At 44.1% G+C, this 285,854-nt stretch overlaps 10 protein-coding genes and 1 non-coding gene across 13 annotated transcripts in view; 7 read left to right on the plus strand and 4 right to left on the minus strand.

The window, feature by feature from the left end:
* Nucleotides 1-286: 286 nt before the first annotated feature.
* Nucleotides 287-76,888, minus strand: SPTBN2 (spectrin beta, non-erythrocytic 2). 2 transcript variants are annotated; one of them, XM_087943441.1, is made up of 38 exons: nt 76,805-76,888; nt 72,307-72,491; nt 68,789-68,802; nt 64,455-64,548; nt 54,236-54,387; nt 44,022-44,195; nt 43,155-43,246; nt 40,487-40,567; nt 40,015-40,130; nt 39,618-39,730; nt 37,989-38,176; nt 37,644-37,761; nt 36,824-36,982; nt 35,439-35,741; nt 34,647-34,800; nt 32,437-33,307; nt 29,608-29,745; nt 27,515-28,271; nt 26,686-26,888; nt 24,718-24,808; nt 23,530-23,676; nt 23,120-23,383; nt 21,743-21,967; nt 20,913-21,002; nt 19,007-19,279; nt 17,151-17,281; nt 16,407-16,611; nt 14,905-15,279; nt 13,920-14,164; nt 12,855-12,993; nt 9,813-9,897; nt 8,930-9,126; nt 7,482-7,630; nt 6,099-6,174; nt 4,717-4,955; nt 3,448-3,621; nt 3,272-3,314; nt 1,828-2,881 (listed from the first exon to the last, which is right to left on the minus strand). In XM_087943441.1, exons 2-38 carry the CDS (start codon nt 72,461-72,463, stop codon nt 2,645-2,647), a joined length of 7,269 nt encoding a protein of 2,422 aa, XP_087799567.1. In that variant the 5' UTR covers nt 72,464-72,491; nt 76,805-76,888; the 3' UTR covers nt 1,828-2,644. The 2 variants fall into 2 exon arrangements, with proteins under 2 accessions (XP_087799566.1, XP_087799567.1); XM_087943440.1 differs by lacking the exons at nt 64,455-64,548; nt 68,789-68,802 and having other exon boundaries at nt 287-2,881.
* A 15,928-nt stretch (nt 76,889-92,816) lies between these two features.
* LOC113426673 (acylphosphatase-2-like) lies at nt 92,817-103,966 on the minus strand. The gene is made up of 5 exons (XM_026689065.2): nt 103,902-103,966; nt 101,810-102,016; nt 100,034-100,050; nt 98,282-98,391; nt 92,817-93,407 (listed from the first exon to the last, which is right to left on the minus strand). Exons 2-5 carry the CDS (start codon nt 101,862-101,864, stop codon nt 93,293-93,295), a joined length of 297 nt encoding a protein of 98 aa, XP_026544850.1. The 5' UTR covers nt 101,865-102,016; nt 103,902-103,966; the 3' UTR covers nt 92,817-93,292.
* A 6,235-nt stretch (nt 103,967-110,201) lies between these two features.
* On the plus strand, nt 110,202-139,981 carry TOP6BL (TOP6B like initiator of meiotic double strand breaks). The gene is given in 17 exon segments (XM_087943710.1): nt 110,202-110,213; nt 111,615-111,768; nt 112,790-112,843; nt 114,189-114,289; nt 117,049-117,132; nt 118,166-118,221; nt 120,285-120,356; nt 123,819-124,011; nt 125,150-125,309; nt 127,472-127,540; nt 127,543-127,608; nt 129,604-129,725; nt 130,830-130,940; nt 132,051-132,149; nt 133,121-133,253; nt 137,739-138,016; nt 139,849-139,981. Coding segments are annotated over 17 exon segments (1,818 nt in total). The 3' UTR covers nt 139,903-139,981.
* Nucleotides 139,982-141,176: 1,195 nt separating this feature from the next.
* Nucleotides 141,177-151,396, plus strand: RCE1 (Ras converting CAAX endopeptidase 1). Of its 2 annotated transcripts, none has more exons than XM_026689063.2 (8): nt 141,177-141,668; nt 142,129-142,231; nt 144,668-144,751; nt 145,324-145,402; nt 146,214-146,381; nt 148,838-148,909; nt 150,237-150,299; nt 150,843-151,396. In XM_026689063.2, the coding sequence occupies exons 1-8, from the start codon at nt 141,529-141,531 to the stop codon at nt 151,088-151,090; spliced, it is 957 nt and encodes a 318-aa protein (XP_026544848.1). In that variant the 5' UTR covers nt 141,177-141,528; the 3' UTR covers nt 151,091-151,396. The 2 variants fall into 2 exon arrangements, with proteins under 2 accessions (XP_026544848.1, XP_087799870.1); XM_087943744.1 differs by having other exon boundaries at nt 141,236-141,668; nt 144,599-144,751.
* A 1,494-nt stretch (nt 151,397-152,890) lies between these two features.
* Nucleotides 152,891-192,610, minus strand: ACTN3 (actinin alpha 3). Its single transcript, XM_026689056.2, has 21 exons — nt 192,250-192,610; nt 173,030-173,144; nt 172,074-172,193; nt 171,537-171,623; nt 170,641-170,728; nt 168,685-168,763; nt 167,175-167,256; nt 166,832-166,917; nt 165,959-166,051; nt 164,298-164,528; nt 161,951-162,098; nt 161,396-161,546; nt 159,926-160,034; nt 159,667-159,807; nt 158,685-158,867; nt 158,262-158,396; nt 157,408-157,587; nt 156,577-156,723; nt 156,352-156,417; nt 154,956-155,114; nt 152,891-153,555 (listed from the first exon to the last, which is right to left on the minus strand). The coding sequence occupies exons 1-21, from the start codon at nt 192,379-192,381 to the stop codon at nt 153,397-153,399; spliced, it is 2,691 nt and encodes an 896-aa protein (XP_026544841.1). The 5' UTR covers nt 192,382-192,610; the 3' UTR covers nt 152,891-153,396.
* A 1,847-nt stretch (nt 192,611-194,457) lies between these two features.
* Nucleotides 194,458-194,648, minus strand: LOC113426676 (U2 spliceosomal RNA). Its single transcript, XR_003372726.1, has one exon. It is a non-coding gene; the product is annotated as a U2 spliceosomal RNA (small nuclear RNA).
* Nucleotides 194,649-198,569: 3,921 nt separating this feature from the next.
* ZDHHC24 (zDHHC palmitoyltransferase 24) lies at nt 198,570-204,550 on the plus strand. Its single transcript, XM_026689058.2, has 4 exons — nt 198,570-198,862; nt 200,307-200,584; nt 201,417-201,729; nt 203,003-204,550. Exons 1-3 carry the CDS (start codon nt 198,615-198,617, stop codon nt 201,725-201,727), a joined length of 837 nt encoding a protein of 278 aa, XP_026544843.1. The 5' UTR covers nt 198,570-198,614; the 3' UTR covers nt 201,728-201,729; nt 203,003-204,550.
* Nucleotides 204,551-204,648: 98 nt separating this feature from the next.
* On the plus strand, nt 204,649-219,085 carry TSGA10IP (testis specific 10 interacting protein). The gene is made up of 9 exons (XM_026689061.2): nt 204,649-204,784; nt 205,599-205,842; nt 208,574-208,731; nt 210,079-210,797; nt 212,237-212,453; nt 214,399-214,566; nt 216,308-216,407; nt 217,487-217,611; nt 218,934-219,085. The coding sequence occupies exons 2-9, from the start codon at nt 205,693-205,695 to the stop codon at nt 218,977-218,979; spliced, it is 1,683 nt and encodes a 560-aa protein (XP_026544846.2). The 5' UTR covers nt 204,649-204,784; nt 205,599-205,692; the 3' UTR covers nt 218,980-219,085.
* A 949-nt stretch (nt 219,086-220,034) lies between these two features.
* CATSPER1 (cation channel sperm associated 1) lies at nt 220,035-236,393 on the plus strand. Its single transcript, XM_087943711.1, has 12 exons — nt 220,035-220,698; nt 223,885-224,305; nt 226,348-226,461; nt 227,592-227,751; nt 228,640-228,731; nt 229,398-229,541; nt 231,017-231,080; nt 231,942-232,053; nt 232,978-233,035; nt 233,620-233,707; nt 234,127-234,241; nt 235,877-236,393. Exons 1-12 carry the CDS (start codon nt 220,423-220,425, stop codon nt 235,904-235,906), a joined length of 1,674 nt encoding a protein of 557 aa, XP_087799837.1. The 5' UTR covers nt 220,035-220,422; the 3' UTR covers nt 235,907-236,393.
* Nucleotides 236,394-238,851: 2,458 nt separating this feature from the next.
* Nucleotides 238,852-279,145, plus strand: SF3B2 (splicing factor 3b subunit 2). Its single transcript, XM_087943745.1, has 21 exons — nt 238,852-239,017; nt 241,885-241,931; nt 243,349-243,426; nt 245,860-246,102; nt 248,252-248,360; nt 250,833-250,918; nt 251,917-252,022; nt 252,806-252,894; nt 255,392-255,592; nt 256,054-256,188; nt 256,583-256,663; nt 260,583-260,810; nt 263,439-263,588; nt 263,687-263,776; nt 264,459-264,566; nt 266,792-266,899; nt 267,939-268,081; nt 270,241-270,342; nt 271,025-271,124; nt 274,589-274,774; nt 278,887-279,145. The coding sequence occupies exons 1-21, from the start codon at nt 238,897-238,899 to the stop codon at nt 278,956-278,958; spliced, it is 2,583 nt and encodes an 860-aa protein (XP_087799871.1). The 5' UTR covers nt 238,852-238,896; the 3' UTR covers nt 278,959-279,145.
* A 6,388-nt stretch (nt 279,146-285,533) lies between these two features.
* GAL3ST3 (galactose-3-O-sulfotransferase 3) overlaps nt 285,534-285,854 on the plus strand; it is a 15,909-nt gene continuing 15,588 nt past the window's right edge. Inside the window, exon 1 of the mRNA XM_087943107.1 lies at nt 285,534-285,747. The gene's annotated coding sequence lies outside the window, so the exon portion shown is untranslated. The remainder of the gene's footprint in view (nt 285,748-285,854) is intronic.

The raw sequence follows: 285,854 nt of genomic DNA on the forward strand, positions 1-285,854 counted from the left end.
TGGGAGTTGAAGTCCATAGCTGTCCACCCTTGATTTAAAAGCATAGAGCAGGGAGGGACTGGGGAAGATTTTACTTGCTGGACCATCTCGTGCACGTGGGAGAACTTTGCACGTCATACCAAATCCCTGGAAGGCAAATGACAACAGCCTTTCCAGGGCCCCAACTGGCAAAACACGATGGGTTAGCAAGAGATGAACCTGATCCGTTTGGAGAAAGGCGATGGGTCCCCAAAGCTCCATTTTTGCTACCTGCCCCTACGAAGAAGGAAAAAGCAGCACTCCACACTTCTCCACAGATTCTTTTTATTTCTCCAAAAAAAAAAAAATATTGGAACAGATGTCACTGCAAACACATGGATAATAGTCCCCAACAAGCACAGAGAATACTGCTGGGGGCCCATGAGGGGCGTGCCGAAGAAGGCAAGGGTGTCTCACTTGTAGGCCGGGTCTCCTCCACCCCTTTCCTCTAAAGTAGCATGGAAAAGAAAAAAAGAAAGAAAGAAAAACAACATTCCTGCGCATCGGAAGGCAGGCAGGCCGTCCCTCTGGGTCTTTTCTGCAACCCCATTCCGTGCGCCAAGGCTGCTTTTGGCATCCTAAATTGTGCCCGAAGGGAAGAGAGGCGATGCTCTCTGCGCCAGGCAAAGCTGCAGAGGTGAGGTGGCAATGCAGGGAGACATCAGAGGACCAATGGAAGGCACACCCAGGTCCAGGGACCAAGGCCGGGGAGACAGGAAGAGAAGAGAGTGTGTGTATGTGGGGGGTGTCATGCTCCGGTCCAGGAGACTCCCGGCAAGCAACTGTGCGAGGCGGCGTCCAGCCAACCCAATGTGCCAACTTGGGTGCTCGCCAGTGGATGGATGAGAATTTCATTGCAATGCAGCAGAGCTCTAGGGAAAGATTTTGCCCTCCTGTTTTCTATGTTAAGCCCTGCATTTGGGGGAGATCTGTGGCACGTAGCCACGGGAGGCAATGATCAACCTTCAAACCTCTTAGGTGATCGACTGGAGAGCGATGATGCTACCCAGGTTGCCCGAGGAAAGGAAACTCCACCACTTGGCAATCTTCCTTACTGGTAGGAAGGTGGTTTTTTTCTGTTCTGACTCCGAGGACTCGGTGCCCTCCGAGACTTAACAAAAGGGGGTGAGTGTGGGTCAATGAATTTTGCATAGAATAGAGGCTGGGGCGTGGGGGGGAGGGAGGGAGGGGGCTAGGAAACCAGCCTCCCCAAGCACAGAGAGCCACCAAGTGCACTGGAACCTCGCCTTCCGATTTCTCAGCCGGCATCACCTGGGCTGGAGCGTGCGAGTCGGGGAAAGTTTTGCCCCCAAAGGACCCCAAATCCAGAACAGAATCGGTTATAACAGCGTCGCCATGTGTTGCGTGGACAGGGGGGTGGGATTTTAAAGCAAAGAGGGGGCTGGCATTGATTGCTGCTCCCTGGGTCGAGAGGGATCTAGCTCGGGCTTCCTAGTCGAGAACCTCTTAGCAAGCATCGGGGATCTTAACTGACGATCCCCACCCTGGAGCGCCTGAGAGATCCTAACTTTTAGGCACCGCGAGGCAACTTTGGAGGGCAGCCAGCCAGGTCCCAAGACTCGGCTGCAGGGGGGGTGTATATCATCCTCCCCAGCGTTTCTGCCCTCCCGCCTCCATACCCTGCTACGCGAGCCGTAAAAAGGCGCTCGGCAAGCTCAGCATCCTTGGCCCAGCTTCATTTCCCACAGGAGGGGGCGCACTCCTAAACGACAGGCGCACAAGTGGTACTTAAGCTCCGGGGACGAACGGCACTGCGTTGCGCATCCTCGGTTTGGTTTTTAGACGGGTGGGTGGGTGGGTGGGTGTCTGTGTGCTGCGTGAAGTGTGTATATAGGCGGGACTTTGAAAGGGGGCAGGTGAGAAGAGGCTCCTCTTGGCTCTGCACGGGGGGCCGAAGTGGCGCATAGACTGATAACTTTTTTCCAAATGGGATTTTGCCTGCAGAGAGAGAGGGGGGGGGAGGGGAAAATCTCACAGCCTTGGAGCAGAGATGACGGAGGAGGAAGTGAGTGAGCCAAGGTAGTAGAATCGACTCCCGAAGCCCGACTTTTGGACCTGTGGGACTTTCATTGGGGTCGCTGCTACCAGAACCCACAAAGAGGCCAGCGTCGTTAAAAAGGCCGGTCTGGGATCAGCCCGTGCCACCTCTCTTTCTGTGGCCTGTTTGCCCAGACCCACGGACCTCCGCCCTCCCCACTAGATGTCCAGCATCTGACAATCTGCTGCCCCGCTCCTTGGGGAGGCCTTCCTCCGACCCTTTTGTGCCGCCACAACCGTCTTTGCCACTGGGTCGCCCTCCCGTTTCGACCAAGACGACGTGGCCTGTTTTGGTTTCGATTTCTGTTGTTGTTATTATTGTTACGGGGAAGGAAGGGGGCCTGGAACGGAAGGCATTCCTGGTAAACGTCAGAGATGCTTCATGCAATCTGCAGGATTTTAAGAAAAGAGCCACGGCCGCTTTGGTTACACCCAACCCCCACCCCCCAACCGGCTCCCCTTGCCGAATCAAGCCCCTCGCCGCACCCCATATCACTGCTCAGGCCTGTACAGATTTCGCCAACAGCAGCAGAGACCCCCCCCTGCCCCCTCTCCCACCGAAGACTCCTTATTTGTTCTTCTTGAAAAAACTGAAACGTTTCTCGCGGTCCTTCTCCTTGGCCTCTTTGCTACGCAGGGTGACAGTCCCTTCCGAGGCGCTGTGCGGGGCCCCGGCTGGCATCGTCATGGCTCGCGTCATGCCTTTGCTGATGAGCGCAGGCTGATCTTCCGCGGGGTCTTGCGGGGTGAGGGCGGACGCAGCAGCAGCGGCATTGATCACTCGCATCCAGGTACTCATCTCTGCCTGGAAGGGAGGGAATTTAAAAAAAAAGAGAGGGGGGGGGCATGAAGGACAAAAGAATATTTCCAGCCAATCATCCAAACCCCAACCAAAAGCAGGATAGAACTGGAAGATGGAATAAAAGAACTCTTAGAATCTCAACCTTGGCGACTTTGAGACAGGTGGACTTCAACTCCCAGAATCCCCCAGTTTGGATGCTTTAAGATGGGTGAACTGAACTCCCAGAATCCCCAGCCAATGTGCTTTAAGACAGGTGGACCTCAACACCCAGAATCCCCCAACTGTGTGCTTTAAGACAGGTGGACTTCAATTCCCCAGCCAGTATGCACACGTCTTAAAGTTGCCAAGATTGGAAAACTCTGATATGGAACAAATCTCTAGACTACAACTCACCTCATCCTTCGCTTGGAATAAATATTCTTTGCCATCTGTTAATCTGCCAAGACAAGAAAGGCCAATAAGGATCAATTGGTGTGAGCGGAGGAATGTCTAAACCCTCCACTTAAACAAAAAAATTGTTTTTAAAAAATGCAGCCGGCACGACTTGACCATAAGGCTGGAAATCTCACCCGAGTTTAAAGACATGCTTGCGCTTCTTGTAATCCAGAGCCACGTTGCACTGTGCGCCCTGCAAGCTGATAGGTGCTTCCCCGTGGTAGGGGATGCTGTTGGTGGCGTGTTTGCCGTCTTTGTAGAACCCAAAGCTGTTTTTCTGCACCACACAATAGATGGTCTGCCAAGACCTGGGGAGGCCAGACAAGAAGGATGAGCAGAAGCATTTCCCATCTGTCCTCCCCATTCGAATATTTCCCCTCGAAAGTAAATGCCTGGCTGGTTCAAAACTGGCAGAGTTGATGCATTCTGGGTTCCTTCAGTTAATAATTAATTTTATTTAAAATTAAATTCAGTTAATAAAACACTATTGCAGTGTTTCTCAACCTTAGCAGCTTTCAGGCATGTGGACTTCAGCTCCCAGAATTCCAGGCATATTAAAAGCAATGCTGGCTGGGGGATTCCGGGAGTTGAAGTCTACACGGCTTAAAATTGCCATGATTTGAGAAACCCTGATCTCATGGGATCCTGAAAGGACAGGAATGAGGCCCCTCCTGAGTAACACGTAACACGCCACACACATGCACACACACAAAATTTCAGAGGCCCTGGAGAGCTGGTTCTTTACCAAGATGGGGGATGACTGAATCCTCCTTTTAACTTAGGTTAGGGGTGTCAAACTCAAGTCCACAGATCATTGTCCTGTGACGTATTGCGACTTTTCCCCCCTTTGCTAAACCGGGGGGTGCGTGTGGCCAGGAAGTGACCCGCCAGTTTAACACCCCTGAGTTAGACTGTCTTTTGTGTCTGCCTGATTTGTCATTTGACCATCTTTGCCCCTTTTTTATTTCTTGTTGTTCTAAACTGTTTATAAGCCTATCCTCATCATCCATCCTCATCTCCTTGAGTTCTGCTGGTGCACTTCTCATGTTTTCCTGACTTTGTTTATTGCTTCACAGAGCTGCACGGAAATTCTCAGAGAACCAATGGTGCTGCAGCTTCCTCCATTCCAGCTACTTAGAAAAAGTGAGGATATCAGCTCCCAGGATTCTCAGCAAGGTCTCTATTGACTAAGGATTCTGGGAACTGAAGTCCATGCAATAGAGCCCTTCCTCCACGCCAGGGAAGGCCACCTTCAGCTTCCCAGCATGGTGGCTTCTCAATCTCCATCAGATCGTTCTCATGTCCTGCAAATTAGGAGGGACCCCTCCTCTGGATCTTGCCGCTTAGGTGGAATTATGGGATTTTCTAACCCCTTCTGTCACATCCTTCCACACATACATCACCTGTTAGCTGCCTTTTTGCCATGGGATTCCATTTCCTGCTTCCGATATAATATTCCTCCCATCTGCTCTGAAGCGGAGTCGTCTGGCATTCGTGGGGGCAGCGTGACCGACTGAGTGGGATCCGTGCTGAAGACAGCTGGCTTGGAGCTGAGCTTAGGTGAGGCGGATGGGCTTGGCTCTTTGCCCTTGGATACAGAATCCAACTGGGACCCATTGACTGCAGCTGATGATTCCGAAATCTGTTAACAGTTGGGGTTGGGTTAGAATCATGGTTCAACCACCGGTTCAAAGGCAGCATTCTTATTTCCCGGGAACACTAATTGGCTCCCAGTAGGAGGAAGGTGCTTTGCACTTTGGAACAATATAATATATATATAGATATAATATATATATATATATATATATATATATATATATATATATATATATATATATATATATATATATATATATATATATATATATATATATATTGGAAGTATATATATATATATATATATATAATATATATATATATATATATATATATATATATATTCAGGCTTGTGTCTTGTGTCTTGGGCTTTGTGCTTCTTTGTGCTTCTTGGAGTAATGTGAGCTTGCAGCAAGCTCACATTACTCCAAGAAGCACAAACGAAGACACAAGCCTGAAGATGACGAATGAGATTTCGTCGAAATGTCGCCAAAATACTTCCAATTTTACGCAGGAGAAAACCCGAATAACCAAAGATCCACATACAAATACCCATGAAAACCTCAGAAAACATTTTATATTTATATATATATATATATATATATATATATATATATATATATATATATATATATATATATATATATATATATATAAAACAAAAATAAAAGGAAAAGCAGGAGCCTAGCTGCATTTAACCATAACCACTTTTTCAGTCACTGGGTTACAATGAAAGGGCTTCTGCAATTAGAGAGGCCTGATTCATTCATTGCATTAAGCAAGCCCCAAATGTCTGTATGGATTCGTACAATGCTCAGCCGTTAAACTAGCAATTATAATCACAATTTTTATTTCTATTTCATATTTCTTAAACCATGGACCGGCACTGGACCACAGCATGCCAGAAATCAGGCTGCCCAAACAAACGAAGCCCCTTCCATGGAATAAAAGGAAGCATGTGAAACCCCACCTCCTTCGGTCCATGGAAAATTTCTCTCCATGAAACCCGTTCGCTGGTGCCCAAGAGTTGGGGGGTCACTGTCTTGGGGGTCACCCATCTCTCTCTCGGCTGGATTTTGCCATCCTGTGTTTCCAAGACTCCCCCGCTCACAACCTGGGAGCCAACCAGCCCTTCCTGTCTTTTTTCCAGTTTCCCACCCCAACCTTGTAATCATTCCCTCTCCTTTACCTGCGGAGATTCGGAGTCGGGGTCAAGCCCATTTTGGGAGGGCAACTCCAGAGCTAAGCCTTGCTCTCCAGGGCTCCTGGGGAAGAGAAGGATGTGCCAGGTAGTGCAAAGTTTCAAAGCAGCAATTGCATGCAGGTAGTCCTTGACTTACAACCGTTCACTTTAGTGTTTAAGTTATTACAATAGCACTAAAAAAAGTGACTTATAACCAATCCTCACACTTGCAGCATGTCTACAGTGAAAATCTGGGCAACCAGCACGTATTTATGATGGTTGCGACATCCTAGGGTCATGTGATCATCATTTGCAACCTTCAACAGTCAATGGAAGAAACCAGATTTACTTAACAACTGCAGTGGTGGTGCAGTGGTTAGAATGCAGGATTGCAGGTTGACTCTGCCCACTGGCAGCAGTTCGATCCTGACTTGCTCAAGATTGACTCAGCCTTCCATCCTTCCAATGTTGGTAAAATGAGGACCCAGATTGTTGGGGGCAAGAGGCTGACTCTGCAAACTGCTTAGAGAGGGCTGTAAAAGCACTGTGAAGCGATACATATACATATACATGTGTGTGTGTGTGTGTGTGTGTGTTCTTAAGTTTTCATGGGTATTTATATGTATGGTATTCAGCTTTGTTTGGGTATTTTCCACGTCATTATAGTTGTGCTTTTAAAGTTTAGCAAGCTTTGGCAGAATCTCATCTGCCATCATCAGGCTTCTGTATAGTAGACGAACACAGTACAGAAGCCTGATGATGGCAGATGAGATTCTGCCGAAACGTTGCTACAACTTTAAAAGCACAACTATAATGATGTGGGAAAATACCCGAACAAAGCTGAAAACCATACATACATATATACACACATGGCTTTTCCTTCCTTCCTTCCCAGTGGTTAGAATGCAGTATTGCAGGCTTACTCTGCCTATTGCCAGCAGTTCAATCCTGACCAGCTCAAGGTTGACTCAGCCTTCCGTCCTTCCGAGATGGGTAAAATGACAACCCAGGTTGTTGGGGGTAAGAGGCTGACTCTGTAAACCACTTAGAGAGGGCTGCAAAGCACTGTGAAGTGATATATAAGTCTGAGTGCTATTTACTTAACCATCATGGCCAAAAAGATCATAAAATCCAGCAAGATTAATTTAATAACTGACGTGGTTAGCAATGAATATTCTGTTCCCAACTGTGGTCGTAAATGAAGGATTATCTTTACATTTTAGAAAAGGCCGCTATTAATTCTAATTTTACTTCTCACTTATACAAATTTGGAACAGCAAACTGATGTTATCATAATTTTTAAGATTCAACCATCCTCTGCTTCACCTTTTCCCCTTGCCAATGTTGCGGCTACCTTCTTGCCCCATTGGGCCAGGTCTCAGCTCTTACCCATTGGTCTGAGTGCTGCTGGGTAGATGATGCCCATCTGTGTTTTGTGTCTGTGGTATCATGACGGTGGGTTCCAATGGGGTTGGTGTCGGAGATGTCCTCTTCCTCACTTCTTCCTGCTCACGCTGCCGATGTTCATTCTCTTCCAGCTGGTGGAGAGAGAAAAACTCATCAAATAATTCATCACCCCTCACAAGAATTCAGTGCTATGAAAGGACACTAAACAAATCCAGAAGGACTTGTTTATGAAATTTATATGCCACCAATCTTGCTGTCCAAAGCAGCTTCTAGAAATCATAAATGGAAATTGATTTCCCAGTCTTGGGAATACTACAATTTTAAGATCAATACATTTGACTTGTAATATAGTCCTGCCTCTTCATGACAGCCCCGTGAATTGCCATCCTCACTTCCCTTTTATCCTTACAAAAAACTGCAAGGAAGATTTGGCAGAGGGAGAAAGGGAGTGACTCCAGATTATGCAGAGAAGTTCATGGATAGGGGATTAGATGAGCAATCTAACCATCGCCATATATTGCTGAAAGGTTTGTAATTTTAAAAAAAAGAATGAAAGGAGCAAGTATTTCAACTGACAATCCATGCACTAGATGAAATAAATTTTGATTCCCAAAACTTTTATTTGAGAATTAGTTTATGAGTGAATTTATTCAGAAATGACACAAGATTCTGTTAGAGTTTGGGAACTGTTTGGGAACTGACCAAGCTTCAGTTAACTGGGGAAGGACTGACCTGGACACTTCCAGTTTCTTTAATCTTATTCTGATCGATGTATATGACAAATTATGCTCCAATGTACTTAATCCTGACTTCTCAGTAAGGCACACAATCCTGTCTTCAATTTACAACAATAACGGAGCTTGAAATGTCTGTTAAATGTCATGATGGCTATATATCAGGGCACCCATACAACCAATCTGATTTTACATTTTTTTGTGTGGTTGTTAAATGAACCTACTGTCCACAAATAGACTGTTTTTGCTGAAAATAGTACTGGTTTCTGGCAAAAATAAGTCCCAAATCATTTTTCATGACTGTGGGACACTGCAAACAGCTGTAAATGCAGGTCAGTGGTTTATTGCCCTGAATGTAATTGTGTGACTGAGGGAAGGAGCATCCATCAGAACTTCAAATCTGGGTTGTGAATACCTGTGTGGGGGTCCCTGGTAACTTCGAATGGTCACTAAGCCAGGACTACCAGTAATCAATCAGGTCCATACAATTGTACTAAGCCATAATCCAGGGGTATCCGATCTTGGCAACTTTAAGACTTATGGACTTAACTCCCAGAATTCCCCAGCCAGCATTCTAGGAAGTCCAAAAGCATTAAAGATGCCAAGGTTGGCACCTCTGCCATAAACCAAGGTCTATAAACCTCAATTGGCTGTATTCACATCGTGAGCTAAGCCACGTGCTTCTTCTTTACGAACCGTGGTGAGTTTCTCCAGTGCCAGGATACGTTCCTCCCAGGCGGCTACCGATTTCTGAAAGCCCTCGTGTCGCTTGATCAGGTTTTCAACTTCGTCCACATTGTCACCCAGTTCAGTGGAGCGCACAATTGGCTCCTGGCTGGCAAGCCAAGCTTCTGCCATGCTGGCATCCCGCCCGAACATCAGCACTTCCATAACTGCAAGGGGAGGAAAGAGAGAGGGAATTTAGCCATTTTCTGGATCTTAAACTAGTTTCAGTGCCCCAAACAGCCACCTTTCCTGATGCTTTGTTAAACACTTGACTTTCTGAGGAGCAAGTCGGGCTAGCCTTCCTTCTTAAATGCCATTTAGATCAGCAAATGTCACATGCAAAGAATCAGGATAGTAAGTTAAACTGCTATCAAGAAGATTTATTGCTCATGCCTACAAGTAGTCCTCGACTTATGAACACAAGTGAACTCCAAACTTTCTGTTGGTGAGTTTTGCCCCATTTTACCACCTTTCTTGCCACAATTGTTGCGTGAATCACTGCTGTTGTTAAGTTAATAACATGGTGGTTTAGTGAATCTGGCTTCCCCACTGACTTTGCTTGTTGCAAACGGGGATCGCGTGACCCCAGGACGTTGCAACCGTTATAAATATGAGTCAGTTGCCAAGGGCCTGAACTTTGATCACGCCACCAAGGGGATGGCGCAATGGTCATAAGCGTGAAAAATGGTTCTAAGTCACTTTTTTTCAATGCCACTGTCGCTGTTCTATTGTGTAAGTCAGTCCAATTACTGTATGTCATAGACATGCTGCCCACTGCTATAAGCCTCCCTCCAAACTGCATCAAACGTCTTCCAACCCCCCCCCCTTTGTCTTCTCCCCGCCCCCCACATACCTATTTGCAACCAGTCCATTTTCTCTCGCCATTTATCGTTGATCTCCTTGCGTCGTTCCTGCAACTGAGATAATTTCTCCACAATCTGAGTCACAAAAAAGTGGGGGAGAAAAATAAAAGGAAGGAATTTAGCTGGCCAAATGTTTAGCAGAAGGACACCATTCATACCAGTGGTGGGAGCTTCAAGGCAACACTCAAGGATTCTACTGGTTTTCCTTTTGTTAACCTGTGAAACTCACTGTCGCAAGAAGAAAAAGAAATTCATTTGGTTGGATGTCTACAGAGATTCTCGGTCATCCAGGTTCTGGTTGTCCCAAATGTGCTTTTTCAAGAGGAAACTGGACTTTCTGGGTTTTTTCTTTGAAGACATTTCATTTCTCATCCAAGGAGCTTCTTCAGCTCTGACTGGATGGTGGGGAATGGAAGGATTTATATTCCTTGCAGGCAGCTGGTCATTTGCATCCTTTTAGAGCAGGGGTCCCCAACCACTGGTCCGCGGACCGGTACCGGTCCGTGGAACAAGTCCTACCGGGCCGCTGGCTTGCTGGGCGCCGCCATCTTTTTGATGAAAAAGTGCTTCCGTGAGCTTTTCCGGGTAGAAAGCTCACCGGAAGCACGCTTTCATCAAAAAGATGGCGTGCAGCGCTCGGTGAGCTTTTCCGGGTAGAAAGCTCACCGGAAGCACGTTTCATCAAAAAGATGGCGGTGCCAGCGCTTCCGGTGAGCTTTTCCGGGTAGAAAGCTCACCGGAAGCACGTTTCATCAAAAAAGATGGCGGTGCCAGCGCTTCCGGTGAGCTTTTCCGGGTAGAAAGCTCACCGGAAGCACGTTTCATCAAAAAGATGGCGGTGCCAGCGCTTCCGGTGAGCTTTTCCGGGTAGAAAGCTCACCGGAAGCACGTTTTCATCAAAAAAGATGGCGGTGCCAGCGCTTCCGGTGAGCTTTTCCGGTAGAAAGCTCACCGGAGCACGCTTTCATCAAAAGATGGCGGTGCCAGCGCTTCCGGTGAGCTTTTCCGGGTAGAAAGCTCACCGAAGCACGCTTTCATCAAAAAAGATGGCGGTGCCAGCGCTTCCGGTGAGCTTTTCCGGTAGAAAGCTCACCGGAAGCACGTTTCATCAAAAAGATGGCGGCGCCAGCGCTTCCGGTGAGCTTTTCCGGTAGAAAGCTCACCGGAAGCACGCTTTCATCAAAAAGATGGCGGTGCCAGCGCTTCGGTGAGCTTTTCCGGTAGAAAGCTCACCGGAAGCACGCTTTCATCAAAAAAGATGGCGGTGCCAGCGCTTCCGTGAGCTTTTCCGGGTAGAAAGCTCACCGGAAGCACGTTTCATCAAAAGATGGCGGTGCCAGCGCTTCGGTGAGCTTTTCCGGTAGAAAGCTCACCGGAAGCACGCTTTCATCAAAAAGATGGCGGTGAGCGCTTCCGTGAGCTTTTCCAGGTAGAAAGCTCACCGGAAGCACGCTTTCATCAAAAAGATGGCGGTGCCAGCGCTTCCGGTGAGCTTTTCCGGGTAGAAAGCTCACCGGAAGCACGCTTTCATCAAAAAAGATGGCGGTGCCAGCGCTTCCGGTGAGCTTTTCCGGGTAGAAAGCTCACCGGAAGCACGTTTTCATCAAAAAAAGATGGCGGCGCCCAGCTGATGCCAGTACCGGGCCGTGGCGTAAAAAAGGTTGGGGATCACTGTTTTAGAGGGTCGTTGAGGCCACTTGGAGGTTTGTCTGTGGCCTTAGAGTCACCTGAGTAGTGCAGGTGGGGTGTGGAGCCTTCTTTGGAACTGCTGAAACTCCTCGGGTGACCCTGAGGACACAGATAAACTTCCAAGTGGCCTCAACAACTTTCTAAAAAGAACATAAATGACCAGCTATCTGCAATGAATATAAATCCTTCCATTCCTCACCATATAAGTCAGAGTTCAAGGAGCTTCTTGGACGAGAAGTGAAACATCTTCAAAGAAAAACAAGTCCAGTTTCCTGTTGAAAAAGCACCTTTGAGATAATTTGGTTAGAATTAAGCAAATTTAGGGAGGAAAAAAATATCAATGGCTCCTCAGTAAAATAGCTACTTCTGACCTGCATATTCAAAGGCACTGAGTACTGTTGCTAAGGAACATTAGCAAGGGGAAACTATTGCAGGCATGGCCTTGGGCAAATAGGACAGGTGGTTGTGCTCTCCCACCTTGCTTGTGGGGCCCTCAACTTAGTAACTATGGAGAAACAAGATAGCAATAGCACTTAGACATACACTGCTTCAAAGTACTTTACAGCCTCCCTAAGTGGTTTACAGTGTCAGCATATTGCCTCCAACAATTAGGGTCCTCATTTGCTGAATTATAGCTTGGTGCGCATAGCCTTTCTTGTTTTGGAATCGCTGGAGATTACCAGAGACTAAACTTGCTTTCTCCAGAAGGACTGGAGAATACTCAACTTCTCCAAGTAAGATTGCGAAAATTCAAATGGATGCTGTTGTGTTGATGTGGTTAAAGAGAAAACTTTCCATGCCTAACTGGGTCAGAATCAGACCAAGCTATTGGCTCTTTTGGATACAGAGACAATAACACGATGTTAAGCTTTGTTATTAGCTAAAGCGTAAGATTGAAAGGCGTAACATAAAAAGTGCACATACCAAAGCAAGATAATACCCAACTCTCTTACAGTTGAGATGCCCCCAATGGGTGGCCAATTTTTTCCACAGTAGTGCTAGCTTCCATTGCAAACACTCCCAACAAAAAACACCAACCCCAAGATTTTTTATCAAAACTTGGCACCCTAATTTCATGATCCTGTCACGGGGAGGAGGCTAAAAGACCTGACCTTGACTGGCAGGCCTGTGGTGCTGAGATTACAAAGTCTGAGACTTTCAGAGCAGGAAAAACTTTGAAGCTGTTTGAAGATTCACCTTGTTCAGCAAGCAAGAATGGTAAAACAAACAGGTCAGCTCAGAATGAGCTCTACGCTTCTAGACTTTTCTTAATAGGAAGAAGTCAAAATATGTCTCTAGTTCCTCGCAATAACCACTGTCTTTTGCACTGCCACTACACGAACCTTCGTAGAAGCGTAGTGCCCCTTAGCCAACAAGTCGTCTCCCATAGCTATGCAGGCATTGAAGCTGTCGGTCCGGGCCTCCATCTCGGCCTTGATCCCTTGATGATTCTTGATGACCAGGTCAGCAGCTGACACATCCCTGTATCGAAATGCAAAAGGGAAAAAAAATGATCACCCGCCTCTGCTCTGGCAAAGACAGCAGGAAAATCAAGACCCCCAAGACATGAGGTCAACTTCTACACATATCATATTTGGAGCCTTGCAAAGAAGGTGGTCGAAAGCATTAAAGAAGCCTGCAATAGTTGCAGACAGGACAAAACGTGATATCTTAATTTAAATCCCAGAAGAAAGGTAGCACAGGGGTCTCTCTTTTCAGCTTGCTACATTCTCTTCTCTTTATACATTTCTTCTTTAAATTGGTACATGTGGTCCTTGAGTGTTTTTTATCAGGGCAACCTGGTCTATCCATATATGGAAAGCATTATGTTCCATCCCATTATTTGGGTAGACCAGGTTGCTCTGATAAAAAACACTTAATCTCTCCCCTGGTATAGTTGATGGAGCTAGGAGAGCTTGTGGCTTAGCGATTAATGCATCTACCTAATATGCAAGTAGCCTGGGTTCAAATCCCAGAAGGGTGTGGCTAGCTGATGAGAGGCTTGAAATAGATCTGTACTAGTCTCTTTATTTCTTTGTTGGTAAATATAAATTTAACAAGTGGTCCTTGACTTACACTCATTTATTCAGATACCGCTCAAAGCTGCAAGAGTACCGAAAAGTGACTTATGAAGGTTCCTCGCACTTACAACTGTTGCAGCATCCCTACAGCCACTTGATTAAAATTTGGGCACTTGGCAACTGGCATGGATTTATGACAGTTGCTGTGTTCCAGAGTCAGGTGATTGCCATTTGCTGCCTTACGACAAACAAAGTCAATCAGAAAGCCAGATTTGCTTAAAGACTGGGTGACTCACTTAAGAACTGGTGAAATTCTGTTCCTGATTGTCGTCGTTAAGCCGAGGACTGCCTGTACAGAAATCCAACCTTTTTCTGACAATACGCTACCTGGGCTTCTCCTGTGCATCTATCTGAAGGTTGATGTCATCCATCCACAGCAGAAGGTCCCGCACCATGCCGAAAAAGCGGAATTTGTCCACAGTGTCCACAAGGAGTTGGCGACGGTCGCTGCTGCGGCTGAGTAGGTCAGACCAGGCCTCGCTCACCGACTGCTCGTGCTTCCGGATGTCATCAGCCTTTTCCCCAGCATAGGCCTTCTGCAGCCGTGCTGCATCGTCCTGTACCTGTTTTACCTGTGAACAACCAAGGAGGGGACAAGGCTGAGTTCCCATCCACAACCTTGCATGTACTATGTTCCTTCCAAATGCAGATGGCTGGCTCCTAAAGATATTACAACTTGACAAGTGTTTCGACCTTGTGTAGGTAGTCCTCGATTTACAACCACAATTGAGCCCCAAATTTCTGTTGCTGAGACAGTTGTTAACTGAGTTTTGCCCCGTTTTACAACCTTTCTGGCCACAGTTGTTCAGTAAAATCCCTGCAGTTGTTAAGTTAGTCACACCGTTGTTAAGTGAATCTGGTTTCACCATTGACTTTGCTTGCCAGAAGGTCGCCAAAGGGGATCACGTGACCCTGGGGAACACGGCAACCATCATAAATTTGAGTTGCCAAGCGTCTGAATTTGGATCACATGATCCTGGGGATGCTGGAACGGTCCTAAGTATGAAAAAATGGCCACAAGTTGCTTTTTTCAGTGCTGTTGTTAACTTCAAATGGACACTAAATGAACTGTTGTAAATCGAGGACTCCCTATAATCTGGGCTCTCTGGTTTTTGATTTGGTTTCATTTTGAGCCTGGTTTCATCGTGCCTGCTGCAGTCGGGGGATTGGGTCACTGTCAGAACTTTGAAACCAGGTCACAAGGAACTCTGTTGGAACTCTGAACCGTCACTAAGCAACCGGTTGTAGGTCGAGAACGACCTGTATACTGTTTGGACCATTTCTGAATCTTATTCATCTCGGCCACACATACCTGTGCGCTCAAGGCCTGAATGTCATGTTCGTAGGCTGTGTGCATCCGCTGCAGGGCTTCAGCCGTGTTGAGGTCCCGCCCTGCTTCGTCCGGGAGCTGCTTCTGTTTGTTCTGAACCTGGCTGAGAGTCTCCCGGGCATCGTGGTAGAAGCGGTGTAACTCATAAGAAGCTGCCAACATCTGGCTTCTGGTGTCAATGAGTTCCAGGAGATCTGCCCAGGCCTCGTTCAAGCTGTCCTTCCACTCCGCAATGGTGGCATTTTCAGAATGGCCAGTGGAGATCATCTCGTCCGCCAGCCGGTTGACACTGTCCACTCTCTCCTGACCAATGGTGCTGGTGTCCCGTGAGAATTCCCGGAACTTGTCCCGCAGCATCTGTAGAGAAGGATGGGGCACACCATAAAGGACGCGGTGGTTAAAGCCACCCAGAGTAATGACAGCTTGAAAGGAGAGGAGAAAGAATGGCAGTGGGACCACTTCTATTTGAAGAACAAAGAAGCAGATAAAGGGAAATATAGTGCCCACTTCATCTCCCAGAATCCATAACAAGCCTGGCCACTGAAAACAAATTGGGGAGTTGAAGCCTATCCCACCTAGAGCAGTGGTTCTCAACCTGGCCAACTTCAAGATGGATGGACCTCAACATGTTGGCTGGGGAGTTCTGGAAGTCAAAGTCCACCCATCTTAAAATATGCTGGCTGGGGAATTCTGGGAGTTGAAGTTCAACCATCTTAAAATATGCTGGCTGGGGAATTCTGGGAGCTGTAGTTCACCCATCTTAAAATATGCTGGCTGGGGAATTCTGGGAGTTGTAGTTCACCCATCTTAAAGTTACCAAGGTTGAGAAACACTGATCCAGAGTATGCCAAACTTGGAACTGACAATATGGGGCCAGCAGGTCCTTCTATAGCCTAAGGTAGGAGTAAGCTGCTAATTTGCAGATGAAAGGAGTGTTTGGGGGCATTGTGCTGTCCCAGCCAGTCTATGGGAATTGGATAGTTACTTAGGAATTATGAGCTGTCCCCTTAAGGGAATGCATCATGATAAATGTAGTTAAAGGTATCCTGGGAAATGTAGTTCATGTCATGTGGCCACATCTGTAATCCCGATTGGTCACTAATTTGACCCTCGATGGGTTGGGGGAGTTTTTCCTCACTTTGCCTGAATTCTCTAACTCATGGCAGCCACTTTCTATCGCTACGAGATGGGTTAGGAGATAACCACCTTTTACCTACAAGGCAGATATGCAAAGGATTGGTCATTAAAGAAGAACTTTGTCACAAATGTGAGTTATGAGGATACCTGATGAACCAATAAATGTACTTTGTTATGGACGTCTTGTTGAGTTTATCTCTCTGCATCTGCACAGCTTATAAATCCACCTCTGTACAGGATACAGGAAAGGCATACTTTTGATTTCTTTTTTTTAATTATCAGAATGAGGTTTGAGCGGGGTCTCTTCCTGCCACTCCAGATGTCACAGGCCTGAGGGTGAGACTCACCGTAACGTGTTCGTAATCCTGGCCAAGTTCGTGGGAGGCCGCCACCACTTCCCGTTCCGAGATCCACTGCTCCAAATCATCCACTTCCCGCTTCAGCTGGCAGAGACGGAGATGCTCCTGCAGTTTGGCCCGACGCTCCTCCGCCAGGTCCTTCAGGCTGGCATACAGCTTGTCCACCTGGCCTTGCCGAAGATTGATCCGCTCACTGAAAGTCAAGGAGGCACTGTTAATGAATGAAACGAATACAGGAAGTCTTCAACTTACACTAGTTCCCTTAGTGACGGTTCAAAGTTACAGCAGCACTGAAAAAAGTGACTTTGGACCGTTTTTCACATGACCATTGCAGCATCCCGTGATTTACATTTGGATGCTTGACAACTGAATCACATTTATGATGGGTCGCAATGTCCCGGGGTCCTCTTTTGCGACCTTCTAACCAGCAAAATCAATGGGGAATCCAGATTCGCTTAACAACCAAGTTACTAATTTAACAAACTGCAGCTCTTCACTTAACAAAGGTGGTGAGAAAAGTTGTAAAACGGGGCAAAGCTCACTTAACAAATTTCTCACTTAGCAACATGAATTTTGGCCTCAACTGCAGTCATAAATTGAGGATTCCCTGTACATAAGTAGCTTTCCTTCAGTCCCAACGAACGAGTTTTATAAGATTTTAGTTTTGTAAGTTAGGGGAAGAAAGGTCCTTTGTCCATCCACACGTAAAAACTAAAGGCAGAAAACCCTTACCTTTCTGGGTGGCCATTATTCACCATGTCCCGGCTGTGCACGGAGAGTTGATGGACGGTCTGCGCATAATCTTCCAGAGCCTGCTCCATCCCCAAGTGTTTCTTGACCATGGCCTGAGCAATTAGCTCATCCTGAGGAAAAGAAAACCATAGTGTTGTTTTGTTTTTTAAATTCCTGGAAGGCAGGAGGGACGTAAGTATAAGCTTGTGCAGAAAAACAAACAGTGGAGTCCAGGGAGTGGAATGGAAATGGCTGTCCAGCTTCTTCTTAAAAATCTCTGGTGATGGAGCACCCACAGCTTCTGAAGGAAGTCATCCCACTGGTTATAATTCTAGGTTTGGGTCTCTGATAAGTTTCTACCTGTCATTTCTTCTCCTGCCCTTCTTCTGCAAGAAATCCCCATTGTTCAATGTAGGGCAATTTTGCCCAAAGCCAAAATGTGATAAATCAGAGTTACACGATTGCAGGACACTACAAAGGGTTGTAAAATGCATATTGGTTGCCGAGAGCACCAATATGGTCATGTGACCATGGGGGAAGGGTAGCTGTCAGAACTTTGAAACTGGGATCTAAGTAACTTTTAGGGCAGTGATGGCTAACCTGTGACACGCGTGTCACTCGTGACACACCGAGGCACTTTGACTGACACGCCTGTTGGTCCGCTCGGGAGGAGGGGGAGGAGGTGGTGGCGGCGGCTCGCGTTGTTTTCTGAGTTCTAGGCTCTAGGCTCGCGGGCTCAGAAAACAACGTGAGCCGAGGTGGCTTCGGCTCCGCTTGGCGTTTCCTCAGCCCCAGCTGCTTTCAGTCCGCTCGGGAGGAGGAGGAGGAGGTGGTGGTGGCGGCTCGCGTTGTTTTCTGAGCCCGCGAGCCTAGAGCTCAGAAAACAACGCGAGCCGCCGCCACCACCTCCTCCCTCCTACCGAGCGGACTGAAAGCAGCTGGGGCTGAGGAAGCAGCGGCCGAAGCCACCTCGGCTCACGTTGTTTTCTGAGCCCGCGAGCCTAGAGCCAGGGCGCTTTCATTGCATGGCGGAGCTTCTTGTCTCGGGAAACGCCGGGCGTCTTTGCTGCCCCCTGAGGGGAGGGCGATTCTGGGCTGCGCGATTGGGGGACTTCGTGGCTTTGGGTGGGTGGGTGGGAGCGAGGACGTTGACTTTAAGCGCTGCCGACCGAGTGTTTCACAAATACCAGTGGGACCTCCGTCCACCACCACCCCTCCCTCTTTTGCCTCCTTCCTTCTGATCAATCAGGTTTTCCCAGTATTTGCTCACAGCTGCGTTTTCTCTTCTGCCGTGCTAGGCGTTGAACGCGGGGATTTCTGATTCCCCTTACACGCGCGTGGATATGCCGCGGGGCGTTTTCTTCCAAACGCCCCACGGGCAGAGAACACTGACTTTCATGATAGTGAGATCGTTTCCCAAATTAATTGATTCATTTGTTTTTTGCTTTTTGAACTAATAAATATAATAAATATATTAAAAATATAACTCTTTCTTTATTAGGGCTGCAAATATTACCAAATTATTGATATTTCTTGAAGCGACACACGACCCGAGGAAGGCTACACTTTTTCCCGATTTTCGACACACCAAGCTGAAAAGGTTAGCCATCACTGTTTTAGGGGGTCTTGTGGAACTTCAGTCACTGAGTGGTTATAAGTGGAGGGCTACCTATTTATTTATTTTTATTTATTTATAAAATATATTGGCCTTCCATCTTACTACAGGGTAACTCTGAGCAGCTTAGTCAGAAAAATGTATCTATACATGTATATTGAAACATAAATAAATGAAAGCCAAACCTTAAACTATAGTTTCATTGAACCGAGCGATCCTCATTTTAAGTTGGCAGACCTACTTTTGCCTTCTCCTCTGACATCATGTGCAACTCCTGTTCACCCATCCAGGCCTCGGCTTCGGCGGCGTCAAAGTAAAACTGTTGGGCCATTTGGGCTTTCTCCAGCCGTCCGCGCCTCTGGTCCACCTGATCTTGCAGTTCCCGCCATATCTCCTCTAACGTCTCGACCCGGCCCTGTAGCTCTGCCTCCAGGCCGCTGCACGCCAGCCCCTGCCACCTCCCCAGGATGTCGTTGATCCGTGGCTGGTGACCTTGGATCTCCTTCTGCAGAGTCTAAGAGAGAGTCCAGGAACAAGAATTAGAGGAAGAGCAGTCTTCAAAAAAATATACAGTGGTACCTTGATACCAGGGGTGGGATTCTACCAGTTTGCACCTGTTCGCTAGAACCGGTTGTTAACATTCTAAGCAGTTCAGAAAACTGGTTGTTAGACGAAATTACTGGCCTAATCCTGTAAGGAAGGCAGAAAGGAAACATTCTGGTGTTGCTTACAGAACCTGCCTCTCCCTTAACCCTTATTACGTTCTTGGCAGGACTAGACTTCCTGTCTCAGGAACTTCTCTGGAGTTTTTTTCCCCTCCTTTGCTGGCACTTTGCTTGTGTGGAGTGACCATTCCAAGTTACAATGGCACTGGAAAAAGTGACTTATGACCATTTTTCACACTTACGACTGTTGCAGCATCCCCACAGTCACGAGAGGCCAGGCGAGAAGATACGTGCCTCGATGTGAGTGATGTTGAGTTGGCCACGCCCAGCCAGTCACATTACCACCAAGCCACGGCCACCACCTAAGCCACGCCCACAGAACCGGTTGTTAAAAAAATTGAATCCCACCCCTGCTTGGTAGTCATCATTAATTGGTTCCGGGGGAGGGCGGGGCGCGTTGAGTACCAAAAACGATTGATAGCAAATGAATTTTTCTCATAAGGTATAATGTAGTGAATCATAAGGCAGCTGACCCAACAAGTTCCAGCTTGTTCATCAAGTACCAAACAAACGATGACTACCGGCGCAAAATTTTGATGTCAAAATGTATTGAGTACCAAATTGGATGAGTTTCAAAGCAGTTGAGAACCAAGGTACCACGGGACACTCGTCTGATGATTTAACTTAGTTTAAAAGTTACTGTATTTTATGTTTGTATCTATATCTGAACAAAGTCGGACTTTAATTTCCTTTGTAACCTTTTCCTTTGACTGTACCCCAATTTCATTTTTCCCTTTTCTTCCTTTTCCCCCTAGTTTCTTTTTAAAATATTATTTTGCTTTTTATATCTTCTTTGAAATACAATAAAAAAAAATTTAAAAGTACACCCATCTTTTTCTATTATGCATTGAAACTCAGGAAAAAAATCTTACTTGGAAAAAATATATCGGGGTTTCCTGGACTCCTAACTTTTGCAAGCTTACCAGAAAGACTGATTAGTCATTGTTTGATGCAGAGATGAGCAACTTGTAGCCTACGCCTACTTTCAAGTGGCTGTCACTTTCAAAGGCCCTCTGCAAGCATTTAGTTCAAGCCTTTTTTTCTCCTTCATCCCAAAGATGAAAGGGAAGGAAAGGTGAAAGAATTGAAAGACAGAAGAAGAAGAAAAAATCCAAACAAGTTCGTTTTGGCACCAAAGACTTTTTCCTCCTAACAATATGGAGACTCAATTGGACCATGTGATCTGCTCTAGTAGGGAAGGGAGAATCCCATATTTTAATTATGTGGGTTCGTGCGGGAATTAACCAGGTTTGGATTCGCCCTCATTGGTGCCAAAATGATGTATCCAATAATGTTCTGCATTGGAAGATTGGAACGTCTCGACTGTGCTTGCTTTGGTTGGGTTCGTCAGTTGGAACGTTGACATTCGTCTACATAATGAATCGTGATAACCTTCGCTCCTTTTTCAAAGATTGTCCTCACCTGGTTCTTCTTAATCAGCAGCTGGACGGTGGGGAGGTCTTTGCCATGATCAGTGGAAACGGCCATGGGCATCCTTTCCTTCACCCATAACTGCAGGACGAGAAGGGAGGTAAAAATTGAGAAAAATCCCAGCAATTCTGTTGGAGAAATTCCACTTTTGACTGCTCTCTTCTGGGAGGCAATCTTGCAAAGTTATATCCCACCCTATTTTTCTTTTTCTTTTTTAATGCTTGCTTTGAACATGTTCTTTTGTACTGTCAATTTTACACAGCTTCTGAAATACTCTAATTGCCCCACTTCTGGCTAGTAAAACAGACCCGCAGTACCAACAATTCTTACTTAATCCTGAAATAACGTATAGGATTGCCAGGTTCTATGTGGTGGAGTACAAAATGAGTCAAAAAATAATCAAGAGCAATTGAACTTCTTTGAGTAGGGAATGGCTTTGGTCTCAGCATTACCCACTGGTCTTTCTTTTCAATCTCAGCTACCTTCCTCAAATTTGTCAGGGGACTCTATAATAATTCTGGATTTTAGGTTAGTTTTAGCCAGTAAGAATGAAGCTTTTAAGCATATTTTTCTCTGCATCGCTTCTTTTTTTTTCTTTTTTTTATTATTTGTTATTTTTTTTATTTATTTTTTTATTTTTTTAAATAGAAGCATCGCTTCTAATTTATTTTTGGATGCTCTGGATATTTGAAAACTATTTTCTCTTTTTATTTTCTGCTGGTGAATGACTGGAATAAAGTTATTCGATTCTGAACATGCTTCCTTTTTGTAAAATCTGTGGGAACCAGTCCCCTTCCCCTTCCTCTCCCAGGTCAACTCACAATTTCATCCTCCAGGTCACGGTTGAACTGGTGCTCCTCCTTGGAGGCCAGCAGCTTCTCGCAACGTTCCCGCAGTGGCGCTCTCAGATCCATAAATTTTCCCTCCACTGACCGTAATTTCCCATCCACTTCCACTGTGTTGGAGTCCTCCTGGCTGAGGGCCAATGCCTGAGACTTCAGTCCTTCCACCTCTTTCTCCCGCACGTCCATCTGGTTCTCCAGCAACTGGAGGCAAGAAGGAAAGAAAACGGTCAAGGAGCTCTCTCAACCACATCTACAAGCTCACACACTGACCCACAAACGCATACTTTTTTTTATTAAAAAAATGCCTTTTTTCTTCCAATAGCAATAATTCCACCTGGGACTGGCTGCCCTTGAAGAAGATCTGGAAATTTCAATTGGTTCAGAATGCAGCAGCCCAAACAGTTTTGCACAAGCCTCCAGTTGCGTACTGGCTGTCAGTCTCCTTCCGGGTACATTTGAATGTGCTTGGTTATCACCTTTCGAGGGGCATCTCCCTGAAGGCTGCATTGCTAATAAAGGAGAATATTTGTAGCTCAGGGTTGACATGAGAGCTCTCTGAGGTTGCTTGTTTCCTTGCAGACGGTTCACGACCCAAACTAGGTAACATCATCAGTGCTAGTTAAGGAGTGCAGTTTGCTGTCGGTTTGTATTCAGGTGACTTGTCTGTGTGGGTGGGGGTGGTTTTAGAGATTCTTTTGTTAGCCAAAAGAAACAGTGATTACATAACCTGTGATTCTAGGCACAATGTCTAATAAACTCTCTGGCTTATAATTCACAGCCTTTGTTACACACAAAGACCAGGGCAACTTTCATGTTTTGTTGCAGAGATGCGATTGGTACAACGTGGAACACTTTCCTACATTCCAGGTCAACTAATCATTATTGCCAAGAAAGCAAGCATTGGCAATACTTCAAGGTTTTGGGCAGAGGGCTTTCCAGCCCCTTCTGCAAAGGAGGTATTGAAGTGTATCTCCAGGAGGACATTTTTGAGAATCTCCAGAAGGATATTGTCCTAAGCACCTGAAGGCAGGACAAGAAAGAAGCAACGAGTGGAAATTAATCAAGGAGAGAAGCAAGGTGGAACTAAGGAGAAATTTCCTGATAGTGAATTAATTAACGGTTTACCTTCAGAAGTTGTGGGTGCTCCAACACTGGATGTTTTTAAAAAGAAACTGGACAGTTCCTTCTCTGGAATGGCCTAGGGTCTCCTACTTGAGCAGGGGGGGTTGGACTAGAAGACCTCCAAGGTCCCTTCTTATTCTATTCTATTCCATTATTCAGAAGGGTTTGGAGAGTTGATTTCTTTTGACGCAAAATATTGACACCATCACGGCAAAGGATCCACTCATTTACCTGCTGTTTCTTGAGCAAAATGTTGACGCTGGTCAGGTCCTTGCCATAGTCGTCAGAGAGTAGCTGAGCCTGCAGGCCACTGAGCCAAGCTTCCAGGGCCGAGCAGCTCTGAGTGAAGAGCTCGGCCCGGTTGGCATCGAAGAGACAACGAGCCTTGCTCTGGGTGCTGGATTCCAATTCTTGCCAGAGTTTCTGAAGTTCATCCAGTTTGGCCCTCACCACGGGCTCCAATTCAGGCTTCTCTGACACCAGCTGCTCCCCTTCCTGCCAAATGGGAGAGATGAGAAAGGAGGAGAGGAGAAGGTTTCAGAAATGTGTTTCAAGAACGAAAAAGGGCGAGCTGAAGAAGAAAGAAGGGCAAGCCAAAGCTAAGCCAAAGGCAACAGGTGTTCATCCATGTTTAAGCCCACCTTTTGGATCTTCTCAAGCCAGCCTTTGTTGGAGGCCAACTCCGCCATGAAGGCCTGGTGCTTCTGCCACTTGGTGTGGAGGTTTCGGGCTTCGTCATAGGACATGTCCTGGGCTGACAGCATCTTTTCGTTGATCCACAGAGTGAGCTGGAGACAGACAGGACAAGGGCTTCAAGCGTGAACTTAATCTGGGAAAGCCACATTCCACATTGAGGACTGGGAAATCTACCCCTTGAAGGAGAATATTTGCTGCTCGGGGTGTTTCTTGGCACTCTCTGAGCTTATTTGTTTTCTAGCAGAACGTTTCCAGAACGTGTTACCTAGTTTGCGTAACATAATGTTCTGCAAGGAAAAAAACCAAGCTCAGATAGCAGCAAGGACCCTTAATCTTCCCTTCTGTGCACATCCTGATTGTGTGATAGGCAGGAACCCAAACAGTCTTAAAAGCGACTTAAGGAATTAAGATGAATTCTGATTGACCTTCATATGTTTCTATGGAAATTGCCTGCCACTAGCTGTGTTTTTCTCCTGCTAAGGGTAGACAATACAGCTAGACAGCCAGGTTTGCTTCAGGGTTGATACTCAACTTACAACCACACTCGGGACCAGAATTTCTGTTGCTAAGCAAGGCAGCTGCTACTTTCTTGATTAAATCTGCCACTCATCTCCCTCGTCTAAAGCGACTCTGGGCAGTGTTCTCTTATTAAATGAGTCACGCTCATTTTTTGCGACCTTTCTTTTGCCACGGTTGTTAAGGGAACCACAGCAGCTGTTAAATAAATCGTGCGATGGTTACAAGGACACGGGCTTCCCCCCCGACCGATTTCACTTGGTGGAAATTAGCTGGGAAGGTCGCAAATGGGAATCGCCTGACCCCAGGAGGCCACAACGGCCATCGATACGTGCCGAGGACCCAAATTTTGATCCTGTGACCGTAGAGGTGCTGCAGGGGTTGCAAGCACGAGGATCATTTGTAAGCCGCTTCTGTCGGTGCCATTGTGACTTCAAATGGTCGCTGAATGAATGGTTGCAAATTGAGGACTACCTCTATGCCGAAGCTGGATTAGAGTTTCCAGGTCATATTCTGTCTAGCAACATGTCCCAGCTTCTACATCGACTAATAAATGTCCCTCCCCCAGTTGCCCTCCCAGTCTTGTACCTTCTATCAGGAGACTCAATCAAACTTACCTCTTGACAATCTTGCAGGAAATGTTGAAGGACTCGATTGTCCCGGAGCCGGGCCAGGAGATCTTGAGCGGCTTCCTGGTTTTTTCTGTGTCTGAAAGCAATTAGGATGGAGAAGCAAAAAGGAAGACCCGGACATGAGTTAGTCATATACTATCCCCCAGAGGAGCATCGCTTGCAAGAGAATGGAGAATGCCTGATTAATATTTGAAGAGATTGATTCCATGCACTTACATCCTGAACCTTGCTGTCTGGGAATTCTGTCCGGGGTTGCGGTCCTAATGCATTTGGGAAGGCTGTGTTGAACCTTTACAGGAGTGTTTTTCAACCTCAGCCACTTTAAGCTGTGTGGACTTCAACTCCCAGAATCCCTCAGCTGGCCATGCCTTAAACCATGTGGACCATGGTGGTCCACAGAGAAATGCCCCCCCCCCAAAGCAATTAATCCAGGCTGCGTGGGAACACAAGGCTGAGCCGCCCACATGGCCCGCCCACCCACTGGCCCCCACCCTTTGGCCAAGCGCAACTCTTACCTTGAGTAGAGCCACATGAGCTGGAACTAGAAGGTAAGACCAATGGCGGGGGAGGGAAATTCGCCCCGGGGTGGCTTGCTGACGTTGGTGGGAAAGTCGGTCCCATATTCCAGAGCTGGAGGAGTCACAGGACTGGCCCTTTGGTCATCCCAGAGCAGCTCCTCCAGTCCATGGCAGGCCGGTGCACCCAGGGGGAGGAGCAGCTACTCCGGGATGACCAAAGGGCCAGTCCTGTGACTACTCCAGCTCTGGAATAGGGGACCGACTTTCCCACCAACATCAGCAAGCCACCGTCAGTCAAAATTCATATTAATGGTCTGCGGGATTTAAAATTATGAGTTGGTGGTCCCTGAGGTCCAAAAGGTTGGCGACCCTTGTCTTAAACTACCAAGAAACAGGAGCAGAGTTTGTGTGACTAGACCCTCGTTGGTCCCTGATGCAATTAAGCTGAAATGGGCTTTGGCGGTGAGAACTTAGGCCTGCATACATAATTATTACAGGTAGTCCTCAACGTGCAACCACAATGGAGCCCAAAATTTCTGTTGCTAGGTGAGAAATGTGTTAAGTTTTGCCTCATTTTACAACTTTTCTCACCCCCTCCGTTAAGTGAATCCCTGCAGTTCTTAAATTAGTTACACGATTGTTAAGTGACCCCAGTTTCCCCCTTGACATGGCTTGTCAGAAGGTTGCCGAAGGGGATCACCTGGTCCTGGGACACTGCGACCGTCATAAATGTGAGTCCGTTGTCAAGCATCCCAATGTAAGTCACATTGCCGTGGGGATGCTGCAACAATCATTAAGTGTGACGGGGGGTCTTAAGTCACTTTTTTCAGTGCCCCATTGTAACTTTGAACGGTCATTAAACGAACGGTCAGAAATGGAGGACTACCCGGATGTGGCTTTTCCCTTTTCCCTCTTGCTATCCAAGCCTACTCCACATTTCAGAACCCCATTCCAACAGCTCAGTTTAGGAGAGGCTTGGATCTGACCAAGCACCTTGAAAACAATCCTGTACGCTGGCAAGCTCTGATAGCCCCAAGCAAAAGAAATCTTCTGCCATGTGAAATAGGAAAGCCAATATCCAGGGTTTTTAGCCTGTTTCAAACCGTTCCTGTCGGCCGATCACATTCGTATCCTTGGCTTCGCCTGAGCAGCTTAGGGCAACGTGGGTGGTTCTCCTTCAAACTTTATCCCGACAATTATCCTACAAGGTAGATTAGCCTGAATAATTGGCTCACCAACCGCAGCCGAGTGGAGATTTGACTGGAGCTTCTTGCGCTTTCTTTTTATAGTACTAGGAAATCATGTTTCCTCTCCGGGTTACTCTATAAATTCCCTGACAAGAGAACCTTTTGTGGATGCAAAACAGCCTCTTTCTCACACTTGTGTTCCCTGGCCTGGAATGACATTTTTCACCAAGAGTCTTTTTGAAGCTCACCGACTGTCAATAGAGTTGACCTTCTCCTGGATCTTGTCAGAGTGCAGGCTGTCTTCCAGAATGAGTTTCCGCCCAGAGTCCACAAGGCCTTTGATCTTCTCCCCGTTGGCTTCCATGGTGGTCATGAAATCTTCGTGTTTCTTAATGGCAGCCTCCGCAGCCTGGAGAGAGCTGGGCATGCTGGTGTGAGTCAATACGTATTCCTGGGAGGGAAGGAGGGAAGAAGGGAAGGGGGAGAAAAGGATGGAGGAAGGAAGAAAAGCAAGCAGAGAAATAGAAGGACGGGAGAGAAAGGGGGAAAGAAGGAAGGAAAGAGAAAGGGAGGGAGGGAGGGAGGCAAAGAGAAATAGGATGGAAAAGAAGGAAGGAAGGAAGGAAAAGAGAAAGAGGGAGGAAGGGAAGGGGAGAGGGAGGGAGGAAAGAAAGAAGGGGAAGGAAGGAGAGAAGAAGGAAGGGATGAAGGAAGGAAAAGAGAAAGAGGGAGGAAGGGAAGGGGAGAGGGAGGGAGGAAAGAAAGAAGGGGAAGGAGAGAAGAAGGAAGGGACGAAGGAAGGAAGACAGAAATAGAGGGAAGGAGAGGAAGAAGAAAAGAAGGGAGGGAGGGAGGGAGGGAGGGAGGGAGGGAGGGGAGGCAAAAGAAATAAAAGGATGGAAAAGAAGGAAGGGGAAAAGAAAAAGAGGGAGGGAAGAAAAAGAAAGAAAGAGGAAGGTCACCAAAAAAAAGATCACAACACAAGCAAACCATTGGTCCTGTGAAGGAGCCAAACAAAAGTTCAGCCTCCGACTGCAAGTCCCCACCACCCTCCAGGCCTCTCTCTCTGTGCTTTACCTGGTTGCTGAGCACTCCTTCCACTTGCTTAGTGTCCCTCAGGAAGACCTGGAAGCCGTAAGCCCGCGAAAGCAGCTGGTGCCGGTTCTCCCACATCTGCCCGAGTTCGTTCCAGCCCGTGTCGAGGGCCTGAAGGCGCTGCTGAAGGAACATGTGCTGGGCGTCGGTGTGGCCTTGCGTCACTTCTTCCCCCATGGTCCGCAATCGCTGGTAGTCGCCCTTGTAATGCTCCACCTCGTTGCGGATGGTCTCGTGCTGGCTCAGCAGCTGCTCCGCCTCTGGCAGGGTGGCCGGGACGTCCTCCGAGGCAATGGCGGTCTGGGTGCGCAAGAGCCACGCCTGGAAGTCATCCAGGTCACGCAGGAAGCCCTGGAGCTTGCTGGCTTCTCCCAGGGACTCCTCGCGACGCCGCATGGTTCCCCGCAGCTCGTCCCAAGTCCCATCGATTTCGGCGAGCCGGCTGGAGATGGCAGCGGCTTGTTCCGGGTGCTGGGCTGACAACCGGTCTGCCTCCTCGTGCAAGTCCCTGACTTTGCCCTGGATGGCCTCCAGATCCCGCTCCATTCCAGCCAGCTTGCGCTGCAGAGCCATCACCCCTGCTAGGTCGTTGCCCAGGCCTTGCGTTGATTCGATCACCTTGGTCTTCTCCCGCATCCAAGCCTTGGTTTCGTTGCACTCCAAGAAGTAGTTCTGGATGCTGAGGGCTGAGGTCAAGGCCTCCTTCTTTTGGCTGGCCAAGGACTGGAACTGCTGCCACCTGGAAACAGGGAAGGAGAGGAGTCTAAAGGAGATGCCGCGTGGCTGGCTGAGGAATCGTGGGAGTTGAAGTCCACAAGTCTCAAACTTGCCAAGGTTGGAGACCCCTGAGCTAAGGGTTCCCCAACTTTTCAGGCTAGTTTGGGCCTTTAAAAATAGGATGATGGGCCTTCTCACAAATTGGCATCCATGATGGATGCCCAGGTGGGAAAATATTGGCTGTCTGGCAAATAAGTAAAGATTCCCCCGTCACATCTTTTAGCCCTCAGGGTGCACTGATAGAAGAGAAAAACCACTGGGAACATTCCCACCAACACTGCCTCTAGTATGTAAACAGAGAGCAAACTCCACTCTCTTCTAGCACTGATGATGTTACTCATTGGGTAATGAAATGTCTACAAGAAAACAACCGAGCTCAGAGAGCACCAAGGACCCCACAGTTAAATCCTGAGCCACAAATATTCTCCTTTAGTAGTACGGTCTTAAAATTCCAAATGTATTTCTAATTGTCTCCTTTGAATGGTGTAGAGCAGGGTTCCCCAATTCCCGGGCCATGGATTGTTAGGAACCTATCTGTGCAAGCAATAGCAATAGCACTTAGACTTATATACTGCTTAATAGTGTTTTACTGCGCTCCCTAAGCAATTTACAGTCAGCAAATTGCCCCCCAAAATCTGGATCCTTGTTTCACTGACTTCAGAAGGATGGAAGGCTGAGGCAACCTTGAGCCAGGGAGGATCGAACTGCCCAGCATCTGGCAATCAGCATAAGTAGCCTGCAGTATTGGTATTGGTGCAATATTCTAACCACTGTGCCACCACGGTATCACTGGTTTTAAAAAATGTTGGGAGCCACTGGGATAGAAAACAAACCCTCGCCCTTCTAGCACTGATGATGTTACCTAGTTGGGTCATGAAATGTCTGTGAGGAAACCACCAAGCTCAGAGAGCACCAAGGTCCCAGTCTTGATCTTGGCTTTTACTGTCGTATCTTATTTTTATTTTATTTTTTTCTGGGTAGAAGAACAGGTAGTTTCGGCCTCCACTCTCCATTTTTATTTTCTGGGAATGCCTCGGGGATCCACAGGCAGCAAATTGGCTTTTTTAGAAAATAGCTGAAAGCTGCTGCTTTGCTTTCCAACATGCCTGCTGCTTCCCCTTCATCTCTTTTAATTAAAACCCTCGACAAGCTTTGAGGCAGGTGGGGCAAAGTGTTAGAAGCTTTTGGCTTCCTTTGAAGTTTGCAGTAGTTGATGTTTCCCATTCCACGGCACAAGCTGACAGCTCCCCTCTCCATATCTGGTCTCCATCCCTTCTCTTGCACCTCTGGGCACGTACCGAATATTGAGCTGTTCCTGGGTGGCTTGAATGCTTTCCTTGTTTCTGTGATCGGCGCCCAAAAGCTGGCTTGCAATCTCGTTGACTGCCGCAATGCGAGAGGCCAGGTTATTCATTTCTGGCTCCAGGGTCTCAAACCTGAGTCACCGAGAATCAAAGGAGAAGGAAAACCGTGAGAAGGAAAGTCTGCAGCCTTCCAGCTCTATCTCACAGCAGGAATAACATTTGGTCTGTTGTTTTAGACTTCTCCCAAGGGGTCCCCAAATTGTCCCAAAGGTGGTTTTTTTTGTTTTTTTTCCCCCCAAAAGGACTTTATTTTTCCTTGAAGTCAGAAGTGAAGAAGCTTCTTGGATGAGAAGCAAAGCATCTTCAATGAAAAACAAAAGTCCAGTTGCCTTTTGAAAAAGCACCTTTGGGACAACCATGACCTGGATAACTGAGAATCTCCACAGGCATTTAGTCCTCTAATTACAACCACTCATTGCTGCTCAAAATTACAACAGCACTGTAAAAAGTGACTTATGACCGGTGCTTGCAGTTAGAACCACCGTGACATGGGTGGAGACTGACTCCGAGGGAGAGGAGGAACAGCCAACAGGGAGTGGGAGTGTGGCTCTGCGGAGGTTGTGGAGGAGGCTGGGGAAGGGCAGAGGCCGGCTGGGCAGTCAGAGGAGGACCCAGGCCCGTCCCCTCTCCATCCTAGGGCACGCAGGGAGGACAGGATAAGGGAGAGACATGGTCTACTGGTGAGGAGAGGGTTATTTTTTTACCCTTTATAATTTATAGGCATTTTTAGTTTAAACCGGCATTTCCTCCTTCTTGTAACTGCTCATGTGGGAGTTTTTTGTCTCCAGTCAAGGATATTTGGAGCCTGGAAGCAAAGTGAAGGAATAAAAGGGGCTTCACCTGTTTTTTTGTGACTGTGTTTGTTTTGTATCCCACACTGGGTCATGACACACCGCAGCATCCCCACATGATCAAAATTTGGGCGCTTGGCAACCGGCGTGTATTTATGTGTATTTATGGCAAAGTCCTGGGGTCATGTGATTGCCATTTGTGACTTTCCCAGTCAGTTTTGGACAAGCAAAGTCAATGGCGAAAGCTAGATTCACTTAACGGCCACGTGATTCCCTTAATCATGGCAGAGATAAGCTTAACCATTGTGGCCAAAAAGGCCGTAAAATCGAGCGCGGATCATTTAACAGCTGCTTTGTTTGGCAATGGCAATTCTGCTCCCAAATGTGGTCGTAAGGCAAGGATCACCTGTGCAGCTGCCTGACAACGAACATCGTTTGGGCTTTTCATATTTTAAAATGGCGGTGAGAAATAAGACAGTGGAAACAGCCAGCAGCAAAGGCACCTGCTTTTCTTGCTACGGGGCTAGGATGGAGCGGAATATAAAATCTGCAAATTAATACTTCCCTAAAGGGTTGGCACCAATCCCTGGCACACTGAACAACATGTAAGGACGTTTGGTCCCTGAACTCCCAAATACAATTAGGATCTTGTTCCCGTTTTGTCTTTAATTTCTGGTTTATTGATTCTTCTTTTTTTTTTTTTTAGGTGGGCCTGTGTTATTCAGAAGCCCAGTGTCAAGCAAGGTGGCAATCTATCCACTGGTGTCTAGGGAGATTCTCAGTCATCCAGGTCGTGGGTTGTTGTTTTTCCCCAGAGGCAACTGGACTTTCTGGTTTTTGTTTTGAAGACATTTCGCTTCTCATCCAAGAAGCTTCTTCAGCTCTGACTTGGATGGTGGGGAATGGAAGGATTTATACTCCCAGTAGACAGCTGGTCATTTGCATCCTTTTAGAGGGTGTCTATATCCTCGGGGCCACCTGATTAGTGCAAATGGATGTAGGGAACCTTCTTGGCTGCAGGATTTTTTTCTACCCTGTGTCATCATCTACATACCCATTTGCACTACTGAGGTGACCCTGAGGACCAACTGGGTGACTTTGGGCCAATCACTAGGAGATGGTGATTTCTAGTCCTGCCTTAGGCATGGAAGCCAGTTGGGTGGGTCAGTCATTAATTTTCAGCCGAAGCCACCTCACAGGACTGTTGTTGTGGGGAAAATAGGAGGAGAAAGTTGTTTTAGATATGTTTGCCACCTTGAGTTATGCATAAAAGTAATAAAGGTGGGATAAGTAAGTCAATAAAAACAAAACAAAGTCCTCCCCCACGCTCCAAATTCCCTCCAAAACTTCACCCTTGCCCCTCTGGTCCTTCCTTGTAGCCTACTTCTCCCCACACCATGTTAACTGTAGTCCTTGGCTAGCAAAAGAAGGGAAAAGGGGGCATACGCAGGGGTGGGATTCAAATTTTTAACAACCGGTTATGTGGGCGTGGCTTAAGTGGTGGGCGTGGCTTGGTGGTCATGTGACTGGGTGGACATGGCTTGGTGGTCATGTTACTGGCTGGGTGTGGCCAACTCAATATCACTCACATCGAGGCACGCATCTCCTCGCCTGGCCTTTCATGACTGTGGGGATGCTGCAACAGTCGCAAGTGTGAAAAAGGGTCATAAGTCACTTTTTTCAGTGCCATTGTAACTTTGAATGGTCACTCCACACAAGCAAAGTACCAGCAAAGGAGGGGGGGAAAAACTCCAGAGAAGTTCCTGAGACAGGAAGTCCAGTCCTGCCAAGACTGTAATAACAGAGAGGCAGTTTCTGTAAGCAACACCAGAATGTTTCCTTCCTGCTTTCCTTACAGGATTAGCCCAGTAATTTCTTCTAATAACCGGTTCTCCGAACTGCTTAGAATGTTAACAACCGGTTCTAGAGAATAGGTGCGAACTGATAGAATCCCACCCCTGGGCACACGTACCTTTGCTGGACCACTTCCAGGTCTTCCAGTCTCTCTGGCACGTCCATCGTTTCGATCCAGTACTCCCTCTCGCTGATCCAAAGGCTGCATGCGTCGGCTTCGCTGAACATCTTGTAAAGATTAAGGGCATCCTGCAGGGCCTGTTTGCGATGCTTGGCCAGTTCCACCAGTTCTTCGTAGCGCTGCTCCAAGGCAGGCAAGCGCCCGTCCACTTCGGGGGAATGGGCAAAGTTGGCGGGCAAGCTGCGGGCCTGCTCGTGGAGGGCATCCAGGGCCGGCCGGTGGTTGTGAATCTCTTCCTCCACGTCCTTGTGCTTCTTGACTAGGCTCTGGGTCGAGTATTCGTCGTGGCCCATGTCCGAGCTGGAGACCAAGCGGAGAGTGTCGAGCAACCAGGCCTCCATGTCGTTGGCATCAGCCTGGAACTGGTAAAGGTTGGAGGCTTGGAGAAGACGCCGTTCTCGCTTGCTTGACAGAGCCTCCAGCTGTTCCCACTGCTCTTCAATTTCCTGGATCCGCTCAGCCACCTCAGTAGCTCCAAAGTGGCCCTCGGATACCAGCTGGCGACCCTCAGCAATGCTCTGCTGCAATGGCCCAGCCCGGCCCGTCATTTCATCACGGAAAGCGTTGTGCTTGCTGATAAGGCGCAGCACGCTCGTCAAGTCCTTGCCAAAGTCATCGGAGGAGAGAATCTGGCTCTGTTCGCGGATCCAAGCCTCCTCCTCCCCCATGTCCCAGAAGAACTTCCAGAGGCGGCGTGACTCCTCCAGCTTGGCACGGCGTTGGGCAGCCAAGGCCACCAGTTCCTGATAGCACCGGTTCAGCGTTGCCACTCGCTCTTCCACAAGTTGGGGATCGCAGGGTTTGTATCCTGCAGGGACAGAAAATTGATCTTAGGGCTTGGTTCACCTGACATTCTTCGAGGGCTCAGCAAAAAATCTTAACTCAGCAGCCCTCAAACTTTGAGGCTTGGCGGAGGGAGGAAGAGGGCATGGTTTGACTTACTCAAGTTGAGCTGCGCACGCGTATGCACGCACACTGGCCCGTTGCTCATATGGCCCAGTTTTGAATAGGCCATGGCTCATTAATGGGCCATGGCCCGAGGTTGGGGACTCCTGGCCTAAGTCACTGTATTCGCACAACATGCTAAACTCGTTTTAATTTGCAGAGCCTCAAATGGGTTACCTCATTAACTAATGTTACTTACAGATATCGGAATTTGGGGTCAGAATTTATGTTGCTGGCTAAGTGAGTTACGCCCTTTTTTCACCGTGGTTAAGCACATCATTGCAGCCATGGCTGACTGGAATCCAGCTTTCCTTCCCCATTGACTTTACTTGTCAAAAGTTGGCTGGGAAAGTCACAAATGGCAATCACATAACCCTGGGATGCTGCAACCATCGTAAATACATGCCAGTTGCCAAGTGCCTAAAGTTTGATCAGTGACTATAGGGATGCAGCATTGGTGGTAAGCATGAGGACTGGTCATAATTCACTTTTTTAAAGTGCTGTTCTAACTTTGGACACTCGCCAAACAAATAATTAAGCCAGGGATCACCAGTATTTCCTTTCTTTTCCCTTTCCCTTTCCCTTTCCCTTTCCCTTTCTTTCTTTCTTTCTTTCTTTCTTTCTTTCTTTCTTTCTTTCTTTCTTTCTTTCTTTCTTTCTTTCTTTCTTTCTTTCTTCCTTCCTTCCTTCCTTCCTTCCTTCCTTCCTTCCTTCTTTCTTTTCTTTCTTTTCTTTCTTTTCTTTCTTTTTCTTTCTTCCTTCCTTCCTTCCTTCCTTTCTCTTTCCTTCGTTCCCTTTCTCTTTCCATCCATCCGCCTGTCCGATTTTGATTCTGCTCAGCTCATGTAAGTGACTCTGAGCAGTGCATTGATAAAAGTTTTCTGCGAAAACTTAGGATCTTAAAAGAGTTCAGAGCTAAAGGGAATGAGAGCCAGCCTTCTCAAACCAGATAATCTAGTTTGACTTAAAATTCATTCCTGTGGATAACAGTCTTGGGGAGCAAGAAATATTGAGAGATGAATTTTTAATATAGGGGTGTCCAACCTTGACGACTTTTAAGATTTGTGGACGTCAACTCCCAGCATGGCTGACTGAAAAGTTGCCAAGGTTGGATACCTCTGTCCTAATGTCTTTGTTGGCAACCCAAGCTTTGCGGTTCTGTATTCTCTTAATTTTAATATTGTATGATTAAGGGTCAGCACCTTCTCCAGGAGTGGCAAAACGTTGAGTGGCAGCACTGATGGCTTTTACCCGTTCGGCCTGGACAGCAATGTCGGCTTCCACCAGAGCATGGATCTGAAGAAGGTCATCCACACCATGCAAATGTTTCCCAAAGTCCTGAGATTGGAGGCGACCCTACAAATAAAACACTTCAATGGGTGAGGGAACAACTCTTTGATATATATTCTGCATCTAGGTACATATTTTCAATGGTTAGGCAAAACACTTGTCTCTCTTGTATACACAAGTGGTCCTCAATTTACAACAGTTCATTTAGTGGCCGTTCAGAGTTACAACAGCACTGGAGAAAAAGGGACTTATCACCATTTTTTACACGACCGTTGCAGTATCCCATCGTCACATGATCAAAATTCGGCCACTAGGCAACTGGCTCGTATTTATGATGGTTGCAGCATCATGGAGTCACATGCAACCTTCTGACAAGCAAAGTCAATGGGAAAGCCAGATTCACTTCACAACGGTGTTACTAATTTAACGACTGTAGCGATTCGCTTAGCGACTGTGGCAAGAAAAGTCATAAAACTCACTTAACAGCAGTCTTGCTTAACAACATAAATTTTGGGCTCAATTGTGGTCGTAAGGACTATCTGTATCAGTAAACCCCTGAATTGGATTAAATTGGAGGAAACAGATTCCTGTTTCTTTTAGTGGATTTTTGTAACCCGAGTTAAAATGTTCCTCGAGGACCGTTCCTAGACTTTCTTCTTCTCCATCCTCCCATTTGTCATCCATCAACCTTCCGGCCTGCTTACCTTCATTTCTTCCAACCAGTCCATGAGGTAGGTCAAGTCCTGAAGTATCTTCTGCAGCTCAGAATGGAGCAGGAGACGTTCGCGACGTGCGGCCACCAATTCGCGGAGGTAGTCCCAGAGTCGTACCACGTTATTCTTGCGTGCCAGCACCCGCTTGATGTCATGGTAGCCCTCTGCCTCCAACTCATCGGCCACGGCATTCACAGCCGTCACCCGCTCGTTGTAGGCCACAATGTCTGTCTCGATGGCTTCGTGTTTGCGCACGGCAGCCTCCACGGCTGAACTATCTGAGCCAAAGTTATCCTGCAGTTTGGGGGCGGGGAGGGGAGAGTAGACACACAGCATATCATAGGAAAGTATTTATTTATATCCTGCCTTTATTGTTTTTATAAATAACACACAGCGGCAAATATAGCTAATACCTTTCTCCTCCTATTTTCCCCACAAGAACAACGCTGTGAGGTGGGTTGGGCTGAGAGGGAATGACTGGCCCAGAATCATCCAACCAGCTTTCATGTCTAAGGCAGAACTAGAACTCACCATCTCCTGGTGTTTGGCCCAAAGTCACCCAGCTGGTTTATGTGCTGTGGCAGGACTAGAACTCACCATCTCCTGGTTTCTAAGTCAGCATCTTAAGCACTGGCTCTCTGTCTGTCCCACACCCAACTCAATCAATATTCAGATGCAGGAGAACAAGGAGATCAATAATCAGGATGTTATGTGAGGGATGAATGAGAATTGGGAAGTGTAAAGTGCTTGATGGGCTTCTATGAAGGAGAAGGAACATCCAAGTGACATCCCACATCTACAAATAATGCTATTGTGTTTTGTGGAACTGCTTTGTCCTTCTAACCGCCAAATGTCAAAGAACTCCAAGGCTCAACCAAGGGATTTTACTGCTGGGGTAAAGAACATGATGGCAGCCTTTTTTGTTTTATACACAGAAGCATTTAAGATACACAATGCCCTCTCACTTCAGAGTAAGACCAGGAAGTTAGCAGCTAAACATCTGTGGGCACCAGAGCATTGGTGACATCTGAGACCAGTTTCTGAAGCTTTTCCAAAACATCCACATTTTTTTTATTTAAAGGAACCACCGATATCTTGTCAGAATTTCCACTTTTCGACTTCCAAGCATCCTTGTATAAAACAAGGGGAGGAGTCACTCCAATCTCCATCCCAGCACCAGAAGTCTTGACATGAAGATGCTCCCAGCTGTCTCATTCTGGTTAAAAGCTGGCACCAAGGACAGGTGAAGTCTTTCCATGTGGAATCAACCCGTCTTAATTCAAAGCAGAATTCAGAGTCCGTGAAATCTCAGGGAATATCCAGGTGAGGTTTCCACCTGCAAGAGAGCCAAGTAGATCTTTCCATTCAGGACTGACCTGGGAGACGAGGCGCTGGTTTTCACTCAGCCAGGTTTCTCTCATGGCTGCTTTGCGGTCAAAGCGAGCCGTCAACTGTTCCAGTTTCTCTTGTCGAATCAATTCATTGCGCAGAGCCAGCTCCCTTTCGTGCTCTGCCTTTTCCAGACGCTCCCAACCCTGCAGAGAGTTGGATGGAAAGAAAGAAAATGATGCATTTATTGGAAACCTGAATGGGTGAAGAGAAGGGAAGCTTTCAAAGCTCCAGGATTTCATGTGCATATCATAATAGCACCATTTGATGTGCTTAGAAAACTCTTGTTTTTCAAAACCAAGTTAAAATGACAGATGCCTTGGCCTTAACTATAACCCAGATTTCAAAATGAGTGGATTAGTTTATTAATCATTAATCATGATTAGCTGATAGCTTCCACTGGATTCTTGGAACATACCCCTATTAGTAATATTTGCTTTGTTTATCTGCTTAACGGATTCCTATTCTCTTTCAAATGGAAATCAAGGCGGCAGAAAATACGCAAAGGAATACATCAGGAATATATTGTGATTTGTTTTCTAAAGACTGGTCTTTTTCTGTCCGTGAAGAGGCAATAAAAGGCAGGATGGATAGCTGAGAGAGGCTGGCAATTTTTATTATTTTGTAAAGGATGTTCTACGATCTTCCAGGCCTGGCTTCACTAACGTAACCAAACAAGCCACATCATGCTCGATAGCACAAAGTGCAAACCCAGGCAGAATCCGATTGGTTGAGTGAGAAATATAGTCCTCCCATCCTCTAAAGGCAGTTGACAGCATACACTCCTTCGCAAGTGGATCGTCTCACCTTGTTGATGTCGGAAATCAGCCTCCCTTCCCGCGGTGTGTAAACTTTCTGATTGTTGGCTCTCATTTTACTCTGGATGGTGAAGAGCAGAACTTCAAGATTCCCCTTTTCCGTGAATCTAAGGGCGAAATAAACAGGGTGGGGGAGTGGAGAGAACCCGGAATAGTTGTTAACTAAAAAGCAACGGGGGCACAAACATGCACATTTTTAAATGCAGGCAGCCGCTTACCACAAGGCCCCTCCATCTCCCGGTGTGAGACCCTACGGATATTAGGAAAATCACCGTATTTTCTGGACAGCCCCCATAGGAGCAAGAGCACATCCAACAAACCTGTTGAAACTTACTTGGCTGGCTTCTCCACCGTGCGATAGGTATTAAAGGCCTGCAGCTGGTTCTGCACTCCACTCAGGCAGTTAGCCAGCTTCCGGTCATTCAGGGTCAAGATAGTCTGTTCAATCCACTGCAGAAGATCTGAGGCCAGAGTCTCGTACTTTTCTATGAGCTTGTCAGCTTCAATGGCATAGTCCAGTACCTACCCTCCCCCCAAAAAAACCCGAGTTATCCAGTTGCTTTGAGAAGACTTCGAGAAAACTTTCTTTAGAAGATGGCCTTCGACTTACGACTACAACTGAGCCCCAAATTTCTGTCGTTAAGCGAGGCTGCTGCTTACTGCAAGGACCCTCCATCTCCCGGCGTGAGACCCTATGGAATTTTGCCCCGTTTTACAACCTTTCTTGTCGCAGTTGTTGGGTGAATCACTGCGGTTGTTCAGTTAGGGACACGGTTGTTAAGTGAATCTGGCTTTCCCATTGAATGAAATTGTCAGGTCGCAAAAGGGGGATCATGTGACCTTAGGATAGTGCAACCGTCATAAATATGAGTCAGTTGCCAAGCTTCTGAATTTTGATCAGGTGACCACGGGGATGCTGCAACAGTTGTAAGTGTGAAAACAGCCATAAGTCACTTTTTTCAGTGCTGTTGTAACTTTGAACAGTCACTAAATGAACTATTGTAAGTCGAGGACTACCTGTATAGATAATGACAGTACAGTATACAGTACTATATACAGATATACAGTATATATCCCAATATAAATACAAGTGGGACTAGAATGCCCATGGCTAAGCAAGGGGTTTGTTAAGAGAATCACAACTGATCTATGAGATCATTTTTGCCATGGTTGTTAAGTGACTCACTGCAGTCATTAAGTGAATCATGCAGCCATTCAGCTTCCCCCATTGACTTTGCTCATTGGGAAGGTCGCAAATGGTGATCTCATGACCCTGGCATGCTGCAATCTTCATAAATCCATGCAGATTGCCAAGCGCTTGGGGATGCTGCAAAGGTTGTAAGTGTGAGGACCCGTCAGAAGTCACTTTTTTCAGTAGCATTGTAACTTGGGTTGCTAAGTGAGAGGTTGCAAGTCAAGGACTACTTGTATACATAGCCCTCGACTTACATCAGTTCACTTAGTGACCAAAGTTATAACGGCACTGAAAAAAGTGACCTGTGGCCATTTTTCACACTTACGAGCACTGCAGCATCCTCATGGTCACATGATCAGAATTCAGATGCTTGGCGATTGACTCACATTTATGACCGTTGCAATATCCTGGGGTCATGTGATCCCCTTTTGTGACCTTCTGACAAGCAAAATCAAGATTTACTTAACAACCATGTCACTAACTGAACAACTGCAGTGAGTTACTTAACAAACATAGCAAAAGTCAGAGAATGTGGCAAAATTCACTTAACAAATTTCTCACTTAGCAACATAGATTTTGGGCTCAGTTTTGGTCATAAGTTGAAGACTACTTATCCACAATTGGCGGCTTAACCCACCAACAACTTAACCCACCGCAAACCCACAAACTGATGTCTATCTTACAGCTCTCGTTTGCCCCGGATTTCCTGATTCCCCAGCCCTCAATATGGCACACACATATTCAGTGGCTCAGCTCTCCTGGTGGTACCTTTCCAATCCGCTTCCCTTCCACAGCCAAGGCCTTCATCTTAGAGAAATAGTGGTAGTAGGTGGCCACGTATGTGATGATGGACTTCTCATCAGGTTGGTCTACATTCACGTCTGGTGGGAAGAAATAGAGATTAATACTTCATTCTTTTAGTTTCCACTCAAGCACCATGTTCTTTGTGGGGCAGAAGGCAGAAGGCAGCTTTAAAGACCTGCCTCCTAGTTGCTAAAGTTTCTCACAAGACCGTGATAGAATTTTGTGTTTATCTGCGTGGGGAAAAAAACTTGCAAAATTAAAATAGAATTCAACCATCCCCCAGAGATAGCACAGACCCAACCCAAAGAAAAGACCCAACCCAAAGAAAAGACCCAGGGAAAAGGAAACTAGCTGGACGCACCTTCAGGATCCAAGAGTTTGGTGAGGCCGAGCTCCTTTTCAGCCACGTTGAAGGCATTCTGGAGATTGTAGTGTGCGTTACATTTCTTCAAGGTATCAATGTCTATCAGATCTGGCCTGTTGAGGACACCGAGATGAAAACACATATATGCAAATATAGGGAAATATAGGGAAGGAATGACTTTCTGGGTGAGAAATCGAAGAAAGTTTGGTCTAGTGCAGGGGTGTCCAACCTTGGCAACTTTAAGACTTGTGGACTTCAACTCCCAGAATTCCTCAGCCAGCTTTGCTGGCTGAGGAATTCTGGGAGTTGAAGTCCACAAGTCTTAAAGTTGCCAAGGTTGGACACCCCTGGTCTAGTGGTTGAGGCACCAGGCTAGCGGTTCATGCACCTTAGGCATGAAAGCCAGCTGGATGACTTTACGCCAATCACCAGCAAACAGTGAGTTCTAGTTCCGACTCAGCCAACTGACCTGTGTTTGTGGACAATTGCGTTGAAAGCCAGACCGTCTCTCCAGCTTGTGGTAAAGTTATGGACATTCACATTTGGGTACCTGTAAAAAGCAGAAGAGAGGACCCTCTGTATTTTATTTTGCTTTATTTCTACCATAAACATTAATCTCTCCACAAAGGCAGGGTTCCCTCATCTTTTCCTTCCAGGGGCCACTTTGTTCATCAAAAATTCTGGGGAGCATCACATAAGCCAGGCATCATCATAGCAAATGTGACCCTCAGATCCTGAGAGTTCAGAATTAAATACAAATAAATATTTTTTGTGTGATGACCCGGGGTGTATCAAAAATATAACAAAAACCAAAACGTAAATAAAGGTCCTTTAATGCCTTCAACTTGGCTTCACTGTTTAATTGTTCACGGTTGAAGATTAAACTATTTTCAAAATAACATTCCAAACAGTTCAAATTCAAAGAGCAGATAACGAAGCAAACCGCACTGAAGAAAGTTCCATGACAAACCAGGATAAATAATTACAAACTTCAGGAAGATAACCAGGTACAGTCCGTTGGAAGAACGCCAACCAAAATAAACCTCATCCAGGAAAAAACACTCATACAGGAATAAAACACTAATTTGTCTCCAGCGTTTGTTAGCACGCAGGCCCAAACTCTTATGCAGATCTCACGCCTGCAACCCATGAAGAGGATCATGGCCCCCTCCTCCCAAGTAGACCACTGTTTCCCCCTGATCCTCTCCTCCCTGCGTGCCCTAGGATGGAGAGGGGGTGGCCCTGGGTCCTCCTCCTCCGACTGCCCAGCCGGCCTCTGCCCTTCCCCAGCCTCCTCCACAACTTCCGGAGCCACACTTCCACTCCCTGTCGGCTGCTCCTCCTCTCCCTCAGAGTCAGTCTCCACCAGGGAGACGACATTTTGTTTTTAAAAAGTATATAAAAAGTCACTTTTTTTAAAAAAAAAAGTCAAGGTCTTGTGAAATCACCCAAAGACTTCACTGTGTTGACTGAAAAACTAGCAAGGTCTGATAAAGAGTGAAACATTTACTTATCTATTTATATTTAAAAACATATATTTATGTAGATAGACAGCTAGGGAGACAGACAGACATATATGCAACACACACACACACACACACACACATGTATCCATAGGGATCACCTGCATTATAACTGCAGATTTCTAGTAATTCCTAAGATTTAAGGCACATCACAACAAACGTAAACCAGAAAACCTAAACTTAAGTTACTAATCCTTCTGTGTCAGAAGCAACAAAGTGCTTCCGTGGTTAAAGGATTTGCCAGTGATTTTCCACTGTTTTCACTGTTCTCATCTACCTACTCACGGTCACTGGCTTTCGAACGGCTGGATCGGCAGGAGCTGGAGCGAGTGATGGGAGCTCACACTGTCCCACAACAGCAACCAGGTCTCGAACGTGAGCCTGCCGATCATGAGACCAGCGTTCTAACCTCATGAGTCACCTTAAGTTATATTTTACAGATTCATAAGTCCTTATAGCAGTTGTACTTCAGGTGGGCTTTCTGGACTGTAATTTTCAGAATTCTTTAACTAGCCTGGCGATTACTAAGAACTCTGGGAATGTGAGTCCACACGGGTTAAGAAAGATAGCTAATTTACCACCTTTTCTTTCTTTTTTTTTAAAAAAAGCTCCAATACTAAGGTGCCTTAAGCAAATTCATAAAAAGTGCTTAGGGATATTTCTCAGGTCTTCTGGCCCAACTCTCTTTTTCCTGATGCTGGATCTCTTTCCTCCTTCTCTGGCTTAACAGAATAACAGAGTTGGAAGGGACCTTGGGGGTCTTCAAGTCCAGGGGTCCTCAACCCCAAGTCTGTCGACTGGCACTGGTCCGCGGCATGCCAGAAACCAGGCCATGCAAACAAGCAAGGCCCCATCATGGGATGCAGGTGGTACACGAAACCCTTCGGTCCGTGGAAAAATCTCTCCATGGAATTGGTTCCTGATGCCCAAGAGGTTGTGTGTGTGGGGGGGCGGAGGGGCAGTTTCTGTCCAATCTCTTCTTAAAAACTTCCAGTGATGGAGCACCTACAACTTCTGGTGGCAAGCAGTTCCACTGATTAATTGTTCTCACCATCAGGAAATTTCTTCTTAATTCCAGGTTGCTTCTCTCCTTGATTAGTTTCCATCCATTGTTTCTTGTCCTGCCTTCTGGCGCTTTGGAAAAATAAATTAACCCCTTCTTCTCTGTGGCAGCCCCTCAAATATTGGAACTGTGCTTTCATATCACATCCAGTCCTTCTTGTCACTAGATTAGACATACCCAATTCCAACAACCATTCTTCGTATGTTTTAGCCTCCATTCTTCTAATCATCCTGGTTGCTCTTCTCTGCACTCTTTCCAGAGTTTCAACATCTTTTTTTATATCGTGGCGACCAAACCCGGATGCAGTATTCCAGGTGTGGCCTTACTAAGGCTTTACAGAGTGGTAGTAACACTTCACGTGATCTTTATTCTGTCCCCCTGTTAATGCACCCTAGGACTGCATTGGCTTTTTGGGCAGCTGCAGCACACGGCTGGCTTCCCACAACATTAATTCCTGATGGCGTTGAAATGCAAAATAGGAGAATCCCAAGTCAAGTGTTAACCAGGAAGGGGGGAATCCCCCACACGCCTCATCCTGTTTACCCTCTTACCCCGCTGTCTTCATCTGGCACCAAAGCAGAAGAGCATCTTTTGCTGACTTTTTCTCCTTGTTATCCTCTGTCTCCACACTGATGTCTTGGATCTAAGAGAAAAGATTAAATAAAAAAGCTCAGTGATCAAAGTCACTCCCAGTCAGTGTGAGTGCATGTATCTTTTTTCTTTTCTTTATTTATGGAATTTATATTGCCGCCTATTCGCTCATGGCGACTCAAGGTGGCTTACCAAATAGAAAGTAATAATGATGAAAACCTGCAGCCATCCAGGAAAATGTCAGGCAGGCCAGGTAAAAGTGAAGAAAAACATCCTAAATCTTGCTTAACAAGTGCAAATCCAGAAAAATTTGACAACACCGACGCTGCTTGTGTGCTATTATGCATAATTTATTATAAAAGAAGGGCCGACAATGGTAAATCTCCACCCTTAATAGAGAATTGCTTAAAAAGATTCTTTGGTTGAGTTGGAAGGGATCTCAGAGGTTATCCAGTCCAACTACTTGCTAGGTGGCGAATCACCCATAAGCTGACAACTGATAGTTCCTCCCCGTAGTTGGAAACATCTTCCTTGTAGTTTTAACACACCGGTTTTGTTCCCGCCCTCTGGAAAAACAGAAAATAAATCCACTCCCTCGGGTGTGCGACAATCCTTCAGGTATTTCAAAACAACTTCCCCTTAATCATTTATCCCATAGGCTCAACACACCCTGATCGTTTTAATTATCCTTCTGTCATGAGAACTAGAAACTTGATTTCAAAATGAAAGCAGAGCGAGGACCTCCCTCTCAATCTTTTGGCTTCTATTCTTGCTGCACTGCAGCCCTCAGAGGAGAAAGCCCAAATGAGGAACATTCCGGAACATACCTGGAAACGGAGGATGATTGTCCAGATGAGGCCCAGCGTGAGTCGGTGGTTGCCATCCACAATATCGTGGGAGCCCATGTTTTCCAGGTGGACCCGCTGCTCCTTTAAAAACTGGAGGGCTTTGTCTACGTTCTCCAGGCAGTGGATCCTCATTCGGCCCTTGGTCGGCTTGGGCTGAGGAGGAGAAGGAAAAACAGGCTATAATTTCTTCTGAAGGTCGTCTGTATTTCTCAACATCACCAACTTTAACATGGGTGGACCTCAACTCCCAGAATTCCCCCAGTCAGCAGGCTTTAAGATGGGCGGACTTCAATTGACAGAATTCCCTCACCAGAATGGCTGGCTGGCTGGGGAATTCTGGGAGTTGAAGTCCATATATCTTAAAAGTTGATAAGGCTGGGAAAACTGTCTTAGACGTATAGCCATGCCAGTCCGTTCCAGCAAACGAAGGCTACAGTACTCCCATAATATGTATACACAAGGCTAATCAGCATTAGCAATAGCACTTACACTTACATATCGTTTTATAGTGCTTTACAGCCCTCTCTAAACAGTTTACAGAATCAGCCTGTAAAGGAAGAAAGGAAGGAAGGAAGGAAGGAAGGAAGGAAGGAAGGAAGGAAGGAAGGAAGGAAGGAAGGAAGGAGGGAGGGAGGGAGGGTAATAGCAGTAGCACTTAAACTTCATAGTGCTTTACAGCCCTCTCTAAGCAGTTTACAGAATCAGCCTGTAAAAAGGAAGGAAGGAAGGAAGGAAGGAAGGAAGGAAGGAAGGAAGGAAGGAAGGAAGGAAGGAAGGAAGGAAGGAAGGAAGGAAGGAAGGAAGGAAGGAAGGAAGGAGGGAGGGAGGGAGGGAGGGAGGGAGGGTAATAGCAGTAGCACTTAAACTTATATACTGCTTCATAGTGCTTTACAGCCCTCTCTAAGCGGTTTGCAGAATCAGCCTGTAAAGGAAGAAAGGAAGGAAGGAAGGAAGGAAGGAAGGAAGGAAGGAAGGAAGGAAGGAAGGAAGGAAGGAAGGAAGGAAGGAAGGAAGGAAGGAGGGAGGGAAGGAGGGAGGGTAATAGCAGTAGCACTTAAACTTATATACTGCTTCATAGTGCTTTACAGCCCTCTCTAAACAGTTTACACAGAATCAGCCTGTAAAGGAAGAAAGGAAGGAAGGAAGGAAGGAAGGAAGGAAGGAAGGAAGGAAGGAAGGAAGGAAGGAGGGAAGGAGGAAGGAGGGAGGGAGGGAGGGAGGGAGGGAGGGAGGGTAATAGCAGTAGCACTTAAACTTATATACTGCTTCATAGTGCTTTACAGCCCTCTCTAAGCGGTTTGCAGAGTCAGCCTCTCCCCGCAACAATCTGGGTCCTCATTTTACCGACCTCGGAAGAACAGAAGGCTGAGTCAACTTTGAGCTGGTCAGGATCAAACTCCTGACAGCAGACAGAGTTAGCCTGCAGTACTGCATTCTAATCATTGACCTTTTGCAGAAGACACTAAACTGAGCTATTATCACCCTTGGCAAATCTAAACCATTTGATCAGTTTATGGCTCAGTATACTGTGTGAATCCAGGAAATTAATTATCTGGGGAGCCACAGTAGTTTGCTGCAGTGGTTTAAGGCAGGGGTCTCCAACCTTGGCAACTTTAAGTCTGGAGGACTTCAACTCCCAGAATTCCCCAGCCAGCTTTGCTGGCTGGGGAATTCTGGGAGTTGAAGTCCTCCAGGCTTAAAGTTGCCAAGGTTGGAGACCCCTGGTTTAACGGATCAGGCTAGAAATCAAGATATGGTGAGTTCTCGTCCTGCCTAAGGCATGAAGTCAACTGGGTGACCTTGGGCCAGTCACCTTCTCTCGGTCCTAGGAAGGAAGCAATGGCAAGGCACGTCTGAAAAACCTTGCCAAGAAAACTGCAGTGACTTCTCCGGGTGGTTTCTGAGCATTGGATACGACTGAATTCGGAGGCAGGGGTGGGTGGGAATCTTGCAGCCCCAGAAAAACTTAAGAGTGGCACAATACTTTAGAAGCTGCATGAAGCATCCTCTTATAAAGGTTCTACGTACGCAACTTCTGACACAACCAGCAGCTAATTCATTACGCTTATTGCTGTAACTGTACTGCTGAAAGTCAGAGATGGAAGCTGCCCAGTGCCAGTTCCAAGTAGAGTGGCATATCATAACATTATAAATCAGTAAATACAAGCCGAGAACCTCGGGCAACAGCCATTCATTCACAAAAGAGGCGTGAGGCTGCATTTTGCATATTGATGAAGACCTAGGGCCTCCACACGGGACAAGCTTAACTGGGTCAAGGAGGGGTTGGTGTGTTGTGCAAACATTGCAAGCAATATTGATTTAATTCCAAAGGCAGGCTCCCTAGACATTCCGTCTCTGTGCTGTTGCACTCGTTTCCTGCTATTAAACACAGATAGCCCTTAGCTTATGGCCACAATTCAGCCCAACATTTCTGTTGTTAAATGAGGCATTTGTTAAGTGAGCTTCGCCCCATTTTACGACCTTTCTTGCCTCAGTTGTTAAGTGAATCGTTGCAGTTGTTAAAGTTAGTCACCCGGTTGTTAAGGGAACCTGGCTTCTCCATTGAGTTGGCTTGTCAGAAGGTCGCAAAAGGAGATGACATGACCTTGGGACACAGCGACCGTCTTCTTCTTCTTCTTCTTTTTCTTCAGCGTTTGTCTCGCGCTCTGGCGAGGTCCGCTAATGTCCTTGAGTATTGCTTCCACGCCTCTCTGTCTGCCACGTATGTCGGGTCTGCCTTCGCGATCTCTAGGTCGGCCTTGATCGTGTCCATCCAGCATTGCTTAGGTCTACCACGCGGTCTCGCTCCTCCGACAGTCACCTTCATCGCAGATTTGATGATGGATTCTTCCTTGGCGCGACTCACATGGCCGAACCATCGTAGCCGGGACTGCCTCATGACCGTGGGGATGGGCACGACGTTGAACCGTCTACGCACTTCTTCGTTCCTGACGCGATCGAGTACACAGCGACCGTCATAAATATGAATCAGATCACAAGCATCTGAATTTTGATCACGTGAGCATAGGGATGCTGGAACGGTCATAACTGTGAAAAACAGTCCTAAGTCACTATTTTCAGTGCCATTGTAACTTTGAAGGGTCACTAAATGAACTGTTGTAAGTCGAGGACTACCTGTAGCGGGGAGGACTATCGAGGTCTTCAAGAACAAATCAGACAGCCATTTGTCTGGGGTTCAAGAAGGACTCCTGCCTTGGGCAGGCGGGGGTGGACTAGAAGAGCCCCAGGATTCTATGGTTTAGCAAGCCCCTGGTTTTGTCTACAATGAGACCACCACAGATGTTTGTTTTTTAAAAAAATACTTATTTATTAGCTTATAACATGGCATACAAAGAAAATACAAAAGTAAATAGGGAAAATAGGGAAGGGAAAAGGGAAAGGAAAGGGGAAAAAGAAAAAAGAAAAAAGGCATTGACTCCCTTTGATGCAGTAGAATAAGGCATTAACACCCAACCTCAACTTTTTACTTTTACATAATCGTATTAACTAGCCATTTCTATAACAAACCTATCTAGTTGGTAAAACCCAACATCAAAGTTTCGGTTTTTTTCTACCTCAAGCACCAAGAAGGGCCGTCCAAATAGAAAAAAACGTATTGCCTCGGTGGCACAGTGGTTAGAATGCAGTACTGCAGGCTAACTCTGCCAACTGCCAGCAGTTCGAGTCTCACCGGCTCAAGGTTGACTCAGCCTTCCTTCCTTCCGAGGTCGTTAAAATGAGGAGCCAGAGGCTGACTCTAAAAAAACAGCTGAGAGAGGGCTGAAAAGCACTATAAAGAGGTACACAAGTCTAAGTGCTATTGCTAGTGGGAAAGAAGGAAGAGCAATGGTGGCACAGTGGTTAGGATGCAGTACTTGCAGGTTAATTGCATTTGTACTTTGCTTGTTTCTTGAGATTTTTCTTTCTTCTCGACACTCAGGTTAAGTTAAGTGCCAGAGTCTGCTGGCCCTCCTGTTTGACCCATCCCCTACTTCCAGTGCAGCCTTGCGATCCAGTCCTGCTAACTGGGTTGCACAAGCCGGTAAGCCGGTTTAACTGGCAGCCAAACTGCCTTCCCGCCTCTAGCCCAGCCGAGCTGTCGGAAGTGTTCCGTCTGCTTGTCACTGAGGGAGGGGTGGAATCAGACAACCCCTCCCAGCCCAATAATTCCTTTTCCCTGCTTGCAAACCACAGAGGAATGGAATGGAGCAGGCGGTGGATGGGAAGTTGGCAGTCCTCAAGCAGGTATGGGGAGTTGGGAAGAGAGGGCTGGGCTCGGACGAAAGAAATTGCACCACGTTCCACCCATGGGCTTGCAACATGAACATGTCAAGGGAAGGAAATGGTGAATTTCCTCCTCTGGAAGATCAATAGGAAAGAGAGTAACCAATCCTTATCTTCTCTTTAACTGTCAGCTTTGGACTTCCTAACCTGATCCAACAGAGATGACACCATGGAAGACTCCAAGGGTTATTCCACTTCGGCTTCGGCTGTGATTTCTCCTCCCCACAAAGCAGCAAATTCTAATGTGAGATTAGATTAGATTAAATTCTAATCTAACCTGAGATCTCCTCTGTGCATCAAATGCGGTTCGCATGTGGAAATAAGCCACATTTCGTTTAAGGAGTAAGCAATGTAAGACTGAGTTCGGCCAACGAGCTGAGCCAAAAACGGAACCACAAAATGGCACCTTGGAGGATTGAACGAGTCCAGTTTTATGTCTCAAACCACTGCAGTCAAGAAAGCTCCAGCACACGGTAAAATTCAGCTTCCTATGCCCTCTGCTGGGGTCCTTTCCCCAAGCCACTTCTCCCGCCTACAAATCCATACCTGTTTGGGGCTTTCCAAGGGGAGAATGAAGCTGCAGGCATTCCTCAATTTACAACTGTCCATTTAATGAGAGTTTGACGTTATGATGGCTTATGGCCCATCCTTGAAGTTATCATCAGTGCACCCACCCTATGGTCTCACGATTGCAACTTGCTTTGGTGCAATTGCGATTTGCAACCTTCCCCGCTGCCTTCGGCCACGCAAATGGGGAAGCCGCATTCTCCTAACCACTGTGTGATTCACTTAACGCCCATGGTCAAAATCAGGTCTGGTCACGTGGCAACTTGTTTAAAGACCACATCGCTTGGCGACTGAAATTCCATTCCCAACAGGGGGGATAAGTCAAGGGCTGCTGCTCCTTGGAAGCAATAGTGCCAAGCTTCCATTCATCCCTATCCTTCACAAGAATGGGGAGGGGGAGGCAGTGGGGGAGGGGGCTTCCATTACAGACCACGGAGACTTTCAGAAGCCACCGCCCGGTTGGCTGAGCTCAGCCAACATGACAAATCTCAAATCTAGGATAACAAATTGCAAGGCTTAATTACGACAGTTACGGGATCAATCTATTTTATCAATTCTCACTTTCCACTGGAATACAAAGCATTCAAATGGATTGGCTTGGTATGACGCATGAAGTCACCAGGACACAAGAAAACCCAGCTGAGGTTAAAAGGAAGCATTGCTGTGCTGTATGTTAGGTTTTTACCCCCCCGTCAGGATGCATTGCACGTCGCCCCAGATGAGCAACATAGAAGTCTAAGGTAAGTAGGTAGGTGGATGGATATAGACAGAGAGATGGATAGACAGATAGATACAGGCAGATGACACGGACAGACATGGGTGGAAAGATGGACAGATGGACAGCTCTCTCTCTCTCACACACACACACATACAGGGGGGGGTAAGGGTGTGCGGCATACAGGTTTTAAATAATAAATAGATCACCAATGTACTGTATATCTAGGTAAGGGTGTGTGATGTGTGTGTTTCTGTGTTTGTAAATGGAATTTCTATATCTAGGAGGAGAACAGGAATGGCCTCACCTAATGTTGGGTGTAGCTCTTCCAATCATAGAATCATGGGTAGAAGGGACCTTAGAGGTCTTCTAGACCAATTTGTTGTCCAAGGCAAGAGTCCTCATATTATTCTGGACAAATGGTTGTCCAATCTTTTCTTGAAAACCTCCAGCCACGGCATTAACCTCAAGTATCATAGTTACAAATTTAACCTCTATTCCCATCTATTCCCAAGATTAGAATTATATAATTTTACACTGGTTACAGACAAATTGGAACATAAATTCCAAGCCCTCGAGGAATTGGAATTCGTAGTCATCCAGAAGAACATGACTTTTTGTTTTTGTTTTATTATTTTTAATGTTTATTATTTTTACAAATAACTCAAGGCGGTGAACATATCCAACATACCTTCCTCCTCCTATTTTCCCCACAACAAAAATCTGTGAGATGGGTTAAGAGAGAGTGACTGGCCCAAGTCAACCAGCCAGCTTTCAAGGTGGGACTAGAACTCACCGTCTCCTGGTGATTGGCCCAAAAGTCACCCAGTGGCTGCCAGGCCTAAGTGGGGACTAGAACTCACATTCTCTTGGTGATTGGCCCAAAATCACCCAGCTGGCTTTCATGCTTAAGGCAGGACTAGAACTCATGGTCTCCCATTTTCAAGCCTGGTCTAGGCACTAAATCAAAACTTGCTTACTTCATCAGTCAGCAATTCAGGATGGTCAGAAAGAGAGGAATTTTTTTATGGATAGCTGGGAGTTCAAAGCCATCAGGTGTGGTAATGGCCAGTGGCTTTAGATAAGGAGAAAGTTTCCTTGAAGTTAAGCTTGGCCCTTGTCTCATTTCAAAGGCACTGCCTTTAGGCCTCTTGACCATGGGGCCAAAGGGATTTGCTATGGCATTCTGGTTTTTTTCCATTTCCCAGTCTAGCTCAGAAGCCTTCAGAAATGCTCCCGCACATTCACGGATGACAGCCATTGTTCTTCATGCAAGGTATATTAGATATTTAGGACAGGTCAGAAATAGGAAAGCAGCCACTGAGAACAAATTGAGGCCTTTGGGGCTATTTTTCTGAGTTTTTCTAAAAGTCGCAGTGAAACTGGTTGAAACAGGATTCCACTAGGACCATTGCTCTGATTCACCAAAATTCTTGAGATGTCCTCACCCTAAAGGTCTCTCCTCCTTTCCACATTTTCTTTCTTGCCTCAGGTGCTTTGCACTTACTGCTTGATACTTGGTTTAAGGCCTTCCTTAATTTTGCACAACACCTAGGAATTTATATGCACTTTGTACAGGTAGTCCTTGAGTTCATTTAGTGACCGTTCAAAGTTACAACAGCACTGGAAAAAGTGGCTTACGGCTGTTTTTTCAGTTATAACCATTGCAGTATCCCAGTGATCACGTGATCAAAATTCCGACGCTTGGCAACTGACTCATATTTATGACGGTTGCAGGGCCCCAAGGTCATATGCTCCTTTTTTGCAATCTTCTGACAAGTAAAGACGGTGGAGAAGCCAGATACACTTAACAGCCGTGTGACTAACTTAACCACTGCAATGATTCACTTAAGAAAAGTTGTAAAGTGGAGCAAAAAAAGTCGTAAAGTGGAGCAAGAAAAGTTGTAAACTGGAGCATGAAAAGTCGTAAAGTGGAGCAAAACTCACTTAACAAATGTCTCAGCGAGCAACAGAAATTTTGGGCTCAATTGTAGTCGTAAGTCGAGGGCTACTCTTCTACACACGTATCCAACAAGTATAAAAACAGATTTAAAGTTAAGAAAATTAAAACATATTAAAAACATGGTTTTGGAAAGGTGGGAATATTTTATTTAGGAGGAAAAGAGAGAACAATTTAAGTGTCTAGTACAGGATACAGGATGTTCACATTTGAAGAGGTCTATAATCAAATAAGGCCAACTGTTTCTGGTTTTAAGGGGTGTTGGCATCTCTCACTTTAATGACTTCCTTTTTTCTTTCAGTACCGATCAGTGTTTTTCCAAGGCAACTCAAATCATTTAAATGGATTCTTTTTAAAATGTGCATATTTATACTGGCACCCATTTTAAGTACATATTAAATCCCTGTAAACAAAACAGAAGGTTTAACTGAAAATGACCCAAATAAAGCACTACATAACAAGCTCACAATGCCAACACAGGTAACCATCGACTTACAATTGAAATCCAAATTTCTATTGCTAAGTGAGGCGGTTGTTCAGTGGGTTGTGTCTAATTGGACAACCTTTTTCTGCCATGGTTGTTAAGTGAATCACACGGCTCTTAAGCGAATCTGATTTCCATCATTGACTTTGCTTGTTGGAAGCCGGCTAGGTGATCGTGTGACACTCCCCACCCCCAGGGCTCTGCAGCCATCATAAATACATGCTGGTTGCCAAGCGCCTGAATTTTGATAACATGGCCGTGGGGATGCTGGATGGTTGTAATTTGAGGACCAGTCATAAGTCAGTTTTTTCAGTGCCATTATAACGTCAAACAGTCACTAAGCGAATGGTTATAAGTGGAGGACTTCCTATATTGGGTTCCTCTAACACAGTGGTCCCCAAACCTTCAAGCCCCAGGAAGCGGTTTCACGGAAGACATTTTTTCCATGAACTGGGGGGGCACAACTCGCTTCCAGCTGTGTGGCCTGGTTCCTAACAGGCCATGGATCAGTACCCGGGTTGGGGACCCTTGCTCTAGCATAACATCTGGCCCCAATGCCTGTGGAAAAATCCAGAATTGAACCAATCTCAGTGGAGAGGCTTTGAATTCAGCAAGAATGAACAAAATCTCAGCCCAACAATGGGAACTCAATGCCAACTGGCCAGTCTCAAATGCCACCCTACCAACCAGGCATAACAGAGTAATAACAGGATAACAGTTCTGGAGGTCTTCTAGTCCACCCCCTGCTTGAACAGGACAAACGGCTGTACAGCCTCTTCTTAAAAGCCTCCAGTGGTGGATCATCCACAACTTCTGGTGGCAAGCTGTTCCACTGGTTAATTCTCACTGTTAAGAGGTTTCTCTTGACTTCCAAGTTGTTTCTCTCCTTGTCTAGTTTCCATACATTGCTTCTTATTTCTTCCCTCAGGTGCTTTAGAGAACAGATTGTCCCCCTCTTCTTTGTGGCAGCCTCTCAGATATTGGAACACTACTATCATGTCACCCCTGGTCCTTCCTTTTCACTAGACATGGAGCCAACACAGTCAGAGATGACGCTCTTGAAATCTGCGTAATTTTCTGCGTGCCTCCAACGTTTTCCAGCCTGTTTCAGCATCTTCCTTTCCTTTGCCTCCCCCGCCACACCAGCTGAAAAATTCAGCCGCCAGGACAGAAGCACCTGCCAAGCTGCCAGGCAGGGTGTATGTAGGTTGCTGCCTGCCAACAGGGAAACTGGAAATTCTGCCTCGCTTTAGTTAGAACAGGCTGTTCCCCCTCCCGGCTGCAAAGAGAGCCAAAGCGCGGCATTCTGGGAAACAGGTGTTCGGCTTCCCCGGCTAGGTGGGTGGTGGCTGCGCCTGGCTTGGAGAAGAGGAAAGAGAGACGTGGCAAGAGATGAGCAAAGCCACCCGGCTGGGCCAGCCTTTTCAGGGCTGATCAGGGCAGGGTGGCCCTGCCCCTCCTAGAATTCCTAAGCAGCATGGCACTTTTGGAGCTGGAAGGGGTCCCACCCCAGCTGGGAAAGGGGTGCCTCTCGCTCCGTCCTTGTGTTTTCTCAGCGGTTTTGCCACGTTTTTGTACGTGGCACAGTCAGAAATCATCCAGGACGGTTTGCGCCTTACGAGTCTGAGGTTCAAGCACAGGAGCCCTGATGGGGCAGTGGTTAGAATGCAGTATTGCAGGCTAGCTCTGCCCACTGTGGGGAGTTCGATACTAAGTAACCGGCTCAAGATTGACTCAGCCTTCCTTGGTGGGGATAATAAGGAGCCAGATTGTTGGGGGCAACAATCTCTCGTAAGCGGTTTACAGAGTCAGCCTGTTGGTCCCCAACAATCTGGGTCCAAATTTTACTGTCCTCGGGAGGATGGAAGGCTGAGTCAGCCTTGAGCCGGGGAGAATCAAACCGCTGGCAGTCGGCAGAATTGGCCTGCAGTACTGCATTCTAACCACTGTGCCACCACTATTAAAATGATCAAATGAAAACAAGCAGGTTCCATGCTTGGTGATTTAAATGCTTTTAACGATAGATGGATGAGCACATTGGACACTGCATCCCTAAAAAGTGTCCTCCTTCACGATACCAAAAAGTGTTGGAATGTTGTTTGTTTGTTTGTTAAATTTGCAGACATTTTTAATCGATCGGGGGAGGGGGCTGCTTTGGCTCCCCCATCCTTCCCCACACTCACCAATTGCTCCCCTGAGAGCACTTCCAGGAGACGCAGCAGCATGCGTCCATCTCGCAGGTCGCTGTACAGATCGCTGATGCGGCAGGTGACCCGGGCCAGGTGAGAGTTGACCCATTTGGTGAACGTCTTCTTCTGTACCGCTTCTCGTTCATCTGCAAGAGAAAGCCAGCGTTTTGAGGAACAAGGGCCTCACCACCACAATCTGAAGCTACCTTGGAGCTGTTGGCAAGGAAGGGCGAGCTGTTCATACTTTCCTGCAACTGCCAGTTAGGGGCCTAACTTCAATCTACAGCCATTGGCTAAGTTGCTTTAATGTCAGAGAAAGAAGGAAACATCAGCAGTACAGTATTATTTTTTTAAAAATGCACGTGCAGCTTTCAAGATGGAGCCAGAGGCATCCATAATGATGCAGAAAAGTCCAGATGGAAGGCTACAACACCTGCGGCTTTATTATGGACCAATAAAGGAGAATATTCGTAGCTTAGGGCTGAAATGAGGGGTCCTTGGCTCTCTCTGAGCGTGCATGTTTTCTTGCAGAGAGGTAACATCACCAGTGAAAACCCCGCTCCCTTCTAGCCCTGATGCTGTTGCTTATCTCGGGTATTTGGGTAATGCTGGACATTATTATCCAACATACGCTAGATGTTTGGATAAAGAAACATTGGTAAGAAAACAACCAAGCACAGAGAACACTATGTATATGCAGCATATGTAAGAAAAGGAGCATAGCTGCAATTGCTTATAGCCATAATTTATTTGATTTTTATCCCACCTTCATTACTTTATAAGTTAACTCAAGTTAACCTCCCTCTTCCTCTTTTTCCCTACAACAACAACCCTGTGAGGTGGGCTGAGCTGAAAGACTGACATTGGCCCAGAGTCCCCCAACTGGTTTTCATGTCTAAAGCAGGACTAGAACTCACTACACCTCCTGGTGATTTGCCCAAAGGCACCAGCCAGCTTTCATTTCGTGACTTATGACAGGCTTTCCACTGATGACCATCACAGCACCCCCCACAGTCACATGATCAAAATTTGGGCACTTGACAATTGGAATGTATTTACGAAAGTTACAGCCTTAAGTTATCTACTTGTTAAGCGAATCTGGCTTCCCCACGGATTAGGCTTGTTAGAACATCGCAAAAGGAGATCAAATGACCCCGGGGAAACCATCATAAATATCAGTCAGTTGCCAAGTGTCTGAATTTTGATCGTGTGAACATAGGGATGCTGCAACAGTCATAAGTGTGAAAAAAGTCACTTTTTTTCAGTGCCACTGTAACTTCAAATGGTCACTAAACAAACTGCTGTAAATCAAGGACTACCTGTACAATTAGACAAGGATGAAGAGATGGAAAAGATCTGGGAACTCACATAAATGACAGCCACTGCTGAATTAGGATAAGAAAAAATGGGTTTCATTTATTTGTATGTATTTAAAGGAGGGATTTTTTTAAAAAAAAAAGGTGCTTTGACAAGGAGACAGTAACATGCAGCCAGCAGGTGTTCAAAGGTAACAGGAGAAGGCAAGGTAGCCAGCCCTTGTTTGAATTAAAGATTTTTTTTCTTAATTAAAATGGCTGCATTCTCTAATCATGGCATTAATCATAATCATGTTAATATCTTAATTTTTATACTGCAAGATAGCTTCCTAGCCACTCATGGCTGCCATTTCTGTCTTTTACTGCTTCTATGCTGTGCTTTTTAAATTGCTGTTTTCATTTTGAAAAGCTTAGCTGATAATTATAGAATGCTGTAATCCAAGGAAAAACTGTTTTCAGACAGGTGTCCTATGATCCGGAGGTGTTGTATTATGAATGCTACCTTTTGCCCCTTAAAATTAATAGCAGGCAATCAATCAATCAATGCTTATATAAAGAGACAATATTATTATTGTAAAAGAACTTGATTACAGTTAAAAACCATAACTCATAATTTCATAAAATCAAGGAGAAAAGGGAAGGGGGGGGGGGGAAAGGAAATTTAGTTGCAATTATCTTTAAATTATAATTTGAAGCCCAAATAAGATCAGGTATCTTACTTCCAAATTGGATCAAAAATACTTATGACCACAACTGGAACCAGAAGTTCTGTTCTTGTTAAATGAGTCACAGTTGATTTTATGACCTTTTGCCCTGGTTGTTAAGTGAATCAGGAGGTCATTAAACAAATCTGATTCCTCCTATTGACTTTGCTAGTTGGAAGCTAACAGGGAAGGTCACAAAAAGCGATCACATGACCCTGTTGTCAAATGCCCAAATTTTGACATGAGAACTCCTATCACTGTGTCTTTTAAAACTGATTTTTTACAGATTACAGATTAACAGAGTTGGAAGGGACCTTGTAGGTCATCTAGTCCAACCCCCTACCCAAGCGGGAGACCCTATACCGTTTCTAACAGGTGGCAGTCCAGTCTCTTCTTGAAAGCTTCCAGGGATGAAGCTCCCACAACTTCTGAAGGCAGCTTCTATTCCATTGGTTGATTGTTCTTCCTGTCAGAAAATTCCTCCTGATTTCCAGGTTGAATCTCTCCTTGTTTATTAATTAACAATGAATTCATAAGATGTTTACTTTCCCTGCCACTTTATACAGCCATTACAGATCTTCATGAGGTTCATGAGTTTGCATATGATGTCTTGTTTCATAAAAGCCTAGAAGGGGGTTTATTAAAAAAAAATAAAAAGCTGCAGAATTTGTGTAAAGTTCAGTCTATTTGATCTTGGTTGCAGAGAATACAGGCAGTCCTCAACTTACAACCATTCGTTTAGTGGCCATTTGAAGTTAAAACAGCACTGGAAAAAAGTGAGTTGCGACCATTTTTCACACTTATAACCGTTGCGGCATTCCCATGGTCACTTGCTTGGCAACTGACGCATATTTATGACAGTTGCAGTGTCTCAGTGTTGTGTGATCCCCTTTTGACAATCCAAGTCAATGGGGAACCAGATTCACTTAACAACCGGGTGACTAACTGAACAAGTACTTAATAACTGTGGCAAGAGAGGTCGTAAAACAAGGCAAAGCTCACTTCACAAACTTCCCACTTAACAATATAAATTTTGAGCTCCATTGTGGCCGTAAGTGTACCCCTTGCGAATAAACAGCACGCACGCTGCCCAAATTGCTCGTCGGTTGGCAGGTTACTACGCTGGGGGATGCAAAAGCAAATATTAGAAATGGCCTTGCCCATTCACAGGGCACAGTACCATACGTCCCTGTTTACATGTTCCCTCCAGTTTCTCAGAAAGCACCACCCTCTGTTGGCACCTGGATAATATGCAAATCGACCAGCATCAATGAGTGGGTTGGAAGGGAGATCATTGACAGGCAGAAGGATTCAGCTGCCTGGGCAATCTCAAATTTCTTATCCAAGAAATCTTCTGTCCTTTAAGATGACATGGAGTTCTCCCACCTGTTAGGTGCCAGGTAATGCCAGGTCTCATTGTCCCAGGTGACCGTCTAGCTGAACAGCTTTGATCTTAATTTTATTGCTCACAAGTTAAACTGTAAATAAGACGGTCTGCAGTTCGAATCGCTACTTTGCCATGAAATTTACAAGATGGGCAAGTCATTCTGCCCTCAGCCCCCCCCCAACCTCTCCTCCAATCTACAATAAAGGGGGAGGGGTATCATTTTCTTATCCAAGATGTTTGTCCTCATAATGATTCATCCGTAATACAAAGAATGAACTTTCAACACATGAAAGGGCTACATAGAAGCCACATATTAATATTTACAAATGAAGTTGGCAACAGAGGGTTGCCAAAAAAAACCTTCAGTCAATCAGAATAGAGCTAGAAGGGACCTTGGAGGTCTTCTAGTCCAACCCCCTGCTCAGGGGTGGGATTCAAATTTTTTAACAACCGGTTCTGTGGGCGTGGCTTAGTTGGTGGGTGTGGCTTGGGGGTCATGTTATTGGCTGGGCGTGGCCAACTCAATATGACTCACATTGAGGCACGCATCTCCTTGCCTGGCCTCTTATGACTGTGGGGATGCTGCAACAGTCATAAGTGTGAAAAAGGGTCATAAGTCACTTTTTTCAGTGCCATTGTAACTTTGAACGGTCACTCCACACAAGCAAAGTGCCAGCAAAGGAGAGGAAAAAAACTCCAGAGAAGTTCCTGAGACGGGAAGTCTAGTCCTGCCAAGAATGTAATAAGGGTTAACGGAGAGGCAGTTTCTGTAAGCAACACCAGAATGTTTCCTTCCTGCTTTCCTTACAGGATTAGCCCAGTAATTTCTTCTAACAACCGGTTCTCTGAACTGCTTAGAATGTTAACAACCGGTTCTAGCGAATAGGTGCGAACCGGTAGAATCCCACCCCTGCCTCTGCTCAAGCAGGAAATCCAAATGGCTGACCAGTCTCTTCTTAAAAAACCTCCAGTGATGGAGCACCCACAACTTCTGTAGCAAGCCGTTCCACTGGTTAATTTTCCTCACCATTAGGAAGTTTCTCCTTAGTTCCAGGTTGCTTCTCTCCTTGATTAGTTTCCATCCATTGCTTCTTGTCCTGCCTTCTGGTGCTTTGGAAAATAAGTTGACCCCCTCTTCTTTGGGGTAGCCCCATAAATATTGGAAGATTGCTATCATGTCCCCCCTCCCCAGTCCTTCTTTTCTCTAAACTAGCCAAACCCAAGTCTTGCAACCGTTCTTTATAAGTTTTAGTCTCCAGGCTTTTAATCTTAGATGCTTTCTTTGCACTTTTTCCAAAGTCTCAACATCTTTTTTTGCAATGTGGTGACCAAAACCGGATGCAGTATTCCCTCCCAACTCAAGATATTTGATTAGAGTCAGTCCTCAACTTACAACCATTTACTTAGTGACTGAAGTTACAAAGGCACTGAAAAAAGTGATTTACAGCCAACCTTCCGCGCTTATGACCTTATGACCATCGCAGTGTCTCAGGGTCCAGTTGGTTGCAATTTGGGCACTTGGCAACCAGCAGGTATTTATGATGGTTGCAGCATCCCAGGGTCACGTTACCATTATTTCGTTTAGAGCAAGTGGGCAGCCGCATAAATTCTCTTATGTACAAAATAAAAGAAATACATTGCCATTTGCAACCTTGCCCGCTGGCTTCTGACAAGCAAAGCCAATTAGGACAGCCAGCGGGAGGTCACAAGTCATGGTCACGTGTCTCACTTAATGGCCACGGCAAAAAAAAAGTTGCAAAATTGGTTGCAGCCATGTGATGTCTCACTTAATGCCCACTTAATGCAATTTTCTGGTCACAACTGTGGTCCTGAGTTGAGGACTAACTATATTTGCCTTCTTTCCCCCACAGCCCACAATGAGTGCTTTTGGAGAATAGAATAGAATAGAATAGAATAGAATAGAATAGAATAGAATAGAATAGGAATAGAATAGAATAGAATAGAATAGAAGTAGGTAAGTAGAATGAATAGAATGAATAGGAATAGGAATAGGAATAGAATAGGAATAGGAATAGGAATAGAATCTGGAAGGGACCTTGGAGGTCTTCTAGTCCAGCCCACTGCTCAACCAGGGGAATCTATACCATCTCAGACAAGAGGATCACCAAGCAGCTATATGGTGAGAGGTCCTTTCAATACTATTGAACTACAACTCCCAGCACCCCTCACTATTGGTCTAGGGCTGCTGGGCATTGTTTATCTACATCTGGAAATTGGGCAACCGTGTAGTTCTGCAGCCAGGGAGTTTCTTGGAACTTCTATGCAGAGACAGGAGGTTTTTAGCTACCTAAAGCAATGGCCCTCCTCACTGAGCACCAGAAACAGAGGGAAGACATTTAAGTGTATTTTACATTTAAGTGGCATGGGAATTCTGGGAGTTGAAATCCATGTGTCTTAAAGTTACCAAGGTTCAGAAAGCCTGATATAAACCTGGCACCACCATCACTCCCTTTTTATGACATCAATTAGGGCTGGATGAAGAATTCGGGGAATTTGAGGTCCACGGGTCTTAAAAGTTTGCCAAGGATGGACGCCCCTGCTCTAAACCATCCTGCTCTCCTACCAACTTGTAAGTTGAGAATCCCTCCATCCTTGCAAAATGATAAAAAGCTCCGCTGCAGCTCCAGCAGACCGACTGCTGCGCCTCTGCCCAAAACCTATCGTGTGCGCCCAATGTGCAGGAAGAAATCAACCATGGTGGTGGTGGGGCCGAGGGTTCAGCTCTGAGGTTGAGTCACCAGGAACATGTCAGGACAGGGCTGGGCTGGGCGAAAAGCTCCGTCTCCATGTGCTTTGCAGAGAAGGGAAAAGAAAGGTCAACGGCGCGCCATGACCCTGGGCCCCACTGGCCCGAGAAGCCAAATAGCCCATCTGCTCAGCATCTCGCAGATTAGCCAGCTGTCTGGAAGTGAGGGAGGCCTGTTGCCAAATCCATTAACAACAACAACAACAACAAAAAAAGAGGTTCAATAACTTTGGTGATCTACGATGACCCACATCGGAGGGTGATTTTTCATTCTTGAATGAAAAGGAGGTGAGCAAGGTACCCCCTCCTCTCTTCCAGAACACTCCCCATTCTTCAAAAATCCTTTGCATCGACCATTCGATGGAGCACCCCGCCTTGCAAATTTTGTCCCCCAGGATTCATGCGTAGCGAGCACCAAGTTAGGTCAGAACACAGTTTGGATGCTTCAGAAAGTGAAAAAATCAGGCCGGGTTTGATTCTATTGCCAGGTCATCCTTTTCAATCAGACGATAGGTTAGTATACAGACTTAACAGAGTTGGAAGGGACCTCAGAGGTCTTCTAGTCCAACCCCATGTTCAAGCAGGAGATTCCAGACATATGGCTGTTCAATCTCTTCTTGAAAATCTCCAGTGTTTTTTTGTTTTGTTTTAGAAACAGTGACTCTGGTTGAAGATAGTTACTGGGTTTTGCTAGCTCAGGTTTAATGTTCACATGTTGTGTGAACCCAGCCATTACATCAATTATGTAGCCGGCTGCCTTTTTTTATACTGGAAAAACTTGTTTGGAAAGGTGGCAAAATATTTTTTTTTTCCAACATAAAAAGAAGTGGCTGGATCACGACTGGGATCAGCCGATGTGGGATGAAAAGGCTTAAATTTTACTCCGTATTCACTCACACCTGGATCCTTTGGCTCTGGATGGCATGCACAGACACAAACATGCACAAGTAAGTAATAAAATGAATAAAACATCCTTCACAGGAATTAAGACTTGCTTTTCTAATTCCTCGTAAGGCAACTAGCAAAGGAAATGAGAAAGGGTTGATTGTCTCTAAACTAACATGAACGCGGCTCATGCAATACACTCGGTTCTAAAGCCAGGTTAATAAAACAGTCATTGTGCTTACGTAGCATGGTACGCCCCATCAAATAAATAATATCACAAACGAGCAGCATATCCTGAATTACACAACGTGCTAGACCACACACGAGTTGCTATCAACCCCTAAACGTCACACCCAAGCCCCTTTTAATTTAATGTTTTGTCCAATTAAGAGGAATCCCATTATGGATCAGGATCTCATGTACTTGTTCTAGCCTAATTTTTTTTTTTTAATTAGAAATTTGGTTGCATGCCGAAACAAATTGCAGGCAGCCCTCAACTTCCAACTGCACCTGAGCTCATAACTTTGTTGCTAAGTGAAACAATTGTTTAAATGAGTTTTACCCCATTTTACAACCTTTCTTGCTCCAGTTGTTAAGCGAAGCATTGCAGTGGTTAAGCTAGTCACACGCTTGTTATGTGAATCTGGCTCCTCTATTGACTTGGCTGGTCAGAAAGTCACAGAAAAGGGATCACGTGACCCCAGGAGACGGCAACAGTCATAAATATGAGCCAAGGGTCTGAATTTTGATTCCATGACCCCAGGGATGCTGCAAAAGTCATAAGTGTGAAAAACAGTTGTAAGCTGCTTTTTTCAGTGCCGCTGTCCCTTCGAACAGTCACTAAACGAACTATTGTAAGCCGGGGACTACCTGTATACAATGAGATCTCTAAGGGAAATTATTACAGAAGCTGGTCCACCTGGCTGCACCTCCTCCCAGCCTCTCTCTACCTTTTTAACCTTGGCTACATCCCGTGTTTACCCCTTTGGCACAAAGGACACTAAACCCGACGGAAGATGTAGCAATGCTCGGAACGCAAAGAGCCCCAAACACCTTCCCCTTATGTTCCTCCCCATTGGGAGCCGGGCTCCGAACATAACAGGAAAATGCTGAACTAGAATAGATCAGCAAATTGTATTCTATTCATTTGGAGCTTAACCAGAACTCTGGGGTCCTTTCCCAACAGACAGCCGTGTGGGGGGAAGTTGGGGATTAGGCTGTGAATGGGAGCAAGCGCTGGTTCTCATTTTGTGCAGGATTTTGTGCAGGATTCCTATCTGCCAGAGGGCGACTGCCCTTTTTTTTTTTTTTTTTTTGCAGTTCAATAACCTTCCGGTCTCGGCGCATGGATAAATGTGCCTGCCCCTCTCTACCCAGGGAGAAGCCCGTGCTAAAACACCAGCCTCTACTTGCAAAACTTGTAAAAACTCTCTCCGGCGCACACGCTCCCAACCAAACCCTATTTGTACATACGGAAAAGCAGTCCATTTGTTAGAATTGTCTATGGAGATTCTCCGGGTCATGGTTGTCCCAGAGGTGCTTTTTTCAAAAGGCAACTGGACTTTCTTTGTTGTTAGCACCTGTGGGGTTCGTTGTCGCTCCGTTCCAGGGTGAGGTCTTGGCACTCGCAGACAGACACTAAAATTTAACTCGGCTCCCCATTCCAGCACCCACCCACCCTTCTTAAGACACCCAGGCCAAACTCCAAAGCAATGCAACTTTCCACCCCCCCTTCCCGCCCACCTGGAGACACCTTCATCCCTACCACCCCGCTGTGGAATCACCTGGCACTTAATCCCCAACCTCTGTGATACAACAGACGATAATTGCAAAGGCATAAAACGCCTTTTCGCTTGCCATAAACCTCACCTCTCCCTATCATAAAAAAGCATCTCGGTGGGAGGAAAGTTCAGAGCTTAGGATTGGGGCTGGGGGTGTGGGGAAAAGGGGATTTTTTAAAAGAGGGCTGGCTTTTATCTCTAACCAATAAAATACTGCCCAGTCTCCTTTCCTGAAATGGGTTGCAGGCTGCCAAAAGCCCGATCTTTATGCTGCCTCTTAATTAACTAGGGAAAAGATGCTGCTGACTTGGACAAAAACTGAATCCAATCCAGGGCAGGAACCCCAGTCCCCTTTTTTGGAGAAGGCAAGAAAGCACTAAAATAAGATGAAGGTCTTCACAATGGCACCCAGATTTTAAAGCAGAGATCACCAAACTTGGCAATTTCAAGACCTGTGGACTTCAACTCCCAGAATTCCTGGCTGGGGAACTCTGGGAGCTGAAGTCCACAAGTCTTAAATTTGCCAAGTTTGGAGACCCTTGTTTTAGACTATATTCCTCCGAAAAACTAGGCGGGTGCCAGTTTTCCTGCACGAAAGGAAAGGTGAGTTTTTAAAGCGTATTTTCTCCTGGGGTTGCTCTGAGTGCTGCTTTTCCGGTTCTTAAGAGCCTTAAAAGCATTTTTTTTTTCCTATTTACATTCAAGGTCAGTTCAAGTGTTATCTCTGCAAACATTGAATGATCAGCTGGCGCAGGGCAAGCATGAGGCTCAATTTTAAACTGGTCGGTTTTTCCCAAATGGACACGCTGGGACCACGTAGCCCATCAGCTGCCCCAGCGGGACAATTCTAAAAGATGCTTAGATGGAGGGAAGGGGAGGGGGAGAAGGCTGGTTGTGTGAATGAAGGCAGGGGAAGAGGAAACGAAGGTGAGGGTTTACAATGACTGTTCATCACCACACTGACTGCCACCAAATCAGGGTTAACTTGTAAGGCGCAGCCAACCTGGAAACAGAGATAGTAGCTGTGAGTCACCCTCCCACCTATCTAGGTGCTTGTCCCTCTCTCTTGCAACAATCGGTGTCCTCTTTGCTTTCCTGTCCTTCAGAAGTGGGGCACAGGACCACCCACCCACCCCAGCCCTCCAAAAATCCAAGCTCCAGAGGAGTTTGGCTTTGCCCCTTGCAAATCCAGCCTGTGTACTGAAATAATTCCTGGCAGCACCTTACAGATTAAGGTTTTCCTAAACCTGCCCCTTAGGCAGAGGGAAGGGAGATTTAAGGATTTAAGGATCCTGGAGGGGAAGCCATGACCCCTTCGTGATGCGCCCATTTCACCCACCCCCTCCACTCCCCACAATTCTCCTCTTCCCTACCTTGAAGTTGCTTGAACCTGCCCTCCAGGACGTTAGCGTACTGCACCGCGTTGATAAAAGCTGCAGGGGACAGCTCGGGGGTTGGGGAAGGACCCTGGATCACCTCCATCAAATCTGTTTCGGTCTGGTACATCGTGCCCAGCTAAGGGACTCCTCCTCCCCGGTTGGGAGCCCCGAATGCCTGCCAGCCTCTTCCCACTTCCCAGGGGTGGCGGAGGGCTGCCCAACCAACTGCCAAGCCAACCACAGCTGGGCCCAGGTAGAAGGAAGCAAGCAAAGGAAAGCTCTTTCGGAGGCACCTTGGTACAACTGGAACACTTCAAAGGGAGTTTGCTTACCCCCTCCCAGGGAGGGAGGGGAAAGGGGAGGCTTGGGGAAATTTACATAAAAACAGGTTGGGCTGCTCTGAATGGCAGAGGGGTGTGGTTTGTGTGTGTGTGTGTGTGTGTGTGTGTTGAGCTTGGGCAGACATGAAAGAGGGAAACTCGGCTGGCGAGCACACACAGAAACACGGGCACAGTTAAGCAGTCTGAAACTTGCAAATTTTAGCACTGGGGCTTAGCCAAGGCTCTTTTTGAATAGCCTTAGGTTTTGTCGTCAGCTGCAAGCCAGGGTTCGAGGACTAGCGTTGGGTGACACCAAGAATGACCAGCAAGCTTTTCTTCCCCAGCTCTGGGTTAGTTTCCAGATAGATCTTTCTGAAACCTCTCCCTTTCTCCACTCCTGATTTGAGATGGGATATGGAGTCCTTTTTTTCTTTTCTTAATACATCACATTTAAAAAGATTTGATTCTTAAGCAATCTTCCTCTTTACTTTGCCGTTACACCTGCTTCCTGAAACATCCGTTTTCTGAATTTGCATCATACACCGAACTCTAAACGAAAGAAATAGTTTGGATTTGCACAACAAGGCGATCCATTAAAAAAAACAACCACTAAACTTAAAAGCTAATTCTAGCTTTAAATGATGTGTAAATCCATCCGTAAGTTTCTGACACATGAAAGCATTTTATCAGAATAAAGCTGATTCTTTTCCCTGTCTGTAAAGTGGGCACAAACAACTGTCCAGAGCTTAGTGCCGTTACTGTGCAATAGTGAAATAACACTATTTTGTAGGCAAGCAAGCCCTACGTCCTAGAATATTAAGAACAATTGATAAATACTTATTTTTAAAAAAATATGTACAGAGAGTTTCAGAAGTAGACGAACGTAATGGCTCTTCTGTTTTAAGAAAACCTGGCTTTGGATTAACCCTGTAGGCATCGCCCAAAGAAAAGAAAAGATATGAACCGATGAGCTCAGCCAGTAGCAGGGCCCAAACAATGAAAGATTTACATCCCTTTGTCTGACCATGAAGCTCCAGCTTGCCGTGGCTTTAGAGACAAAATGACCGCCCCTGGAGAGTGTTTCTCCACATTGATTTCTGAAGATAAATCAACCCGGCATCATCCAGGACTGGGGCAGAGAAAGGAGCTGTTTCTCCCAATAACCAAGGGGAGCCGAAAAATCCCATCTGTAGTTTTCCTACGTAAGTTTTTAAATCGCACAGAAGTCACCTTAAGGCCAGGAGTTTAGCGAGCAAGAGGTAAGAGGTGATTTGTTCCAATGTGTGCTCCGATATCTAGGGGGCTGCCAAGCCAAGAAGGGGGTGGGTGGGGGTCAACTATTCTCCAAAGCACCAAAAGGCAGGACAAGAAGCAATGGATAGAAACTAACCAAGAAGGGAAGCAACCTGGAACTAAGGAGGAATGTCTTGACAGTGAGAACAATTAATCAGTGGAACAAAATGCCTCCAGAAATTGTGGGTGCTCCATCACTGGAGGCGTCTAAGCCGGCTTCAAAGCACCAGAAGACAGAACAAGAAGCAACGTATGGAAACTAATCAAGGACAGAAGCAGTGGGGACAATTAATCCGTGGAAGGGCTTCCCTCTTGAAAACCTGCCTATCCCTGCAGGTTTTTACGAAAAGATTGGACAGCCGTTTGTCTGGAATGGTATAGGATCCCTTGCTCAAGCAGGGGGTTGGATCGTTAGAAGACCTCCAAGGTCCCTTCCAACTGTTACTCTGTTGTGTCCTGATGATCTGGGAGATACCTCGCCATGGACTGCTCACTAGGATTAGTTCCGCAGCTGAGTTTTCCCACCTTCAGCATACAGGTAAGTTGTTGACTTACAACCACTATCGGGGCTAGAATTTCCACTGCTAAGCAAGGTGGCTGTTGAATGAATTGTTCCCAACTTATCAAACTGCAGTGATTCGCTTCACAACAGCAGCAAGGAAGGTCATAAAAAGGGGGCAAAAAACCCACTTGAGAAATGTCTGGCTGAGCAATGTACATCCTGGGCTCAACTGTGGCCGTAAGTCGGGGATATCCCTGTACAAGAAACGTCGCATTTTGTCCTTCCAAGGATGATTCGTCTCCCCACACAAGGCAGAGATGCAAACGGCCAGGTTCCCCCTTCTACACCTGCTTCCAGTATTTCCTGCCTGCCCACACACCCCACCCTGCTGGCTATCATCCTAAGCTGTCATTAAGTGGCTGTTTACTGCCCTTCCCCAGACTGTTCTCGCAATCTTCCCTTGCCATGCCCTCTGCGCATTTACAGGAGAGGCAACAAGAGATGCAATATAGGGGAACCATTTGCTCGCTCTGGGCTTCCTTCGGCTCGGAGAACGCGAGATTGCTCAAGGCCCTGTTTGCTTGCGAACAATAAACATTCTTGGAAATCCGTCTCAAGGTTGTCCCGTGATGTCCTTGGCTTCTGTCTTGGCCATCCTCTGTTTTTGCTGGCATTTTGGGGGTGGGTGGGATGGGAGGAGCAGATGGGGGGGAAGGAGGACATGAATCCTTTCTTACCAAGACAAGGTGATCGACTTAGGACTGCTGTTGAGTTCAAAATTTTTGTTGCCAAGTGAGACTATTGTTAAGTGAATTTTGCTCCATTTTATGACCTTTCTTGCTGTGGTTGTTAAGTGAATCTAAGGGCAGGTATTCCTCGACTTACAACAGTTTGTTTAGTGGCAGTTCACAGTTACAACGGCACTGGGAAAAAGGGACGGTTTTTCACACTTATGACCGTTGCAGCATCCCCCTGGGCACCTGATCAAAATTCAGACACTCGGCAACTGACTCACGTTTATGACGGTTGCACTGTCCTGGGATCATGTGATCTCCTTTTGCGACCTTCTGAGAAGCAGTGTCAATGGGGAAGGCAGATTCACTTAACAACTTACCAACTGCGGCAATTCACTTAACAATAGAGACAAGAAAGTTCGTAAAATGGGGCAAGACTCATTTAACAAATGTCTCGCTTAGCTGCAGAAATTTTGGGCTCTGTTGTGACTACCTGTAAATGCAGTCTTGCGTACAGAACCTGTTCTTATCTCAGAATATGCAGCTACGTTTTGGTGCACGTCCAGAATGCCTTTCCTTCCTTCAAATTCAAGCAGTAGAGCTATTATTTTTTTTCCTTCCTTCCTTCCTTCCTTCCTTCCTTCCTTCCTTCCTTCCTTCCTTCCTTCCTTCCTTCCTTCCTTCCTTCCTTCCTTCCTTCCTTCCTTCCTTCCTTCCTTCCTTCCTTCCTTCCTTCCTTCCTTCCTTCCTTCTCTCCCTCCCTCCCTCCCACCCACCCACCTACTTACCTATCTACCTACATTCTTTAAGCAAAGACACCTTTGTTCTTGGTTCTCATTCTACCAATGCTATGAGGGGAGGGTGCTAAATACAAAAATCATAAAGGTAATAATAACAGCCATTACATCACACCAGGCAATCATAATAGCTTAACCACAGTCAGCTGAATAAGCCACAAATGGTTGGATTTGCAAAACAGATTCAGCAATAGACCATCATTTGCCATTTTACAAGGTCTGGATTGTCAGCAACTGCTGAGCTAAAAGTGGATTAACCAAATAATGACTTATAGAGTATGGTGTGTGAACCAAAATGCATCTGTCTGAAGATCAGTTTGGTTTGGTGCCAGTTTTGTGCAGAGGGGGAAGGTGCTGGCCTAGAAACCATGGATGGGGATGGCGAATTCTAGTCCCACCTTAGGCATGAAAGCCAACTGGGTGACTTTGGGCCAGTCACTCTCTCTCAGCCTAACCCACCTCACAGGGTTGTTGTTGTGCAGGAGGGAAAAGGAGAAGAAGGAATACTACATATGTTCATCGCCTTGACTTACTTATAAACGGGGTGGGATTCAAATTTTTTAACAACCGGTTATGTGGGCGTGGCTTAGTTGGTAGGTGTGGTTTGTTGGTCATGTGACTGGGTGGATGTGGCTTGGTGGTCATGCTACTGGCTGGGCGTGGCCAACTCAACATCACTCACATCGAGGCACACATCTCCTCGCCTGGCCTCTCGTGACTGTGGGGATGCTGCAACAGTCATAAGTGTGAAAATGGTCATAAGTCACTTTTTTCAGTGCCATTGTAACTTTGAATGGTCACTCCACACAAGCAAAGTACCAGCAAAGGAGGGGAAGAAAACTCCAGAGATGTTCCTGAGACAGGAAGTCTAGTCCTGCCAAGAATGTAATAAGGGTTAACGGAGAGGCAGTTTCTGTAAGCAACCCCAGAATGTTTCCTTCCTGCCTTCCTTACAGGATTAGGCCAGTAATTTCTTCTAACAACCGGTTCTCCGAACTGCTTAGAATATTCAACCGGTTCTAGCGAACAGGTGCGAACTGGTAGAATCCCACTCCTGCTTATAAAGTAGTAAAGGCAAGATTAAAATCCAATAAATAATAAATAAATGAGAGTTTTTAAAGGGGCCTGTTGGAGCTGGCTTAGTGGGTTCCTGCACTAAGCAGGGAATTGAGCAAGATGATCTTTAAAGTACCTTTCCATTTGTAACTCCCACGAGAATGCCATTCCTAGGAGCAGCTCCATTTTCCCAACCTTCTCCTGGAGCTTGTAATCCAAATATAACAGTTCATTTAGTGACTGTTCAAAGTCACAATGGCATTGAAAAAACTGACCATTTTTCACACTTACAACCACTGCAGTATCCCCATGACCATGTGAGTAAATTCAGGCTCTTGGAAACTGACTCATATTTATGACGTTGCAGTGTCCTGGGGTCACGTGATCCCCTTTTGCGACCTTCTAGCAAGGAAATCAGATTCACTTAGCAAACCGTGTTCCTAACTTAACGACTGCAGAGATTCACTTAACAACTGTTGCAAGAAGGGTCTTAAAATGGGGCAAAATTCACTTGACAACTGTCTCGCTTAGCAGCTTGTACCTTCATCTCTTAGTTTAGTTTACTTTATTGTCATTGCACCTTGTACAACGAAATTAAATGCCATCTTCAGTGTACATTATAACTATAAAAATAAAACACAAACACACATCCTTCACATTCTACACAATTGAAAACTCAATATTGCATGAATATTGCACTATACAGTAGAATTCAATAGAGTTACTGCTCTGGGATAGAAGCTGTTTTTCAGACTATTTGTGCTTGTTTTTATTATTATCCTGTACCGTCTGCAAGATGGTAATAGTTCAAAAAAAGGGTGCCCAGGATGAGAAGGACCTTTAAGAAGATCACCTCACCTATAGATCCTTCCATATGAGGAATCCCACCCTCTTGAGATATGTAGGATCAGACTTTTCCATATGGGCAATGGACAGTCCTCTCCCCTTTCCAGACAGAATAGAAAGGAATGAGGGAGGCCTAAGCTCACCCAAATGGAGAGCAAAGGGCAGCAGTGGAAAACAAGATAAAACAGATAAATTGTTGCTTTGGACTCTTGAAGCCAGCTAGAACAAACTCCATTAATGACCTCAGTTTCTCCCAGGTTAAGTCTGATCCAAAAGAAATAGAATTGTAGATGGATCCAGAAAAAGCCAAGTGGATCCCACAGGTTGATTTCACTTAATACAGGTAGTCCTCAAATTACAACAGATCATTTAGGGACTCTTTGAAGTTACAACGGCACTGAAAGAAGTGACTTAGGACCATTTTTCACACTTACGACTGTTGTGGCATCCCTATGGTCACGTGGTCAACTGACTCATATTTACAATGGTTGCAGTGTCCCAGGGTCATGTAATCCCACCTTTTGTGACCTTCTGGCAGGGAAAAACAATCAGGAAGCCAGATTCACTGAATAACCGTGTTACTAACTTAACACCTGCAGGGAGCTTCACTTAGCAATCATGGCAAGAATGATCGTAAAACGGGGCAAAACTCACTTAACAAATGTCTCACTTAGCAACAGAAATGTTGGGCTCAATTGTCATCCTAATTCGAGGACTACCTGTACCTGGGCAATTACATTCACGTTCAACTGGCTTCCTTTCAACTTGGGTTACCTTCTGTGGTTTAGCATGTTGTATGAACTGGCCCTGTGTGGTTAGTTTATGGTTAACTGTAGAGTATAAACCAGAAAATAGAGTAATTCAGTAACCACATTATAAGAATGCTGTGCAAATCCAGAAATTAAATGCTAAGCTGCAACAGAGATTTGGTGTTAAGCTTAGCATGTCAGCTGAATTCAGCCAAGCGCGATTTGGTTTTGTCATTAATCTATTTCTCCATCTAGCTCCGGATTGTCTCCTCCAACAAAAGTGCCACGGTTTAGTGTGCAACATGGGCCTGGCGTGGATAATACAAAGCTGGATGGAGAAACCGAGTCATGGCTAATGAGTAAGCCACAGCTGGCTGAATGTGCAGAAAATTGCTTAATGCAATGAACCCTTCTGGAATTCAAAGCATGCGTTCATCTCCTGTAACTTTCCCAAATCAATTTCTTTTAAAATACCAAGCCTACAAAGTCAAGGGATTAGTCTTGGGAGCAGAAAGGTCACACACTCTGCACATGCTCTAAAGCAGGGGTGTCCAACCTTGGCAACTTTAAGACTTGTGGACTTCAACTCCCAGAATTCCTCAGCCAGCTTTGCTGGTTGAGGAATTCTGGGAGTTGAAGTCCACAAGTTTTAAAGTTGTCAAGGTTGGACACCCCTGCTCTAAAGCATGCAGTCCTAGGTTATATTAACAGAGGGATAGAATCAAGGCCACGTGAAGTGTTAGTGCCACTTTACAATGCCTTGGTAAGACCACACTTGGAATTCTGCATCCAGTTTTGGTCACCATGATATAAAAAAAAATGTTGAGGTTCTAGAAAAAGGGCAGAGAAGAATAACTAAGAGGATTAGCGGGCTGGAGGCTAAAACACATGAAGAACGGTTGCAGGAATTGGGTATGTCTAGTCTAGTGAAAAGAAGGACCAGGGGTGGCATGGTAGCAGTATTTCCAATATTTGAGCGGTTGTTCCAAAGAAGAAAAGGCCAGCCTGAAGGCAGGACAAGAAGCAATGGATAGAAACTAATCAAGGAGAGAAGCAACCTAGGACTGAGGAGAAATTGGGGGTCCTTGGTGCTCTCTAAGCTAGCTTGGTTTTTTTTGCAGACGTTTCATTATCCAAACTAGTAACATCAACAGACTTACTAGCAATGATGATGTTACCTAATTTGGTAATGAAACGTCTGCAAGAAAACAAGGAAGCTTAGAGAGCACCAAGGACTCCTCATGTCAACCCTGAGCTACAAATATTCTCCTTTATTAGGGGGAAATTTCCTGACAGGGAGGACAATTCATCAGTGGAATGGCTTCCCTGCAGAAGTGGTGGGAGGCTCCATCACTGGAGGCTTTTAAGAAAAGAATGGACAATCATTTGTCTGAAATGGGTTTCCTGCCTGAGCAGGGGTTGGACTAGAAGACCTCTAAGGGACTCTTTTCCAACTTTGTTATGCTGTTATGCCTTGACCTCTGCCAATACATGAAAAAAGGATGCTTGGAGAGGGGAAAAAAACCCAGCTGCCCCATCCATCCCTTACCTGCCAAAGCCTTGATACGGGAGCGCTCAAACAGCCGGGCTGAGCTGTTTTCGTTGTCCCAGTCTTCATCAGCCACCTCCCAGCGGTTGTTGATATCATTGTACTGTTGCTGGATTTCCAAGCTGTCGTAATCGGTAGGGGAGAGTGTACTACTCATGGCTGTTTCAGCAGGAGGCAGTCTCTGCCTAGAGGGAAGGAAGAAGGCAGGGAGTCGGGCTTATTCCTTTCTTTCCTTCTCCCAAACCACAAATCGTTTTTCCTTTAATTGATTCATTTAAAAAAAAAAAAAGACTGAAGAGTTTAGCTTATTGTTATTTGCAAAGGTAGCCACAGATTCAAGAAACCACAATTTAATAAAGTATGGTTTGGCATGATATCCAACCCTTCAGGTCTCAAGGATTCCAATGTGGGACCCTCCAGCTGACACTGGAATAGAATAGAATGTAAAATAGAATAGAATGTAAAGTAGAGTAGAGTAGAGTAGAATAAAACAGAATTATAAAACAGAACAGGAATTCTTTATTGGCCAAGTGTGATCACAATCATCATAAAAATACATTCATCATAAATCATAAGATACAACTCTTAGTGACAGTCATAGGATACTAAATAATCAATCAACATAAATCACAATAGGATACTAAATAAAATAATATACATACAAGCAACAAAGTTATAGCCATAAAAAGATAAGGAGATAGGTAATACGAAAGATGAGAAGAGTAATAGTAATACAGCCTTACTAAGTAGTTTGACAGTGTTGAGGGAATTAGTTGTTTAGCAGAGTGATGGCATGGGGGAAAAACTTAACGTCAACTTACAATTAAGTACTATTTAAGGCACTGAGCCAGAAACTAGGAGAGGTTGTGAGTTCTAGTCCTGCCTTAGACATGAAAGCCAGCAGGTTGTCTATGGACCACTCATTCTCTCTCAGCCCAACCCACTTCCTGGGGTTGGTTGTTATGGGGAAAATAGGAGGAGGAAGGGATACAAGTAGTCTTCAACTTACAACCATTTGTTTAGTGATCAAAGTTACAACGGCACTGAAAAAGGTGGTTTATGAATGGTTCTTGCACTTACAATTATTGCAGCATCTCCCTGGTCATTTGATCACAATTAGCGGGCTTGGCACCCATCATGCATTTATGATGGCTGCAGTGTCCCTGGGTCATGAGATCATTATCCGTGACCTTCCAAGCCAGCTCCTGGCAAGCAAATCAATGATGGAAGCTGGATTCACTTAATGAAGATGGGAAAATCAGGTGTGACTCACTTAAAAACCGTGTTGCTTAGCAACAGAAATCCTGGCCCCAATTGTGATCAGTAGAGGACTACCTGTATCAGATACGTTCACTGCCTTGAGTTACTTACAATGTAATAAAGGTGGGATAAAAGTCTTCTTAATTAAAAACTATAAAGGGAAGCCTGAGGTCCCATGCCATGCCTCTTGTCAAGAGCCAAGTGGGTCCAAAAACATCACAAAACTGCTGGGCTTTCTGGATTTTTGGAAAGCAACCCTTTTGTCACAGAGATGCTCTTATCCATGTGTTTCAGACAGGACTTGTTTGTCATGACACCATCACAGGAACTAGGGATGCTTTCCCAGGGGAGCGCACCACCATCTGGCTTCCTGCCTCTCTGGCCTTCCTCAAAATGATGGACGGCCTTGCCAAGTACCACAATCATCCTTTCCAAACCCACCCACGCCGTCCTGCATCCCAGGGTTTTGTTCTGCCTGGGATCCAGCTGGGGAGCCTCTTCAGATTTCCCCCTAAAAGGCAGGTGCATCGGAAAGCTTTATAGCATGGACTTCTTTTTTTCAAAAGCTGCTTGAAACGAGCCACTTTCATTTTGCACCCTCGAACTAACTTGCTTTTAAAACCATCAACTTTTAAATGTTTTTACGGTGTAGGGATCAGCGAAAATGATTAATTCGAGGGAGCACAGTTTCTCAAGAAGATTAAATACCAAGTCGGCAACACCGTTGTTTTATTTTAAGGCACAACTTCACTAGACTTCGGTGTGTGCCAAATAAGCTAGCATAGGACCTCTTTCATCATGTCCACTTGTAAACTCACGTCAGAGTTTACATATATGCTCCATTAATTCCCTGTGGTTTTTCCACAATATGAACTGCAGCAAAAAGGGGGAAAAGTCTTAATTCAGAAGTCCCAACAAAGGGGAAAATGTGGTCTTCGCCATCATTTTCTTCTTCCAAGCTGCAGAGAAAAGGCAGTCTCTGAAGTACACAATCCAACTCCACAGTGTGTCTTCAGGCTCTTGCCAGGATGCAGGGATGGTGCCCTGTTGTCTGCAGCTCTGTGTTCAGGAGGGACATCCATCAACGCCATCCTTGCTGGAGACCAACAGCCCATTACAGCTGGCACCGCTTAACAAACCTGGCAGATAAAACCCAGGATCACTGCGAGATCTTGGCAGACAGCATTTGGCAGAGGAGGGGCCTACATTCCTCTTTCAGTGCTAACTGGATCCCAGAGCAGATTGAGGATCTCAAAAAGAGATCCAGCAGTCGATCAGGTTGGAACACAAACTTGACTAACTTAACATTGTAAAATGGAGTAAAATGGACTGAACTGTCTTGCTTAGCCACAGAAATTGTGGTTGTTTAAGTCAAGGACAACCTGTATTTCCCCTGCTTTTTAAAAGGGGGCTCCTGTGTGGCTTTTCACTGCTTTTGTTATACCTTTTGCTGTGTAGTTTCTTTTCCCTGCTTGGTTGATGGGCAGCACAGATTTTTTTTTGTTTTTCAGCCGGTCGTTAAGAAATATGCAAATGTGAGGTACCTATAAATTTGTTTATTTAAAAAAAGCATATCATCAGATGTGCCGCCTTGAATGATGAGGGAACTTTTGCATGAGTAAGGAGTCACAGCTTGTTTGCAGGATGTAATAAGAGGCTTGTAACATGGAAATAGCGCCAGAATGGGAATAAATGGAGGACTTGCTGAATACTTCAATAATGATCAGGGTGGAAAACAAGGATCTGGAATGTCTCCTTCGCAGCTTAATATACTCTTTGATAAAAGTCTAAGGAATGCTTGTTGTGAGGCTGAGGTGTGTTGAAGACATGAATGCATCTGTACCTTTGTATGCAGACAATGTCCTGTTGTTAGCGAAAATCCTGCATAAATTGCAGGGAATATTACTGTTGCATGATGCATTAAGGAAATATACAAATGCAAGTTATGCGTAAGGGCAAAGAAAACAAATTAGAGCAGCTAAATAATCTGGCAGAACGTCTAGATAAATGAAGAAATTTGAGTGACCTTTGGGCCCCTCACCTTCTTTCAAGCCAAACCACCTGGCAGGGTTGTTGTGGGTGAAAATAGGAGGCAGGCTCATTGAGTTGTACCAAGGATTGAAATGGAAGGATGCACTTAACTTAAAAAATAAAAACTTGGAAAGGAGGAGTTTAAGGAGGGCACGTGGTGAAGAAAGAAGATCAAGAATGCACGGATCTTGAAGAAATGCAGATAGTTTCAATTTCCAAACATTAGGTAGGTGACCATTTAACGTTACAATAGCACTGAAAAAAAGTGACCTATGACCTCTTTTCACACGACCATTGCAATCGACTGTTATGACAAGCAAACTCAAGGGGGAAGCCAGATTCACTTAGCAACCAGGTTACTAACTTAACAACTGCAGTGATTTGCTTAACAACTGTGGCAAGGAGGGTCAGAAAAGGGGGCAAAACTCATTTAACAACCATCTTGCTTAGCAACAGGGGTACAATTGTGGTTGTAAGTTGAGTACTATCTGTTTCTAGGATAGAAACTGGCTAACGCTGCAACAATCGAGGACCTGTATACTGCACAAGTCAAAAAGAGGGCTGTGAAAATATCTACAGACCTCTCACATCCCGGATATAAACTGTTTCAACTCCTACCCTCAAAACGACACTATAGGGCACTGCACACCAGAACAACTAGACACAAGAACAGTTTTCTCCCTAACACCATCACTCTGCTAAACAAATAATTCCCCCAACACTATTCAACTATTACAAAATCTGTACTACTATTACTATTAATCTTCTCATCACTTCTTATCACCCATCCCCTCCCACTTGTGACTGTGTGACTGTAACTTTGTCACTTGTATCCTTATGATTTATACTGACTGTTTCCTAGTATGATTTGATTGCTTATTGTACCCTATGACTATCATTTAAGTGACGTACCTTATGATTCTCGACTCTTAACAAATGTATCTTTTCTTTTATGTATAGAGTATTTACACCAAGACAAATTCCTTGTGTGTCCAATCACACTTAGCAAATAAAGTATTCTATTCTATTCTATTCTATTCTATTCTATTCTATAAGCTGTTCTCACTCTCTCTCTCTCTCTCTCTCTCTCTCTCTCTCTCTCTCTCTGGATTGTTGTGATCATGAGGAAAAAATATAATAAGGGCAAGAATTATGCATATTTTGTGTTCATTCAGATTTGCACATGGCTCTGTCAGGTTCTACTTACGTGTAAAATCAACCTGGTTTTTATTACTCCAACATCCACACCATCAGGGTATCTATTTCTCCCTTGTTGGGTATTTATTTGAGAACTTGATCTTCATACAAAGGCCTGAAAGACACAATTGGAAAAAAAAAAAAGAGAGAAAGAGAGGGAAATGGGTTATCCTTTTTATTTGGAAGGTTTGCAACATTTCTTTTTAAAAACATTACTTACAGGATGTTAAACTCCAGGCCGGTTTGCATGGCTGGGCTCATACAATGCACTTAACCTGATTATCAGAAGGGATCTTTTTCTGTGTTCCCAAAATACATTGAATGGTAAGATGACCAAGTAGGTCAGGTTTCACAATAAGGCACAAAAAATAACCCAGATTAACCCAAACCAAGCTTAGACAATCTCATGCCAATACATCTGCCAGGTCTTTAAGTGTACTGGGCAAAGCAAAGTCTGCTGTAGCATGCCGGCTACTGTGATGTCAGAAGAAAGGTAATAAGCCAAGGAATGCAAAGAATGTTATTTCCTTGGGGGCCTGTAAGAAACCTCAGTTTGGTTGAAATGTGATTTAGAAAGGGTTTTTTTTTTGGGGGGGGGGTGTTTCCAAGAAGTGAAGAACCAAACAAGGAAGATATGTAAACCGAATCTTATAAATATTTATTGGGAGAATAACTTCCAGATGCCCTGAGGGCAGAAGCTAATGGGAAATATATCAATTTAAAAAAACAAACTATTGCATGTGTTCATCCCACAGATCAGACTTCTGGTGGTTTGGGGTTTTTTTTTTTCGGAGCCTTGAGGGATAAAGACTTGGTTTTTGGCAACTGCATGGCCACATATCCCTGGGCTAGCCTTTTGACTAGCACCCTGGATGTCACACTTCCAAAAGTGACTGAGGACCATGGCAAAAACAAAAGTATGGTTTCATTTCCTGTAGTCCTGCACATATGACCGTAACAGAGCCTGCCCATTATCGCCATATGTCGTTAACAGTTGTAAGGACAGCCGAGAAGATTATCGGAAGCTCACTTCCTGTTATTCAGGATCCTGCATATAAGCGCTATGTGCTGAGAGCTTGAAGCATGGTTAAAGACCCCACACACCTACTTCATGGCTTGTTTGTGTTGCTCCTCTCTGGGAAGAGGTTTTGAAGTATTTCTAGCAGGACTTCCAGATTCTGTAACAGCTTTATTCTCTACGCCATCCCTCTGGCAAACTCACAAGCTTCGTTTTTCTCGCCATGTACATGTAAACATCTGAACAAGACTGTGTTGTTTCTCTGTTGTCATATAATAAGTGGGAATATTCATATTTATTTATTTGTCATGTTTATGTAGTGTATTTTGGAGGTGGTGACCCTTTGAGAGCTGTCTCCAATAACATTTCATTTTAATGTATGCCAATTACATTTGAAGTGACAACCAAGTTATTCTAAGCCTTCTAAGAGTCAGTCATGCGTCCAACCTAATTTTACAACCATTTTTGTGGCGGTTGTTAAGTGAATTCAGGGTCATTAAGCAAACCCCATGGCAAAAATGGCATAAAACATGGTCACGTGACTGGAGGGCACTGCCAAATGGTCCTAAAGGCAGCTGTGTCACCTGAAGTTGACTGCAGAGGGGGCCAGACCATTAGAACTTTGCATCTGGGACGCAAGTGTTCAGATCGCACATTTTTCACACTGGCAAGGGTTGAGAAACACTGCTTTGGAAGTTCAAGCCATGATGAAAAACACACCCTCAGGCAATAGGTTGGGCAACCCTACCGAGCTCACCAAGGCCGTCATTTACAAGATCTCTCAATTACCTCTTACTTACTGTATGTCTTGCTAGCAGCCTGCAGATAATCTTTGTTTTGCATTTCAGAGGGGCCGCAAATGCTTCCAAGCTTTTCATTGATATTATGAAAGAACAGAGAAAACACAGAGTCCTAAAATCTCCAGATGACTGGCCCAAAGTCACCCAGCTGGCTTTCATAACTAAGGCAGGACTAGAACTCACTATCTCCTGCTTTCTATTATCTTTCTATATGTCTGCATCTGGCAGACATATAGACACAACTTCTGGGTAAGAAAAACAGGCTATTTTCCCTGTGTTTTAACAGAAGAGAAAACCTAAAAAGCAAATGCCAGTGTCAAATGTTAGGGCAGGGACGCATGAGGGTAGCTAATCCACAGATTATGCTGGCCAATTGACCAATGTATTCTTAGCTTCAGAATCGCCAGGGCAGCTTATTCTTAAGAACTCTCGATAAGAAGCTGCACCATCTCTGCTTCTCCAATGAAAATAAACCACCGGCTTCTTCTACGGTAATAGCTAGAATCTTGGTTTGAAAGTCATTTTGAAAATGACCGGGAAATTTTCTTTCTAAAGTGCTTTGTAAATAATAAAGAAAGCTAAGACTTCTTTCCGATTTGAAATACAACTGGTTTTTAAACCCCTCTAGGAAAAATCTGGCTTTTATTCCCCCTGTCCAATTTCCACGCTTCCCATCAATCGCTGACAATATCTCTGCATTGGGAGAAAAACTGGGGACCTCAAGTTTTTAAGACCCAGCATTTCTCATATCGGAAATTAATCACCATAAATGGCATTAAAGCAGCAAGAAACGTCCTCCTCTCTACTGTATTTATTGGCTACTCACAAAGAACGAAATATCTGCTAATATTCCTTAGGGTTGGTTTCCTCCCACCCCAGTTTAAATATCCTTCTCCTTCCAACATTAATACCCTGATTACTCGTCCCTGTACTGCTTGGATAGAGAGGCAATTGCAGTCAGACTGTGAAGAGGGGGAAAAAAAGAGACAGACAGCTCACCATGGCACCCTGATGAAGTTTGCAGTCAGTACCTCTCCCCTTGCAAAAAGCCCATTGTGGAATATAGAACATAAAATTGTAGGGCTGGAAAGGACCTTGGAGGTCTTCTAGTCCAGCCCCATGCTCAAGATAGGAGATCTTATATCATCCTGGTCGTCCAGTCTATTTTGGAAAACCCCCAGTAATGGAGCACCCACAACTTCTGGAGGCAAGCTGTTCCACTGATTGATTGTTCGGAGGTTTCTCCTTACTTATCTGTTATCTGTTACTGCATCTAGATCCCTCAACTGTTCATCATACGAAGGGATTTGGATTCGGATTCCATTGTGGAAAAAATGAGCACAAAACAGAAACGTTTTCAGACCAAAGGATTAAGCCTCCCAGCAGTGTCCAAACACTACCAACTTGTAAGGATTGCTCACAAGAATATAGATAGATGCAGAAAGATAGTTTTGAAATCTCCTTGCTAATCTTCTATGGGATGTGACACCAAGGAAAGACAATGGTTGAACCATTTGGGAAAGTTGACTACTGTAAACCCATGAAGATAAACCTGTTTTCGTAAGGTTCCTAGGAAACTTATGTCGGAAAAGCTGAATCATGTTACACCACTGCAGGAAAGAGAAAAGTAGAAAGTGAAAAGGAAAGGAAAGGAAAGGAAAGGGAAGGGAAGGGAAGGGAAGGGAAGGGAAGGAAAGGAAAGGAAAGGAAAGGAAAGGAAAAGAAAGGAAAGGAAAACTCCGTCACCTACAAAAACTTGGATGGAAAGTTTCCTATATATATTCTTACCTTCAAAAATTCAGGAATTAAAAACCCCAAAGGTTGGAAACATTCATAATGTTTTCCCCTTTCCAATGGCAGTGATTTAGCTCGTAGTTTAGCTACAGCTTTCTACCTGGTCGGAGACTTTGAAAAGTTGTTGCCAGCTATGCCAACCCTGCTTCTCCTCTTGGCATTTTCATACCTCCCAACACTCTGAGCCATGTTGGCAAGGGTTACAGATCCACATCCGGAAGGCCACAAGGTCCTGAGCACTGTGTCTAAGGCAGGATTTCTCAACGTTGGCAAATTTAAGACCTGTGGACTTCAACTCCCAGAATCCCCCAACCAGCATGCTTTAAGATGGGTGGACTTTTCTCTCTCAGAATTCCCCAACCAGCAATTGAAGTCTTCCTATCTTAAAGCATGTTGGCTGGGGAATTCTGGGAGTTGAAGTCCACGCATCTTAAAGTTGCCAAGGTTGAGAAATACTGGCATAAGGAAATGAGGAGCAAGGGTTAGAGGGAAAGGACTGAAAGAATGCAAGCTATTATTTGTCTTGATCATTCCTCCAGGACAATGGGTACAGAAGAAGGCAAGCAAAAAAAAAAAGGTGGAAAAGAGAGGGCTGCCCTGATTCTATCAAAACTAGTCCTTACTAGATTGCCCCCCCCCCAATAGGTCTCTTGCAGGGGGTTAGACTAGAAGACCTCCAAAGTCCTTTCCAATCATATTATTCTATGCTGTATGATTCACACATGCTCAGACCCCGGGTCCTCATTCACAAATCCAGCTTCAGCAGATTGGCGTGGCCCAAAGGTGGACGTAAAGGTGAAGAATCCCAGATGGCCCAGGGTACGAACAAGCAAGTATCCTTTCCCCCATGCCGTGAAGAGGCAAGTGATGCAAAGGGGAGAGAGAAAAAGGATGTCAAACAAGGATAGATGGCATCTTCACAAAGAACCGGTCTCGGTTGATCCCTTCTGCCCTCCCCCAAGAGAAAAACCATTCTTTCTGTCCCCAAAGTGCTTTTTTCCAAGAGGCAACTGGACTTTCTGTTTTTTCTTTGATTCAAGAAGCTTCTTCAGCTCTGAAGAAGCTTCTTGGATGGGAAGCGAAACTTCTGAAGAGCTGAAGAAGCATCTTGGATGAGAAGCGAAACCTCTTCAACGAAAAAACAGAAAACCCAGTTGCCTCTTGGGGTGGGGGGGAAACACACCTTTGGGACAACCATGACCTGAAGGATTGAGAATCTCCACAGACATTGTCCTTTCTGATTTTTCTTCTCTCTCAAACGTAACCGAAGAACCAACACCCTTGTTCCCATGTTGCAACCCCATTTCCCCACTTTCCCTCTTCCCAGCTCCCCCTAATGACAGGCCAGCTGGCGAGAAGCAGCCGGAGAGGGGGCTGGTTGACCCAACGGAGAGGAGAGGCTGCCAGATGAAAGGAAGGAGCAGCAGGACAATAGGGTCCCCAAGGAACATTCAGGGGGGGACAATCGCAGGAGGCCAGCTGGAATGGGGGTTGGGGAGACAGGATACAAGGGAGGAAAGAGAAATGACTCCCCCCCCCCCACACACACACAGACACAATGAAGGAATCCACTCACCCCACCGTCCAAAAGGCAGAATAGGCTCCAGCTGTCCCTTTTACGGCCCCCTCTCCTGAAAGCCAGGATAGGTATGGCCTGCAATTATAATGTGTTGTACAAGGAGCCCTTGACTTACAACAGTTCATATAGTGACTTGTTCAAAGTTACAATGGGGTGGGGGGGGAAGACTTCTGACCGTTTTTCACACAACCGTTGCAGCAACCCCACATTCACGTGATCAACATTCAGACCTGCTTGGCAACTGGCTCATATTTATGACGGTTGCAATGTCCTGGGGTGATGTGATCCCCTTTAGCGACCTTCTGACAAGCAAAGTCAAAGGGAGAAGCCAGATTCTAACAGGATGCAGCTGTAAATGAATAAAACCTGTGAGGAGTTTAAAGGATGGCCTAATTAATTAACTAATTAATTAATTAATTAGATTTGTCGGCCGCTGATCTCATCTGGAGGTGACTAATTGGCAGGACATGGCGCCTTAGATTTGTCACTACCAAAAGCTGAAGAACTCACATTTTCCAATAGTATCCATAGAAATTCAGAGAAATTGTCTCTTTTTTTTTCCATTTTTTACTCTTTCCTTTTCCTTTTAATACAGGTAGTCCTCAACTAGTGAGAACAATCAACCAATGGAACAGAAGTTGACCTCGGAAGTTGTGGGAGCGCCATCACTTGAGACTTTCAAGAAGAGATTGGACTGCCATTTGTCTGAAATGGTGTAGGGTCTCCCGCTTGGGCGGGGGGTTGGACTAGATGACCTACAAGGTCCCTTCCAACTCTGATTATCTGTTAACCTACAACCAGAATTGAGCCCAAAATTTCTGTTGCTAAGTGAGAAATTTGTTAAGTGAGTTTTGTCTCATTTTACAACTTCCCTTGCCACGTCTGTTAAGTGAATCACTGCCGCTGTTAAATTAGTAACACGGTTGCTAGGTGAATCTGGCTTCCCCATGGACTTGGCTTGTCAGAAGGTCACAAAATATGATCACATGATTTTGGGATGCTGTAACCGTCATAAACGTGAGTCAGTTGTCAAGCATCTGAATGTAAATCGTGTGACCATGAGGATGCTGCCATGGTCGGAAGTGTGAAAAATAGTCTTTTTTTTTCAATGTAATTGTAACTTTGAACACACTAAGTGAACTGTTGTAAATTGAGGACTGCTTGTAATGTATGTCCCCAATGAAAAACAAAACATCTATGAGCAATATAATATTTTTACTTTATTTTAAGGGCTTTTACCGGATGGAACTCTGTTTGTACTCATTTAAGTAAAGGTTGAGAAGACACGGGAAATCTATATATGACCAAATGGCAGACAGAAAACAGAGCTGGATTCTTTCCCATCATTGGGAGACCCTAGCTTAGCCTGTGGCTCTTGACCCAATTAAATTAAATTTAAAACAAATCTTTACTAGGTCATAGGCCATGATAGTTGACCTAATTTTGGAAAAATCTCAGTAAAACATGCTGGCCTTCTGTAAAATATTCTTCACCCAGAAGCCTGCTATGCATACAGAAAACAAAAACAAGTCTCAAAAATAGAGAGAGAGAGAGCAATGCACCCAACAGGTCATTTTCAAAGGGTAATGTTCCTTAAATACAGTATATCCACATATAACACTTTTATATAGGTGGACTTACAATCACACCTGAAGCCAAAATGTATGTTCCTAAGTGAAACATTTGTTAAGTGAGTTTTGCCCCAGTTTACGACTTTTCTTGCCATTGGTGTAAAGTGAATCTTTGCAGTTGTTAAGTTAGTAACATGGCTGTTAAATGAATCTGGCTTCCCCATTGACTTTGCTCATCAAAAGGTCGCAAAAGCTGATCACGTGACCCCCCAGGACACTGCAACCGTCATGAGTCAAGTATCTGCATTTTGATCATGTGATCAGGAGGATGCTGCAACGGTTCTTAAGTGTGAAAAATGGTCATAAGTTCACTATGTTCTATTTAAAATATGGATTATTTTAATCTATATTGGCATGAATCAACAAAATCCACTAAAGCTAAATAGCTTTTATCACAACTGTCTCATTTGCTTGTCCAGTCTTGTTCAAATACACTTAAGTGTCCCCTTCAAAAAGTCCCAGGATGAAAATTTCTACCTGCAAACTGGAAACCAGAGTAAGATAACAAAACCATTGCATTTGCACGACATGAAGTGACCACACAGGAAAAACATATTCGAGGTTCACATGATGGACATGCAATACATCAAGATGAAGGATGAGTTCCTGCAACAGGCTGAACCAGAGATTACCAATCCCGTTTTTTTCTGTAAAAGGAGCTATCTTGGCAACTTCAAGATGTATAGACTTCAATTCCCAGAGTTCCCTAGTCAGCATGCTAGCTAAGGAATTCTGGGAGTTGAAGTCCACACATCTTAAAGCATGCTACCTGGAGAATTCTGGGAGTTGAAATCCACATATCTTGAAATTGTCAAGATGGAGAAACATTGCTGTAAATCCTAACAAAAGACACAGAACTTATAATATGGAATTACTAATGTGTAATCAATTCATAAATGCTTTTCATTCCAGTGAGAGCAGCTAAACAAACTCATGATTTGTTTAGGGTAGTAGCAAACCAAGATATTGCTGTCCTTAAGTATTCCTCAACTTAAGACCACAATTGAGTCCAAAATCTCTGTTGCTAAGTAAGACTTTTGGTAAGTGAGCTTTGTCCCATTTTACAACCTTTCTTCTCACACTAGTTAAACGAATCACTGCCGTCGTTAAGTTAGTAACCTGGTTGTTAAGTGGATCTGACTTCTCCATTGACTTTGCTTGTCAGAAGGTCACAAAACCACAGGACAATGTGGCCGTCGTAAATATGAGTCAGTTGCCAAAAATCTGAATTTTGATCACATGATCATGGGGATGCTACAAAGGTCGTTAGATGTGAAAAATGGTCATGTCATTTATTTCAGTGCCGTTGTAACTTCAAATAGTCACTAAATGAAATGTTGTAATTTGAGGACTACCTGTAGAACTGGAAACCTTCCCACTGCCAGGCTTGATGAAAATTCTGGGAGTTACAGTCAGAACTCAGGCAGGAAGGCACTAGGTTTTCTTTAAAACGTGGAAATGTTTTAAAGAATCTTTTGAGGTTTTTATTAAAACTATTTTTATCCTTCTTTTCAAACAAATAATGTTGGAGAAGATTCTGGAAAACCAAGAAAACGAACAACTGGATCTTCCATCCCTCAGAGTTCTCACTTAAGGAAAAAAATGACCAGGCTCAAATTATCTACAAGTTGTCCCCAACTTACAACAATTTGTTTAGTGACAAAGTTACAACAGCACTGAAAAAAGGGACCATTATTCACACCTAACCACCTTGGTAGCATCCCCATGGTCATGTGATCCAAATTCAGATCCTTGGCAACTGACTCATATTTATGACGGAGGTCATGCGATTCCCCTTTTGTGACCATCTGATGGAAAAAGTCATTGGGAAGCCAGATTCACTTAACAACCGTGTTACTAATTTAACAACTGCAGTGATTCACTTAAAAACTGTGCCAAAAAAGGGTGTGCAATGGGGCTAAAACTCCCTTAACAACGGTCTCACTTAATAACAGAAATTTTAGGCTCAACTGTGGTCGTACAACGAGGACGATCTGTACTTCAGAAACATTTAAGCAAAGACTTAGCTCTTTTAAAAGGCTCTAAGGCAGGGAAAAGTAGAAGAAAAGAGATGAAGAGGACAATCAGCAGAGAGATGGATGGAGTCAATTACAGCAGTGATGGGTGCACCGTTAGAGAGGCCCGAAGAACCAGTTTATGGACAGAACATCTCGGCAAAGATCTATGAGATTGCTAAGTGGCAATTTGTTGGAACAATCAATCAATCAATTCAGGCAAAAAATCTCTGGGAACTGTTGACAGGCAAGGACACCCTTGCCATCAACACAGTCAGGACCCCAAAGAAAAAAGAGAGAGGAGGAGGGAAGAAAAAGGAAAAAAAAAAAACTTATTACAGCACACAGTGCCAATAAAGACCAGCAGGGAGAGAAGGAAAAAGTGCGGTGGGAAAAGAAGCAGAGCTGATAAGATAATTTTGATTCCCTTCTCTCCATCAGATGCAGCTTTGATGTTTAACTGACTGTTGATGTTTAACTGGGGGGAAATGGGGCAATCACCACCCCCCACACACACACCCCACACACCCCACTATTTTAACTGCCATTTTCTTTGAGACCACCCCCAACAACGACACTAACGAATTCTTCACATAGCTACATTTCCCAGGCTTTCCTGAGACAAACAACTGCAAAAGCCTGATAGGAAAACCGCGCTGCTGAGAGGGAGCAGATTTCCTGTTAATCCTCTGAGCTCTGAGCTGCTACTTGGGCAGAGAGGAAGAGGAAGAAAAGGGGATGGAAGGGGAACAAAAGAAAAAGGAGGTGACTCTTAGCCAGTTTGGCTTCTGGCACTGCCCACCACTGATGATCCACCTCCAAGAGACTAACCTGCAGCCCTCAGAAGAATTATTTCTGCCATTATCCAGAAAGGACTGGCTTTGAAAACTGTTTAATTCTGCAGTAGAAAATAGAGCAATTTGAATTGTCTTACTAGTGGCTAGAAAGGAATTCCCTGAGGATGGGCTCCAGCCACAAGTCCAAAAGCTCGGAAGACAAAAACTCTGGTCCAAGTGATCGACCCAGATTGGATCCTGCAACATTATCCTGGGACACCTATATTCGTAATGGTGTCACACATTAAGCTAGCACTTTCGGGAAGGAAAGTTGGACATGTGCTTTCTCTGGCTTAAGTGACAGCAGCACTGAGGCCATGTTGCTGGATTTAAGTAGCATGCTAAAACATAGCCCGTTAAGAGGCCGTGGTTTGCTTAATATAGGTAGTCCTTGACTTACAACCATTCGTTTAGTGGCTGTTCAAAGTTACAACGGCACTGAAGAAAAACAACTAATGACCATTTTTTACACTTATGATGACCCTTGCAGCGTTCCCATAGTCACAAAAACCCAAAATTCGGATGTTTTGGCAACTGATTCATACTTATGATAGTTGCAGGCCACCTTTTGCGACCTTCTGACAAGCAAACTCAAGGGGGAAGCCAGATTCACTTAACAACCAGGTTACTAACTTATCAACTGCAGTGATTCACTGAATAACTGTGGCAAGAACAGATGTAAAATGGGGTAATTCTCACTTAACTCTTTTGCTTAGCAACAGAAATTTTGGGCTCAATTGTGATCATAAGTCGAGGACTACCTGTAATTCACCCTCAGTTAGGCTTACCCAGAATGTTAAGCCGTGATTTTAAACGCTGGATGGCCGGATCCATGAGATGGGCTAAAACAAATTCAAATAAACCATATTATGCCTTAGCAAACTATGGAGATTCAGGTTTCCAAATATCCACAAAGCTAGAATGACATATTGTCAGTAAACAAGCTGCAAATATGACCTATGCAACATTTTCAAACTTCAGGCAGCAAAATGCCCAAAAGGACCCAAATCATACCCTTAACACACTCATCTGGTTCATATGTCAACACTTAGCTATGGATTGTTTAGTCACAGATCAATTGATTGCTCAAAAGCGGTATTTTTTTTGCACATGCTTTACAACATGCTACAATGGCTGGGTTCACAGTATATTAACCATACTGTCGTTTCATTTTAGCTTAGTATGCTGGAAAATTGCACTAATGGCATACAGTGAGTAGCACAGGACCTCTGCCGTATAAGTCTAAAGTAATGGTTCTACACCCTGGATCCCCTTTAAAATACCTCTTGTGGCAACAGATCCCCATGACTTAATTCAAGATTTAAATCATAACATTTCTTCAATCCTTCATGCACCTCCTGTGACGGCATCATGGCCCCGCCAGGGGTCTACGAATCACAAGTTGAGAACCACTGGTCTGAAGCAATACTAAAAGTAACCACTGGAAGATCTGAGGGGGGTCAATTTGGAAACAGACATTTTCTAAAGATGATACAGTAGAAATTTAAGGCCAATTTCTGCTTCACTGCCAAGAATGTTGTTAAGAAAATTAATAAAAGTACCAGCAGTATGTTAAGAGATGACCGTGTTTCAGGAAAGGGTGGAAGAGCATGGAAATGCAACCAGATCTCACCCAGGGGACACCCCTGCACCACACCCCAGATGTTTCGGGGAATAGTACCCCAGATCTCTCTCTTTCCCATTTGCTCAGTCATTTTAAATGTAAGGAATGTAGGCTTCACTCCAACCCTTCTAAAACATGAGAGCAAGTGCCATGTTTATATGATTTCGTTGGTTTTTTTTACTTTTGTGTTCATGTGCATGAACATTACTGTAGTCAACTTCACACAGCGTGCTAAGATTTCTTGATTTTGGGCTTAACATGTGATATGAACTATTTCATTGTAGTTCACATGCCATAGCTCATGTCTTAGTATGATATGAAATCCAGCCAGTAATGGCTTATTGAACAAATCATGGTTAAAACATGCATAATTTGTGAACCCATTTGTGGAATGAAAGGCTGGGTTTACATTTTGAGCAAAGGCACCGTGTGGGTTACTTGTTTGTAGCTTAGCCTGTTATACAAATCCAATCTTCAGGTTTTTGAAGCATTAGGACTTCGTATGTTATAGAAAACCAACCAACTGAATAAACCTGGTTAAGCAAATTGTGACTGTGTGCTGTATACACAATTTATTTTGAAAACCAGAACTGAACAAAGATCAGAGCCTGTGCCCACCAAAATTAACATCTGATCACCTCAAGCTAACTTTGTGGCAACAGACAGATTAGGAATAGAGGATTTAGCATTGCTCCTAATGGTAAACAATCAGAAAGCAGAAAATTTTGCCACCTGCTGTAGGAAATTTTAAAAATCTACAGGTAGATTCTGATCTATCGCCTGTTTCTGCTCTGAAACACACTGCGCTGGCAAAATAATTTATTTCCGTCATAAATCAAGTACCTGCTTGGTCTTTATGCCAAAGCTTTTTCTTGTACTTAATCCTAAAATAATCCGCACCTGAGGAGACTTGGGGGAAGTGGGGAAAAGGGAAATACTTTGTTTTCCTTCTAGGCAAACATCTGTAAGCCAGGGCAAATTTTGTTTGATCCTGCTAAAATGCAGCCACTGCAGCTAAGAAGAGTCCATCATGTCCCGGCTGTTCAGAAAAGGGGGGTGGGAGAGGACCCCAATGGCTAAATATGGAGAAAATATCACACTTGCACATGTACTCAAATACAGAAGCAGCAGCGACACACAGGAGGTCCCTCGCTCAAGGCTCTGAAATGCACAGAGGTTAGCTTTTCTTTCCAAGAAAGAAGACCGACGACGTTCTTCTCGCTCCCAGCCCTGAAGGGCTAAGCAACCCAGGGCTTAAAATTTGAGCGGTTTTCTCCTTAGGTAAAACCCATTTTGACTGGAGCAGGGACAGGATCCGAGAGAGGGTCTCTGTGCATGTGCAGGGAGCCCCAACGGGAAGCTGCAAGGGAGTGACGTTCCCAGCAGCCCCATGGAAGAAAACCCAGCGTCCGCTTGAGGAGGGAGGGATAAGCTTCCAATAAATCTCCGTAGCTCTCTCCGCCTGGCTCTTTACACTAAGGAAGGTAGAGAGGGGGCGGGCAGGCCCACGGAATCCACCCGGGAAACGGCCTAGAAGCCCCGAGCCCCACACGACGGCCGCTGGCCAGGGCGTCCCCCGTTCAGGAACGCGCCTTCTTTTTCGCGCAGAGGACACCAAGCAGCCACCCAGAGAGCGCACGGGCTGAACCGGCCGCCTGGCCAGCCCACGCTGCGCCACCTCCCGTAGAGCATCTCCCGCCTGCTGCCCGCTCTCCCCCCGCGCTGGAGGGACAACTCCCCCGCATGTCACCCCCAAACCGCCCCCCGGCCCCTCCGAAGACCCGCAAAGCCACGGACCGCTCCTCGGCTAGCGAGACCTGCCCGTTTCCTCCACCTCTCTCCAAGATGCCGCATTGGAGAGCCCGGTGGCTCGGCCGCCTCCGGCCAAGGCCCCGAGCGGCACGGGCTTTGCGGGAGCAGTTGGGCATTCTGACCCCGTCCCTTCCCGAGTCGCCGAGACAATAAGCCACAGCGTCCCCACCTTCCGCCACCAAATCGCGGCTCACTTCTCTCCGCCGCCTCCGCCTCCTCCTGCCACAGGCGCCCGGCGTCTCCTTCGGCTCAAGACGCGCCCGGTGCGCGCATCGCCGTCTCCCCTCTGCTGCTCCTCCGCCAGCATCACAGGTGGCGCCGGGAAGAGCCCGGGCGTGCCAGCAGGATGCTGCTGCCGCCGCCGCCGCCTTTCGATGGAGGAGCCCCGCCAGCCCTGGCTGCGGATCGGACTGCCTAGCCCGGCTCGGTTTGACAAGAAGCCCCCGCCTCCGAGCCACGAAGCCGGATCAGCTATTGGGCACGTCCCCCGCCATTCACGCGGAGCCGCTGGGGGAGCCTGGCCAGGCTCACACGTGGCCAAAGCGCTTCTGGGGAGACGGAGGGTCGTGGTCGCATTCAGCGAGATTTGGGGGGTTTTCTGGGCACCCTTCCGTTTAACCAAGCCGCTTGCACTGAAAACGGATTAAGGCTGAACTTGGGGGTTTCGTTCACTTTACAAACCTTGCTTAATAAGGATCTTCCCATTTGAGTGGGGAGGGGGTGACTTTAGCTACGGTGTGAACCCTGCTAATTGTGGCTCATCCAATAAACCACATTTAAGCAACCATTACTTTGCACAGTGCCGTTGTGTTTGACCAATGAGTAGTAGAGAGAGACCCAGCCAGCCCCGTTGGATGTTTTGATGTGCAACCAAGTAATTGAGATGATTCAGTAAATCCGGTTCAGTTATCCCAAGGGGAAGGTGTTATGCAAACCCAGCCAGAGTATGCAAGAAGGGAGGGGGCTCAGCGATAAATAAGCTGCGGGTGCAAAAGATGCTGAGCTTTAATCTGTAGTGGTGCCATGTAAAATTCGTATCAGGTCTTGGAGAACCTCAGCATTGTAGGCTGTACAATCCGTGGCTGTAAGCCTGGTTTATATTGGATTGGAGTGGGGTACAAAACCCAGTTAATGTAGTTTTTTTTGGTTTATTTAATGAAGCCAAAGATTGATATAAGTATTTAAATTTAGATGAATTAGCATTCTTCTGTACTCCTATGGCAAGTTCCTAAGAAGGAAATAAGCCTGAGTGAAGTGAGTCGAAAGAAGGGCCCTTTTGATGGTTTAATTTCAGCGTCTTCGAGTTCTGTGGAAAATTACAAGTATCTTCCACATCTAGAGGTTTAAATCTCTATTAAAAATTACATATTTATTTCTACAGCATTCTGCCAACTCTGCCAAGATGCAAGTGTCACAATCCAAAACAGCAGAATAAGGCCCTTTCTTCGTAACCAAGGGAGAACAAAATTATATTGGAGGCACAATGATTAGAGGGCTGGTTTAGCAATTGGAGAAAACTGAGACACTTAAAAAAGTGACACCACGTCATTTCCTGCATTTAAAAAAACGCTATAACAAATCAGACATGGATTCCAGATACTGGGGACTAAGGACAAGGGATGCATTTCATCTTACCTTACTGTCTTGTCTATGAGTATCTTTGGAGCCTCTAGTATTATTGAAAAGCAGAGTTCTGAAATATGTGATTGGTGTATTTGATCAAGCAGAAAAAAGTCTTGTTTTGCTGGTATCCCATTCATCAAAGATGTAGACTCTGAACAGATATTAAATTTTAAAGTTGCATCCAGTTTGGACAGAATTTTTAAAAGTTACAATGCCTGGTTGAATCCCATTTACATATAGGTGCTTCTCTTCCTCCCAAGCTGACATTTGCTATATAAAGGATTTTGAATTCACTTTTCATCCTTTGCCTGTATAAGCATAGTCCTCTCTCCCATATTCCTGCACTGCATATGTGCCTATAAATTTGCTACCTTCAAAACTAGAATGCAAGTCAGATGTTTGTACTATAACCTGTTAGATTCAAGGGCTATTTCTTCAAGGAAAACCAACCACAGTTAAAGAAAGGTGGTGAAAGCATTCAATATAAACAATCTGAAATGAAGGTGATAAATACTACGCATGAACATTTGGGTTGGAAGGTTGGGACAAAGCAGAAAGCTCCATTATACAAGTTTAAACCCACCCACCCCCATCCCAAAGCATCCAGTTCTCTCTCTCTTAAAAACCTACAGCAAGAACTACACCCACACCCCATCTTCAGACTTCAAAGAACACTTGGCATTCCATTTGCCTGTCATTTTCACAGTCTTGGCAGCTTCAAAGGTTTCTCTCCAAACCAGAAAAATCTGTTGTTTCATCCATAATGCTGAAGACCACAAAAGATTGAGCAAGAACAAGGAGTAGGAATAACCCAACAAACAGCTGTGAGAAGAAACTATTTTGCTGGGTCAAATTTTCTGCTAATAAATTTGAGTATGGTGTTATTTCTTCTTTTTTTTCCCCTTCACTATTCCATGTTCTAGAATTTATACTTTTAGCACATAGATATTGTGACTTATAAAAGAAGAAAAGCCTCTTTTGTAGTCTGGGAAAGTGGACAGATAATAATCAGAAGACTTTCACAAATGGACAATCTCTCTAGCTCAATTGCAGCAGAGAAAAAGACAAACCCACATTAATTATTGAAATACATGATGCAGCTAAGCCATAAGAGCTGCAGAACAGGCCACTGATATTACCAGTAATATATTATATTATTGCTTCTCTCAATCTTCCTGCCTCCATTCTTCGGTGTTCATAGAGCTTCTCCAGAAACAAATACTATTTTTCTTCTCCAAAAAGCTTCTGCAGATATCTGAGCTTGCCTAGTTTCCACTAAAAACGAGACAGTTTTGCTTTGCTTCAAAGATCATCTTTAATGAACTAATAGTTTTTGCTGGGTTTGGGGATTATTGTTATTGAGAAGAAGCAGAATGCTTTCAGGGAGCAAGTAGGAAACTTTTCTTTATATGTTTGCTTAAAAGAAAACTGCCCAGTATGTTCATGAACACATTGGGAAAGAAAAGATTTAGGAGAACACATTTCCTTCCCGCTTTAGTTCTTTCCCCTACTATCTTTTCACAAATTATAAGAAGGGAGGGGAGGGACAGTAGATACATTGTTTTAGCAGATGTTTAAGGGCAGTAGATGCTTTCCAGTTCACTAGCAGCATGGAAGAATCAAGAATCTTGGAAGTGCCATAGGTGTAAAGCACACACTAATGTCAGTAGCAACCTGGTTGAGGGAAGGTGATACTTCCTTTGGAGTAGAAAAGCCCTTGTGGTACTTAGACATAGCCATATCCCATCTGGACCAGCCAACTGCCTTTAATATTTGGTGGTGAAGGACTGGAACTCCAGAGCAGTGATCTGCTTCTCGTTGGAGAACACGGCCTGATCAATGCGAGACATGGGGCTTCCGATGCTGCGTAGCCAGTTCTTCCTGGGTGGGGGAGAAGAAGAAGCAAAAATTAACAGTGCAGCTCCTTCTTCTCCTGCTTTACCCTGCACATTGCCAGAGTAGGAATATGTCTATTCATAGACCCCAAAAGCTATCAGGTGCAATGTGCACATTTGTTGGAAGGCAAAGGCCCATATTTATTAGACATTTTATTACAGATTCACCATGAATCATTGAAAGGAAGTAAGTATACTGCCAAAAGTTACCAGAAGAACAAATGGCTCCAATTAAGTTGAAGACGTAAATAATGTTGCAGAAGGAAAAAAAGTGGGGAGAAGATTGAAATATGCTTTCATTCGTGAAGATTTAAATAATTGTAATGGGATAAATTCCCGCACAATTGGAAAAACAAGGGATCTCATAGACTTTTACAGAGATTGTTTTAACATTGGCTACCAAATATAAGCCCCCCCTTTGAGTTCAAATGTGTACATTACTCCATCTTAAGGGAAAATTAAGAGGTTAAGCTTTATCTATATTAAAACTTTTTTTCTGATATCTTTGGATGATTTTGGATCATACAGTGGTAGAACAGATGCCTAAAATATACAGGTAATTCTCAATTTATAACCACAATTGGGACTGGAACTTCCATTAGTAAGTGATGCATTTAAGAGTTGTGCTCAATTTTATGCCCTTTTTTGCTGAAGTCATTAAATGAATCCAGCTTTCCCCATTAACTTTTCTCATCAGAAGACAGCTGGAAAAATTGTAAATGGGGATTGCATGATTCCAGAAGATTTTTATGAATACATGACAGCATCAATTGTCAAGTGCATAACCTGTAATCATGTGACTGCAGAGTGTTTAGACGCTTAGAAGTACTACTCCAGAAGACTACCTGTACTTATCATTTTATAACCTGAGCCAAAAAAAGAACAAAATTGTTAGAATAAAACTAGGTATTTCAAATTCAATTTCAAACCTATATTATGAGCCACCCAGAGTTGTGTTTTTTAAGATGGGCACTCACACAAGTCTTTTAAATTAAATAAATAAATTTAAGCCATGAAATCAACTGAATGTCATTGAGTCATTTGCTCCTTTGTCACCTGATTACTTTGTCTCTGTAATCTCATTTTGAGAACAAAAGAATAGATATGCTACATTTACTGATAGCACTAAACGTAATCATTGAAATAGGAAAAAAACAGGCTTATTCAATTTAAAATAACTTCCCCAAGAGTTCTGAATTTGTTTGTGGCAGCAAAATCAAATTCTTGTAACATCTTACAGACTAAGCAAATACTGTGTAATCAATTTTCATGGACTAATAGACTAATTGTCTTATAAAGTAGATGTATTCCACAAAAAATGTTTTGGCCCTTTGACTAAGATCACACAATCACAAAACCCTTTCATCATTGTACCATTGCTAGTTTTTAGATTGTTTTGTGGGCTGAAGGTTGCTTTTTCACTTTGTTCATACAACATGCTAGACCAGGAGAAAACTGAATTGTATAATTTAATATTGCAGGAACCTAGCTATTGGCTTGCATGAATGAGGTCATCACACTAAGCTAGAATGTGGTTTATTCATTGGGTGTGCATAGCAATTATGCTTTTAGCATTTTTAGATTTTATGCATAATATGCAAATCCCACCTTTCATGGCATGCTGGGCCCTGTATATTAAAGGGGCAAAATACAATCTAAATGTGATTTAATTTATATTTAATTAAAATCAAATTAAATACAGTCACCATGACCACTCCCCATGTATTTTACAATAATTTACATTTGTAATTTGGCAGCAGCTGAGGGAAAGGCAAACACAGTGATCTGTTGGAAGGCCATGCCCAATACCTGAGTGTATGTGAGCTGCAACCATCAAAAGTGAAATGGATATCTGTTTGATTTTTAAACAAAAAATATAAAAGCACCCTATTGATATCAGCAGTCCACGCCTGTGAAATCTAAAGAAAAGTTCTAAGGATCATGTTATATAAAGAACCTATGAATGAGTTTTCCCACGTAACACAAGAAAACAACTTTCTGCACACTGCCCACACACAATACATTTGCCCAGCTGGTATTCCATTTCAAAAACTGAAATGCTGCCTATTTATTCCCACCCAATACTTAATTGCAAAAGAATGGTGAGAGTCACATGGGTGGCTTTACACCTTTTTTATCCTGCACTGACTTGGGAGGAGAAAAGGGTAGGGGTAGAAGAAGAATGTACATTGAGGAATAGTGTTGCTATGGATTATCTCCTTCCTATTTATCCCTGGTTCCTCAAAGCCAGGGATGGAGTATTGTGGTTGCCATGGAAATGGCCCCAATTTCCCCTTCCCCCCTGAGATATGAAGGTAGACAATATGTAGAGGAAGGTTGCTATGGCAACTGTCCCATTTTTTTTTTTTTTTGTTCATGCTCTCTCTTTTTCTTCAAGGTGATAGAAGATCTGGTTGCTATAGTAATTGCCTCTGGCTGTCATCTTTCTAAAGGTGACAAAGCACTGTTGCAAAAGTTGTTACACCAACACAACACAAAGCCTGCAGGTCACCCTAAGCTCAGATCCTGATTTCGCTCGCTTGCTCTTGCTTTCCTTCCAACCCCCATACAGAATCACCTCTGCTGTGGCTCAAAAATTCATAAAGCAATTTTCTTCATCTCCTTCTGGACCAGTTCTCTAATTGCATGCTGACCCAAGTCCTAGATTTAAGGGTGTCAATTCCCTCTGGAGGCAGAGTCTGGAGAGGTACCCTACATAGGCATTCTCAGTGGAAGCTGGGTGGAAAGGAAAGAAACCTATAAATTGCTGATAGGGGACTATCTTCAGATCACAATTGTGAATATTGTGATAATAGGCTCATTTCTACTATAGGTAGTTCCTGACTTATGATCACAATTAGGAACACTAAGGGGGTTGTTAAGTGAGCTTCACCCAATTTTACATCCTTTTCTGCCAGTTATTAAGTGAAGCACTGCAGTTGTTAAATGAATTGTCAAGCACAGGAAATGCAGAGTTCAGGCAGTTTGGATGAATATACAGGTTTATTTTATGGTAAAGGTCTGTACAAGAATCTGGACTACTAACTATCAAAGCAAGTTGGCGATAGGTAAGTGTCAACGGAATTCAAGATGGGCCTGAAGGGACTCAAGACTGATGATGTGTTTGACCCCTGCCTCGGGCACAGCTTGGCCATCTCCTACATGAATCATGTGGTCATTAAGTGAATTCAACTTTCCCCATTAATTTTAGGTGTCAGAAGCTGTCTGAGAAAGTTGCAAATGGCAAAAGCAGGACAGGACACAGCAACTGTTGTAAATTTCTTGGCGTTGTAAATACATGCAAGTTGCCAAGTGTTTAAATTTTGATCAAGTGACCGTAGGGATGTTGCAAAAGTCATAAGTCAGAAGACTAATCTTAAGTTACTTTTTCAGTGCCTTTGTAACTTTGAACAATTGCTAAACGAATAATTGTAAGTTGAGGACTACCTGTAGTTTTTTTTTTCTCCATGAGAGAACTAGAAGTCCATTCAGAAAGAGCAAACCTCTCACAGATTTCAAGCCACATCCATAAGAAATACACCTCTTGTTAAAGGATATATACAAAAGTAACCATGGCACATGATTCTAAGATACAAAGTTGGTTGATACTGCTTAATGTGGAACCTACTGTAATTAGAATCGGGCTTTTTAGCTTTCTCTTTCAGGATCAAGAACAAGAATGGTTGGAAATAGTACACTAGCCTTGTGCCTTAACTTGGAGATTTTAATTTTTAAATAACAATAGAACAAACTCTGATCAAGAGAGGAACATAAATAACTTTACACTGTATTCAGCACCATGTGGATTACTACAGAAGTAGTTGCTTAGCTGTTTGATTAACAGCAACAGTCTAGTAGTTAGTACTAGCTTGGAAAGTCGACAATTAAGGCCTATGATGGAACATCTTTATCACCAAAGATATTCTATCTTTGGCCAGCAAATGCAGGGGGAAAAAACCCAAATAATTCAAATTTCAATCTTGATGACTTGTACATGTAGTCCTTGACTTACAACAGTTCATTTAGTGACTGTTCAAAGTTACAGTGGCACTGAAAAAAATGACTTATGACCTTTTTTCACATTTATGACCATTGCAGCATCCTCATGATCACATGATTTAGATTCAGATGCTTGATAACTGGTTCATATTTATGACAGTTGCAGTGTCCCAGGGTCATGTGATCATCTTTTGTGACCTTCTGACAAGCAGAATCTAATGGGAAGCAAAAAACACAGTGTTATTAATATAACAGCTGCAGTGATTCACTTAACAAATGTGGCAAGAAAAGTCGTAAAATGGGGCAAAACTCATTTTAGAATTTTATCACTTAGCAACATATATTTTGGACTCAATTGTGGTCATAAGTTGAAGACTACCTATACTGAATTTCGAAAAACACTCAATTTCCAAAATTGATCTTCAGTCCTGGCAATTTCAGGAGTCACGTGAAGTCCTTTTCCCCATCTCCAAACAATCCCTTCTGAGACACTTAAGCAGCCCCATCACCATTTTATTTATTATTTATTGGTTTAATTTATGTGCCACCCCTCTCACTGTTGAAGTGACTCTGGGCATCTTGCCAAATAATAAACAGGATAAATATCAAAACAAATTAGTAAGAATTAAATACAGACTAAAAACCAATGATGAACAGTACAAGGGTAGAGTGTTCTCTTTTATGCCATCAACCATCTCCAGTATAGCCACAACCATCAGAGCCACATTTTAAGGACCTTCCAGAAGGCCAAGAGGATGGGGTATCACCATACACCCTTGTTTTTTTATGTTCAGGCAATAATCACCGCCACTTGTTTCAGCAAAACCATTCCAACTGAAGGAGCCAGGTTTCCTTACTTACATAATCTCCACTTTCTCCTTTGGCCCCTGCACCTGTCCAGTCACAGTCCCACTGGCTGTATTCTTCACCCAGCCAACCAGTCCTAGTTTTCTCCCTTGCTCTTCGGTGTACTAACAGGAGGAGGAAAACAAACAGAGATCATCATCAGGAAATTTCCCAAGGTATTCTGAAGTTATGTGCAGGTGGCCCTCAACTTACAACAGTTCATTTAGTGACTGTTCAAAGTTACAACAGCAATGAAAAAAGTGATTTACAATGATTTTTCACACTTATAACTGTAGTGGCATCCCCATGGTCATGTGATCAAAATTCAGATGCTTGGCGATCAACTCATATTTATGATTGCAGTGTCCCAGGGTCATGTGATCACTTTGTGTGACCTTCTGACAAGCAAAGTCAATGGGGAAGCGAGGTTCACTTAACATCTTTGTTACTAATTTAACAACTGCAGTGATTCACTTAACAGCCGTGGCAAAGAACATCATAAAATGGAGGGAAATTCACGACAAATGTCTCATTTGGCAACTGAAATTTGGGGCTCAATTATGGTAGTAAGTTGAGGACCACCTATATACATTGCTTGGTATTTCTCCATTTGATGACACTAGCTAAGTGTGTAAACTGCCTTTATTGAGAAATGCTGGCTTCAAGGTTATATCAAAGCTTAATCAGTTATGTCTGATTGGAGATGACAATTTCAGACTGGCAATGCCTTTGGGTATTAAGGGAATGAAGGAACCGAAGAAAGGCAGCTTAGCAACAAATAGCCTGGTTTTCATCCTGGAGCTTTGCTATATTTTCCTAAGGATTGCCTACATTTTCTGAGGTACATAATTCATATGGAGCTATCAGCTTGCTTGGATTTAGCAGGAAACCCGTTCTTGAGGTTTTCGAGACTATGACAAAACCAGCTGCAATAACATTTCTTTAAATTTTCCAGCAGATATTTTAAAGATGCAGATAAGCACCCAATTGATGCCAAGACGTATGTAAATGTCCCAGACTTGTGCTGAGATTATTCAGTGTTATCTACATATGGGCTTGCTGTTGTATGTTCAGCCTGTCTTGTTCCTTTCATCCCGATCTTGCTTCCAAATCCCCAACCTCTGTTTATAGCTGATATGAGCAGCTTCTCTGCTATTGCTCCCATGATTCCAACCCTGCTCTAATATCCAGGAGTACAGACTCAAGGATTATACTTGAACAATGGTTTTTTTATATGGTGCATGGTATGGTATTTGCCACTCTTAGAAAACCCAGTACTGTACAGTTAAACTGTACAGTTAAAACAGAAACACACTTTCCCTCATTTTGCCATGATATACATCTATATCTATATCTGTACATCTAAAACTCTCGTTTGTCTTATATAACCTTTAACTGGACAAAACAGTATATCACAGGAGCCCAATATTTGAACCAAGGTACTTCAAATGGGCTAATTTACAGAATGCACCCAAAATCTGGCACCCATAATTCCCATGAAATAGAAATTTGGTAAAATTTATAAAACTTTTTATGACATAAAATCACCATAAAGCATTTTTCACATAATACAAAATGTTATAAAACATGTCCGTATATACAGTTCAACATGGACTATTTTCAGGGCAGATACCTCTCTGAATACCTCCCTGAATTTTTAATTCCAATACATTAGAAGCGCTGCCATTTTTGAAGGCATTATCTCTGAACTGATGACCCAATGGGTCATGAGTTATCTAGTAATATATTAGAAAAGATACAACTTACCTTTCTAAAGAAGACACCTAGAAAAGAGAAGAGATACAGTAGATATCATTATAGCTACACATTAGTAAACAAATATCTACAGTACTCCTAAAGCAAGTGTCATAAGTAAGCCATTGGTCTCTTCCAATAGAGATTATAAACTGGAGTGTCAGAAAATTAAAACACCAACAAAACCATTCACAAGATTGCCCAGTGGTTGGTAATTAAAATATTTAAAGCAAGGAGTCCAATCTTTCTGTTTTGCTGGTCTCTCTGAATATCTCCCTAAATTTTTAAGAGCTTTTAATATTCTTAAAAATAATTCCATCATTTAAGATGCTGCATTTTTAATAGTAATCTTTTCCAATCCATTCTGTCCAGATGGCCCGCCACAACCCCTCACCAGTATGGGATCAATGGAGGTTATTGCACATCTTGAGGGTAGCAAGATGCAAAGATGATCTTAAGACATCACCACCTTAAGATGACATAGGCACAACTAATCCAACTGAATTACAGCTTTCTTTGAATCATTTCTTGAAACCATGACTGTGCTTGTGTGAATAAACCTTTCTTTTTTTTTACTGCATCATAGGTTCATGTATGACAGAAGAGAGAACTTCTTGGTTTCCAATCTTGCAGAATCCAGCACTGTGGCATTTACAAACCTATTTACAATCCTGGTTTGTTTAGATATAATAAACCCTAATCCAGGTTAAACACCTTACTAAACCATCCCTACCTGATTTGTTTGCCTGCTCATAGAAGAGGTAAAGCAGGCTGTGTGTTGCTCTCTTTTAATATTGTGGATAAGTAATCCAGAACTCAACTCAATATAACTGTTGTCTTCAGCCCTCCAAAAGATCTTGTTTTCTAATTTCTTTTTTACAAATAGCTCACAGTCCTTTTTGTCTCCTGTGCGATTCCTTTACCTTTTCCCCTTCATTGCCATCATAGAAACTATAGTCTTGATCAATTTTCTATTACAATTAGAATAATAAAAATTGAATTAATAAATAAAAAGTTGATTTTTTACGATAACACTGAACATTCTGTAGCATTACCACAAACCAACTAATAGCCAGGAATTGCAGAAGAGCTTTTCTGGCCTAGGATGTTACTTGCTTATATTTTTATTAACTCAATCATGAAATGATTCTGGATATCTGAACTTTAAGAAGCAAGCATCACAGATTCTAATTACTAAGAACAGCCCTCTCTCCCCCCCCCATCCCCAAGAAAGAACCCAACCCCACAATATAGCATCAATCTCAGAAGAGTTCTGCCCTCTTTTGATTCCTCATTTCTGGAGAATGGCAGCCGAAGCTATATGACTTCTTGAATGTCACACATCATGTTATTTTAAAAATAGATTATGTGGGGCTGTGTATGTTCAATTTAAAAGAGGTTGAAGCAAAGATGCTCAGCCTCCCTCCCTGAAATGGCCCAGTTCTCAGTATTGCAGAGAAACACCCTCTCATTCTATGATATGTAGATTCATCACTAAAATTAAGTTAATGCTCCCAATTAACTTCTTCATACATTCCCCTTGAGTACTGTCTTAAATTAAGTTCCTTTAGAGTCTTTGCAGAGAGCTTTTCAAGCAATCCCAGACTATCTTACTGCAATTAGAGCTGAAGCAAGATTCTGCAGTTGGAGAAGCAGACTGCAGGCATCTTATTTCAAGGACTGTACTATTTGCAGAGCAATCTGCTGGAAAGCCAAGCAACCGTATCAGTACACAAAAATCCCGTAGCAAGAATAATACCAAAGGGAGGAAATAAAATCTAGACTCACCTTGGACTTCCCCATAAATCTCATAGTCGATTGCCCAGAGCTCGGAAGAAGCCATTGTCCGGTCCAAGTCACGGGAGCTGACAGCAGCTTCCAAAGAGACTGAGAGGGGGGTATGTATGTTGTGCTATCTGATCTGCTTTACACTGCGGTTTGACCAGCCTGCATTACTAAATTCAGCAGTAGGATGGAAAGCAATGTGTGGCCCACCTGGAACAAGGAACAGGAAGAAATGTGTTTTGTTATTCAGACATAGTTAACTGTGTGCTAAACCATCTACTTTGTATGCAGAAAGACATTCCCAATGTCTCCAAGCAGAGATGGGGAACCTCCTGGCAGAAACCCTGGAGGATGATTATCAGTCTGTATCAGTGCTAGTTTAGAGACAGCAAGGCAAGCCAATATCTCGTTTTAAACCCACCTTCACAATAGCTGTATAGGAAGGAACTTTTGTAGGGAGACAGCAAAAAGCTGATTTACATTAATAACTGCAAGGAAACTTGCTCTCATCTTATATTTTAGCAATTGATTGCTATACCTATGGGCTGGAAAAGGACACCTCCATGTTAATATTTTATACAAGATCTAGGAATGAGATTTCTAAAAAAATGTTTACAAATGCCAGCAAGGCTATTCTCCGACTCTTCCTCTCCATCTTCCTATTTTTTTTTTAAGTATGAGAATTTATAAGAGGGAGAAGGATAAATAGTTGCAGACATTCTTTTAGTTACATGGTATACAGCCCATGGTACATTCAACAAAAACAAAATGTGCACGCATTTGTTAAAGAACTGTGCCAATCTCAGCCCCCATGAACATGCGTGGGCCTCGCACTGAGAACTGCCAACTCAAAATGTCAGATTAGAGAGATTCAGGATCTGTTCTAAGTGTTTGAAATAAGATGTATTTCCTCCTATTCCGTGTGTTGATGTTAGATCAATGGATTGTCTTTTTTTTTTTTTCCTGTTCAAGCATTTTAGGTCACGCTCTGATAGTCCAAGTACATTTCTGAGGAGCTTTATACCACTCAAATAATAGTCTATTGGTCTAAAATTTTAAGAAATCTTATGGCCATAGAGGTCAATTATACAGGTATCACTAATATCTTTCAATGGGGACGTTTGTAGCTATACAAATGCGATATTTAAAAATGTTGTCGTATTTATTTATTTAAATTCACCATAGCTTTCTTTCTTGAATGGTATGGAGAATTTTAAAAAAGTAAAAATAAATCATCACAAACTTGGACTGGTACTGGAAACAGCAGAACCTAACTGTTTGGAAGTGGGGATCACATGACCCCAGGATATTGCAACTGTTGTAAGCACGCAATTTGTTCATGAGTCTGTGGGGATGCTGTGGCAGTCATAAGTGCAAGGACTTATACTAAGTAACTTTTTTTCAGTGCTGTTATAACTTAGAATAGTCGCTAAACATGAAGACAACTTACACAGGCAAGTTTGAAAAGGCATATTTAGATGCATTTTAATTTCTAGTGAATTAAAATAAATATAAATTATAAGGCTATTAATGTATTTTTTTTTCTTAAAGGAACTTATTAGTCTCATCAGTGTCAAACTTGGGGCGTCACATTGCCATCACGTGACGTTGCGCAGTGTTTTTTCCCTTTGCAGAGCTAGGGTGGGTGTGGCCTGCATGTGACGCATCAAGCCTACGGACTGCCAGTTGACACCCCTGGTCTAGTTGCTAGCTTGGTAATGGAAGGAACTTGTTCTGGTTTCCATTCTCACTTTTTGTATGCTTTACTATAGTGTATTGGTTTCTTTCTTAAAGCGTAACGCTAAATTAACAGCATCAGAATGAGCAAAATAAATTTTTGCATCATTTGGTCCTCACATGTATGACCGTTGCAGCATTCCCACGGTCACATGATCAAAATTCAGGTGCCTGGCAACCGCCACGTTTACCACAATTGTAGCATTCTAGACTCATGTCATCCATTGTTTGTGACCTTCCCAGATAAAACCAAGAGGGGAAGCCGGATTTTGCTTAATAAGTGTTGATTCACCTAAGAACTGCAGTGATTCACTTAGCAACCATGGCATAAAAGGCTGTAAATTTGAGCACGACTCACTTAAGAACCACCTTGCTTAGAAATGGAAATTCTGGTCCCAATTGTTGTTGTAAGTCGAGTCTACCTGTATTTATATAACATGAGGGAGTAAAAGAGAATGGCAGTTAAGAAATATGAAATATAAACAAACAAACACACACCCAATAGCTAATGTTAAAAACTGCAGTGATTTGCTTAATTTGGGATGCAATGGAAAGTGTTGCTTGTCCCCTATAAAGCCCTCCATGGCCCAGGGCCTGGTAATTTGAGGGTTATGGTCTGTGTCCTGAGCCATTTGCCCATCTTGTGCCATCCGAGTTGGCACATTTCAGAACCTCTCAATCAAGCAATGCTACCTGACTGGAGCCAGGAATGGACCTTCTCAGTCGACCTCTGTCCTCGGGCGTCCTTTCCTCCCCAAGACTGAAATGCCCCCCCCCCTATGCACCCTTCAAAAGATCCTGGGGTTCGGATGGGGCTGTGGGCTTCCCCAGGGAAAGATTTGGCCCTGTGGTAAGATAGGCAGCCGATAATAATTGCACTGGTGTGCTGATAACCAGTGACAATTTCTTTATGCGTCTAATCATATTTGGCCAATAACCTATTCTATTCTATTTCTATTGTATTTGATTCCATTCCATTCATTAGAATTTATCAAACAAGAATTAAAAAAAATACAATGACAGGGACAATAGGCACGTTATTCTATTCCTCCATATTCTATAACTGTACTATTTTTTACTCTATATTCTATTTTATATTTTACTCTATATTCTATTCTATATATTCCATTCTATTCTATATTTTACTCCATATTCTGTTAGTATTACTATATTTTATTCTATATTCTTTTCTATTCCTCTACCTTCTATTGATCTATTCTACTCTATATTCTGTTCTTCTGTTCTACTTTATATTCCACTCTATTCTATATTTTAGTCTACATAGTCTAAATAGTCTATTATATTCCCGTGTTTTACTCTATATTCTATTCTATTCTATTCATAAATGTTATGCTTCCTTCCTCAGATAGCAGCTTGGTGGGGTCTGTTTCGAGGATTTGTTTAAGCTAATTTCCCCTCAGCCTGAGCCTTTCCAGAAATGGGGCAGCTTCAGAGAATAACAATAATGATAAGAAAATGTACAGCGGGCTGAAAAAGAGGGGTCTGGGTGTCACCATTCCCGGTAACTTCGTTTTTTTTGTTTTGCTGTTATTTACCGTTGAGGAATGGAGGGAGGGGGGAAATAAAGGGGGGAAAAAATAATGGAGCTCAAAGAAAAGAAGCTGAGGGAAGCGATGCGAGATTTAGCGGGAAGACGAGTCCGCGCGTGCGCGTGCCGGGGCGCGCGGGGCGCGCTAAGAGAGGACGGGAAGAGAAAGGGAGGGCGCGCGGCCGCGCTCACCCCCCCCCCCCCGCCCCGCCCCATTCCCGAGGCGGAGCTGGGCGGGAAAAGGAAGCCGAGCCATGAAGGGGAAGGCGGCCTCGGGCGTGCGGATGGTGCGCGCGCCTGTGAGGGGGGGGCGCGGGCGCACACAGATATTATTAGTGACACACATATGCCTGTTTTTAGACACAATGACACGCACACATCTATACCATATATGGATTTATATATAAAATTACACATAGATAGAGACACGTGCACTCCCACTCATATATTATGCACCCTCATACATATATAGACATACACACGCATGCATATTTATGTATATATAAACATGTTTATCACATACCACGTACATATAATATACATGTACTATATACATGTATATAGTATATATATTTGTAATATATTCAGGATATTTTTCTGTAGGTATTTAAAATGGACTGATTAATATATATATGTAATATATATGTGTATATACATATATGTGTGTGTATGTGTATAGCATATATATGTACATGTGCATGTTATGGATATGTATATACTGTATTTTTCTTTTGAAAGCAGGCATCAGTATTTCATTTTTTTAATGTATTTCATTTTTTTAACTTCACAGAAAAAAGTCATAATAAAAGGTTATCTTATACATACTAGCATACATTACACTCACATATAGGCATACACACACACACACACACACATGTACATACCAATGTACTCACATACATATACATACCAATGTACTCACACTAACACATTTAAACATTTACACACACATGATACTCATGCACATGTTTGTAGATTAGTTAACAAACTTCAGGATGAAAATCACACTTTGCCTTTTGTCCCCTTTAGCTTTGGAAACTCGACTTGCTTTAAGCAAGAGTTTGTGCTATATTTGAAATTGAACTTTTTGTTTGAATTTCAGCCAACTAACCTAGATATTGAGCCAGGTATCTCTCTGGTAGAATTTGAAGTAGGCCAATGCTTTCCCATGTTTATCCTCAAAAAACCCTAACACCTTGGCAGGTATTCTATAAATAATCCAAATGGATTACAATCCACTATCACTCCTACTGATTTAAAACGCATGCTGGCAAATGTGTGGTCCGGTTTGGTGCTGGAACCAGTCTAGATTTTTACAAAAGAATCATCGGCCACAGTGTAATTTCACAAGTACATATTGGCTGGATGCATACTTTGTGGTTCAGAATGTCGTGGAAACACAGACAGTGTATTTGCAAGCCATCACATTAAGCAAACATATAATTTGCCTCTTGGGCCCCATAAATTTTAATGAACAATTTTATTTTATTGTATTTTCTTATTATTTATTATTATTTCCCCTTCTTAGTTACAAAGTCTGCTTGTGTATGTTGCTTAGTTTTTATAGCAAAGTTTATATCAATGTATGATGTGATAAGATTTGTTTTGCAGCTGGCTTGTCCTCAGCTTCTGACTATTTGCCTAGTCCTCAGCTTCTGACTATTTGCCTAGTGACTGTTTGAGGTTACAACAGTGCTGAAAAAAAGGACTTAGGACTGGTTCTTGAACTTACGGCTATCGTGTCGTATCTACAGTCATATAATTGTGATTTGGGCACTTGGCAACTGGTAGGTATTTACAATTGTTGCAACCTTCCCAGACAGCTTCCAACAAGCAAAGTCAATGGGGGAAGCTGGATTCATTTAATATATGGAGATTCTCAGTCATCCAGGTTGTGGTTGTCCTAAAGGTGCTTTTTCAAGAGGCAACTGGACTTTCTGGGGTCTTTTTTGAAGACGTTTCACTTCGCATCCAAGAAGCTTTCTCCGATCTGACTGAATGGTGGAGAATAGAAGGATTTATATTCCTTGCAGACAGCTGGTCATTTGCATTCTTTTAGAGAGTCACTGAGATCACTTGGAGGTTTATCTGTGTCCTCGTGGTCACCTGAGTAGTTTCAGCAGTTCCAAGAAGGCTCAACACCCAATTGCACTACCCAGGTGACCCTGGGGACAGAGACAAACCTCCAAGTGGACACAGATATACCTCCAATTGTCTGCAAGGAATTCCATTCCCCACCATCTAGATTCTAGTCAGAGCTGAAGAAGCTTCTTGTTTGAGAAGCAAAGCATCTTCAAAGAATAAGAAGAAAGTCCAGTTTCCTCTTGAAAAAGTACCTTTGGATTCATTTAACCACTGCCGCAAAAAAGGTGGTTAAATCAGGTACGTGTCAGCTTTGGAATCGTTATTAAAAGCTGCCACATAGCTGCGGAGAAATGGAGGGGGCTGATATTATTTGAGTAGCTTTCAGTAGACAAAATAAATTCTTTAGTAATTCAGGGTAATCTTTGGAATGCTGACAGTATGGTTACATGATAACTCACGTAACAACCTTATCCTCTAGCAATGGACATTCCTGCCCCAAATGTGGTCATAAACCAAGGACTAGTACTAATTAGTAATATAAATTAGTGTGTATATAATTTGTTCCTGCCTTTATTGTATTTACAAATAGCTCAAGGTGGAGAACACATCCAACACACCTTCCTCCTTTTATTTACCCCACAACAACAATGCTGTAAGGTGGGTTGGCCTGTGAGAGAGGATGATTGTCCAAAGTAACCCAGCTGGCTTTCATAGCTATGCCCGAATTTGAACTCATTGTCTCTTGCTTTCTAGCCTGGTGCCTTATTAGACCAAACTAGTTGGATGCCCTTGTGTTTTCAATTCACTCTGGAGTGGTTGGTACAGTATGATGGGCCGGGAAGAAGAAGGAGAAGGAGGAGGAGGAGGAGGAGGAGGAGGAGGAGGAGGAGGAGGAGGAGGAGGAGGAGGAGGAGGAAGAAGAAGAAGAAGAAGAAGAAGAAGAAGAAGAAGAAGAAGAAGAAGAAGAAGAAGAAGAAGGAGGAGGAGGAGGAGGAGGAGGAGGGGAGGAGGAGGAGGAGGAGGAGGAGGAGGAAGAAGAAGAAGAAGAAGAAGAAGAAGAAGAAGGAAGAAGAAGAAGAAGGAAGAAGAAGAAGAAGAAGAAGAAGAAGAAGAAGAAGAAGAAGAAGAAGAAGAAGAAGAAGAAGAAGAAGAAGAAGAAGAAGAAGAAGCCCCAGTGGTCTTCAGCTTCAGTAACCAATTTTGACATATTGAAAGTATTTTTGCTAGTGGTGGATTCTTCTCTTCCTTTAGAAAGCAGATGGCCAGCATAAGCAAATTAAGAATAACATTACTTCTCTTGATTAATTATGTGATCAAAGGCAAACAGAAGATAATAACTCCTGGGTTGCAGACTATTTCTTCTGTTTAGATGTTGGGAAACCAGACATACAATTTGCAAGCTGTAGCTGGCTATCCTTTGGTCATGTCAGGAACGAAAGTGTTTATTTTTGTGTGTGCACCCAAACCAGTTCCACATCTTTCAAAACATCTGGATAATGTAAAGATAAGAGTTCTTGGTGCCGTACATCTTATTTTAATAGTGGAACAGCCTATCCCCGATTTTGACCTCTTTATTCATCTTAAAAGTTCTGAAAATAGAAACAGTCTGGGGATGCCTTCACAGAATGTCACAAGACCCATTCTTCCCTCCTAAGGAAGAAAACAACCAGGATTTTATTTAATAAGACGAGGAAGAAACTTGTAGCTTACAGGAAAGTTTGAGATCCTTGTTTCCTTTTGCTTAAAAATAAACTACCATAAATTTTCCAGTAACCAAGAATCACAGCCATACAAATACAGTACTAGAATTAGTAGGTCAATATCCTAACTTAATTTAAGAAAGCTCCACAGATAAAGTCGGGGTAAAAGGTATTGACATTAAACATAACAAAGATTGGAGACCAAAATCTCTTCCTACTCTGGAGCTACACCCCTCATTATAAATAATAATAATAATCAGGAATAATAAGAGGTATTGAGGATATGGATTCCAGACCAGCTGTACAGCTGTATCTTTATGTTGCTAAGCGAGGTATTTGTTAAGTGAGTTTTGCCCCATTTTACAACCTTATACACCACATTATAAAAAAGATGTTGAGACTCTAGAAAAAGTACAGAGAAGAGCAACCAGGATGATTAGGGGACTGGAGACCAAAACATATGAACAACGGTTACAGGAACTGGGCATGGCTAGTGTAGTGAAGAGAAGGACCAGGGGAGACAGGAGAGGAGTCTTCTAATATTTGAGGGGCTGCCAGAGAGAGGAGGAGGAAGTCAAGTTATTCTCTGAAGCCCTCGAAGGCCAGACAAGGAACAATGGATGGAAACTGAACAAGGAAAGATTCAACCTGGAAATAAGGAGAAATTTTCTGACAGTGAGAACAATCAACCAATGGAACAGAAGTTGCCTTCAGAAACTGTGGGAGCTTCATCCCTGGAAGCTTTCAAGAAGAGACTGGACTGCCACCTGTCAGAAACGATGTAGGGTCTCCTGCTTGGGTACGGGGTTGGACTAGGTGACGTATAAGGCCCCTTCCAACTCTGATTATCTGTTATCTTTCTTGACACAAGTGTTAAACGAATCATTACAGTTGTTAAGTTAATTACATGGTTGTTAAAGTGAATGTGTTTTACCCATTGACTTTGCTTGTCAGAAGGTCACAAAAAGGTAATTACATGCTCCCAGGACCGTCATAAATGTGAGTCAGTTGCCAAGTGTTTGAATTTTGATCACATGGTCATGGGGATGCTTCAACAGTTGTAGGTGTGAAAAAAAATGTTCATAAGTCAATTTTTTCAGTGATGTTGTAACTTTGAACAGTCAGTAAATGAACTATTGGTGATCATATGATCCTAGAAGGCTATAACCATCATAAATCCAAGCTGGGCTAAAATTTTGATTATGTGAATGGAGGGACCCTGTGATGGTCATAAGTGTGAGGATAGACATGAATCACTTTTATTAGTGCCATCGTAACTTTGAACAGTCACTAAATGAATGGTTGTAAGTCAAGGAATACCTCTATGAAGAAAAAGGTAATTGAACTTCTCCAAGACTTCCCTAGTTTGTTTCCATTATCCAATAAATTAAATTTAAGGGGGTATCCATAGCATCCTTTCATTCCTGCTAAAAATAAATCAAAACATGGTATGACAGTAAATTTAGGCATTATGATAATTTCCTACCTGAAGCGACATTTTTGTGAAACAGAAAACAGTGTTGCTAGGATTGCAAAGGAGAGACTTTAATTCATATTTTACTTCCTTTGTGCTTGTCCTTGTGTTTTTCACAAACATTCTTTATTTCCTATTATTTATTAAACATTCTATAGGGTTCGCTTCCCTTGTTTGCCACTTTCCATTTTCCTGCATAAGATTAAGAACATCTTATAATTCAATGGTTTTAAGGAAGCAAACCAACCTAGTAAACCTCCCTCAGTAATAATTCTGTAAGAGTAAGGAGCTAGATGGAGACAGACTGAATTTAAAAACAGCTAAGCAGTAACAAATAATGTTTTTCTCATCTTTTACAACAAAGCCATATTTGGGAAATCAGTCAGAAATTTGCTAGTTGGCTAGTATACTACACAAAATGAAATCATGAAAGTAAAAGGAAAAACAATAGTTAAATAAATCCAAAATTGTAGAGTTGATTTAAGATTGGAACACTGAAAAATGTTACAGGAAGAGTAACCAAACACCAGCAAAACTGATGCCTTCATTTATTGTTCAACTTCTAGCACCATCCGTCCGTTTTATACCACCAGGCCTCCCATTTCAACAATAGTTATAGTTTTAGTTTTGAGGCTCAAATCTTCTATATATATAAAAGCGAAATACTACTCACACATCATCACAAAATCTCCAGAACCGTAAAACCTACAAACTTGAAATTTGGCCCGTATGTTCCTCTTGGCTTCTATGGGCTCACTAAGAAAGGATTTTTCAAAATGACCATCAGAGCATTTAGAGTATTTCCTATATTATTATTATTAACACGCTCTGATGCTAAAGAGTTCTACTCCCCCACCCCACCTGAAAAGAAATCTCTTCCAAATGCAAAACACAGCAGAGGAGAGGAGTTCCAGTTTCAGTTCCAGTTTCACAGCCCCAGGCAGCTTTAGGACAGAACAGTTGAGCTAAGCCACGCCCAGGCTCCTTGCTATCTCCTTCTTGCTCACACAGCAAATACTCTTTCAGTTTCCAAACAGCCCTCAACTCTCTCACACACTGACAGGACGCTAGCCAGATGAATACCGATGGGTGCTGGTAGGCAGAGGCAGAATTTTCCCCCCTTACTTTCCTCCCCAAAAACTAAGCCCAACCACACAGTTTCGTAGCGAAGCACAGGTATCGAGCTAGTGAAGACATAAAGAACACTGTTGTTTCTCAAGCCAGAATATGTTGTTCATAAATTTTGCCTGCTAATTTACCAAGTCCTTTCTTTCCTTTCAGGTTTTAGAATTTCTAATCATACAACTTCAGGGTGAACAGTCAGAAAGATCTTCCATGCTCGAAGGAACAATTGTGATTTCTTTGGACATTCAAGATTCTCCCCAGCGTGTGAACCAGTCGCACTGTGCTGCAATTAGTGAGTATGATTCAGATTTATATTTCTTTCAGAATACGGTAGTTATTTTTTAGGAAAATAGAATAGAAGAGAATAGCATTCTTTATTGGCCAAGTGTGGTTGGACACACAAGGAATTTGTCTTGGTGCAAATGCTCTCAGTATACAGAAGCTAGGCAAAGCAACTAAGAATGACCCTCCTCCTTTCAGGTGGCATTTTAAATTTACAGGTAGTCCTTGACTTAACAATCATTCATTTAGTGACCGTTTTAAGTTTCAAAAGCACTGAGCAAAGTGTCTTATGTTATGACCATTTTTCACACTTACGACTGTTGCAGCATCCCCATGGTCACGTGTTCAGAATTCAGGCACTTGGCAACTGGCATGTATTTATGGCCATCGCCCTGTCCCAAGGTCACGTGATCACCATTTGTAACCGTCCCAGCCAACTTCCAAAAAACAAAGTCAATAGTGTATGTGGAGGAGTGGGAGTTAGATTTGCTTAATGGCAGCGAGATTTATTTAATGACTGTAATAATTTGCTTAACAACCGTGGGAAAAGAAAGATTATAAAATGGGACACAACTCACTTAATCACTGCCTCGCTTAGCAGTAGAAATTTGGGGCTCAGTTGTGGTCATAAGAGCCATGGTGGCGCAGTGGTTAGAGTGCAGTAATACAAGCTACTCCTACTGCAATTTGGCAGATCGAATCCCACCAGGCTCAAGGTTGACTCAGCCTTCCATCCTTCCAAGGTGGGTAAAATGAAGACCCAAATTTTGGGGGCAATATGCAGACTCTGTAAACCGCTTAGAGAGGGCCGTGTCAAGCACTATAAAGCGGTATATAAATCTAAGTGTTATTGCTATTGCTATAAAAGTCGAGGTCTGCCTGCCTTCATCTTGCAATCCCCAATAAGTAAACGTAAGGGGTACGTTTATGTTCCTACAATGGGTTGAGCACAAATAATACAGCTCAAACTTAGCCTTGCCACAAACTTAAACAAAATAAATAACAGCAGTTCTTTGATTTGTTCCCTGCAGTTGCCGCAAAAGGGGATTTATGCCACAAACTCCTCAATGACTTAACATTCAGAGGTAAATATTTTAACCTTATTTCAGATTTTAAAAAATGATTTTTAAGCTAATCCAGCCTAGCATTCAGTTCTCACAACCACAAATACGTTTTGACCAGAACAAAACAAATATTTTTATAACTTTAATAGAAGTATGAATTCACCCAACTTCTGGTTGTTTCCTGAGTCATCCTGAGGAGATTCTGTTGCATTCGAGTTGTTTCCTCGTAATGAAGTTGCCTTCAAAAATTGGAATAAGAGCTGTGCTGTGTTAAATAAATTGATAATCTTTTAAAACAAGATGATTGAGACCTTGTTAATTTTTGTTTTACTTTATTTTTTACTTACATACTTTTTGAAAAGAGATGTGTAACAATGCAATGCAATGCAATATGCCGTGCAATATAGGGATAGATGGGTTCTGAGATACCTAAAAGGATATGAATGTTCAAGCTGCACTGCAGACATTGTAGGAGGGGAGGCAGGTCAGTTTATGTTAGCCTCAAATCATGAGGAATCTGGTAGATCTTTTCAACAAATTTTAATAAAAGGCCCTAAGCTTTTATGAGTTGCAGCTCACTTCATGAAAGCTTATGCCTTTTAATGAAATTTGTTAGTCAGAAAAGGCGCTCCTGGTTTCCTTCTGATTTATTCATACAACCATTTCATAACTATTCCTCTACAAATTGTTCAAAATTTGAATTTGAAAATGCAACATTATATCTTGGCTAATCAATATGGTACCTTTTGATTAACGTTTTTGTAGTTGGGCAGCTAATAACTTTAAGCAAACATTTGTATGTATGTTTGTGTGTGTCTCTCTACAGGTAGTCCTTGACTTATAACCATAATTGGCTCAAATAATTAATATTATTTGAGATTTTAAAAGTGCTTTGCTAAGCAGGATGGTCGCTAACATGAATTGTACCCGATTTTATGGCCTTTACTGCCATGTTGTTAAGCAAATCACTGCAGTTTTTAAGTGAATCTTATGGTCCTTAAGCGAATCCAGCTTCCTCCATTAATCTTGCTTGTCAGAAGCCAGCTGGGAAATAAATACACGCCGGTTGCAAAGCACATAAATTTTGATCACATAATCATGGAGATTCTGTGATGGTCATAAGTGCATAGGTCACTTGTTTCGGTGCCATTGTAACATCAAACGCTCATTAAACAAATAATAGTAAGTCGAGGACTGCTTGTATATTAAAAGGCTCATATAACCCTCCTTGCTGCAGCTTGCTTTCTTGTATCAACTGATAGAAGGGAATCTTAAATATTCGTGCCTGTTGTTTGGAGAGCAAAGATTCCTTGTTTGTCTTGCAGAGTTTGTCTCCTAGCACTGATTTTTTTTTTTCCTTCCACAGAAATAGAAAGTGTACTGCCTTTCTGCCAGAGAGGTGTCCTGCATGGAAGTGGGTGTTCTCATGAGTCTCTGCCTACTATGCCTTTTCAGCTTTCCTTTCAGGTTAGCCTACACCACAGTGAGCATCATTAGAATGATAGGGCTGGAAAGGACCACGGAGGACCTTCTAGTCGAACCCTCTTCTCAAGGCAGAGAGCTGTATACCATCCTAGTCAAAAAAATGCTTGTCCCTTCTCTTCTTGGAAACCTTCAGTGATGGAGCACCCACAACTTCAGGAAACAAGTTATTCCATTGATTAATTTTTCTCATTTGTCAGAAAAAAATATCCTTACTTCAAGGTTGGATCTCTCTTTAACAAGCTTCCATCCATTACTTCTTGTCCTGCCCTCTGATGCCCTAGAGCAGGGGTCTCCAACCTTGGCAAGTTTAAGCCTGGAGGACTTCAACTCCCAGAATTCCCCAGCCAGCAAAGCTGGCTGGGGAATTCTGGGAGTTGAAGTCCTCCAGGCTTAAACTTGCCAAGGTTGGAGACCCCTGCCCTAGAGAACAACAAGTCAATCCCCTCTTCTTTGTGACAGCCCTACAAGTTCAGGAAGACAGCTCTCGTGTCCCCTCTAGTCCTTCTCTTCGATAGGCTAGACATGTTTATCTCCTTCAACTGCTAAAGGAACCAATGGACAGGTGTTCTTGGACCAGGGGCGACATGAAAGCAACGTTCCAATATTTGAGGGGCTGCCACAAAAAAGAGGGGATCAACCTATTCTCCACGGCACCTGAAGGGAGAACAGGAGGAAATAGGTACAAACCAATCAAGGAAAGAACCAACCTAGAAATAGGAAGAAATTTCCTGACAGAACAATAAGTGACCAACGACAAAGCCAAGAAGGTGGCTTCATTCTAGCAAAGTTTTAAAGTTCTCCTCCACAGAAGGGGGAGGAGGAAGAACAAGAAAAAGGAAGAAGGAGAAGGAGGAGGAGGAAGAGGAGGAGGAGGAGGAGGAGAAGAAGAGGAGGAGGAGGAGGAGGAGGAGGAGGAAGTGGGGGAAGAAGAGGGAGGAAGAAGAGGGGGAAAGAAAAGGAAAAAATTATTAGTGGAATAGCTTGCATTCAGAAGTTGTGGTTGCTCCATCATTGGAGGTTTTTAAGAAGACATTTTATTTGTCCGGAATGATATAGACTAGAAAACCTCCAAGGTCCCTTCCAACTCTATCATTTTATTATTCTTTAATAATTTGTTTCTTCTTTTCAACACACACTTCCTCCTCAAAGAAAAGTCTCTGATTCTACATTGCTGGAATGGTTTGCTGAGCAATAAACCTATTCTGCAGAAGACTGAAAATCAATATTGGCGCTAAATCTTAGAATTTGTCCAACTATATGAACCCCGGTAGAAGCAGATAATAACTGCACAGCCGGTAAATGAAGGCTCTTAGTTTGCTCTGATCCTGATAATTCTCAGCCCTCCTCCCCATCACTGATTTTTTTTTAAAGTCAAGTTACATACATAATGCCATGTTGGGCTTGATCCAGAAATAATACGGTTAACGTCTGTTCTCTTTGCCTCGACTTTCTCAGCACCCTCCAAACATCTGAGGAAGATGTTCTAGAATCAGAATCTTCATGGCTTTCCCAGTGCCAGTTTTCACAGGCACTGGAGAAAAACAACAAATGCAGCTGTTTTTTTCTGGTGGCTCCTGATTTCGTTCCAGAAGAATGGTGGAGTAGAACAGTTGTTCTCAAACTACAGAACTGGAATCTGTTCCAAAATAGTTGCAGGCATCATTTTTCAACCCTGATGAAATCTGGGTTGTGAATAGGGGAGATTGCAAAATAAATCACAAATCTACATTTGACTTTGTTAATGCTGTAACAAGGTAAAGCTAAACGAATATCTGCATTTAGCATAACCGTCTAGGGTCATTACTTTAGGTAGCCCTCAACTTACAACAATTGGAAACAGACTTGCTAAGCCAGGCGGTTGTTCAGTGAATCGTGCTCAGTTTTTTTTTTTGCCCACTTGTTAAGCAAATCACTAACTTTACACAGTTGCTAAATGAATGATTGTAAATCAAGGACTACCTGTTTTACAATAGCAGTTGTAGTAGCTGCAGCTATGATGGGGGGACGGACGGACCATCAAAGAGGATTATAAAACTCTGAATCTTGGGATTTCTTGGTGGGAGATCTCTTGAAAGTTACATTTCCAGAGAGAGAAAGGGTTCAGGGATCAGGAGTTGACCCTTGACCCTCTCAAGAAAAAAGGTGATTAATTATAAAGCTGATGTCTCTATTTTTCGGGGTGGTTGTCCTTCATCATGTATGCACAAAGAAAGGCAAATCATCTCTAAAGTTCACAGAAAACTACTGGGGGAAAATAGTTTGTCAAACACAGTCAGAACAAAAGGTAGAATGCAGTAATGTTTCTAGCACAACTGGAAATACAATATTGTAATAGAGGCAGTGCCCTAGATTCCTGCTTATCCTACGATCTGAGGACTAGGGATAGAAATTCTGAATAAAATTAGTTGCCTTAGTCATCTTTAGTGTGATATTTATAATATATATAAACAGGCTTGTTTTTCCCAAAACTGTTCAAATGCAGCTGAATGAATCTGAAGGTTTAGCATCAGTTTCACAAACTGACTGAACAACATTGACTGAACTTTGAAACTAGAGTGGGCTGTTTTTCTTTTTACCTTTGGGGTTCGGGTTAAAGCTTTGGATTTAGTGGCCATGCCACTAGAGGGATGGGTGAAAAGCCACTTGAAAAGTTTAATGACTGAAGGGGGCGCAATAAAACTTCAATTAAAGGTTTTGAAAAGGACACGTTAACTTTCTCCGTCTCTCTTTGGGCTTTTCAGCTGTATGAGAAATCTGAAGTCCTGAAGGAAGACAGCATCGCATTGAAACAGTTCGTCCATAGGATCAGCCTCGTGCACACAACAGTAAGAGATTCCCTGGCGTGCACTATGATTTGCTAAATATTAAGTTTAGGTTTCCTCAGGACTAAATGACTACCTTCCAACTTAAAATCTGCAATGAGTTTTAAGAAACTGCCTACGTAGGAAGAGAAAATTCTCTCTATCCTGATCTCTGAAGCAACCTGGTTACCAGATCCAGCCTCAACTTGCCTCTGCTATTTTTAAATAATTTTATTTAATGAAGGGGGCAAATCTTATCAAAATCTAGTGATCATGACAGTATACGGCTGTGGGATTTGATGCAACATATATGCTAGTTTGCTTCATGTCACATTAAGCCGTAGTTTTGCTAAAATTTTCAGAATATAACTTGGATCTGAGGGTGCATTTTGGGATATAAAACTGCCTTTCCTGGGTGAGAATCCTTTCTATACAGACACATGTCATTTGAGGTAACAGCTGAACAGTTAATGTGCAGAGTTCAGGCCCTGCTGTCTCCAGGTGTGCTTGAGAAGGTTTTCTGCCTGAAATCCTAAATAATAAATTCAATAATAATAATAATAATAATAAATAATTTAAATAATAAATCCTAAATAATAAAACAGTCACTGTGCAATACAAGTAGTCCTTGGGCTTACAACCATACATTTGGCAACTGTCTGAAAAAAGTTATTTGGGGCCAGTCTTCACACTTATGACCATCGCAGCTTCCCCATAGTCACAGAATGAAAATTTGGGCGGAATGTATTTATGAGGATTGCAATAGCCTGGGGTCATCTGATCGCCATTTCCCGGCAGGCTTCCGACAACCAAGATCAACAAGGGAAGCTGGATTCATTTAATGACCACATGCTTCACTTAACAACTTCAGTGATTTGCTTAAGAATCCAGGCAAAAAAGATTGTAATTTTGGATCCCTGGTTTAGCAATGGAAATTCTGGTCCCAACTGTGGTTGTAAACCGAGGACTACCTATACAAAGTGGTACCAATATAAAGACTGTAACCTATTATGGTTACTTTCTATATTTCTTATTTTGTGCCACTCTGCTTTTATAGATCACGTTCCATTACTGTGTAAAAGTTAATGGCAACACCTCTGCTGAGACATATAGGTGAGTAAACATCTACAAAGTTATACTGGCAGCTGTAGACTATATACTTAAACCATACAAATAAATATATATTGTTCAAAGACTTGATACGAAAAGGCAATCATTAAACACTGCTTAAAGCAACAGCAACAGAAGGAATTTAATTCCAGGTTTGGTGTAACTTTAAAACATTTGCTCTTCATGGTAAACTTGACTATTACTAAATACAACATCAACATTATTCGATTTAAGAAGTGGGACTTATGGTAAAGTAAAACCTATATCTTTTTTAAAAAAAATACCTTTGCAAAAAATGTTCCGTCTGGAACTCTAGTAAGCCAGATTCTGACTGGAGCTATGAGACTAAACAGAACAATTGATTCCTATCTGTCTATCCATTTTCCTTTCCAGCTACAGTATACTTCAGCATTCTGTGGTTCTGGAACATCCTTAATCATGAGTTTTTGGGGGGAAAGTGAGGATGAATTCATCCCTTTGTCTTTTCCAAGATTTTTGGCTTGGTGTCAGATTTAGGGCAAAAAAAGTCCAAAAAAGTTTCATTTATTCAAGTTTTAATGTACGTACATACATACATACATACATACATACATACATACATATATAAAAATCACCCAGCCTTTCCTTATGGTAAGATGGATGACCAATACATTCTATAACAAACAACTGAATAACTAAGTCAATAAGCAAACAAATAAATAAATAAATGGTGATTGTGTGACCCTAGGAAGCTGCAACCATTTAATTTCATGCCAGTTGCCAAGCGCCTGAATTTTGATCATGTGATCGTAGTACAACGGTCATAGCTGTGAGGACCCAGTCATCAGTCACTTTTTCCAATGTCTTCGTAACTTTGAATAGTCACTGAATGAATGGTTGTAAACTAAGGACCACTGTATTTACAGTACACTGTATTGTAGGTAAATTTATCCCAACGCTGTCAGATTTTTGCTCTCACTTTCATTTTCAGAAGCAAAAGATTCTCCTTTTTCCAGCTCACTACAGCTCCCAAATTGTCATGAATCAGTTGTTAAAGGCTGACAGTCTCGCACAGCCGCTATTTAGAGCTCAATTTTGCAGTGTTAAAGCCCAGCCACTTATTAAGGAGGTCTCTTATCTGGTGGGTGAACCAGTGGTAACCTTGTACTCCTTCTGGGAAACTGATAGAGATTTCAGTCATTGAACATCTGCTAGCATTAGCACAGCCACTTAATGCATAATTAAAAAGAAGAAACAGGAAGTGCATCACCTAAAGAGAATATCTGGCAGGGAACCATCTGTTCTCTCAAGATTTGTGGTGGGCATTTATCTCCAACATATATCGTTTGAAATAGCCTGCTTGGCAGCACCCCAGGTAGGCATTTTACATCTATAGATTAATAGATTTAACTGCAACAAGTTTCTCCTTGGATTTTACAGATACAAGTAGGCAGGTTTGATCATAGATAGCGGCAGATATTTTCTCTCTCTGGGCAGAAAGCTGTGAACTCTGCACTGGTGACAGGAAGGGCATCCTGCCAGTAAACGCTCAGCTCCATTCAGTTGCCCCAACTCCGGGGTCATTATAAGACAAACAAAAACAACATTCAACTTACAACATTCATTTAGTGACCGTTCAAAGATGCAACAGCATTGAAAAAAAGTGACTTAGGACCATTTTTCACACTTACCACTGCTGCAGCATCCCTGTGGTCCCATGATCAAAATTGTGTCCTACATCAAGGATTACCTTTACTACTCTAAAACTACTTCTGCACATTCATGCTTCGGGCTTGTTTTCAATAGTTCCTTTTGCCTAAACTGAAACATGGTTTGCCTAAACCAAACATGGTTTGTTTGAACCTTGGTTTGTTACGTAAGACACAATGAGGCAGATTTACACCCAAGCCTTAACATGAACCCACATTATGGCTTCTGATCTGTAAACTTCTGGTTGCAATAGCAACTGGAAGTGCAGCGAATCCAGGGAAATATTATAAAAGGTCTGCCATGTTGTTTAATTGGTGTTCTCATTTATAATTATGATAAATGCAGTGACTTTTCTGACATCTCCTTCTGTGCTTCAGCCCAGAAGGGAAAATCAGCACATGTTTGCCAGATGGAACCAGGTTACTTAGTGATGGGAGACATTTTATGAGGTAAGCAGTTGGGGGAAAGAATTTCTCCTCCAGAGGCTGATTGATGGAGGGGTTATAAATACAAAGGCGTTCTTAAAACCAGATTGTGGAAACGGAGCCCAGCAACAGTTAGAAAAATTAATCAGTGGAAACAACTCCCCTCCAGAAGTTGTGAATGATCCAACACTGGAAGTTTTTAAAAAGATGTTGGATAGCCCTTTATCTGAAGTGGTTTAGGGTTTCCTGCCTAGGCAGGGGGTTGGAGTAGAAGACCTCCAAGGTCCCTTCCAACTCTGTTATTCCTTTCCTTTCCTTTCCTTTCCTTTCCTTTCCTTTCCATTCCATTCCATTCCATTCCATTCTATTTGTTCCTAGACCTGAACAGCTGGGGGATCATTGTTTTTGCCAAGATGTAGAAGATCTAGTTTGAGAAAGTCTAATTAATTCAAAATTTATTAGTCCTTAATAAAAATAAGCTGGGTTTATGCATCCTGTGAAATTCTAAACCAATTAGGTTGTTTGGAGGCTGATTCCTAGTTACTGTGTGGACAAGTAAATTATCTTGTCCCAATGACAATCCACACCTTTTCCACAGTTGTTGGCTACATCCAACCTCATCGACAGGTAGTCCTTAAGTTACAACCATTCATTTAGTGACTGTTCCAAGTTACAATGGCACTGATGCTTGACAACTGACTCACATTTATGACGGTTGCGCTGTCCGGAGGCCATGCTTTTCTGACAAGTCAGTGGGGGAGCCAGCATCGCTTCACAACTTAACAACCACTGCAGCGAGACACTTAACAAATGTGGCACGAAAGGTGGTAAAAATGGGACAAAAATCCACTTAACAACTGTCTTGCTGATCCACAATAATTTTGGCACAATTGTGGTTGTAAGTCGAGGACCACCTGTAACTGCAGAAATGGGGACTGGAAGGGTTTGAAAAAGAACACCTATAAAAGGGAGTTTCCTAGACTGCACTGCCCCCTGGTGGTTGGGGAAGCAAAAGGCCTAGATTTTGTAATGAGCAATGAGGAGAGACAAGGGTTCCTCTTCACATGTTCTAGTGTAGATTCCCATGACCTTTTTTAGATTCCATAATCCACACTTAAAGCCTGATCACCATCATTCATAGAAATATATCTATATTTAATATACCATTCATTTCTCTGTTTAATATGCTTTAATATATGTTTAATGTAACACCTGAGACCGGGTGGCAATTTGTCCAGAATGGGACCAGAAGAATTCCTCCAGGGACCTTCTGTTATTCTAGGTTCCATTTCTGTTTAAGAGTATCTCTTCTATAGGAAGGAGCAGATTCCAACACCAATCTAGCATAATTTTGGAATTTGTATAGAATGGAAATGAATGGAATGGAATGGAATGGAATGGAATGGAATGGAATAGAATAGAATAGAATAGAATAGAATAGAATAGAATAGAATAGAATAAAAAATAAATAGAACAGAAAAGATTTTTTTTCCAAAATATTTTTTTTTTGTAAAAAAAATGTTGAGACTCTAGAAAGGGCACAGAGAAGAGCAACCAAGATGATTAGGGGACTGAAGAACAGTTGCAGGAATTGGGTAGGGCTAGTTTAATGAAAAGAAGGACTGGGGAGACAGGATAGCAGTGTTCCAATATTTCAGGGGCTGCCCCAAAGAAGAGGGAGTCAAGCTATTCTCCAAAGCACCAGAAGGCAGGACAAGAAGCAATGGGTAGAAACTAACCAAGGAGAGAAGCAACTTAGAACTAAGAAGAAATGTCCTGACAGTTAGAGCTATAGAATAGAATAGAATAGAATAGAATAGAATAGAATAGAATAGAATAGAATAGAATAGAGAAGAGAAGAGAAGAGAAGAGAAGAGAGAGAAGAAAATAGAATAGAAGAGAGAATAGAATAGAATAGAAGAGAGAATAGAATAGAATAGGGAATAGAATAGAATAGAATAGAATAGGGAATAGAATAGAATAGAATAGAATAGATATTGGAAGGAATAGAATAGAATAGAATAGAATAGAATAGAATAGAATAGAATAGAATAGAATAGATATTGGAAGGAATAGAATAGAATAGAATAGGGAATAGAATAGAATAGAATAGAGAAGAGAAGAGAAGAGAGAGAAGAGAAGAGAAGAGAGAAGAAAATAGAATAGAAGAGAGAATAGAATAGAATAGAATAGAATAGAAGAGAGAATAGAATAGAATAGGGAATAGAATAGAATAGAATAGAATAGAATAGGGAATAGAATAGAATAGAATAGATATTGGAAGGAATAGAATAGAATAGATATTGGAAGGAATAGAATAGAATAGAATAGGGAATAGAATAGAATAGAATAGAATAATAGAATAGAATAGAATAGAATAGAATAGAATAGAATAGAATAGAATAGAATAGAATAGAATAGAATAGAATCTGAAGGGACCTTGGAGGACTTCAATGTCATTTTAAATGTATACTAATCAGCATACATTAAAATGAAATTTCATTGCATTCAGTTCTCAGAATACAGAATAACACAGTTGGAAGGGATTTCAGAGGTCTACTAGTCCAACCCCTTGCTCAAGCAGGAGGCCCTATACAGTTTGCTGTATTGTGGAGCCTGAATTGTGCATATTTATATACCATCAGCCTAATCTGTTAATTAATGCCATATGGGTGGAAAGCCTGGCTATAAATTGAAATAATTAAATCAGCTCTAAAGGATCCTGGCATAGCATCTTGAAATTTGCCTGCCCAAACTTTTTTCTTAATAGTTTGAAACCCGGTCAAGGGCATGTCTCCTTGGGAATCTTTAGGTCCACGCAACTGAGACTTACATATCTCACTGTGGGAAAAACATTCTGTGTTGGCTCTTCATTTGCTACTCTTTTTTTAAAAAAAAGTTTGATTCTTACACAATTTTATCCTTGAAAATTATGCTTTCATGATGCTATAAACCAAGCTGTGCATTTTATCAAAAAAAATGAGATGGTTAAATAAGTGTGATTTTAAAATACATATATTTCTATGCCACTGTGCTGCAGAATAATTTTGAGCCATTGGTGTACTGAAATAAAACAAATGGCTGCATTTTCTTGCTAACTAATGCATTCTTTTTTTTCTCTTTTACAATCTCACATTAATTAAGATAATTATTCAACTAACATACAATGAAACAATTTTTCAATTGTTCTGGTAGCTGAATCTGTTCTACACAGCAATTCATCCACATTTATCTATGAAGAGTTTGCTACTGTTAACAGCTTGGTTTTTTAAAATGTAAACTGAAAATCAAGTGGGTGAACTCCATCTCAACTTGTCACCCTTTAAATACTATGGGCAATAGGTCTCCAAATATGATGCTTCCCAACATATGTGAAAAGGATTATTACAAAAGGGTGATCTTTCACTAATCTGTTCTTTATTTATAATTTATTTCCTTCTGTTTTCCATCTCCATTTAACCCCACTCCTTCCTTCCTCCCTCCCAGGTCAGAATTCAGGGCTGTAGTCCCATCCTGTGATAAAATCCACCTTGTGACTGGTGAACGAGTCAATCTGTTCATCCCAGATGAATTAGTAGAAAGAGGTTTCACAGGTGCATTGAGTCTCACACCTGCGGCGTCCCTGTGTCCCTGTCAGAAATCTTTCCCTAACCAGCCTGCGAAGATCATTGCTGCCTCTGTATCCTTTCCTGTGATCAGTGATCAATAAAAGAGAGTTGAGGGGATGTTTTAACCTGCAGTTGCCTGGGCTTGCAAACTATAAAGAGGGAATTATTTGGCCAAGAAGAATGATTTGAACTAAAACATGTAGCCATGTGAGTTTTTGACATATAATAAAGCAGGGGTATCCATCCTTGGCAAATCTTGTGGGTTTCCATCTCCCAAATTTGAGGGAGCCATACCTCCATATTTTTTCCAGTTGAATGCATTCTCCTTAAATATTTGGAGATTTGTATTCCTATTCAGAAGTATGTCTTGTTGAATTAAATACGTAAAAGCTTATTTCTTTAGGGAGTCTAAGATTGTACCGTATATGTAGCCTATATTATCTTGATCCAGCTTGGTCTAGTGGTTAAGGCATCAGGCTAGAAGCTAGGAGACTGAGTTCTAATCCTGCCTTGGGCATGAAAGCTGACAGGGTGACTTTGGGCCAATCATCAGGAGACAGTGAGTTCTAGCCCCGCAGATTACCAGCAGATTTACAAATATTTAGTTTCCCATCAATTTCAATCAGAGAGCATTTAGTACGTGTCTGTTTTGTTGGCTATAGGACAGAGTTGGAAGGGACCTTGAAGGTCATCTAGTCCAACTCCCTGCACGAGCAGGAGAGTCTGTTCCATTTCAGACAAGTGGCTGTCCAGTTTCTTCTTGAAAACCTCCAGTGATGGGGCACCTACAACTTCTGGAGGGAAGCTTTTCCACTGATTAATTGTTCCAATTGTCAGGAAATTTCTCCTTAGTTCTAAGTTGCTTCTCTCCTGGATCAGTTTCCATCCATTGTTTCTTATCCTGCCTTCAGGTGCTTTGGAGAATAGATTGACTTCCTCTTCTTTGTGGCAGCCCCTCAGATACTGGAACATCGCTATCATGTCACCCCTCATTCTTCTTTTTACCAGTTATAGTTATCATATATAACTGCAGTTATACAACTATATCTAGCCATATACACATATATAAATAGCTATAGTTAGGAGAGGTTTGCTATTGTCTCAAGACTGGATTAACTTAAAGAAAGGAAAGCAGCATCAAAACTAATCACATCAGCATTCCATGGCTGTCCCCATTCATTGGCCTTCAGATGAATTTTTTTTCCCTAGCCAACAATATATATATTTCTTTACGATCCCGTTGGGCTGCCCATATTGTTTTCTGCAGAAGAAGTCTCGTATTCTTTCTTTGAAGATCCTTCACGCTTAGCATCATGGGGCAAATACGCCTACCAAGCCATCCCAAATTCAGCTGCGTGTTGCAAAACAGGTAACCCACGTATGTATGTGTCATCCGCACTATGCTCGCTTTCGGTTATCCAGTCTGAACGTGGGAAAGCCGTTTAAGAATGAACTGCATGTGCAATTTTTCATGGAACAATCTCGGGAGCAGGCCACACCTGAAAATAAAACAGTGACCTGACATGTTTATTTTCAGAGTAATAAAATACTGTCTGGTTGCTTGCCTCATTTATCCTCATGAGAACTCTGCACAATGCACATGAGGCGTAAAATGACAGGGAGCTCACCCCCACCCCCCAGAGCATCACAGCTGAGTCCACAAACCATCTGCTGTGCAACTCTGGGGGTTCAGAAAGCTCCTCAGAGGATGGATCTGCGGATCTAATCTTTTTGTTTTTTAACAAGTTTTATTCAATTTTTCACACTGCAGATACTAAAAGGCTCTTTTCAGTGGACAACATATTTCCGGGTCATCACTTTTACATGCAAATATGACAATAGTTATATATTCATTTTTTACATTCAACTTCCTATCTTATCCAATTTTTACTTAATTCTATTATTACCTTTTCCATTCGAACTTTTACAGAAAAAAACAAACAAATTAATCCTGATCTCTAATATTAATCTCAATCTAAACATCCTCTCGTTTCATTTCAATTATTTCAAGTATATGTCAGTCTGTGCTCCATTCAAAATCCAAGAAAGAAATACTTAGACTCCATAGATTAGAGGAAAGATATCTTTTACTGAAATTCGAAGTGGAAGCTACAGGTAGAATTCTGAATCTAAGGAATTAGGCGCGCAGATCACATATACAAAGGGATGGAATTGTTCCCCCACCCCCCAAAGTTCAAAAGATTCTTCCAATTAAAAGTTCTGGATATGATCATGTGGGCATCTTCAGGTGGTGATGAGGCCTCTGTCCGTTGACCTTGACATATTTTGATAAAGATTCGCAGTTGCGCAAAGGAAAGAAGGCTAAGCAAGGAAATAGAAACTTAAGAGCAGGAATTTATACTCCCCCCCTACTCCTCATTTATACAACACAAGAATGTAACACCTCCAGCTCTCTTCCCAGACGCAACCCTTCCCCCCTTTACTCATGGCAGCCGAAAGATGCAAAGCAGTAGAAAAATAGAAAAGATCTTGAAGGCTGACATATAATTCTTAAACATTAATATTTCTTTTAAGAATAAGGATCTGCGGATCTAATCTTGAAATGCTTTAATGTATATACGTACAGTAGCCTTCAACTTTCAACCACAGTAGAGCCCAAAATTTATGTTGCTAAGGGAGACATTTGTTAAGTGGGTTTGCCCCATTTTGTGACTTTTCTTGCCACAGTCCTTAAGTGAATCACTGCAGTTGTTAAGTTAGTGACATGGTTGTTGAGTGAATCTGGCTTCGCCGTTGACTTTGCTTGTCAGAAGGTTGCAAAAGGGGATCACGTGATCCCGGGATACTGCGACGGTCATAAATAGGAGTCAGTTGCCAAGTGTCTGAATTTTGATCACGTGACTGTGGGGATGTGGCAACGGTCATAAGTGTGAAAAATTGGTTGTCAATGTGAAAAATAATCATTGTAACTTTGAATGGTCACTATATGAACCGTTGTAATTCAAGGACTACTTTTACCAGGAGTAAATTCGCCAAGGCAAACTGCATGGGGTAATCCAGCCAATAAATTGTAATTCTCTGAAACTGAAGGGACTTTTGTTGCATGATCCAATCTGTAGTCGGGAGCTCCTGTATTTGGTAATATATATATAGGTTCTATATTCTGGAGGTGAAGTAAATATATATATAGGATCATTCAACTTCAGACTTTTACTAGAGACAGAGCTGAAGAGTTGTGCAGATGGACTTAGAGGTGTAGAGGGGAGTGCTCACCTCATAATCAGGAGGTTGTGAGTTTAATCCTAGGTAGAGGCAGATATTTCTCTCTCTGGGTACAATGAGAATGTATCTGCCAAACAAAACTCCGCATTGGTGACAGGAAGGGCATCCGGCCAGTAAACACTCAGCTCCATTCAGTTGCCCAGGCTCCACCTGGCAAGGGATTAAAAGATGATGGTGATGATGATCACCAGTTGCTTAGATAGCATCACTGAATCTCCCTTGATTATTTGCCTGAAATAAGATGCAGTGCAGTATATCAATCATCAATCCATGTATTTTGTCTCTTAGATACAGCGAGACCTGAAATCCAATTTAACCTTCAAACCAGCCACCAGCAGGATTCAGAGACCCAGGAACAGAACTGCTGCTCTTCCTTTTTCTTGGTTATACCGATCCGTTTCAGGACAAGCCAATATTCACTTTCTGTATATATAAATATAGATATATACACATATGTGTGCATATGTACACACGTGCAGATATATATCTGCTTGGATCAGGGGGTGGGGAGGCCATTAAGCGGTTGAATGCAAGGAGTTTGTGAGACTGGCGAGAGAGCAGCTACAAAATAAACGTTTGGCTCCATAGCTAATCAAGAATATATGAAAGTATGAGAAGCCAGGATAAGAAAACTCACTGCGAAATCAGAAAGAAACTGAATAACTTCATTTAACCTCCCATCTGTTTTTAGGATCATATTACCCTCCACTAAAAATACAAATGCAGTGCAGATGTGTTTTTAAAGACATTTATTCTTGAAGCTATTCTTGAAGTCTCTAAGAAGTCAGTTGCCAGAATTATTTGGCTTTTCTCCCAGTTAATAGCTTAGTTTAAACAGCAAAGGGTGTGTAAGTGTGCACCTTTGAGCATTAGGATATTGCTGGTTTTAACTACAGTTTGTTAACTAAGCCACCATGCCTGGCTCACAATATGGCTAAGCCATAAAAAGCACAATTTCCAAAATGCAGGTAGTCCTCGATTTACGATCATATGTTGAACCCACAATTTCTGTTGCCGAGAGAGACATTAAGTGAATTTTGCCCCATTTTACAACCTTCCTTGCCACAGTTCATTAAGTGAATCACACAAGTTGTTAAGTTAGTAGCATGGTTGTTAAAGTGAATCTGGCTTCCCCGTTGACTTTGCTTGTCAGAAGGTTGCAAAAGGACTTCCAGGGACACTGCGACCGTCATAAATATGAATCAGTTGCCAAGTGCCTGAATTTTGATCGCAGGACCATGGAGATGCTGCAATGGTCATAAGTGTGAAAAACAGTCATAAGTCCTTTTTTTTCAGTGCCGTTGTAACTTCGAATGGTCACTAATGAACAGCTGTAAGTCAGGGACTACCTGTAGAATAGAACAGAATATGGAATAGAATATGGAATGGAATAGAATAGAATAGAATAGAATAGAATAGAATAGAATAATAGAATAGAATAGAATAGGGATAGGAATAGAATAGAATAGAATAGAATAGAATAGAATAGAATAGAATAGAATAGAATAGAATAGAATATGGAATGGAATGAGAATGGAATGGAATGGAATGGAATAGAATAGAATAGAATAGAACAGAATAGAGAATAGAATAGAATAGAAGAGAATAGAATAGAAGAGATAAGGAATAGAATAGAATAGAGAATGGAATAGAATAGAATAGAATAGAATAGAATAAGGAACAGAATAGGAATAGGAATAGAATAGAATAGAATAGAATAGAATAGAATAAGGAATAGAATAGAATAGAATAGAATAGAATAGAATAGAATAGAATAAGGAAGAGAATAGAATAGAGGAAGAGAACAGAATAGAGAATAGAATAGAGAATAGAATAGAATAGAATAAGGAAAAGACTAGACTAGACTAGACTAGACTAGACTAGACTAGACTAGAATAGAATAGAATAGAATAGAATAGAATAGAATAGAATAGAATAGAATAGAATAACAGAGCTGGAAGGGACCTTGAGGTCTTCTAGTCCAACCCCCTGCTTAGGCAGAAAACCCTATACCATTCCAGACAAATGCCTGTCCAATCTCTTCTATAAAACTTCCAGTGTTGGAACAGCCACAATTTCTGGTGGCAAGCTGTTCCACTGATTAATTGTTCGGACTGTCAGGAAATTTCTCCTTGGTTCTAGCATGAGTAAATTAGTGGTACCACAAGTGAATTCGCAAAGGGGTAATGCATGGGGTAATCCAGCCAATAATTGGTAGTTCTCAGGAACTGAAGGGAATTTTGTTGCAAGATCCAATCAGGGTTGATCACTGGGACCAGAGGTTTAGTCTTCCCATTTACCCCCATATTCGCAGGCCAGAAACACCCTCACCAATTCATCCCTCTTACATGAAGTGGTGTATTTGTGTCTTTAGCATCTACATGTCATCCTTCGCCCCCTTCTCTCTTTGTGTGCTGCAGGGAACCGGCGAATGATTCTGTCGCATCTCTCGCCTATCCTCTTCTGCAGTGAGCAGGCTGTGAAAAGGGCCACCCAAGAACTGGTGAATGGCGTCCTACATCAACACTACAGACTATTCCAGGTGCGAAGCTCATGTGAAAAGGCCGAGATGGTTGAGGGCAGGGCTTGGGAGTAGAAAGAAGGAAGAATTTTATTTATTTGTTTCTTTAGGAAATTGACATAGCTGCTCAACTCAAAGTGACTCTGGACAGCATAGAATAGAGTCAAAAATGAATAGAATAGAATAGAGAATAGAATAGAATATTGGAAGGAATAGAATAGAATAAGAAATAGAATAGAATATAGAATAGAATAGAATAGAATAGAATAGAATAGAATAGAATAGAATAGAATAGAATAGAATAGAATAGAATAGAATAGAATAGAATAGAATAGAATAGAATATTGGAAGGAATAGAATAGAATAAGGAATAGAATAGAATAGAGAGAATAGAATAGAATAGAATAGAATAGAATAGAATAGAATAGAATAGAATAGAAAAATGGAATGGGAATGGAATGGAATGGAATGGAATAGAATAGGAAAAGGGAATGGAATGGAATGGAATGGAATGGAATGGAATAGAATAGGAAAAGGGAATGGAATGGAATGGAATGGAATAGAATAGGAGAATAGAATGGAGTAGAGTAGAGTAGAGTAGAGTAGAGAGCAGAGTAGAGTAGAGTAGAGTAGAGTAGAGTAGAATAGAATAGAATAGAATAGAATAGAATAGAATAGAATAGAAAAGGAGTAGAACAGGAGAATGGAATGGAATGGAATGGAATAGAATAGAATAATAACATAGCCTAGCCTAGCCAGAAAGGTCGTAAAATGGGGCAAAACTCACTTAATAAATGTTTCACTTAGCAACATAAATATGAGGCTCAATTGTGGTCGTAACTCGAAGACTTCCTGTATTCATTTGAACCGCTTGCTTCCTGCACTTGACAGATATGTAACCATCCCTGCCAGTTTCTACATTTTAATATTTTATTCCTACACTGCCCACAGTCCTTCTGTGAAGGAGGTGGGCAATTTCCAAATCTGATTAAAAAAAAAACACACAATAAAATCCGTAGCACAATTATACCGCGAACTGTAAGGATGGAAGGAAGACATTCGGGCTGTTTTTTTGAGGCTGCCATGGGCTGTGACCCACTAGGCAGGACTCCTTGTTCTCCGCAGGAGCAGCAGAAGCTGGCATGTTCTTTACCCATCATGGCATCTGCCATTTCCAGAATAGTCTCGAGCAGCACCGAGGGCGACTTCCGACGGAAGTGTCTCCATACCTTGCAGGTACAGCCCAGATGTGTTAAAACATGCTTTAAATTAACAATTGGGATGAGAAAGGTTGTGTAGGATCAGGAATTGACCGTGCCCGGCCACGAGTGAGGACATTAAATTAAGCAACTTCCGAACTCCTAATTTAAGTGTAGCCTTAACTCTTATCTCATGTTTACATGAGAAATACAGGTAGCCCTCGACTTCCAACAGTTCACTTAGGGACCGTTTCAAAGCTACAACGGCACTGAAAAAAGTGACTTACGACTATTACAACCGTTGGAGCGTTCCCATGGTCTCGTGATCAAAATTCAGACCCTTGGCAACTGACTCATACTTATGACGGTTGCAGCATCCTGGGGTCATGTGATCCCTTTTTGCAAACTTCTGACAAGCCAAGCCAATCATGAAACAGAGTCGTTTAACAACTGTGTTATTAACTTAACAACTGCAGTGATTCACTTAGCAACTGTGGCAAGAAAAGTGGTAAAATGGGGGAAAATTAACTTTCTTGCTTAGCAACGGGAATCTGGGGCTCCACTGTAGTTGGAAGTCAAGGATTACCTGTAATGCCGTAGAGAATTAAAGCTACACGTGCATTGTGTTAAAACAGGAGTGGGCAACTCTGGTCCACTGTATGACCTGTGGACTTCAACTCCCAGAATTCCTGAGCCAGCCCCATGGTTCAGTTCTGGGAGTTGAAGTCCACAGGTCCAAAAGGTTGCCCATCCCTGTGTCAGCCTTGGAAGCCATTTTTTGGTCCTGGAAGCTCCGAGGCTGCCACATTCAGTGCCTGGGAATTTGGGAGGGGGGAATTTCATAGTGGGCATTAGGAGATCAGACACAGCAACATCCTTTCTCAGAGAATCAAGGACATGTTGCCCTGCACCTGGAGGGGATTGACTGGAAGGATGTCTCCAGTTCGGACGAAGATTTGATTGGACCATGTGATGGACTGATGGGTGCAGGGGACGGATCTTGGATTTCTCTTTTGGGAAGGGAAAACCTGGAACTCTCAGATTCGAGTGGGCCAATAGGACAACTCTAATGAAATGGAACTTTGAGGAGTTGATTGTCTCGGAGCTTCTTGGAACGCCGACAAAGAATCTCTCTCTCTTTCACCAGGTCGCAGACACTCAAGAATTCCAGGAAACCATCAGAGAGACTTTTAACAAAGTCATTCTTAAGCAGTGGAAGCCCAGTAACGCCTGTGAGATCAAAAAGGTAAACATCTTAAACCCACTTCCTCCCTTCCTCATCTTTGTTTAACACCCCTCTGGACCTCACTGTTAAGAGAACGAAGGTTCAGTCGCTTACTGCGAATGCTTACAGATAGTCCTCAATTTATGATCCCAGTTGGGACCAGACTTTCTGTTGTTAAGCAAGGCAGTTAAGGGAGTCACGCCTGAATCTGCATCCTTTTTTTGCCCTGGTTGTTAAGCCATTTACAGCAGTTGTTAAGTGAATCATGACGTTGTTAAGTGAATTTGGCTTCCTCCGTTGACTTTGCTTGTGGGAAGCTGCTGGGAAGGTTGCAAAAGAGAGAGAGAGAGAGAGATATGGATATAGGTAGATAAATGATAGGTAGGTAGGTAGAGATAGATAGATGATTAGATACCATAGATAGGCAAGGAGGGAGGGAGGGAGAGAGAGAGACAGACAGACGGACGGATGGATGGATAGAATTCTTTATTTACTGTATTATTCTTTCCTGGCTATCACAAAAGGCAATCACATGACTTGGGGCTGCTGTAGTCATGGTAAATAAATGCTGGTTGCCAAGCACCCAAATTTTAATCACATAACCAACAATAATTCAGTTTTTTCAGGGCTGTTGTAACTTTGAATGGTCGGTTGTAAGTCGAGGATTACCTGTATTCCAATATCCAGCCAAGATCTCTTTCAGAAAATTGTATCAGTGAAACATCTGCACTCGACATTGGTGGGTACTATGCAGTGACCAGGCTCATAACAGATCCCTGGGTTAATAACATATTTAGCCTTCATTTTCTGCCTTATAAAAATAATATAATGCAAAAATCAACTTCATTGGAAGGACGATTTATTACCATTCCAAAATTTTTCCACGACAGCGTTCCTTGGCCTGGAGAATTACCAGCGTTCTATTCTTCCTTTAATGTAATTTGTGTGTTGTTAATATAAACTGTATCCTTTGGTTTTTTTTTTTTCTGCAGCCACTGCCTAGAAAGTGTAAGACAAGGCCACTAACTGCCAAAACTCCCTCATCCTCCATTCATCAGAAAACGTCGTGTTCCAGTGTTAGCTGTTCAGGATTGGAGCCAGAGGAAGGAACCAGCGAGAGAGAAGGTGTGTCTTCGTATGCTCAAATAAGAAAACATCGTATTCTAGAGTGATGCTGTTACTCACTTAACAGCTGCAGCGATTCACTGGGGCAAAACTCACTGGTAAATGTTTCACTTAGCAACAGAAATTTTGGACTCAATTGTGGTTGTAAGTCGAGGATTACCTGCATAAAGTAGGGGTCGCCAACCTTTTGGACCTCAGGGACCACCAAACTCATAATTTTAAATCCCGTGGACCAGAGACCCTGGGAAAATCCCCAAAAAAGTCTGCAGGAAAATCCTCCAACCCGATTTCCTACCAATCAATCATTCTTTATTTGGGATCACAGGATACCGTCTCCAGCTCCGTTCTCAGGGGGGAGAGAGAGAGAGAGAGAGACTTTTGGCTTCATGCAAGGAAAACAGCAGAAGCAGCAGAAGTCTTTCTTTCTCTCCCCCAAACTCCACCAGAAATGAGTCTTCGTGTTGGCGCAGCCTCTTGGAGCAGGAGGCCTTGCAGGGTCCCAAAGACTCATTTCTGGCGGAATTTGGGGGAGAGAAAGAAAGACTTTTGCTGCTTTCCTTGCATGCAGCCAAAATCAGAAGAAGAAAGAAGCGGAAAGAAGCAGCCCAGTGGGCAGGTGAGGCACATGGGGCGAGTGGGGCAAGTCCCCCCCCTCCACCCTTTCCCCCCTCCCCTCACTACCTCGTGTTGTTTGCAATGCAAGTGATGCAAGCCTTGTGTTCCCATGCAGCCTGAATTAATTGCTTTGGGGGGGACATTTCTCTGCAGACTACCAACATTTTCTCTCAGGCCACCGGTGGTCCCCGGCCCATTGGTTGGCAACCACCGGTATAAAGTTTGCAATTTACAAAAAGGAAAGAGGAAAGCATTTTGCTGCCCAGCTATCTGCTCATGGTGGAAATGTGAAATTCTCTAGTTAGAAAAAAGGCAACGCTTCTCTTTATCCACTGTATTCTGTCCTCCAGTGACCCCTCCGAGCAGTGAAATGCATCCAATTCAAAACACGGAAAAAGTTAAGCCAGGAAGTAAAGGAAGCATTCTTAAAATAAACAGAAAATAAGAACAATTCATTTCCCAGGCTCTGCATGTCACTTGGAACAGGTGCATCATCTCCTTCAGCAAGGAAGTTGAGCCTCGTAAAGGGAAAAAGAAAAAGAAACACCCTCCAGGAGCAAAGTCTTGGGTTTTTAAAAAATAGGATGGCTACAGCCACCTGATATATAGGTAGTCCTCGACTTACGACCACATTGGAGCCCAAAATCTACGTGGCTAAGCAAGATGTTTGTTAAGTGAGATTTGCTCCATTTTACAACCTTTCTTGCCACCGTTAAGTGAATTGCTGCAGATGTTAAGTTAGTAACATGGTTGTTAAGTGAATCCGACTTCCCCATTGACTTTGCTCATCAGAAGGTCGCAAAAGGGGATCACGTGACCCCAGGGACACTGCGACCGTCGTAAATATGAGCCAGTTGCCAAGCGTCTGAATTTTGATCATGTGACCATGGGAATGCCCCAATGGTTGTGTTTTGAAAAAGTGAACCTTTCACCTTTTTCACTGCCTTTGTAACTTTGAATAGTCACTTAATGAATTGTTGTAAGTTTTTTTTTAAAAAAATAAAGTTTTATTTGGGTTTTCACACACAAAATACAAGTAAAACATCTTTTTTGAAAATAGCATGGTCCCGGGTTGAACTTCTTTATACAGACACAAAACTCAATTTCATGCTCCTTTTTGTATTCTATTCCATATCTTATACTATTTTACATTTTCTACATAGTTTTTCCCCTCTTTTAATTTTCTCAATTTTATTTTGATTATCTCATCTCAATTCAAATCATTATATTTATACTTTTGTCTGTTCTGTTTCAATTTCATATTATCTTTTCTCATTAAACAAATTTTCTCCTGTAGTTACCATTTGGAATATGACACCTTTATATCTTTTAATTACATCCATTCAACTCTTATTTAAAATTCAGTATATACCTTAAGTTTATGACCTTCAATATAATACATAACTTCCAATCGAATTCTGCTTGGCACATTCTTATAATACACACTATATTCTTTTTTTAAAAAGAAAGATTGTAAATATATGTAATTATAAACCCTCATTCCATTCCAGTTCAGTTCTATCATTAATAATCATTAAAACCATAACATCTTTAACACTTCTTTTCAATTAAATATCATACTTCCTTAAAAACACATATAATCTCCATAATTAATTTTTCCCTTATTTCTCTTCACATATGTTTTATAAATCATTAAATATACCTTTTGTTACATTTATTTATTGACAAGCATTCCACTGAATTGCGATAGCTATTTTATCAGACATTTTAATCATACATTGTTTCATATTTTCTAAAATTATTTCTTTTTTAAAAAAAAAACAAGTTTTATTGGTTTTTAAAGACAAACAAAAACAAACAAAACATAAAAACATCCAACTTTCTTTCATAAATGTACAAATTTTTTTATTTCTGCTTCTAATATAACCATACTATCTTATGTACCTTTGCAGAATCCCCTTTCCATTAAGTTTTCACCCATTATCTCTAAATAGACCCTGTTTCTCTATATTTTGCTTCTGTCCTTTATAACTTCTTTTCCTTTCTTTCTTCCCTCTCATCTTCTCCCTCCCCTTTTTACCCCCTTGTCTCTCTAGTTCTAATTCTCTCTTCTGCATTTCCCTCTTCTGTTGCTTTCTGATTTTATACTTATTTTTCACTCTATTTTTTTTTTAGTTGTTTTTCCCAATCTTAAACTTTCCATTCTCTTTCTCCCCTTTCCCTTTTCCCCCCATCTAAGATTACTTGTTCATTAAAGATGGCTTCTTCTTTGTTGCAATCTTCTTGTTCTGCAGGCATTTCTTGTTGTTTCTCATAATTCCAAATCTCCATTTCTAAAAACTGAAATACGAAGCCAAAAGAACCTCTCCCTTCTTGTGCATCTTCTTTGTACTTTTTAAGTTCCATTTTCAGTTTTTCTAAAAGTGGAGCCATTTTTAAAAGTTTTAAACAACCACCCAATTGATTTTAGTCATTCAAAACAATAACCAAGAATCATCAAGTAATCCAGATAGTCCCGAGTTATATCTTCTTATTTCTTTTCTACTTTCTCTTCCTGGGGTTTTTGTTGCGATATTTCAGTTAGAATGTATCTTTTGGAAGTCTTGTTGAGATTTTGCTGTAAGTTCTTTTTTAATTCCAGGCAGTCTCCCTCCCTTCCAGGTCCTGTCCTTTTATTCTTCCTCTCTCCTTTCCTGTTTTCAAAAGCTTTTAATTATCCAGAAATCTTTATTATCCCTTTGACTTTTTATTTTCAGCATTAAATGCCTATTGATGTCAAAGTGGATTTTTTTCCAATTTCTTGCTTAAGTCTCTTAGCTGTCAGTATAGGAAAAGGAGAAAATCAAATCTTTTCCCTTTTCTCTCTCCTCCTGTTCTCCTTAGGGAACAATGTTATTGTTTTTTAACAGTTTCAATTCCAGGGTACCTTATTTGTTGCTTTTGCTGTTTGACCCAGTCAACCAAAACTTTCTCTTCTTATCTTCCTCCTGCACATTCTTTTCCGGCCGAGTTCTTCTTTGTGGTGGCCATTTCTGACCACCGCTAGAACCGCCTTCGGGAAAGGGAGTAATGGCCAGCTGGGGAGGAGAGATGCAGCTCTCCTCAACCCTGCTGGCAGTCAGGGTCCCCCCTCTTCACCACCTCTATGGGGTGGCTTAGCCCTGAAACCAGCCGGCTCGGGGCGCTCCAGCAGCGAGCACGGATCGAAGCCTCGCAGAGACGAGGTTTCGGTCTGTCGCTGAAGAAGCTCAAACCGGAAGTCCGAATTGTTGTAAGTTAATGCTTAACTGAACTGATGTAATTTGCATTTGGATCTGTGCATCATATCTGTGCATGCATGTGCTGTATATGATTTGATTGCTAATTGTACCCTATGACTACTATTAAGTGTTGCACCTGATGATTCTTGACAAATGTATCTTTCCTTTTATGTACACTGAGAGCATTTGCACCAAGACAAATTCCTTGTGTGTCCCATCACACTTGGCCAATAAAGAATTCTATTCTATTCTATTCTATTCTATTCTATTCTATTCTATTCTATTCTATTCTATTCTATTCTATTCTATTCTATTCCTTCCAATATTCTATTCCTTCCAATATTATTCTATTCTATTCTATTCTATTCTATTCTATTCTATTCTATTCTATTCTATTCTATTCTATTCCTTCCAATATTCTATTCTATTCTATTCTATTCTATTCTATTCTATTCTATTCTATTCTATTCTATTCTATTCTATTCTATTCTATTCTATTCCTTCCAATATTCTATTCTATTCTATTCTATTCTATTCTATTCTATTCTACTCTACTCTACTCTACTCTACTCTACTCTACTCTATTCTATTCGACTGCATTTCAATGTGTGACTTCACATGCGTGTGACTTCAATTTTGTGTCCTGCAGGATTTCAGTTTGATAGCTCAGAGTTTGACAAAATAAGCACGACCAAGAAGAGAAAACCAGCAAACAGGAGGATTCCCATGGAAGAGGATTCAGAAGACCTTAACCTCTCTGGTGAAGCAAAGGACAAGGAACCCAAAGGAAGCCTCCCAACGAGACCAGAAGCCACTTCAACCTCTGCCTTTTCATCTTCTTCTAAGAGCGAGAGGGATATTTTCCCAGACAAAAGTCAAGGAGATGATGGCGTCACCGGAGCTGCCAGGAGCAAAAATCTGTGTCAGGTTTGTAAAAAAAAAAACTTAAATCTTTAAATGAATTGATCAACAGGGTTTCCAGATTCACGTAGATTAAATCATGGCATGGTTTGCTTAATTTTCACTTATGTTTTAATCTGATCCCCGAGTATTGTACTCAGGTAGTCCTCAACTTATAACCACAATGGAAGCCAGAAATTTCTGTGGCTAAGGAAGGTGATTTTTAAGTGACTCGTGCCCAAATTTATTCATCTTTTTTGCCATGGTTGTTAAGCAAATCACTGCCGTTATGTGAATCCAGTTTCCCCCCCACCCTTGACTTTACTTATTGGAAGGGGGTTGAGCAGGGGGATGGACTAGAAGACCTCCCAAGATCCCTTCCATCCCTATTGTACTATGTTCTGTATTCTAAGCCAGTTGGGAAGGTTACAAATGGTGATCACATGACCGTTGGATGTTGCTACCATTTTAAATACATGCTGGTTGCTCAGTGCCCAAATTTTGATCATGTGATATGGGGGGTGTGTGCTGCTACATAAGTGTGAGGACCAGTTAAAGTCACCTTTTTCAGTGCCATTATAACTTCTCTAAATGAATGGTTCTAATTTAAGGACTATCTGTATCATATGAACCCAGCCAACTTTAGCATACATGATATGCTAAGGCAGAAAAAAACAAATCAAGGCTAGAAGTCAGTTTAGCAAGTTGTGCAAATGGAGGTAGTGAGTTTTTCACTAACCTGGTTAAGCAATAAGCCTCTTTCTGGTTTCTAAAACTACACAAGTGAGGATTTTAGCTATAGGTGGCTCACCAGCTCAGCCTTGGCTGTTGCATTCAAGACCAGATGTGCCATCTTTCTATTCAAACCCGATGCTTTATTTTAAATAAAGAAGGAAGGCGCAAGAATAAAACCCAGCTGAACAATAAAAAAGCCTAGTGCAGCCCGTTACAAAATGTTCCAGAATGCTGAGAAAATAATTTTGCCTAGTGCCAAAACCACATTGCATTCATGAACAAGCCCTGGCATTCAAGAGCTACACTTAATCACGCTAAGCTATGATTTGTTCACCCTCAGCGTCCTGAAAAAAAGTCAAGTGGCTGAGTCTATCCACCCACCCAGCTGTAAACCATGGTTTAACATTCACCCTAGGTTGGCAAGACCATCCGAATGTGGCTTGGGCCAGTGTTTGTTCACCTCAGCCACTTTGAAACAGGTGGATTTCAACTCCCAGAATTCCCATGCTGGCTGGGAATCCTGGGAGTTGAAGTCCACCCATTTTAAAGCATGCTTTTCTGGGGAGTTTTGGAAATTCCTAAAGTCTTGGAATATTGCATCCAGTTTGGGTTGCCATGATATGAAAAAGATGTTGAGACTTCAAAAAGAGTGCAGAGAAGAGCAATTAATATGATTGCAAGGCTTTTCAGGATAAATAGGCCTGTTTCATCACTTCCTGTAATACTGGAAGTGATGAAATGGGCCTATTATTCGTCCTGAAAAGCCTTGCAGAGGCTTTTTCCAAGCCTCCGGGAGGCCGAAAAAGGCCTCAAACCAGCTGAAAAACCAGCTGTGAGGTGCAGTGCAGGTCAGGGGGTGGCAAGGGGGGATTGCCCACGCATGCGCAGGGGGTGTGCATTCTGGGTGCTGGCACTAATGCACGTGCAATTTTTGGCACAGGAGCCCAAAAAGGTTAGCCACCACTGGTATAGGATCTCCTGCTTGAACAGGGGGGTGGACTAGAAGACCTCCAAGCTCCCTTCCAAGTCTGTTATTCTATGAAAGTGGCCTGCTTTGGGACTGGCTTAGCCTGACAGATGGTTTTGCTTTAACATAATTGAAAGCTGCTTTCTCTGTCTTGCAGGAGGAGGACTTTTGGGCTCAGGAGGTCTTCAACATGGGCCAGTGGACCTCCTGAAACGGCCACTCCTGTTCACTTAACGGAATTCCCAGGTTTTTTGGAGTGTCTGGGGCAAGGCAATAAATGAATTAAAGCGTTGTTCACTGTTTCTTGGTCCCTTCTGCTAAAGAATGAACACAATGCTTCCCCTAGAGCAGAGTTTCTCAACCTCGGGCACTTGAAGAGGGGTGGGCTTCAACTCCCAAAAATTCCCCTATCAACACGTTTTAAGATGGGTGGACTTTAATTCTCACGCTGGTTAAGACATTCTGGGAGTGGAAGTCCACCCATTTTATGCTTGCTGGGGGATTCTGGGAGTGGAAGCCCACCCCTCTTCAAGTGGCCAAGATTGAGAAACATCTCTGGATGAAAAATGGAAGTCAGACCGAGGCTGGATTCTGATGTGCCATTTGAGAAGGCAGAACCTCTTTTTCTCTTCCTGCCATGTTGTAGCCAGGATGAACTACAACAGGCGTGCATAAGCGCACCAACGTGCCTACCGTCCCTGTCCTATTGTTTCTCTTCTTCTTTTATTTTTCTTATATGTACCCATTTCATGTATTCACAACTATGTATACACTTATACTTATTATCTTGTAAACAATTGGCAAATCAAATAAATAAATAAAAATAAAAATAAATAAACTGGGTGGGCAGGAATCTCGGGTCTTGGCAATTGGGGTGAGGGTGGCTTCTCCTTCCCCCAAATGCTGGGGAGGAAGCCAAGAAAGGCAGTTGGGGAAGCCACGTCTCGGGTTTCCTTCCCAGCCCGGACACCAAAGCCAGCCTAGTTCCTGATAACTTCACAGGCCCCTGACGGCCACAATTGAAGCCAAGATGTATGTCGTTCGGTGAGACATTGGCTAAGGGATGTTTTGCCCCATTTTACGACTTTTCCTGTTACGCGAATCACTGCAGCTGTTAAATTAGTAACACGGTAGCGAAGCCAATCTGGCGTCCCCATTGACTTTGCTGGCCAGAGGGTCTCAAAAGGGGGAAATCACGTGACCCCGTCATAAATATGAGTCAGTAGTCAAGCATCCAAATGCAAATTCCTGTGTGGGGATATGGCAACGGTCGCGAGTGTGACAAGCGCCTTCTAACTTTGGACGGTCCCTAAAAGAAACGTTGTCAGTCAAGGGGGGTAGGGGCTACCCGTATGGAGGAAGGTGCTGTCCCCGTTGCCCCTCCGCTCCTGAACCGGGCCCGACCCCGCTTAGCTTCCCCACGGAGCACGGAGTCAGGCAGCTGCCGCCCCCTAGCGGTGCCGGGCGCCGCGGCGGAAGATTCCCCGACTCGATGCCTTTGCAAGCTCAAGGCGCGGAGCGGCGTCGGCCGGTTGCGTAACCGGGGGCGTCCCATCACCCTGCCGACCCCGACCGAGCCGAAGGGAGGCGGGCCGGGGAGGAGGGAGTCGCCTGGCCTGGCGGGAATCGCTGGCAGGGGGCGGGATGCCCGCCTGGCCCGGGCCGGGGTCTCCGTGCCGCAACCCCCGCCGCAGGGCAGCCCGGCCCGCTTCCCTCCCCTCGGCTGGCTGGCGGCTTCCTCTTCCGCGCTTGGGAGGCGGAGGCTCCCCACGCGGCCCTGCCCGCCTGCCTGCCTCGCCTGGGCGGCCGGGCTGAACCGCGCTCCTGCAGCGCCCCGATGTCGGCGGAGGGCGAGGCGGCGGCGGCGGCGGCGGGGGGCGCCGGGTCGGGGCTCTGCTGGGCCTCGCTCTTCTCCTGCCTCGGCCTGGCCTGCTCCTACGTGGGCAGCCTCTATGTCTGGAAGAGCCACCTGCCCAGGTGAGGCCGGGGGAGAACGGGGAGGGGGCTGGATTGGGGGTAGGGGAGCTGCAGACCCTCCCCTGCGGCCCTCGGAGGGGCTTCCCCCCGCCCCAGCCTGGCTTGGATCCCCTGCAAGAGGCTGGGGGGTCTTCTCCCTACTGGAAACGCGCCAGGCTGGGCTTTTGGGGGTGGGATTGTATACTGTAAAACCCCTTTGCAGAAATTGGGGAGGGGGCCACTTGGCGCTGGCCATGCAAGCCAACTGGAGTCCACTCGAACCTTTGGAGCTTCTCTGCGGTGGGGAAACCCAGCCGAGGCTGAAGTTAGCCCGGGCTTTTCCTTTCTCCGGGTCAGCCGGGTCTTGTGAACGAACAGATCAGCTCCCTTAGTCTCTGCACTGCATGACGTGCCCCGCTTCCCTCCTGGTGGCAGCAGGTTTTGGGGGGGACTTTTCCAGACTTCGCTTTTCCTCCTTCAGGGACCACCCGGCGGTCATTAAACGCCGCTTCACCAGCGTCCTGGTGGTCTCCACCTTCTCGCCCGTCTTCATCTGGGTCTGGAAAGAGGTGACCGGCATTAAGGTGAGGGCGGCCTGTCCATCCAGGTTTGGCCAATGAGATTTCTGGCGTTTTCAAGGCTTTATTTCTTTAGAAGCCACTTTGTTGTTGTTGTTAAATCAAAATGAATCCAAAATGAATGTTAACAGCAGGTGAAAAGTGGAGGTGAGAAGCCCAAATGCCTACAAAGTTTTGATATGCTGGGTTTAAGAATTATTTTTTCCCAGGATCTTGAAGCAGGGATACCCAGCTGTGTTCAGATAGACAAATCTCTATTTGCTGGGAATGTTTGTTGCACAGTCCCTGTGAAATATCCTGCAGAGAGAACCAACAGGAAAGCTAACATTTGACTGAACGTAAATTTCAAACCTCTTTTGTTTATGATGCCTTTATTATGACGGTTTCCATCTTATGTTGCATTAAAAAAAGAAATAAATAAAATTTGGTGGTAACTTTTGGAGACCTCCTGGGGCTACAGTCCAAGTTTGCGAAGCAGCCGCCTTGATAGGTAGCCTCTCAGTGTGGAAAAAGTGTTTTATATCAGGAAACAGCCTTGCTGAAATAGATTGATCCCGTAACAGAAGCAATATTGGATGGAAAAGATCAATTGGCTAATATATTAGCATGCAGGTAGATTGGTGCGGGAAAAGGAGCTGCTTCAAAATATATTGCAAGTATGCCCAGAGTTGCTTGGATAGTGAGTTTTAATACATAAATTTTAATTAAATTTAATAAATAAAAATTTAATACATAAATTAGGGTCTTACACAATTTATTTATTTGCTTGTATCCTGCCTTTATTTTTATAAATAATTCAAGGGGGTGAACATATCCAACTTACCTTCCTCCTCCTATTTTCCCCACAACAACAACCTGGTGAGGCGGGCTGGGCTGAGAGAGACGGAGAGGACTGGTCCAAAGTCACCCAGCCGGCTTTCGTGCCCAAGGCAGAACTAGAACTCACCGTCTCCTGGTGATTGGCCCAAAGTCACCCAGCTGGCTTTCACGCCTAAGGCAGGACTACAACTCACAGTCTCCTGGTGATTGGCCCAAAGTCACCCAGCTGGCTTTCATGCCCAAGGCAGAACTAGAACTCACTGTCTCCCACTTTCTAGATTGGTGCTTTAACCACTAGACCAAATTTTAGGGCCTTAAAAGACCAACACGAGCAGTTTGAGCTGGGCTTAGGAAGGGCTGGGGAAATTTCTGTACAGGTAACTAAGATAGATTCTCTGCCAATCAGAGCTGATTGCTGCAATCTGCACGGGTTCAAGCCAAGCGGTGGCTACCTGATCTCTTTGTGGTGCCATTTTGCCAGGCTGTTAAGATCTGACCAGCGTCCCTTTGCCTTGCGGTCATCCTGGCTTGGCAGGACAGTCCTGCCTAGTTTCTTTTAGACGCGCAAAAGTGTTCCAGGTCACCTGTGTTGAAAAGGACGTTTCCTAGGAGAAGATTTGGACCATCTCCGGTGTGGGTGGCATTCACCCACTCTTGGCCGCTTCCATCCCTGGCTTGAGTCATTCTGAAGTGTTTGATGGCTGCCTTCACTGCAGCGTACTTAATCAAGATAATTACAACCTGGCAAAAATATTCGTGTGCTACGCAGCACTCACAATGTGCAATTAACTCGGTTGCGGTGGTTTTGTGCGTGTGTGGAGAGGGGTTAATCCATTGGTTGATCCCTGCCTCAGTATGTGGGACGAAGGCAGAAAATGGGCTGATTCAGTAACCGGTTTAAATGGACTGTTGTCAACATCGCCACAGTTGAAGTGATAGGCGAGGCCTTCCAGCACGTGGGTTGAACGGATGCTTAAAAGATAGAAGGGAGCATGTTACTGTAATTCCATTGGGGATGATGGGAGTTGGTGTGGAATCACTGTGCCATCTCACTGAATTAAGTAAAAGTTGCATGACAACAAGATGGGCAGCATATAAATTTGATAAATAAATAAGTTTATTTCCAGGGAGTCTAAGATGGTACCCTATGTATATTATCTTGATCCAGTTTGATCTAGTGGTTAGGGCATCAGGCTAAAAACCAGGAGACGGTGAGTTCTAGTGTTGCCTTGGCCAGGAGAGACAGCTGGGTGACTTTGGGCGAATCACTAGGTGTCAGTGAGTTCTAGTCCTGCCTTAGGTGTGAAAACTGACTGGGCCAGTATTACTCTTCCAGCCCAACCCACCTCACGGGGGGTGGGGGGGACGACATTAGGTTTGCCCAATGCCTTGAATAATGACAGGATAAAAATCAAATAAATGATTCTCCCCTTTCCGACCTGTCCAGTGGCTGAAATCAATTCATAGCAGGATAAAACCTGCAGCTTAATTTTGTTAAGTAGAGGCGAGATGCCATTTTCCTGTGCTGCACCTGTTTGCTTTTGGGTGAGTCAGGAGGGGAGAGCGGAGATGGTGCTGGAGGGTGAGGATGATGATGACGAAGGTATCTCCTCTTCTGCTCAGCCAGATGCATCCCTGCTCACCTTGATGGGGTTCCGGCTGGAGGGCATCTTGCCGGCGACTCTGCTGCCCCTGCTGCTGACCGTGGTAAGGGTGGCTCGTGTTATAACCTTGGGGGTGACACGTGGGTGTCCTTTTTTTTTGACCTGGGTTTTCACCAAGGCTGGCCCTGAAACCTTCCTGTCTGGTGCTGGATGCTGTTTCATAGATGGCTACTGGGAAGGAGGGGGGGGAAAAAAGTAAAGGTTCCCCTCGCACATCCGTGCTAGTCATTTCTGGCTCTGGGGTGGTGCTTATCTCCATTACAAAGCCGAAGAGCCGGCGCTGTCCGAAGGCGTCTCCGTGGTCTTGTGGCCGGCAGGACTAAACACAGAAAGTGCAGGGAGCGCTGTTCCCTTCCCACCAAAGGGGTCCCTATTTTTCTACTTGCATTTTTGACATGCTCTCGAACTGCTAGGTTGGCAGAAGCTGCTGGGAGAAGGAACGGGAGCTCACTCCGTTACACAGCGCTAGGGATTTGAACTGCTGAACTGCCGAGCTTTCTGATTGACAAGCTCAGCGTCTTAGCCACTGAGCCACCGCGTCCCGGGGGGAGGGGTGGGGATAAGTTATTTTTAATGTTTAAAACAGGTTTTCTATGAGTCCTCCTGTCTTCCCAGATCCTGTTCCTCGGCCCCCTCATCCAACTGTCCATGGACTGTCCCTGGGACATGGTGGATGGCTTAAGAGTGGCCTTCGGTAAGAATCTGCTGGTGGGCTTTGCGTTAAGATAATAGAAAATATTCTTAAGGAAGATCTGGGAGGGCATATTTTCTTCAGGTGTGTTTTGGTGAATGTGGGTGGAGCCAGAACACTTAATGGGTGGAGCCAAGCTTTGGTAAGTTCCCTCTGTCTATTGTCAGTGTTTCTCAACCTTGGCCCCTTTAAGGGGGGGGGGGGTGTGTGGACTTCCATGGCTGGCTGGGGGATTCTGGGAGTTGAAGTTCCCAAGGACCAAGTCTGAAAGTACTGGTCTCGCTAAAGGTACTCCTCGAGTTATGACCACAGTTAAGACCAGAATTTTGGTGGCTAAGCAAGACACTGGTTGATTTTTACAACCCTTTGTGCCACCGTTGTTAAGAGAAACACTGCAGTTGTTAAAATGAATCACCTGGTCGTTCAACGAATCCAGCTTCCCTCATTGACTGTGCTGGCTGGGAAAGCTGTGAATGGCGAGATCACATGACCCCAGGACACGGCAACCATCATAAACAGGAGTCCAAATTTTGATCGCGTGGTCGTGGGGATGTTGCAACGGTCATAAGTGTGAACAAGGGGCGCAAGTCCCTTTTTAAGTGCCACTGTATCTTCAAACGGTCACTAAACAAACGGTTGTAAGTCAAAGACTACCTATAGTTGATTCTTGGTTCAGATTATCCGATCACAACCTCCTCAACAGAGCAGGCCAAAAGATCAAGGCCTCTGTGTGTGTGTGTGTGTGTGTGTGTGTGTGTGTGTGTGTGTTTTGTGGGGGGGTGTCAGTAACATTGCTTCTACTCCACCCCTCTAGACCCCAGGTTTTGGGTTCTCTGCCTCACCGACATGCGCTGGCTGCGCAACCAGGTCATCGCGCCCTTCACCGAAGAGCTGGTCTTCCGGGCCTGCATGGTGCCCATGTTGGTGCCCTGCACAGGAGTAGGACTGGCCATTGTCACCTGCCCGCTCTTCTTTGGAGTCGGTGAGTTTTGGATTGATTGATTGATTAGATGTGTTTGCCAGTCCTCTCGCTTCACAGTTTTGCGTCGTCGGGGAGAGGAGATCAGCCCCAAGCCGGCTGCCGGCTTCTGCTCTCCTTGTCTGGATGCGGCTGCAGGTTTTGGGACAGGGGGGTGGGTAGGGTCAGGGGTGGGCTGCTGGGGGTTCGGGAGGGCCCCTAGCTAAGATTCTGTGCAGTTTGGAGACACCCCCCTCCCAATCCCACTCCTGGCTGGCCCCTCCCATCCGGTCCCTCCCCTCCCAGGAGTCCCCAGGTGGCCCGTTTTAGATGCAGGTGAGTGCAGGATGTGCACGGAGGCTCAAGGAGGGCGAAAAATGCCCCCCCTGGAAGTTCAGGAAGGCCGGAAATGGGCCTGTTTCCAGCTTCCATAGAGCCTCCGGAGCCCAGAGAGGCCATTTTCCCCCTTCCGAGGCTCAAAGAAAGCCTCCAGGGAGGGCAGAAATACCCCCCTCCCTACCATGGTGCAGGAGGTCAACCAGCCACACCCACCACGCCCACCCAGCAACCAGGCAGAGAACCCATTGCTAAAATGTTTGAAGCCCACCCCTGGGTGGGGTCTTCCCTGAGAAGGCTGGCTCTTACTCCAAGTGGCCGCCATCCTTACTCAACCCCCATGGACCAGAAGGTGAAGAGGCAAAGGCTAGCAATGGATTGTGGAGCCCTGGGTGCTCTCTGAGCTCGAGGCGTTTCACGTCCCAACTGGGTAACCTCATCTGGAGGGGATTGGGGTTTGCCCTCTAGGAGCCCTGGTGAGGTTACCTAGTTGAGTGGTGAAACGTCTGCAAGAAAACCACCCAGCTCGGAGATCACCCCACACTTCAACCCTGCGCTAGAAATATTATATCAGTAACGTGTGAACGCCTGATTTTATTTCGGCCGACGGGCCTCCTGCTTGCAGTCCTTCCTTGGGGCATAATCTTCCTAAATGTACATAAAAGGGGAGCCTTTGCTTTCCACCTCCTCGCTTTCTTCCTGGGGGTTATTAAAACCTAATGGAAATAAGGCCGCCCCTGGGTGGGATAGGGAATCGGGTGGAACAGGAAGCCTCCGGATCGAACTGCGATTTGAGTCGCCTGCTGATTTGGAAAACAAAGCTCCTATTTGGGGTTGCAACCTGTCGTTGAATTTCACAAAAGCTCAAGAAAACCATCCCGGTGAGATCAGCGGCCCAGGGACCGCTTCCACGGAGAAAGGTTTTTCCTTGGACCGGAGGGAGCGTGGTTTTGTGGGCCTGCCTGCATCCCGCGGATGGGGCTTTGCTTGCTTGCGTGGCCCGGTTGCTGGCATGCCGTGGCCCGGTGCCAGTCCACGGACTGAGGGTTGAGGACCCCTGCGTTCGACGTTGCATTGAGAGACCTCCAGAAAGCTGCAAATCTGGAGGTTTAGCAGGAAAGCTTAAAAAAAACACGTTCCAGAAGAATTAGCATCCAACATCCTTGCGGTTGCCAAGCCAACTTCATGGGTGGAAGTCAGTGAGAGCCAAAGATTGACTCAAATTAGACTTAATTTTTGTCTGAAGCTACTTTGGTTAGCTCTACCTGGGAAGGCCGCCTCTTCTTGTATAGGGGATGACATAGAGTCCTCAACGTACAACCCCAATTGGGAGCACATTGCTAGGAAGTGAGTCTTTCCTGATTTTATGACCTCGTTTTGCCACGGTTAAGCGAATCACGGCAGTCCCTAAGTGAATCATGTGGTTGGTAAGCAAATCTGGCTCCTCCCCTTTGATGTTGGCGGTCAGAAGCCTGTTGGGAAGGTCACAAACGGCGGTGTGTCCTTGGACGCCGCAATAATTATGAATATGTCCGGGTTGCCAAGCATCTGAATTTTGATCGCAGAGACGTGGTTTTAAGTGCGAGGAGCAGTTATAAGTCCCTTTTTTCAGTGCCGTAGTAAGTCAACTCAGTCATTGGTCACTAAACAAGCAGTTGTAATTCAAGGACTATCTGTAAAGCCTACGAGAACATAAGGCCCCTATTTTGCCAATACAGATAGTCCTCGATTTATGACCACAATTGCACCCCAAATTTCTGTAGTGAAGTGAGACATTTCTTAAGTTTTGCCCCATTGTACGACCTTTCTGGCCTCGTTGTTAAGCGAGTTAAGTCAGTAACCCAGTTGTTAAGGGAAACTGGCTTCCCCATCGATTCAGCTTGTTGGACGGTCGCAAAAGGGGATCGCGTATCCCTAGGACACAGCAACGGTCATAAGTCTGAACCAGTTGCTATGCGTCTGAATTTTGATCTCGTGACCTGCAAAGATCGTAGCTTTAAAAGACGGTCATAAGTCACTTTTTTTCAGTGCCGTCCGTTGTAACTTTGAACGGTCGCTAAATGAACTTGTAAGTGGAGGACTACCTATATATGTGGGTGGTTTTTTTTTTTTTTATTAACGTGAAATTATTTTTCCTCCTACAGCTCATTTCCACCACGTCATCGAGCAGCTGCGGTTTCGCCAAGGAAGCAGAGCCAGTATTTTCCTTTCGGCAGGTGGGGATCTATCTCCTGGCAGGGACGTCACTAAAAGGGAGCAAGGCAGGGGGGCAATGCCAGGTTGGAAGCTCCCAATCAAGAACATCCCAATCGTGGTCAAATTTCCCCCCGAAAGTTGAATGCTGGGAAAAGAGGCTTAAACCAGGCCGTTAGGTGTAGGATTTCTGTGGCCATTGTTGTTTTGAGCTTGCTGCTGACGTATTGCTAAACGATTTCATGAAAAAAAAGGTGAATTCCTTCTGCCTTTGGCTCTTTTTCCCACAAACGGGCTTCATCATGTCTCCGCAGAGGGCCAAACCAATTTATTCCTAAGGTGGTTGATTTATTTTTTGTAGCTCAGGGTATTGTGGAAACCTTGCCTGGTGGGTTGTTTGATACCTTGTAACAGAATAACAGAGTTGGAAGGGACCTTGGAGGTCTTCTAGTCCAACCCCCTGCTCAAGCAGGAGCCCATTTCAAATAGTTGTCCAATCTGTTCTTAAAAAACCTTTAGGGCTGGAGCATCCATCCGTTCTGGAGGCAAGCTGTTCGACTGATTAATTGTTCTGTCAGGAAATTTATCCTTATTTCTAGGTTGCTTCTCTCCTTGGTTAGTTTCCACCCGTTGCTTCTTGTCCTGCCTGTTGGAAAATAGGTTGACCCCCCCTCTTCTTTGGGGCAGCCCCTCAAACACTGGCATTTCGCTATCATGTCTCCCCCGGTCCTCCTGTTCATTAAGCCAGACAATTCCTGCAACTGTTTTAGCCTCCAGTCCTCTAATCTTCTTGTCTCTTCTCTTTCGGAGGAGACAAGAGAAAATCCAACCTCTTTGTATCCTTGAGCAATCCCCCCCCACACACACACCAAAAAAAAAAAGTTCCATTTGATAGCCCTTGGACTAGTGTGTCATTGTGTAGTTGAGTTGCTCCGTGTGTTACTCGGAAGGCAACGGCAAACCCTAAAGACGAAAGGAATTGAAGAAATGGGGGTCTATTTGCAAATGATTTCTTTACAAATGGAAAGAAAATTCAGAAGACCTCCCTTTTTCCTACTTTTTAAATTATGTATCTGAAGGGCCTTTAAATGTTTGGAATTCAACTCCCAGAATTCCCCAGCCAGCTACCGGCTGGGGGATTCTGGGAGTTGAAGTCCAGACACCTTAAAAGTCACCAAGGTTCAGGAACGCTGAATATCTACACCATCGCTTGCAACTGGCCTGAAGTTGCCCCGGTAGGGGATGCACAGAAGTCTCCCCTTTTTAAATTACATTCTCTACTTCCTCCACGCAATGTGCGTGCGCACACCAACACAACCTTTGCTAACTGGCTGCTCCCTTCCCCTGCAGTGTTCCAGTTCTCCTACACCGCGATCTTTGGAGCCTACACTGCGTTCCTCTTCATCCGAACAGGTTGGTGTTGGGAGCCGGGATTTTCTTCCCAGGGTCCTTTTCCTCTCGGTTGCTGCTTTGCATGCAAAAGGCAAGTTTCCTCAACCATTACGTGCCAATTTCCTCCACTGTGACCAGCAGTGAGTCTCTGGAAGTCCCCCCTTCGAAGGGCTGGGCGATAGCTGGGAACGATGGGAGGTTCCGAAGCCCAAAATTGAGACATTGAGCCCTCTTCCCTGTCAGCGACCCCTGATTCTGAGCCCTTCTCCCCTCCGGTCAAGGCTAATCCGGTAGTAAGGCAAAGCGGGTGGTTTAAGATAGCCCTGTTGTGGCTCAGGATCCAGTGTGAGCCAGACCCGTTTCTTTTCCCTTTGCAAAAATGGAGAACTTCTTTCGCCCACCTCCCAGCTAAAATTCCTCATTTGGCTTGACTGAAGGCGTTTGTCAGTCTGCCCGAGATTGCTGGGTGGTGGCTTTTCCACCAAGGGAAAGCTCCTTTTCTCTCTGCTCCTCGGAAGGGGTGGGATTCCTCTTTTCATCACTTGTCGCCCTCTCTCCATGCAGGACACCTCATCGGGCCGGTTCTCTGCCATTCCTTCTGCAACTACGTCGGATTCCCCGCGGTGGGCGCAGCCCTGGAGCACTCGCAGTGTTTCCTGGTGGTCTTCTTTTACCTGCTGGGCGTGGCCCTCTTCTTCCTCCTCCTCCTCCCCATGACGGACCCGGTTTTCTTTGGCCACCTGCCCATCTGCTCCCTCTCCAGACTGACCTCTCCTGCAGATGGCCTCTCCAGCTCTTCCTGGTGCTCCTGACGGCCCCGTGGCACCTCTGCTACGAACACACCCTTGCCCCCCACACCCTGTCCGGGCGCTCCGCTCTGTGACCCGCTTGGTTCTCAGACGCCGCCGTTCTGCTCTGCAGCTGGGAAGGGCAGGAGCTCCCCCTGTTCCCAGAGAGGCTCCTCACTTCAACCCCGTTTGCCGCCGGTGGGTAGCCGCGACGTCACTCTCGCACACCTCCACCCTGAGCCAACCACCCCTTTTTCTAGAGATCCCTGGGCCCTTTTCCTCCAGGCCCCAAAGAGTTCTATTTTTTATGAATAAAGTACTTTAAGGAGGCGCCTTGGTTGGTTGAATGGACTCAGGGTGTGTGTGTGTGTGTGTGTCCCTGTAAGTGAGATCCAAGCGCTGCCGGTTCTTTGGGTCTCTCCCGCGGCCAGATTTCTCACGGGAATCGGGGCTCTGAGGCCGTGAGAAGGAGAGCCCACCGGTGGGTTCTCGGCAGTGGAAGCAAGATTGCCGGGAAAGCGAGATCACTTGAGGAAGAGTAGTCTTAACTCCACCTTTGCTCCCTAGTCTTAACTGCTCAAGGAGCCAGAGGGGATCCTGCCAAGGCAGAGCATGATTTTGGGAAGCAGCTGTTAACTTGGAGGGCATCAACCCTGGGTGGCTTCCAGGATATCAGAGTTGGAAGAGACCTTGGAGGTCTTCTAGTCCAACCCCCTGCTCAAACAGGAGACCCTATCCCCTTGATGGCAAACCTGTGGCACGTGTGCCACAGGTGGCTCTCAGAGCCATTTGTGCTAGTACGCAAGCTGCAGGCAAACTTACTGCGCATGTGCGCGCCTCACAGCTGATTTTCAGCTAAAGTTTTCAGCCTCAAAGGCTTGAGGAAGGCTTCTGCAGGCTTTGCAGGCCGAACTAGCCCGCTTTCATCACTTCCAGTATTTTTGGAAAAACAGGAAGTATGAACGGGGCTAGATTTCTGCCTACAAAGTTTGCAGAAGCCTTCCTCAAGCCTTTGGGAGGCCAAAAGCCTCAACCGGCCGAAACCAGCTGTGAGGCTGGGTGGGTGGGATTGCGCATGCATGTGTAGGGGCGGGGGGACGCGCAGTGCCTTCTGGGTGCTGGCATGCGAGCACGCGTGTGCAATCGTGCACAATTTTTGGCACAGGAGCCCCCAAAGGTTAGCCACCATTGATTGCCCTATGCCATTCCAGGCAAGTGGCTGTCTTATCTCTTATCTCTAAAGCCTCCAGTGACGGAGGACCCACGACTTCTGGAGGCACTGATGAATTGTCCTCCCAAGTTCCAGGCTGCTTCTCTCCTTGGTTGGTTTCCATCCGTTGCTTCTTGTCCTGCCTTCAGCTGCTTTGAGCCCCTCTTTCAGATATTAGAACGCTGCTATCATGTCACTCCTAGTCCTCCTTTTTTCCTAGATTAGCTGTACCTACAGAACATAGAATAACAGCTGGAAGGGACCTTGGAGGTCTTCCAGTCGAACCCCCTGCCCAGGCAGGAGAGAGACCCTATCGTACCATTCCAGACAAACGGCAGTCCAATCTCTTCTTGAAAACCTCCAGGGATCGAGCTGCCACAACTTCTGGAGGCAAGAAGTCCCGTTCTCCTCGCTGTCAGGAAATTTCTCCTTAGATTTCCAGGTTGCTTCTCTCCACAGATGGAATTCCATCCTTTAAGTTTCCCCCCTAAGCAACCTCCTGCCAGGCTCCCAGAGTTCCCTCTTGGCTGGGCGGCCAGGCCTTTCAGCTTACAGGACTGTGACAGAACATCCCACCCCGTTGGCCTACCAAGAAGAAAGACCCCGACCACAGATGGGCCTCCAGAGTGTGGTGTTTTATTGGTGCTACAGCATCTGTTCCATGCCGGCCGGGCCGGGCCTCCTTGGGGAACCCCATGCTGGCAGCCCCACCCTCGTGGTCTTCTAGACAGCGGTCCAGGGCTGCCTTTTAGGACATTGCCTGGGGGCTGAGAAACCCAGAAGGGCCTGGCGGGGGTCGGGGGGAGGCAGGGCAGAGCACAGCCTGGCGGGGGGCAGGGGGGCGGAGGGCTTGACTAGCTCAGGAGCAAAGAAGAGAGACAGCAGCAGGACAGGACAGAGACAGTTATCTGACCAAGACACACCCCCGCTTAATTCCACCAGCTGTGGCTCATGGAGTGGAGAGGGAGGATCTCCTGATCTTTTGCCCAACGTTTGAGGGGGGAGGGCATGTGGGGAAGGGGCTGCGCCCTTCTTTCCGTGGGCACAGGACTCAGGTGGCGTTAGCTCCCCGGAAGGGAGGAGGAGGGGCCCACATGCCTTTGGTGGTGAGGGGAGGGAATCACAGGTCGCTCTCCCCATACAGGGCGCTGGAGAAGGAGACATAGTCCAAGGCGCCCGTGACGGTATCAGCTCCGCTGTACTTGGTCATCCGGGTGATGCAGTACTCGGCCTGCTCTGGGGGCAGCTCCCGGCGCAGCTCTTCCACGGTGATGTAGTTCTGCGGAGGACCAAGGAGACCCCACCCCACCCCAGTTAGAAGGCCAGAGAAGCCCGGAGCTCGGCACCTGCTTGATAGGAGGAGGCTTTTCCAAAAGGCAACTGGACTTCCTTGGTGTTTTTGTTTTTTCCCCCCTTGAAAAATTTTTTTTTTTTTTTTTTTTTTTTTTTTGGGGGGGGGTTTGGGGGGGGGGTTGGGGGGGGGGTGGTGGGGGGGTTTTGGGGGGGGGGGGAGTTTTTGGGAAGTTTTTGGGTTTGGGTTTTTTTTTTTTTTTTTTTTTTTTTTGTTTTTTTTTTTTTTTTTTTTTTTTTTTTTTTTTTGTTTGTTTTTTTGGTGCGTTTTTTTTTGTTTTGTTATTTTTATTTTTTCTTTAGTTTGTTTTTTTTTTTTTTTTTAAGTCTAAATTTCAGTTCTCATCGTGAAGTTTCTTCTTCTGAGTTCTAGAAAAAGGTGAGGAAATGGTTTAGAGTCTTTGCATTCCATTCCCCACTATTCGGCCAGAACTGAAGAAGCTTCTTGGATGAGAAGTGAAACGTCTTCAAAGAAAAACAGGAAGTCCAGTTGCCTTTTGGAAAAGCACCTTTGGGACAAACATGACCTGGATGGTTGAGAATCTCCACAGATCGGGGTCCTCAAATTTGGCAACTTTAAGACTTGTGGACTTCAACTCCCAGAATTCCTCAACCAGCATAGCTGGCTGAGGAATTCTGGGAGTTGAAGTCTTAAGGTTGCCAAGTTTGGAGACCTCTGCCATAGATATTTGCTTCTTGGGGGATCGGGAAAGGATGCCTGACTGACCCCTGCCACTGAGGCCTCCCCAGCCCTCCCCAGATGTTGCTCTCCAGCTACACTGCCCAGGGTGAAGCCCAGAGCATCTTGGAGGGCAACCAGAATTGAAGGTCTGAAGTGGAAGGATGGAGCTTCCTAGGAATGCTAGGTTGGTGGATCTGTCGTGGAGCAAAAGGCCAGGCCAGGCTCGGATGGCTGGCTAGGCCCACCTGCTGGGCTGCTATGGGATGGGAAGCCTCAGTGGGCTTCCTTCCTGCTGCCAGAAAAAGGACTGTGACGCAAGGAGAGGCCCGTCAAGATCAACTCCCTCATCTGGCCCACCATAAACCATTCAAGAATAATTGGGATTATACAGCAGGTTTGGGAAGGGTCGCCTGGCGTTTCCTCGTTTGGGAGAAAAAGGATTTTCCCTGCTGGGGTAAGAGGGAAGCAGAGATGGCCAGAAACCAGAACCAACAGGTGGGATCCAGGATGCTAATTCTCTTTGGCCAATGTAGGTTTCATCCCGCTTGTAAATAAAGAGTCCCTTTCAAAGCTGGTGTGGGCAAGTCGGAATCTCCCTCCTGCTCCCTCCCAACCCCCTCCAGTCATCTCTCTTCCCGACTCCTCACCTTGTCTGAAGCCAGGATCTTGAAGGAGGCAATGACCTGTTCCGCCGTGTCAGTCTCGGCTGTCTCCCGGGTCATGAAGTCGATGAACGCTTGGAAGGTCACCACCCCCGTGTTGTTGGGATCCACCAGGGTCATGATGCGGGCAAACTCCACTTCTCCCTGGGAGTGAGAGGAAGGATGGGTCGATTCTCTGCCCAGTTCAGGCAGATCTAGAGGCCCCAGAGTGAGACAGCTCAAAACTGCCCCCCCCCCCCCCCACCGTTTCAGACATTGTGTTCCCATCCGACAGACAACAGGTAATTTTATTGTCTAAAACCAGCGTGTGGTAAGCGAAGCATTGGAGCAAAGGCATTGGATGGATAGTCGGTTTGTGCAACTTGTTTTATCCAAGAGAGGGAAAAGGTTGGAAAATGATGGGGAAGAGGACACGCTGTCTAAACCCACATCCGTTTTTCCATGTTCACTCTTGACGTTTTAAAAATTGAAACCTCATTCAATGCATTTTTATTTTTTGAGCCAGAAAGTGCACCCCAGCATGGAGGGAAATTCAAAATCCCAATGATAACTGAATTCTGTTTTTTATCTAGGCAGGAAGGATAAATAATCCCTTTAAGTAATGCTACTGTCCAGGTGGTTCTCTCCCTTCTTCGTCCTGCTGCTTATTTCCTGGCCATCTGAGCCTCTCTGGGAAATAAAAAGGGCCATAAAACGGCCTTAATCCATTAGAGGAAACCTTCAGGAAACTGGCAAGGGCACTGGCAGTTTACAGGCCACAAACCAAACCGCTTCTCCAGCTGAGCCAAATCTCCCAAGGGCTTTGATGATGGCAGCTCTGCAGCCCTGGAGGAAAGAGTTAAAAGTTTCCCTCCCAGCTTGACACAGTCCATATGAGCTTCCTCAGAGGGCTGCAAGGCCATACTTTGTCTGTCTGTCTGTCTGTCTGTCTGTCTATCATCTACACCCCCCTCTCTATCTATCATCTATCTATCTATCTATCTATCTATCTATCTATCTATCTATCTATCTATCTATTACGAGGGGTCCTTGGTGCTCTCTGAGCTTGCTTGTTCTCTTACAGAGGTTACATTACCCAGACTAGGCAACATCATCAGTTAGTCAGTGACAGACTAAGACTGACGATGTTAGCTGCTTAACTAGCACTGATGATGTTACCTAGTTCGGCAATGTAACGTCTTCAAGAAAACAACCGAGCACAGAGAGTGCTAAGGACCCCTCATTCCAACCCTTAGCTGCAAATATTCTCCTTTATCGATATATATACATGCACAAGGTTAACGTCTCGTGCTCCAACGCCAGCTACTGTGTGCCCTTCCCCTCCCAAGAGATGCAGCAGGTGCACCGAAACTAATCCTCCCCGTCCAGGCTGGATTCCTACCAGGTCGTATCCCATGGAGATCAAGCAGGCCCGGAAGTCGTCAGGGTCCATCAGGCCATTTCGTTTCTGCAATCAGTCAAGTGGGAAAAGGTGTGAGAAACAGCAGAGGAGACTCAGAACGGCCCCCCAGTGTGTGGCTTGAGTGACAGGCACCCCCCCCAACACTACGAACAGGTATTTTTGTTAAAAGAGATGCCGGCATAAGAAGAATGGCCTGCTACCCACCCGGTCGAAATGGTTGAAGGAAGCCCGGAACTCGTTCATCTGTTCTTGGCTGATGCCTTTGGCATCCCTGGTCAGGATCTGGTTCTCAACTTCATTGATGGTGCGGGCAATCGTGGTCAAGAGCTGCTCCCAGCCCACGCGGATGTGCTGCAGTCAAGACGAGGAGGAGGAGGAGAGTGGGAGAGAAGGAGAGGCAGGAATAAGAGGGATTCCTCTTTCTTTCTTTTTAACATGCAGAGAAAACAGACCGGACTGGTTGCACAGTTGAACTTGGCACATTGGGAGATGTGAAAATGTTTCTCTCTCACTTGAGTAGAGCTTTGCCTGAAAATTTTGGCTGGCCTCAAATTCAGGGATGCATCCTTGACAAATTTCTCAGGCATAGACAGGTAGTCCTGGACTTATAACCATTCGTTTTAGTGACCGTTGAAGGTTGCACTGGCACTGAAAACAAGGGCTTACGGCTGGTCCTCGCACTTATGAACTCTCAAATGATCCCCCAGTCACATGATCAAAATGGGGGCCCTGTCACATGATCCCCCAGTCACTTGGCAACCGCCATGCGTTTATGAGCGTCCCATTTGCAGCCTTCCCAGCCAGCTTCCAACAAGCAAAGTTAATGGGGGAAGCTGGATTCACTCAACAACCTCGTGATTTCGCTGCAGTGATTCATTTAACCACTGTGGCGAAAAAAGTCGTAAGATGGGGTGCGACTGGCTTAACAACTGCTCTGCTTAGCAGCCGAAATTCTGCTCCCAATGGAGGTCGTAAATTGAGGCCTGGCAGTATTTCCCACTGCTTTCCTTGCCCTCCTCTGTCCAGGCCACTTACTTCCATGGTGTAGTTGGTGTGCTTGTTGTCGAAAACGAGAGCTTCCTGGATGAGCTGGTGGTCGCCTTCCAGCTTGTCAATATTCACTTTGTAATTGATAATGTTTTGCTCGTGCTGTTTCAGTTGGTTCATTTGGTCCTCGAGGGGTCCACTTATGTCCACGGAGACATGACCGATTTCCTGGAGGGGTTAAAAAGGGAACTTTGAATCTGAGGTTTATGCACCTGGCTCAAATTCCCCTCGGACCTTCTTCCCACAAATATTACGAGGCACCGTTGGTCACCGGAAGCCGGTGGGATTCTGCAAATTGGAAATTCAGGTCTAAGAAAAAGAATTTAAGCGTTTTATACTTTCTTGTCTGTTCTGATCCATCTTTAGAGTAGCCCTCTCTGTTTTTTCCCCAGGTTACATTTTTCTTTAGTGCAAATGCTTTAAATGAAAAGGTATTTGGATTGGTTCTATGACCACGGCCAACTCATTGTGGGACAAGTCCTTATGGGACAAGAGTTACACTTATATTAAAGAAATGGTGGAATAGAATCATTAAAGAAAGGATGCAAAAGGAGGAACAGAATGAAATGGGAACGACAAAAGTTAAAACAATTGATTTTAGATAATTAAACTGAATTGTTAAATTGTCCTGCAGTGAGTTGTCCCAAGGTGAGCTGCCTGGGGAGAGTAGTGCCATTCCGATTTAGATTAGGGCAGTGCTTCTCCACTTTGGCAACTGAAAAGATGCGTGGACTTCAACTCCCAGAATTCCCCAGCCAGGAGGCTGGGCCTACTTGATAACCAGTCCTCTGCCAGAGGAACAGGGAGCGCAATATTGATGGAAAGGAGAAGGAAGGCCTGACCTCCATCTTGGTCTGGATCCAGGGACCAATGATATTAGCCTGGGCAGCGAATTGACGTCGCAGGCGCTCGTTGGCTTGCTGCCTTGCCAGTTCTTCCTGCAAGGTCTGGTCGCGATGTGGAACCAGCTGCTTCACCTAAAATGGAAGGACCGAGGAAAACGGGTGTTTAAAACCTCACTGACGGGGAGAGGACTTGGGGGTGGAATTAGGAAGAAAAGCAATGCCACCCTCCCCATGCCAAAGCTCAGCCCCTTTCTAGATTGGAGGGAATAACAACAATGTGGTGTGTTTTTGTTGCTCTCTGAGCTTGGTTGTTTTCTGCAGGAGTTTCATTACTCAACTAGATAGCCTGGAAAAAAAAAAAAAGGATACCTCCAGATTCTCCCATTCTTAATCCTTGTTTGTTTCTCTGCTGGTCCTCACCTTGTCCCACTTGTTGGCAATGTCGTGATGGGAGAGGGCGGTGTAGGGGTTCTGGCCTGACAGCTTGATGCCGTAGGTCTGAGCAATCTTCTGGATCTCGTTCTGAATGCCCAGGATGGCCATGCGCTCCTTGTCAGCCTCTGGCAGGGTGGCTTTGAACTGCTCGTGGGCTGTGATCAGGCTCTAAAGGAGAGAAGGAAGAGCTTCGGTTAGCAGCTGCCTAAAAGGGCCTGGAAGAATGTAGGCGCCATCCTAGGAGCTGTGGTGGCGCAGTGGTTAGAGTGCAGCATGGCAGGCTGACTCTGCCCATTGCCAGGAGTTCGATTCTGATGGGGCTCAAGGTTGACTCAGCCTTCCGCCCTTCTGAAGTGGGTAAAATGAGGACCCCGATTGTTGGGGGCAAGAGGCTGACTCTGTAAATCACTTAGAAAGGGCTGTGAAGCACTGTGAAGCGGTATATAAATCTAAGTGTTATTGCCCTTCCTTTCTTCCTTCCTCCCTCCCTTCCTCCCTCCCTCCCTCCCTCCCTCCCTCCCTTCCTTCCTTCCTTTCCTTCCTTCCTTTCACAATGGTTAGAATACAGTATTGCAGGCTGATTCTGCCCACAGCCAGGAGTTTAATCCTGACTGGCTCAAGGTTGACTCATCTTTCCGTCCTTTCCAGGTTGGTAAAATGAGGACCCAGATTGTTGGGGGCAGGACGCTGACTCTGTAAACCGCTTAGAGAAGGCTGTAAAGTGGTATATAAGTCTAAGTGCTATTGCGATTGCCCTCCCTCCCTCCCTCCCTCCCTGTTAGAATGCAGTATTGCAGGCTAATTCTGGCCTGGCTCAAGGTTGACTCAGCCTTCCGTCCTTCCAAGGTCGGTAAAATGAGGACCCCAATTGTTGGGGACAAGAGGCTGACTAAGCCGCTTGGAGAGGGCTGTTAAACACTGTGAAGTGGTATATAAGTCTAAATGCTCTTGCTATCCTGAGGCCAACCTGGATCTCCTCAATGCTGTGCACAATGAACATGTCCTGGAGGTCCTCAATGGCTCCGTCCATCCAGTTGTTGAACGGGGCGGCTCTCTTGGCAAACTCCAGGTACAGCTGATCAATGGTCTCCAGCAGCTTCTCTACCCGCTGGGCAAAGGAGAAAGAATGCCGGGTGTAACTCCTGAGAGGGAGACGTCTGTGTGGCCACATCTTCCCACCCACCCCCAAACTCCAAGGAGAGACCTTCAACGCACCCTTTTCTCACCTCCAGGGCATCCCTTCTCTTCTGAGTGAGCGTCCCCAAGGTATCCCATTGGTCACAGATGGCCTGGCAGCGGGAGTTCACAGAGGCTGCATCGTGGTAGTCCAGCTCACTGCGGTGATAAATCAGCAGTTTTTGAGACACAATCCTTTCCAGGCCGTGAATGCATATGCAGACTGGGTCACCTGGATCCTGCTTGGCATCTCACGGAGAAGTCCGTCATTAACTGAGGAATCGCTCCTGCCTTTTGGAACATCTTGCTCCCAGAAGCGAGGTCGGCTCCCTCAAGAATTTAAAAGACCTGGTTCTGCCAGTTGGTTTGGGGCTCCAATTTGATACAAATCAGCATTAAGTTTTGGGAGCAAGTTGTTATTCCAGCTTGTTCTTGTACATAAATTCAGCTTCTTTGGAACAAAGCCCAGGGCCTTTTATTATGACCTCAGACTCGACCCAAGCGCTGATAAAGCCAGTTTGGTCTAGTGATTAAGACACCAGGGAAGAAACTAGGAGACCGCGTCTTCTAGTGCTGCCTTAGGCATGGAAGCCAGCTGGGTGACTTTGGGCCAGTTGCTGCCCCTCAAGCCCAACCCCTACACAGGATTGTTGCTGTGGGGAAACCAGGAGAAAGAGGCCGTGTTTGCCTATGTTTGCCACCTTGAGTTGTTTATGAAAATAATAAATTATCGCCTTATCAATTATGCGTACAGACACACACATACAAACGCGCACTATCTTACTTGATTTTATCTTATTTGTTCCTAGCAACTTCAAGATGTACTTTGTGGGAGTCAAACTCCGTATATCTTAAAAGTTGCCAAAGTTGAGAAACATGATTTTAATCCATCTTAATCAGGTACACACAACCACACCCACCTACATATATTTCCTTCCTTCCTTCCTTCCTTCCTTCCTTCCTTCCTTCCTTCCTTCCTTCCTTCCTTCCTTCCTTCCTTCCTTCCTTCCTTCAATATATATGTATATACATTTCTATGTAAATGTACGTGTATATAAATTATACATTATGTATACACACATAATGTATAATGTATATTGAGCAGGGGGTTGGACCGCAAGACCTCCAAGGTCCCTTCCAACTGTATTATTCCACAGAAGACCCATGGTGGTGCAGTGGTCAGAATGCAGGATTGCAGACTAACTCACTGCCCACTGCCAGCAGTTCGATCCTGACCGACTCAAGGGTGACTCAGCTTTCCGTCCTTCCGAGGTCAGTAAAATGAGGACCCAGATCGTTGGGGGCAACAGGCTGACTCTGTACATCGCTTAGAGAGGCTGGAAAGCACCGTGAAGCGGTATATAAGTCTAAGGGCTATCGCTATACGTGGCCAGCTTCCCAAGTCATTCAGAGATCTCATGCCCTTTCAAGCTTCAGCATTAGGGAGCAGAACTGATGGGGCAGGGTGCTCGTGTGCCTGCCTTTCACCGTAAGGCTGCTGCCAACTTGCTGACACCTACTTGAGCTCCTGAGCGATGGCCGCAATCTGCTCCACGCGGTCCTGGTGGGCGGCCAGGTCGCTCTCGAAGGCCTCGTGCTTACGCATCAGTGCCCGGATCTCATAGAGTGTGGCTGATTCGTAGTCCTTCTGGGACAGCATCTCTTCCTTCCCTGGGGTGGGGGGACGGGGGGAGGGGGGGAGAGGAAGCAGAGGGGAGCTAAAGGCTGGGCTGAGGGGAGGGCGCTGGAGGTTGATCGAGAGCATCTCTGTATAAATGGGGCAGGGTATCCTCCCCTCAGAGTGACTGACATCAAACTAGATCGTGACAGGCTGTAAGCTGAGGGCATATATGGGTCCAGTATCTGATTTTTGAAAATATAAATGATCGTGTGGTTCAATGGTTAGATGGCCTAGACATTGATATTTTAACATAGACCTTTTTAACATATTTTATTATGTTTTGCTCATCTAGGTGAAACCTTAATATACTTGTATATTGCTAGCCTATGTAGGATATGCCTAAGTAAAGAAACAGGAACAGAGAAGGGGACTCCGTTGGGGTCTCCGCAGATACCTCTGGTCCAGTTCTCGTGCAGAGTGGCCTTCTGCTTGAACTTCTCAGCCAGGTGGTCCAGCCGCTCCAGGCGCCTGATCTCCGTCAGCAGCCATTCTTCGTATCCTTTTTCAACTTGTTCCAGACCTTTCCAGGCATTGGCAATGTCCTGTGGGCACAGGGGAGGGGAACAGCCTCAGCTAGCGGGAGGGTCCCAGCCACACTTGCCGCTGATCAGCCACCTTCAGAAATCCTCCTGCATCTCCTCCTCCCGCTCCCAATGATGCCTTTTACAAAGCAACACCTGCCTGTCTCCCACCCCACCCCAACCGGTCAGGCAGGGAAGGTATGCTGGGGACCCCGTCAGATAAAGAATTCCAATTGGTGGAGTCCAAGAAACGAGTCTTCTTTGCTGTGGCCCCTGCCCCGTGAGATGTTCTCCCCGCACACACCCCCAGGGAAGACGGGCCTTCCAGAAAAGAATGGAAATATGGCTCTACAGCCTTGGATGGGGAGCCCAGAGGAGCAGGCAGCCCTGGGGCTGGCCCTGAGAACCCTCCGCCTTTGAATTAATTTTTAAAAAGTGTTTTAAGTACCCTTCCTCTTCATTTTTTAAACTTTTAGATCTTGTCTTTATCTGTTCGTATCGTATTCCCTCTGTTAAGGGAGATGGGCAGTTTAAAAATGGGATTGATCGATGTCACCTCAGAGTGACCCGAGAGAAGCAACCTGGAACGAAGGAGAAATTTTCTAACAGTGAGAACAATTAACCAGTGGGACAACTTGCCTCCAGAAGATGTGGGTGCTCCATCACGGAAGGTTTTTACATGAGATGGGACCACCATTTGTCTGAAATGTTATAGGGCTTCCTGACTGAGCAGGAGGTTGCACTAGAATACCTCCCAAGTCCCTTCTAACTCTGTTATGCAGTTAATTAAACAAATCTTTGGACAACTAAGTCACCAGAGACTGTTTTTCAGTGAGCTGAAAGCAGATCCAAAGTGGAGCAGCAGGTCGTAAGGAGATCTCACACCCTCCTCTCAATCTCTGCTGAATAAACAGTTTAAAACATTTTGGGGCTACAAGAAGGGAAGCTAGTCTTAATCTCTGTTCTTTTGAAGGCAGTAATTTATTTTATTTTCAGAGGGTGAATCAAGAGCAAGTAAGCAATTGATTGAAATTTGGAACAGCTTTCTCGGCTCTCCGCCTAACAAATGGGAGAGTGAAGGAATTTAATTTTCATGTATTTTTATCTTTTTGTTACCATTTAGCTTTTTTTTAATGTTGACTAAAGATATGATTTGATACGGTATTTTTAGTTGTTTAGTAGATGGCAATCTGTCTTCATTTCTATTTTTTGATAAAGGTTCATATGCCACTCAGTAAGATAACATTATGAATTCAGCTCAAGATTGTGAGAAGAAGGTAGATTAAAAAAAAGAAGTAATCCATTATTTTTTTAAAATGTACAAGAAACAAATCCTAAGCAACCAGTGCCAAAAATAGAGATTTTCAAACCATAAAGCTTCTCTTACTTAAGAGGTCAGGGTGAACAAATCTTGACTTAGTGCCAAAAGAGTATAAGGATAATGACAAGCAAACCTCTCTGAGAAAATACTTTTAATGAGCTGTTTTAATGAAGTGCTTTAATAGCACCGTGCCATCTGGTATCAGTTAATAAACCTGCAAGGCCAATTCTGGGGGAAAAAACTGCAGTGTTGAAACTGTTTTTATAGATGCTACACTTGAGAATTCTCTGTTGGGGAGAGTTGCACAAAAAATTAAGGAATTTTTGCTTTCGTGCACAAGATCAAATTGCCCTGTTAAGGTTCATGTTTGTTGCTTTTCACCATTTCTGATCCTTTTCTGGCCTGTAAAAATCTGCTAAACGGTCTTTTTGGAGGTAGACCTCTATTTGTGAAATACTTTCTTCTTTCAGAAAGTGGCATGGCCTTAACCCTGAGTATTTTTTCAACAGCTCTTAGAAACCTTGAATGCAAGGTTACCCAATCCGGGCAACTTTTAAGACCTGTGGACTTCAATTCCCGGAATTCTAGGAGTTGAAGTCCACAGGTCTTAAAGTTGCCAAGGTTGGGAAACCCCACTTTAACATTTTAATTGTTTAATTTAATTAAAAATAGGATGTATTCCACTAGATAGGAATGTCTTCAAGGGAAAGCAATGAAGAAAGGAGGAAGAAATTCCTTCAGAAGTTTCCACAGGCACCGCAAAACCATGGAAGTACAGGATGGATGCTCTGGCCAGATGTTTTCAGAAGTGGCTTTCGGGAAAAACTGTGGCCAGTCAATGTGAACCCTAGCCCTCCTGTGGCTTGTAGGGCTCCCCCATTTCTGCTCCTTTGACTTACGGAGACCATCTTCCCCTCGGAAGGCATGAAGGCCGGGCGGTTGCTGAGGCGCAGCTTGGTCTGCAAGGTGTTGAAGTTGATCTCCAGCTGGCATTTCTCCTGGACACGGGGAGGTTTGTGCACACGGCGGTAGTCCCGGAAGTCTTCCAGCTTGCGCTGCATGGCGGCCATGTTCTTTTCTGGCACCCGGTTCTCCAGCCATGGGATGGTGCGGCGGATCCATTCCAGCAGCTGGCCAAGAGAAAGAGGATCGGTCATCTTCGGGGAGCTTTGGGAACCACTGTTAGCCCAAACTTCCATTTGGGGCATCTCTCTCTCTCTTTCTTTCTCTCTCTCTCTCTTTCTCCATCTTCCTCTCTCCTATCTGTCTGTCTGTCTATCTATCATCTATCTATCTATCTATCTATCTATCTATCTATCTATCTATCTATCTATCTATCTATCTATCTATCTATCTATCTATATCTCTCGTCTATCTATCTCTATCTATCTATCTATCTATCTATCTATCTATCTATCTATCTATCTATCTATTTCTATATCTCTATATCTCTCTATCTATCTATCTTTCATATTTCTCTATATCTCTCATCTCTCTATCTCTTCTATCTCTCTATCTACTATCTCTAGCCATCTTCCTCTCTCGACCATCTCCCCATCTATCATCTATCTCTCTAGCCATCTCCCTCTCTCCCTCTCCCTCTCTATCTCTCTCTCTCTCCATCTCCCCCCACCTCTCTTTGCATCTCACTTTTATTACTTTTACAAATAACTCAAGGAAGTGAACTTATCCAACACATCTCCTATTTTTCCCACAATAACCCTGTGAAGTGGGTTGAGCTGAGAGAGAGGGATTGGCCCAAAGTCGCCGAGATAGCTTTCATTCCTAAGGCAGGACTAGCACTCCCCACCTCCTGGTGATTGGCCCCAAGTCACCCAGCCGGCTTTCATGGCTAAGGTGAGACTTGAATTCATGGCCTCCTGCCTTTATTTGTTAAAACACATATTTGCATGAGGATGTTCTGGTTGTGATCCAAAATCAGAAACCAGTGTTAGGAGAAAAATCAATGTGCGATCCTTGCTTATTTTCAACAATGCTCATGATTAGGGTTTTTCCTCTTTCCTTTTACCTTAAGGGAAACCTATCACACTTGGGACGCTTGTCTGCCTTTGCCCCAAAGGAAGGAAATGTTAGAAGCCAGTGGGGGGGGGGGGGACCCGCATCCTTTGATGTGTCCATCTTCACTCCCCTCCTATGGACTTGTTATAATATTTTCAAACTCTGCTCTTATAACTCTCACACCTGATAATATCAATCCAGATGAAAAGATTTGATCTGGTTTAAAACAAAGGGAAACTCTGAAATTGTAGACCACAGTTTAGTGTTTTGCTCTCCTGCTCGAGCAAACAGTTGAACTAGAAGACCTCCAAGGTCCCTTCTGTTATTCTGCATTCTGTACCTCCTTTCTAATAAATACCCTCCCTCCAATCAGGATATTAGCATATCAGACCTCCTTGCCCCACCCATGTTCTTGCTTCCATCCTGGCTATCAAATAGAATAAAATTGCTGCTGCAATAGACAGAGGAAGAGATCAAGAGGGGAATTAAAATGGGCCTGGTTCTAGAACTTTCCCTGCGGGTAATTTAAGGTGCAAGTTACCTCACTGGCCAGCTTTTCATACTCCTGCATCAGTTTCTCATTCTCTTGATTGACAGCCAGCACTTTGCAGATCCTATTGGCTGCTGTCTCAGCCTGGAAGCAAAGGGAGGGGGGGGAAAACAGACACGATTTATAACATACCATAAAAAATATTCTCTTCCTCTGCCCCCTCCCCAAGAGATGGGGAGAAAGAAACCCCCTGAGTTTTTCTAATTCCCCTGTATAGTCTCGGACAAACATAAATGCCTCTAGAAAAACAATTGTCTTAACTGGAAGATAACAAAGCAAAAGAGTTTATGGTATTTTTAAACAAATCCTCATTTGGCAACCTCCTAAACCAGGACTGAATTCTGCAAAAGCCCCCCAAAATAACATGAGGGAAAGAGTACAGGTGGTCCTCGACTTACAACAGTTCATTTAGTGACCGTTCGAAGTTACAACAGCATTGAAAAAAGGGACTTAGGGGCATTTTTTTACACTTACAACTGTTGCAGCATCCCCATGATTTACATTCAGATGCTTGGCAAGTGACTCATACTTATGACAGCTGCAGTGTCCCGGGGTCATGCAATCCCCTTTTGCGACCTTCTGACAAGTAAGGTCAACGTAGGAGCCAGATTCACTTAACAACCATGTTACTCACTTAACAACTGCAGCGATTCACTTAACAAACGTGGCATGGAGCACGTAAAATGGGGCAAATCTCACTTTACAAATTTCTCACTCGGCAACATAAGTCCTGGCCTCAATAGTGGTCATAAGTGGAGGATTTCCTACATATATCTATCAGTTTGTCCCGCCGAGGTGGATGGCGTAGTCTTGCCTCCTATAAAGTTAATCCCCTAAGGAAGAAACTTGATTATTTTTTTTTACCTGTTCCGCACCAGCAAAAGCATGATAGAAACAAGAAACGTATGTCATGATGGCTTTCTCATCCGGTTTGGGGGTGTTGACAATATCTGCAGAGAGGGACCAGGAAAAGAAGCGGATGATGGAAGCGGGACACGAAGAAGAATTTTCTTTTCACCAGATCTGCCCCTCGGCCAATCCGGCACTTACTCCGATAAGAAGCTTGATAACTCTACAGAGCAAGTGAGCCGGAAGGCAGGCGTGTTCTCTCCGCCTGCCCCTCCAGTGAACAACTTTAAGGAGCATCCCCCAACTTACTCTCTCCGGTCCAACCCTACCTTTTTAAACCGCACTGAGTTTCTCTTACCTTCTGCGTCCAGCATCTTGGGAATATCCAGATATTTCTCAGCCACCTCAAAAGCTGTGTTGAGGTTCCCAATGGGATCGTCCTAGGGAAGAGATGGACAGAATTATCCTATATGGGAGGTTTCAACTGTGAGAAAAGGGGGCTGGCTAGGATAGAGAGATGGAGGGAACAAGGTGGACATTTCCTAACCATGGTTTGCATGTTCATGAAAAAAAATCACTGGGGAGATAGGAATCTGCCCCAAACTAGATTTTGAGCCTGTCTAGCATGGTAGTATCCGTCAAGCACCGAGGAAATCGAGGGATTCAGGCAGCAAATTAGTATAAAGATTTAATGCAATTTTAAGCTCTTTATAAGAATCTGAACTACTAACAGTCAAAGCAAATTGATGGTAGATAAGAATCAATAGAATTCAAGATGGCTTGGTCTTAGATTTCTTGTGGGCACGCAGAGACTTGTGACTGATGACATGTTTTACCCCTCCCTTGGGCTCATCTCCTGCAGCATCTCTTCTATCTAGCAGAGGCCCTCCAAAGCTTAGGAAGTGGAAGTTCAAACTAGACTGAGTCTTTGAATAGGATGGGCCAAATCCTGAACTTGAGGCCGTCTTCATGCAAAGCTGAATCTTAACTATACAGTTACTTAATTTAGTGACAATCATAAGGGTGGCAAGGGGGTTATAGTGCATCTTTATGCTTAAACCACTATGCATGTCACGGTGGAGAGATAAGAAGGATGGCAATAGCAGTAGCACTTAGACTCATATACTGCTTCAGGGTGCTTTACAGCCCTGTATAAGCGGTTTATAGAGTCAGCATATTGCCCCCAATAATCTGGATCCTCATGTGACCGACCTCAGAAGGACAGAAGGCTGAGTCAACCTCGAGCCAATCAGGATCGAACTGCTGACAGTGGGCAAGTTAGCCTGCCATACTGCATTCTAACCACTGGGAAGGAAGGAAGGAAGGAAGGAAGGAAGGAAGGAAGGAAGGAAGGAAGGAAGGAAGGAAGGAAGGAAGGAAGGAAGGAAGGAAGGAAGGAAGGGCAATAACAACAGCGCTTAGACTTGAGCTGATCAGGATCGAACTGCTAGCAGTGGGCAGTTAGCCTGAAATACTGTATTCTAACCACTGTGCCACCACAGCAGATCTGAGTTGCAAAAATTTGCACAAGCCTTCAATCATTCTATGTTGTAAGCCACCCAGAATCACCTTGAAGTAAGACGGGTGGGAAACAAATCAAAATTGAATCAGATCAATAAAGCCCTGCCTTTTTCTAAAAAAAAATTATGCATTGCTTGGATATAAAGAGAAGCGAGGCTTCCATCACTCAACCATGGCTGCCATTTTGACTTTTTTTGATACCCATCCTTGTAGCACATTCATGGGGATGTTAGGGAGAGATGAGGATGAGCCCAGGAGCTGCCTTAAAGCAGAGGAGGGAAGAAAAGAGGCAGCCAGAAGAGTCAGAAGCAAAGAGCCACACTTGGTCTACAAGGATAGCCCATCACCTTTCTGAGCTTGGCGTAGTCAATGAGGTCAGGACGGTGCCGATGGATCAGGGCGCAGAGGGCCAGGCCGTCCTTCCAGCTGATGGAGGGCAAAGTGGGAGAGAAAGAAGATTGAGTGAGTATAGGATGCATTCAACTGAAGCCAGACACCTCCCTCCCCATACAGACAGTCCTCAACTTACAACCTTTCATTTAGTGACTGTTTGAAATTACAATGGCACTGGAAAAAGTGACTTATGACTGTTTTTCACACGTAGAACCACTGCAGCATCTCCAGGGTCACATGATCAAAATTTACTTGGCTCATATTTGTGACGGTTGCAGTGTCCCAGGGTCACGTGATCCCCTTTTGTGACCTCATGATGGGCAAAATCAGTGGGGAAGCCAGAATCACTGACTTCCCCATTGTTAAGTTAGCTGAGTGTTACTAACTTATCAACTTCAGGGATTCCCTTAACAATTTCGGCAAGAAAGGTCATAAATGGGGAAAAACTCACTTTACAAAGCTCTCACTTAACAACAGAAATTTTGGGCTCACCATCGAGGACTACCTGTAGTTTCTGTTCCACATCGATCACAATAGCTTGATGATTTATTTCCCCACCATTCTTGTGATTTGTTATTGTGGTTTTGCCCTGAAGTCTTTTGCCTTTCTGTAAATTGTGGCTTTTTGATATAGGTAATTCTTGAGTTATGACTGTGATGGAGCCCATCACGGTTGTAGCTTGTGAGTGTTGAAAAGTGAACCACTATGCATGTCATGTGACCGACACCTGATTTTACAACTTTTTATGTGGTGTTAAGCGACAAACGCAGTGAGGTGATTGTGGGATGGTGCAAACGGCTACAAATGGGTCTGGTTGCTGAAGGCTTAAAGTCCCGTGATGTGATCACAAGTGAAGTCCGACTATTGGAACTTCAAATCCAGGTTGTAAGCATCACCCACCCCAGGTAGGTCCATCAGAAGAACCTTGGCTGGTCAAAAGTCAAGGACTACCTGTACATGTTGCTGTTTGGGCTGCATGAATAACTATGCTTAAAGATCGGGTTTGTTCTTAAGAGATGTTGGTGTCCTTGCCAGCCATAAAATTAAATGCAAGCCGGCAGTATGATGCAGTTGCTAAAATGGCGAGTGCTCTTAGCAGCACAAGGTCATTCCATTCTGCCCCGGGAAGACCTCGCTTGAAACACTGTGTCCAATTTTGGAGCCTGCCATTCAAAAATGACAATGACGAATTGGAGCAAATTCAGAAGAGGGCTATCCAGAGGATGAAAAGTCCAGAACCCAAGTCCTAGAGGGATCAGTTGAAGGCCTTGGACATGCCTGGCCTACAGAGGAGGTGACTAAGGGGAGATATGATAGCAGTCTTCACATAACTGAAAAGCTAGAAAAAGGCATGGACTTATATTACGGTGTTGCCCCAGAGGGTGGCTTAAACCTCAGGGTTAAAATTACAAGGAAGGAGATTCAACTAAACATCAGGAGGAACTTTCTGTTTGCGAGCACTGGGTTGGGGGGGGGAAGGTTGCCATGTGATGGGCTAGTGAATTCCTAAGGTCTTAGTTAGTTCTTAGTTCTAATCAAGGAGTGAGCCAAGGAGTGTTTAGTTTCCATCCGCTGCTTCTTGTCCTGCCTTCAGGTATTTTGGGTCAACCTATTCTCCAAAGTACCTGAAGGTAGGACAAAAAGCAATGGATGGAAAGTAATCAAAAAGACAAGCAACCTAGAACTAAGGAGAAAATTTCTGACAGAAAGAACAATTAAGCAGTGGAACAGCTTGCCATCAGAGAGCTCCAACACTGGAGGTTTTTAAAAAAGAGATTATTAGGTAGCCATTTGTCTGAAATGGCATAGGGTTTCCTGCTTGAGCAGGGGGTTGGACTAGAAGACCTCCAAGGTCCCTTCCAACTCTGTCCTGTTAATTCAGCAACACTAAGCCCGTATCTTTGGGGTACCTAATGTGGAAGTTCTGCACATTGACGTTCCGGTACGGAGCCGTCTTCCTTTGGCACCACAGCAGCAGCCCCTCCTTGGCCGAAGTTTCTGGAAGAGAAGGGAAGGAAGTCCCCTCAGGCTTAAGCCAGCCATGACAGAAAACTCTACATTTTCAACAGTCTTCTCTGCGTTTATTATATCGGGAAAGATGTTTTGAATCAGTCCGACCTCCTCTCACTGACAGGGTCCCTGAATCTGGAACCTCTTTCTCTAGTCCTTCGCTTGAGCACAGGAATCTGCCCTTGGCCAAGCGTGTTCATTTTTCATTGAAGCCCGAGGTCTCCAAACATGGCAACTTTAAGACTTGTGGACTTCAATTCCCAGAATTCCTCAGCCAGCTGGCTGAGGAATTCTGGGAGTTGAAGTCCACAAGTCTTAAAGTGGCCAAGTCTGGAAACCCATGATCTAAGTTTAGCCTGCTTTGATGGGCAGGGCTGTTTTCCATCCCCATTATCTCATTAAAAACGAACAACCTTCTGCATGCAAACCAGAAGTTCTACTTCTGAGCCAGTCTCTGTTCTGAAAGGATTACAGAGCATGTTCGTTGCTTTGTGTTGATTATTTATTTACACCACCTAAATGGCATTATTTGAGGAGGGTGGTTATATAAATGTTGTTAATGAAAAAACAAACAAGATTAGTCCATCAAGTCCAGGACTGCTTCCTATGGTTGGCAGTGGCTTTCCAGATTTGTTACTAAAATCCTCCAATCCTTTCCTCTTAGTGAGGTGCTGGGAATTAGACCTAGGAAAGTTGGGGAATGAACTGAGGAGTGGTGCCATCTCCAGATAGATATTTCGGGGGCAGATTTTGGGAACGGGTCAAATCCAAGGGCCTCTTTGTCTTTCATGCTTACCTTCCACTGAGATGTCCTGGATAGCAAATCGAAGGATGATTGTCCAGATCATACCTAGAGTCATCTTCAGGTTTCCGTCCACAATTTCTGGAACAGAAGCAGGGAAGGCGCATAAAAAATGAGGAACGTGGAAAAGGTAAGCTGAGAGCAGCAGGTACATAATCTTTGCAATTTCCCCCATGATCATGTGATCAAAACGGTTGACAATGGGTTCATGTTCATGATGTCACAGCGTCCCAGGATCACGTGATCCCCCTTTTGTAATCTTCTGGCAAGCAAAATCAAGGGGGGAGCCCGATTCACTTCACAATCGGGTTACTAACTTATTAACTGCAATGATTCCCTCAACAACTGGGGAGGTTGTAAAACGGGGCAAAGCTCACTCAACAAATGTCTCACTTAGCAACAGAAATTTTGGTCTCCATTGTGGTCATAAGTTGAAGACTACCTGTACTTGCTGCATGCCAGAAGGAGATTTTTCTCAATTCTGTTCCAGAGAGTAGAGAAAGAAAATACCCCCTTCCCAACGTCACTTACCCTCAGCTCCAATGGATACCAACTTGACCCCCTTGCTGGCAATGAAGTCCAGGGCCTTGTTGACGTTGGCAATTTTGTGGAAACGCATCTTGCCCTTGTCTGGCTTTGGCAATCGCTCACCTGGTGGAGATAAGAGGAGCAGTGGAGGTAAAAAGAGTAGGATTGTGATACCCCCAACCCCACCATGGCAGCACTTATAGGCATTCCTGATCCAAACCCAAAACTCCGTCGACTTATACACACCAGTGTGTGTCTGACTGAGACTGTAGAGCAGTGTGACTCACAGAACATAGGATAATAGGGTTGGAAGGGACCTTTTAGATTAACCCCCTGTTCAAACGTCCTGGACAAGTGGTTGTCCAATCTCTTCTTAAAAACCTCCAGTGATGGAGCACCCACAACTTCTGGAGGAAAGTCGTTCCACTGGTTAATTGTTCTCACTGTCAGAATTTTTTTCTTAGTTCTAGGTTGCTCCTAAATGTGATTAATTTCCATCTTCTTCAGGTGCTTTGGAGAATAGGTTGAGCCCCTCTTCTTTGTGGCAGCGCTTCAAATATTGGAAGACTGCTATCGCATCACCCCTAATACGTCTCTTCATTACATTAGACATAACTTGCTCCCTCAATCAGTCCCATGTCAAAATGTAGATCTCATTGTGACCGGCTGTAAGCTGAGGTCACATATATCTCATTTTTTAAATTTAATTAATTAATTAAATTAATGCTTTAAAAAAAAAAAATTAACGTTGCTATGCTTAGATGGCCTAGACATTGGTATTTGAATATAGATCTTTTTAATATTAATATTTTGTGTTTTATTAATATAGATGAAATGTTAAAATATATTGCTAGTATACACTAAATAAATAAATCTCCTTTAAAGTGTAACCTCTCATTTCCACCACCCTCTGCTGCCTCTCCCCCACCTTCTGACATCAGACATCAGCGTTCTCCTACCTGAAATCACCTCTAATAGGAGCATGAGTTTAAGGCCATTCCGGAAGTCTTCTTCAATATTCTCAATCTGCGTCCCAGCCTTCCGCAAGTGGGAATTGCACCAAGCTGTGAATGTCTGAGGGGTTGGGGGGTATGGAGGGAGAAATACAGCAGAAGTCAGTATGGAGTATTTGGCTGTCACAAGGACCCACTGAATAACTACAGCTTCCAGAGAGAGAGCAGTTTTGTTCGGTTTACACACACACACACAAAAAGTCCTTAAACATTTATTGCAGCAGAAGGTTTTGTGGTCTGAAGTTTCATTCATCAAATTTATTTGTTTCTTTGTATCTTATCTTTGTTATTTTTTTACAAATAACAAGGCAGCAATTGTATCCAACTCGCCTTCCTCCTCCTATTTTCCCACAACAACCCTGTGAGAAGGGTAGGGCTAAGAGAGAGAGGGACTGGCCAAAGTCACCCAGATGGCTTTCATGCCTAAGGCGTGACTAGAACTAGAAGTCATTCATCAAATCTATCTATCTATCTATCTATCTATCTATCTATCTATCTATCTATTATTTATATCCCGCCTTTGGGGGGTAGGAAGACATTGCATTATTTTTGGCACCAGGCATCCCTTGAGCAATGGTGTAGTTGTGGGCAAATCCACCCAGAAGCCCCCTTCAGCTACCTTTGTAGGTCCTTCTGACACAAATATGGATGGATGGATGGATGGATCCCACCTATATTGTTTTGCAAAGGCAGCAAACACATCCAACACACCTTTCTCCTCCTATTTTCCCCACAACCCCGTGAGGCGGTTTGGACTGCCGAGAGAATTAGCAAGAGCAGTAGATATCTTCACGGTAGATGGCTACAACAACTCGTGTCCCTGATTAGGATGTGATTGTATATACAAGAAACAAAACCAGGTTTGGACCACTCTTAGCCAGGACATATGTCAACGAAAGCCCCCTTCAGATGCTGCTATGAAAAGGAAGCGACCACTATATGGGGCTAACGCTACGGCCAAATCACAGAATCCGAAGGCTGAAAGGGACATTATCGTCTCTTGAGTCCAGCACCTGCTTGGGACAGGAGTCCAAATCAAGAGCCCTCCAACAGGTGGCCGTCTAGCTCCTCAGATGGCTACTCTTAAGGGCACAGGTTAAAAACGCAACACAACCACTGCCTTAATAACATGATGTAGTATGGCAGAGCTCAGCACAGCATTGCAACTGTCAAGAGAAGCAGGCAGGATCTGAAAGGTCATGTGTGTTTTGTCATTTCTGTTTATAGTATAAGCACCTGCCACAAGGTACCCGTAACACAACGGGGCAGAAGCAAGAAGCCAGGCAGCTCCTGATGAGGCTGGATTTTTTTGTACCGCCATGTACAATTTCGCGATATACCAAATGTGGGAATGCTGTATGATAATGGCTGACTTTTCATTCATGGTGCCATTTGCCTTTTATTTCAACGGAGAATGCAGGCAGCGTGCAGTCTTCTGCAACTCTGCAAGTCTAAAAATAATCCTCACAGCTGTGTACGCACACAGATTGAAAAATAGCCTGGAAAAATAATAATGTTCTGGGCAGATATCCCTATACCTTCGAAGGAGAAAATGGCAGAACTCTCATTAAATACATTGGGGGATTTGAAATATAGGGAAGAAAAAGCCTCATGTCCCACGGACTTTGCGAAGGAGCCCACTCTGCAAGCCAAGGAAGGGAAAACCACTCCCAGGTTTGAGGTCCTATTCTGTTAACATTTTGAAGGTCTGCTGTCAGTCAATGTTGACAATACCAGTTAATAACTGGTTGTGATCTAAGAATACCTCCTAACAGGAGTGGGATTCTACCAGTTCGCCCCTATTCACTAGAACCGGTTGTTAACATTCTAAGCAGTTGGGAGAACCAGTTGTTAGGAGAAACTACTGGCCTAATCCTGTAAGGAAGGCAGGAAGGAAACATTCTGGTGTTGCTTACAGAAACTGCCTCTCTGCTAACCCTTATTACATTCTTGGCAGGACTAAATTCTAGGACAAGACTAAACGTCTCTGGAGTTTTTTCCCCTCCTTTGCTGGTACTTTGCTTTGACTTATGACCATTTTTCACACCATTTTGCAGCATCCCCAGAGTCATGAGAGGCCAGGCAAGGAGATGTGTGCCTCAATGTGAGTGATATTGAGTTGGCCACGCTCAGCCAATAACATGACCACCAAGCCACGTCCACCCAGTCACATGACCACCAAGGCACACCCACCAACGAAGCCACGGCCACAGAACCGGTTGTTAAAAAATTTGAATCCCACCCCTGCCTCCTAAGTTCTACATATGTTCTAGGAAAACCCAGGTTCCAGCCTCTTTTGGCCATAGAGGCTAACTGAGTGACTTTGGGCCAATCACTGTTAGACTAACCTACATCTCAAGGTTGTCGTAGGGAAAAAGATGAGCGGAAGGAGCACTGTTTGCCGTCTTGAGCTCCTGATACAAATATAACAAATAAATAAAATATTAAATCATGAATGAAGGCAAAAATGCATGTCCCGGGATAACGTTGGAGGATCCAATCTGGGTCAGTCCAGAAAGAAGTTCCCTGCAGATGGGCTCTAGCACAAGTCCAAAAGCTCAGGAAATAAAACCGCTGGTTCCAGTGACCGACCCAGATTGGATCCTGCAAAATATTAAATAAACGGTAATGAGAAATATCCTTTTTTTTTTTGAAGACTCCGGAGCGATGGATTGAATCAAAGCAAACCATAGTGAATACTGGATGGGAGAGAAGCACTGTAGGTTTCATCTCTTTGAATTTATATTAAAGAAATTGTATTTTAAAAAAGAAATGCAGGGGAGTCATAAGTGGATAGTGATTTTCGGCTTGGAGAAGGGACATGTGAACTTAACAGATAGAGCAGCAAGCTTGTGGGGCGATCAGCGCCTTGAGCCAGTTGAATTTCATTGTCCTCTCCTGGCCCTCAGGCCTGGCCAAATTTAGATCTGGCTTAAAGGGCCTGCGATGAAGCCAGCTCCGTGTAATCCCCTGAGTCTGCAGAAGATCTTTATGGTTGGCCTCCTAGAGCCAAGGGGGATGGGAAGGTGGTGGGAGACCGAAAGAGCGCGCCAACTTAAAAATGGTAAGCTTGTACATACTGTAAAGAGTGTAGGTAGTCCTCAACTTACAACAGTTCATTGAGTGACTGTTCAAAGTTACAGCAGCACTGAGAAAAGTGACTTATGACTCTTTTTCACACTTAGGACGGTTGCAGGATCTCCAGGATCACGTGTGCAAAATTCAGATACATGGCAAGGGAGCCCAACATTTCTGTTGTTGAGCGAGACATTTGTTAAGTGAATTTTGCCCTATTTTACGAACGTTCTGGCCATTGCTGCGCTTAGTAAGTTAGTAACAAGTTGTTAAATGAATCTGGCTTCTCCATTGACCTTTGCTTGTCAGGTCGTAAAAGGGGATCATGTGACTCTGTCATAAATATGAGTCAGCCATCAAGCCCCGATCCAGTGACCGTGGGGATCTGCAATGGTCATAAGTGTGAAAAATGGTCATAAGTCACTTTTTTTCAATAACTTTGAATGGTCACTAAATGTACTGTTTTAAGTTGAGGACTACCTGTATATCTTAAGTGGATGAGGGTAAACAGCTTTCCTTGCAATTATCCGGTCTCAAGACAATTTGCAGTAAGATGTAAATTCTCTTTGGCAGATTTCCATTTCCCCTTCTCTGGCCAAACGATACAGCTGATCTCAGCTTTAATCTTTTACCATATCCCTTCTGAAATAGCTGAACAAAGAAGAATGTGCTAATATTCTATTATGAATGAAGGAGAATAGAATATAGAATAGAATAAAAACTTTATTATCACTTTAAATGTACGCTAATCAACATACATTAAAATCAAATTTCATTGCATTCCACTCTCAAAAGATAACCATTATGCATACACACACACACACACACACACACACACACACACATACGACACAGAGAAACAGGACAGTCTAGTTCGGATGTATACATATACACGTCGAAGAAAAAAAGAATCCTGTGAGTTTACAAGAAGGCTGGCCTAGGGAACAAAGTTGTTCCAGAATCTAGAAGTCCTGCTACCTCCTTTGAAACCTCCTCCCAGACAGGAGCGACATAAACAGGCCCTGCAGTGGGTGGGTGTGGTCTCGAACAATGCTTCGAGCTCTGAGCACATAGCACGTATAAGCAGCATCCTGAGTAACGAAATACTGTATATGTGTCCCAGGATAATGATGTGAGATCGAATTTGGTTGGTCACCAGGACCAGAGACTTAGTCTTCTGAGCTTTGGGACTTGTGCTTGGAGCCCACCTTCAGGGAATTTCTTTTTCCTGGAATACGTGTTTTGAGCTGTTCTGTGAGTCGTGAGCTGCTCCTCATAAACACAACTCACAGAACACCCCAAAGCACGTATTCCAATAGAGAGACATTCCCTTAGGATGGGCTCCAGCAGGAGTCCAAAAGCTTGGAAGACTAAATCTCTGGTCCAAATCCCTGACCGATCCAAATTCGATCTCATAACATTCAACTATCTAGATTTCTCTATAATCCACCGAAATTGATTTCCTGTCCACAAAAGTACCCTGCACTAGGTAGCGATTTTAAGGAATTGTTGTACCTCTGGTAGTGTGAATGTGTTTTTGCAGAAGGCGTGAAAGTTAATGTGGCATAACGTGGACAAAAATAGTTAGTACAGAACTAGAAACCCCAGGATCAAACTAAAATCTGGGAAAATCTTAAGCATGTCACTGTGTCCCTCATCTTCAGGCTCCCTTCTCCAGCTTACCCACTTCCGTTACAGTTCAGTATTCATTTTAAGATTGTTTTCCCCACCTGTCCACTGAGTTTTTAAAAAAGCACAGTGGAACAAGGACATTTATTAAAAAGAAAACATGAACGTTGGTTATCTTCAGCTCAGCAAACACTGAGTGTTATCGTGTGCTCCCAAATGAGAAGACAGAAGAGATTGGATCTAGATTAAATCAGAGCTCGTCAAAATGAGTTGGACATAATCCAGTCATTTCACAGAGGACTAAGAGCATTTAACTTCCTCTGACTCTAATCTTTTGGTGGAATCACAGAACCGGCTTCTGAGAAAAGCTTCTAAGGATGAAGGAATTTTTGCTGTGATGAAATATACAGAACCTGTGTTGGTCTAACAAGTTGGTCCGGATAGTTCTCCTTTATTTTCTTCTACTTTACAAAAAATTAATAAACTTCAGAAAGTCTCATCCTCTACCTTCTCAATTGTAGCCTCAGAAATCTGTTACTCGTAGTTCCTTCCTTCACCCCCTAGAACTGATCAGTTAGGCATTGTTTTCATACAAAGAGCTGTAGCTGAAATATGTTTTACATTTTGCAGATGATGCTTCCTGACAAAGTGCTCTTACACTTCCGACGTCCGTATTTATTCTGCAAATATTTATTTTGCAGTTTTGCATAAAAGAGAGTAACATTGTTCTCCCCCACCCCCAGTCATGTCCGATTCTTGGAGTCTGCCTGAACAAATTCTCCTGAAGTTTTCTTGGCAGAAAGAAGTGATTTGCCATTGCTTCCTTTCCCAGGCTGAGAAAAAGGGACTGGCCCAAAGTCACATAGTTGCCTTTGTGCCTAAGATGGAAGGAGTAGGCAGGTTTCCCAGTTTTTAGCATAATGCCTTAACCATTACAACAAACAGACTCTCAAAATGGATTTATAGTAATCCTATTCCCTGAATAAAAATATAATAGGAACATTAAAATAATTTGTTATTTTATCAATATTTCTGCCTGAGGGACTTTTATCTCATAGAAACAGCAATATATGAAGGTTTAAGGAAAAAAAATGACCTTGTATTGAGCCAAATACTTGATCTCCCTGCATACATTTTATAATGGTGCCATTTCCTAATCCTACCCTGAAGGACCAGAGAGATATGACAGTGAGAACAATCAACCAATGGAACAGTTGTGGGAGCTTCATCACTGGAAGCTTTCAAGAAGAGACTGGATAGCCATCTATCAGAAATGGTGTAGGGTCTCCTGCTTGGGTGGGGGGTTGGACTTAGATGACTTACAAGGTCCTTTCCAACACTGTTAATTTGTAATGAAGATTGAACATGGGGCCTTTTACATCCGAATCTAGGGCTCCCCATTTTTCTTGCAGACAGGTGAGCTGGCAGAACAGCCTGATTATGTCAACGAATCTTGTTGGCTTTTGTGAATGTCAACACAGCTGTAGAGAAATACAAGGAAGGATTTGAAGAAAATATGCGGCAACCATTAATAAAACATAAGCTTAGCCCAGGAAAACAAGGAAGTGTGAAGGTTTAATGTTGCTCTGCCTTAACTCTAATGGAAAGAGAAATAGAAATTCTATCAGTTTTTCAATATTCTATTATTGGAGCCTACTGTATATCAACAGAAGTCTAGTATTTCTTGTGGTGTCTTGTTTCCTGACCTGGTCTGCTTTGAAAGGTAGACAATCACATAACCAAAGTTATTCCTGGTTTTCTGGATGTGTTTGCTCATTTTGGCTAACTTACAGATGCCTGAGAATCAGCAGTAAATAGGGAAAGCATTGAGAGAGACGTCCTGATAAAATCTGAATTATTTCCAGCAGCCCAGATCAAACTCCCACCCACCACCCCCGGAAAAAGTCTTTTTATCCTAAATAAGATTGCTGAAATCAAGGATGGTGATGATAGTATTGGGGAAGAGAAGTAGATCTCTGGCCAAATGGATTTATATACAAGTAGTCCTCAACTTACAACAGTTCATTTAGTGACTGTTCAAAGTTACAACAACACTGAAAAAGTGACTTACGACAATTTTTCACCATTGTTGCAGCGTCCCCATGATCACGTGATCAAAATTCAGATGCTTGGCAATTGATTCATATTTATGACGGTCGCAGTGTCCCAGGGTCATGTGATCCCCTTTTGCGACCTTCTCACAAGCAAAGTCAATGAGGAAGCCAGATTCATTTAACAACCATGTTACTAACTTAACAGATGCAGTGATTCACTGAACAAGTGTGGGGAGAAAGGTTGTAAAATGGGGCAAAACTCACTTAACAAATGTCTCGCTTAGCTACAGAAACTTTGAGCTTAATAGTGGCTGTAAATCGAGGACTACCTGTATATGAGCTCCAGTTGTGATATTAAATGTGAATTCCGAGGCTGAAGGAATGTTCTTCGATCTCTATATTCCCTTATTTGAGCCACTCCTTACCATATTCTAGTAAAAAATTATATAGAACTCATGCAACCAAAGTCTGCTCTTTCTTATTATAGAGAGAGCACATTGCCTTCCCTCTATCACCAAAATGCAAACAGTAAATGAAGGCACTGCATCAATTTCTCAGTTCCTCTCTCCTCAAGAATAGAATTAAATAGAAGGAGATGCTAAAAATACATTTTACAGAGCCAAAGAGCAATCATTTATTTTGAAAACATTTGGCCTGTGTCTGCTCAAGGTCTATTTCAAGGAGCCGGTTTTGGAAGCAAGAATTTGGAAGCTGGAATGCCATGGGAAGCTACAGAGACTCTAGATTGATGTGAATTATTTGGATTGGCAGCTAAAATAAATTGGCAGGAAATGATTTTCCTGAAAGATATGAATATCCTTCTGCTAAATCCCTTGTGGAACACTATTTTTTTTAACTTTATGGTTTCTGCTAAAAGTTTGGCCTTTGGTACAAAACAAGATAAATTAAAACTGATTGCCTTAAATTCCAAGCATTGAACAGCAGCAATCACATATCTATTCTTTTTTTTTTTTTTTGGCAGCCTATTCACAGTTACATAATTACTTTAGAAGCCAGCTTTTCTAACCAGAGGAAAAGCAGGATGTAAATAAAGTCCGAATATAAAACAGAATGAACAACTGCACATTTGGATTGAAACAGATTTAATCCCAGTGTGGAGTCCCACAAATCTTCCGTCATTGCTTAACAAATCCAGCAGCCATACGAGTTTCCTCTTGATCAAGTATTAATTCCTGAGCTTTTCTATTAAATCATAATGTTGGATAAGCTTCCCTAATCCAAAGAGGATATATATATACAAGCACACATCCTCATTTGCATTGTCTTCAAAGCCAAAAAATATAATAACATGCAACTCACACAATGATCTCCATTCTCTTTTCACTAGATGACAAATGAGCAAAATGGATCCCCTGCATATCAAATCTCTTTTCTCCCACGTTACATAGATTGTACATTCATTCCTGAACTCTGTTCAAGAAGTCAGACTCTTCAACATACATTTGCTTACACAAAGGAGAAAAAGTAGGGTAGGGTAGAATAGAATAGGACACATAAGGAATTTGGCTCTGGTGCATAAGCTCTCAGTACACATACAAGCAACAAAGTGCTAAATCATAAATCATAAGTTATAACTAACAAAGTGGTAGTAGTCATAAGATACCAAAAAGAAGAGGTAATAGGAAAGATGAGAAGGGTAATAATAATACAGTCCTACTACATTCTTATCCTTAGGCATAAGACAGTGCTGTGGGAATTATATGTTTAAGCAGAGTGATGGCATGGGAGAAAAACTTTGTCTATTTTGTCTAGTTGTTTTGGCATGTAATGCCCTATAGCAAGCTCCAAAAGACAAGATCTGCAGGTTTTTTTAAAATCAAATCAGAGTTTTTGTATGTATGGAGAATTATGATTTCTGGACTATTTTGAGGATGTGCATGGTTACAAGTGTTGGTTGAAAACCTAACAAAAAAAACCCTCAATATATGAATTGGGGGAAAGGAGAATTTCAAACATTCAGGAAAATTTCTGTACCTAGAAGTACACCCAAATCTCAAACTTGAACATAGATAAGTCAGGACCCACCCACCCCTTTCACTGAGTAATGTGTTATGGCAGGAGCTTAGCACACCTGAGATGAAGGCAGATGTATAAATAGGAAGATCATTATGCATCCGCAATAAATGTTGGTCTATCTTACTTTCCAATTCAGATGATAAGCAAGTATATCAGCAATTACAAGCAGTAAATTTTTCCCCTTAGACTTTTTAAAACATTTTTTTCTACCTGAAATAGCATTTAAGGTACTGCATAGTCTTGAAGAAGTTAATAACATCATGGCAATCTCCACTATTCTCAGTCAGCTTCTGCAGCAGTCATAGAATTTAAACACTCCCCCCACCCCAACCTGAAGGTTTCCCCTTTATAGGAAAGCATATATTTGGACTGAACATAGAGGATGTTTCTAAATTGAGTGTGATGCTTTTTTAAAAAAAACGGGCTTCGTCTCTAAGAAAAGGTTGAGTTCACAAAGACTGGTTAAGCTACGAAAGAAAATGTGCATGATTTGTATAGTGGCCAACAAATATGGCCATCAAATTGTTTAAAACAATTGCCAGAGCAAAGAAGCTTAACATGAACAAACAAAACTAAGTTGATAAAGAGACAGATTTCCACATTTGTTCCAACCATCAATTATTATCATTGGTCATTCCACTGAAGCTTGCAGAAGGCACACCCGTATAATATAAGTGGACAATCAGTAGACAAGAATGGACTATATTTTTCTTGCTTCCAAGAAGTCAGAAAGATATCCAAGAGTAGAAAACTGGATCCAAAACCTAAATGGGATTCAGAGAGAAAGAACATCAGAGCACAAAAAGAATGCCATGGACAGAAAGAAGAGTAAAAGAGGAGTGAAAGAGCGGTCCTACATACAGTATTTTAAATCCTGGTGACTCCCAATTTAGCCTTTGATATTTAAAAAAAAATCACTTGATCCTAAAGGTTCAGGCCGCAGCTCTTCCAGGCTGTATTATGTCTGTATTAAGTTTCCAGTGGTCAAACGAGCCATGTGTCCCTGATAATACAGTACCCAGAAGGCTTAAATGGACTATCAGATAAGTGCTTACTCATTACTGTAATTCAAAGTGGAAGAGTGGTTGGAATGAGGAAACTGTAACTGGGGAGACTGGATTGCCACCCACCCTAAGCAACTCAAAGTTAATCATAAAGAAATCAAATCTTCTATGTATATAAAAGCGAAATACCACTCACGCATCATCACAAAATCTCCAGAACCGTAAAGCCTATAAGCTTGAAATTTGGCCCATAGAAATAGGTTCCTCTTGGCTTCTAGGTGCTCACTAAGAAAGGATTTTTCCAAATGACCATTAGAGCATTTAGAGTATTTCCTATATTATTATTATTATTTACACACACTGATGCTAAGGAGCCCTACTCCCCCACCCCACCTGAAAAGAAATCTCTTCCAAATGCAGAACATAAGCAGAGGAGAGGAGTTTCAGTTTCACAGCACCAAGCAGCTTTAGTACAGAGCAGTTGAGCTAAGCCATGCCCAGGCTCCTTGCTGTCTCCTTCTTGCTCACACAGCAAATACTCTTTCAGTTTCCAAACAGCCCTCACACACTGACAGGATGCTAGCCAGATGAATACCGATGGATGCTGGTAGGCAGAGGCAGAATTTTTTTCTCCCCTTATTTTCCTCCCCAAAAACTAAGCCCAACCACATAGTTTCGTACCGAAGCACGGGCATCAAGCTAGTATACAATAAACAAGTATACGCATTCTTAACTAGGAGAACACAAGAAGTAATTCTTGATTCAGATTCCAAACAGGGTAACCCTGAGTCTGTTGTGACAAGTAATCCTTGACTTATAACCATTCATTTAGTGACCATAGTTGTAAAGGCACTGAAAAAAAAGTAATTTACGACTGGATTCTATACTGATGACTGTTGCACCATCCCCATGATTGTTGATTAACATTCGGACGCTTGGCAACTGGTTCATACTTACGACGGTCGCAGTGTCCAGGGGTCATGTGATCCCCTTTTGTGGCTTTCTGACAAACCAAGTCAACAGGGAAGTCATATTTACTTAACAACCATGTTACTAACTTTAACAACTGCAGCGATTCATTTAACAAACTGTGGCAAGAAAGATAGTAAAATGGGACAAAATTCACTTAACAAATGTTTCACTTAGCAACAGAAATTTGAGGCTCAATGGTGGCCATTAAGTTGAGGACTACCTGTCCTTTAAATTTTTCAAGGTTTGTGTTTTGGTTTTATATTAAGGTCACACAGAGCTTTTCGATGCCCAAGTCTCTCTCTGCCATTACAGCAGCTCTTGGAAGTGTTGATATGCAATATGCATATACAACTGGTCCTTGACATACAACCACAATTGAGCCCAACATTTCTGTTGTTAAGTGAGACATTGTTAAAGTGAGTTTTGTCCCATTTTATGACATTTTTGCCACAGTGGTTAAGTGAATTGCTGCAGTTGTTAAGTTAGTGACCCGGTTAAGTGAATCTGGCTTCCCCCGTTGACTTTGCTCGTCAGAAGGTCGCAAAAGGGGATCACATGACCTTGGGACACAGCAACCGTCGTGTGAGCCGGTTGCCAAGCATCTGAATTTGGATCACAGGATCGTAAGTGTCATAAGTCACTTTGTTCAGTGCCGGTGTATCTTTGAACCGTCATTAAATAAACTGTTGCAAATCGAGCTGTAATCGGATTCAAACGTAATTCAGATGAGATGCGTTCTAGGATTCTCCCAGCAATTGTCGTTGCCTAATTAGTCAAAATGCAACAATTCCTCCTTGCAATTGGTTTGAAATTATAAAGCAAGTTGATACTCATCCCTTGTAAGTCTTTAAGTCCTTTGCACTATATCAAATAATGCGAGCTAAACGGCCGGCGTGCTTCGGGTATCTTTGTGAGACTCTTTTATTATTTTGGCTCTTCCCCAGTCTGTAAGATTGCCAAACTGTACAGAGACCAGATCTGAGCCTCTGTCTCTCTTAACTGAGGGTGTGTGTGTACGTATGTGTGTCTCTGTGCGACTGACACAACAATGAGGAGCTATTTCCGGTTTCACACACACAATGAGGCTAGCCAAGGCAAATCTCTCCCTGCAGGTGCCATGCCAGGGATGGTTTTTGTCTCGTGGGCCGCTGTTGATGAGGCTTAACAGATTTGGCCACTGCCAACATCATTACAAAAGAGGCAATCCCTTCTATTGTGCGCTGCGGAAGACAGCCAAAGAATGATGTAACACAGCAAAGAGGTTTGCTAGAGGGAGGGAAAGGTGGACGTTTTGATTTGGTCAATCTCGTTTTGGAGAAGTGGAATGCATCTCAAGTTGGCAGCTTATGAATTCCAGTAAGAAATGTGCTGAGGGGAATCTCCCGCATAAAATATGTAGAACTATATGCAGGGGTTTATTTAATGACTTCATTTGTGACACAAACATGCACAGAAATACATCTTTTGATTTAAAAACTGTGCTGGTAACATCTTCTAGAAATGCATTTAAATGCACATTTGGGGGGAGTGGGGGGTTACATTAATGATGTATTTTATGTGGGATTTTGTGTGGGGGAGTCTTTGAGTGAATTTTGACTCCTGGACACTGCATGAAATTCCCCTAAGACTATTTGTTGCTGCTATACTAACTTATTAAACAAAGCATCACATCCATGCCCTATTCTTTTTTGGCCCTGGTTCCCTCCTTCGCTTTTGCCTTTGGCCAGGCTCATAGATAAAATGCAAACCCAGTATGTCTCATCTGTAATGCTGTGTATCTTGGGAGATAACATTTTACAGCAATCTGAGTATTAAATTTATTTTTTGCGGGGATCTGTGTATTTTTTTCTGGGACCTGCTGTGAGTCTTTTTCTTATTTCCCATAATTCCATAATAAGGGTTTCCCCAATGCCAGGGCTTATAGTTAGCCTAAACTCCCATCCTACAAGGAAGTCTTATACCTTACACATCTCCTACTTATGGGGTTCAAATTATGAACATTGTAATACAACATAGATCAGGGGCCCTGGTGGGAAAGACTTTTCCAGTCTACCGTAGATGCTCTCAACAAAATAGGTGTTGCTGCATCTTTGAACAACAAACAAAACTCCTCAGCAAAGTATTTTGTTCATACCTTTGTTACCTTAGCTTTTCCAAATACTCTGTTTCTCACATCCTCTCACTTCAGTTTTCCCTACTACCAGCATTTAAATTGTAATAGTTTCTTTCCCTGGGCCATCCGAACCGCAAATAAACACAAAGTCACTACCTCATTAAGATGTGAAAAGATGTGAAATCTCAATACCCCATTCAGATGTATGTAATACAGATGTAATAATATGTTACAGTACACCATCTCTTGTGTATTATACTCGACTAAGCGCTACAGTCAGTGTTGGATGTATATTTTGTGTATATTTGTAGATATTGTACTCTCAAATTGCAAATGGAGACGTAGGTACTCTATCTTTCTTATCTTCATTTTTAAGTGCTTTGGTTTTATTGTATTGCGAACAATTGCTGGGGTGCATCCACAATTTCGTTGTACTTGTACAATGACAATAAAGTTCTTGTTCGTTGTACTTGTACAATGACAATGAAATTCTAATTCTAATCTCTGCGGGCCAGAAGATTCAATCTCAAGCTTGAATAGCCAGAAATTGTGGCTGGCCTGAGCAGGCATGCTTGTATGCAGAACTGCAAGAATTTAAAAACAAATAGTTTAAGAAGTATTAAGAATTATTCAAATTTAGCATTGCTCAGAAATTTGGATGCCTTGCATCCGGCCCAGATTCTAGCACCGATTGGCCAAAATTGAGGAAGGAATATGAGATCTAATTCGTGAGCAATTATAGTAGCTGAAAATTGATAATGGCTTCCCTTTTTTGTTGATATTAGTAAAAGAGTTATTGTGTATATGAACAACTTCCATCCAAGAAGAGGAATCACAATCCTGTTGTCCATTATGCATGCCTAGCTCTATTCTGCTTCACATCTGAATGCTCCATTCAAATGACCTCTACAAGGAAGATACTAAATCCAAGGTAGTGTTCATAGCTAAATAGAGAATTTTCACACTGCATAACCAACTTGCTATCTACTGAACAAGTCTAGCGCTATTTACTAATTAAACAAATTTACATCGATGCCCGTCTCACACACACGGTGACTGCTTTAAGACACAATATACCTAAGCTCCAATCAAGCATTTTTTTAAAGTTTATCCACACAGTGAATGCATAAAGTCCTTGTTTCGCTCAAGAGATGCAACTCTCTTTAAATAGCTTCTTCATTCTGAAGGCCCATTTATCTTTCAGGGAAGGGCAGGGAGACCCTTCCCGTACCCTAATTAAGCTCTGTCCTCTTCCAAAATACTACCATTAGCTCATCCTTAACCTCCTTGCATGGCAGTAGAGCTGAAGAGCAGTTTTTAGAAACCGCCTTACATGGGCAAGGCATCTGGAACAGCAGCAGCAGCCATCCGATATCTGACTGATGCAAAACCAGCCCCACGGATCTCCAGCATCAGCAGGAAATAAGTCTCTGGACTCAGAGCTACACGACCGGGCGTTATTCGGCAGAGGAGAAACAATCCCCGATCAGCAAAATGGGGTGGTGGGGGAGAAGCTGGTGCATCCAGATTCCTCCACCTTTGCAAATGTGGCCAGTTGGTTCATTATAATAGAGCAGAGTTGGAAGGGACCTTGAAGGTCTTCTAGCCCAACCCTCTGCTTAGGCAGGAAACCCTATACCACTTCATTTTGGTTGTCCAATCTCTTCTTAAAAACTTCCAGTGTTGGCGCATTCACCACTTCTGGAGGCAAGTGGATCCACATTTCATTAGTAACTGGGGTCAGTAGTGGCTACAGGTAGTCCTCAAGTTACAATGGATCAGCATTTAAGTCATGAGTCATTGCAGTCGTACGTTGAGGCATCATATGGATTCGATTTTTATAACCTTTTCGGGGATGGTTGTTAAGGGAGTCTCCGTTGTTGTTAAGCGAACCATGTGGTTGTTCAGCGAACCACATGATTGTAGATACAAAGCCATTTTTTGTCTTTTTTTTTTTTTTTGCTGGAAAAGGGCAAAAAAGTAGCAAAATGTGATCATATGACCAACCCATCAGTTGCCGAGCATCTAAAATACGATCAGGTGACCGCAGGTAGTGTAGCAATTGTAACTTTGAGGACGGATTGTAAGTAACTTTTTCAAGTCTGTGTAACTTCAAATGGTCCTTAATTGACCAGTTGTAAGTCAAGGACTATCCATATGTGTGGCAGTCATACACAAGTGCATTAAAACATACCAGTTGTGAGGATTAGCTGGTAAATTTTTTGTTTGACATGGGGAATTCAAGTTGAAGGAAGTGGACATGGAACTGCATTGTTATTTTCATAAGTCCTTAGGTGACTTTTAAAAAACAATATCGTAATCTTTCAGATTTTGGAATAGGAAAGAAATAAGCTTTGCTCTCTGTCTTCTTCATAAAGATGTTGCTTTTCTTATCAATTTAAGATCAAATCCTTCCTTCAGCAATGGGAATGAAAATTATGTAGGCCATCGTTCCTCAACCTGATCCCTCTAGAGATCCCAAGATGATCTCAAGATGGACCATGCTGCTTGAACAACAGTAGAAGCTTTGTTAGATAAATAGGAATGAAGAACTGAATGAAGGAGAGCAAATAGATATAAGGTCTGGAAGAAAGTTTAGTTATGTGTGTGAATCTATTTGGTCCAGCATATGCCATCTCAACCAGCATTGCAACCAGACATTTGCAAAAACAAGAAAAGAGGAATTTCTTGCGTACCCAACAACAATAGACCAGAAACTTTTGTGATTATAAAAACACAATCTAGCTAGAAGCCTGTGCAATTTACTTCTTCTAAAGATCCCATCAACTACATTAAATGTTTTTTTTAAAAAACCTAGAAAATACAAGTTTATTGTCCCAAAGGATTCTTGAAAACATTTCGCTTCTCATCCAAGAAACTTCTTCACAACTGAAAGTGCTTCTTGGAAGAGAAGCAAAACGTTTTCGAGAAGACGAAAAGCAAGAAAGCCCAGCTGCCTTTTGGAAAAGCACCTATGGGACTACCATGACCTGCACGAGTGAGAATCTCCGTAGACATATGAGTTTATTCAATGAAGCAAGAGAGTAGAATGTGGGGAAGTTCTTAAGTCATCTTGAATCAAAGCCGATGAACGTAGCTCTTTCCCAGAAACGACCTTCTAGACCTCAGTAACAACTTGTCCTAAATGATCAGGCACATTGTGACGCAATCTTAGATGCTGTTCTGGCCCTTCCCCATTATCACAAGACCACCATGCCTTTGACCCCATAGTAAACAGGTGGAGATATCCTTTTGGCTAAAGAGCCCAAAAGGGATCCCTGACATAGCCGGAGTCACTTTAATCACATTTAAGCTTTAGGGAAACTAGATTTTTTTAGCTGTCTTTCTTCAGGCATTATGTTGATGGTATCTCAAAGTACCCAGCCATGAAGGTGAATTAGAACCATTATATACTTTGGCTGAGAATCATTATTTATCTGAAAAGGTTGGTGAAGCATGCTGGTGTGCATTTGAGAGACCAAATCAAGGAGATACGTAAGAAAATGGCCATAATTTAACTGTGAAGTCAGTTTGATCTGCATTGCAGAGTGAAAGACCTATTCAGCAAAATAGGTTGTGTGTTTGATTATTGGCACGAGAATACTAGCAAAATGTTATTTAAAAACTGTCTGCTTATCTGGCATCATAAAAATTTCAGGTGCCCTGTGCCAAATCAGACTGCCACCCCATCTTAATAACACCAAAATTCCCTCACATGCTGCTCTCCAGATCTACTTGATTACAAATCCCAAATGCTTGGTGATAAAAGAGCTTATAGGATAACTGATCAAAAGGAATCCACTAAGTTATTCTCCCACCCACCCCTCATCAGAAAGTTTTCCAGTTTTTCTACTCTTTCCTAAAGTGCTGAGGACTGAACCAGGGATCTTTTTATGGCAAAGTACAAATTCGACTACTTGTAAAGCACACAGCCTGTCCTCAAAATTAGAAAACCAAATTGGAAAACATAAGAACAAAAAGGCAAGATCCAAATCTGGTTTAAAAGCCAAATAGTATGAAATATCAAAACTCAGCTGAGCTAATCTAGTTGCAAAAAAATAATAATCAAGAGATGTCTGGTAGCCCTTTTCCAATTAATAAATTTTATCAAAAACCAGAATCTTTTGTGTGCTGATGGAAAGAACTGCAGCTCACAAAAATGTACGGCTTTTAATAACACGTGTTACTCAGAAAAGGTTCTAACCAACTTCTTTCTGATTTTTTACTGTAACTAAGAGAGAATTTCCTCATCCATATTCCATAGAAGATGCTACTTATTTCCAATTCCCTGCCTCAAAATACGTGAACAGGTGCAGAATAAAAAGGTTATGTTAGGTTGTGTGTTTGATTATTGGCATGAGAATACTAGCAAAATGTTATTTAAAAACTGTCTGCTTATCTGGCATCATAAAAATTCCAGGTGCCCTGTGCCAAATCAGACTGCCACCCCATCTTAATAACACCAAAATTCCCTCACATGTTGGTCTCCAGATCTACCTGACTACAAATTCCAAATGCTTGGTGATAAAAGAGCTTATAGGATGACCAATTGCATATTTTTCTTCATATAATCATGTTATCTTCCAGATAAACCTGTCTAGCATGGCATTCTATTTTTTTATTATTATTAGATAACTGAGGCTAAGAGATAGTAGACACAAGGAGACCTGACAGTAATAAAAAGAAGACTCTAAATCCAGATTGGTGAAGCCCAAACCTGGCACATATGCTTTGCCCTACAAAGAAAGGCCTTCTACATCAGAAGGAAAGCGCTTTGGGAAAAGATTAATAATTTTATGAAAACTATCTTTACTTAATGGGGTTCTCTTGCAACATGTAAGTTTGAGAGACAAGAATTCAGAGGAATATCTCAGATTTATAACCCTTACAGGGGCTCCACAAATGATAGATGTAGCCAAGAGGGGTGCAAAGCACTTCTTGCAAGAGTTGCACAGAAAGCAGAATTGATAACATGCATGTCAGGAGGCCAATCTTTTATAATGCTATCCTTAGAAAATAAGAGGTCATGATTGAACTGAAATAAGGATGGAGTTTGTGAATTCCTGTATCCTTCTCCTCACAGTCTCTAAATTCCATACGCTCCCAAATGCTTTCTCGCTGCCGGGACTTTAAAAACTCAAAGCGGATATTGTGTTTTCTTTCTTTAAAAAAAAAAATGCAAGTGGCTTCCTTTTCATGGCACAAGAGCTCTGAGTCCTATTCTACTATCAGATATTCCAGCGTGTTTGCAAATGACTGCTTAGTTACTAAGGGAGATGCTTTGGCACACAAGCCCGCATTATGTTGGGGAAAGAGGCTAGGGCCATCTCTGAAAGCCTGTGATTAGGATATGGCCCATATGTGATAATATTTTAACCAAGCTGTGCTAGGGCGAGTTCCCAACTGCCACAAAAAGATATATTTAGCTGGTTCCTTTCCTTCTCTCTTGGGTCTCTGTCATTCCAGGCATTGCTCAGATGTGGCTCCGTCCCTCGGCAGATTCCACTCTGCTGACATATGTGCTCTTTGCTTCTTCTCTGCACACCCCTTCTGTCCACCAGTACTACTTTGAATCTTGCTTGACGTATGGTGCCCAAAATGTCACTCATGGTAGGTCCTGTGTGGGATGTGGGTCTGGCTGATGGGAAGTGACAGCTGCAGGCAACGGTATCTAATGTACCGAGATGGCAGCTGGCCCTTAGAAGATGTGTCTCCTCACTCCTATAATATAGGTGCAAGATGCCTTTCTTTCTCTAGGGTAGCGGCAAACTCTATGGAACTTATTTCAGATCAGAAAAAGCATGCAATTTCCAAAACAATTAGTTAATTCCGAAACTGATTCCACCGTCAGGTTAAATTAATTCCATCACTGACTCCATCATCAGGTTATTTTTTTTAATCAATGCAAGCCTTTCCCCCATCCTGCAAAGTCCACCGAGCAGATATGACGTCAGACCTCAACATCCATGGTTTCAGGAGCATTTATCTGCCTTCCCACTCAGCAAATTTCCACTGAGGCCAACTCAAGGGATTTGCTCCCCCCTCCCAGGAAGACAGAGACACACCTCAGAATTACTACCTGGTATTTATGATTGGTGCCATTGGAAATAAACATGAGTTTGTCGATAAAACCAACACAGCAAGGAATTAGAGAAGCAACCAAGCCGGCTCATGACACCCAGCAGCTATCCTGGAGACGTTCCATTCAGACAGACCCTTGGGCCTGGCACCCGATCTGTACATCTTGGATCTGCTGTTTTCTCTCTCTAACTGGCCTCCTACCTTTCGCTGTTGCTTTTCCCAGGCTGGGTCAAGCAGTAAGTCCCGATCCCAGTCTTCCTCCTGCGCCATGTAGTCTTCAGTCATCATGTAGCAATGGTTGTATTGGATGTGTGTTTCCATCTGCGTCGTCATGTTGCCTTGTTCTGCGAAGCCCTTTTCCTCTGTGCCTATTCTCTCCCTTACAATTTACACGGTTTCCCCCCCTTGCTCGAGCTTTCGGTCTCTTTTTCTGCTTGCTCCCCTCTCAGCTCCCCTTAGAGGTCAAGATCCCCCAAGTCCTTCCAGGCTGTGCGTCTGCCTGCTTTGCAGCTGCACCTGTCAAAACCAATCCACGTGACCAGTCCTCAATAAGTATTATCAGCCCCGGGAAGGGAGATCAGGTTCCATCTTAAAAAGGCCACGGGGAGGGGACAACACAAGTGTTCCTACCAACCAGATAGGGGTGGTGAAGACAACTGTTGGGAAGCCAAGTATTCCCCCCTTAAAGCAGAGCCACAAGCTCTTAAAAAAGAAATTGCTCCTGTGGGCTGAATGTCTCTCCCACAAAATCCATGCCAGATGCAGGAGGACTCTCCTTAGAGCAAGAATCTCTGTTCAGGGAGGCAATTTCCCATTTTCAGTACAGCAAAAGAGGAAAAATCATACATCGTTAACTTTCCACTAAGGTGCAAGAGAAAGTTTTTGATATGCTGTCAAGATTCAAGAATGAACGTATGGCTGAACAGAACAGTGTTGGAAGGAACTTTGGAAGTCTTCTAGTCCAACCCCCCTCCTCGAGCAAGAGACCCTATTCCATTTCAGACAAACGGCTATCTAATAATCTCTTTTTTAAAAACCTCCAATGGTGGAACACCCACAATTTCTGGAGGCAAGCCCTTCTGCTGATTAAGGGTCAGCTGGCCTCCATGTTGAGAAAGAAGTTAAGGGCAAATAAGTTTCCAGATGTTCTCTTATCAATTTGGACTTGCAACCACATTTCCCAAATAGATTCTAAAAATTTCCCAGGATTTCCTAGCACAACAACCAAGCAACCTGAGTTCTTTTTGAGATCCTGGCACTCTGTCCAATGAAACCCAGATGGATGGAATATGGCCTCTTTATTTGATTCCAGGTAATGAAGGAAAAACCTTCTGCACATGTTCACTCAGGTGTCTATTTCACAGGCTCTATGTGGGGCTCCCCAATATTAAAACTAGATGCCGCACATGTCTCAGGATGTCTGAATTCCAGAAACTGCTGTTATTTTACAAAAGGTTACTTTTTCCTTACGAAAAGTGCTGCAAGAAACCAGTACTTTAAAAGGTGATAGGTTTACTTCGTCACATCTCTCGGAAAGTCATGTGTTGCATTTGGATGTTTGAAATCCTCCCCATGAGCTTTAAAACGTGTCAGAATAAATACCTGTCTAAAGGTCATTTCAGGAGGAGAGGAAAAGGTTTTCAAGACTGACCTTATTCTGTTTGGGATATCATGAACACAGATTTGGTTTAGATTCCAAGAGCTTTCTGCTTCTTTGTATTTCACCAACATTTGCACAACTCAATGCAGTCTCAGTTCACTTGCAGGCTGCTTCTGTTATCCAGGGGTTATTCTTAGGATCAGTGAGAAAGGGCTTGGGAAAGCTACTGAATGCCTAGAAAAAAAATTCAGGTTCTAGCTTAATGTTTCAAAGTAGACTAAACATAGACAAAGCATTTTAATCCTTGGCTTAAAATCATATTTTTACAGCATCTTATCTCTATTTCAAGTTCCTGTACAACAGACAGCAAACAAAAAAATCAATGTACAAATATTTAAAAGTTAGTCTCTTTTAATAATTTAAACAATACAGCCAAAAGATGAAATGTAGAGATAATGTCCATTTAAATGTACAGATAGATCTCTGCCTTTTTTTTTTTTGGTCCTTTTGACTTAAACTTAGCAACCATAAGAAACAGAAGCCATGACCCTAATCTGCTTGGTTTTTTGGCTTTTAAAGAATCAATGTTGACCCTGAGGAAGTTCCTGGAAAAGCCTCTGCAACTTTCTTGGCAAAATGATGCAAACACTTTGTTAGAGAGGAAGGAAATTAACCAGCACAAAGCCCCACACGTGTGACAGCAAGGTTAAAACTCAATCTCCCACTTTCTAACATACTCCATATGCGGTGAGATAATATAAAGCTTATTTTATTTCATCTATTCTTTAACCAATCAAATTCCTCCCAGAGGGAGGTGCACCATTCCTGGAGGTACTGCAATACCAGGCTGATGCTTGGAGTGGACGGAGCAAGCCCCTATTCCATCTCCCAGTTCCAAAAATCCATTTAATATGTAGTCCTCAAATAGAGGACATATCAGATATTAAACTGATAAGAACAGATACTACACTTGATCTTAGCCAAAAGGCCGAGAAGCGATACCTTCCTTGTTTTGCAGCCTCCTAGGGCATTGTTTCCAAGGAAACCTCAGATAACGATGAGCAAATTCCTTACGGAGCATATTCCTTATCACATCGGAATCAGGACTGCTTTGTAATATCATCAGATATATTCTGACAATGTGCCTATTTCTACTGTCCAAGTTAACAGCCTTCAATTGTGAAATTTAACTGTTAAAATTATAAATTGTTAGCAACACTCATTTTCTGATTGCCTGTGTGCTTCTACTGACAGCTATTGGTGCAATATTTACATAAGCCTTCCCATTTCCCCCATCATGCCTTTGGAGCTGTTATTTCAGAACTTACCAGCAGAGACTTCAGTCCTCCTCTGAAAGCTTCTTCTTCAATGAGCATTCTGAGACATGAAAGGAAAAGGCGCATGAGAATATGATGAATAAAAAAGAATGGCATAAAGACATTTCTTGCACAAAGCTTCCTGGATTTCACATCTGTCCAAAAATTTACCAAGGAAGATAAATGTTTCAGAAGCTTCGCTTGCCGTTTCCTTCAAGTTTAATTTGAACATGGATTATAGAAGCTTATTTTGAAAAATAATTGGTTATTTCTTAAACACATGCGATCCTGTTATAAATTTACTTGCTCTGTTTCATACATATCAAAATGAATCAACAATGATTATTATGAGTAATAATGTTGAGATCCCTATGGAAACACCAGATTCAGAACTTAGATGAGAAGCAAAACGTTTTCAAGGGAAAAAAAGAAAGAAAGTCCAGTTGCCTTTTGGAAAAGAAGCTTTTGGACAATCATGACCTGGATGATTGAGAATCTCCATACACAATACCAAATTCAATAATAAACAAAAATGTGTTAATCTGTTGCAATGGAAACAGAGAAACAGCCGTTTGTAGCATTTTTTAAAAGGCGAGTAGACAGTTACATGTTGAATAACAATAATATTTTATGGCTCAATAGTTTGACTTCAATAGCTAACCATCCAACATGTGACTCTGGGCAGCATTCATCATCAAACATAAAAACAATTAAAAATAGTACAAATTTATTACAAACTATATCACCAAACCATATACAGATAGCCTTTGACTTACAGTCATTCATTTAGTGACTAATTTGTTTGAAGTTACAACAGCCATGAACAGTGACTTACAACCGATCCTCACACTTACAACCACCACAATCTTCCCCACAGTCATTTGATCAAAATTAGGGCATTTGTCAACCAGCGTGTATTTATGATGCATACAGCACGTCAATCACTTGCGAACTTCCCAGCTGGCTTCTGACAAGCAAAGTCAACAAAGGAAGCCAGATTTGCTTAATAACTGGAATGATTCGCTTAACAATCGCAGCAAAAAAATGTCCCAAAGGTACTTTTCTCACCATCCAGTCAGAGCTGAAGAAGCTTCTTGGATGAAGAAGCGAAATGTCTTTGAAGAAAAACCAGAATGTCCAGTTGCCTCTTAAAAAATACCTTTGGGACAACCAGGACCTGGATGATTGAGAATCTCCATAGACACGTAGCTAAAAAAAATTGTAAAATCAGACACAACTCACTTAATGGCTACCTTGCTTAGCAACAGAAATTCTGGTCCTAACTGTGGTCTTAAGTCAAAGACTACTCTTATACCATCGAATCAATTAAATCACATCAGATCTCCAAATTACATTTGATGCTTATGTCATTTTCATGCATTGCCATTTTGGCTTTATTGTGGTTTGCTGCAGATGCCACTGAGGGGCAGTATTTTAAGATAAAAACAGGGCAAAATAGCTTTTCTGTAAAACAACCGCTGCTCCTGAGCGTATAAAAATGCCATCCTATTTTGTACTCATATTGGTACAGACGCATTATAAACAGGCAGTGCTTTGGTCATAACCCTGTGACAATCTTGACTTTTTTTTAAACATCTTCTGTAGACAATGATCCATGACAGCAGAACAGTAAATGAAAAAGGACAGTGGGAAGCAGATCCATGTTCCTGAATTATGGATTTGGCGATAGCTGCAAAGATGGCAGGAAAAGCTAATTAGCCCCAGACTCAGCAAAGGCAGAGAAAAATGGATTAACAAACCAAGATTCACCTGATTCAGGCTTGGGGGTGCGGATGAGTGAGGATGGACTAAGGAAAAAGCAATTATGGGGTGGGGAGGTTGAGGGAAGCGTCCTTGATGCTATATAGCAGGGGTCCCAACCACGTCCGCAGACCGGCACCGGTCCGTGGAACACTCCTACCGGGGCGTGTTGGTGCGATTTGATGAGTGCTTCCGGTGAGCTTTTCCGGTAGAAGCTCACCGAAGCACTTTTCATCAAAAGAACGTGAGCTTTTCCGGAAGCCATTTCTACCCGGAAAAGCTCACGAGGCGCCCTTTTGATGAGTGCTTCCGTGAGGTTACCAGAAGCACTTTTTCATCAAAAGATGGCGGCACCCAGCTGACGCCGTACCGGCCGCGCATAAAAAGGTTGGGGATCACTGCTATATAGGCACTGCACGTCAGAACTAGTTTTTCCCCATGCCATCACCTAAACAACTACCTGTTTCTCCAACAATACGGCCTCCACCAATAGGAAGCCCCAGCATGATTTATTGGCATAAAATCAAAGCCCTCCCCAAATTAGGCCCATATTAAACATGCGAAATGGGGGAATGGGGCTGCGGAGGTACTTGGCGCGGGGGGCGAACCAGGCACCCGCGCTCGCCGCTCAGCTCGCACGGCCCGAAATGAGAGTTTTAAAATCACTTACTAAGAAAGGGAAGGGCCACGGGGCCTAGAGCGTCCTCAGGGCCGTTGCAGAGGAGCCCGACGGCGTGGGCGCCGCCCGCGCGGTAACGCCCCGCGCAGGAGAAGGGAAAACGGGGGGAAGGTCTCCATCGGCCGGCCCGCCACCCGAGGGATGAAGGGGGTCACCCCCAAAAGATTTTGGTGAAAAAATAAGGCCGTTTATGAAAACAACGTAATTCCCACAACACTGTCAAATTATCTAAAAAGGCAATATTACCATCATTATTCTCACCTTCCCTAATAACCTATCTCCTTATCTTCTTATGACTATAACTTCATTGTTTGTATCTTACAATTTATATTGTTTACTTAGTATCTCAGTATGATTTATGTCAATGGTTTATTTAGTATCCAGGACTATCACTAAGTGTTTGTATTTAATGTTTTATGACGAATGTATTTTGACAATGACTATGATGATAGCAATAGCACTTAGACTTATATAGCCCTCTCTAAGCAGTTTACAAAGTCAACCTATTACCCCCAACAATCTGGGGCCTCATTTTACCGACCTTGGAAGGATGGAAGGCTGAGTCAAACTGATCTATCACAATTGTTGTATGCACACTGAAAGCTTATGCACCAGAGACAAATTCCTTGTGTCTAATCACACTTGGCCAATAAACAATTCAAAAATTCTTAAGACAATAGATAAAGGAAATCCCAGGAGAAGTGAATCTGGTTTCCCCATTGACTTGGTTTGTCAAAAGGACGCAAAAGGGGATCATGTGACCCCGGGACGTTGCAACCATCATAAATGTGAGTCACTTGTCAAGCATCCAAATGCAAATCATGTGACCATGGCCGCAACAGTCGTTAAGCGTGAAACATGGTCATGTCACTTTTTTCAGTGCCCTTGTAAGCCTCAGTCAATAAACGAACTGTTGCAACTCGAGAACTACCTGTATTTATCGTTTGAACGTAATTGTTGCATTTTTTTGGTGGTGGTGGTGTACAATGGCACCTCTGACACGCTTGTCAGGGAGACAAATTGTTGAGGTAAACAGGGAAAGATTCAAAACCCGAACGCCGATTGGATAGGAGTCGCGCCTTTCAGTTAGAAAGGCGGGCTTAGCAGGGGCGGCTGCAGCCGCCGATTGGCTCAACGGTTTGAGCGGGAAAGGGGCGGCCGAAGCGAAGCCGGAAGAGAGGCGAAGCGCGTGGGCCGCGCACGCGCCGCCATGGCAGGCAGCGATTGGGACCGGCGGGTGTTGCCCGTCTGCATCGGGGCGGTGTTGGCGACCGCGCTGGTCGCGGAGGTGCTGGTGGTGCTGCTGCGATTCCGTCCTCCCGGAGACCCGTTCCCGTTCTGGCCCATCGCCTCGCTGCTTTTCCTGTTGACGAGCGCACTGGAAAACGCCCGCCGATTCATCATGGCTTCGCCAAGCACGCGCGGCGTCATGCTGGCGGGGGCGGGGCAAGGATGGGAGTGAGTGGGCGAGGTTACCGACGCCGCGGGGACCAATGGGAAAGTGGTCGAGGGAGGGGCTTCTAAAAGTGGCGGGAAAAAAAGGCCCCGCTTGGAGTGTTGGGGAGAGGGGGGGAGACTACTTCAGTAATGACGGAATTAGATCTCTGAGAGGAAAATGGAGATGAAACAGTTTCTTTTAGAGGCAAGGAGGCACATGCTTAGAAACACGCTTTTTTCTCGTTGGGCTTCTTTTTCAAAACTTCAGAAAAAAGGGAAAACGTTTGGGAGAATATCAGCCTTTCCCAACATGGTGGAGGAGCTTTAAAGCAAATGATTCAACCTTTTAAGTTTGTTGAACTTAAGCCCTCGTGGTTCCTAGTTTTATGTGGTCCCTGCTCAAGGAGGAAGCCAGCTGGGGATTGACTAAAAGTGTAAAGGAAAGAAAGAATAATGGAAGGAAGAGGCATTATTTTCTATCAGCTCAGTCTACCTTGCAGGGTTGTTGTGGGGAAAATAGCAGGAAGAAGGAGTATTAAGTATGTCTGCCTCTTTAAGTTACTTATAAAATGATGAAGGGCAAGATAAATATCAAATAATTCATCAGGCATATAATAGTATTTGTGGACTGCAAACTTCAGACAGACCACTGGATGGCACCAAAGAGACATGGGGCTGTTCTTTGCTGCCCTCTAGTGACTGCCTCGTGTATGTATCTATTAAATTTGTTTGCTGCCCTTGTTGCAAGGTGACGCCGGGCGGCGTACAATATATAAAAGCAACAGTATCATAAAATATTTCAAATAAAAATACAAATTATAATTAGAAGATTGGGAAGAAGGAGCAGGATGTGCCAGAGTGAGGTGGGATCTTCTATAGGTCCAACCACCTCAAAAAAAAATTTCAAGAAGGATTTGGAATCCTAAAGGAAGACAAATGTACTCCCTGGGCTGCATCAATAAGGCTTTATTGGCTTATTTGTTTATATCCTACCTTTATTTTTTTTATAAACAACTCAACATATTTAATGCTCCTTCCAATTTTCCACACAACAACAATTCTTTAAGTTGGTTGGGCTGAGAGACATACTCTAGTCTAAAGTCACCCAGCAGGCTTTATTGCTTAATGTAGAACTAGAATTCAACGTCTCCTGGTAAATGACCCAAAGTCACTCATCTGACTTCCATGCCCAAGGCGGGACTAAATCTCACTGTCTCCTGGTGATTGACCAGGAGACAGTCACTCAGATGGCTTTCATGTCTAAGGTAGGACAAAACTAGAACTCAGTTGAAGTCTAAGGTGGAACTAGAACTCACTGTCTCCTAGTGATTAGCCAAAAGTCACTCAGACAGCTTTCAAGCAGGACTAGAACTCACGTGTCTCCTGGTGCTTGCTATAAGACACCCAGTCAGTTCCATCTATTTTTCCACCCTCTCCTAATGCTTATTCTTTTGTCTCCTTCCAGCTACTGCTATGCCTGCCAGACCCACGTGCCACCCCGCTGCAGCCACTGCTTTACCTGCAACGTTTGTGTCCTGCGACGAGATCACCATTGCCTGCTACTTGGCCAGTGTTTGGGCTATCAGAACTACCGTTACTTCCTCGGCCTGCTGCTATACGGGACGGTTGCCTTGCTGTACAGCAGTTTGCTCAACGCTCACATGGTTTGGATGCTGCTTGAGGAAGGTGGCCTTGCCTACACAATCCTCCTGCTGTTGCTGCCTTGGCTGATGCTCCTGATGGGTAAGAACAAGCGAGAGCTTTTATTCATTTGTTTATTTAAAAGAAGACGGTGGACATTTTTCGGTATCTGGGATCTCATCTTCAAGGCAATGGCATCATCAATGGCGAGGTGCGAACAAGGGTGAATGCAGCCTGGATGCCTCGGTGAGAACTCACTGGTATGCTATGTGACACACGAATGCCAACCTGTCTTAAATCTAAGATTTACAAGACCACCATCCGCCCTGTTGCACTGTATGGCACTGAATGTTGGGCAGCAAGAAAAGAACCGAAAACTATCTCCATGCCATGGAATTGAGAATGCTTTGTTGGACATCAGGCATCTCCCTTCTTGACCACATCACAAATGACACCATTTGACAACATTTTATAGAGAAGATGAGAGACGAGAGAAAGCCAGCTCAGTCCAGAGAGCAGGACCTTCCACTGTAGCTAAGACTGCCTACCAACTAGACTTTGCGGGCGTCCAAAACGGGCAAGATGCCATCAACAAAGTCATGCAAGCCGCGGGCCTACGCCCTGGAGATGCAGCTGACCATGCAAAGTGGGGTTCAATGATCACTTAACAATTGTTTCACTTAGCATCTTTGGCTCAAATGTGCTCATAAGTCGAGGATTACCTGTAAAACAAAACAATAATAATAACTTACAATGAAAAGATGGGTAGGAAAGGAGCAAGAACGCACACGAGGGCAGGTGGGGTCTTGTCTTAATCATGGTTGGCTGGAGAAGTCTGGGAGTTGAAGTCCACAAGTCTTAAAGTTGCCAGAGTTGGACATGCCTGCTCTAGATGGAGCAGCTATACTTACACTTCACCTTCCTTCTCTTGCAGGGCAAGTCAGTTTCGTGACCTTTGTCTACGCTTTTGTGACCGACATCTGTGTTGTGGGCTTCTTGTTCTGCATCAGTTTCCTGCTGTTCCACAGCTTGCTGGCCCTGCGCGGACAGACCACCAAAGAATGGTTCGAAGGAAATCGCCAGTACCACTTGGGTTGGCAAAACAACCTTCAACAAATCATGGGAAACCGGTGGCTGCTGGCCTTCCTCACGCCTTTCATCACTTCCCCTTTGCCAGGAGATGGAATCACTTTCCAAACTAGCGCTCTGAAAACAGAAGTGCTCTCCCAAACACGTAGCTACTAAAGGTGAGTTCTGGGATTTTAAACAATTAGGCAGTGTGTGGCAATCAAAAAAATATGTCAAAGTGATTTGTTAAAACAAAAAGTGCAGAGTCGCCCTGTGGCAAGATGGACAGCAAACAAATTTAATCATAAATAAATTCGAGTCTTACTGGCTCAGGGTTTAACTCATCCTTCCATCTTTCTGAGGTTGGTAAAATGAGGACCTGGATTGTTGGGGGCAAGATGCTGAGTCTGTAAACTTCTTAGGGCTGTAAAGCACTGTGAAGCAGTATATACCGGGCGATGCGCTCTGCCTCCAGTGGGGTGGTAGGGGCCGGTTATCCACTGCGGGTGTGGCCGCGCCCTTGGATCCCCGGCTCGCTTATCCCGCCGCCCGCCGCCCAGGCGCAGCCTCGCTCTTCCCCGCCCTGGCACTCCGCCCGCCGCGCAGCCCGGTTCTGGAGGTTGTGGTGGTGGGGGGGGGGGGGGGGGGGGGGGGGGAGTGGGCGTTGTTGTTGTCTGTTGGATTGGTGTTGTTTCTTTCCGCATATGGGTAAGTCTTAAGTCCTATTTCTGTTGTTACTACTTAATAGCTGCAATGATTCATTTAAGAACTATGACAAGAAAGGTCAAAAAATGGGGAAATCATTTAACAGCTGTCTTGCTTAGCAACAAAAATTTTTGGGCTCAATTGTGGTTGTAATTTGAGGACTACCTATAGTATTATAGTACTATATAGATATTATACATTATAGATCTGCAGAACATTTTGAAATGTTGAATTGCACCACATTATTAGTAGTCCTTGACTTACAACCACAATTGGAACCAGAATTGACATTGCTAAGCAAAATGGTTGTTAAGTGAGTTGCACATGATTTTACAACCTTTTTGGCCCCAGTTAAGCAAATCATTGTAGTTGTTAAGTGAATCACATGGTCATTAAGCAGATCTGGCTTTGCTTGTTGGAATCTGGCTGGGAAGGTCTCAAATGCCAATCACATGACCCAAGGGCACTACAATCATTGTAGATCAGGGGTCCCCAACCTCTGGTCTGCTGACTTGACACAGGACTGCAACACCACACCCCCTCCGGTCCATGGAAAAAGTCTCTCCATGGAGTTGGTCCCTGTTGCCCAAAAGATTGGGGGCAGGACCGTGGGGATGCTATGATGGTCATTATCATAAGTCATGTTTCTCCCTGCTGTTGCAACTTCAAACAGTCACCAAACAACTGGTTGTAAGTGGAGGACTATTTGTGTTCAAGTTTGCTTATGACGGATTCACTCTCTTCCAGAATTTCCCCATCTGTAGTTATGAGGAAAGTTGAGTTCCTTTCAGCGATGGTGCTCTTCATTCAAAAGCAGACAACTTGGACGAAAATTCTGAAGGTTTTGTCTTACATCATTGAAAGCTAAAAGCACTTTTGATCTTGGAACGGTGGTGATCGGTTGCTTCCCCCCACCGTGGGGCTTGCAGTGCTTTCGTTCCAGTGATCTGGAAAGGAGAAAATTGCTAACGGGGGCAAGAGAGGGGGACACTTGTGCTCAGCTAAATTGGTCTAAATGCAATGGTTAATACTGAACCATCTTTCTCCTGGTCCAAAGTACATTATATATTGTCTGTGTATTTTTTTTTCTCCCTCTTATATCTACTGCTCTGAAAAATTGCACACCCCTTCTTTTCCCAGCTTGGGAAAAATGTGAAGCTAAAACCAAAAGAAAAACACTGGCTAGAAATGGATTCAGGGACCAAAATCCAAGTTTATAATGCTTTGCATCTCTGTTTTTTCCTCTCCTTGAAGCAATTATGAGGCTGGTTGTTTTTTTCCTGAGCCATAAGATCATGCAGAAGTCAACAAACCTTATGTTGTGAAATATTAGGGCAGTGTTTCTCAACTGTGACAACTTTAAGACAAGTGGACTTCAACTCCCAGAATTCCCCAGCCAGCTATTCTTTAAGAGGGAATGGGTTTCAACTTCCAAAATTAAATCATGCTGGAATTCTGGGAGGTGAAATTCACCCCTCTTAAAATATCTTACCTGGGGAATTCTTGGAGTTGAAGTCCACCCATCTTAAAGTCACCAAGGTTGGGAGATACTGTGTCAGGCAGATGGTTAAATTTTTTTACCTGTTGTCATTCTGCCTGTTCCTTTTCCACATTTGGCACTGTTCCACCCAATATTGTCCACCTTAATGTCTGTCTTCCTTCTCTTTTCATATCCAAAATCACAAAATCCCCATAGATATGATTTGCACTGTGAGAGACGCACAAAACGTGTGGGCATGGGGGAACCCAACATTTGCTGTATTTTTTTTCTTCTTTTTGTTAGATTTTATCCACTGCATTCTATGATTGTTGTAATAATATTTTTTTAATGCTTTAATGTTTTTATGCTGTAAGCTGCTCAGAGTTGTTGAATACAAGATGGGTGGCAAATAAATTTCCTAAATAAAGAAATAAAGCATTTATACAAGTGGCCTTATTTAACTGAGCACTGATTGCACTGTAAACTTTTCAACCCAAAAAATAAAATATCTTCCCATTTCTTCAGGCCAGTGCAGATTATCATCAGTGGGGTTAATTTTAATATCAAGGTAATGCCCTGGCCCTTGGTTGTTGTGAACAAACTGAAGAAACTCAAAAGCAGCACTGTGCATGCCAGATGTCTGCCTGCTTAGTAACGTTGAATTACGTTGGCCTTGGATAAAGGGTTAAAATTATATTTTTCATTAATTGTACAAGGAAGCGTGAAGCAAATGACTATTTTTCTGTTTTAACATTTCATGTAACTTCTTGAGAAGAGAAGTTTAAAGAAATAAATGGGGGAAAATTAAATAGTAATGACATCCTTTTGTGATCTCTTTGTATTGTTTTAATTTGCATTGTAGTTGGTTGATTAGAGCAGGGGTCCTCAACCCCTGGGGTATGGACTAGTACAGTTCCAATCCATGGCCTGTTAGGAACTGGGCTGCACAACTGGATGTAAGTGGTGGGCAAGGAAGCAAAACCAAAACCATCCCCTCCAGGTCCATGGAAAAATTGTCTTCCACGAAACTGGTCACTGGTGCCAAAAAGGTGAGGGACTGCTGGGTTAGAGGTCTCAAATTTGCAGCCTTTAGCCATACCATCTCTTTTTCCCACATTTTAACAATCATGCTTTGTCCCTGCTGATTTTGAAAATAAATTGCCTATCAACTCAGAACCAAAAGCAAATACTAGTATTCTGGTTCATGGAAAATGCTGCCAGCTGTGTGCCCAAATTTTAAATCCTCTTTTTCAAGATCCAGCTTTCATAATTATGACCATCATTAGACTTTAGGAATCGAGAGGGCAACATAGAATTTTCTGTATCTTTGAGACGTACACTTGGTTTGTAGTTTTGAAACCCAGATGTAGCAGACCTAGGTTAGACAAGAATAAGACTGTTTTGTTTAGATCTAAGAGTCAAATTTGTTGTTTTATTTTTATCTATTAACTTTTTAAAACTCTCCATAAGAGGGGCTTTGTTTGCTGATTAGAGCAGTGCTTCTCTACTTCACCAACTTAAATCTGGGTAGACGCCAACAGCCATGCTGGCTGGGGAATTGTGGGAGTTGAAGTCCACACAGGTTTAAATTAACCCCAGCAACACTGGATTAGAGAAGGACTTATCACTTAACCACACCAAATATCCCACTGAGCTAAAACTTCTATTTGAGTCTCCTTTGGCTTCAGCTTCTATGAAGGGACTGTTGAAACACTTCATACAAATAATATATTTCTTTCTTTTCTGGGGCTGAATTCAACACTGACATAGATCTGAGGTATAAGGCCCAGCTAGATTTCAAATCTTAGCAGTGGTGTTTCCATGCCAACGTCCAGCCTGTCCTGTGTCTTGCCTTTATTCCAGAACCCTCTGCTTTGGCTAGGCTTGTTCTGAAAGAGGACCAGTTGCTTCGGTAACCAGAGAGTAGCCAGGACTCTTCCATGTTGTCGTGGGCACCATGTTGAACCCTCATCGACAGTCTCTGCTGACCAATGCCTGTATCAAGCCCTCGGTGGATCCCATCACCCGGACCCCTGGCACCATCTATGAACCAAAGGGGCAGGTCCGACTTTTGGGTCTGCTTTCAGAAAATACCCCATCACAACAGGTAGCTTGGGTTGGCCTGGCACCACACCATTGACATGGGTTATGGGTTCATCCACTGCAGAAAACACTAATTCGTCTTAACTAACCAGCTGGAGGAGAAAAGCAGGCAGAGCCAAAGCGGGTGGTGGAGTAAAGCAAGTCATCAGCCTAGAATCGTTTTGTTTCCACAGTCTAAATCCAATTCCATTGTTCCTTATCTAGCACCGCTTTAGTACTAACATTATTTGACTAGATTCTTATACCTATGGGCTTGAGCAATAAATCATAACTGTAACTTAACCTGTGGTCCTGTTTCTTTATGCCTGACACTAGCAACGAAGATTAAGCTTTAGTGAGGGCAAGGAATAGCCAGAGCAGCCATGAGAGGCTGTTCAGTCCCTTAAGAAGAGACTGGACAGCCACTTGTCTGGAATGGTATAAGGTCTGCTGTTTGAGCATGGGGTTAGACTAGAAGACCACCAAGGCCCCTTCCAACTCCACTATTCTGTTATATCTTCCTAAGCATCTCCATTGAGAGCCGTCAAGTTCCCTCTTTTGCTTTTTTTTCTCCATTAAGAATCTTATTAAAATTGTCATAAAATTATCCCCTGGTGACTCTGGGCAGCATAAACGTGAAACAAATAATTAAAAAATCATAAGATACAAATAAAAATAAGTATGAAGGGGAAAATGAAAAAGGGGAAGAAAGGTGTAGGTGTAGGGAAAGAAAAAGCAACAACATTAACTCCCAACCTCTTTCAGCGGATTAAAATACAGAATAAAATTGCAGCCCCCGCATTTTTACCAATTTAAACAAATACTGAATTTCTATAGCAACAAGCCATTCATCAGCAAATGTTAACATCAAGAGTTCATTGTTTTTCTGTCTCGAACACAGAGTCCAGAAACGGTTCTCAAGTCAAAACAAAGATGGATATGTTCTTTTCTTTAATTAAAGCAGCCGTGCCATTTGTTGTCCATCAAGTGCCCTTAATGCATTTTACAGAAGCTTTTCATTAAAATATAAGACTCTTTAATAGAGACACACTGATCTCAAGAGATTCTAGAAAAAGTGCAGAGAAGAGCAACCAGGAAGATGAGGGGACTGGAGACTAAAACATGAAGGACAGTTGCAGGAACTGGGCCTGGCGAGTCTAGTGAAGAGAAGGACCAGGATAGCAGTGTTTTAAGTATTTGAGGGGCTGCCACAGAGAGGAGGAGGGAGTCAAGCTATTTTCCAAAGCACCCAAAGGCCATCCAATAATGGATGGAAACTGAACAAGGAGAGATTTAACCTGGAAATAAGGAGAAACTGACAGTGAGAACAATCAACCAATGGGACAGCTTGCCTTCGGAAGTTGCGGGAGCGTCATCACTTGAGATTTTCAAGAAGAGATTGGACTGCCATTTGTCAGAAATGTTGTAGGGTCTCCCGCTTGGGCAGGGGGTTGGACTAGATGACCTACAAGGTCCCTTTCAACTCTGATTATTATCTGTTATCAAGCATTATCCTGATTAGTAGACCAATTATAAAAGTATTTTAGATAGTTGATCTGGTTAATGTCTGTGTTCATTCCTTCAATTTCTATCCTAACTACAGGCAGTCCCCGACATACAACGGTTCGTTTAGTGACCGTTTGAAGTTTCAGTAGCACTGAAAAAAGTGACTTAGGACCGTATTTCACACTGATGACCATTACAGCATCCTCATGGTCACATGATTTACATTTGGAAGCTGTGGCAACTGGTTCATACTTACGACCGTTGCTGTGTCCCAAGATCATGTCATCCCCTCTAGCGACCTGACAAGCAAAGTCAACAGGGAAAACTAGATTCACTTAACAACCGTGTTGCCAACTTAACAACTGCAGGGATTCGTTTAACCACTGTGACTAGAAAAGTCATAAAATGGGGCAAAACTCACTTAACAAATGTCTCACTTGGCAGCACCAAGTTGCAGCATCCTGAAGTCACTCTGAGACCTTCCCAGCTGGTGTGAGAAGCAGGTCAATGGTGAAACCGGCAGGGAAGGTTGCAGGTCACCATCATGTGATGTCTCACTTAACAACCATGGTGATTGTCAAAAAAGGTCCTAAAATTGAATGCGGTCACATAGTGCCTCATTGAATGATGGCACCACTTAACAGCAAATTTTCTGGTCTCTCTTGTAGTTGTAAGTCAAGGACCACCCATAGAGGTAAAATTGATAATCAGAATAGAGCTGGAAGGGACCCTGGAGGTATCCTAATCTAACCACCTACTCAAGCAGGAGAACCTATTCCATTCCAGATAGGTGACTGTCCAGTCTCTCCTTAAAAACCTCCGGTGATGAAGCACCCACAACTTCTGGTGGCAAGCAGTTCCACTGGTTAATTGTTCTCACTGTTAGGAAGTTTCTCCTTTAATTCCAGGTTGCTTCTCTCCTTGATTAGTTTCCATCCGTTGTTTCTTGTCTTGCCTTCAGATGCCTTGGAAAATAAGTTGACCTCCTCCTCTATGGGGCAGCCGCTCAGATACTGGAATACTGCTATCGTGTCTCCCCTGGTCCTTCTTTTCTCTTGAATAGCCAAACCCAATTCCTGCAACTCTTCTTCATATGTTTTAGTCTCCAGGCACTTTAATCGTCTTAGTTGCTCTCTTCTGCACTTTTTCCCAAGTCTCAACCTCTTTTTTGTAGTATGGTGACCAAAACTGGATGCAGTATTCCAGCTAAAAAATGGCTTAAGAGGAACAGCATTTTTTTCTTTCCTTAGGAGGACTACCTGGATGCTGGCGATGGACTGCTTATCTGTATGAAACGCACCAAGAAAAAAGGCCTTCGTCCTTTCTTCAAGGGCTGCTGGGAATCCGAACAAGCCATCCCTGATGTCAGCGAAGCCTCAGATGTTGACCCCGATCAAGACGTAAACAAGTGAGTTTGACGAAGGCTTTCTCTGGTTTTAATCCTGGGCAAGGCCCCTTTTTGAAATTAAGTTGCTATCCGTGACCATAGGATTGTGGGTCCTTCAGAGATTTAAAGCCAGTTGCCAGGCAGGTTGTGTAGATCTGTGAAAAAAGGCTCACATTACACAGGTCTGTGTAATGTGTATATGGGGAAGATACTGGGAAGAGAACAGATAAGAGACAGCATAGCCTTCAGCTGCATGATGGATGGGTAAAGAAGCTCAATAAGGAACCCTCCCTAGTTTCTCAGACTGTAAGGGAGGGGGGCAGAATCTAGATCTGTGGAAGGTTCAGACTGTGTGCAGGTATCTTTAAAAGACCCTGGGAGACAGAGCAAAGAAACACTACTTAGGAGCGGTCAGCTAAGAGGCAGCATAGCCCTCAACTGCACAGTGGATTGAGAAGGAGTCTCAGGAGGGACTATCCCTAGTTTCTCAGGCTGTAAAGGGGTAGGGAGAATATAGATCTATGGACAAGAATGTGAGAAAGTATGTGTAATGATATGTGCGAAGACCTTGGGAGTTGGAGTGAAGAGACCTGTCCAGTAATGGTCAGAAAAGAGAGCAAAGCTCTCAGCTATGTAGCAGACAGGGCAAGAGGTTCAGAAGGGACCCTCTCTAGTTTCTCAGGCTGTAAAGGGATAGGGAGGAGAATCTAGATCTATGGAAAGAGTTCAACCTTATTAGACTGTGCAACGATATATGGGGAACACCTTGGGAGAGGAAGCAAAGAGACACTGCCCAGGAATGGTCAGATAAGAGGCAGTATAACGCTCAACTGGTAGGACAAGAGGCTCAGAACAGACTCTCCCTAGTTTCTCAGTCCGTCAAGGAGATGGTGGGTATGGTATGTGGGAAAGACCTTGGCAGAAAGGCAGATAAGAGAGAGCATAGCCCTCGGCTGCATAATGGATGTAAAAAGAGGTTGGATGGGACCCTCCCTAGTTTCTCAGGCTGTAAAGGGAGTGGGGAGAAAATCTAGATCTAGAGAAAGAGTTCAGCATGTGCAGGTATGTGGGAAAGACTTTGGGAAAGAGGGCAAAGAGACCCTGCCCAGGAACGGTCAGATAAGAGACACCAAAGCTCTCAACTGTGTAACAGGCAGGGCAACAGACTCAGAAGGCACTCTCCCTAGTTTCTCAGGCTGTAAAGGAGTCGGTGGGAGACTTGTACTTTCAGACTTGCAAGATTCTGTCAACGTAGTTAATACAGTAGAATTAGCTTCCCTGTTTGTTTCTTATCTGGTTTACCCTGTGAGGTACACGGCCAGTGTGGAGGATCTGGGTCTGATTTTAGCTCCACTTCCCCCCTCCCAGGCAGCTGGAGCCTGCCCCTCAGGAGCAGACCAGTGAACCTTCGCCTCCCGAAAACCCCAAAATATCCCCTCGCCAAGGTTCCTTCCCCTTTCACTGGATGTGGGAGAGTTTTTCCATCCAAGGCGAGACCATCTGCCAAGACCAGGTTTTGGATAAGACCAAGAAGCCGACCTTGCCACGAGCTGCGACTGCCCCAGCCCGGGAGGCCCCTTACAACCCTGACACCATCTTGGGCTCCCCAGCTCCCAAAGAAAGCCACTGCTTGGGAGTCCACAAGTCTTCCAGAACTCCTGAGGTCCCTTGCAGCAGACCCCAGAGGTACTTGCCGCATATGGGCTTGGTTCCTAGAAGCTCTCTCCTGCCCCTCTTCTGGAAGATGGAGGCTCGCTCGGAAGCCCGGAAGAGACAGCTGCGCCAGGAACGTCGCCATTGGTTGCACCTCACCCAGCAGCTCCTGAACCTGGAAGGCGGGCAGCGTGTCTCGCGAGAAAAACAACTCTCGCTCGAGGAGTTGGAAGAAAAACTCAGGGCAGAGATGCTCTGCTTAGCCACAGAGCCCGAAGAGCCTGGCCTTCAAAAGAAGAAAAGAAAATCCAAGAATCGCGGCCCAACTCCCAAGGAGGAGCTGACCTTCAAACCGGTCATTAATCAGAAGGTGCCCAACTTCAAGCATCTGCAAAAGCGCTTCCGAGAACAGCTGGAGCAGAAGAAAGAGCAAGGTGGGTGCAGGAGAGCCTCAGTGACAGGCAGGCGGGTTTATGAGGGCCACAGCAGGTGTGGAGAAGGGAGACCAGCAGCCAGGTGAACGATAGCAGTAGACTTAGAAGAGTGACAGAAGTCAGGACATTATTTATCGACCAAGTGTGATTGGATACACAAAGAATTTGTTTCGCGCTCGGTGTACATACAAACAACACAGTGATAGGTCATGTACCATATAGATCATAATTATAATAATTAAATATAGGATATAACAACAAGTGATAAATCATAGATACCAATAGGAGAAAGTAGTAGGAAAGATGAGAAGATATGAGAAGATAAGAAAGATGAGAAGGAAAATGAGCCATGTTGGTGCAGTGGTTAGAATTCAGTACTGCAGGCTACTTCTGCTGACTGCTGGCTGTCTGCAATTTGGCAGTTCGAATATCACCAGGCTCAAGGTGATATGAGGGCCTAGATTGTTGGGGGCCATAGGCTGACTCTGTAAACTGCTTAGAGAGGGCTGGAAAGCACTGTGAAGTGGTATATAAGTCTGAGTGCTATTGCTATAATATCAGTACAGCCCTACTACATGGGTAAATATCTTTAAGCCTAAGACAGTGCGATGGGAATTAGGTGTTTAGCAGAATAATGGCACTGGGGAGAAATTGTCTAATTGTTTTGGCATGCAATGCCCTATAGTAGCATCCAGAGGGGAGAAGTTGAAACAGTTTACGTCCAGCATGTAAAGGGTCTGTAGATACTGTATTTTCTCAGCCCTCTTTCTGGTTCGTGCAGTGTACCGTTATATACTGCTTCGTGGTGCTTTCCAGCCCTCTCTAAAGCGGTTTACAGAGTCAGCCTATGGCCCCCAACAATCTGGGTCCTCATTTTACTGACCTTGGAAGGCTGAGTCAACATCGAGCCTTTGAGGATCAAACTGCTGGCAGTGGGCAGAGTTTACCCTGCAATACTGCATTCAAACCACTGCACCACCAGGACTCCTAGTGTACAAATAGCCCTCGACTTCGGGGCACAACTGAACCCCAAATTCCCACTGCTAAGCAAGACAATTGTTGTTAAATGGGTTGTGCCCCATTTTACAACCTTTTTTTGCTGCCATTAAGTGAATTGGTTCAGTTGTTAAGCAACTCGTAGGGTCGTTGAGTGAATCTGGCTTTCCCCCATTCACCTTGTTTGTCAGGAGTCAGCTGGGAAGTTTACAAGTGGTGATCCCGTGACCCCCGGGACATTGCAATCGTCCTAAATACATGCCAATGGTCAAGCGACCGGATTCTGATCACAGGACCAGGGAGAATGCTGCATTATTCTACGTTAAGTGTGAAAAACGGCCATAAGCCACTTTCTTCCGTGCCGTTGTAACGTCAAACAGTCGCTAAGTGAGCTGTTGTACGTCGAGGACTGCCTGTACGTTTGTTTTCCCTAACCTTTCCAGGAAAACTGACCGTCTGCAAGCCGTTCCACCTTCATTCCAGTAGTTCTCAGCCTCTTTCGGAAATCGAGGAAAAGAAAGACCAGGAAGATTTATTTCAAAACCTCCGGCGACTTTGGAGCCTACACTGGAGGGCTCAGTCTTGTCCTGATTTTGAACCGTCATTGGGTGCTCAAGTGATGCCCACCAAGACATCTGATAAAAGGCAGGAAGCTAACAGGTATGCGTGCAGGTTGCTTTCAGTGTCTCCCCCAAATTCTGGGGGTTTCAATAGTGGTGAATTTTTATAGCTCGGGTGTAGGATGAGGGCGAAGGTTTGTTCTCCGAGCTTGTGGGTTGGTTTCAGAGGTGGTATTCAGCCGGTTCTGACCAGTTCTGGAGAATCAGTAGCAGAAATTTTGTGTGATGACCCAGGATGGGATACAAAAACAACAAAGTCACAAAAACAGGTGAAGTCCCTTTAATTCCTTCAACTTGGCTTGAAAGGTCCAATTATCATTGACTGGAGAAAAAGCTCCCCCACAAACAGTTGTGAAAAGGAAGAATTTCTGTTCAAACTCAAAATTCATATAAATTATAAATAGAAAAAAAAAACACAAACCACACTGAAGAATTAATGAGACAAACCAGGATAAGGACTTGAAGATGTCCACAGATATCGAAATACACACACTGGGAAGGACGCCAGAACTCAGATAAGAACTGACAGACTAGAAATATTTTCACACTTTGCTTCCAGCACTGGGTCATGCGCAGTTTGTCCTTTTAAACAGTCCTCACAGCTGCAGCCCATGAAAGGGATCAAGGCCCTTTCCTCCCCTTTAGACCATGCCATTCACATTTCTCCCTTATCCACTCCTCCCTGCGTGCCTAGGATGAAGAGGGGATGGGCCTGGGTCTTCCTCTGAATGCCCAGCTGGCCTGTGCCCTTCCCCAGTTTCCTCCACAATCTCCGGAGCCACACTCCCACTCCCTGTCAGCTATTCCTCCTCTCCCTCGGAGTCAGATTCTAACAGGGGCATAACATTTTGAGTAGTTTGGAGAACCAGCGAATCCCACCTCTGACTGGCCCCGCCCCCATCTATTCTCTGCCTCCCATTGAGTCCCAGCTGATCGGCTGGGTCTTCTTTGGTTGCCCTGCACAGAGGAACTGGAAAGCAGGTTAGTGGGGTGGGGAGGGAACGGGAATTTTGCAATATCTTTCCCCTGCCACGCCCACCAAGCCACGCCCACCAAGCCACACCATGCCCACCAAGCCATGCCCACAGAACTGGTGGTAAAAATATTTTGAATCCCAACATTGGTTGGTTTCCGAGAGTTTCGTTAGCAGGCTAGGCAACATCTTCAGCGGACTTTAGGATCCATCACAAGACTCACTGATGACTCTCAGCTGACCCCCTCACATCACTTGACACACCCACATCCGAAACCCTTATAAACAGAAAAACACCGACACTGACACCCCCTAAACTCCGCTGAAGACATTACCTAGCCTGGTAATGAAACGTTTGGAAAGCAACCCACGCGCTCGGAGAACGAACCTTCGCCCTCAATCATTGGGGTATATCAGACGAATAAAAATACATCCAAATTACAAACTTGCCAACTTGTCAGCTGAAGAACTTAGGTAGAAATTGTTTCTACCTGGAACCGAAAAACTAAAATAAAGATTTTTGCCTTGCAGTTCAAATGATTGAACAAACTTCAGCAGTTGGGTTAACCCAAGAGACCCCGCTTTAGTGAATCACGAGTCAGCTTGTTTGGCAAACTCAGGCACTGGCTGGGTAATAGTTAGCTATAATAAGTAGTCCTCAACTTACAACCACAATTAAGCCCAGCATTTCTGTTGCTAAGCGAGACATTTGTTAAGCCCCATTTTATGACACAATCGTTAGATGAATCAGCTGGCTTTCATGGCTAAAGCAAACTAGAACTCACAGTCACCTGAGGATTGGTCCAAAATTTCCCAGCTGGCTTTCATGGCTAAAGTGGGACTTGAATTCACGGTCTCCCACTGTGTAGTCTAGTGCCTTAACCACGAGACCAAACCATCTCGCTTGCAAAGTGAATTGTCGTAAGTCGAGGACAACCTGTGCCAGCATCTCCTGTCTTTGTTCCATTCTTGGAGCATTGCCTCATGGCCTCAACTCCAATTCTTTGTCTAGATTGCTTTTGATGGAATGGGAACGTCGAGAGCAGCAGGAGAAACACCGGGCTGAGCTGCGCAGATTGAAGGCGCAGCACATGCAGCGGGAAGTGGCCAAATGCTTGGCTACTTACAGGAATAAAGGATACTCTTCCACATCAGTCCAGAGAAGGAGGGAAGAACTCAGGTGAGTATCTCCACTCCCACCCCACCCCCATCTCCAAGGCCATCTTGAGTTGCACCACTTACTGAATCAAGATACTTATTTATGTACCAGGATGGGAGACACCAGGAGATCCCAGCAGGGAAGCTAGGATGAGAAGTTGAAAAATTAGTTCAGATCCAAAATAAAAGTGTCCAGCTGTTTGCCAAAAACCTATAGGAATAGCTTTGTAAAGTTAAGGAAAGAAAGAAAGAAACTTAGTCTGGCAGAGAAATTATTCTCTTGTAACCTGGATTGGCAGCTCATACATCACCCTGAAGACAAAAACATATTTTTAAAATGTTTATTAATTTACTGGATTTATATAGCCTCCTGTCTCGCGTACAAAACTCTGAGCAGCTTGCAATAAAATTTATAAATAACATTTGTAAGTTTTGTTGAGTAAGCCATGGTTTAGTGGCAGTTGATGTTATGTACTTATAGGTAGCCCTTGACTTAACCTCTTGCCTTAGTCTTAGGGCATTAGGTAGCCCTTGACATAAGCCATTTGTTAACATTTGTTTAACAAAAATTACAACGGCACTCAAAAAGTAGCCATACCATTCCTCGTACTTATAACCGTCACAGCATCCTCATGGCCAGGCGCTTGGCAACCGGCATGTATTTTCGATGGCGGCAACATTCCAGGGTCATGAGAACACTCTTTGTGTCCTTCCCAGCCAGCTTCGATAATTGGAAAAGCTGGATTTGCTTAATGACCACACGATTCACCTCTATACCCAACCTGTATTTATTTATTTATCTATCGGATTTAGACAGCCACACATTTCACAAAATACGACTTTAGAGTTATTTATTAAATTTATAGGCCGAGGCCGCTTATCCTGCATTCTCACGACTTTTTTTCTTTTCTTTATCTCCTTGTTTAAAGCAACCAAACCCAGTTAATTGATGAAGTTGCTCCTGGATGCTTAATCTATCTATCTATATATATATATATATATAAAAGTGAAATACCACTCACGCATCATCACAAAATCTCCAGAACCATAAAGCCTACAAACTTGAAATCTGGCACGTAGGTTCCTCTTGGCTTCTAGGTGCTCACTAAGAAAGGATTTTTCAAAATGACCATCAGAGCATTAGTATTTCCTATATTATTATTATTATTATTATTATTATTATTATTATTATTATTATTATTATTATTATTATTATTATTATTATTATTATTAATAATAATAATAATAATAATAATAATAATAATAATAATAATAATAATAATAATAATAACAACAACAACACGCTCTGATGCTAAAGAGTTCTACTCCCCCTCCCCACCTGAAAAGAAATCTCTTCCAAATACAAAACACAAGCAGAGGAGAGGAGTTGCAGTTTTAGTTTCACAGCAACCAAGCAGCTTTAGTACAGAACAGTTGAGCTAAGCCACACCCGGGCTCCTTGCTGTCTCCTTCTTGATCACACAGCAAATACTGCTTCAGTTTCCAAGCAGCCCTCAACTCTCTCACACACTGACAGGACGCTAGCCAGATTAATACCGATGGATGTTGGTAGGCAGAGGCAGAATGTTCTTTTCCTTATTTTCCTCCCCAAAAACTTACCCGATAGTATCGTAGCAAAGCACGGGTATCGAGCTACTAAATGAATAATTGGATCTAGATTAATGTGGCTGGGATGCAAACATCTCACTGCTCCTGGCTTGATGCTGCATGCAAAACCTTTTCAGACCATTCTTTCCATGTAGGAGGCAAGAGAAACAGCGCATGGAGGAATACATGATCCAGCTGCGGGAGATCCAGGATCGTGTAGAGAGCCGCCCGTATCTGTTTGAGAGAGTCATGCAGGTGTGTGGTTCAGGACCAGATTTTGTGGGTGCCAGCAGTGGAGTTATATACCCTCTTCAGCCCTACTTCACTGAGCAAAACCCTCTCAAGGTGACAGTCCAGGGAGGATCTGTACCAGTAGAAGAGAATTTTTGTAGCTCGGGATTGTGAACTGCGGGGCCGTGGGTGTTCTCTGAGCTTGTTAGTTTTCCTGCAGACGTTTCATTATCTGACTGGGTAACGCCATCAGTGCGAAGGAGTGAGGGGTTTACTCCCTGTTTTTATATACAATAGCTTGCTTTGCCAGTGTTGACGGGCATGTTGTTTTCTTCTAGGTAGGTTCTTCTGGGTAGAAGAAAACAGCATTTCCACCAAAATTGACAGGGCAAGCCACCGTGTATAAATAGAAAGTAAATCCCACTCCGTTTTAGCACTGATGATGTTACCTGGTTGGGTCATGGAACGTCTTCAGGAAAACAACCAAGCTCAGAGATCACCAAAGACACCACAGTGGTCCTCCCCCCCTCCTCCTCCTCCTCCTCCTCCTCCTCCTCCTCCTCCTCCTCCTCCTCTTGACTCCATTCTCTTCAAATACTGCTGATGTTACCTAGTTGGATCATAAAACATTTGCAAGAAAATGGCCAAGCTCAGAAATCACCAAGGAGACCACAGTCGTCATTCTCCTCCTCCTCCTCCTCCTCCTCCTCCTCCTCCTCCTCCTCCTCCTCCTCCTCCTCCTCCTCCTCCTCCCCCAAACTCCATTCCCTTCTAACACTGATGATGTTCCCTAGTTGGGAATTTTCTCTGCAAGAAAATCAGCCAAGCTCAGACAGACTCCCTATCTGGGTTCACACATCACACTCAGTTCTCAACCAGGTTGCTCACCTCTGGCAGCCACTGCAATGTTGCTGCAACCCTTTGCAAGCCATTTTGGAAGAGTGCTCCCTATGTGCTTTCAAGCTTGCGAAAGCGGCTTCTAAAAGATCATCTGGCCATGCTATTAACATGGAGTTCTGCTCAGTTTTTTTGGTAACGCTGCTGCCTTGGGTTCACACATCCATCCAACCCTCTCTCTTTTTTTTCTTCTTCTTCTTCTCCAGACAAATGCCCGCCAGGCAGTTGAGCGCCGTTTCTCCAAAGTGTTGGCCGCCCTGGGCATCGACGAAGAGATGCTATGGAAGCATGCTGCTCGGCAGTCTTTAGGCAAATATGGCATCCAAGACATGTAAGGCTGCTAGAATGGAGGGGCGGGGTACAGCCCTGCGAGGTAGTCCAGACAACAAAAACCCAACCAGGAGAACTTGCTCTATCTTTATTGTAAGGTTAAGGAACAGGGACTGGCAAGGCTGAAAGTATTTGTCCACCCTTTTCCTTTTATTCTAAGGCAGGGGTCTCCAAACCTGGCAACTTTTCTTTTTCAAAATGCCTTTCCAATAAAGTACCTGTCCATTTTAAAGTTTTAGTTTTCCATATTTCTGAATATTTGCCTTTTCCTCCCCCCCCCAATCTTAACGTTTTTTTCTGCTTGTACCACTGCTTCAAAAATAACAGTGAGTTCCCCTTTTTAGATAGGCTTTTGGGGTTGAGTTTAGTTAGAAAAGATTCTTCTCACCCTGTTTCAGACGCCATTCACTATCTCTGCTCCTGCACAGCACTTAAACGGCCACGGCTGTCCCAACTTTGTGGCGGCCATTTTGACCAGCGTCTTTCCCTCCATTGTGGCATAGAAGGAGAAGGCTCTGATTTCCACAGGGGAGTTGCGTTCTCTCCCAGGACCTCACGGAGCACCTCTCATTGGCTTCACCACCCCTTCAGGGCAGTTTTCAGCTCTCTCCGGAGCCCACAAACACAGAGAAGCCAGTGCAGGAACAGAGGACTCTGTTCTCTGCTTCTGGTTCCGTTGCGATGTCAACCGGAAGTCCCTAAATCTGGCAACTTTTCTCATGTTCTTGCGGTATTTGTTTATATATGTGCTTCAAAGCGCTCAGCTTTTTAAAAAAGGAATGCAGGAATCTACAGGTTGTTGCCTGGAATCCTTTAAAACCCCATTCCCTAACCTTAACATTGCAAAGATATGTGGACTTCAGCGCCCAGATTTCACAAACCAGCATGGCTGGCTAGGGAATTCTGGGAGCTGAAGTCCACAAGTCTTAAAGTTGCCAAGTTAGGAGACCTCGGGAAAACTATAGAGGGTCCCTTCTGAAATACTTCCCACACCCTTTTTCCTTCCATGGGCCTAGATACCATTTAACTTTTCACCTTTTTACCATGTAAAAGGTATCTTGGCCCACAAAGAGAAAAGGGAAGCAGACAGGATGTTCAGTCTGTGGCTCTCCTTCCGGTCTCCCAAGGTCATTCCTACATAGCATTGATCAAACTCAGTTCCTACTCATGGAGCCAAGGAAAGGTGTGTTTTTCCCCTAGCGATCATGCCCCTAACTCTTTGACTGCCACACTAAAGCTTTCAATCCCGAATCAACCATTGGACTTAGGCCCTCCTTTCTCTAATAACCTGGGGGCTCTAACTGGTGACATTTGTGTTTCCAGGTATCAGAGTACCGAGTCCTTAGAAGAGTTCCAAAACTCCATCTGAGAGGAAGATAGAATGGATAGAGGAAGCCATTTGGACCAGCAGCTCCCCTTGCCTCCCGGATCTGTAATCCCAGACCATCCAAAAATAAATCTAATGTTGAGAAGCAGAGGAACCCAGCCTGCCTTTGTTCACTCGTGCGTATCCCTGCAACCTGGTGGGGAGCAGCATTGCTAAGCCTGCGGACAGGCTGCCAGCAGCTGCATCCCTCATTCCTAGGCCAGTTTTGGCCATAATGTTGTCTTCTGCACAAGCTGACTGGCCATAATGTTGTCTCTCCTGCACAAGCTGACTTGTCTTACTGTTAAGTGTTTGTTAATCAGGACAACCTGGTCTATCCAATTATGAGATGGAGCATACTGTTAAATAGCACTTAGCAATAGCACTTAGACTTATATACCGCTTCACAGTGCTTTACAGCCCTCTCTAAGCAATTTACAGGGTCAGCCTTTTACTCCCGCAACAATCTGGGTCCTCATTTTACCTACCTCGGAAGGATGGAGTCGACCTGGAGCCTGGTGAGATTCGAACTGCCAAATTGCAGCCAGCCAGACAGTCAGTAGAAGTAGCCTGCAGTACTGCATTCTAACCACTGTGCCACCACAGCTCTAAATAGCTTTGAAATAGATTTATACTAGTCTCCTTTGATTTCTTTGTGGGTAAAACATAAAATTCAACACAAAAATTGCCTTGCTGTTAATAAACTAGTGTTAGCTTTGTGAGGTAAATCAGACAGGAATTGCAACCAGTTGCTAATTCTACTTTACAGATACGTACCACAGATCATTTCATGACCATTCAGAGATACAATGCCATGGAAACAAAGTGACTTTTATAACCATTTTTCACACTTAAGACCAGTGGTGGGCTGCAACCAGTTTAACAACCAGTTCTGTGAGCTCACGCATGGTGTAGGGCAGGGTGTCCAACCTTGGCAACTTTAAGACTTGTGGACTTCAACTCCCAGAATTCCTCAGCCAGCAAAGCTGGCTGAGGAATTCTGGGAGTTGAAGTCCACAAGTCTTAAAGTTGCCAAGGTTGGACACCCCTGGTGTAGGGTCTCTTGCTTGGGCAGTGGGGTTGGACTAGATGACTGACAAGGTCCTTTCCAACTCTGTTAATCTGTTCCTTGCAAATGTTTCATTGAAGTTAGAACTAAAGATGTTTGCTGATGTTAGAACTGAAGAAGCTTGGACGAGAAGCGAAACATTTGCGGGGGGGGAGGGGAGACCCAAATGCCTTTTGGAAAACCACCTTTGAGTCGATGGCTGCAACTTTTTCCTTGGTCTCCTATTGTGACATCACAAAGGAACGCCTGGTCTTCTGGATGGAACCCCGGCGTGTCTTCTCTTCCGTGGGAGCCCCCTCCCCGCTTGCAACCAAGCCAAGGAGGAATTTGCTGAAGGGTCTGCATTGCCAGAGAGGTGGAAAGGAGCAAACAGCACCATGGATTACCTTATGGTGCCAACCTCGGCTTCCCCGATGGAGAAACAAGACCAGGACATCTTGATTCATGGAAAGCAGGAGCCTGCAACTACTCCAGGCATCCCACTGGACTTCAAGCCAGAGCCTTCCATCATCATACCAGCTGCACCAACCACGGATAAAATCACCCATAAGCCTAGCAAGGTCCACAAAAGCCGGCGAGGCTCAAAAATATCCTCGAAAATGAAACGTGAGTGTCCCTGGGAAGCAGGAGGGAAAAAGAGATGGATGGCAGGGGTAGGAAGCAATCCTGGAGGGGGGGGAGGAAATAATCCTTCACCAGGGATGGGTGGGTGGGAAATGGGAACTGATGAGGCCTTTCTGAGAGTTAAGAGGGGACAGGGAGGATTTCTTAGACAACAGGCGGAGGAGTCTGCCTGCAAAAGTTCCATGGATACCTCCGAAGGCTTTTGAGAAGTTTTTAGGAGCTTCATCCCCGGAAGCTTTCAAGAAGCAACTGGACTGACCATCTGTCAGAAGTGCTGTAAGGCGAAATGATGTGTATCAATGGTTAGATAAGAAAATAGAGAAGTAAAATGTGTTTAAAAAAAAGGAATGGTATAATATGCAAGATAACATAATATTATATAATTGAATATAATGAATTGTATGTTCTCAGATTTGTTAAAACTGAGATTTGCTCGATAAGAATTATGTGAAGTTGTAGTTGAGTCTAATAATGATATAATAATAAATACAACATAATACAATATAATATGTAGAGTTGACTTATGTAATATGGAAGGGTAAGACCATTGATATTATGACATTGCACCAAAGAAATGTACCAACCGACATACTGTATTTTGGAAGATGATTTTATGTTGATGTTTATGTTTGTTAGTGTTTGTCTTTAAAAAATACTTTAAAAAAAGAAAGAAAGAAAGAAAGAAAGAAATGGTGTAGGGCCTCCTGTTTGAACAGAAGGTTGGACTAGATGACGTACAAGGTCCCTTCCAACTCTGTTAATCTGTTAATTTCATAAGAAGATGCACATTGCAGAAGGTTGGATGTGATCGTTGGGTTCCTTCCAACTCTACACTTCTGTGGAATACAGGTACTCCTCCACTTAACGACCACAGGTGAGGCCAGAATTTGTGTTGCTAAATGAGGCATTTGTTTAGTGAGTTTTGCCCCCTTTTTATGACTTTTCTTGCCACAAGTTGTTCAGTGAATCCCTCTAGCTGTGAAGTCAGTAACACGGTTGTTAAGTGAGCCTGGGCTTGACTTCGCTGGTCAGAAGGTCACAAAAGGGGATCGAACGACCCCAGAACAGTGCAACCGTCATAAATATGAGTCAATTGCTGAGCATCTGAATTTTGATCATGTCATTAAAAAATACCAATAGGAATCAGACAGCAACACAAACAAAAATTCTTACTTTAAGATCAGAGGTTTATTGTTTCTAATAATTTGGAACATAAGAAATGAATAGATATAAAAGATATAATAGCAGTAATACGCTTACATTAACAAGCCATTGCAATGGGGTCCAATGACATACAGCAGATCCTGCAAGGACTGCTATAAATCAAAGGGCCCCGAGCTGATCTCCGACCCTGTCCTTTATACTTTTCTTCTAAGCACATAACATGCTTCACAACTTCACTAACTGTCACTTTCCTTAAACACCTGTGTACATTACTTTCAGTTTCTCATTTCCAACAGTTTCAATCTTCCTGTTTTAAACTTATCCATCCACTTTGCAAAAATATGTTTTCACAGTTAGCAACGTCTCAGCAGGATTACAAATAGTTCTGGTATATTTTGAAACCTAGCTGAAAACTTTGGTTCATGTCTCTTTCTTCTGGGGCCTGTTATCATCCACAGGGCTTATTGAATCTGACAGAGCAATAAGCTATATCCTCGATTCTCACCATCACGTGACCATGGGAATGCTGCAACTGTTATAAGTGTGAGAAACGATCGTAAGTCGCTCATTTCAGTGCCATTGTAACTTCGAACAGTCACTAATTGTTGTAAGTTGAGGACTTCCAGTATTTATGTGTTATCTCCTGCCCATCATGCAGCGACTCGAGGCTGGGTACACAGCGTAGTAGCTTCTCTTCTTAAGAACCAGCTTCCCTCTTTTTCTTCCTCCTCTCCCAATTCTGACTTGGGGTCCAGGATAACTCACAGTGGCCAACGGGCTACGGCCACCTTGTCGTGGCCTCCTGCCCTGAGCCAACTCACCATGGCCTACTCGCCGTAGCCAACTCACCGCGGGACAACTCTCCATGAGACAACTCAATATGGGTTTATCATGCTTAGCACTTAGATTTATATGCCGCTTCATAGCTTAATTACCGTACATAGTTTGGTTCCTTTTATTACTCATCAAAGTATTACAAAAGCTGGTAGTCAGAGGAATGATTTTCTTTGATATAACAGATGAAATAATTCTGATGAATCAGAATATAGCCAGAAGGAACCTTGGAGGTCTTCTAGTCCAGCCCCTGCTCAAGCAGGAAATCTTATACCATTTCAGACAGGTGGCTGTCCAGTCAAAAACCTCCAGTGATGGAGCACCCACAATATCTACAGGAAAGCTGTTCCACTGGTGAATTGACCTTACTTTTAGGAAGTTTCTCCTGAATTTCAGGTTGCTTCTCTCCTTGGTTAATTTCCATCCATTGTTTCTTGTCCTGGTGCTTTGGAAAATAAATTGTCCCACTCTTTGTGACAGCCTCTCAAATACTGGAATCCTGCTATCATGTCCTCTATAATCCTTCTTTCCTTTAGACTGGCCATACCCAATTCCTGCAACCATTTTATGTTGTTTTAGTCTCCAGGCCTTCAATCATCCTAGTTGCTCTTCTCTGTACTTTTTCCAAAGTCTCAGCATCTTTTTTGTAATGGGCTGGCCAAAACTGGATGCAGTATTCCAGGTGTGGTCTCAATTAAGGCTTTATAAAGTAGTACTAATACTTCATGTGATTTTGATTCTGTCCCTCTGTTTATACAACCAAGGATTGCATTCGCTTTTTTGGCTGCTGCCGCACACTGCTTGTCATGCCCCTGTCGGAGTCTGAATCTGAGGAGGAAGATGAATAGCTGACAGGGAGTGGGAGTGTGGTTCCGTTGGCTGTGGAGGAAACTGGGGAAGGGCAAGGTCCGGCTGGGCAGAGCAGGGGAGAGGTAGAGCAAGGGAGAGGGAGTTCAGAGGAAGACCCGGGCCCACCACCCCCTCTTCATCCTAGGGCACGCAGGGAGGAACAGGGAAGAGAGCAACGTGGGTTGCGTGGCTTACGGGGGAGGAAAGGGCCCTGATTCCCTTCATTAACCACACCTGGGAAGAGAGTTTAAAAGAGAGGCAGACTGAGTGTGGCAGCTGCTAGGAGCAAACTTGAGTTTATCTTGTGTTGACTTTGCTTATCTGTGTTCCTGGCATCCTCCCAACCGTGTTAAGCTATTGCCATGCCTTCACATCTGGAATTCTTGCTCCTGCTCTGCCAAACTAATTATAATTATTTTGCCTTGCTTGGACTTATAATTACAATTGTCTCGGAGCGAGTCGGCCGCAGTGAGATGTCCCCGTGGCACGTTGGTGATGGCAAATTGGTTGCGGCGAGTTCTCCCGTTCCCTCTGACTCCCTCTCTTCTCCCTTAGACTTAGGAAAGTCTTCCCACCATCATCACCATCGCCGTCACCACCGGCGGATGACGTTGAAAGAGATACTGAATCGCGCCTGGCAAAAGATCCACCCATGCCTTGTTTACCTGCGAAAAACCATCTACAAATTGACCCAGTCCTTCTTGTTCGACTTCTTCATCTGTAGCGTGGTAGCCGTCAACACCATCTTGCTGGTGATACAGACGTTCGCTGTGGTCGAGATTCGGGGAGGTAAGTCCGTGTGTTTTCTCGAGATCTACAAGAGATCCCAAGAAGTTTTTGTTGATGCTTTCACCCAGCAGAGGAGAACACTGAACTGATCTCTACAGAGGTGGTATTCAGCAGGTTCTGACTGGTTCTGGAGAACCAGTAGCGGAAATTTTGAGTAGTTCGGATAACTGGCAAATAGCACCTCTGACTGGTCCCGCTCTCCATCTATTCTCCGCCCCCGAGTCCCAGCTGATTGGCTAGGTCTTCTTTGGTTGCCCTGCACAGGAGAACGGAGCTGGAAAGCAGGTTAGTGGGATGGAGAGGGAATGGGGATTTTACATTATCCTTCCCCTGCCCTACCCACCAAGCCATGCCTACAGAACCGGTAGTAAAAAGTTTTGAATCCCACCACCGGTATATAGGGCCCATCTTAAAGTAAAAAGAGAGACCGATCCAATCCTTACTGTGGCCATGTCGTAGATATGGGTGGATCCCATCATGGCACCCCCAACCGTTGGCATCCGCTTCTCCGGCAGAACCGTGAATAGTTGGGGCGTCTCGCTTCTGTGGGGGGCAGAGAACCGGCAGGTAGGAGCAAGCAGGAAGAAAAGAAAAAAATGTTCAGAGAATCCAAAGGAAGGAAAAAAAAGAGAGAGAGAGAGATGCCTTGGGAAGAAGCCACTTATAATCGTTCAGAAAAAAAGATATAAATTGAAATGGGAATTAATTTGACAAGCTAACAGGTATGCGTGCGGGTTGCTTTCAGTGTCCCCCCCCCCCCAAATTCTGGGGTTTTCAACAGTGGCGAATTTTTATAGCTTGGGTGAGGATGAGGGCAAAGGTTTCTTCTCCAAGCTTGTGGGTTGGTTTCAGAGGTGGTATTCAGCTGGTTCTGATCGGTTCTACAGAACCAGTAGCGGAAATTTTGAGTAGTTCAGAGAATCGGCCAATACTGCCTCTGACTGGCCCCACCAATCCCATCTATTTTCTGCCTCTCATCAAGTCCCAGCTGATCGGCTGGATCTCCTTTGGTTGCCCTGCACAGGAGAACGGAGCTGGAAAGCAGGTTAGTGGGGTGGGGAGGGAACGGGGATTTTGCAATATCTTTCCCCTGCCACGCCCACCAAGCCACGCCACATTTATAATTACTGGCTGAATGTATAAAGGCAGACAGATTTAAACTCCACAAAGGCATCCATACAAATTCTCTTTATTGGTTCATCAGGCATCCTCAAATATAACTCACAGTTACACTGAGATTCCTCTCAATGTCCAATTCTCTGCATAGCTGACTTTATGGTGTAAAAGGATAGTGATCTTTCATCCCATGGTAGTGGAGCAGAGCGGAGAGATGTCAGCACGATGCTGGAGTCTGAGCAAGGGTGAAGGAACCTCCCCCAACCCACCAAGGGTCTATTCAGTGACCACATGACATGGACTACATTTCCCAGGATGCCTTCCCTTAAAGGGATAGCTCCCAAATCCTAACTACCTATCCCCATTCCCTATTAACTATATACTGTCTGGACAGCACACCATGCCCACCAAGCCACGCCACCAAGCCACGCCCACAGAACCAGTAGTAAGAAAATTTGAATTCCCACCACCGGATCTCTAGATGCTCTGAGAGGAATAAGGATGGGAATCTACCAGGAAATTTCAAGACTAAAAGTTAACAAGTAGATACATGGAGTTCTCTGAACTTATGACCACAATAGAGCCCACATTTCCTCTTGCTAAGTGAAGCAGTTGTTAAATGAGCTTGGCCTCCCCCTCGACTTTGCTTATTCAGAAAGCCGCAAAAGGGGATCCTGTGACCCCCCCGGGAAACTCCGACCATCATAAATATGAGTCAATTGCCAAGCATCTGAATTTTGATCATGTGACCATGGGGGTTAGTGCAACAGTCGTACGTGTGAAAAACGGCCCCTTTTTCAGTGCCGTTGTCACCTTGAACAGACACTGAGCGAACCATCGTAAGTCAAGAACCCCCTGTATTCCGTTAGTGTGAATTCTCTGGTCACCTTGCTTACGATGGTCTTTCTTTCATCCTCTTTTTTTAGAATGGTTATTTTCTGCCCTGGACCCGGTTTTCCTCTGTGTCTACGTGGTGGAGGCCATCCTCAAATTAATTGCTTTAGACTTTAACTATTTCCGTGACCCCTGGAATGACATTGGTGAGTCTTTTGCCCTGGGGACAAGAAATGGGAGAGGCCACAGGGAGAGGCTTGCAATGGGTACAACCTTGGAACAGGCAATGGGAGGAAACACGTATGGAATTCCATGCGCTGGACTGTTAATATTGAAACCAGGCGGTGATTTCAGTGTGGTTTGTGGCCCCTTTGCTCTCTTTAAAATATTTTTTTGAAACCTCCAACCAAATTGCTGAGAGCCAGTTTGGTGTAATGGTTAAGGTGCTGACCTAGAAACCAGGAAACTGTGAGTTCTAGTCCCACCTTAGCCATGAAAGCCGGCTGGGTGACTTTGGGCCAATCACCAGGAGATGGTGAATTCTAGTCCTACTTTAGCCATGAAAGCTGGCTGGGTGACTTTAGGCCAATCACTAGGAGACGGTGAGTTCTAGTCCTGCTTTAGGCATGAAAGCCGGCTGGGTGACTTTGGGCCAATCACCAGGAGATGGTGAGTTCTAGTCCCGCCTTAGGCATGAAAGCCGGCTGGGTAACTTTGGGCCAATCACCAGGAGACAGTGAGTTCTAGTCACGCCTTAGGCATGAAAGCCAGCTGGGTGACTTTGGGCCAATCACCAGGAGATGGTGAATTTTCTAGTCCTACTTTAGCCATGAAAGCTGGCTGGGTGACTTTAGGCCAATCACTAGGAGACAGTGAGTTCTAGTCCTGCCTTAGCCATGAAAGCCGGCTGGGTGACTTTGGGCCAATCACCAGGAGACAGTGAGTTCTAGTCCCGCCTTAGGCATGAAAGCCGGCTGGGTAACTTTGGGCCAATCACCAGGAGACAGTGAGTTCTAGTCACGCCTTAGGCATGAAAGCCGGCTGGGTGACTTTGGGCCAATCACCAGGAGAATGGGAGTTCTAGTCCTGCTTTAGGCATGGAAGCCGGCTGGGTGACTTTCGGCCAATCACCAGGAGAATGGGAGTTCTAGTCCTGCTTTAGGCATGAAAGCTGGCTGGGTGACTTTGGGCCAATCACCAGGAGAATGGGAGTTCTAGTCCTGCTTTAGGCATGAAGCCGGCTGGGTGACTATTGGGCCAATCACCAGAGGAGACGGTGGATTAATCTACCTCGTGCCTTTTCTTTTCTTTTTTCTCATTTCTCTTCCTCGATCAGATTTTTTCATCATGTTCATGACAGTCATAGAATTCATCCTTGCACTGTACTTCACCGCCGGCCAGGGAAACCGAGGCAACACACTCACGCTCTTTCGGGTCCTCAAGATCGTCAAGGGGATTCGGGCCATCCGAGCCATCCGCTTTCTCCTCACCCTCCGGTCAGCGATGAAATCCACCCCATTGATCAATAGTCGGATTGCAAATAATTGAAGGATGTATTTCCCCCATTCTCCCCATTTGGAGACAGTAGCACAGCCCCCATGTAATAAACCAGGACAGGCCAATCAATGGGGGCAGTAAATGCAATGATGGAAAGGTCGAGTTCCTTTTAGTTATGAGAGCCAGTTTGGTGTAGTGGTGGAGCCTGCAAGCGAGAAACTGGGAGATGGTGAATTCTAGCCCTGCTCAAGCATGAGTGGCAGCTGGGTGACTGGGCTGGGTGACTTTCAGTTGTTGTGAAAAATAGGAGGAGGAAGGAGTATTATATTAACTGGCATTAAATCATAAAGGCAAAATAGGAGGGAGGGAAGGAGGCATGGAGGGAGGGAGGGAGGAAGAAAGAGAGAGGAAGAAGGAGGGAGGGAGGGAGGAACATGGAAGGAAGGAAGGAAGGAAGGAAGGAAGGAAGGAAGGAAGGAAAGGAGAGAAGGAAGGAGGGAATGAGGGAGGAAGAGGGAAGGAACATAGGGAGGGAGAAGAGATAAGAGGGAAGGGGAGGGAGGGGAGGAAGGAAGGAAGGAAGGAAGGAAGGAAGGAAGGGCAATAGCAGTAGCACAATACCGATCTCGGAAGGATGGAATGCTGAGTCAACCTTGAACTGGTCAGGATCAAACTTCTGACTGTGGGCAGAGTTACCCTGCTATGCTGCATTCTAACCACTGGGAAGAAAGGGGGGAGGGAGGGAGGGAGGGAGGGAGGGAGGAAGGAAGGAAGGAAGGAAGGAAGGAAGGAAGGAAGGAAGGAAAGGACTCTCCTAGAGGAAAGGACACCTTAATAATTCCTCTTCTCCTTTTTTCTTCTTCTTCTCTTTGCTTGTTTTCTTCTAGGGTGACAGAGAATCTGCAAGAAATCACAGGCACTTTTATACTTTCCTTCCAGTCCATTGGAGCTATTATTCTTCTCATGTTCTCTTTCTTATGTATCCTCCCAGGAAAAAACAGGGTAGGGGTGGGGGGGCAGTAGTAGCTGATGGTGATAACTATATAACCAATCAAAAGCATTTATTAGTTTATTTTCTCTGCTTATACCTGTTTGTTTGTTTTTTGTTCAAACTTGGCAACTTTCAGATGTGTGAACTTCAATTCCCAGAATTCTCCAGGCTGCCTGTTGGGGAGTTCTGGGAGTTGAAGTCCATACATTTAAAGTTGTCAAACCATTTCCCCCCACCCCCACCCCCAATGGGTTTAAACAACATAGCACTCCCAGCCTCACCAACACTGGCACGGCAAGCCATTTTATATAAACAGGAAGCAAACCCTACACTCACTTGCATGGATGGCGTTACCTAGCTGGGTCATGAAGCGTTTTGACTCCTTTGTCTCCCATCCCCCTCCTAGAGGTTGAATTTTAGGAGTTGAGTCGATTTCTGACCCTGCCCTAGTCAGTTTCATGGAAAATCCCCACTTCCTTTTCCCTGCTTGGATCCACAGTCTCCACTTCCTCTTAGATGGGTGTTCCCACATTTGAAAGAGGCTCAAGGCCAGCTTCGAAACTCAAGGCCTTTCTCCTCCCACCCTTCTAAGACCCCGAGAATTGCTTTTTTCCCCTTTTTCTTTCCTTGACTCCTGCGTCTTTCGGCTTCCAGTCATGTCTTCTGTGGTGCTGTGTGACATGTTCCATGAAGCGGATCAGAAACATTTTGGGGACCTTTTCAAAACCATCTTCACCCTTTTTCAGCTTTTCACTTTGGATGACTGGTCGATTATTTATCTCACGTGCCACGCTGCAGGTAGAGAGAAGTCAGGATCTGTTAAAATCCGGGGTTGGGAATCTCATCCATTGGGGAATTAAATCTCCTGCCAAAGGGCTGCCTTGCTTCCCCAAGTCTGCTATCCTTGGCTCCGGCTCCTGGCTTTACAGCAGTCCTCAACTTATGACCACCATGGAGCCCAAACTTTCCGTTGCTAAGCGAGACATTCGTTAAATGAGTTTTGCCCCATTTTGCGACCTTTCTTGCCAACAGTGGTTAAGTTGAACCCTTGCAATTCTTAGTAACAGTTGTTAAGCGAATCCGCATTGACTTTGCTTGTCAGAAGTTTGCAAATGAGGATCACATGACACACACCCCCGGGACACTCCAACCGTCATAAATATGAGACAGTGGCCAAGCACTCTGAATTTTGATCATCATGTGACTCTGGGGATGCTGCAAGGGTCATAAGTGTGAAAAATGGTCATGTCACTTTTTCCAGTGCTGCCACTAAATGAACTGTTGTAAGTCGACAACTAGCTGTACTGTGTTTTTATTCCTTGCAAGTTGTCTGGAGGTGCTAGAGAACGAGTAGGCAGCCACATAAAATTCATTTCATGGATGGATGGATGGATGGATGGATGGATGGATGGATGGATGGATGATAGATAGATGATAGATGATAGATAGATGATAGAGATATATGATAGATTATAGATAGATAGACAGAAAGAGATTATAGATAGAGATAATATAAATAGATGATAGACAGAATAAAGGATAAATGGATGGATGGTGATAGATATATATCTGATAGATGATAGACATGGATGGATGTAAAGATAGATATATGAGATAGATGATAGAGAGACATAGACAGACTGACAGACAGAGATGATAGATAAAGATAATATAAATAGATGATAGACAGACGGATGGATGATGATAGATATATAAGTTAATAGACATGGATGAATGGATGGATGGATGTAGAGATAGATATATAAGACAGATGATAGACATTGACAGACAGATGATAGAGATAATATAAATAGATGATAGACATAGATGATGGATGGGTGGATAATGATAGATATATAAGATAATAGACATGGATGGATGTAGAGATAGATATATAAGACAGATGATAGACATAGATAGATAGATAGACAGACAAGACAGATGATAGAGATAATATAAATAGATGATAGACATAGATGGATAGATGGGTGGGTGGGTGGATGATGATAGACATATAAGATGATAGGCAGACATGGATGGATGGATGTAGAGATAGATTAGATGATAGACATAGATAGATGATGGATGTATGGTATAGATATACAAGATAGATGATAGACAGACAGGGATGGATGGATGATAGATGATAGATATAGATAGATATATAAGATAGATGAGAAAGAGAGAGATGAGGGGGGCAGTAACTGGGCGTCCTGCAGATGACCTGTTATCTGGAATATCCCTCTACACCATGTTCCCTTTCTTCCTTCTAGGTGCTTGGTACATTATTATTTTTCTCATCATCTATATCCTTGTGGAGTATTTTTTGCTTCTCAAGTAAGTATGGCCCAGGGAGGCCCATCCAAGTGTTCAAAGGGAATACAGGTGGGCTGTTGAGGAATTAAAAAACAAACCAACAACCTGTGACCCGTCTTTGAAACAGCTCCCAAATTCAGGTTATTTTCACCCAGCCGTAGCCTTGACTCTTTGTGGCTTGATCCGAATAGAAAAGCAGAAAAGGAGGATAAAGGTGGGAAAGGCTTATATAGCAGAAGGGTATCTGGGGAGGAGTTAGTGAAAAAGGATCTAAAACTACAGGTAGTCCTTGACTTACAACTGTTCGCTTAGTGGCCATTCAAAGTTACCACGGCACTGAAAAAAGTGACTTACAACTGTTTTTCACACTTACAACCATTCCCATCGCCATGTGATCAAAATTAAGACGCTTGACAACTGGCTCATATTTATGATGGTGGCAGCGTGTCCCGGAGTCACGCAATCCCCTTTTGCGACCTTCTGACAAGCAAAGCCAGTGGAGGAGCCAGATTCACTTAATGACTGTGTTACTACATTAACCACCACAGTAATCTTTGTAGCATCCCCATGGTAAGGTGATCGAAATTCAGACAGTGGCCAACCGACTCAGACTTACGACCCGCTGCTGTGTCCCGGGGGGTCATGTGATCTCCTTCTGCCCCCTCAATGGGGCAGCCGGTTTCATTTAACAACCGTGTGACTAATGTAACGACTGCAGTGATTCACTTAACAACCGTGGCAAGAAAGCAACAGAAATTGCGGGGGTAAGTCGAGGACTACCTGTATCTAAAAGTAGCTTTTTTTCTTTTCTTTTTAGGAAACAGAAGTTTAATTCTATTTATTTATGTCTTTTAACATGGGGTCAATTTACTAGGTGCTTAGGGGTCAGTATTATGGCACACCCCCAAATCTCTCTTACAGCCTGGTGATTGCAGTCCTGGTGGACAACTTCCAGATGTCCCTCCTCAAACGTCAAGAGAAGAAGAAACTGAAGGTCTGGAATTTTTGGGGTGGGGTGGGGGGGGAGGGAGGAGAATAATTGCCTATTTGGAAGAAGATGTTCTATATTTAAAACAGTGAGATGTGTGGATCTATTGGGGATGACGGTAAGTGTAGTCTATTGGCCATGGTATTGAAGAATATTGAGGTGGTCTAATTCTAAAGCCATACAATATATCATGAATTTATTTTCTTTCAATGCTTTAGTATAGAATAATATATTAATGTAGTAGTAGAAAATCAGAAGTAAGCTTTTCCTTTTCTTTGATTGCTGCACTCTTTCCTTCCTTTCTTCCTTTCTCTTTCTTTCACCTTTTTCTTTCTTTCCTTCCTTCACCTTTTTCTTTCCTCCTTTTTCTTTCTTTCATCTTTTTTTAACCTTTCTTTCTTTCTTTTACCTTTTTTTCCTTTCTCTTTCTTTACCTTTCTTTCTTTCTTTCTTTCTTTCTTTCATTTATTTATTTATTTATTTATTTATTTATTTCTCCTTTCATTCCCTTACCTCTTTTTTCTTTTCTTTCTTCCTTCCTTCCTTCCTTCCTTCCTTCCTTCCTTCCTTTATCCTTCTTTTACTTCTTTTTTTTCTTTTTCTTCCTTCCTTCCTTTCACATTTTTTTCTTCCTTACTCCTTCTCTCATCTTCGTTTTCTTTCGTCATTCTAAATATTAGTGCTGGTTAGTTTTTATTCTGTACTCAAAATTCTAATAAAGTTTATTAAACATGAAGATTAAGGCAGCCTAACTGCCGTGCTAGTTGGGAAGATGGTGGAGATTATTTTTGATCAACCAGCTGGACTCATTTGGCTTGAGCTCAGCTCTAATCCAAGCTGCGAGGTTGTCTTTTCAGAGTAGACCAGAAGCAAGAATCTTCTTCGTCTTTTCCTGCCATTGCTGACTTAGTCTCTTCACTCTTGAATTAGCAAAAAACAATCCTGTTGAAGGACAGCACCGCGGAAGATAATCCAGTCAAGCAAGCAGGTGATGGTCAGATTGGGGTGGGTGCGGTGGAGAGGGTTCAAACTTGAAGAAACAAAGAAGATTTGACAGGACTGAAGCCTGGCCCATTGCTGGTCCTACATGGGCAGGTGAAGGCCGGTTCCGTGCATCAGTGAAAATTCTGACTTGGGGAATTCTGGGAATGGAAGTCCACCCATCTTAAAGATGTCAGAGTTGGGAAACCCTGCCTTACAATACAGGTACTCCTTGACTTACGGCCATATAAGTGATTGCTTGAGCAGGGTCCACAGGATTGTCTGGGACACTACACATCCTGAAGGGGGCTTCGTGGTATCATCTATATTCAGTCACAGTTTTGTTCCATACAAAATAGCATCCCCTTTGTTAACTCTCAAGTTTCCGCTATGTATTCAAAATGGACAGTGATTAATATATATGTTTGTGGCCATAGAGGTGTGTGTGTGTGTTGTGTATACATCATACACACACACACACATGTATACAGCATGTGTATATGTGTGTTATGTATGTGTATGGATAGATATATACGGTATACGAAACTCCTTGCTAAACTGGGCCCCTTTTCTTATCTGTGTTTGATACAGAGAAGACCAAGTTGAAAGAACTGGAAGAAGAAAACCTATTTAGGAAGACGGTGATGGAAAAATATGGTAGCCTTGTGCTGTCTGACAAGTGAGAATTAAAACCAGATATCAGAATAGCAGAATAACAGAGTTGGAAGGGACCTTGGAGGTCGTCTAGTCCAACCCCCTGCTCAAGCAGGACACCCTGCACCATTCCAGACAAATGGCTATCCAAACTCTTCTTAAAAAACCTCCAGTCCCACAACTTCTGGAGGCGACTCATTCCGCTAATTAATTGTTCTCACTGTCAGGAAATTTCTTCTTAATCGTAGCTTGGGTCTCTTTTTGATATATTTCCATCTATTACTTCTTGTCTTGCCTTCTGGTACTTCGGAGAAAAAATTGACACCCCCCCCCTTCTCTGTGAAAGCCCCTCACAGCAGGAGATGTAGTTCCCACAAGCTAATAAATAAACATCAACAAATAAGTAAACAGACAAACATGTTTTAAACTTTTTGCCTCTTTCAGAGAATGGCAGCTTCTATACAATTACTTCCAGATAATGACATCTATTGAGAACAGTCAACAGCAGTTCCAGTCACAAGCTTCTACCACTGACAAGATCTTGGACACGTTTTTCGAGGTATCGATTAAAAAAATCAGCTGGATTCTCTCTGTCCCCCAAAAAGCTGCCATCCCCTAATCAAATTAATATCCTCTTTTTAAAAGATTTCTATCCTATTTTATCCTATCCTATCTATTCTTCATTTCATTCCATTCTATTCTATTCTGCATTCTATTCTATTCTTTAATTCTTAGTTCTATTCTATTCTTTCATTCTTTATTCTATTCTCCATTTCATTCTATTCTATTCTTTCATTCTTAATTCTATTCTGTTCTTTCATTCTTAATTCTATTCTTTCATTCTTAATTCTATTCTATTCTTTCATTCTTTATTCTATTCTCCATTTCATTCTATTCTATTCTTTCATTCTTAATTCTATTCTGTTCTTTCATTCTTAATTCTATTCTTTCATTCTTAATTCTATTCTATTCTTTCATTCTTTATTCTATTCTATTCTCCATTTCATTCTATTCTTTCATTCTTAATTCTATTCTGTTCTATTCTTTCATTCTTAATTCTGTTCTATTCTATTCTATTCTGCATTCATTCCATTCCATTCTATTCCATGTTATTCTGCATTCTCTTCCATTCCATTCCATTCTATCGGAAGTTCATCTTATCCTATTTCTGTTTCGTTCTATCCTGGCCTGCCTTGGCCCATCCCATCCCATCCCATCCGAAGTCTATGATTGATGGATGATGCTATGGATGATGCTTATCCAGAATCCCTTCCCCATCTCTCCTTTCACTGTACTGTGGCTTAGAACGATTATATTCCTTACCCACTACTAGGGGACATTATACGACCAGTTTCATTCTTGTTGGAATTTGTCCAACATAAGTTGTCCTTGCGTTAGGTCTTGCCTATTGTCCTCTTCAACTCATTATGGGGATTTGTTTATTTTATTTATTTATTTAGATTTGTCAGTCGCTTACAAAATAATAGGTATAAGTATAAACATGAGTAAGAATACAGAAAATAGGTACGATTAAATGCGGACAATAGGACAGGGACGGGAGGCACGATGGTGCACTTATGCACGCCCCTTACAGACCTCTTAGGAATGGGGTGAGGTCAATAGTGTATAGTTTGAGGTTAAAGGAATGGAGGTTAGAGGGTGCATTCCAGGCATTGACCACTCTGTTGCTGAAGTCGTACTTCCTGCAATCAAGTTTGGAGCAGTTAACATTGAGTTTGTATCTATTGTGTGCTCTTGTATTGTTGCGGTTGAAGCTGAAGTAGTCATTGACTGGTAGGACATTGTAGCAGATAATTTTGTGTACTACGCTTAAGTCCAACCGTAGGCGGCGTAGTTCAAGGTTGTCCAAGCCCAAAATTTCAAGTCTGGTGATATCGGGTATTCTGTTGCGAGCAGAGGAGTGTAGTACTTTTCTCGTGCAATACTTCTGGACTCGCTCAGTTGTATTAATGTCTGATATACAGTGCAGATTCCAGGCAGATGAGCTGTATTCAAGTATTGATCTAGCAAAGGTTTTGTATGTCCTAGTTAGCAATTCAATATTTCCAGAGGAATTCAGAGTCTTTGGATGCATCCTTGAAGCTTTTTTTGTGGCTCCTCAGCAGCCAGTATTGAATATAACCACACTATGGAACACAGTGAGCAGACTAATTTCCTTATCTTCTTCTTTCAGACATCTGAAGAAGACTACTTTCCTAAATGAAACAGAGAAATCCACGATTCACTAGCAGGATATTTTTTTTTTTAATGCTACCAGCAACTGCTGCAACTAAAAAGTTGGCATATCGGCTTATTTTGAAGTCCTGATGTTTTATGATACAACACACTGTGTTAACGAAATCAGGTTGTGATTCTTAGTATATAGCAGTTTAAACCTAATTGCCTTGCCGGGTGTGGATAAGATAGCAGCTCCTGAGATTTGTTTCAAAGATTACAGCTTCTTTGGTTCAGAACGTCAGGCCACAAAACTCTATTTTAATATTTTCTATATTGCTGCCAGTAAGCAATTATTCCACCTTCAGAGAAATATCTTTGCGTCAATTTCAAATTTTAAAATTTAAAAACAATCTTAAAAGCAAAAGGTTTTAAATCAAGCAAGCTTGGACTGAATCTAAACTTTTTTTGCATGCAAATTGTAGATGTGTAACTGATTTACGGAACCCCTTCAGAGGTGAAAATAATAAAAAGTGTTCATTACAAAGCCTTTTTCCTTCCCAATGGTCTTTATTGATAAGTTGAGGGCACCTAGAGAGTGATGTACAAGACGTGAATTTTTAGTTTAGTTTAGTTTATTGTCATTGCCCCTCGTACAATGAAATTAAATGGACCCTACGTCCAAAATTAAACTAGATTTAACTATTTAAATATAATTGAAATTCAACCCTATGATTCCCAATAAAGTGAATAGATAAGACTTGCCAAGATTTTAATAATTTCCCTTTCTAATCACATCAAAGATTGTTTGACACCACCAGGCTAAAAAACAGGAGAGGGTGAGCTCAAATCCTGCTTAGGCACGAAAGCTGGCTGGGTTTCTTTGGGCCAGTACCCCTCTTTCAGCCTGACCCACAACGCAGTATTGTTGTTGTGGGAAAATAAGACGTAGGTTTATTTGGATATGTTCACTGCCTCCATTTATTTGTAAAAATAATTAACGTGAGATATAAATAAACTTTGAAAAGGGCTTTTCCAAACCAGACCAGCTGGGGTGGATTAAAGAAGTAAGCCATTTTTCAGTCCTATACAGGGAATCCTTGACTTAATGACCAAAACTGAGCCCTATATTTCTTTTACTAAGCGAGACATTTGTTAAGTGATCATTTTACTAGCTTTTTTGCCACCATTGTTAAATGAATCATGGTAGTTATTAAATTAATAACACAGCCATACAGGGAATCTGACTTTACATGCCAGAAGGTCCCAAAAAGGGATCACATGACTTCAGGACACTGCAACAGTCATAACAGATAACAGATCATCAGAGTTGGAAGGGACCTTATAGGTCATCTAGTCCAACCTCCCATCCAAGCAGGAGACCCACACCATTTCTGACAAATGGCAGTCCAATCTCTTCTTGAAGGTCTCAAGTGATGGCGCTCCGACAACTTCCAAGGGCAACTTCTGTTCCATTGGTTGGTTGTTCTCCCTGTCAGAAAGTTTCACCTTATTTCCAGGTTGAATCTTTCCTTGTTCAATTTCCATCCATTATTCCTTGTCTGGCCTTCAGGTGCTTTGGAGAATAGCTTGACCCCCTCCTCTCTGTGGCAGCCCCCCAAATATTGGAAGACTGCTATCCTGTCTCCCCTGGTCCTTCTCTTCTCTAGACTAGCCAAACCCAGTTCCTGTAACCGTTCTTCGTATGCCTTAGTCTCCAGTCTCCTAATCATCCTGGTTGCTCTTCTCTGCACTTTTCCTAGAGTCTCAACATCTTTTTTATAGTGTGGTGACCAAATCTGGATGCAGGATTCCAGGTGTGGTCTTACTAAGCTTTATAGAGTGGTATCACTACCTCACTTGATCTTGATTGTATCCCTCTGTTAATGCAATAAATATGAGTCAGTTGCCAAGCGTCCGAATTTTGACCACAGAGATGTTTGCAATGGTCGTAAGGGTTAAAGACCGTCATAAGTCACTTTTTTCAGTGCAGTTGTAATGGTGACTGAATGAACTGTTGTAAGCCACCTGTATTTGTACAAACATAGCTAAGAAACACTGCTTTCTGCAAGCTTCTATCCTTTCAGAAGCAGGATGCAAACATCCGTAGCAATAGACATATATTTTATATTTTATTATACTTTTAAAAAAATGTTAAAGAAGCGCACTAAACAATCCAGCTGGATCACAGCCGTGCTAAGCGTAGGCAATTCAGTAACGTAGTTGACTCCCCAGCCTCAAAAAAGACCACAACCTGAAACTTATAGTAAAGATATACTTAATTATTCATGTACTAACTGCAGGTAGAATTGTATTTGCTCAAAGCTGGAAAAGTGAAGAGATTGCTACTGATGAAAAATGTAATTAGGAAAATATTAGAATGTGCAAAAATGAACAGATTAACATTGGCAATTAAAGAGAAGGAGCAATCTGAATATTATAAGATATGGGAACTATTTTATCTATGGTTAGAGAAAAACACGAAAGCTAGAAATTTCTAATAGATTAGTGAAATAAGGAAAATATCTTAATAGAATTGAACATGGTAAGAAGAGAATTGTTATAATGACAGATATATATACTAATAATAAGTGAAGATCTAAACATGTTATTGTTATAGTGTGAGAGATATTATGTATATTGATAATAAGATAACATTGGAGAACTAATATCAATGTAATGAATAATGATAGTAATTTTGATTATTGCACAAGATATCTGTACCCAGACGGCATACCGTTAAATGGAAGATGAATTGTTTGTACTTATAAAGAAAAAGACCACAACTCCCTAAAGCCTATGCGCTCTCTATTGTTCTTGATCCCGCCCCCGATTCTAGTCAAGGTCCTGGATTGGTCAATATTGTTCCAATGGCTCTTGAGCGCCCCTTCCCTCCTAAAAAAAAAAAAAAAAATCGAAGTGGCGCCGTCATTGGCTGAAGGGTCGCTCTGCGGCACTGATTGGACGCGTAAGGCGCTCCGCCGCGCCTACGGTGGCCGCGCGGGGTCTTCCGCAAGCGGATTCGAACGAGGAGAGAAGATGGCGTCCGAGGGACGCTCGGAGATTCCCAAGGCGGGGGAGCTGCCGTTGCCAGGATACGGGGCCTGGTCGCCCAAAGAGCTACAGGCCAAGCTGGCTGAGATCGGGGCCCCGACTCAGGGTGAGGAGGGCCACGGCGGTCTGGGATACCGCATTTGGAAGGGCCGGGGCCTGCCCCAGCTGCTAGCTCCTTGCAAGTCTGGCCAGAGGGTCTGAGGTTGGGCCGCTCGTGGTTCAATATGTCGTGTGAACAAGGCCATCACGGGAAGCCAAACACGTGTTGGGCAGCCGAGTTAGGCTGGTTTCCAGGAAGGCGCCTCGTGGGAAAAGCCAACCTTCCCCCTCAAACGGTTCAGCGAAGACTTTAGTTGGGGGTCCCTCGAGGCCATCTAGTCCACACCCCCACCCCTTTATTCAGTGCAAGAACTTCAGACCCGAAACACTGGCCGTCTTTTTAACTTTGGCCACAGAATCCGCCAGAGGGTTTAAGACGGGATTTAGTCACCTTTTTTTTTTAATCCAGCTATGCCTGGATCCTTCCGAAAGGATCGGGTAGAGATGTTGGCAGATGCGCTTGTTGTAGGATCGTATTAAATGAGCCAGTTGGAAAGAGTCTGGATGTTGATCGCGTGACCGTGGGGAATGCTGTGACGGTCGTTAAGTGTGAAAAAAACCTGGTCATCCAGTGACACAAAAAAGGCACTTTTTTCCAGTGCCTTTGTAACTCGGATTGGTCACTAAGTGAACTGTTGTTCCTCACTGGAGGTTTTTAAGAGTCTGGGAAGTCACTTGTCTGAGATTGTATAGGTTTTCCTGCTTGAGCAGGGGGCTGGACTAGAAGACCTCCAAGGTCCCTTTCTTCGATTCAACTCTGCTCTAATTTCTATTATATTCTATTCATTTCTATTCTGTTTTGTATTCTATTTTCTACTAGCTCAATACCCTTGCTTTGCTACGAAACTATGTGGTTGAGCTTAGTTTTTGGGGAGGAAAATAAGGGGGGGGATTCTGCCTCTGCCTACCAGCATCCATCGGTATTCATCTGGCTAGCGTCCTGTCAGTGTGTGAGAGAGTTGAGGGCTGTTTGGAAACTGAAACAGTATTAGCTGTGTGAGCAAGGAGACACCAAGGAGCCTGGGTGTGGCTTAGCTCAACTGTTCTGTACTAAAGCTGCTTGGTGCTCTGAAACTGAACCTCCTCTCCTCTGCTTGTGTTTTGCATTTGGAAGAGATTTCTTTTCAGGTGGGGAGGGGGAGTAGAACTCCTTAGCATCAGAGCGTGTTAATAATAATAATAACAACATAGGAAATACTAATGCTCTGATGGTCATTTGGAAAAATCCTTTCTTAGTGAGCACCTAGAAGCTAAGAGGAAAATACGTGCCAAATTTTAAGTTTGTAGGCTTTATGGTTCTGGAGATTTTGTGATGATGTGTGAGTAGTATTTCGCTTTTATACATATAGATGTGGGTATATGCATAATTTTCCATTTATTTTTGTTTTTGCCATGTTTATGTAGTGTATATTGGAGGTGGTGACCCTTCGAGAGCTGTATGCAACAAAATTTCATTGTAATGTATGCTGATTAATGTACATCTAAAGTGACCATAAAGTGTAAGCTTGGAACAGTTGCAGAGCAAATACAAAGTGCAATCACATGAGCACGGGGGGCTCTGCCCATTGGAATTTGGAAACTGGGTCATAAGTACAGATAGTCCTCCAACTTACGAACACCACAGGGCCCAAAATTTATGTTGCTAAGTGAGACAGTTTTGCCCCCTTACAATCTTTCTCACCACGATTGTAAAGTGAATCATCACAATTGCTTTTTTTTTAAATATGTTTTTGTTAAGTTTCTATTTTTTCATCATAAAACATCATAGTTTCAACAACATTCTTGACATCTATACAAGTTCTTATCTTTAATATCCTAACACATTGTATTTATATTTATCTAATATTAATTAATAACTTTAACTATAATTGTTATTCCTATATTCTTACATAAGTTACAAATTTACATTTTACTTTCCAAAGGCTTCTTACAGTAAGATTTCTTGCCTTATTTTTTAGTTCTGTTTGCTAACCAATCATACCATTTATTCCAGATTAGGAAGTATTCAGAGTCATCTCTTTCTTTCAATTTCAGCGTTAACATATTCATTTCCGCACTTTCTGTTACTTTTTGTAATATCAGTTCTTCCTTAGGAATATTGGGAGTTTTCCATACCTGTGCGAAGGCTATTCTGGCGGTTGTTGTGATATGTAGCAATAAATATTTTATTTCTTTTGGGATTTTATCTTTAATAATTCCTAGAAGGAAGGTTTCCGGTCTGAGCTCAATCTGGTAACCAGTAATCTCTTGTAGCCAGTTTTTTATTTGAATGTCCTAGTCTCGGGGCATAACCACCACATATGATAAAATGTACGGTCAACCTTCTTACATTTCCAGCATTTTGGACTTGCATCACAATTGTTAATATGGTAACATGGTTGTTAAGTGAATTTGGCTTCCCCATTGACTTTGCTTGTCAGAAGGTCGCAAAAGGGGATCACACGACCTCAGTTTGCTGCAGCTGTCATAAATCTGAGTCAGATGCCAAGTGTCTGAATTTTGATCATGTGACCATGGCGATGCTACAACGGTCGTAAGTGAAAAACAGTCATAAATCACTTTTTTCAGTGCCGTTTTAACTTCAAACTAAACAAACTGTTGTAAGTTGAGGACTACCTGTACCCTTTGGGGGGGGGGGTCATTATATCGGGCTACCGTAGTGACCCAATTAGCCTATCATGCTAAGCTCTGATGTGATTTCTTTAGTTTTTGTTGCCACACATTTTCTTCCTGGAGAACTTCAGAATTTTTTTCCTTCTGTATGGAGAATGTTTGGAGAAGATCAATGAATGATTGGCGAATGATTGGCGAAGATTAATCTCCCTTGTTTCACAGCATCATCTCTGAATTATTTTATTTTTGTTCCTTTTCCAGGTAGCCGTGAAGAGCTGCTGGAAAGGCTGCAAACATATACTCTTCAGGTGAAACCTTATTTCTTGGATCAGAAAAAAGCAACAACAGGTTTTTGTATTTTTTACTGTAACTGGCTGGCAGGTCATAGAAAGGAAGGCCCAAACACCGGGGAATCTGAGTATACACAACTAGATTCTATAAACCTGGATTACTTTAGTGTAATCCACTCAGAAAGAAACGGGAATTTCGGGTGCTAAGAAAATAACATTTTGGTAAAGGAGAATCTAGAAAAGGTGTATGTTATGTTAGATGGTTGTTAAAAACCCTCTTTGAGCAACTAAGAACAAATCCACGCAGGTTTGTAACCTTCATTTGAAATTAGATTTTTACATGCTGAAAATTTGAAACGTATCGTCCTTCTCTCAGCAGCCTTCTTTCCAAATGGTATCTTCCAGATGTGCTTTGAGAAACATCTGGGCTGCTCCAAATTGGAAAAGGCTTAGCATCTATGGGGTTAAGCCCTAATATTTCCCTGCAGGGAAATATTAAGCCAGGGGTCACCAACCTTTTGGACCTCAGGGACCACCAAACTCATACTTTTAAATCCTGCAGACCAGAGACACTGGGAAAATCCCAAAAAAAGTCTGCAGGAAAATTCCCCATCCTGTTTTCCTACCGATCAATCATTCTTTATTTGGGATCGCAGGATACGGTCTCCAGCTCCATTCTTGGGGGGGAGAGAGAGAGAGAGACTTTTGGCTTCATGCAAGGAAAACAGTAGAAGTCTTTCTTTCTCTCCCCCAAACTGCCAGAAATGAGTCCTTGTGAGACTTCTTGTGCCAGCGTAGCCTCTTGGAGCAGGATGCCTTGCAGGGTCCCAAAGACTCATTTCTGGCGGAGTTTGGGGGAGAGAAAGAAAGACTTCTGCTGCTTTCCTTGCGTGCAACCAAAAGCAGAAGAAAGAAGCTGCCTGGTGGCCAGGCCAGGCACATGGGGTGAGTGGGGCAAGTCTCCCCACTCCGCCCTTTTCCCCCCTCCCTTCACTACCTCATGTTGTTTGCAATGCAAGCGACGCAAGCCTTGTGTTCCCGCAAGCCATATGGGCAGCGCAGCCTTGTGTTCCCGCACAGCCTGGATTAATTGCTTTGGGGGTGAAATTTCTCTGCGGACCACCAACATTTTCTCGCGGACCACCAGTGGTCCCCAGCCCACTGGTTGGTGACCACTGCTCTAAGCCATCTTAAATCCTAGATCAGGCTTTCTCAACCTTGACTTCTTGAAGATATGTGGACTTCAACCCCCAGAATTCCAGCGTTGCTGGCTGGGGAATTTGGAAGTTGAAGTCCGCACATTTTCAAGATTGAGAAGCACTGTTCTAAACCATCACTTCTGCCCGAGAGAAATATTTTAGATTTCAAGTTGAAAAGGGCAAATAGTTGATTTATTCCCCCCAATTTATTTTTCTTTCATTTTTTTTTTAAACAGACAGGGATTCTGCTTACCAGGCCTGTTCTGAGAGGAGACGATGGAGACAACTCAGGCCCACCTCCCTTGCCAGGACCGGTTAGTACAGAGCGTCCTCAACTTACAACGGTCCATTTAGTGACCGTTCAAAGCTACAACGGCACTGAAAAAAGTGACTTACGACCATTTTTCACAATTACGACCTTTGCGGCATCGCTGTGGTCATGTGATCAAAATTCAGAGGCTTGGCAACTGGTTCATACTTAAATCCCAAGGTCATGTGATCCCCTTTTGCAACCTTCTGACAAACAAAATCAGTAGGAAAACCTACTGATTCACTTAACAACTGGATTACTAATTTATTAACTGCAGTGATTAACAACTGTGGCAAGAGAGGTTGTAAAATTGGACAAAACTTAGCAGCAGTAATGTTGGGCTCTATTGTGGTGGTAACTCCACAACACCTGTATTTGGGGCCAGAATTTCTGTTGCTAAGCAAGGCCATGGTTAAGTGAGTTGTGCTGAATTTTAGTACCTTTGTGATGACCTGGAGTGTAACACAAACGTAACAAAATCCAAAACGTAAAATGTCTTTTAATGCCTCCAACTTGGCCCCACCGTTCAATAATTCTCAGTTGGAGATAAAACGTACTCAAAAATAGTCTTCAAAAGAAAGCAATACAGTCCGAACTTAATGAGCCGATAGAGGTGAAATAAAAATCCCCAAAAATCCCAAAAACCCAAAACAAACTACAATGAAGGAAATTCCACAACGGACCAGGATAAGTAATTACCAACTTCAAGCAGATTACAAGGCACAGTCTGTTGGAAGGACGCCAACCAAAATAACACACACTTTGCTTCTGGCAATGCTGTGTTGTAATCGTCTCTCTTATATACTAGTCTCCCCAGCTGCAACCAATGAGGGGGATCATGGCCACTTCCTCTCTCATAAGCCAAATGGCTTCCTTCTCCATTCCTCCCTGCGTGTCCTAGGATGCAGAGGGGATGGGCCTCTGACTGCCCAGCCGGCCTCTGCCCTTCCCCAGCCTCCTCCACAACCTCTGGAGCCACACCTCCACTCCCTGTCGGCTGTTCCTCCTCTCCCTCAGAGTCCAACAAGGGCATGACAACCTTCTTTTTGCCATGTTATTAAACAAATCACCGCAGTTGTTATAAATGAATCATGTAGTCATTAAACAAATCACAATCATGTAATTATGTGGGTGCTGCAGTCTTTGTAACTGCAAAGATCAATTATAAATTCCTCTTTTTAGTACCATTCTGACTTTGAAAGGTAATTAATGAATGGTTGTAATGGCCACTTTTAAGACTTGTGGAGGTTCAATTCCCAGAATTCCACAGCCAGCATGGATTATGGGAATCAAAGTTCCACAAGTCTTTAAAAGTTGCCAAGTTTGGACACCCCCTAATCAAGCCCCCAAATATAATTGGTTGACTTGGGCATACAAGCAGAGTATCAGGGTTCCAAGTAACATATCCATAGCAAACGAAACTCTGAGGCAGGTAGATTCCTCAAAGAAGAAGTTTATTGGATATGTCATATTGGCAGAGGCTGGTGGGAAACAGACTCCCACAGTTTTCATCTAATTAAAAGTGAAAGCTTTTCACTTTCTCAGAATAATCAGTCACATGGTCCAATCAGGATACTCTCCAGTTGCTAGGTGACTCCAGTCCCCTCCTTCCGAGCACCTGCAAGAATGTCCTTGGTTTCCAAGAGAAAGTATTTTGTTTTGACTACAACACCCCAACTCTCTATTCCCCCCTCTCTGTCCCTCTTCTCCAGTGTGTCAGTGCTGAAGTCTCAAAATGGGCTCAATCAGGCCAGCTTCAGGGTTGACATAGGCTTCTGAAGCCTGCAAACCCAGGAGACTATTATTACTACTACTACTACTACTACTACTACTACTACTACTAATAATAATAATAATAATAATAATAATAATAATAATAATAATAATAATAATAATAATAGGTACAATAAATCCATTTCAACCGTGTGTTGATTAGGTACATATTTTGTGTGCTTACAGTTTATGATTAATACTTTCCTTATCAATAAAACAATATAATCACATTTTCAAATAAGTAATATCCAATATATCTATTTTTAACTATCTTCTCTTATTGCTTTATATATTCATCTAATCCATTTTTAATTTGTTTTGTTTTCTAACCATTGGTAAAATAAATCCCATACCATGTAATATTCAGATTCTTCTTTTCCTTTAATTTCCAGTTTTAATCTATTCATTTCTGCACATTCAAATATTTTCTCAATTCCTTTTCCCTCCTATCGGTATCTTATCACTTTTCCAGTTCTAAGCAAACACAATTCTAGCTGCTGTTAATACATGTATGATTAAATATGCTTTCTTCTTTATTGTAACCTTCAGGTACCATTCCTAATAAAAAAATATTTCAGGTTTCCGATCTATATGGTGTTTAATATTTTTTTCCAACCACGAAGGAGATGCTTCTTGTGAGTAACGCCTTTCTCTCTCGATTCAGGTCCAAGGCATTCCTTTGCCCCCACCTCCAATGGGCATGCCCCCGATGCAGCCTCCCCCTCCCCCTCCTCCTGGCATGGGCCTCAACTTCCCCATGGGCGTGGGGCCTCCTCCACCGCCCCCCACTCTGGGCCCACCTCTTCGCATGCAGATGGATCCTTCCTCGTTGCCCGAGGAAGAGCGACTGAAGCTGGCTCAGCAACAGGCCGCCATGTTGATCCAACAGGAGGAGAGAGGCAAGCAGGTAACAACACACCTTGCTTTGGAGATGCACAGGTATGTGGGGGAGGGGGCGTGTGTGTGTGGGTAGCAGCCCACCAGCAGCCTTCCTTAATTTGGCATCTTTCCATTGTCTTCCACTCTGCCTCTTATAATCTCTCAGGCCCCAAACCCCAAAAATGACACACAATGATTTTTCCAAGCTGAGTTTACTATGGTTTCCACACCTGTAGAGAGCATCTTGCCTCTGCATGTATGTGAATTAATAGGGAGAAGCTGTTCATAATTACAATCATTCAACATAGAGGGAAAACGGAATATTTGGTCCGGGACACATGGTATAAATGGTTAGAAGATAGAAGTAAAGATTAAATGTAAAGGTAATGTAAGCGGTATATGGCAATGTATATAGTTAAAGGAAGAAAAAGGAACGTAATTGATATGTATATATGAGTATTATTGATGCTGGAACGCGGCAAAGACTGTAAAAATGATATAAAATGATGAAATATGTTTAATAAAAATATTAAAAAATAAACATAGGATACAACAACAAGTGATAAATCATAGATACCAATAGGAGAAAGGAGTAGGAAAGATGAGAAGATAAGGAAGATGAGAAGGATAATGAGCCACGTTGGCACAGTGGTTAGAGTGCAGTATTGCCGGCTACTTCTGCTGGCTGCCAGCTGCCTGCAATTTGGCAGTTCGAATCCCATCAGGCTCAAGGTTGACTCAGCCTTCCATCCTTCCGAGACCAGTAAAATGAGGACCCAGATTGTTGGGGGCAAGAGGCTGACCCTATAAACCACTTAGGCCTGTAAAATCACTGTGAAGCAATATATAAATCTTAAGTGCTGTTGCTATTCTCTCAAGCACAAAAAAATTCAATGTACTCAACTAATGGATAACTTATTTGGGCTCTAGATAAGAGTCAACAGAATTCAAGAGAGGTTGGACGTGGTCCGTTTGTGGCTACGTAGGGATGCTAGGCCGATTCCTCTTTCGACTCCGCCACCCACCCAGGTTTTGACACTCCTCTTACAATCTGGAATGTACCCCTTCCCACCTGGGAGCCCAGCCTACTACATTCTATCCCATAATCCCCAGCTTGTCTCAGTGTTGATGTCCTGGAGGAAGTCCTTTGCTCCTTGGTGCTCTCTGAGCTTGGTTGGTTTTTTTTGTTTTTTTTGGCAGACCTAGTTTGGTAACGAAATGTCCGCAAAGAAAACCACCAAGCTCAGAGAATGCCAAGTGGGAAATCCATACAGGTAGTCCTTGACTTACAACAGTTCCTTCAGTGACCATTCGAAGTTCCAACGGGACTGGAAAAAAAAGGACTTACAGCCGTTTTTCACACTTACCACCATTGCAGCATCCCCATGGACACCTGATTTACATTCAGATGCTCGACCATGATGGACACAGCATCCCGGGATGACATAATCATGTTTTGAGACCTGACAAGCCAAGTCCACGGGGAAGCCAGATTAACAATGCACTGTTGTTAATAACCAATACTGCTGTCAGGACTCCAACAAATCCACCCTCATTCAAATCATAAGTCTCTAGCCGCATCTCTCAAGAGAAAATAAAATTGATTTATTAGAAGTGGCCATGTTGGTGTTAGCTGGATGCAGCCGAACCTAAAATACATCATTTCCCCCTTGACCCTGGTCTTCCCCCCCACTCCCTGGATGTATATTCGCCAATGGGACACATCCCTAGCCAAGAGTCATCAATCATGCTCTCCAGTAATGTTCTTGCACTCCAACAACTTTGGGCTGCCAGGGTGATTATCTAGGCACTTAAGGAATGCACTGTTCCCCCCCCTCCCTTTTTCTGGCAGCTAAAAAGACTAAAGGAGTATCTTTTTAGCTGACAACTGCGGTGTTTCGCTTCACAAAGATGGCAAGAAAAGCCGTAAAACGGGGCAAAAGCTCCTGTCACCAATTTCTCACTCGACAACACAAATTCCGGGCTCGACTGCGGTCGCACGTCGAGGGCTGTCTGTAATGTTATTTAGAGAAAGGAGCGCTACGCAGTGGTGAAACAGCCTCCATTTGCTTTCCCATCATTCGCAGGTGGAGGGCCAAAAGTTTGATAGTAAAGTTTGTAGGGTTGGGTCCGTGTTGACTCTCTTCTCCCTCCCCCCCTTGCCTCCCCCACCACAGGCAGTGGTACTAATGGAGCAGGTGCGCCATCAAGAGATGTCAAAGCTAGCCCCTTCAGTACCTCGGACAGTTCCAGATCTGCTATCAAGACCTCAAAGCCACCCCAGAAGTAAGTGCTTTTGGGCCAGGACAGGAGGTTGGGTTTTTTTGCATTTAAAAAAAAAAAAAACAGTTTCTGGTGTATATTTTTATTTATTTAAACCCATGTTTATTATTGTCACAAACAACTTTAGACAGCACACACACGATCCTCCTTCTGTTTTTCCTAGAGCAAAAAACTCAGTGCAACCAGCCCCCCTCCCCCAGTGTGTAGGGCTACAATCCCCAGTGTCCCCAACTAGCAGGATCATCGCACGCCTCCGGAAAGCATGAAAAGGGTTCCTAAACAACTACACATTTCCTTCAATTTGGGGTGGCCAAGATTTTGGGGGACTTCAACACCCATTGTTCAATGTTCACCCATCATCCTGTCCCCTTTTGGGCTAAGCAAGGTTAATCAAAGCACAAGGGGGGGGGGGGAGAGAAAAGAAAGTGCTATTTAAATCAAGGAAATTAAAGGCCGAAGATCAAAGAAGTAAACAGCTTTCACTCCGTCTATATTGTAACCGATTTATTATATCTTCCTACAATTTCATTTTGTTTGTTTGTTTCCTGCCTTTATTGTTTTTATCAATAACTCAAGGCAAACATATCTAAAACTCCTTTCTCCTCCTATTTTCCCTACAACAACAGTCCTCTCAGGTTGGTTGTGCTGAGTCTAACCCAAAGTCACCCAGCCGGCTTTTGTGCCTAAGGAAGAACTGGAACTCCCCATCTCCTGGGGAACAATTAACCAGCATAGTTGACTTGAGGAATTCTGGGAGTTGAAGTCCACACGTCTTAAAATTGCCACGTTTGGAGAGCCCTGTCTTAAAGCAGATAACAGATCATCAGAGTTGGAAGGGACCTTGTAGGTCATCTAGTCCAACCCCCCCACCCAAGCAGGAGACCCTACACCATTTCTGACAAATGGCAGCCCAATCTCTTCTTGAAAGTCTCAAGTGATGAAGCTCCCACAACTTCCGAGGGCAACTTCTGTTCCATGGGTTGATTGTTCTCACTGTCAGAAAGTTTCTCCTTATTTCTAGGTTAAATCTTTCCTTGTTCAGTTTCCATCCATTATTTCTTGTCTGGCCTACAGGTGCTTTAGAAAAAAGATTGACCCTTTCCTCCTCTCTGTGGCAGCCCCTCAAATATTGGAAGACTGCTCTCCTGCATCCCCTGGTCCTTCTCTTCACTAGACTAGCCAAGCCCAGTTCCTATAACCGTTCTTCATATGCCTTAGTCTCCAATCCCCTCATCATCCTGGTTGCTCTTCTCTGTACTTTTTCTAGAGTCTCAACATCTTTTTTATAATGTGAACAAAACTGGATGCAGTACTCTAGGTGTGGCCTTACTAAGGCTTTATAGAGTGGTATTAGTACCTCACTTGATCTCGCTTGTATCCCTCTGTTAATGCAACTTAGGATTTGCATTGGCATTTTGGGCTGCATTCAGTATTTAAAATGAGAAGTGGATTTGGTAAAATCATGGACTTGCAAGGGTATTTGAGAGAAAAAAATCCCCACTCCTTTGTGGCTGAACAGGAGTTGTTTTTTTAAAAAAAGCACAGCTTCCATCAGCAAAAAAATCGATTGCATAACTACTGCTTCTTAAGATAAAAGCAGCTGTTTCGAGGGATTTGCCAGCATTGCAGAGCAAAGCATTTGGAGGAAATAAACTGTTTTCTTCCTGTCTCCTGGGTTTTGAAATAAAGCACAAGAATTTTATAAAGGCTTAGGGCACAGTTGCACATTTCCAAAACTTTATGTGCCAGGAAAATCTGGGTTTGACCTCCAGAATTAAAATTCTGCTCAGCAGCTTGGTTGGTTTCGGCCTTGCTTGACTGTTTCAGCCTTATATTTTAAGACTTCTAGTACTCCCATAATATGGGTGTAAAAGAACATGTGGAAATGCGGGGTCCTTGGTTCTCTCTGGGTTGTTTTCTTGCCGACATTTCATGACCCAACTAGGTAACATCAGTGCTGGAAGGGAGTTGGGTTTGTGGAAAGGAGGAAGCTGACTCTGGAGTCCTTGATAGTTTTCTTGCAGGCGTTTCATGACCCAACTAGGTAACATCAGTGCTGGAAGGGAGTTGGGTTTGTGGAAAGGAGGAAGCTGACTCTGGAGTCCTTGATAGTTTTCTTGCAGGCGTTTCATGACCCAACTAAGTAACATCATCAGTTCTGGAAGGGGTTTGTGGAAAGGAGGAGGAGGGCTGTGGGGTTCTTGGTGCTGTCTGAGCTTGCAGACGTTTTGTGACCCAACTAGGTAACATCAGTGGTGGAAGCGAGTGTGGTTTTCTCTATTTATATGCAAGTGACTTGCCCTGTCAGTGTTGGTATTTTCCTTCATGGCTCCTTGATCAGGCTGTTGCTTACAGTCGAGACCAAACTCCCATTTCCTTCCAGCACTGATGGCGTTCCCTGCTTTGCCTTTTAAGCAAGGAAATGGCCAAGTGGTATTGCTTTAGCTAATTTGAGTCTCGATTTCTCTATTCTAGTAAACCCATCTTCCAGCTCCCCCATGGGAATAGCGAGTTCAAGACCCCGTGGCCCCCCACCGCCTCCTGGAGAAGACAGTCGGGAGGTAAGTCCATTTATGGCCAGAGGTGGCCAACGGAGGGGAACCTAGGTTGTTGTTCCATCCACCCACCCACCCATCCATTCATTCATCCATCCATCCAGCTCTCCATCCATCCATCCACCCACCCATCCAACTATCCATCCATGCATTTATCTAACTATGCATCAACTCACCCACCCACCCATGCATCTATCCAGCTATCCATCTATGCATCCACCCACCCACCCATCCTTCCATCCATGCATCCACTCACCCACTCATGCATCTACCCAGCCAGCTATCCATCCACCCACCCACCCATCCATGCATCCATCCAGCTGTCCTTCCCTCCATCCATCCACCCAGCCAGCTGTCCATCCATGCATTTATCCAGCTATCCATCCATGCATCCATACACCCACCCACCCACCCACCCATTCATCCATCCATGCATCCACTCACCCACTCATGCATCTTATCCAGCCAGCTATCCATCCACCCACCCATCCAGCCATGCATTCATCCAGCTATCCATCCATCCATGAATCCACCCACCCATCCATTCATCCATCCATCCAGCTATCCATCCATGCATCTATCCATTCATCCATCCACCCACCCATCCACGCATCCATCCATCCATTTATTCAATTTGTAGGAAGAGAAATTGAGCTATGTGTAGGTAAGGGAGGGGGGGGGGAAACAGCCAGGTACCTCAGCTCTTAAATCGGGATGAGATTCAATTACTTGGAAATTGCCTAAGAATTTTGTCTCCGGGTTCAAGGGGAGGTCTGGTTTGCACTTGTACAGCAGCCACATGAATCAACAGACTTACCTCCGTGGCCAAATTCTTTGTGTCCTCTTTCCAGAGGGTTCTTAGCCTGATTTGTCACAAGGTTTATCCACTCCATCAGCTCAAATGCCTTTTCTCTTTGCCCGCTGTTTCCTAAAGCGAAAGCATAACCAAGCCTGAACGGTTTTGCTCAGATGACAATCTTGAGTGTTGATTTTGACCCTTTCAGATCGACGATTCAGGGGTGGGCCCCAAAATTCCTCAAGCCTTGGAAAAGATCCTTCAGCTTAAGGAGATCCGTCAGGAAGAGCTGACATCTGTACCCGGCGCCATAGGTAAAGGACCAGAAATAGGATTCCTGGGAAATCTAGTTCAGAGACACTCATCAGTGCTACAGGCAGACAGATTTTGGAATTGCATTGCTGGGATGAGACTTGGAATCTTTTTTGTTTTTAAAGTTTCTAATCCTCATGATAATAGTGGAAACAGATGGGGAATCTTGATTGGCCGAGTTAATGTCAACCCAAAGAACGGCACCAGGAGTTGCTTCTGAGTAGTTTCTCTATGGTTGTTCGCCCATAGACAGAATCTTGCCAGACTAAAGCAATTATCTGCATCATTAGAGGTACACCTCCAATTACAACCACAACTGAGCCCAACATTTCTGTTGCTAAGTGAGTCATTTGTCAAGTGAGTTTGTCAAGTGAGTTCCAACCTATTTTGCCACCGTTGTAAAGTGAATCACTGCAGTTGTTAAAAGTTCGTAACATGGTTGTTAAGCGAATCTGGCTTCCCCACTGACTTTGCTCCTCAGGAGGTCACAAAAGGGGATCTCATGACCCCGTCATAAATACGAGTCTGTTGCTGAGCGTCCGAATTTTGATCATGGGACTATTAAGATGCTGCAACGGTCCTAAGAATGAAAAACGGTCATAAACCACTTTTCTCAGTGCCGTTGTAACTTCAGACGGTCACTAAATGAACTGTTGTAAGTCGAGGGCTACCTGTTATCTTCCTTTTTTGGGGGGAGGGGGGCTGGTGTGTTTCTTCCCATTTTTTCACCTCCCCCCTGCCCATTCCCTTAGCCCCTGCCCTAATTTTGCCTTCCTTCCTTCCAGACGATGACATGGAGACAGAGCTGAGGATGCTGGCTGGCATCTCTGCCTCCGATGCTGAAGACGATGCTTCGGCCCTGTCTAAGAAAGAGGTGAGGGGGAATTGGGCTGGGTCAGCAGGAACTTGGGAAGGGCTGCAGCTCAAGAGACCGTCTCGTTTCCTTTTGCATGAAAAACGATCCTTAAATATTTACCGTATATGCCGGCGTATAAGACGACCCCCCAACATTTCCACTCAAAATATAGTTTGTTATATACTCGCCCCTCTTCCGCACGCCTTCCACTTTTGCACTTTTTTTTTTTTTTGAGGCACTTTTGTGCACCGTGGAACGAATCCGTGAAGCCGAAAGGAGCAGCCAGCCTTCTCCCAGCTCCCAGGAGGTGAGGCTCGCACCACCCGGGCTCCGCTGAGGTATCCGGCTGGGGCTGTCAGGAGTTGTTACCGCTGGCGCGCTCGCGCGGCCCAGTCCCGCATTGCCTCTGGAAGGGAAAGGCAAAAAGGAAGAGCCGCGCGGCGCTTGCAATGGCAGCAGCGGCTCCTGGTTTTGCCTTTCCCTTCCCGAGGCAACGGGACTGGAGCGCGCGAGCCGCGCCAGCGGTAACAACTCCTGACAGCCCCAGCCGGATACCTCAGCGGAGCCCGGGCGGTGCGAGCCTCGTTTCCTTGGGAGCTGGGAGAAGGCTGGCTGCTCCTTTCGGCTTCACAGGATTCGCTTTCCACGGTGCGCAAAGTGCCTCAGCCGCGGGCAGCCGCAGTGCTTCCCAATTACTATTTGCCGGCGTATAAGATACCCGGCATATAAGACGACCCCCCCAATTGGAGGCATCTTTTTCAGGGCAAAAAAGTCGTCTTATACGCCGGCAAATACGGTATATTTAATTTATAATATATGTAGTTATACTGTATACTGAAAAATAGATAACATATCTTATGGCTATGGAATAGAGAGCACAGTGCATAGACTATAGTTATGTAGATTTATCTCTGATTTCTTTTTAGATACATATATGTGCTTAGTATTAATAGGACATTTTTCTCTTCTGAACCAATGACCTATATACAGGAATCACATTTATCGATATTATTAAGGCATGGTGAATTAGTATTACCAATACTATGAATAACTAGCAAGTATTAATTGTATGTGTTGTATTTATTGTACTGTCAAAAAAAAAAAAAAGACGCTGAAAGGTCTATTAGAGAAATCTTTGTCAATTTTTTTTATTATTTTGAATTTTTGTGAACTTTTTAATAATTTGAATTTCAATAAATTATTTTTTTTTTAAATTAAAAAATAGAAAAGAAAAAGAAAAAAGATCCTCACTTCAGTGCTGACCCTGGTAGTGTCAGACCTGCCGCAGTCTGATCTCCCGGGAAAGTGAAACTCTCGACTCCATTTGATGGAAGGGAAAGGCACTTTTACTAAGAGATGCTGATTACAGGAGAATCAGACGGAATGTGAATTTCCCGCAGATCAATACAAAATAAGCCCCTTGGTTCCCCTTAGCCCACCCCCGCCCCGGTCCTTATGTAGTGTATATTAGAGGTGAAGAATAATAGCAATGCAGATTTAGTAAATAGTTGGACAGGGTTGAGGGAATTATTTGTTTAGCAGAGTGATGGCGTTCAGGGAAAAACTGTCCTTGTGTCTAGTTGTTCTGTTGTACAGTGCTCTATAGCGTTGTTTTGAGCGCAGGAGTTGAAACAGTTTATGTCCAGGATATGAGGGGTCTGTAGGTATTTTCACAGCCCTTGTCATGCTGACTCCGAGGGAGAGGAGGAACAGCTGACAGGGAGTGGAAGTGTGGCTTCGGAGGTTGTGGAGGAGGCTGGGGAAGGGCAGAGGCCGGCCCAGGCCTATCCCTTCTTCATCCTAGGGCACGCAGGAAGGAACGGAGAAGGGAACAACTTGGCTTACGGGAGAGGAAGTGGCCATGATCCCCCTCATTGGCTGCAGCTGGGGTGAATAGTATAAAGGAGGGGTGTTTAAAACACAGAGTTGCTAGAAGCAAAGCGTGTTTTATTTCTGGCTGAGGTTGATCTTGGTTGGCGTTCTTCCAACGGACTGTGCCTTGTTATCTTCTTGACGTTTGTAATTAATTATCCTGGTGCTGTCGTGGAAATTCCTTCAGTGCAGTTTGTTTGGTTTTTTTTTTATTTCTCCGTTATCTGTTCTTTGAGTTTGGACTGTATTTCTTTCATTTGGAGATTATTTTGGAAAGAGTTTAATCTCCAGCTGCGAACCATTGAACAGTGAGGCCAAGTTGGAGGCATTAAAGGAGATTTATTTACGTTTGGGGATTTATTACATGTGTGCTGCTTCCTGGGTCATCACAGCCCTCCTTTTTGACTCATGAAGTATACAGGTCCTCGATGGAAGGCACGTTGGTAGCCATTGTTTTTTCTGCACTCCCAATTACTCTCCAAAGTCTGTGTCTGTCTTGTTGGGTTGCAGAGCCAAACCAGACAGTTACAGAGGTGCAGATGATCGACTCAGTAACTCCTCTGTAGAACTGGATCAGCAGCTCCTTGGATAGAAAGCTAACCCTTTGCTAACGGAGGTCTCCCTTTCTCGGTTCCCTGAACAGAAAAACCGCAAACGACGGAACCGGAAGAAAAAAAAGAAGCAAAACGCCCCTTCCAAAAGTAACCAGGTTTCCCAGGCTGCCAAGGGACACGAGGAAGAATCGGGAAGTGATGCCCCTGTGGAAATTGAGTACGTGACCGAAGAGCCGGAAATCTACGATCCCAATTTCATCTTCTTTAAAAGGATATTTGAGGCATTCAAGGTATGATCAGATCTGGTGTTCCAGAGCAGTGCAGAGATGCAAAGAGAGACACAGTCAGGGGTGGAGATAGATCTTTTTGACTGTTGTTGAGACTCCAGGGGGAAAAAACTCTAGAAAATGTTGAGACTCGAGATGTTGAGACTCTAGAAAAAGTGCAGAGAAGAGCAACCAGGATGATGAGGGGACTGGAGGCTAAAACTTACAAAGAACGGTTACAGGAACTGGGCCTGGCTAGTCTAGTGAAGAGAAGGACCAGGGGAGACAGGAGAGCAGCCTTCCAGTATTTGAAGGGCTGCCCCAGAGAAGAGGAAGGGGTCAAGCTATTTTCCAAGGCCAGACAAGGAATAATGGATGGAAACTGATCAAGGAGAGATTCAACCTGGAAATAAGGAGGAATTTCCTGCAACCTGTTCCGCCTTCTGAGAATTCCCTCCCCAACTCTTGTCCTCCCTTCCTCACAGCTGACCGACGACGTTAAGAAGGACAAGGAGAAAGAACCGGAGAAAACAGACAAGTTGGCCGCTTCGGCTTTGCCAAAGAAGAAGGGATTTGAGGAAGAACGGAAGGACAGCGACGACAGCTCTGATGATGAGCAGGTGTGTGTGTGTGTGTGTGTGTGTGAGGGGGGGAGAGAGGGAGAGGGAGAGATGTGTGTGGCAGGCTGGTGGGAAACACCCTGTTTTCCTCCTCTTTAGCCTTCTGTGTGATCCTGCGATGAAAAGAAAAGTAGTTTCTTGGTTTCGGGTTGCTAGACCAGAAATGAAACCTCCAGCTGCAGGGGCAGTTCATCCCCAGACTGTTAAGATTCTTGGGGACAGGTGGCCAAAAAAAGAGACTCGCCTCAGCACTTCTTATATAAGCCTTCCCCCTGCAAGATAAAACGGGGGAAAGGTTGCTATGTTAGATAAGAAACCTGCACTGCCGTAATAATGGCGGATAATCAAAATTGTTGGGAGGAAGTGACAGCTGCTCTCTCCAAACGAATTTCAGGAAAAGAAGCCGGAAGTTCCCAAGTTGTCCAAGAAGAAACTGAGGCGGATGAACCGTTTTACTGTGGCTGAGCTGAAACAGGTATGGCTTCCATTTCTTTTATTTATTCATTTGCCAAATTTTTATGCTACCTTCTTTACTTTATAAGTAACTTGGTAATATATACTTAATGCTCTCCTTCCCCTCATCCTCCTCTTCTTCCTCCTCCCCCTCCTTTCTCCTTCCACCTACTTCTTTTTCCTTCCTCCTCCTCCTCCTCCTCTTCCTCCTACTTCTTTCTCCTTCCTTCTGCTTTCTTTTAACATTTTCTTGGATGAAAGATATTATTCTCACTGGGCTGTAAATTGGGGTTTCGGGGTGTGTTTTTTTTGGTCTCCTGAGGTTGTGATTTCTCTGGCTGGGCCTGGAGAAGTTCTATGATTGAAGACTAGAGAAATACTGTAGTGTTGTTTTTTTTTTTTTTTTACAAACGCTAAGCTATTTTCATTTGATATTTTACTATGTTATAGATGAAATTAAGAGAAGAACGTTTAATGAATACTTTTTTTAGTATGTGGATATGAATACTTAAGCTACCCTATAGATTGGTGTTATTTCTTTGAAAGAGGTGGTTGTATTTTTCATTTATTTGTATCCTATCTTCATTAAGGTAGATTAGGTAATTAGGTAGATGGACAGACAGACAGATCTGTAGGTAGGTAGGTAGGTAGGTAGGTAGGTAGATAGATAGATACCGTGTTTCTCCAACAATACGGCCTCCACCAATAGGAAGACCCAGCATGTTTTCTAGGCATAAAATCAAATTAAGCCCCTCCCCCCAAATTTATGCCTAGTTTAAAACATGCAAAATAGGGGAAGGGTGGGGGGACTTGCCATTTGGAGTGCCGTTGGAGCTACCACCGCCATTTGGAGTGCCCTTGGAGCTACTGCCGCCGTTTGGAGCTGCTGCCGCCGTTTGGAGCTGCTGCCGCCATTTGGAGCTGCCTCTGCCATTTGGAGCCGCCGCCGCCGCCGTTTGGAGCTGCTGCCGCCGTTTGGAGCCGCCGCCGCCGTTTGAAGCTGCCGCTTCCGCGTTTGGAGCACTACCGCTGTTTGGAGCACCACCGCCACTCCAAACACGGCGGCAGCTCCAAACACGAAGCGGCAGCTCCAAACGTGACGGCGGCACTCCAAGCGGCGGCGGCGGCTCCAAACGGCAGAGGCAGCTCCAAACACGAAGCGGAGCCACCGCCGCCGTTTGGAGCTGCCGCTTCGCTTTGGAGCTGCCGCCGTGTTTGGAGTGGCGGTGGTGCTTCAAACAGCGGTAGTGCTCCAAAGCGGAAGCGGCAGCTCCAAACGTGACGGCGGCACTCCAAACAGCGGCGGCAGCTCAAACGGCGGCGGTGGCTCGCTTCCGTGTTTGGAGCTGCCTCTGCCGTTTGGAGACGCCGCGCCGTTTGGAGTGCCGCCGTCACGTTTGGAGCTGCCGCTCCGTGTTTGGAGTGGCGGTGGTGCTTCAAACAGCGGTAGTGCTCCAAACGCGGAAGCTGCAGCTTCAAACGACGGCGGCGGCTCCAACGGCAGAGGCAGCTCCAAGCGGCAGAGGCAGCTCCAAACGGCAGCAGCAGCTCCAACGGCACTCCAAACGGCAGCGGAATGGGCAGAAGGGAAAGCAACAGAGGCAGGTGCCAAAGGTCTTGGGTCTGCAGCAAAGGTGTTTGGTGGGAGTAGGGAGCTCTCTGCGCTTCGCCATGATCGCCCCTTAGGAGCGGCTGGTGGCGAGGCTGCCCACGGGCCGCTCTAGATGAGGATGAAAGGGGGAAATTAAGTTACCCCCGAAAAGACGGCCTAGCCGTTTTCGGGCTCAAAAAAAATAAGGCCCGGCCTTATTATGTGAGAAACACGGTAGATGATTGATAGATAGATAGATAGAGATAGATAGATACCCTGTTTCTCCAACAATATGGCCTCCCCAATAGGAAGTCCCAGCATGTTTTATAGGCATGAAATGAAATTAAGCCCCTCCCCAAATTAAGGCCTATATTAAAACATGCGAAATGGTGGGGGGCTTGCCGTTAGGAAGTACTTTTGTTGCACACCTGGATATGATGCTGCCTGCGTTGACCCCGATACGAAGTGCCCCACCAACGCCGAGGTCAACATCCAAGCCGTCGCTGCCCGCCCGCCCAAAGATGCAAAGGGGGGAAATTAAGTCACCTCCGAAAAGACAGCCTAGCCATTTTTTCGGCTCAAAAAAAATAAGACCCGGCCTTATTATATGAGAAACACGGTAGATAGATAGATAGATAGGATAGACTCAGAGATATAATAGAAATTAGATGGGTGGATGAATGGATGGATGGATGGATGGATGGATGGATGGATGGATAGATAGATAAGATAGATAAGATAGACACAGAGATATAGAGATTAGATAGATAGATAAAATAGACACAGATATAATAGAGATCAGATGGATGGATGGATGGATGGAGAGAGAGAGAGAGAGAGATGATAGGATAGACAGAGATATAATAGAGATTTGATAGATAGATAGACAGAAAGACAGATAGATTAGATGATAGATAGAAAGAAAGATAGAAAAATACACACACACACACACAGAGAGACAGAGAGAGAGAGAGAGAGAGAGAGAGAGAGAGAGAGTAAAAGAAAGGAAGTTGGGATTTAAAGAAAACTTCCAGAGTCTGTTTGCTTACCTAATGCCAGGGACCGGGCAAGCTTCTACACATGTACTCAGCACTGGATCTCAGCCTATTTCTGCTGAAGCGTGCTCAGTTAAGACGTCACCAATGTAAATGCCTTGTTTGGTGGCCATTGAGGGCAGCTGCCTGACAGGAAATTGGAAGAAAAGGTTTAATTTTTACTTGCCCAGAGTCACTTAGAACATAGCATCATAGGATTGGAAGGGACCTCAGAGGTCCATTAAAATACGTTAATTATAAACTGACGTAAAAGGGAAAGGAGGAAGACCCTATACCAGTGATGGCTAACCTTTTCAGCTTGGTGTGTCGAAAATCGGGAAAAAGTGTAGCCTTCCTCGGGTCGTGTGTCACTTCAAGACATATCAATAATTTGGTTTATGACGGACTGGGCTGGGGTGATCACACAGGGCTGTGAAACTCGTCTCCCTGGTCTCAGGGCTGCAGGTGCAGGATGTGGGGATCGGAAGGCCACCTTACAGGGCTGTGAACCTCATGGATCTCCTTTCCTCCTGTAGCGTTCCTGAGGTAATGAAACTGACAAACCTCAGTTTATGGCGGTTAAAACTGGTTCTCTGCTGCAAAGATCTTGTGGCAGCAGTAACACCACGCCTCCACGCAACAAGCAGGGAGCAGGGATTGGAGCAGAGCACAGGCAGCCTCTAAATGTGCAGGTTTCCCCACACCAACAGGCGTGTCAGTCAAAGTGCCTCGGCGTGTCACGAGTGACACGCGTGTCATAGGTTAGCCATCACTGCCCTATACCGTTCCAGGCCTATGGCTGTCCAGGCAAAATCGGCATGATTAAAATCACGTTAAAACTATAAAACTAAACAGGTGAGAAATTTTGGCAAAGATTCAGACATCACCAGTGCTGCACCACTGATCTCAGAGCAGGGTGGAGGGGAAAGCTTTCCCTGTTGAACTTCTGCCACTTGGTTCATTGTGTTTAATGACACTTGACCAAATAAAGTATTTGAGAGGGAGGGAGAGGGAGAGAGAGAGAAAAGAAAGAGGGTGCATAAAGGATTAAGAAAGAGAGACAGACAGACAGAAAGGGAAAAAAGGATTAAGAAAGAATGAAAGACAAAGGAAAAAGAAAGACAGAGAGGAAACAAAGAAATGAAGGAAGGAAGGAAGGAAGGAAAGAAAGGAAAGAAAGGAAAGAAAGAAAGAAAGAAAGAAAAGAAAGAAAGAAAGAAAGAAAGAAAGAAAGAAAGAAAGAAAGAAAGAAAGAAAGAAAGTTGAAAAACCCAGGACTTTGTTTAATTTATTTTTGGCTTTTTGGTTCCCTGTAGCTGGTGGCCCGCCCCGATGTGGTGGAGATGCATGATGTGACGGCACAGGATCCCAAGCTGCTAGTCCACTTGAAGGCCACCCGCAACTCTGTCCCTGTGCCCCGCCACTGGTGTTTCAAGCGCAAATATCTCCAGGGGAAGAGAGGCATTGAGAAGCCGCCGTTTGACCTGCCGGAATTCATTAAGCGCACGGGGATCCAAGAGATGAGGGAAGCCCTGCAGGAAAAGGTGCGGAAGGAAGCTTTGTTGTTCACACAAACACACACTCACACACATACACACTCATATACACAAAGAGCTGTTCCAAGACCGCAGTCTTGGAAATTTGCATGAAAGGGAAGCTCAGAGGGTCGGAATTCAGAGTGGTCATGCTAAAATTGGATTAGCAAATTAAATTAAGTCTCTCTCTCTATATATAAAAGCGAAATACCACTCACACATCATCACAAAATCTCCAGAACCGTACAGCCTACAAACTTGAAAACTGGCGTGTAGGTTCCTCTTGGCTTCTAGGTGCTCACTAAGAAAGGATTTTTTGAAATGACCATCAGAACATTTAGAGTATTTCCTATATTATTATTATTATTATTATTAACACGCTCTGATGCTAAGGAGTTCTACTCCCCCTCCCCACCTGAACAGAAATCTCTTCCAAATGCAAAACACAAGCAGAGGAGAGGAGATGCAGTTTCAGTTTTGGTTTCACAGCAGCAACCAGCTGTAGTACAGAACAGTTGAGCTAAGCCACGCCCAGGCTCCTTGCTGTCTCCTTGCTCACACAGCAAATACTCTTTCAGTTTCCAAAGAGCCCTCAACTCTCTCACACACTGACAGGATGCTAGCCAGATGAATACCAATGAATGCTGGTAGGCAGAGGCAGAATTTTTTCCCCTTATTTTCCTCCCCCAAAACTAAGCCCGACCACATAGTTTTGTAGCTAAGCCCGGGTATCGAGCTAGTAAGCAAATAAAAGTACCCACAGGATTGGTAGTACATTTAGCCCTCAACCTATGACCACAATGGAACCCAAAACTTATGTTGCTAAGTGAAAGATTTGCTAAGTGAGTTTTGCCCCATTTTACGACTCTTCTTGCCACATTTGTGAAGTGAATCATTGCAGTTGTTAAGTTAGTCACACAGTTGTTAAGTGAATCTGGCTTCCCCATTGACTTTGCTTGCCAGAAGGCCACAACCGTCATAAATATGTGCCAGTTGCCAAGCATCTGAATCTGGGGATGCTGCAACGGTCGTAAGTGTGAAAACCCATCATAAGTCCCTTTTGTCAGTGCCGTTCTAACTTGGAACTGTCCCTAAATGAACTGTTGTAACTTGTGGACTTACCTGTATACAAACCAATGACAATTTAGAGTTACCCCCAATCATTTGTTTAATGACCACTCAGAGTTAACGGCAGCACTGGAAAACCTTCAAATCAAATCTTTATTCAATCATAAACCAGCGATTAAAACGCAAGAGCCACAATTAATTAAGATGAAAGTCAAAATACAGGTATGCTAAAATATCTGCAAAAGGTTTAGAGATAACACTAGGGCATAGTGTACAGATTATACAACAGTACTTGGCTGTCAATCAAGGAAATAAGATCAGAGAGAGCCGATAATAACTTCCTGAGATTAAACAAATCAGAACAACCAGGCGATTTAGGAAAGAATGGAAATAATAATTCTTGGTGAAAGCCTGTATAGAGGAGATAATAGAGAATAACATGTTCCTCCAATTCAGTTATTCCTCCACCCATATCAATATGATTTAATGTCATTATCCAATATCCTAAAAGTGTTTTGTCAAAAGGCAACTGGACTTTCTTTTGGTTTTTCCTTGAAGAAGTTTCGCTTCTCATCCAAGAGGCTTCTTCCGTTCTCATCTCATCAACCGAAGAAGCTTCTGAGACGAGAAGCGAAACATCTTCAAGGAAGAACAAAGAAAGTCCAGTTGCCTCCTAAAAAGACACCTTTGGGACAACCCTGGCCTGGATGACTGAGAATCTCCACAGACATAATTATTTAATAATAAAAATGTGATTTTGTTGAAGGACAGGCGGAGAGAGGTGAGGTCAAGAGAGGAACCGGCCTAGAATCATTACGTTCCCAAAAACAGTCCAAATCCATCCTCTCTTGAAGTCTGTTAACTCTTTTATCTGACACCAATTTGCTGCTGATGGTTACAGATCGTCCTCAACTTACAACAGTTCATTTAGTGACTGTTCAGAGTTACAGCGGCGCTGAAAAAAGTGAATTATGACCATTTTTTTACAGTTACAACCTTCGCAGAGGATGTGATCAGAATTCAGGTGCTTGGCAACTGAATGTATCTTTACTTTTATGTACACTGAGAGCATTTGCACCAAGACAAATTCCTTGTGTGTCCAATCATACTTGGCCAATAAAGAATTCTATTCATACTTATGACTGTTGCTGTGTCCCAAGATCATGTAAAATTACTGTTTTGCGACCTTCTGGTAAGCCAAGTCAATGGGGAAGCCAGATTCACTTAACAACTGAGTTACTAACTTATCAATTGCAGTTGATTCACTTAACGGTGGCAAGAAAGTTCATAAAACGAGGCAAAACTCACTTAACAAACTGCAGTGATTCACGTAACAACTGCAGCAAGAATGGTAACAAAACGGGGCTCAAACTCAGTGAAACACCTCGCTAAACAACATAAATTTTGGGCTCGATTGTAGTCGTAAGTCCAAGGACTACCTGTAGTCGATTAGATCCTTGCGCATAGCATGAACAATCAATCAGTTGAACTGGAACTGATCCTGTGGCCCCGATTCGGCCCGCCTGATCCTTTCCCCTTTGCTGACTTTCCTCCTCTTCTTCTCTTCAGGAGGAACAAAAAACCATGAAATCCAAAATGCGGGAGAAAGTCCGTCCGAAGATGGGCAAAATCGACATCGATTACCAGAAACTGCACGATGCCTTCTTCAAATGGCAGACGAAGCCAAAGCTGACCATTCACGGCGATTTGTACTACGAGGTAACAAAGCCGTCCTTCTCCCCAACTGGATGGGAGCGAAGCTAACGGGGCAACTCCCTTTGCCAAGTCCTTCCCCTTTCCTCCTCTTCCTCCTCCAGGGCAAAGAGTTCGAGACGCGTCTGAAGGAGAAGAAGCCGGGAGATCTTTCGGACGAGCTGCGCAGCGCGCTGGGGATGCCCGTTGGGCCGGTAAGTTGTTGGGAGACAAACCTCCAGGTGGCCTCAACAGCTCTCTAAAAAAGATGCAAATGACCAGTGGTCTGCAAGAAATATAAAACTATTCTACACTATATCTACTCTGCTGAATTCTACTCTACTCTTTTTTTGAAGACGTTTTCCTTCTCCAAGAAGCTTCTTCAGCTCTGACTGGATGGTGGAGAATGGAAGGATTTATATTCCTTGCAGGCAGCTGGTCATTTGCATCCTTTTTAGAGGGCCGTCGAGGCCACTTGGAGGTTGATCTGAGTCCTCAGGGTCACCTGAGTGGTGCAAATGGGTGTGGAGCCTTCTTGGAACTGCTGAAAGGACTGTGTTGTAAACTGGAGATAGATGAGGTCGTATCCCTCCCCCTCTGTTGAGAGAGGGCCAAGTGGCCTCAACGGCTCTCTAAAAGAATGCAAATGACCAGTGCTCTGCAAGGAATACAAATCCTTCCCTTCCCCACCATCCAGTCAGAGCTGAAGAAGCTTCTTGGATGAGAAGCGAAACGTCTTCAAAGAAAAAACAAGGAGGTCGAGTTGGGACCAGCACGACCTGAATGACTGAGAGTCTCCATAGATATTTAGGATTGGGATGGTTGCACAGAAGTCAGGCAAGGAGGTGAATCCTGTCGCTAACAGTGTCTTCTTCCTTTTTTTCTCGTGTCTCCAAGAACGCCCACAAAGTTCCCCCTCCGTGGCTGATCGCCATGCAGCGCTATGGCCCACCGCCTTCCTACCCCAACCTGAAAATCCCGGGTTTGAATTCTCCCATCCCAGAGGTGAGTCAGCCTTCTAACGTGCTCGGAGTTACTTCTTCCAGCTGTCGAGGGTCACAGCCTGCCTCGCATTCTGCAAAACCAAGAAAGGTTTTGGGAACCTGTTAGCTCAACAGTCAGCGGTCAGTCCCACCTGCTTTGCTGAATCGGAGGAAGATTGTCAGAAAGAAAAATTAAAATAAGAACCACGAATAAAAGGCAAATCTACGTGTCCCGGGATAGCGTTGCAGGACCAGAGGTTTTGTCTTCCCAGCTTTCAGTCTCGGGCTGCAGCCATCTTCAGAGAACTCTCTAGCAGAGAGCGTGTGCTGTTCTGTGTGTGATGTTTATAGCGCCCGTATCACACACACAACGGCGCCCACTGTTGCGGCCCGCCGGCGGCTGGCAGAGCTGGCAGCAGAGTCGGACAGCGAGGAGGTAGGGGAGGAACCTGGGCCAGTCCTGGAGGCTGAGGAAGGCTCAGATAACAGATAATCAGAGTTGGAAGGGACCTTATAGGTCACCTAGTCCAACCCCCCGGCTCTGAGGAGGGCTCTGCGTCAGAGGCAGAGATGGGGCCAGGGCAGACTGGCAGTCATCAGCTGTCTTCAGGCTCGGGCAGCAGTGAGGCGGGGGAGCTTCTGGAACCAGTTCAAACCGGGCACATGTGCAGAGCTACCAAAAGGAAGGTGTCAACTCATAAAACATGTCTACGGTCTTTTAGAGTTGACAACAGAAAGGGAGGGGGGAGCAGTGTGGCAGCTTGCATTCCATAAATGTTTTCAAAGATAGTTAACCAGGTGACCGCATGCGCGCAAAATTCTAACTGGAGAGCATGATTTGACTCTTGGCTATGGATGTGTCTCATTGGAGACTATGAATTATGATACACCCAGGGGGCGGGGGGAAACCAGGGTCAAGGGTGACAATGAATGATGTGTCTCAGAGTCAGCTACACTCAGGTAGCACCAGCATGTTTACTCCTAATAAATCTTCTTTAAGCTTTGAAAATCCGGCTAGAGACTCGTGATTTAAATGGGGGGTAGCTACTGGACCCCTGACAGAAGGAACAATTAAAGTGGGAGTAAAGGCACAGGTGGACGATGAATGGCCCCACCCTTAAGGATTAAAAGAGGAGCAAAAGGGGAGGGGGCCTTTTGCAGGAAACAGTTCATTCCATCATTGTGAAGATCTGTCTGTGTATCCTAGAGACTCTGTGCTAAGCCCTTCCTTGTCAGCAATGCGTTTGGAAATATTTGCCGGGCAGCTTTCCAAGATAGATAAGGACTGAGCTAATAATTATACCTTTGCAAGACTGTTTGCCAGGCCGTTGGCTGAATGCAATAAATTCACAAACATTTAATAAAAGAGGTTTTGCCGGAACACAGAGTTTGCTTAGTGCTTTTTGGGGAAGCCCAGGACAGAACACACACGGATAGAAAGAAGTTCCCTGAGGATGGGCTCCAGTACGAGTCCGAAAGCTCGGAAGACGACACTTCCGGTCCCGGTGACCAACCCAGGTTGGATCCTGTAAAAAAAAAAATTGATTAGAGAAGGAAGAATATGTACATGTCCTTGATGCTCTCTGAGCTTGGTTGTTTTCTTGAAGATGTTTTCTTACCTAAACTAGGTAACATCATTGATGTATCACACAGCATTCATGATGTTACCTGGTTGGGTAATAAAATGTCTGCAAGAAAACAAGCTCAGAGAGCACCAAGGACCCCTATCTATAGTTGAGTGGAAATCTGTTACAGGCTTTTTGTATAAAATGGAGGGAATTGCACTTAACGGTTTGTGGTTTCTGTGAGGAGAAAAAAGCTGGATATTGGATTAGAGTGAGGGGTTGTTGTTGTTTTGTAATCGTAGAGTAAGACATCACTTTATATTTATATTTGGTGTTTATTAGAAATTCGCTCTTTGGATTTCTTTTTATTCTTTCAATCCTTTTGACTATTTTTTCCCCATTTGCTCTCATTTTCTTGCTTTTTCTTTTTATTGGTTTGTGTTAGTTTTTCGCCCCTTTGTAAGATCTTTATAAGATTTTTGTAAGCAAAAAAGCAAAAGCAATGAAACGTTATCTGCTGTAATGTACAAGGAGATGTCTTAGTTCAGAATGGGAAATTCTGCTAAACCTCTCCCACACTTCTCAATGTATCGTGCTTAAGAAGATGATGCGAAAACGCAAAATCATGGCTAGTTTTAAGCAGCTGCCAAAGAACTGACACCGTGATTTATTTTTTCTATAGGGGTGCTCGTTTGGATATCACGCCGGAGGTTGGGGTAAACCACCTGTGGATGAGACAGGGAAGCCTCTGTATGGAGATGTCTTTGGGACCAATGCTGCTGAATTCCAGGTATGTCTTTACAGCAACATTTTTCCACCTTGGCAGTTGCAAAGTGGATGAATTTCAACTCCCAGATTTCCTCAGCCAGCCATGCTTTATGATGGTTGGACTTCAATTCCCAGGATTCCCCAGCCAGCCATGTTTTATCATGGTTGGACTTCAATTCCCAGAATTCCCCATCCATCTTTCCCATCACCTTCTTGGTAGTTTGCAGAACATTACAAGCGAAGAATATATCTGTCCAGGCTTCCTTTACACAGAGGTGTCCAACCTTGGCAACTTTTAAGACCTGGGGACTTCAACTGGCTGGGGAATTCTGGGAGTTGAAGTCCACACGTCTTGAAAGTTGCCAAGGTTTGGTCCTCCTGCTTTAGCAGAAAACAGGCAGCAAACAGGGCGGTGAGAGAACAATCAATATATCTCTGACATACATACATACATACATACATACATACATACATACATACATACATACATATCCTCCCACCCTCCCTTCCTTGCCTCTGTCCTTCATTTCCCTCCCTCCCCTTTCCCTTCCGCTCCTTCCTTCCCTTCCTCCCCTTCCTCCCTCCATCTAACCCTGTCCCCCCTTCTTCCCTTCCCATCTGCTCCTTCCTTTCCTTCCGTCTCTCCCTCCTTCTTATCTTTCTTCCTCCCTCCCTTGCCTCTCTCCCTCATTTTCCTCCATCCCTCCCCCTTTCCCTTCCCTTCTGTTCCTTCCTTCCCTCCTTCCCTCTCTTGCTCTCATCTTGCTCCCTCCCTCCCTCGCCTATATCCTTTATCTTCCTCCCACCTTCCCTCCATTCATCCCTCCCTGTCTCCCCCTCCCTCCCTTCCCTTCTGCTCCTTCCTTCCTTCCCTCCTTCCTATCTTCCTCCCTTGCCTCTCTCCCTCGTTTTCCTCCCTCCCTCCCCCTTTCCCTTCCCTTCCGCTCCTTGCCCCCTCCTTTCATCCAACCCTGTCTCCCCGTCCTTCCCTTCCCATCTGCTCCTTCCTTTCCTTCCTTCCTTCCTTCCCTCCCTCCATTCTCTCTTCCTCTCTCCCTCAGGCTAAGACCGAAGAAGAAGAGATAGACCGGACCCCTTGGGGGGAACTGGAGCCGTCCGACGAAGAATCCTCAGAGGAGGAAGAAGACGAGGATACCGACGAAGAGAAGCCAGACGAGACAGGCTTCATCACCCCTGCCGATAGGTCAGGCTCTGTCTGTCCGTGGGATTGGAGTGTGCGTGGATTTCCAAATAGGGGAGATGTGACAATGAAAGAATCCAAATCCCCATGGAAAGCTCAAAGTCAGGACAGTCCCTAGGAAGGAAATGTTGGAGTGGGATTGGCCACTCATCTATGAGCCCGGACAAGCACCGGCAGCCTCCCGCTCTCTTCCTGAATCGCCTATCAGCTGAGCTTCAGAATAACCAGGTTGGAAGGGACCCTGGAGATCTTCTAGTCCAGCCCCCTGCTCAAAGCAGGAGATCTTCTACTATCCTGGTTGTCCTGGCTAGTTTTGAAAGCCTCCCAAGTTGAGCTTCAGAATTATCGCATCACTGAGTTGGAAGGGCCCTAGAGATCTTCTAGTCCAGTGATCCCCAACCTTTTTGATGCCGCGGCCCGGTACCGGCATCAGCTGGGCGCCGCGGCCCGGTACCGGCATCAACTGGCGCCGCCATCTTTTTGACGAAAAGTGCTTCCGGTGACCTCACCGGAAGCACTTTTGTGTCAAAAAGATGGCGCGCGCATGCGCTCCGGTGAGCTTTTTGGGTAGAAATGGCTTTCTACCCGGAAAAGCTCACCGAGCGCTGGCACCGCCATCTTTTTGATGAAAAGTGCTTCCGGTGAGCTTTCTACCCGGAAAAGCTCACCGGAAGCACTTTTTACCAAAAAGATGGCGGCGCCCAGCAATCAGCGGTAAGACTTGTTCCGCGGACCGGTACCGGTCCGCGGACCGGCGGTTGGGGACCCCTGTTCTAGTCCAACACCATCCCAGTCAAATGGTTGTCCGGTCTACTTTTGAAAGCCTCCAACGATGGGGTACCCACAACTCCAGGAGGGGAAGCCCTCCCACTGGTGAATTGTTTTCACTGTCAGGCAATCCCTTTTAGTTCCTGGCTGAACCTCTCTTTAATGATCTTTCACCCGTTGCTCCTTGTTGTCAGGATTCCAGGGATTGCCCTAATTAAGTCATAATCCTCAAGCCAAGTTTCAGAAAACTTCAAAAGATTTATTAGGAGCGACATGTCGCCATAACCTGTATGAAGCCAACTCTGAGACATGTAATTTACAATCACCTATGACCCTGTCTTCCCTCCTCCACTCCGCTGGGTGTATCATAATTCAGCTTCTCCAACAAAACACCTTCATGTACTGGGTGTCATCACTCACTTTCTCCAATAAAGGTGTCATGCCCCTCGTGGAGACTGACTCCGAGTGAGAGGAGGAACAGCCAAGAAGGAGTGGAAGTGTGGCTCCGGAGGTTGTGGAGGAGGCTGGGGAAGGGCAGAGGCCGGCTGGGCAGTCAAAGGAAGACCCAGGCCCATCCCCTCTCCATCCTAGGGCACGCAGGGAGGAGAGGATAAGGGAAAGACGTGAATGGGGTGGTCTAAGGGGGAGGAAAGAGCCTTGATCCCCTTCATGGGCTGCAGCTGTGAGGACTGGTTAAAAGGACAGACATGCGTATGGGCCAGTGCTGGAAACAAAGCTTGGAAATATCTCTCGTCTGTTGTTCCTCTCTGAGTTTGGCATCCTTCCCAGTGTGTGTTCCGATATCTGTGGACATCTTCAAGCCCTTATCTTGCCTGGTTCCCTTAATTGCTTCAGTGCTGTTTGTGTTGTTTGTACTCTTTATAATTTATAGGCATTTTGAGTTTAAACTAGGCATTAACTTCTTTTCGTAACTGTTTGTGGGGGAGTTTTTTTGACTCCAAGGATTTTGGAGCAAAGTGAAGGAATAAAAGGGGCTTCACCTGTTTTTGTGACTGTGTTTATTTTGTATCCCACCCTGGGTCATCACAAAAGGATTTTCGAGGGCAGTATACCCGGTTGCCTAAGTTACAGTCTTTGTGAGATAAGCTTGGAATGTGCTTCTCTGATTTTATTTGCCGTATGCTCCTTCAGCCCCCCACCCCCCCCTTTCTCATGGCAACTTCAAAACAGGCATAGGAATGTTTTACAAGTTGATACTTGTCCTGTTTTCTACCAGCCTGTTGGGCAATTTGGCTAGACCAGGTGACTTCTTTAGGATTCGGTGCATCGTATGATTCCCCCCCACCCCAAATAAGTGACTTCCTGAACCTCTTGGTTGACTCCAGTTAATTTCCTCCTGGTTCTGACGTCACTCTTTCCTCTTCTTCCTCTAGCGGCCTAATCACACCAGGCGGCTTCTCTTCCGTTCCCGCCGGCATGGAGACACCAGAGCTGATTGAGCTGCGTAAGAAGAAGATCGAGGAAGCCATGGATGGGTAAATTGGCTCTCTTCACATCCCTTCTCTCCTCTTGGGGACTAGCAAACCGTCTTTGGTGGAGAAGAAGTTGAGTTTGGAGAGATCTAGAGCAGGGGTGTCCAACCGTGGCAACTTTAAGACTTGTGGACTTCAACTCCCAGAATTCCTCAGCCAGCAAAGATACTAAACGCAACGTAACATCACAATCAGGCTTAATGTGATAGACTTCTATGCAAGGGGAAATGTGTGCTAGTTTATTACTTACCTGGGGCTAGGGACTTCTTTTTATTTGGTGTTTTTTTTTGGAGATGTAATCCATGTTCTTGGGTGGGGACCTGCACCAAAGGAGTCGCATTCAATTCCATTGCACACATGTTGTGCATTGACCATAAAGGCTTGAACTTTGAAGACAACACCAGAGGGAAGAGCAGAGGGCAGGATAAAGGAAAGCTCGAGGGACATTTTCCCCCTAACACAATATGGTTTGTTTTATTTTTTTGTTTTTATTTTATTTTATTAACAAATGCATATACCTGCCCAACTCACAGGGACTCCAGGCAGTACACAACATGAAAACTCCACAAAAAAACCTTGTAATTTAATCCCTCCCTATGTAATTCTTATAACAGTATGGCATGGTGGTGGTGGTTTTTTAATTTTTATTTTATTTCCTGCTCCAAAATTCTCTGCCCCGCCACAGAAGCGAGACGCCCCAACTATTCACGGTTCTGCCGGAGAAGCGGATGCCAACGGTTGGGGGTGCCATGATGGGATCCACCCATATCTACGACATGGCCACAGTAAGGATTGGATCGGTCTCTCTTTTTACTTTAAGATGGGCCCTATATACCGGTGGTGGGATTCAAAACTTTTTACTACTGGTTCTGTAGGCATGGCTTGGTGGGTAGGGCAGGGGAAGGATAATGTAAAACCCCCATTCCCTCCCCACCCCACTAACCTGCTTTCCAGCTCCGTTCTCCTGTGCAGGGCAACCAGAGAAGACCCAGCCAATCAGCTGGGACTCGGGAGGTGGAGAATAGATGGGGGTGGGGCCAATCAGAGACGGCATTTGCCGGTTCTCCAAGCTACTCAAAATTTCTGCTCCTGGTTCTCCAGAACTGGTCCAAACTGGCTGAATACCACCTCTTGGCTACGCCCCCTCCTAGCCAAGTGCCCCCAGCCTCCCCAAGTTCAAACGCAACCCTGATGTGGCCCTCAACGAAATTGGGTTTGACACCCTTCAACGACACGCACGCCTCTAATTCAGCAGAGTGAACTCTTCACACAGCCTTTTAAAGCTGCTTGAAACACTCACGATTCCAGGTGGATTGGATGACAAATCCCATAATTAACCCCCGGGATTGCCTGTGCCCTTGACTTTTTCTGGTCAGTCCAATGGTGAAGAAAGAAACTTGTTTTCTTGAAATTAAGACGGGGAAGAACATGCTCGTTTAATTTTATATAATCTAATCCTTCCACATATGTGGTCTGGGTTCCCACACCAAACCCAACCCCGATTGAATAAGAAAAGAAAACTTATATGCTCACATTGAGGGTGGGAGATTGGATTCCTTAAAGCCATGTTTCTCCACCTTGGCAGCTTGAAGATGGATGGACTTCAACTCCCAGATGCTGGCTGGGGAATTCTGGGAGTTGAAATCCACCCCTCTTCAGGCTGTCACATTTGAGAAACTGCAATGCTATGAATCACAAAACCTTCCATTTCATCCAGCTGTAACTCTGCTTTTTAAGCCAACCTACTGCTTATGATTTCTGACACTGCTCACAAAAATTGGTGCCCTCTGGTGTGAAGGCACCCGAGCGTCAGAATCTCATCTGCCATCATCAGGCTTTTCTTTAGTGTTCGTCTGTGAGTTAGACTTTTACAGTGGTTTCAGATTTAAATTTGGGGCAGCCTATTGCTGTGCCAGAATGGTTTTTTTCTTCATCCTGATTGGTTGAGAGTCTTGGTCTGTGTTTATTGGTCTTGGAGTTTGCTGTGTTCTGCTTCTAATATCTTCTGTCTGTTTTTTTGGTTCTTTTTGTATCTTGATTGGCTGGCAACATTGTGTTACTTTATTGGAGGCCTTTAGTGCAGCTTGGCTTCGGGTAAATGGACGGCTATCAATAGTTAGGAAGCTGGGTTTCATCTGGGTGCCTGGTTGGGGTGTGTTTGAGCTGGAGGTATCAGGGGATCTGTTTGTGCCCAGGTGTTTGCCTGGCTTGTGGTGTGGAGTTTTTGTTTGTTTGTGAGTGCAGGCTTCCAAATAATTGACAGTCTGGTGGAATCATCTCTTCTATTCATGCTTTCTGGTCTTTTTCAATCTCTATGGCTTCTCTGATGATTCTGTGGCTAGGGTTTTCCATAGTGGCTAGGATTTTGGTGCCATTGAAGTTGATGCTATGACCTGTGGCTTCCATGTGTTGGACTAGTGAGGAAGTGTGTTCCAGCTTTTGACTGCATTTTTGTGTTCATCCAGGCGGGTGCTTATTCTTCTATTGGTCTGTCCAATGTATGTGGCCAGGCATGATGCACAGGGGACTTCGTATATGCCTTGGTTTTCCAGGTCAATTTTGTCTTTGGGGTTTCTGAGGATGGCTGCTATTTTTCTGTCTGTTTTGAAGGCAGTCTTGATGTGGTGTCTGTATAGTATCTTACTAATTTTGTCTGTAGTGCCTCTTATGTAGGGCAGGACGGCTGTTCCATGGGTCTGTTCATCTTCTGGGTCTCTATTATGTCTCAGTGTGTTTTTGTGGATCAAGTTGGTGATTTTACTTTTGTGGAAGCCGTTGGCTGTCAATATTTTAGTCAGGGTGCATAGTATATATTATATATTAATTTTTACATACAATAAATCCATTCCATTTCAATCATGTGTTGATTAGGTTCATATTTCAGGTGCTTACAGTGAATAATAATACTCTTTCTTTTCAATATAACAATAATCACATTCCCAGATAAGTAATATCCAGTATATCTATTTCACAAGCTTCTCTTATTGCTTGATGAATACATCTACTTTAATTTGTTTTATTTTCTAACCATTGGTAAAACAAATCCCATGCCATCTAATATTCAGATTCTTCTTTTTCTTTCATTTCTAATGTTAATCTATTCATTTCTGCACATTCAAATATCTTTTTCAATTACTTTTCCCTTTATCAGTGTCTTATCGCTTTTCCAATTCTGAGCAAATACAATTCTAGCTGCTGTTAATACATAGAATAGAATTCTTTATTCTGAATAGAATAGAATAGAATAAGGAATAGAATAAGAATAGAGTAGAGTAGAATAGAATATAAAGGATAGAAATAATAGAATAGGAATAGGATAGACTAGAATAGAATAGAATATAAAGGATAGAAATAATAGGATAGAATAAGGAATAGAATAGAATAAGGAATAGAATAGAATAGAATAGAATAGAATAGAATAGAATTGAATTGAATAGAATAGAATTCTTTATTGGCCAAGTGTGATTGGATACACAAGGAATTGGTCTTTGGTACATATGCTCTCGGTGTACATAAAAGAAAAGTTAAAGTCATACAGTCACAAGTGGGAGGGGATGGGTGAAATTGAAGGATGGGAAGATTAATAATAATAGTAGACTTTGTAAATAGTTGGACAGTGTTGAGGGAATTATTTGTTTAGCAGAATGATGGCGTTCGGGAAAAATGTATTTTATGGAATAGAATAGAAAATAGAATAGAATAGAATAGAAGAGAGAATAGAAGAGAGAATAGAATAGAATAGAAAATATCATGGAATGGAATAGAATAGAATAGAATAGAATAGAATAGAATAGAATAGAATTCTTTATTGGCGAAGTGTGACTGGACACACAAGGAGTTTGTCTTGGTGCAAATGCTCTCAGTGTACATAAAAGAAAAGATACATTCATCAAGAATCATCACGTACAACACTTAATAATAATAGTCATAGGTTACAATAAGCAACCAAATCATACTAGGAAACAGTCAATATAAATCATAGAGATACAAGTGACAAAGTGACAGTCATACAGTCACAAGTGGGAGGGGATGGGTGATAAGGAGTGATGAGAAGATTAATAGTAATAGTAGCGCAGACTTTGTAAATAGTTCTTTACTGTAACCTTCAGGTACCATTCCTAAAACCGTCGTAGCTTAAAGGGCTCTTAATGGGGTGGACCTGACTTCCTTCCTCATCCCTGATCTAATGCCTCCCCCTTCCCATCTCCCGTCTTCTTTCTCTCTCTCTCTCTCTCCCCCCCCCTTGCAGGTCATGAGCCGCAAAGGGCCGGTCCCCGAAATCCAAGGGGTGGAGGTCGCCCTGGCGCCCGAAGAGTTGGAGCTCGATCCCATGGCCATGACCCAGAAGTACGAGGAGCACGTGAGAGAGCAGCAGGCCCAAGTGGAGAAGGAGGACTTCAGCGACATGGTGGCCGAGCACGCGGCTAAGCAGAAGGTGAGAGGAGGAGGCGCCTTCAATCCCTCAAACTGGAGCGACACCCTAAGATCAAAACAAAGGGGAAAAGACCCAACTATTTTTGTTAACCGGGGCAAGAAGCAACAGGTGGAAAACTAACCAAGGAGAGAAAGCAACCTAGAATTAAAGGCAGGGTTTCCTGACCGTGAGACCAATTAGCCAGTGGAACGCCTTGCCACCAGAAATCGTGGTGCTGTATCATTGGAGGTTTTTCCAAAATAGACTGGACCACCATTTGTCTGGAATGGTATAAGGTTTCCTGACTGAGCAGGAGGTTGGACTAGAAGACCTCTAAAGTCCCTGCAACTCTGTTATTCACTCTAGCTAGGCAAAATGGTGCCAGAAAAAAGAGGCAGGAGGTGGCAGTGAGTATCCCTGGACACAGGGGTGGGCTACAAAAAGTTTTAGCAACAGGATCTCTGCCCGGTGGGTGTGGCCATAGTGGGTGTGGCCTAGTTGGCCTCCTGCACCATGGGGTGGCGGGGGAGAGAGAGAGAGATGATAAATTGATAGGTGATAGATCAGGGGTCTTCATACTCGACAGCTTTAAGACTCGTGGACTTCAACTCCCAGAATTCCTCCTCCTCCAGTCATGTTAGCTCAGGAATTCTGGGAGTTGAAGTCCACGAGTCTTAAACTTGCCAAGTTTGAAGACCCTTATGATAGATGATAGATAGAAGATAGATAGGTAGGTAGGTAGATAAATAGGTAGATAGGTACGGAGAGAGAGAGAGAGAGAGAGGTGATAGATTGATAGGTGATAGATCAGGAGTCTTCATACTCGACAGCTTGAAGACTTGCGGACTTCAACTCCCAGAATTCCTCCTCCCCCAGTCATGTTAGCTCAGGAATTCTGGGACTTGGAAGTTCACGAGTCTTAAACTTGTCAAGTTGGAAGATCCTTGTTCTCATAGCTATGAGCCACGTTGGCGCAGTAGTTAGAGTGCAGTATTGCAGGCAACTTCTGCTGCCTACTGGCTGCCTGCAATTTGGCAGTTCGAATCTCACCAGGCTCAAGGTTGACTCAGCCTTCCGTCCTTTCTAGGTCAGTAAAACGAGGACCCAGATTGTTGGGGGCAAGAGGCTGATTCTGTAAACCACTTAGAGAGGGCTGTAAAAGCACTGTGAAGTGAAATATGTCTAAGGGCTGTTGCTAGTGCTATTGCTATGAAAAGCTTCATCCGTAGTCTTCCCACCCTGCTCTGATTCTTGGAGACAGGAAAATATTCAGTGAGAGAGATCCAAAATATTTCCTCTGCTCCGTTGCTTCCCCAGGTGGCAGCCTCTTTTAAAAAATTCAGCTTTAATTTATTTTTACAGAACTGCATTTGAAAACGTTTTAATGCATTTCTGTCAGATTCTAGTTCAATTTTTGCTCTTTCGAAAAGATACCATTCCGAATTGGATGCAAGATAGTCTCATGCGATCCTTGAATTTCATTTTTGATTTCTTCTAGTCTTTGCAGCTTGACACATTTTAAAAGCAGGGATATCGATAGCCATGGAATAAAAAACAAACGTTCATCCCGCCCATCAGTCTTACAGCTTGGCATGGCTGGAAGCCATTGGGCCCTTTGCCTTCTCAATCTTGGGGTTGGCTCCCCTCTGCCTGTAACCCACCGAGGGTCCTGGGACCCTCCAAAGGGCAGTGTTCATGTGACACGTTTCTCTGCGCTTCAAAGAAGCCCAGACGTGCTGAGGTCGACTGTTGGCATCTTCCCATTACAGCGCACTGTTCTCCAGCAACTGCCGGGGGATAATTCACGCATGGACTTCTTTTGTTTTTCAGAAGAAGTAAAACCATGCCATCTTTCTGGATGGTTATCCTAGCTTACAGCACTGTAAAAATTGCAACTGTCTATCACCTGTCTGTCACATCTATATCATTATCTATCATCCCTACTTATCTATGTAGCTAGCTAGCTATTTCTAGCTATCTACCTATCTATCATCTCACTATGTATCATCCGTATCTGCCTGCCTGCCTGCCTATCTTTTTCTTTCTTTCTTTCTTTCTTTCTTTCTTTCTTTCTTTCTTTCTTTCTTTCTTTCTTTCTTCCTTCCTTCCTTCCTTCCTTCCTTCCTTCCTTCCTTCCTTCCTTCCTTCCTTCCTTCCTTCCTTCTTTCTTTCTTTCTTTCTTTCTTTCTTTCTTTCTTTCTTTCTTTCTTCTTTCTTTCTTTCTTTCTTTCTTTCCATCTATCTATCCATCCTATCTATCCATCCTATCTATCATCTCTATCATCTACTTATCGTCCATATCTATCTGCCTGCCTATCTACCTATCTGCTTATCTATCTGCATAACTGTCTGTCTGTCTGTCTGTCTATCTACCTATCCCTTCATCCATCCATCCATCCATGAAAGAAGGGGTATCTGTCTATCTGTTTGTCCATCAATCTATAGATCCATCCATCCATCCATCCATGGATGAGGTATCTGTCTGTCTTATCTATGTCTGTCTGTATCTATCCATCCATTCATCAATCAAAGGAGAGGGTCTATCTGTCTATCTATTTCTATCTATATCTTTCTATCCATCAATCAAAGGAGAGAGGTTAGTCTGTCTATCCTATCCATTATCTATCTTTCTATCTATCTGTTTATCTTTCTATATCTATCTATCTATCTATCTATCTATCTATCTATCTATCTATCTATCTATCTATCTATCTATCTATCTATCTATCTATCCTTCCATCCATGAAAGAAGGGTAACTATCTGTTTGTCCATCCATCTATCCATCCATCCATCCATCCATCCATCCATCCATACATGGATGAGGTATCTATCTGTTTTATCTATGTCTGTCTATATCCACCCATCCATTCATGATCAAAGGAGAGGGATCCAGCCCGCAGGGTACTTAGATCTGGCCCGCAAGGCCGCCCTGGAAACAGTGAAGGACCGGCCCGTGGTGCTTCTGCCAGCGCGAACAGGCTCCCAAGCTCCATTCTCGGCTGCCACGGCCTCGCGCAGCCCTCTGCTAGTGAAAACGGAGCTCAGGAGAGCCACACACAGAGCTTGGGAGCCCGTTTGCGCTGCCAGAGTGCTCAGGCCATCCCAGGCGCCCCCGACAGGAGTGACGTCGAGCTGGCCGCGCCTCCCCCCCAAGGTCAAACGCAACCCTGATGCGCCCCCTCAATTAAATCGAGTTTGACACCCCTGATCTATTCCATCCATTCTATCTATCCATCTCTCTCTCCCGCATCCATCCCTCCATTCAGTCTCTCCCTAGAAAATCGAAAGAAGAAGGTACTACTCAGAAGCATGCGCAGAGCCAGGAGAAAGCACTGCCAAGAAAACTGCTTCCATTTGTCCAATGGGGCTCTCCCCTCCCCCTATATCTGTGATGGCAAACCCATGGCATGCGTGCCACAGGTGACACGCAGAGCCATTGGTGCGGGTACACGAGCCTCAGCCAAACCTACCTGCACCGCGCATGCATGCGCCTCCCAGCCGATTTTCGGCCCATTTAACTGCCAAAACAGCCCCGTTTTTCGGCCTCCAAAGGCTGCAGAGGCTTCCCTCGAGCCTCCTGGAGGGCAAAAAAACGTCTCAAACAAGCCAAAAAATCAGCTGGGAGGTGCACACCTGTGCAATGCAGGTAAGGGGGGTGTTGTATGCACAGGGAGGCAGGGCGCATTGCATTGTGGGTGCTGGCATGCACACACTTTCGGCACACGGCAGCAAAAAGGTTCGCCATCACTGCCCTATATTAACCAGAGGACCCCTTGCATTGTCTGGCCATCCTCTGGGCTCCCCCAGGGGAGACCATCGGCCTGTGCTCAAAAGAAATCAAACCCCAGAGTGGGGTGGAGCAGTTTTTCCGGCGAACGGAAGCCCGTATAGGGCCTGTTTTTAACAGGTGAATCAAGTCAGACTCTTCGGCTCAGGGTCCCCAAAGGATGCTGGGAAAATCTCACACCGAAGCCTGGACCAGAGATGCTGCACTGGTCAAAAGGGAGATGGGTGGACTAATGGAAGGGAATTGAGAATTCCCCGGTCACAGAGAACAAAAAGAAATGGGGAATCCCTGGCTATTAGCTGTCATAAACACACCCCAACTTTTTGTATTTATTTTTTCCTTTAGCAAAAGAAGCGGAAAGCACAGCCGCAGGACAGCCGAGCCGGAGCCAAGAAGTACAAGGAATTCAAGTTCTGAAATGCCCTCCTTTCTTTTTTCCCTTGGCTTTTTAAAAAAATACTTTCTCGGTCTCGCCGTCGCTTTACCCTAAAAAATCTTCCCTCTGTGGTTGGGGTTTTTTTTTTTTTTTGTTTGTTTGTTTTGCATCTTTGTGGTTGGAGCTCAGAAACGGATTGTTTTGTAAATAAAAGTCAGAGATTCTGGAGTTCTTGTTCTCTCCCCCTTTCTGAGTGGGTGTTAAAAGGAAAAACATTTCTCAGGAGGGTTTCTCAACCTGGTGAACTTTAAGATGAGTGGGCTTCAACTCCCAGAATTCCTCAGCAAATGTGCTGACCAGGGAATCCTGGGAGTTGAAGTCCATCTACCTTCCAGCATGCTGACCGGGGAATCCTGGGAGTTGAAGTCCATCTACCTTCCAGCATGCTGACCAGGGAATTCTGGGAGTTGAAGTCCATCTACCTTCCAGCATGCTGACCGGGGAATCCTGGGAGTTGAAGTCCATCTACCTTCCAGCATGCTGACCAGGGAATCCTGGGAATTGAAGTCCATCTACCTTCCAGCATGCTGAGCGGGGAATCCTGGGAGTTGAAGTCCATCTACCTTCCAGCATGCTGGCTGGGGAATCCTGGGAGTCGAAGTCCAGCTATCTTCCAGCACACTTGAACCAGTTGAAGTCCATCTACCTTCCAGCATGCTGACCGGGAATCCTGGGAATTGAAGTCCATCTACCTTCCAGCATGCTGACCGGGAATCCTGGGAGTTGAAGTCCATCTACCTTCCAGCATGCTGGCTGAGGAATTCTGGGAGTTGAAGTCCATCTACCTTCCAGCATGCTGACCAGGGAATCCTGGGAATTGAAGTCCATCTACCTTCCAGCATGCTGAGCGGGAATCCTGGGAGTTGAAGTCCATCTACCTTCCAGCATGCTGGCTGGGAATCCTGGGAGTTGAAGTCCATCTACCTTCCAGCATGCTGACCAGGGAATCCTGGGGAAGTCCATCTACCTTCCAGCATGCTGGCGGGAATCCTGGGAGTTGAAGTCCATCTACCTTCCAGCATGCTGGCTGGGGAATCCTGGGAGTGAAGTCCAGCTATCTTAACAGTTGACCAGGTTGAGAAATACTAGTCTTGAATTAAGTACAACTCAGCACGATTTCACAGGCAAATTCAAGGAATTTTCTTTGCAAAAAAAATCATTTACCATTGGCTTCAGGAATTTTCTCTCGTATTCTCACTTTAACCCCTAGGCCTGTTTCCCCAGACCTCCTTCGCTCTCACTGGCCTCAAATCCTGCTTATATTTTTCCAGATCGGCTTGAGCATGCCCGTTAAGACATTTATTTTGGGGAGGGGGCCACTCCGTTTCCTTGCTCCCCTTTTCGCAGCTGTCCTGGGGAATGCCGCAGAAGGAAAGGCCATCTGTTGGGATTAAACACAGGCTGGCTGATACCCTCCCTCCTCTGTAGTAGCCTCATGGATTGGGGAAGGGGATGCAGGCAGGAAATTGTCTTTTTCTCCCAACCTGTTGGGTCTCGTTTGCCAGCCAATATTTTTTATTTATTTTTATTTGTTTATATATTTGATTTGTCAATCGCTTACAAGATAATAGGTATAAGTATAAACATGAGTAAGAATAAAGGAAATAGGTACGAATAAATGGGGACAATAGGAGAGGGACAATAGGCACGGTGGTGCACTTACGCACGCCCCTTACAGACCTCTTAGAAACGGGTATTCTTTCCTCCCTTCTTTTCTCCCTCCCTCCCTCCCTTCCTCCTCCCTCCCTCCCTCCTTCCTCCCTTTCTCCTTCCTTCCCCTTCTTTCCTCCCTCAAATAAATGGGGATATAGGAGAGGGAAAAGAGGTGGTGCTACCCTACAGACCCCTCTCCCCTCCCTTCCTTCCTTCCTTCCTTCCTTCCTTCCCCTTCCCTGTTCTCCTTCCTTCCCCCTTCTTTCCTTCCTTCTTTTATTTTTTATTTTATTTATTTTATTGGTCAATCGCTTACAAGATTATAGGTATAGGTATAAACATGAGTAAGAATACAGGAAATAGGTACGAATAAACGGGGACAATAGGAGAGGGAGGATAGGTACGATGGTGCACTTATACATATGGTGCATGTGCATATTTATGCATATGGTGGACTGGCTAAGATGCTGGACTACACACCTGACACCACAAATTGTTGTCATTACAAGTAGTCCTTGACTTATAACCACAATTGAGTCCAACGTTTCCAGGGATAACAGCTATTTTGTCAGGCAGGTTTTGCCCTCTTTTACGACCTTCCTTGCCACAGTTGTTAAAGCGAATTGCCGCAGTTGATAAGTTGGTAACTTGGTTCGATGTTGCTCGTCCGAAGGAGGCCAAAGAGGATCAGTTGACCTTGGAACACAGCAACGGTCATAAGTATGAACCAGTTGGCAAGCATGTGAATTTTGTCACGTGATTGTGGGGATGCTACAAAGGTCGTAATTGGAAAACGGTCAAAAGTCTCATTTTTTCAGAGCCGTCGTAACTTTGAACAGTCACTAGATGAATAAATTGAGGACAAACTCTAAAAGGAAAAGGTTTCCCTGTTGGTCAGGTTAATCCCTGTTTCTTGCTTGAGGGAGCCAGCGTCCGAAGATAATTTCTGTGGTCATTTGTCCAGCACGACTAAACACCCAAGTAAAGTCCAGGGGGAAAGCTGGATTCGCTTAGCAACCACATGCTTCGCTTAACAACTTCAGCAATTTGCTTCACTGTGGTACACAAGATCCCCAAAATGGGCAAAACTCACTTAGCGACCGCCTCGCTTAGCAATCAAAATCCTTGTGCCGACTGCTGTCGTAAGCCGAGGAGCATAATTTGACTGCCTTAAATAGCTACGGAGATTTTCATTCCTCCAGGTCCTGGTTGTCCCAAAGGTGCTTTTTTATTTTCCAAGAGGCCACTGGACTTTCTGGTTTTTCTCTGAAGACGTTTCGCTTCTCATCCAAGGAGCTTCTTCAGCTCTTCAGAAGTTTCGCTTCTCATCTGAGAAGCTTCTTCAGAACTGAAGAAGCTTCTCAAATGAGGAGTGAAACCTCTTCAGGAAAAACCGGAAAGTCCAGTGGTCTCTTGGAAAAAAAACACCTTTGGGCACTGCCTTAACTGGGTTTTGAGCTGAAGGGGGCCCCCACAACGACATCCACCGCACCCCATCTCTCTTTCTGCTCCCTTGCATGAGACGTACACACACAACACACAAACACACACCGATGGCTTTCAGTCCAAAGCACAGGCTCTCCCAAGCTGTTCCTCCGAGCCCGTGGCTAATTTCTCCCGAGACCTTTTTTTCTTTTTCTTTTTCAACAATGGCTGTTTTGTGCTCCCTGCGTCTCACAATTCTGGAAAATTGGGGAAGGGAGGGGTGTAGGTCGCAGGATGGGAAGGATAGAATAATGGGGAGGGGGAGGGCAGAGGATTAAAAGGACAAAGAAAGAGTGTCTTCGGTTCCAGCTGGCCATTGGCAGGCGAAGCCAGGGGGGCTCTTTAAGATGTGGGGCAGCTGGAAAGGGAGGTGGTAAAAAAAGCCAGACGTTTCTCGAAAGATTTTCCCAGATGGGGACAAGGATGGGGTGGGGAAGAAGAAAGGACCAACCCATATCCCTCGAGGGCAGGGTTTCTCCCAGCAGCCTGGAGAACCCCTCTCGAAGACCCCCTCCGAGGTCTGCACAGGTAATCCTCAAGTTTAGAATAGAATGGGACTCTTTATTGCCCAAGTGTGATGGGACACACAAGGAATTTGTCTTGGTGTATTTGCTCTCCTTGTACATAAAGAAAAAATAAAGTATATTTGTCAAGAATCAGAAGAGAAGAGAAATCGAAGAGAAGACAAATAGAATAGAAATAGGAGAATAGAATAGAATTCTTTATTGGCCAAGTGTGATTGGACGCACAAGGAATTTGTCTTTGGTGCATAAGCTCTCAGTATACATAAGAGAAAAAATAAATATATTTGTCAAGAAGAAGAAAAAGAAGAGAAATAGAAGAGGAGAGAATAGGAAGATAATAGAATAGAATAGAATAATAGAATAGAATAGAATAGAATAGAATAGAATAGAATTCTTTATTGGCCAAGTGTGATTGGACATACAAGGAATTTGTCTTTAGTGCATAAGCTCTCAGTGTACATAAGAGAAAAAAATAAATATATTTGTCAAGAATCAAAAGAAGAGAAAAGAAGAGGAGAGAATAGAAGATAATAGAATAGAATAGAATAATAGAATAGAATAGAATAGAATAGAATAGAATAGAATAGAATAGAATAGAATAGAATTCTTTATAGGCCAAGTGTGATTGGATGCACAAGGAATTTGTCTATGGTGCATAAGCTCTCTGTTCATAAAGAAAAAATAAATATATTTGTCAAGAAGAAGAAAAAGAAGAGAGAAATAGAAGAGGAGAGAATAGGAAGATAATAGAATAGAATAGAATAATAGAATAGAATAGAATAGAATAAATAGAATAGAATATTGGCCAAGTGTGATTGGACACACAAGGAATTTGTCTTTAGTGCATAAACTCTCAGTGTACATAAGAGAAAAAAATAAATATATTTGTCAAGAATCATAAGAAACAACACTTAAATAGTCAGAGAAATAAGCAATCAAGAAGATAATAGAATAGAATTCTTATAGGCACAAATCAAAACATACTAGGATGCACAAGGAATTTGTAAATTGTAAAGCATAAGCTCATCTGTTCATAAATGGGAAGAAGTAATTAATAGTCAAGAATGATAAGAAAATAGAGTACAGTAAATAAATTGAAGAGGAATATTTGTTTAGAATAGAATAAATCAGAAAGAATCTTGTGCCTAGTTGTGATTGGACACACAAGGGCTCTTAGCGTCTTTAGGGTGCAGTTAAACTCTGTCCAGGTGTACATAAGAGAAAAATAAATTTTCATCAGCCCTCTTTTGAATGCAGGATACAGGTCCTCCATGGAAGGCAGGTTGGTAGTAATTTCTTTTTCTGCAGTCCTAATTACTCTCCAAAGTCTCTGTCTTGTTGGGTTGCAGAACCAAACCAGACAGTTATTTAAAGTGCAGATGACAGACTCAATAACTCCTCTGTAGAACTGGATCAGCAGCTCCTTGGGCAACCGTTCTTACAACTGGAAGGATGAGAAGAATAATAGTAGTACAGTCTTCGTAAATAAATTGACAGTGTTGAGGGAATTATTTGTTTAGCAGAGTGATAGCATTCAGGAAAAACTCTCCTTGTGTCTAGTTGTTCTGGTGTGCAGGGCTCTATAGCGTCCTTTTGAGGGTAGGAGTTGAAACAGTTTCTGTCCGGGATGTGAGGGGTATGTAGATATTTTCACAGCCCTCTTTTTGACTCGGGCAGGATACAGGTCCTCCATGGAAGGCAGGTGGGTAGTAATTTCTTTTAGAATAAACTGGGAAAACGAATTTGGTTGCCTTTTGCTTCTCCCTGGACATGACTTGAGTTTATTTTAGTCACCTTCAAAGCAACCAAACACTTAGGAAGTCCTCAATATATGACCAGAATTGCCAGTGTTGGTTGTTAAATGAGTTTTAGATTGTTTCTTGCTACAGCTCTTCAGCCCAATCACTGCAGAGCTGTCTGTTGAATTCTGGGAATTGAAGTCCACCCCTCTTCAGTTGCTGAAGCTGAGAAACACTGACGTGCCTTGTCATTAATTGTGAAATCACGGATAAGTTGTGCAAACGCAGCATTGTAAGGAAAAATAGTCTGCTGTCTCAGCACATAAAATCCGAGGAGGGAAAAGGAATGAAAATAAACTCGAGTCATGTCCAGGGACAAGCAAAAGGCGACCCAATTTCCACTTTTCCCAGTTTATTATATATATATATATATATTTTCAAAATTAGAATTTAACAAAACCAACACACACACACACACACAAGGTGAAATGGTGTAGGGATCTCCTGCTTGTGGGGGTGGGGGTGGGGGTTTGGACTAGATGACCTACAAGGTCCCTTCCAACTCTATTCATCTGTAAAGGTGTCAAAATGTCCTCCGGTGGAATTCCTGCTGGATGTGAGAACTTTTAAAGAGCCAAATCCTGCTGGGATTGCCAAATTTGGAGACCTCTGCTATATAAAGGATCCATGGCGTTGGATAAGGGCCGTTGCTGGGCAGGGCTGGATTCGAAAACCTTTTCATGGCAATCGACCTTCCCTCCCCACCCACTCTTTCCCCGGACCTCTGAATCAAAAATCACCCTGTGTTGCCCCATCCACACCACCGGAGTAGCTAGCTGGATCGGGGCAAGTAACTTTTGACCTACGAAGATCTCCCTCCTCCACCCCCCCACCACCACATCATCCCTAGACCCGGGCTGGTTTCCCCCAGGTTGCAGCCCCATCCAGCCGCGGCACAGGGGTGAGACGAGGCTCGGCTGGCGGACCTCGCGGGATCCCTTGCAGGGCGCCTTCCCCAAGCCTTTGTGCCAGCCCGACACGTGTCTCTTAAAAGGGGGAATGGGCGCTTCTGATGGGGGCCGGCCTTCTTCTTCTTCCTCCTCCCCCTCTCCCCGCCCCTTCTTCCCCACCAGCCCCCTCCCCAGCCATCTCTGCCGCCGGCCGCCTCGTGGCTGCGCTGCGCTTGGACCAGTTCCTGCCTTGGACCAGCGGATCCCCATCCATTCGCGATCCTCGCTTCTTCTCCTTCCTCCTCCTTCACAGCATCCCCTCCCCTGCTTTCCCCGGCCGGCTGGCCCACCTCTTAAAGGGGAGGGGTCCCCCGATCGCCCCCTTCCAAGCGGGCGCCGCAGTGGAGCAAGCTGGGCAGGTGGGTCGCGCACAACCAGCTAGGTAAAATGCGTGGCTGGGGGAGGGGGGACGAGAAGGTCGCTGAGCATCCTTGCCCCGCCAGGGTGGGTTGCTGGAATTGAGGGT

This window comes from Notechis scutatus, chromosome 14, assembly GCF_049901735.1.
Source record: "Notechis scutatus isolate UNSWTSFEM ecotype Mainland chromosome 14, rNotScu1.2, whole genome shotgun sequence".
Taxonomy (NCBI): domain Eukaryota; kingdom Metazoa; phylum Chordata; class Lepidosauria; order Squamata; family Elapidae; genus Notechis; species Notechis scutatus.

Coding starts and splice junctions, on each gene's coding strand:
- CATSPER1 (XM_087943711.1), top strand. CDS start 220,423: ATGGATTACCTTATGGTGCCAACCTCGGCTTCCCCGATGGAGAAACAA. Junction 224,306..226,347: donor TGTGGTCGAGATTCGGGGAG/GTAAGTCCGTGT, acceptor CTCTTTTTTTAG/AATGGTTATTTTCTGCCCTG. Junction 231,081..231,941: donor GAGTATTTTTTGCTTCTCAA/GTAAGTATGGCC, acceptor CTAGGTGCTTAG/GGGTCAGTATTATGGCACAC.
- TSGA10IP (XM_026689061.2), top strand. CDS start 205,693: ATGTTGAACCCTCATCGACAGTCTCTGCTGACCAATGCCTGTATCAAG. Junction 208,732..210,078: donor CCCGATCAAGACGTAAACAA/GTGAGTTTGACG, acceptor CCCCCCTCCCAG/GCAGCTGGAGCCTGCCCCTC. Junction 216,408..217,486: donor TGTTTGAGAGAGTCATGCAG/GTGTGTGGTTCA, acceptor CTTCTTCTCCAG/ACAAATGCCCGCCAGGCAGT.
- LOC113426673 (XM_026689065.2), bottom strand. CDS start 101,864: ATGGCTTCTTCCGAGCTCTGGGCAATCGACTATGAGATTTATGGGGAA. Junction 93,408..98,281: donor AAGGAGAAAGTGGAGATTAT/GTAAGTAAGGAA, acceptor TCCCCCACCCAG/GAAGAACTGGCTACGCAGCA.
- SF3B2 (XM_087943745.1), top strand. CDS start 238,897: ATGGCGTCCGAGGGACGCTCGGAGATTCCCAAGGCGGGGGAGCTGCCG. Junction 256,189..256,582: donor ACAGCTCTGATGATGAGCAG/GTGTGTGTGTGT, acceptor AACGAATTTCAG/GAAAAGAAGCCGGAAGTTCC. Junction 268,082..270,240: donor TTCATCACCCCTGCCGATAG/GTCAGGCTCTGT, acceptor TTCTTCCTCTAG/CGGCCTAATCACACCAGGCG.
- ACTN3 (XM_026689056.2), bottom strand. CDS start 192,381: ATGACGACGCAGATGGAAACACACATCCAATACAACCATTGCTACATG. Junction 168,764..170,640: donor GTGCAGAACTTCCACATTAG/GTACCCCAAAGA, acceptor GCCCTCCATCAG/CTGGAAGGACGGCCTGGCCC. Junction 166,052..166,831: donor CTTTTGCTGGTGCGGAACAG/GTAAAAAAAAAT, acceptor CTTTGCTTCCAG/GCTGAGACAGCAGCCAATAG.
- RCE1 (XM_087943744.1), top strand. CDS start 141,529: ATGTCGGCGGAGGGCGAGGCGGCGGCGGCGGCGGCGGGGGGCGCCGGG. Junction 142,232..144,598: donor AAGAGGTGACCGGCATTAAG/GTGAGGGCGGCC, acceptor TGGGTGAGTCAG/GAGGGGAGAGCGGAGATGGT. Junction 150,300..150,842: donor GTTCCTCTTCATCCGAACAG/GTTGGTGTTGGG, acceptor CTCTCCATGCAG/GACACCTCATCGGGCCGGTT.
- SPTBN2 (XM_087943441.1), bottom strand. CDS start 72,463: ATGAGTAGTACACTCTCCCCTACCGATTACGACAGCTTGGAAATCCAG. Junction 54,388..64,454: donor CAGGTTCAAGCAACTTCAAG/GTAGGGAAGAGG, acceptor TTTCTCTTGCAG/ATGAACGAGAAGCGGTACAG. Junction 19,280..20,912: donor TGCTGATTAAGAAGAACCAG/GTGAGGACAATC, acceptor ACTCTCTCTTAG/ACTCTGCAGAAGGAGATCCA.
- ZDHHC24 (XM_026689058.2), top strand. CDS start 198,615: ATGGCAGGCAGCGATTGGGACCGGCGGGTGTTGCCCGTCTGCATCGGG. Junction 198,863..200,306: donor GGGGCGGGGCAAGGATGGGA/GTGAGTGGGCGA, acceptor GTCTCCTTCCAG/CTACTGCTATGCCTGCCAGA. Junction 200,585..201,416: donor TTGGCTGATGCTCCTGATGG/GTAAGAACAAGC, acceptor CTTCTCTTGCAG/GGCAAGTCAGTTTCGTGACC.